Below are 267,791 nucleotides of genomic sequence, written 5' to 3'. Positions count from 1 at the left end.
GCATGCTGCAGTGTTCCTAATCCATCAGTCTGATATTGTGTATCCTGGAGGGCCCATTTCTCAAGCATGGTTGGGCCCCAGAAACCATGCGAGGAGGGAGGGGCAGCTTCGCCTCCCTCTCTGACTGCATATATACCCTTTCACTCTTTCTATCAGTTATAGAAAGATCATGGGGTTCCTTCATTGTCAGAGACAACATTGTGTAGGGCGGCAGAGCCATCCGTTTATGGTCAGTGAAATGGCAATGACCCTGGCCCTGTGCTCAGCCAGAGGGACTTCATCTCTGGTGACCAGGCTGGTGACAGCTGGAGGATTCCAGGGAGAGGAGAGAGAAGGATGAGGAGGAGCAAACAGTCTAGATGATGTTGGCACACAGTAAAGGGGCATGGGAAGGACTGCTCATGGGGACAGTGACTCTTTTTGGGGGGTGATCTAAACATTCTGAAATTAGAGTTATAGTTGTACGACTTTGTGAATATACTAAAAACCATTGAGTGGTACCCTTTCCAAGGGGGAATTTTGTAGTATGTGAATTATGTCTCAATTAACAAAAACAACTCTAAATTCAGCAGAAAAAAGGAAACGGGGAATTGTTCTTCTGACTTCGGCTCTTAGATTATTTTTGTCACACTCCAGCCACCTTAATTATATTATTTATGTTAATCTTATCTTCCGTCAAGGGAAAACACCATAAAATCAAAACCGTGTGACCAATTCTGCCCCAGAGTTTCTGGGAATTTCTGGTTCTACTTTTACTTTAGGCTCTGTCGTCTAATCCCAGTGCAGTTAAAAATAAGAGTGATGCAATAACAGGAAGTCAGGACCAATGCCTGTATGCAACAGCATGAATGTGAGTTACCCTGAGAACAACAGGCTTCTGAATCATGGCATGATGAGTAAGTGAAAAGAAGGCAAGTCGGGTTACAGTATTGCTGAAGCTGAGACCTGAATTGAGCTGCCCTAACCGCTGTCTTTTGAAAAGGCATGAGTGGGACTGCAATTAAAAGCAGTAACCCCATATTCTGAACACATGTCGGCAGCACCAGCTTGATAGGAGAGGGAAGGGAAGCACATTGTGTGGAAAGTGAAACTTTAGTTGAGCAGGATGAAAGGGTTTTCCCACTACTTCCTATGACCGCAGTAATACCTAGAATCCAATGGGAGCCTCACACGGTTTACCTTCGGAATTACTGGGAAATTCAGCAAAGGAATCTCCTGGCTACGTCACTTATAAGATCTAAGGAGAGTCACATCCCCTTTCTAACCCTCTGTTTTTTCATCTGTATAGTGAGAATATTAATAGTTGATTCCGGGTAAAGACATTATGAGGATTAAATGAGAGGCTGCATATGCACACTGTCTGGTTCACAGTAAGATGTCCAAATATAGTAGCTCTTCTTGGCTATCAGGCAGCTAGGGGAGGTATTATGTCCTGATTTAACAGAAAAATAGCGGCCAGAAAAAATGTTTCACAGCTTCTTAGGGGAAGAACGGAATTAATCCCTGTTTCATCACTTGGCTAATAGACTGCTTGTCTTAAGGATAATATACAAAAGAGGCACATAAAACCAAAGCACAGTATGGAAGCTCCCAGAGCTGCTCTCTAGGGAGACCTTGTTGCGACCTGTCTCCTGCCTTGTCCGAAAATCACAAGCTGGTTTATGACACACCACCCTGCTCACAAATTGTAGTAGTTCCCCTTTCCTTTCAGGAGAATCCCAGGCTCCCTGATGTAATGGATGAGGCCCTTCAGAGACTGGCTTGACCACTGCTGGCCTCCCCTCCCACTGCTGCTTGCCTTGGTCAGCTCCTGGCCCTCTGCCCAGATGCCCCTGTCCTCTAACCTGTCATTGCCCACTCATCCTCAAAAGTCTATTTCAAAAGCTGCTGCCCCAGAAGCTTCTGCACGCAGCCAGCCCTGCTCCATGGCTCCTCTACTTTAACACATCACTGACTCCTTCTTAAGCCCTGAAACCCCTGGGATGGGAGAATTTTGCAGTGAAATAACTTAAAGCCTTATGAGAAACACAGAATTGGAGACTCTGAGGTCACAGATTTACAAAATACCCTTATTTTTACTTTTAAACTTTTTGTGAGTATTAAGTCAGTGTAATCCCTTAGAAATGTTTCAGGGTCTGCCTCCACTGCAATTTAAATGATAGGCTTGTATATGCATTTATTTTATGGCTGGTTAGATGTATGCCAAGAGATATTCTGCTTGCTTGTCAATTTTGACTTGAAGCTGGTGACTCTTGTCTGCCACTCGCACCTTGTCCCAAAAACCCACTTAAATGCATGCCTTAATTCTTTGCCTTATCACCAATAGGGAAATGCAGTTATAATGCCAGGGTTTTCTGTTCCTTGTTCTTTCTCTGCTGCAGCATGCACTGTAAATACCTTTACTCCTGTCCTGACATACAGGCTACCAGCTACCATCCTTTTTCCCCCCAGATACCTTTTTTTTTGTTTGTTTTCTAATTAAAGTCATGTGTTGCTTCTTTGGACGATTTCATCAGTCTAGGTGTGTAGTATAGCCTACTATACACCGAGGCTACATATTAATAGTATAGCCTATTGCCTAGGAGCTGTGTATATACACACATACAGTGTATTTACATAAGCCTAGATGGTATAGCCTACTACACACCCAGGCTGTAGGGTATAGCCTGTTGCTCCTAGGCTACAAACCTGTACAACATGTTACCGTACTGAATATTGTAGGCAATTGTAACACAGTAGTAAGTATTTATGTATCTAAGCATATCTAAACATAGAAAAGGTACAGTGAAATTACATATTCCACTCTTATGAGACCACTGCTGCGTATGCGGTCCATTGTTGACCGAAACATTGTCATTCAATCCATGACTGTATATTCAAAGAAGTGACATGTGATGCTCTGCTTGCTGAGAAGGTGTGTGGAAGCAAATACACAAACACCAGCGTTTAGCAAAAAGAGAATACATGACTAGGATGCAATTGCATTATCTTAATCGGTGACAAGATGGAGAAATGCTGATTGAATTATGAGGAGGTTGAATGTAAGAATCTATTTCCCTAGGCTGGGCACGGTGGCTCACGCCTGTGATCCCAGCACTTTGAGAGGCCGAGGCGGGCGGATCACCTGAGGTCGGGAGCTTGAGATCAGCCTGACCAACATGGAGAAACCCCATCTCTACTAAAAATACAAAATTAGCCAGGCATGGTGGAGCATGCCTGTAATCCTAGCTACTCGGGAAGCTGAGGCAGGCGGGAGACGGAGGTTGCAGTGAGCCGAGATCGTGCCATTGCACTCCAGCCTGGGCAACAAGAGCAAAACTACGTCTCAAAAAAAAAAAAAAAAAAAAACCCAGAATCTATTTCCCTACCCATGAGGTGTTTGCTCTTTGAGAATAGGGCTATAATTAATCCAGCTCCGTATCTCCAGTGCAGTCATTACAGATTCTCTAATAAAAGTTTTCCCAGGGCTGGGTGCAGTGGCTCACACCTGTAATCCCAGCACTTTGGGAGGCCGAGGTGAGCAGATCACCTGAGGTCAGGAGTTCGAGACCAGCCTGAGCAACATGGTGAAACCCCGTCTCTACTAAAAATAGAAAATTAGCCGGGCATGGTGGCACATGCCTGTAATCCCAGCTACTTGGGTGGCTGAGGCAGGAGAATTGCTTAAACCCGGTAGGTGGAAGTTGCAGTGAGCCGAGATTGCGCCACTGCACTTTAGCCTGGGCAACAAGAGTGAAACTCCATCTCAAAAAAAAAAAAAAAAAATTTGCCGAAGGGATGAATGAGCAGGTAAAGATGAAGTCAGGATGGCTAAAGTCCAGGATGAACTTAGAATTAAAGACAATTGTAAGAACTGTAGTAAGGCCAGGCACAGTGGCTTACGCCTGTAATCCCAGCACTTTGGGAGGCCGAGATGGGTGGATCACCTGAGGTCAGGAGTTCAAGACCATCCTGGCCAACACAGTGAAACCCTGTCTCTACTAAAAATACAAAAATTAGCCAGTTGTGGTGGTGGGCACCTGTAATCCCAGCTACCCGAGAGGCTGAGGCAGGAGAATCTCTTAAACCCTGGGAGGCAGAGGTTGCAGTGAGCTGAGATCACGCCATTGCACTCCAGCCTGGGCAATAAGAGCAAAACTGTGTCTCAAAAAAAAAAAAAAAAAATAGAACTGTAGTAAGAACTGTTTTTATTTGGTTCAGAGCAGGAGGAACTGCAAAGGTGCAAGCCTATTATTTAGGGTAGGTGGTGTAATTAATGTTTATGGGAGACAAAGAGAAAGCACAACTGTTTTTTAACTTCACTCACCTATCAAGGTTAATGATTTACAGAAAGAAAAAAAACGTGGAGACCAGGAAATTGAACCTCAAGATAGCGGAAAGGAATGGCAAAACACCACCACCACCTGATTGTTTTGAACAGCTTCATATCCTGGTTCAGGCAAATTGCATGTAAATGAGATTGGCATGCCTGTCAGTCATCTGAGGAATTATGGAAACAGGAAAAATCTAAAAGACTGGAGAGAGGAAAACACTGCCCCAATTGTCAAAAAAGGAAAGAAGCTGGAGTCTAGAAACTCTACAACTAATTGTTAAATGAAAGTTTTGTGAACTCTCAGTCTAGTGAGTAGAAATTCACCAGAAGCCAAGAACAGTTCACTGTAAATCATGCCCTTTACTTCTCTCTCTCTTTTTTTCCTGTTGGCCAGGCTGGAGTGCAATGGCGCGATCTCGGCTCACCGCAACCTCCGCCTCCAGGCTCAAGCGATTCTCCTGCCTCAGCCTCCCGAGTAGCTGGGATTACAGGCATGGGCCACCATGCCTGGCTAGTTTTGTATTTTTAGTAGAGACGGGGTTTCTCCATGTTGGTCAGGCTGGTCTCGAACTCCTGACCTCAGGTGATCTGCCCGCCTCGGCCTCCCAAAGTGCTGGGATTACAGGTGTGAGCCACCGCGCCCGGACTATTTCTCTTTTAAATAGGACTATTTGCAGGTCAGATCAGAAGCAGAAGTGTACAATGAACATAGTGTATCTGGATTGCAAGAAGGTATTAGACTCTTTCATGATAGTATGGAGCAAGTTGGAGAAATGCTGATTGAATTACTAGAGAGTTAATCTGTAACCTTTTAAAAGGTGGAACCTAAAACATTATCAATTAATGATTGGAAGACGATTTCTAGATGCTTACGGTTGCATACTGTAGATTTTTAATCTTGAATGGTCATGTTCAATATTTATGTCAATGACTTGGCTGCAGAGATTTATTAAGAAATGTATGATAGTGAGTTTGATGTCAGAATTAGGACATAAAATGATTTCAGCAAGGTGAATAGTGAACTGATTTTAGCAAGGTAGAGTGTCATGGATATATAAAGTTTTGCGTTTAGGCTTTAAACATGAACTGTCCAATAGAGAGAGAGAGACATGAGGCCCAACAGCAGTCCACACACAAGCGACCTAGGAGTTTAATTGACAAGTAGCTCTGTGAGAGCCAACAGTATGTTCTGGCTACCAGAAAACTAAATTTAAACCTCAGATCGTTGTTGGAAGATTTAGTATCCCATAGCCAGAAAGCAATTAACGATAGTTTAAAAAGTAGGAGTATGGTGCCTGGATGGTGAAACATTCCACCCTGCTTTTTACAGAGCAGATAGCATGTAGGGCACTGGAGGAGGTTTAGGTGCTGCAAGGGTCCCAAAGGGACTATGATGCACTGGAGTGTATCATAGACACAGACACTAGGATGGCCTGGAGCGCCAAAAACACCCTATGAGGAATTATGGAAGGTCCTGAGAATGTTTAGCCTTAAAATGAGAAAACCTGTGGGAAAGTGAGAGACATTTTCATAAATCTGAGGAAGTCGGTAAGAACCAGAGGTGAGACGGCTGGCTGCTATGACTTACGCCTGTAATCCCAGCACTTTGGGAGACTGAGGTGTGTGAATCATTTGAACCTAGGAGTTAAAGACGAGCCTGGGCAACATAGGGAGACCCTGCCTCTCTAAAAAAAAAGACAAAAATTAGCCAAATGTGGTGGCATGCACCTGTAGTCTCAGCTACTAGGGAGGCTGAGGCGGAAGGATCACCTGAGCCTGCGGAGGTCGAGGCTGCTATGGGCCATGATTGAGCTGCTGCACTCCAATCTTGGTGACAGAGCGAGACCCTGTCTCAAAAAATAAAAATAATTTAAAAAATAACTAGAAGTAAGTGAGAACTGCATAAGAAAAGAAGAACTTTCTGACGGTCAGAGCTATCTGAAAATGAAAAGAGGTATGCAGTAAGCTCCCTGGCACTGGAACTATCAGATGAACAAGGCTGGATCACCCCTTACAGAGGATTAGGCAAAATGATTTCATAGACAGGGTAAGTGTTGTGCTTGGTGGTTTCTAAGGGCCTCTCCAGTGCCAGGTTGTGGAGACGCAGGGTTCTGTCCTGCCCTGAGAGCAGGTGGAGGGGGCTTCTGCCATGGGGAGGAGAGCAGATCATGTGGCTTCCTTGCTGTCCCCTCGCTGCGGGCTCTCCTCCAGCCTGCCATGGGGTTGCCTTTAGTTCCCATGGATTTCTGGAGGGGCTGATGGCTTTGCTCACTGTGCATGTCTCGTCCCTACAGCTGTCTTCTTTGGCCATCTGTAGGAACACTGGGCCTCCCTGGCTCCCCTGGCCTTTGTTACTGCTTGTCTATCTGTTCTTGGACCCATTGATCCCTGAACCTGAGAGAGAACAGTGGGTGTCAGGGCAGTGAGGACTTGCTTGAGATGCCAGGAGTCTCTAGCTAAGCAGCATTGCTCCTCCCAGGGCAGGGAGCTGGCCAGGCAACCATGATCAGGTTCCATGGCAGCAGAGAGTCAAAGACCAGAGACACGGACCAAGCTGAAGTCTGGAGAAGACACTGGCTCTGAACTCCAGGACATCAGAAAAAATACCAAATTTGGAGGGGTTTGCTGGTGAGAGGCTGTGGGGTAGGCTGTAGAGCCAAGAGTTGGGAGTCCAGTAAAGATGGGACCAGAGCAAGAGGAGTGGGAGCCAACAGGATCATAGGAACGGCCTGGGCCACCTTTATGGGCTGAATGGGTAGGACACATGGATGGGGTGGGGGATTAGACTAAAGGGCCAGTAGGTGGACAGACTTCTGCAGGGAGACAGTGCTGCTGACCAAGGGACAGCAGGGCCTTGGTTTGTGTTAATGTGTGTGAGTGACGGTAACGGAAAGGGGTTGAACTTTAATTACTCCTCGACAGTCAGACAAGTGAAATGAGATCATCCCAGGGAGTACAAGCAGTGCCTGTGCACACAAGCCTAGAAGTCAGAGTGACTCAGGTTTAAATCCTGGCTCTGACACTCATCAACCACGTGTCCTCGCGCATTTAACTCCTGGAGTCTCTGTGTCCTCTCCAGTCTAAAGGGGACAATAATACAAACTCTCATGTGGTAGGCAGGAGTGGCTCTCGGGTGCCCCAAAGGCAAAGGAAGTTAGAACGGGCTATTTTCCCTTCCTTTGCTTTCATGTTTTCCTTTCTTCTTTTTCTCTTATTTTTTCAACTGTGATAGGCTGGCAGAAGCTGGAGCCATGCCCTGTTTCTAAGCAGGGTCAAGGCAAACACTCCTGTAGAAAAACCTGACAAAGAGGGAGAGATTGGAGTCAGTAGCTCCATGGCAGGCAAGTCAATGCCACTAGCGTTGTCCTTCCAGGACCATCTCCTTCCAGGGTTGAATATCCCCTTGTCCAAGGATGGAATGCAGTCTCCAGCAACATGGTGGTTGTAGCTAGTAACTCTTCTGTCTGTCAAGAAAAACCACCTGTAGCTCCAGGGGAGTTAGTTTCAATGGGATTTTTCTGTCTTTCCTATTCCCATGCCAATGCGTCTTCAGACTCTCACCTCCTCATGATAGCAACTATGCAGGCCAGTTTCCCTGTCTTTCCTCTCTTCCCTTTCTTCTCAGTCTATTCCCTTATCCTTTGCTCAGTAGACAGGCAGTTATCTGCTCTGCCCTCCTCCATTCACAAACATCCAGGGTTTATAATTTTAGGAAGGTGCTGCAAAAATACACACCCCTTTTCAAAATAAATAAACACTCCTTTTAAATGATGAAGAAACAAAACTTTAAATCGAAAGTACACTTGGGGGTTGTCACCTTGCCAGCATGAGGGAACACATCATCACAGCACAGGTATGCACTGTGTTAATGATGGAAAGCTTCCTTCTCATCTTACACAAGCTTCAGGTCTTCCATTTGGGGGGCAATGTAGAGCAGAGATTACTTGCACATGAGGACATAAAATTGCCCCCACCCCAAATGATCAGGACTTGAAAAGATATTTAGAAAAGAAAAGAGAGAAGCTGATTGGATTTCAGGGAGTTTGGGGGTTCCTGGAGCCAAGAGCATAGCCATGGTCTAACTCTGGGGAGCCCCCACAAATCAGTGAGCCTCACCCTAATTGTCTGAGGATGAGCTTGGGCTGGGTCAAGGGTGAGACCTGAATTACTAGCTGATGGGTATATGTACATTGTGTGTGGTGCTGTTGGACCATCTTCTCTATAAGTCACAGGGTTGACCTTTGGTGTATCAATTATGGCTAGACGCATCCACCCCGTATTGCACTTCTTCCTCTGACTTTACAACACTGGGGGCATAACTTTCTTACCAACGTGCCTCCTTAAATTGTTGAAAATGCACTTGTTGGCTGGGCATGGTTACTCATGCCTGTAATCCCAGCACTTTGGGATGCCGAGGTGGGAAGATTGCTTGAGCCCAGCAGTTTGAGACCAGCCTGGGCAACATAGGGAGACCCCGTCTCTACAAACAAACAAAACAATTAGCTGGGCATGGTGGTGTGTGCTCATAGTCCCAGCTACTTTGGGGGCTGAGGCGGGAGGATCACTTGAGCCCAGGAGGTAGAGGCTGCAGTGAGCCATGATTACACCACTGCACTCCAGCATCAGTGACAGAGCAAGACCTTGTCTCAAAAAAAGAAAAAAGAAAAAGAAGAAAGAAAATGAACCTCTTTAGAGAAGGAGCCCAAGGGGTGTGACCACCTGTTCTGCTCCCACAGGTATGCCCCATCTCCTCGTGGGCTCAGCCCCGCTTTCTGCCTTTCCTTGATTACTCTGAGATACACCTGTTTCCTTTCAACACAGTCCCTGTGATTTGTTGAGCTAGTCTGAAGGGTTTCTGTTCTTTTCTCCCGGAAGAAGACCCTCACATTACACAAGGATAAAATGACAGCGTTCGTCTGCAGGAAGGAGGGAGTCTGAGCAAAGAGGAAGGTGTAGCATTGCTTCCTGAGCCCTAGACAGAAGGTAAGTGCGTATGGGTAGGAAGGGGAAATTGGCTTCACTGAGGCAACGCTAGAAAGGCATTTTAAGTAGGGATTTAAGTAGGCATTAGGATGGGAGGAGGAGTCATTTGATAATTCAAAGTTGGATAATTGTTCTTTTGTTCCATGATCAGAAAATGTGGTTGTACCCTTTCAAAACAGGACTTTACCAACATTGAAAATGCCTTTTATTTTATTATCATGTTTACTATGTCTTTGCTTGGCAAAAAGAAAGCACAGCCCACTGGTGACATTAATATTAACATGTACGAAGGGAAACATGAATAGTATTTGGCTCTATCAAGAAAGAACACACAATAATGATGAGAGAAATGTGAGTCAATTATTCTGCCAGTGACTCAGAAATTCTGCTGTCCTAAATGAATCATTTGTAGAGGCCAAACAAGTATTAATATAGGAGACATCATACCAAACAGAGGGACAAATCTGACACTCTATAATAGCTCTTTTTGTCATTTATGGTCCCAAACAGATGAGCTCTGAAACATGTAATTTTATTGCTGAAATCAATAAAGTCTGGCCTCAGGCCAGTGCTTAGAATAGCTGTTGCAGTTGTCTGGCAGATGGAGAGACTGCTGTTGCAGGCCTCCTGGACTCACCCTTCTTCTCTTGGCCCAGATTCAAACCCAGCCCCCCAACCCACCCCTTTCCACCCTTGTCCATGGCAGGCATCGCTCCCCTCCCCATGTTTATTGAGAGGCTTCCCCAGTGCACACCCAGCACCTCTACACTTAAGTGTGATGTACCTTGGCTTCTCTCTTTCTCAAAAACCCAACCAAACCTAACAAAACATTATTTTTCCAAGCTCTTCAGCACAGGCTGAGTCATAAATGTCACTGGTCACTTCGGGACTTTTCTCTCCCACGTGGGAAAAGGATTTCATGCTAGGCTACCAACTGATATCTGTCACGCCCCATACTGTGGGGCCCAGGAGTCTCCCAGCACTTTGGGGCATTGGTCAGAGCACTGACCTGGGAGGCTGAGGTTTAAGGTTCTTGTTGTGGTTCTGTCACTAATGGGCTGTGTGAGCCGGAACAAGACCCTGTAATTCTCTAGACCTGGTTTCTCCATCTGTATTGGACTAGAATTCAGCAGGAATCAGGGGCTTTCAAATTATTCTGCAGAGATGCTTCAGGGGATCTGCAAACTCTTGGGTCAAATTTTATTGAAAAAGTAAAGCATATTTAAATCATGATAAAAGACAGAATAATCAAATAGATAATATTTTAATTTTAACTGTTAGAATTCATGAGCACATTTATTGTGAGTTTATTCTGTGGTCTTGGAAAAAAATTATCTGGGTATCTCTTGTACATATATTGAAATATTTTATACATGTGTGTTGACCTGGAAAGTTGCCACTGGTCTTGTCTTAAAATCAGGGCTGTGCATATGCATTAGCATATCTTCTGTGGGTCACACCAGATTAAAGGCCATGCCAAGCTCAGATGCATCTGCTTGGCACACACTCCCATTACAGACCAGTTCTCACTTGTGCAATAACCAATAAATGCCAAACATATTGCAATGTGAAAATATCATATTGTAGATTATTTAAGCAATTATTGTGTTTTTTCTGCGTGATTTATTATGAGATATTTACACGCATACACACATAAGTGTTTATATACAAACATGTAATCTTTGTATATATATGTGTATAATATGATCTCTCAAGTTTAAATGACAGTTTTATCAATATGTCCCATGAGGTTGACAGAGACCTGTTAAAAATCTGGGAACCATTAAGCATTACTTATCTGTGTGGTAAGGATTTCCTGATACTGAGTAGCCAAAACAATAAAACAACATCAACAACATGTTACTAAAGATGATCAAAAATTTAACTGTCATCTAATGTCAACATTTCTTTTTTATTTCTAATTGATAAATTATAACTGTATATATTTCTGGGGTATAATATGATGTTTTGATATATGTTTGCAATGTAGAATGGTTAAACCAGGCTAGTTAACAATTCCATCATCTCCTATACTTTTTAAATAGTAAAGTTTCATTTTTAAGAGAGTCTTTTATTTATCTCTTACTTATACTATTTTGGGTTACAATTGGCAAACTTTATAAATTTCAAGTAAAATGAATTTATATTAGTAAAATTTGTATTTGTTTTATAAATACTGGGATCCAGGACAAAATTTAATTTGAAAGAAGAGATGTCTTCTACTAAAAATGTTTGCAGTCCCCTGGGAAGATGCTGTTTCAGCTGGAGCCGCCCTTGTGAAAGGGGGATAGCTATGATTTGGGGCCACCAGAAGAATCCTTGCTATTGATGTGGTTTACTTTACCAAGAGGTAAAGCCTTTCTTTCCTCAATGAAGTTGGACAGTTACCATGTCATGCTTCCGGGAGAAATGCCTAGAGATGTAGAAATTCACACTGAAGTGGGAAAGACTGATATTAGAACCTTCCCAGAGAGTGGGTTTTGGCCTCAGTGACAGGCTCTGGGCATATAAATGGGGTGGAAATGAGGAAATTCAAGGACAATAGAAACAGGAATTTGTTGATTTTCTCAACGGTTTTGACAATAGAATTTTTGTTCTGACTGTAGGGAAAAATAATATTCTGGCAATTGGGGATGGGGTGGAGGGCTCATTATCTGTAGACTACCAGCTATGAAACCGCCATGCTAGGAGACATTCTCGCATTGTGATCTCTGTCTTCATAACAACTTTGCAAGGTAGTTCCTCTTATTTACAAATTAAGGATAGGGAAATTGAGACATTGAGATATTAAATAATTTACTCAAAGTGGTATGCCTAGTAAAAGGCAAATTGGTATTGAAAGCCTGGTCTTTCCTTCACAGTCACACTTGTGGGGAGGACAGAGCCTATAGCCTTTCTTCCTTTTGCTGCAAGGAGAAGGGGATTGTGCTTGCCGTAGTGCACGAGGTTTGTGTGCTCAGCCAAGGCAGAGCTGGCAGAGCTACCAGGCAAAACTACCAGGCAGAGCTACCAGGTAAAACTGGAGGTCAGCAGGTATGAACTAGAAGACTGGACTGTTTAGTATGTATGTAGGTTTGGCCTTTGCAGAGTATGCTACTGCAATCTGAGCTGAGTCATGTCTCTTGTTTTTAGCCTGAAGAAGTATAGATTAAGTTCCTGGCAAGGAGGAAATGAGGGAAAAGCAGGATGAATCTGCATCTGTGAACCTATCCACTTGAAACTTTGTATTTATTACTGACTGACAACGGTCACAACTCCTTCTTGCATCCAGCTGATCCTAGTTAATGATTTAACCAGGGTGTGATAATGTTATGTGGCTGTCATTTTGTGCATGAGGCTTTTGAAGACATCATTTCTATCCCCCAGCCTGGAGTTCCTGATATTCACTCGATCTAGAATGTGAAAACTTTCCAGAAAGTTTTCAATTTACTTTGCCCAGATCCATCAGATAAATCACTGTCTATGGCTACTGTAGCCTCATAAAATGTGTTTCTTAAATAATAAGACATAAAAGTCAAAATGACTTCCTTATCCATGGGCTACACAATGGATGTTGTGTTAGCAGACATGAAAACACATTAATCTTCTTGTACATCTCTATCAGAGCTCTTGGATGACCAGGTGCATTGTCAATGAGCAGTAATATTTTGAAAGGGATTTTTTTTTTTTCTGAGCAGTAGTTCTCAATAGTAGGCTTAAAATATTTAGTAAAGCATGCTGTAAACAGATGTGCTGTCATCCTGATTTTGTTCTTCCATTTATAGAGCACAGACAGAATAGATTTAGCATAATTCTAAGGGCTCTAAAATTTTCAGAATGGTAAGTGAGCACTTATATCAACTTAAAGTCACCAGCTGCGTTAGCCCCTAACCAGAATGTCAGCTGGTGCTTGGATGCTTGGAAGCCAGGAATGGACTGTTCCTCCCTACCTATGCAAGTTCTGGATGGCATCTTTTTCTTTTTTCTTTTCTTTTTCTTTTTTTTTTTTTTTTTTTTTTGAGACAGAGTTTTGCTCTGTCACCCAGGCTGGAGTATAGTGGTCTAATCTTGGCTCACTGCAACCTCTACCTCCCCGGTTCAAGTGATTCTCCTACCTCAGCCTCCTGAGTACCTGGGATTACAGGACCCTGCCCCAATGCCTGGATGATTTTTTGGTATTTTTAGTAGAGAAGGGGTTTCGCCATGTTGGCCAAGCTAGTCTCAAACTCCTAACCTCAGGTGATTCAACCGCCTTGGCCTCCCAAAGTGCTTGGATTATAGGCGTGAGCCACCGCTGGATGGCATCTTTTTCAAATAGAGGGCTGTTTCATCTACACTGAAAATCTGTCATTAAGTATAGCCACTTTCATTGATTATCATAGCTAGATCTTCTAGATAACTTGCTGCAGCTTCTTCATCAGCACTTGCATCTTCACCTTGCATTTTTATGTTATGGAGAAAGGTTCTTTCCTTGAACGTCACAGACCAATTTCTGTTACTTTCCAACTTTTCTTCTGCAGCTTCCTGATCTCTCTCAGTTTTCATAGAGCTGAATAGATTTAGGGCCTTCCTCTAGGTCAGGCCTTGGAATAAGGGAATGTTGTGGCTGGTTTGATCTTCTATCAAGACCACGAAAACTTTCTCCATATCCGCAGCAGTAAGGCTGTTTTGCTTTATCATTTGTGTGTTCACTGGAGCAGCACATTTAATTTCCTTCAATAATATTTCCTTCACATTTACAACTTGTTTAACTGTTTGGTGCAAGAGGCTTAGCTTTAAGCCTGTCTTGGCTTTGGACATGCCCTATTAAGCTTGGCTAATAACAACTAATTTCAATGTGGTGTGTCTAAGGGAATAGGGAGGCCCAAGGAAAGGGAGAGAGATGAGGAATGGCCAGTTGGCGGAGCAGTCAGAACTCATAGCACATCGATAGATTAAGTTTACCATCTTATATGGGTGTGCTTAATGGTGCCCCAAAACAATTACAACAGTAACATCAAGGATCATTGATCACAGATTACCTTCACAGACATAATAATGAAAAAGTTTAAAATATTATGAGAATTACCCAAATGTGACACATAGGCATGAAATAAGTACATGCTGTTGGAAAAAAATGGTGCTGAAAGACTTGCTTGACATAGGATTGCCACAAATCTTCAATTTGTAAAAAACAACAACAACAAAAACACACACAATGTCTGTGAAGTGCAATAAAGTGACGCACAGTAAGATGAGGTATGCCTGCACTGTATTCACAGCTAGGGTCATTAAAGAGATAACGAAGTTAAAAGAAGGTCTTTAAGATGGGCCTTAATCCAATTGACTGGTGTCCCAATCAGAAAAGGGGATTGTGACATAGACATGGACAAAAGGGAGACCACGTGAAGACACCCAGGGAGAATATGGCCATCTACACGCCAAGGAGAGAGATGGCAGAAGAAACCAGCCCTGACAACACTTTGATCTGGAACGTGTAGCCTCTGAAACAGTAAGAAAATACATTTCTGTTGTTGAGGTCACCCAGTCTGTGTACCTTTGTTACGGCAGCCCTAGCAGAGTAACACACAGCCTAACGCAACTGTTCTTAGAGCTGTGCGTTAGTCTGAGGTTCTTCCTACTCAGCCCTCCTTTCTTCCACCTTTCCCGTCACAGGTGGCTGACCTGCCACCTGTGATCTGAAGGGTCTCTTCAGCTCCTCTGGCTCCCCTGCCACCTGCTCCTTCTCCCTCACAGGTGTTTCCCTCCGAAAATCTCTTGTGTGCTAATCTCTTTTGGCATCTGCATCTCAGAGGACCCAAACTATCATAAACATGAAGAAACAATTTTATTTGGAGATGCAATATATTTCTGAGATTATTAAAAAATAAATTCTAATACTAGGTGACAGAGTTCTTGAAAAATAAGCCCAAATTTATTTTGGATTTATGTTTCACTTGCCAGTATAGACGGATGAAGTTGTGTTTCCTGCCCTGCCCCTCTGGGCCCTCTACAGCTGTCTTGGGGCTAAAGGGAAGAAGAGGAAATGACACCTCTGCTGGTGGAATTATAGCCTGCCAGAGCTGGAAAGGACCTCAGAGATGATCACTCAAGCCCACCCCCTCACCTCACACATGGAGAGACTGAACACCCGAATAGTTAGGTGTCCAAGTGACTCACTAAGGGTCACAGAACCAACAAGTGGCTCTTACTGGCAATCCAGGGATGTACTTCCTAGAAGGATATAGAAACTGTTAATTGAAATGATGTGTTTGGATAGCCTATGAGTTACTAGTCATGTCTTTCAGTTATCTCTGGCTCCTGTTAATGAAATACTGGCTATATGGTCACATATGTGAGTTGGAAAGATGCCTTTCACCTTTCACCAATGCCTGGGGCTATTTCTAGGCACCGCAAACCCCTGATAGCATGAGAGTGGGTTGAAACTTTTTGGCAGCTGCCACAGAGGGTAAAGCCTGGCTCAGTAACTGAAGCCAGAACACATCCTCACAGGATGGCAAGGGCTGCCTTGGGCTGGCAGCTGGGGGCTGCCTCTTCATCCATCTATTCCCAGCAGATCTCATGTGTCCTTCCCAGGAATTTGGCTGGGCAGGGCTTCATCAGCTTGCAGTGGAGCTGCATGAATGTGAGGCTGGAAATATTGGCAGAGGCTTAGCCTGAGTCCAAGGACCGCCACTATTCCTGTTTCTTCTAAATCATTTGTTAGTCAACAGCTGTGTTATTAATATGGTAGAAGATCTTAATTGTTAGTGAAATGGGGCTTCCTCTGCCTTCTCCACACCTCACAGAATCAGGAGACCAATGTAGAGCTGAGTCATAAGATACGAAAATGTCACAATTCCTGGCTTAAAAGAGGGCTTGGGGGCCCAGACAGTTTCTTTGGGAACATTAACAATTTTGTAGACAGTGACAGGGCAGAACCTATCTCCCAAAGGAGGTAGCCCAGCCATTATAACAAAAGTTATAAAAACTTATGAGTTATAAAAATAGGCAGCTGACCTGCAGACTGTAGTTTATCACTTCAATGTTTTTGAAGTATCACATCAAAATATTATTCATCTTGTTGTTGAGGTTTTGGTGCCCTCTTAAATTCCGCACCTGAGGCAAGTGCTCACTTGACCCACCCTAGCCTCAGCTCCAAGATACCTATTGCTTTTCATCCAGCACTGGTGCCCCTCCTCTCTGGTCCCAGTACACCAAGTACACCAAGTTGCCTTTGAAAACTATCCCTCCATCTTTTTTCTTAGTTATGTGGCTTCTGTGGGAGCGGCCCCATCTCCAATTCCCTGATTGGCTTATCCGTTCCAAAATATCCCGTCCCCAACAGGATGGTTGATTCAAGCGGTGGGCAATTAAGCTGGTCCAAGAAGAGTGAACTTGAGACTTAAGCTGGGAATGCTGAGCCACAGACGCTTTCTCCTCCCTGGGTTTGTGGTGTGAGGATATATGACCGGGAACTGCTGAGACCACAAGAAGTAAGCTTAAAGCTTCAGGCCACCTCCTGGGCACTGCCAAAAAGGTAGAATCCAGGGATGCATGCAGTTTTTGTAAGGCCTACAGCTTATACAATTTTGGTTGTCTCTCTAAAAATAACAGCAACAATAAAACACACAGAATTACACATACAAAATTAAGTACAAATGTGAATATTTAGTTAGAATGAGAAAAGAGGTCATAAATTACAGATTAGAAAGAGCTGAGAAATACCACAAACATGACAAAATTTAGGAAAATAGCACATTTTTATTAATTAATTAGCCCCTCTGTGGTACTTTCCCCATTTTTGGCTGCATATTATTTGATTACATTCTTATATGACAATGATTTTATAATGTTGTTTTTGAAAGAGAGGATAAAAAGATAGTCTTTCCTTTGGTAGGAATGATTGGAAAAAAATTATTATTATTTTTTTGAGACAGAGTTTCACGCTTGTTGCTCAGACTGGAATGCAATGATACGATCTCAGCTCACCACAACCCCCACCTCCTGGGTTCAAGCAATTCTCCTGCCTCAGCCGTAGCTGGGATTACAGGCATGCGCCACCACACCCAGCTAATTTTGCATTTTTAGTAGAGATGAGGTTTCTCCATGTTGGTCAGGCTGGTCTCAAACTCCTGACCTCAGGTTATCTGCCCACCTCGGCCTCCCAAAGTGCTGGGATTACAGGTGTGAGCCAATGGGCCTGGCCAAAATTTTTTTGTTATTTATAGTTTAGAAAACTCTCAGTATCATAACTCATTATTGGTAATGCCATGTAACATTTTTAGGATTGCTGTCAAATAAGGGAAGTGTAGGCTTCATTATCTTCATGGTAAATCTACTTCTTATCTCATTTTTGTTTCATGTAGTTCCCCTATGTAAGTTACATATTAGATGATACTTCCATGCCTCTCAAGGTCTATATGAGATTTTGGCTCAAATTCCTGTTCTAGGTCATGTAAAAAATAAAATACCCTCCACAAGATTTCTGCAATTCCTAGGAAGGGTCTTCCGTTCTCATGATAATAGCTTTGGAGTAGCCAGCATCTATTCATTCTATTTCAGGTGACAGTAGTTTCAGTCTTTGCTCTTATCCTCCACTGTTAGCCCAGACAGTTGGGTAGGACTGACCTCTGAAATTCAGGTGGGAGCACATGTCCCATACCCAAGACCAGTGATATGTTACATCCCTCCTGGCTATGATGGTTGGTTCTAGAATGGCCATGAGATTCAGTTAGAGTCCAGGATACTCAATTCGTCTTTTGCTGAAATTTTTGGAGAAGAGACACTTGCTCTCTCCCGAGAAGGTGTGAGGTCTGATAAAGTATAAAAAGTGTTTAAGGGACTATAAGAGCTGTTTTGGAGAGAAGGAGAAAATTGGGCTAAATTTAGCTATCTTTGTAATGTATGTAGGAAGGGAATTTATGTCCCATTATTAGGTTGACAGATGTCAAAGTTAGCACCAAAGGAAATAGAGGAGAACCAAGGAAGATGCATGAAAAGCAGAATTTGATTCTCTTAGAAAGGGGAAGGCATCCAGTTTCTTGGCCTTTAAGAGTAAATGATAGATCCAGCCAAGGGCAAAACAACCAGGTCTCTCTATAACCAAAAAGACTTAGAAACATGAACCAATGGCCCATTACTTCAAGTCACATTTAGTGCATAGAATATTTGAGTTAGGAAGATTCTTCTTAAAAGGCAAGGTTTTAAAATACTAGGATTTCATTACCAAAAAAATAAATTGTATATTCAATGGGTGTTTGACTTATAATTTTTATAGATTCTGCTTCTTAAACCTTTATGAAACTGGGAATCCCCATCTATGTATGGATATCATAAAAAGACACACTTGATCATTTAGCCTTATGAGCTCTCATGGTACTTTGTACATTCCAATCATGATAACCCTTTTCTCAGTCTCTGTCAGTACATATTTATAGATCTATTTCCCAAATATACTTCAAACTACTTCAAAAGGTATTGCTTATATTGCATTCCCCCCATTAATGTCTGGCATATAACAGGCACTTAAAGTAAGCTAGACAGACTTAGGTTTGGAATCTCAGTTCTTTCACTGGCTGACTGGATATCTTTGGAAAAATTATTTTACTCTTTATGAAAGCTCTTAACACATGCTTGGTGCAGAGTATGTGCTCTTCCCTCTGAATAAGTGATTCAAAGGAAAAGATTGACATTTCCCAGCAAACTGTTCAGGACAGGTATGGCAAGAATTCATGACTTTTGGACTCTTGGCCCAAGAATCTTTTTTTTTTTTATTTTTTATTATACTTTAAGTTTTAGGGTACATGTGCACAACGTGCAGGTTTGTTACATATGTATACATGTGCCATGTTGGTGTGCTACACCCATTAACTCTTCATTTAACATTAGGTATATCTCCTAATGCTATCCCTCCCCCCTCCCCCCACCCCACAACAGGCTCCAGTGTGTGATGTTCCACTTCCTGTGTCCATGTGTTCTCATTGTTCAATTCCCACCTATGAATGAGAATATGCAGTGTTTGGTTTTTAGTCCTTGTGATAGTTTGCTGAGAATGATGGTTTCCAGCTTAATCCACGTCCCTACAAAGGACATGAACTCATCATTTTTTACAGCTGCATAGTATTCCATGGTGTATATGTGCCACGTTTTCTTAATCCAGTCTATCGTTGTTGGACATTTGGGTTGGTTCCAAGTCTTTGCTACTGCGAATAGTGCCGCAATAAACGTATGTGTGCATGTGTCTTTATAGCAGCATGATTTATAATCCTTTGGGTATATACCCAGTAATGGGATGGCTGGGTCAAACGGTATTTCTAGTTCTAGATCCCTGAGGAATCGCCACACTGACTTCCACGATGGTTGAACTTCTTTACATTCCCACCAACAGTGTAAAAGTGTTCCTATTTCTCCACATCCTCTCCAGCATCTGTTGTTTCGTGACTTTTTAATGATCGCCATTCTAACTGGTGTGAGATGGTATCTCATTGTGGTTTTGATTTGCATTTCTCTGATGGCCAGTGATGATGAGCATTTTTTCATGTGTCTTTTGGCTGCATAAATGTCTTCTTTTGAGAAGTGTCTGTTCATGTCCTTTGCCCACTTTTTGATGGGGTTGTTTGTTTTTTTCTTGTAAATTTGTTTGACTTCATTGTAGATTCTGGATATTAGCCCTTTGTCAGATGAGTAGATTGCAAAAATTTTCTCCCATTCTGTAGGTTGCCTGTTCACTCTGATGATAGTTTCTTTTGCTGTGCAAAGCTCTTTCATTTAATTAGATCCCATTTGTTAATTTTGGCTTTTGTTGCCATTGCTTTTGGTGTTTTAGACATGAAGTCCTTGCCCATGCCTATGTCCTGAATGGTATTGCCTAGGTTTTCTTCTAGGGTTTTTATAGTTTTAGGTCTAACATGTAAGTCTTTAATCCATCTTGAATTAATTTTTGTATAAGGTGTAAGGAAGGGATCCAGTTTCAGCTTTCTACATATGGCTAGCCAGTTTTCCCAGCACCATTTATTAAATAGGGAATCCTTTCCCCATTGCTTGTTTTTGTCAGGTTTGTCAAAGATCAAATAGTTGTAGATATGTGGCATTATTTCTGAGGGCTCTGTTCTGTTCCATTGGTCTATATCTCTATTTTGGTACCAGTACCATGTTGTTTTGGTTACTGTAGCCTTGGAGTATAGTTTGAAGTCAGGTAGCGTGATGCCTCCAGCTTTGTTCTTTTGGCTTAGGATTGACTTGGCAATGCGGGCTCTTTTTTGGTTCCATATGAACTTTAAAGTAGTTTTTTCCAATTCTGTGAAGAAAGTCATTGGTAGCTTGATGGGGATGGTATTGAATCTATAAATTACCTTGGGCAGTATGTCTTGGCCCAAGAATCTTATGTGTCAATCTTTTGTATGTTAAGAGGAGGCCATTTCTGGAACCCATGTTCATCTCCCAAACCCAGTTTTTTCATGTTTGAAAGGAAAGCTGTAAGACATAGCAACTCCTAGCCCTGGGGGATAAAACTCTATACAGAAGGAACCATGTGGCTGGACTGTATGCACAGCTGATTAAATATTTGAGTAACTCACTTTATAATGTGATTTCACTAAGTGCCTACCTATTGCACCAAACCCATTGGCGATTAGATGGCTCAGAAATAGCCTCAGAATGCAAAGGCACATCCTTCATGGCTTAAAATAGAAAAATCACTAATGCTTTCCTGGATGTCGTCAGTAGAGAAGTTGGGACATATGCCACTTTTAATGACTCAGTCGGAGACAAGTCTGTGTCAGTGGGACTCCTCAGAGGTTTCCGAAATGTTACCACATGGCAAGAAGTTGTAAAGGGTAATTTAGAACATGTGTTCTGGTGGTAAAACCCCATAAATGTAGCTAAGGTTGGGGTTTACATTCATCTTAAGCTCCTGGAGAGCAATCACTTCTTTTTGAGCTGTCCATGGCTGCCTGACTTCCTCTGACGTCAGTGAATTAGGCAGACTTTCTTCTAAACACATTTTATAAAAAGAATCTAATGAGTTGGAATTTTCCACTCATATGGAGCATATTGGATCATGAGCAGAATTTTTTTTAAGTAAAAGGGAGCATAATGGCATAGAAAAAATATATGTCCATCTTATCCAGTAAGGGTAAGGGATGTTTTTAGTAACTTTTGTTTTAGTCTCACATATGAAATGTATTGTGATATAATACTTACTGTGAATTACAGTAAGAAAAAAATAAAAAGCTACTGAGTTTGAGGACTCCTCTGTTTTTAAGATGGTTTTGCTATATGTTTGTCTTCATCAATTGTCATAAATATTTCAGTGAAAATTAAATACGGTCCGAGGCTCATTTTGGTAATAATGCTTACTATTTGTTGGATACTTATTTCATCCCTGATGGGGTGGAAGATGCTTCACATAGTTTGTTTCAAGGTAAGCTTTAATATCCCTATTTTAGCCTTGAGGAATCTAAGGTTTAAAACTAGTCATCGGTATGTTCATCATCATACCAAATATGATGCAAATATCTAACTCTAGACCTAACTATATTTTCCTTATGCCAAACATTTTACTAACAGAGTAAAAGCACAGCATTTTAACAAAAGAATAGTTAGGGTGCTCTTAAAAATCTGTTGATTTAGGTTTGCAAGAGATTTGAGCCTTTTGGATGTGGTTGTTTGGAAATTTGTCCTACACACACAAAGAGCTGGATCTTTTGGAAGAAAACTAGAAAAGAAAGATGTAAAAGAATAGATGTGCCACTGCCCATGCTGCCCGGAAACGAACTCAAATGATCTAAAGAAGACAAAAATAGACAATCTTCACCAGCTCTGAAACCAGAGAAAGGTGTCCTCTATTTTGCAGGCTTGGAGGAAATTCCATCAAATATAGTCAACAAGGGCCAATCCATAGCTCTGTTTTCTGAGAAAGTAACACCAAGTCATAGAAAATATAAGCCAAATCCCCTCCCTGGCATATACATTCCATAATTTAAAGAGTTGGTAAACTGCTGAGTGCAGTGGCTCACACCTGTAGTCCCAGCTACTCAGGAGGCTGAGGTGGGAGGATTGCTGAAGGCCAGGCGTTCAAGGCCAGCCTGGGCAACTTAGCAAGACCATGTACATCTCTATAAAAAATTAAGAAAATTAAAGGGTTGATAACTTGCCATCTCCAACTGTTGTCTCCTCTCTTCCTCCTTCTCCCAGAATTCCTTCCCCCAATGGTTATCAGCAAATGCAACAGGATAGCAGGGTGGGTTTACCCCTCCTGGGTTTGCTGGTCCTCTTCTTCTTCACAGCTCTGTATCAGGGAGAAGGGGTGTAGGGATCAGCATAGGGGGACAGGGAAGGGAAGCTGATCCTACAGGACATGTTTCCCAGGCTTCCACGTCTGCTGGTTGCTACTGATGGGTCAGTGGGCATCTCCAGCAGCAGCTATATTTTTTCTGTGGCTCCAGCTCCTGTGGCACAGGCCCCCTACAGTTCCAATTTCTCCCTTTTGTCCATGGTCTAGGGGGAATAGTGGTTGTCTGCTGTTGCTAATCTCTGAGTTGCCTCCTCACACCCTATTGGCTCCTTGCTTTCCCAACACCTAAGTAATTTGTCCCCTGTAGTAAGTTCTCTTGGTTTTAAATACTCAGAATCGTTTCTATTTTCCTGGTTAGACCCTGGTTAATACAGTGGGGTGGTGGGACACCTGCCCAGAGCCATTCTCTGAATCCCAGTTAGGTGCAGCTGAACACCTTCCTACGTGTTTACCTGAAGACAGATACCTATGGCAGAGTGCAAGGGAAACAATCAATAAAGGGAGAAGCCACTGACAGGCAGGTGTGATATAGAATAAAGGCTCTGGATCTTGAGTGATCTTTGTCTACAGCAGCATCATGACTCCTTTTCAGATCTGACACTGTGCAGTGAACTCAGGCTCTGCCTATAGCACAGGGCTAGCTCACCTTTCTACAATGGGGAAGGAAGAAAACCCTCTACCACCACTCACACTTCTCCCATGTCCAAAAATTCCTGCCCAGTGACTGGAGGCCAAATTAAGAGCCTTGTCTTCTTGTGACTCTCAGAAGGACAAGGGGAAGGACGCAGGACAGCCAGGGGTTTCCAGTCAAAGTGTATTTTTCACCTAGCCTTTGGCAGTTTGTCTTGATTTTATAGCAAATGAAACATATCCTGAAAGAAAATTCATAGATAGTCATCTGGGTGTGGTGGCTCACGACTGTAATCCCAGCACTTTGGGAGGCTGAGGCGGGCAGATCACAAGTCAAGAGATTGAGACCATCCTGGCCAACATGGTGAAACCCAGTCTTTACTAAAAATACAAAAATTAACTGGGCATGGTGGTGCGTGCCTGTAGTCCCAGCTACTCGGGAGGCTGAGGCAGGAGAATCGCTTGAACCCAGGAGGTGGAGGTTGCAGTCAGCCAAGATCGCGCTACTGCACTCCAGCCTGGTGACAGAGCAAGCCTCCTTCTAAAAAAAAAAAAAATTCATAGATAAGAAAGCCTACACGCACATGTAACTTTTTAAAAATCAATATAATACCACGGCTGTAATGTAATGGAGAAATAAGATAAAGGTAATAATGATAAAGTTTAACCCAATATTTAAATGATAAAGTATGATTTCACTAGAAGACAAAATGAATTGGTCAGATGGTTGCAGCTGTGCATAATAAATAAGTTGGGCTTTAAGTAAAAAAAAAATAAAATAAAAAAGATGAGGGCCGGGCACAGTGGCTCAGGCCTGTAATCCCAGCACTTTGGGAAGCCGAGGTGGGCAGACCACGAGGTCAGGAGATTGAGACCATCCTGGCTAACACAGTGAAACCCCATCTCTACTAAAAATACAAAAAAATTAGCTGGGCGTGGTGGCAGGCGCCTGTAGTCCCAGCTACTCATGAGGCTGAGGCAGGAGAATGGCGTGAGCCCGGGAGACGGAGCTTGCAGTGAGCTGAGATTGAGCCACTGCACTCCAGCCTGGGCAACAGAGCAAGACTCTGTCTCAAAAAAAAAAAAAAAAAAAAGATGAGAAAGATGAAACATCAATGGTACCCAGGGAGGACACGAAAATAGAAACTAGTGTTAAGATGAGTGATAACCAGTTATTTTATGCATCATAAGAGAAAGTGGGAAGTACTTAATTGAAGGAGGGATAACATACCAAGATAAACTACATACTGATAGAGTGGAGAAAATGAGAAAGCATGACATATTCTCACTAATGAGCTGGGACTGATTTATAAGTGCAGTGTCCATTGTTGCCTTTGTTATAACATGTACTAAGGAGCAACAAAAGTTTATGGAAACACATTTCTTATGTTGAAACACACACACGTATATGTTTCAGTACATTATGCAGAATTAGGGATTGGTTAGAAAGGAACAATCACTCATAAGGGCATGGAGTAGACATCAAACATCATTAGTAGAAAAAGATGGAAAAACGACAGGCAACCCTTAAATAAATGTATGATTTCAATGCTAAATTTCTTATCATTGTTCTAAAAATTAGAAAAAAGTCATAGCAAAATTTTAGATATAAAAAGCTTTCTTTTTTTTGAGACAGAGCAAGACTGTCTCAGGCTGGAGGGCAGTGGCACGATCTCGGCTCACTACAACCTCTGCCTCCCAGGCTCAAGTGATTCTCATGCCTCAGCCCCAGAGTAGCTGGGATTACAGGCATGCACTACCACGCCTGGCTAATTTTTGTATTTTTAGTAGAGATGGTGTTTCGCCATGTTGGCCAGGCTGGTTTCAAACTCCTAGCCTCATGTGATCCACCTGCCTCGGCCTCCCAAAGTGCTGGGATTACAGGCCTGAGCCACTGAGCCCAGCCAAAAAAGCTTTTATCAATGAAATGCAAGAAGATTCTTACACTTAATGTACACCTGTATTTTAATAATAGCTGGATGTAAATCTGCTAAAGAATTTGCTAAAAGGTGTCTCAAACATTTGCTACATTTTTACATGAGACAGCTACACGTACAAACTAACACAGGTGTATGCAGCCCAAAACACATGGCATGATTCTTGGCTATGATGAACAACTCTTCATACATTTTCAAACAAAGAACAGACTTCCCTAGATTGGCATAGTAGTTACATTCTTGGAAAATCAGCATATATATTAAAACAATGCAAAAACTACTTCATGTGATACATGAAACAGAGTTCAATTCTAGGCTCATAAATAATTATAAAAAAGGTTTTTCCACCATGTAAATACCTGCTCGAACATTCGAAAGTCATGCCAGACTTGAGAAAATCCTTTGCTGTACGGAACTGTCCTGCCCACTGCAGGTTGTTCAGCATCCTTAGTCTACCCACCAAATGTGCGCAGTGTTCCTATAATCATTGTGCTGAACAAAAACTCCCCCTCAGATTACCAAGAGGCCCTCTGAGATAGATATCGGTCCATTGAGAATCATTGCTTTAAGCCACAACATTATCTAATCAGCTGTTCCATACAGAGTCCCTCTCCCCTCCATTCTCTCATGCCATGTACAACCCCGGGGCTGAGCTGATGGCTGTTGCCCTGGGCCTTGCTGATATGGCTTTCCTGGGACGTGACTCTGCTGCTGTGGTTCTGCACGTCCTTAACAGCCCACTTAATCACCTACCCTCTCCCTCTAGTAGCAAGTAGCACGGAGTTCACTGACAAGAACATGAGCTAGAGAGAATCAGAAGCAGAGGTTTTTGTTTTGTTTTCTTCATGTATCCCATTGAGCTGATGTAACATGTTGACTCCTAAACCTTTCATCACAGGTATACAAGTTTATTAAAGCAGGAATTTTCTTGCTGCCCTGCCCCCCTGCCAGTAATTTAAGGGCTCAAGATCTCTTTAAGATTCAGTGCCTGTCCATCAATTCCTTTATCCAGGTGCTACCCAGGCTTTTGTCAACCCGTAGGTGGTGACAGTGCCTTCATGTGAATTACTAAAAGGTATTCCATCCTAGACACTTCTGCAGGAAAATACCATAATACACTGATATTGTCATAAGAAATTGACAGATTTATCCTGCCTATACTGTGAGTATCCTTGCCCCACTCCTCTTCCCCCACTGCACAATCTGCCCAACCATAAAGGCAGCCCTGACCATGTCTGTTCGTATGATATAATTCAGGCCAATGCTATATCCTGATCATTGATGACTAATCAGTTTGACTCTAAATTAAATTAATAAGTACTCATTGATCACCTATTACACGTAGGGCTCGATGTTCCCCACTGAGAGGAAAATATAAAAGGATTGAGAAATGACCACTTGAGAAACTCATAATTTAAGTTGCCCTGACTTCTGCTTTTGCATCAACAACTTAAGGTTAGATAATATGCCTAACCTTAATGCAGATGGTTTTACAATAGGGATTGAACTGTTCTTCAGTTGTGTACTTCAATTGAAGTACATAATTCTTCAATTATGTACTTCTCATAATTCTATGAGATATGAGGCTTTGAAGAGAGATACAGGCAACTTAGACACTTAAAAAATACGGCTTTGCATTATTTCCTTCTACATAACATAACAGCTTTGGAATCTGCATCTTGCAGGGATGTCGTAACCTCTTGCATTTAAGAGACTCGGTGTTATCTGGAGGCCAGTTGGAAGATACATTACTTTTTAGAGTGTCTACTGAGCATTTTCTCCAAGTAATTTCCTGGTGAGCTCTTTTTATTTTTCAGCTGATAGTGCACATAGGATGTGCCCTTCTTAGGGGAAGACTATAAACTTGTAATAAGAAAAAAATTGATAGCTTTAATTAGTCCTTTAACATAAATGCAGTAATCAAATTTTTCTCTAGGAGCTCTTCAACACTAGTCTCATGATTAAAGTACACTAATAAAGTTGTCCCCATCACAGAAAAATGAGCAAAACATGCAGAAGCCCTTAGGAGGGTAGGTGTGGGATCTTTCACTGTACTAGTCAAGGTTCTTGATTGTAAGCAATTGAAACTGATTCTAGTCATTTAAGCAGAAAAGAAATTTATTGACAAGATTTTAGTTTCTTATGGGATCTCTAAGAAGGCTGGAGGACCAGGCTTGGAAAATGGGGGAAACAACGGGAGTCTATGTAGTTGGAACGAGAGCACATTTAGCAGTCAGCCAGCCCCATGGATGGTTGACTGCTGAATGGAGGATGCTGATGGATGCAGCTAACATTAAGCACGAAGTCTTGTACCACTGCCACTGCTCCTACTTCTCTGAGTTTATATCTGTGGACATTTGATTGGCCAAGCTAGGTCCTGGGCTCCTGCACTAGTAACAGGGAAATGAGTTTGGCCTTTTCAGCTTCTGTGAGGAGAGCTGAGCTTTGAGTCCTGCTAAATCTCAGACTCAAAGAAATTCTGAAACATAGAAATACAGTTTGGATGCCAGGTGGTTACAGACAGGCAAACATTCATTTCTTTCATGGAATGACTAAGGGAGACAAACAAAACATAGATTTTATCTTACTTAACCAGTATCTCACTTTTAAAATCTTCATCCCCTTTTTTCAAAAAAATGAAAAAAAAAAAATCCAAGTAGCATTTCACTATACCAAATACAAGGGCTTGCATTTGGAAACAAATATCTTTCTTCCCTTGCTTAAGAAGCCAAGATTACTTGAGACAAAGGGTTTCTTATTGACATTCTATGTCTTTCATCATTTTATTCCCCCTGGTCAAGAACTTAAAGTGACCTCTATTGCCACCAATGGTGAGTCTCAGCTCCTCCCATCTCTTTGCAATGAGCACCCAGTCTCAGCAGGCCACTCTGCCCCCAAATGCATGGAAACTTGCCAGTCTGTCAGTGACTCTTGCGCCATTAAACCCGTCTTCAGATGCTGAAGAGGTGACTTCTTCAGGGAACTCTACAGTAGCTTTCCTCTGCATGTCCCCAAAAGAAAGCTGGCCACAGAAGTGACTTGAAGCTAGCGTAGCCAACATGTAGGCTTTGGCCTGTGGGCTGAGAAAGGTGATCTGGACATTTCAATTGTATAAGTCACAACCACTGAATAGGTTATTGCATTTTGGGGTGAGTAGGGTATTCATTATATTAGTTCAGAAACAAAATCGTACTTGAATAGATAACAACTTAAGTTAGATTTTCTTTAATATCTGGTATGGCATCACGGCCCTATTAAACACATTTTGACTTGGCTTTGTTCTTTTATGACAATGGAGTGGGGGAAATACCATAAATGTGAAAGGACATCTATGCTCTACTCCAGTGGCCTACAGGAAATAAATCATCCAGTCAGTTGCATGGTAACCTAAGTCCTTCCTCCCTAATTCCTAAATGGCTGAGCAGTTGTAAGATCAAATTATACACCACTAATTAAAAAGTTAATATGGTCATGGGTCACTGTATTATTTCATACAATTCATATTTCCTCTACTTCTGCCAAAAGCTTTCCCTCTTTTATTAATTACTTCTCAGGTTATTGGAATAGAATATAGCCCATTTGGGTAATTATAATGCTCAAAGAGATCATACATCAGTTTTACTGGTAAGTCCAGAGCTGCTATGAAAGTGCTTTGATCAGTCTGGGGCAGTGGCTCACGTCTGTAATCCCAGCACTTTGGGAGGCTGAGGTGGGCAGATCACCTGAGGTCAGGAGTTTGAGACCAGCCTGGCCAACATGGTGAAACCTCATCTCTCCTGAAAATACAAACATTAACCAGGTGTGGTGGCGATTACCTGTAATCCCAGCTATTCAGGAGGCTGAGGCAGGAGAATTACTTGAACCCAGGGGGCGGAGGTTGCCGTGAGCCGAGATCGCGCCGTTGCACTCCAGCCTGGGTGACAGAATGAAACTTCATCTCAAAAAACAAAAGCTTTGATCATTGTCAGTCTTTTCAGCAGAGGCCTCAGAAGCTTTTGTCACAATCAGCAAAGATAAAGACCTGTCATAATAACTGATAGTCCTTTCACATCTGTCTTCTTTTTAGTCAAGAGGATGGGAAGGTCTTTGTCAGAATTATATAAGTCTACGAGGCTGTTCTAAGGTCAAATGAAAGTTTATTTTTCAAATGTTTCCTACAACAGAAAATTTTCTCCTATTTACCAGACTCAATATTTAAAAACCCCTTTTACTGTAAAATACAACATGCATAGGGAAAAGGGCAAGAGGATAAAAAGGTACAGCTCAATGACTAATCACAAGGCAAACTTACGTGTCTACCCACTACCCAGCTCAAGAAATGGAACATGTTTTCACAAAAACTAATACATGCTTACTTATAGTAGCTCTTCGTGATCACCAATGTTCTTCAACTACAGCATGAATAAACAAGCTGTGGTATGTCCATACCATGGAACACTGCTCAGTGATAAAACTGAACAAACTGTTAATATTGGAAGAATATTAAAGTGATTATGGGAGGTGAAAGAAGCCTGTCTCAAAAGGTCACACACCATAGGATTCCATTTAAGTGATGTTCTTGAAAAGACAAAACTCTAGTGGTGGAGAAAAGATCAGTAATTGCCGGGGTTAAGGGGTGGGAGAGGGTGTATTGTAAAGGCCAGCAGGAGGGAATCTTTTTGGCTGATGGAACCCAAAACCCCTGTGTGTGGGTGATGATGATACAAATATATATATGTATTAGTCCATTCTCACACCGCTGTAAAGAAATACCTGAGACTGGGTAAGGTGGAAAGAAAATAGGTTTAATTGGCTCATAGTTTTGCAGGCCATATGGGAAGTATAGTGGCTTCTGCTTCTGGGGAGGCCTCAGGAAGCTTCCAATCATGACGGAAGGCAAAGGGGGAGCGAGGCACTTCACATGGCTGGAGCAGGAAGAAGAAAGAGAGAGCAGGGAGGTGCTACACGCTTTAGACAACGGAGCTTATGGGAACTCACTATCATGAGAGCACCAAGAGGGATGGTGCTAAAATGTTCATGAGAAACCACCCCTATGACCCAGTCACCTCCCACCAAGCCCCACCTCCAACACTGGGGATTACAATTTGATATGAGATTTCGGCGGGGACACAGACCCAGACCACTGCAATACATGTGTTGAAATTCATAGAACTGTAAGGAAAGCAAGGAGAAAAGAAAGAAAAAAAGTCAATTTGACTGTAAGATAATTTAAAAAATTAAATTAAAGGAAAAGAAATAGGACATGGCCAGCACCCCAAAGCCTTGCTGTTCCCCTTCCCAGATACTGCCTCTCCTCTGCCTGAAGAGGTCATCATTTATTCATCGACAGTTTAAATGTCTTACTTCACCTGTTTGGCTTTTTGGCTTAAATCCAGTCTGATTGCCATCAGGTGTCTGGAATTAAGTTTTAAGTCAAGAGACCACCCAATGAGTCATCAGAGTTCCAAGACTGGGAACAGTGCCGACTTGTTTGTACTTCCTACTCCAACAGCTCATTCAAATTCGTAAAAATAACATAGTAGAACCTCAAGAAATATTTAGGGAATCAACTAATAAATATTTGACAGAGGGTACAAGAAATATTCTCATGTTGCCTGGATTACATGACCACCTTACCCCAAATCATCAAAAAGATAAATTAGGTTATTTGCAAATTTGCTATGAAAGCATTATATACCAAGAAATGAGTTTTTGGAAGCATACTCTTTACAAATTTTGTTTCTGTCAACTTGCATCCCATATCTGTAGCGGAATGTTTTCTCCCTTCCCACATAAAAACAAAACGGCTTAAGGAACTCCATAGGACAAGAAAATTTAACATGACCACAACTTAGAATAAAAGCCTATGAAGCTGAAAAAATAAAGTTATAAAATTAACAATGATCTGATTAATATTTTAAAATATAATTTGTTTTATACCTATTGGCAGAATATATATATAAGGCATATATATCTATGCTTTTTTGTTGCTTTTGGTTTTAAGCTTCCAAGTTGGTTTATATAACAATTTTTTTAATCACAAAGAATGTTATTTGGTTATTAATAAAGTGATGTACTCATGTGTGGCCAAAGCAGCTTATTTTTATGTACTGAGGGTGAGTGCTGGAGGACCAACATCTGTTGTTTTTGTCTTGGCAGCATACCTGTCCTCTCTCTTCCAGGACAGCATTCCCATCCCCTGAAGAGCTCCCCTCCACTGCCCAGTGAGGTTTTGTTCAACAGCCAACAGAAGTACCCTCTTCCCTTTGCCACTGTGATTGGCCTGGGGAGGGTCCCATGATCAAGCTGGGCCAGTCGAGGCTTCCCTAGAGATTCTGTTGCTTTTCTTTCCTCTGAGGTCACTTAGGCTAGTTTGATATAAGTTGGAAATGTTTGCAGCGTGGCCTCTGCCTAATAGTCCCTCCACTTCACAGAAGACGTCTGATGAGAATAGACTGGAGACAGAGAGAGAGAGAGAGAGAGAGAACCAGGGACTTGCTATGGCCAAGCACATTTTAAAGATCGAACTTCTTGCCCTGCTTGACAATACCCTTGTGCACCCCTCTTGCAAGTGTGAAGGTGACAGTTGTCCATATCCTATACCCAAATGTAAACAATAACAGTAATAATAATAAAAGCAACTACTTACTGAGCTTATACAATATAATACTAAGCTATGCTAAACCTTTTATCCCCAGTGTCATATTTTGTTTTTACAACCACTCCAGGATTTTTGTAGGCTCAATTACAATACCCAGTTTATAGTTGAGGAAACTGAAGTACAGAGAGGTTAAAAAAATATGTCCAAGGTCACAAAGCTAGCAAGAAGTAAATCTGGGATTCAAGCTGAGGAAGTCTGATCCCAGAGCCTCAGTCAGGTTTCCAAACTTTCAAAGAGAGAGAGATGCAAACACAGGAATTCATGCCTCCTCCATAGCGCCCTCCTTCATTACACAGGCTATATTGATCTCCTTGTGTGCACAATAGGTACTGTGGGTTAAAAACTTGTGGGTGAAACCTGTCAGTGTCTCCTCTCGCGAGCTTTACAAATGATCTATCAGGCAACAATGCTTATTTGAAATTTTGCTTCTTACACCCTAAATTCATCATATGTGTGCCAGTGGAAACCAGCAACTAAATATTTCTTCCCTATAAAGATCAGAAATGCAGATCTAAAAATTTGGTACATTTTCTGGGGAACTTTCCACTCCTGACTCAGCATTTGGAAACCTGATGTTTTTCCCAGCAACCACTCTGACAGGAGGTGGCTTGGGGAGCAACAGGGACGGGAGGAGGCTGGAGAGGAAATGTGAGCTCTGAGAAAACAGTCATTTCTTTCAAAATATCACTGGCAGTATGAGGCACGTCACATCCAGCTGACATTTCTATTTTATTGAAGGGATGCAAACAAATGATTGGGTAAGGGCTTTGGCCTTTATTGAATCAGTGTTAATTGCCCTTGGGGCTTTACTTAGTGAAATCACAAAGATCACCAGGCTTAGGCTACTAGAGTCATCTTTGAGATGAACAGCTTCATCATTTGTCAGCTGGTAACAACCATTTGCTGGTAATCTTCCCTTTACAGGAGGCTGTGCTTGAGCTCAGAGGTCCCATTGCAAATGTTTAAAAGAGGGGAAGAGCCAGGTGTTGAAGGTGGCAGAACTGGATTCAGAACCTCTGTCTGCCACCTATAGCAGTGTGACATCCCAGACCCTTATCTGGAAAATGGAGACAAATCATACCTACTTGCTGGGTTGTGGTGAGAATTTGAGATATTATATAGAAAGCACCTAATTGTGCCTTGCAAATAGTGGGTGCTCAAAAATAACTTCTAAGATGCCAACAAGCAACAGACAAAACAGCTGGGTTGAATGTTACCGGATTTGCATATAACAATTCCTAACAATGTTACCAGATTTGCATATTACAATTCCTAACAAAGCAGATTTGGGCCAGGCTACCTCCAATTAAAGATTCAGGTACATACTTAAGAAATAGAGTTTACTCTTTGAGACATACAGAACGTGTGAATGGATATTCAACTTGCTTCATTACTGGAACTCTTCCTGTTCATGTTTGTATTTTAACTGGCACCTTCTGAATACAGGGACTTTTAACATAAAATAAAAGCTTAAAATAAGGATAAAATGTATAACAATATTTTCTCACCCTGTGGCCATAGCTGACATTACTAATCAAATACAGTTCTTTTTTGTTATGTTGATTTTGGATGTGGCTTTTCCATCCTCAACACATTGTTCCAGACAGACTTTACTAATTGATCACATTTGGTGTTTGAGATAAATCCTATCCAGCATCCTGGCCATAGAAGACTATGGGAGGAGATAATTTAGGTAGGTGGGCCCTCTGTGCCCCTCAGATCATATCACGGGCAGCTGCCTATAAGGTTTGGCTAAAGTGAATAGAAACATACATCCACCTTGCAACTCTTTGCAATTTTGCTGTTTATAATATTGTTTTTATGTGGAGTTATTGTCATAGATTTGAATCAACGCTACCTATTTCCTTTGAGAACCCACTGTGTGTAAAATCCTAAGTTATGAATATCACAGTGCAGACAGCACAGAGGTCATCTTGTGGAGGGATTTGGGTGTTGGGGTCCCAAGTGGACTCTCGTCTCTTTCTGTCATCCAGAGAAGAGAGTTGAACATGGGCATAAGGAAATGACTGCACATTTGAGGCCTTCACTGGACTTCTTGCCTGCAGCCAAAACTTGAGGCCAGAACGGCTGGTGTGAAAATGGGCTTGGGCTAGAAATTGATGATGATTTATAAGCCAAAATATTTCTGATTATTCAAAATGTAAATGTTTTGGTTGGAAAAAAAAATTAGGTCCAGCAGATCACGCCATCCCTCGTATAGCTCCTTGAACACTAGTGCTCTGGCTCCCCTGGAGCTGGAGTCCAGAACCAGAAGGGAGACTTGCAGGTCCTCAGACCCATGGATTTGCAAACTGTGCTCCTGGAAGTCTCAGGGATTCCGGGAGGTCCCCAGAAGCAGCTATGGGAATGAGGAAGAGGCTGAGGGGTGGGCCTGGACACATTTCTCACTGCCTGTTACTGCTACTACTCTGGTCTGAGCAACCTCATTTCTGGCCTGAATCAGACACTAGCCTCTTGACTGGCCTCTTTGTTTCCATTCTTATAACTCTCTGGTCTATTCTCAATACAGCAGCGAAAGTGAGCCTGTAAAAACAGAAGTCACATCAGATCTCTCCCCTGCTCAGAACTATGCGGCGTTCTCTATGTCACTGAGCATAAAAGCCAAATTCCTGACAAGACTCTGCAAGGCCTTGCATCATCCAGCCCCTGGTTCCCTTCTACTCATCTCCCATGACTGACTTCCTGGTTCACTACACTCCCGCCATCCTGACTTCCTTGCTGTTCCTCCAGTGCACAGACATGTTCACGTGGAGAGTCTTTGCTCCAGCTGCATCCTCTGCCTGGGACACTTGTCTCCCAGATATGTGCTTGGTAGTTCCCTCACCCACTTTTCAGGTTTTTGCTTAAACCTCACTTTCTCCCTGAGGCCTTCCCAGACTCCTTTCTCTATAGCATTTACCTCCACATTAACTGGACACTGTGGACTTCCCTTCCCCTAACTTATTTTCTTTATTCTGTTATATATATCACCTTCTAACATATCATAGAATTTGTTGACTTACTATGTTTATTTATCATGTGCCCCCCCCCACCATGTTTCCCAGGCAGTAAGAATACTAAAAAAAATTTCAAGAAAAAATTTTTTGTCTTGGTGTATCTGTGAATGAGTAAATAAGTTTCTGGGTCTGCCACCCCATCATCAATCAGAGCAATTTCATCTTTAAGATTATTGTGTGGTGCAGTGACGCTCACGTGTAATCCTAGCTACTCAGGAGACCTGAGGCAGGAAGGTCGCTTGAACTCAGGAAGTTTGAGGCTGCAGTGAGCTACGATCAGGCCTGTGAATAGACAATGCACTCCAGCCTGGGCAATATCACAAGACACCACCTTTAAAAAAATAAAATTACCTTTGATGTAGGGTTTCTGTATAAGATACCACTTAAAGAAAAGATTCAGCAACAAATTGAAAATCACTATAAACCACCACTCTGGTCCAATGCTCCTGTTGTGGGAAGTCAGGGACCCCGAACGGAGGGACTGGCTGAAGCCATGGCAGAAGAACATAAATTGTGAAGATTTCATGGACATTTATTAGTTCCCCAAATTAATACTTTTATAATTTCTTATGCCTGTCTTTACTGCAGTCTCTGAACATAAATTGTGAAGATTTCATGGACACTTATCACTTCCCCAATCAATACCCTTGTGATTTCCTATGCCTATCTTTACTTTAATCTCTTAATCCCGTCATCTTCATAAACTGAGGAGGATGTATGTTGCCTCAGGACCCTGTGATGATTGCGTTAACTGCACAAATTGTAGAGTATGTGTGTTTGAACAATATGAAATCTGGGCATCTTGAAAAAAGAACAGGATAACAGCAATGTTCAAGGAACAAGAGAGATAACCTTAAACTCTGACTGCCAGTGAGCCAGGCAGAACAGAGTCATGTTTCTCTTCTTTCAAAAGCAAATGGGAGAAATATCGCTGAATTCTTTTTCTCAGCAAGGAACATCCCTGAGAAAGAGAATGTGTCCCTGAGGGTAGGCCTCTGAAATGGCCCCTTTGAGGGGCGGCTGTCTTTTATGGTTGCAGCTGCAGGGTTGAAATAAGCCCCAGTCTCCTGTAGCGCTCCCAGGCTTATTAGGATGAGGAAATTCCCACCTAATAAATTTTGGTCAGACTGGTTGTCTGCTCTCAAACCCTGTCTCCTGATAAGATGTTATCAATGACAATGCGTGCCTGAAACTTCATTAGCAATTTTAATTTCACCCCAGTCCTGTGGTCCTGTGATCTCGCCCTGCCTCCATTTACCTCGTGATATCTTATTACCTTGTGAAGCATGTGATCTCTGTGACCCACACCCTGTTCATACACTCCCTCCCCTTTTGAAAATCACGAATAAAAACTTGCTGATTTTACGGCTCAGAGGGCATTGCGGAACCTGCCGACATGTGATGTCTCCCCTGGACACCCAGCTTTAAAATTTCTCTCTTTTGTACTCTGTCCCTTTATTTCTCAGACCAGCCGACACTTAGGGAAACTAGAAAAGAACCTACGTGAAATATCAGGGGTGAATTTCACCTGATACCTCCCTTTCCACAGATGGGGAGAGCGTGGGCCCAGAGGATTCACACATCTGGTTAAAGCAGAACTGAAAGATAACCTATCTCGCCTGATTATGCTCAGCCTTCTTCAGTCTGTTTCACACTCACCCTCCCTACTTAAATGTCTTTCTCTTTTCCTGCCATAAAGCTTTACATCTGCTTTTAAAGAAGCAGTATTTCACAATTAGCCTAAACAAGACCATCACAGCTAAGAACTAATAACACGACAGTACCCTGAAAAGCCCCTCTCCCTTTTTAAGCTCTGATTACCACAAGTGACAGGCTTGTAAGAATGTGATAAGCTGGGTTTTCTATTTCCAGCTCAACCACCCCAGGTGTGATTAGGTTTACTGATGCTGTTATTACTAGTAATTAGCTTTTATGTGTTTTTTTCCTTCTGGCAACACCCAGTTCCTAGAAGTTTTGCAAGCATTTCTCACATATGCAAAGGTGAATGAAGGGGTAAACATCACCATCTGTTCTGTATTTTCCTCCCCAGCAGGTATTTTTTTCCCCTTTTCTTTTCCCCTTTATGGTATATTATGGAGGAAACAGTTGGCCAATCGTCCAGCCAGAGTCACAGACACACTTTATGGACTTTGTCCTGTTTCCAGATTTAAATAAGAAAGAAAAAGAAACCGGTGTGATTCCATCCTGTGCAGCTGTTCTCTGGAGCAGCAATCCTTTATCATCACCCACCTCCTCTCCCATCTAAGTGTGTGCCGCCACCCTATGGAAGATTTGATGGACATGTACTTAAGCCTCCTAAGGCCCAGAACTATCTTTTCAGTTGCGAGCTAAAGGGCGACAAAGATTGTCACTTTAAGATGGATAATGATACAAATGAGTGCCAGTTATCTTTAAGAACCACCAGTTCAGGGGCTGGTGCAAAGGATGAATTGCACGTTGTTGAAGCAGAGATAATGAATAATGAAGGCAGTCCAATTAAAGTAACACTGGCAACTTTGAAAACATCTGTATAGCCAACAGTTTCCCTTTGGGGCTTTGAAATAACACCACCCATGTTCTTACCATTGAAATATGTTTCAGGGCCAGTGCATATGAGTGGACAACACTTAGGAGCTGTGCAGGAAGCTGCAGAGTCAGAAGACAAAGAGGATGAGGATGGGAAACTCTTAAGTATATCTGGAAATCGATCTGCCCCTGCAGGTGGTAGCAAGCTTCCACAGAAAAAAGTAAAACATGCTGCTGACAAAGGATGGTGATGATGAAGAAGGTAATAATGATGATGATTTTGCTGAAGAGGAAACTGAAGAAAAATCTTCAGGGAAGAAATCTACAGGAGGTATTTCAACCCAAAATGCAAAACAACAAAACCAGAATGGAAAAGACTCAAAACCATCAACACAAGATTAAAAGGTCAAGAATCCTTCAAAGCACGAGAAAAAACTTTTAAAACACCAAAAGGACCTAGCTCTGTAGAAGACATTAAAGCAAAAATGCAAGCAAGAATAGATAAAGGTGGTTTTCTTCCCAAAGTGGAGGCCACGTTCATCAATTTTGTGAAGAATTGCTTCCGGGTGACTGACTAGGAGGCTATTCGAGATCTCTGGCAGTGGAGGAAGCCTCTTTAAGAATAGTTTAAACACGTTGTTAAAATGTTTCATCTTATTTCATTTGTGTAACAGTTGATATCTGGCTGTCCTTTTTACAATGCAGAGTGAGAACTTTCCCTACCATGTTTGAGAAATGTCTGGACTCCATTGCCAAGAATGTGTTGTCTGAAACACCTGTTTAGTATTTAAAGATAGAACTCTGCCCTTTGCTTGGCTTTAAGTATGTGTGAAATGTCACTATGGGGCATAGTAGTAGCGATGGTCAGACACGGAAATGGTGAGAAGACAAAATAAACATGTGGAATAAACCCAGTATTTGAAGAAAAAAGAAAAGATGTAGCTAATGTTTATTTCAGTGAGATTGGTGTTTAGGAATGAACAGTTTGACACAGAAGGACTGGTGACAGGGACGAGCACAAAACCTTTTCTGGTACCAGTGTCAGGGTATTCATAGCGACGATTTCCTCTGTCCAGATGCTCTCACCTCAGGCCTGGCAGGGTGGCCCTGAGCTGCCTAGCATGAGCTCCATTTGCTGAGACAGGCCTTGCCTGATCCCCAGTCTCCATCATCTTACTCTCTTGTATTATCGTCATGTGACTGCATGTGAATTTACCTTGTTCATCTAATTTTTTAGACTGTTCATCTTTTTTTTTTTTTTTTTTGAGATAGAGTTTCACTCTTGTCACCCAGGCTGGAGTGCAATGGCATGATCTTGGCTCACAGCAACCTCTGCCTCCCGGATTCAAGGATTCTACTGCCTCAGCCCCCGAGTAGCTGGGATTACAGTCATGCACCACCATGCCCAGCAAATTTTTGTATTTTTAGTAGAGATGGGGTTTCACCATGTTGGCCAGGCTGGTCTCAAACTCCTGACTTCAGGTGATCCGCCTGCCTTGGCCTCCCACAGTGCTGGGATTACAGGCATGAGTCATCATGCCTGGTCTAGACTGTCTATCTTTAACTCCACCTAGAATGTTGACCCCATGAAAGCCAGGACCTCATTTATCTTGTTCCTTGCTGTATAGCAGTGCCTGGAAGAAGGCTTGTCATGAGTTGAGTAGACATTTTCATTTCACCAATAGTTGATAAGCTTTTTGCTCACCTAGAGCTATTAATCTGTGGGTTGCCTCACTGTCCCTTTTGTGCTGTCACAGTCCTTCCAACCCTGTGTAAGCAATTCATTCTATTAATTCTGTTTGAAATACCCAGAGTGGTTTCTGTTTTCATGACTCGACCTTGTCAAAGGGTGATGAGACCAACACTCAATATCTGGGGTGAGTGGGAAGTAAATTTATTGCTTACTATTGAAAGGGAGAGCTTTGTTAGGCACATTCTCTCTGAGCAGAACTTTCTGCTAATATTATATAAGGCTCTGGGGAAGCATGGGTTTCAGGGATAGGAGGACATTTAGAGACATAAGTGTGTTCATATCTGTAGAAGCACTCTCTGAGACTTGTTGATTGGCACTCAGAGGCATGTTTATTGAAATGAGTCCATCCTGCCTGGCCGACTTGTAGAAGTGAGGATTGACACTGATTGGTTGGCTTGCAAAAGCAGTCACTGAGACAAGTTGTTGATCAATAGAACAGGTTTAAAATCAGTTTGGGTGACTTCTTGTTACCATGGTTATATAACAATCACTCTTTCTAGATTACTGAACACTTACTTTGTTTTTATGTTCAACCCTGACTGATAGACCTACCTTAGTCTAGGTTGGGACTCTAGATCTTTTTCAAACTATGTCCCTTATTAACTTTGTGACATTTCTTGAATAAATCACTTAACTTTACCAAACTCCTCATTTATCAGATAGGGCTAGTGATGCCTTCCTCTCGGATTATTCTGAGATTAAATGTTATGATGATTGTGAACACTGTAAATTATAAAACATTCTGAAAGCGTAAAACACATTTGAAATCCTCTTAAAATTTGACAATATGCCAAAATGGTGCGTAAACTCTAAAGCACTATATAATTATAAATATTTATATTATCTTTTTAGTATTTAGTATTGTTTTAGTGCTTATATTATTATCATGCCCTGGTCTTTAAGTCTCAGCTGAAGTGTTTTTTTTTCCTCCAAGAAAGTATCCTTAACTACTCAAGTCTTTATTGATCTTCTTTTTTTCTGGGTTTTGATATTTATCATATTTACTGAAAAAATTAGCCCTTATACTTATTCTATCTTGATTATTCACTGTAATTGTGGTTGTTGATCTTATCTCCCAACCCAGATTTTAGCTTACTTTAGGCAAGAATTTTGTCTTCATTAACATCAATAAATATCAGAGCTGCAGAGCTCATGAGACCAAGGTCAATAAGTAATAGCACACGTACTCCTGCTCCATTGTGAACCTACAGAGACATAGCTATGCTATTGAAGAGTGTTGTCTCCCTAAGTCCACACATTGCCTTAGGATTATTTCCCTCATAGCACTCCAGGCAGCCACTATAAGTTAAGTGGTATTATACCTGAGATAAAACCTACTGGCTATGGTGGATCTATGCTAATCTTCTCATTTTCCAAAAGAGGAAATTAAGACCCAAAGAGGAAGTGATTTACTCATGGAGCCCAAAGTCAGAATGAGAACTCATGTCTCCTATTCCTTGTCATCACTCTTTCTTCAACATCATGCCACATGCTGCTTGTCAATATCCCCAAGGTGCCTGACACACTGGCTGAGCTCATACTGAGTGCTCAATAAACACCTGTGGCTGTCTTTCTTAGGGCTTTTACTCAGGTATTTGGAAAGCAGAGCGTTTCCACGATACTGTTGACATTGTAATTTAATATTGTTGGGTCTGCCTCGGTGGCAGCTTAATTCATGATTGTGAATTATACATTAATCACATTCATAATGAAAATTCAACGTAAAAAGCATAAGTCTAAAAATGTATTTGCATGAAATTAGTTTATTCTCCTCTCAGTAATTTAAGACTGAGTTTGATGCATCTGAGTGAAATTTTCCTCTCAGTTCTCTCTCCTGGCACTTAACTCGGCACCTAACAAACCAATTATTAAAGGCAGTATGTTTTTTAAACCCCAATACCAATAGCATTTTTGCTGTTTGGAGGTAGTTGTTGTAAACTAAATCTCAATGTCTTGAGAAAGGGTCTTTGCTCAGTAAAAGTCCAGACCACGAAATTCCTTCAGATAGAGTCCCTAATATGTATTAATCCATAGCAATAATAGCTGTTACTTACCATTGTAACCAAGCCATCCTCACTCTCTTTGACTTCCTATGTTAACTCTGGGAAAATAGTGGGTATTGTGACTTCTACAGACAGGTTCAGGCCTGTGAAATTTAGAATTGTACCCCCTACTCCCACAAGTCCTTTCTTACCCCATTTCATTTCGTAAAAGAAAATGTGACCAATCAGGAAAGTCAATTTATGAATAATTCTAATAGTAACATTCATAGGGGCTGTAGTAATGTTTATAGGGTTTGAGGCTGAAATTTCACCTCCTAGAATTTATTCTAAGAAAAAATTCAGGCTGGGCACGGTGGCTGACACCTGCAATCCTAGCACTTTGGGAGGCTGAGGTGGGCGGATATTCTGAGCTCAGGAGTTCAAGACCAGCCTGGGCAACATGGTGAAACCCTCTCTCTACTGAAAATACAAAAAATTAGCCAGGCATGGTGGTACACACCTGTAATCCCAGCTACTTGGGAGGCTGAGGCATGAGAATCACTTGAATCCGAGAGGCAGAGGTTGCAATGAGCTGAGATCATGCCATTGCACTTCAACCTGGGCTACAGAGTGAGACTCTGTCTCAGGAAAAAAAAAAAAAAAAAGAAAGAAAGAAAAGAAAAGAAAAGAAAAGAAAAGAAAAAACTCAAAAAAAAAAAAGAAAAAAATTGGGAAAGTGACAAAACATTCAACAATAGGAAAATAATTAATCATTATATGTCTACCTGAAGGGCTGTGATACCAGACTAATAGCAACATAAACAGCTCTTACATTACAATCATAAATAAAAAATAGAAACAATAGTATATATATGTATATTATTATTTGACCCATATAAATATAGATATGAGCAAAGACTGGAAGGTAGTGAACAAAGACAAAATTAATTTACATCAGAGTGGCAGGAGAATGGTGCTGTTTTGGTGGTGATCATTTTTAAAGTGTTCTTTAGTAATGCAAAAAATTAGTAGTATAACAGTAGAGTTAGTATTACGGTATATGAAAGCAGAAAGAACAATAGTTTGGCAGTCAGAAAATGCTACTAACTGGTAACATAAACCTGGAAAATTATTTTGCTCTCTGATATCATGTTTTTCATCTATAAAATGAGCAAGTTAGGCTGGGTGCAGTGGCTCACACCTGTAATCCCAGCACTTTGGGAGGCCAAGGCAGGCAGATTACGAGGTCAGGAGACCGAGACCATCCTGGCCAACATGGTGAAACTCCATCTCTACTAAAATACAAAAAAAAGTAGCTAGGCATGATGGTGCGCGCCTGCAGTCCCAGCTACTCGGAAGGCTGAGGCAGGGGAATTGCTTGAACCCGAGAGGTGGAGATTGCAGTAAGCCGAGATCATGCCAGTGCACTCCAGCCTGGGTGACAGGGCAAAACTCTACCTCAAAAAAAAAAAAAAAAAAAAAAAAAAAGGAGCAAGTTATTTCTAAGTTATGTAGCTTTAAATTATATCATCTTTCATGGATTTACTTACTTCCTTAAGTTGTTGTTTGAAAGTGTTTGAAAATGTTTAAGGATGGTAAATATTTGTTAAATTTCAGGGTCTTGGTCCCAGTAAAGAAATTCGCAGTTTTCAGTTTTAAGCTTAGCGAAATGGGTTACATAAAATAAAAAGTAATACATCTGTCTTGTCTCAAAGCTGTTCATTTTTTTTTAGCTTAAGAATTTGATTTACCCACTTTTCAGAAAAGCTCATACTTTTAACCTGCTACTGATTACATAATTAACCAGGCAGAAAAATGTCTTTGGAAGATGGAGAAATAGTGTTTTTCAAGGGCAATCTGATAGTATGAGTGAAAAAATGGAAGTTTGACTGCCCTCTTCTAATTGTTGCAAGACACAGTGATACATATATTTTCGTTTTATGTGCTAACAAGTCAGCAAATACAGATCCCCAGTAGTGGCAGTATGTTCATCAACAGAACCTTCCCTAAAGGTGCTGCTAGGAAGCTGTTGGGGACCTAAGAATCATTGTTTCCAGAACACATTTTACTTAGCTTGGCTCCAAAACTTAGTTCCTTTTCTAAGGCTGCCCTTCTCCCTTTCCTCTGCAGATGCAAGTCCAACCCACCTTTTGGGTATCCAAGGCCTAGCAGAGGCTTTGTGCTCACATCGACATGAGTCGAAATCATTGCCTTCCCCCTCACCAGCTGTGTGACCATGCTCTTCTCTGAGGATCATGATCTACCCATCAAGCCCTTCCTCACATAGCTGTGGCACAGAGACCTAATACTTAATGTCCTGGTATAGTGCCTGGAATTTGGTGAGTATTAAATAAATGTCGAGGCCAGGCGTGGTGGCTCATGCCTGTAATCCCAGCACTTTGGGAGGCTGAGGCGGGCGGATCGCCTGAAGTCAAGAGTTTGAGACCAGCCTGGCCAACATGGTGAAACCCTGTCTCCACTAAAAATACAAAAATTAGCCAGGTGTGGTGGTGGGCGCCTGTAATCCCAGCTACTCGGGAGGCTGAGGCGGGAGAATCACTTGAACCCGGGATGCCTAGGTTGCAGTGGGCCGAGATCGCACCACTGCACTCCAGCCAGGGTGACAAAGAGAGACTCCATCTCAAAAATAAATAAATAAATAAATAAAAATGTTGAGATGTTTCTCATTTTCTGATTCCCTCTTTTAAGACTCCCTGTCTGTAGTACTATTTGTAACACTTACTTTGGCACCACATATATTTCTCAAATGGCTCATATGAGTATAACTAGTCTACTAACTCTCTTTGCTATAGGATCCTGGCTCTAAGATAAGCATCCATTGAACATGCTAGAAGCTTGGAGAGAAATCTAGTAACATCATCTATTATGAAGCAAAAAGTAGAGCTAATATTTATTGAGTGGTTCTAAATATTAGCCACTGTGCTGAGGACTTCTAATGTATTATCTACTTAAATCTTTACAAAGATTTCATGTGGTAGGTAATATTTATTACTCCTCTTTACTAATGAAGAAATGGCATTTAGAAAGGCTAATTCATATGACCAAGAGACACAGCTAATAAATGACAGCTGAGATCTGTAACTCACATTCCTCTGACTTAGAGTTTAAACTCTGCTTAAGAAATGAATTTGTTATTGACAATGATGTTTGTAGAGTTGCTACAGAGTGCCCAGGGCCCACAATCCAACCGCAGATTTGTAGGTGGAGTGGTGCCTTTGACTCATGACTGTTAGAAACTGGCTCTGCAGCCGTATTCTAGCTCTGATGTCACTACATGGCTCATATTTCTGCTCCACCAGCTGCAGGATAATAAAGAAAGGAAAGGAGGGATTGTCGGCTCCTTGACAAAAGTGGACTTTATCAATCTACATAAAAGAAAAGCAAGAGAGTGTCTAAGCCCCATCTCTAGTCAGACTTTTCTCAGATTATGTAATTGTTATCTCCTTTAATTGACTCTCACAAAATTTGATCCTGCTGTATGATAGATCTCTTTTATCTGTATTTTTTTTTTTTTTTTTTGGCAGAGTCTCGCTCTGTCGCACAGGCTGGAGTGCAGTGGTGCGATCTTGGCTCACTGCTACCTCCGCCTCCTGGGTTCAAGTTATTTTCCTGCCTCAGCCTCCTGAGAAGCTGGGACTACAGACACACGCAAGCCACAATGCCCGGTTAATTTTTGTGTTTTTAGTAGAGACAGGGTTTCACCATGTTGGCCACACTGGTCTCAATCTCCCGACCTCGTGATCCACCCGCCTCGGCCTCCCAAAGTGCTAGGATTACAGACGTGAGGCACCGTGCCCGGCCTATCTGTATTGGTTTTAAATGGCTAAATTAATGACTTTTGGAAAGAAACACAGTAACTCTTACTGAACACTAAAGCTGTGGAATCATCGCTGAATATTTAAAAATCTTGATGTTCCAGGTTTCTTTAATGGACCCGCATATTTTCTGAATATCTTATACCAAGATAATGATGATTACATTACATCCAAATTCGAACGTACAGTTTCTATTGAATACATATCGCTTGCTCACCATTGTGAAGTCAAAAAATTGTTAAGTAGAACAATTTTAAGTCGGGGACCGTCTGTATATATTTCCTTCAAAAGTTCCTTATTGTGCAAGTGTTGGTGAGGGTGTTGAGCAACCAGAACTCTTACACCTTGTTGGTAAGAAAGTAAAATGATACAACCACTCTGGAAAAGAGTGTGTCAGTTTCTTAGAAAGTTAAATATACAGCTACCATATAATGATCCAGCTGTTCCACTCTAGGTATTTACCCAAGAGGAATGAAATCATACAACCATGCAAAGTCTTGTACATGAATTTTTGTAGCAGTTTTATTCATAAAAGCTTGAAATTGGACATAATCTAAATATCTATTAGCAGGAGAATGGATACTGATTCTGGAAGCCTAACTTCCCGAATGGGGTCAGCCTCCCTTTAAGCTTGTCTCATAATGAACTCCACCATATAAAGAGCTTGAAAGTTGTCATTCCCATTCTCACAATAAGAAAACAAAAATGAACAAACTAAAAATTCATAATTTTTCTTAGACCTATCAGAGATTAGATGTAGCAAGGCAAACCACCACCCTGAAATCTGGAGAAACAAGCTGACATGGAGAGTCAAGCCAAGATCAGCTTACCTGGAGCAGAAGCTACTGGAGCCATAAACTAATGGGAATACTAAATGGTTATTTTGACAAATTCCTGGAGGCTGAGTATGGACTAATGTGAGCATGAGATACTCCTGGGATCCACAGTCTTGGGGTTGGGGGAAGGGTGTTGTACGTGGCACACTTTCATGGGTTATTCCCAGAAGCCCCACCAGGTTCTCATGGTGAAGAGCTAAGAGAAAACTTAGCAGTAATCATTTTGAAATACTCTCAAAGCATTTTTCCATAACAGAAATCTACTCTTCTTGAAAAAAGGACCTTACCAGAGTCTTATGAGCTTAGGAGAGGGGCAATTCCTCAACTTGAGCCCTGCTATCCTTCCCATCTCACCCGGAGAAAAAAGGCTAAGAAACATTTGTGAAGGTCTCAACCCAGGGACAATGGTCCACTAGTAGACTGAGATTTAATCATAGAGTTATAGACTGCTTTCCTTTCCCAACATTTACCACCATATCAACAGGGGTCAGGACATCAGTGGATAACAGCTGAAAGAGTTTCAAGGCAGATGCTTTATGTAAGAAGGTGCTCTTAGGGATACTCAAGACAGCAGAGGAGATAAAAACATGGACATTAAGGGAAACTGGCTGCAGATACTTACAGCTATAGCAAAGAGCAACCACAGCATAACTCCTCCAGATAAACATAAAGCCTCACACTATTTACCTCAGTTCCTAGTATCTGATTATTCATGCCCAGCTTTCAATAAGGCACACTAGGAGACAAGATAAAAACAATCTGAAGAGACAAAGCAAGAGAACCAGACTCAGATACGACACAGGTTTTAGAACTGTCCGACCAGGAATTTAAAATAACTATAATTAATATGTTGAGGGCTAGAATGGGAAAAGCAGACAACATGCAAGAACATGTGGGCAATGTAAACAGAGACAGGAAAACCTAAAAAATGAATCAAAAGGAAATGTTGAAAATTTAAAATGGCTTCATTAATAGATTGGACATGGCCAAGGAAATAACCAATGAACTTGGAGACATGTCCATAGAAATTTCCCAAACTGCAATGCAAAGAGAAAAAAAAAAGAGCAGAATATCCAAGACTGTGTGATGATTCCAAAAGATGTAACATATGAGTGATTGAGAGGAAAAGAAAGAGAGAATGAAGCAAATGAAGTAAAAATGGATGAAAGTTTTTCCAAATGAATGACAGACACCAAAGAACAGCTAAATTAAATAAATTACAATGTGTTAAGGGAAGGGAGGGAGGAATTGGGAATACCCTATTATAATATAGCTACCTGCCCATGAAGCAGTATATAGTGCAGGGGTACCCAATCTTTTGACATGGGCCACATTAGAAGAAGAATTGTCTTGGGCCCCACATAAAATATACTAACAATAGCTGATGAGCTAAAAAAAAAAAAAAGCAAAAAAAAAATCTTATAATGTTTTAAGAGAGTTTACAAATTTGTGTTGGGCCGTATTCAAAGCCATCCTGGGCCGCATGCCGTCCACAGACTGCAGATTGGACAAGCTTGGTATAGTGTTAGTTGAAAGGGATTTAGATTACTTGCAAATGCATAATGCAAACACTAGGGCAACCACTGAAGAAATTTTAAAAAGAACTATGAGTGATATGCTAAGAAAGAAGATAAAGTAAAATCCTAGGAATTGTTCAATTAAAACCAGAGAAATCAGAAAAAGAGGAGAAGGGAAAAAAGAAACAAATAATGAGTGCAAGGAAAACAGTTACAGATAAAGGGATAAAATAATTGGGGTTTAGACATTCGACAGTCATCCAGTCAGCAATATAAAGAATGAACTATTGATGTAGGCAACAACATGGATATATCTCAATAATGCTGAGTGAAAGGAGCCAGATTCCCCCAAAAAGAATATATACTTAATTTTTCCATGTATATACAATTCTACAAAATTTGAACTAATCTACAGTAATAGAAAGCAGAATCAGTAGGGCTATGGAGAATTCTTAGCTAAGAATTTTATTATGGGCCTATAATGTCTGTGACATTAATTTGATGGGATTTTGCTACGTGAATGTACAGAATAGTAAAACTTGGGTTTCAAAACACCATGGGCTGTCGTGCATCTGTTGTATCTGTGAACTCAAAAGCCTGGAGGCAGAACAGTTTCTTAAATGCCATGGTTAAACTAAGTGCTGGGGATGGATATGGGGAGAACGTGAATTGTTGAGGTGTGTATAAAAGAAAATCAGATTCAAAGAAATTATCATCTGGGAATATTTGAGCCATACTGAAGCTAGCATTTTAGGTTAGAATACATTATCTTTGTAAAACCAGCTGACAATGCAGTGTTAAAATTTTTACTCAACTGATGCTATTTAAACCGGCATATTCTGTTTATTGTGTAGGGCTTTTCTTTGAATATGTTCAAAGAAAAGATATTTAAACCACAAAGAAGCAAGATCATGCCATATCATTTATGGAGAAGATGTGAGTACTAAAGCTTGATGAGAAGAAACATGAGAACTATTAAAAGCAGTTTTCTGTAACCAACATGCTATTGCCACACACTCCCAACTTCATTATTAAAGGAAAAAGTTTTCCCCTCTTTATTTAAATCTAAAATATTTTTGGCACCTTGTGCTCTCAGATAGGTGTATTAAGTTACTTTGCAATGTGAATCTTCACTACAATCTAATATTAGCAAAGGTCTTCAAGAAAATAGGGTCCTGGCATTAGATTGACCTTTAGTTGAAATGGTCTGATAATAGGGGTAGAACCAATTGACAAAACACTTGAGGGATCCACTAGAGGGCAGTAAAGTGTAAATGAAATTTAAATTTGCCCCAGAAAGGCTAATGTTTGTTATCCCAAACATTTGTATTGCAAGTAAGATTTCTTGAATGCAAAAACATTAGATTAGATTAGTGATGTACAGTGTTTCTCTTTTCCTGGAATTAGTAGTCAAAGAGCCATTAGATTGAAGAGCAAAATGAAAATCAAATTGGTTCTAGTCTCAGCTCTTTTTACTGACTATGTGATTTGGGGCAATCTAAAATTTGCTTCTCTGGTCCACTTCTATGATATAGATTTGCACAAAATGATTATTTTTAAATATTTACTTATTTATTTGTTTATTTATTTATTGAGACAGTTTCGCTTTGTTGTCCAGGCTGGGGTGCAGTGGCGCGATCTTGGCTCACTGCAACCTCCACCTCCTGGGTTCAAGAGATTCTCCTGCTTTAGCTTCCCAAGTAGCTGGGATTACAGGTGTGCACCACCACACCCGGCTAATTTTTTTGCATTTTTAGTAGAGACAGGGTTTCACTATGTTGGTCAGGCTGGTCTCAAACTCCTGACCTTGTGATCTGCCTGCCTCGGCCTCCCAAAGTGCTGGGATTACAGGCATGAGCCACCGCACCCGGCACAAAATGATTATTAAAGCTCTTTTCAACTCTAAAATTTTATGATTTTATCATTTATGATTCTATCTCAGCCCCTTTAAAACCTTTTTGATTAGACTCAGATTATTTGATCAACCATAACTTGCCATTAATGGTGATTCTGTTTGGAAATCACCACCACTATTTCATAAAAAATTTAGATCCCTCAAATGCACTGATTTACTTTCACGAAAAAAATCTACTTAATAAAATGACATGTATATAATCTAGTGACAATAGTTATTGCAACATCTTCTGGAATAAAAACTTGGGCTATTGAAACTATCAATGCCATTTTTTATTTTAAAAACAGAAAAATTAAAACCCACAATTATACGTAGCCAAGTTGTTTTCACTCTCCATTTATTTTCCTTTTAAAGTGCTACATTTGTGAACTCATTAGCAGTTACCCTATCAAAATTTCAAAATCATGAAGAAGGTTATACATAAAAAATGAATGTTGGCTTGAGGGCCATGAGATAGAAGAGCACATGATAGATCTGAACTACTGTATGTCATCATTCATTTGGTCAACAACTGCAAGCTTCTGGATGTGGCTGATTTTGATAAAGTCATAGAATTCACAGTATTCTTCACATTTGTTCAACGGTCATCATAAATACACATCACAATAACCCTAATTTGTGACTGAAACAGAAACTCTTTTCTTTTTTCTTTGAATTTTGTATAATATTTATTTTATCAAACTCTTTTCTAAATAGCATTTTTAACGAACATGAATGTATAAAACTGTGAACAATTTTAATAAAAGCAGAAACTGGTCGGGCATAGTGGCTCACGCCTATAATCCTAGCACTTTGAGAAGCCAAAGCGGGATGACAGCTTGTGTCAGGAGGTAGAGGCTGCAGTGAGCTATGATCACACCACTGCACTCCAGCCTGGGTGACAGAGTGACGCCTTGTTTCTAAAAGATAAAATGAAATAAAATAAAGCAGAAACCGTTTCTGAATCCAGATTGATAATGGAGTCATATTTAACACCATCCTATATATTTAAATATTTTCAATTTTTTAAACCCTCATTTAGGATGCATTTTCCTATTTGCATAAAAAAAAGAAAAAAATGCCCTGCTGGCAGTGAATTCAAGGGATGAGGGAAAATCGTCCTCTAAAACAGGATTGTTAAATCTGGAATTATTATCAGAAGCTAGAGGTAAAACCGTGCTATCTGTACACTCTCCACTGCCTGTTCCAGCAGATAAACTCACCTGGTTACAACGAGGCTGGCACCCATTTCTATGATTCTGAGGCCGGTTAGCTTCCTCCTCAGAGCTTTAGACCCATCAGCTCATCTCAATGCCTGAAGTTATTAGCATGAGATAATAAATTATTCATTTCAAGCAATTTGTTTTTTCACCAGAAGCAGGATGAGGAATGCAAGTAGACACGAACTTCAGTGTCAACAGTTTCAGAGAGAAGTTGCACAATACTCGCAACTTTAATAGCGAGCCCTTTAAACATTGGTATTACCTACATAAGAGTAATGAGTGAAATACTGATTGTCTAGGTTCAAATTCTGGCTCTGCTCTTTATTCTGTGCCTCAATATCCTCATCTGTAAAATGGGCATAGCAGTGCCTCCTTTTGGGGGTTAAAACATAAATTAACGCTTGTAAAACTATTTATTATTATTATTATTATTATTATTAGTATTTGCAGACAGGGTCTCACTCCGGTTGCCCAGGTTGGAGTGCAGCGGCACGATCTCGGCTCACTGCAGCCTTGACCTCCCAGGCTCAAGTGATCCTTGCGCCTCAGCCCCAGAGTAGCTGAAACTACAGGTGCGTGCCACCACGTCCGGCTAAATTTTGTATTTTTTATGGAGACGCGGTCTTCCCATGTTGCCCAGCCTGGTCTCAAACTCCTGGGCTCAAGCCATCGGCCCGCCTCGGCCTCCCAAAGTGCCAGGATTACAGGCGTGAGCCGCCACACCTAGCCTATTATAACTATTATTTAAGCTTAGAATATTAAAATGGTTTCATTTTCTCCAATGCTTTTCCAGTGAGATATAGCTAGGAGTATCAGACTGGCGTTCCAACTAATAATTCACTGTTGATCTTGGACAAGTCACTTCACCTCTTTTGCCCTCATTTTCTTATCCGGGGTCTTAAACAAAATGCTTCAAAAGTAAATGCTCCAAGATGGTCTCGATGCATGTTGTGGAAAGCACCAATTTTAAAATGAGGTGATTGGAGCAAACAGATCGCCAAGACACTTTCTAGTTCTAACACTTCATGTGATTCATTATTTCCTAGGCGTGTGTGGTACATATGGTATGCAAATGGCTGTCTATATTGGGAAACACTGTAGAACCATTCCATTTGCTGAAAAAAATTCTGGAGGTATCTATGGAAAATATCATATCTTTTACTGGGATAGTTAATCTAGAATCATCTCTGCCAGTGTTGTACTGAAACAGGCCTGATGAGAACAACAAATACACGTTTATTTTGTACCACGCGGCTGTCAGTGTCCGGAGTCCCCCGGGCAGAGCGCCCCGGGGAGGGCTGGGCCCTCAGAGCAGCAGGAGGGCGCCCAGGGACAGCTCACCCTGGCCCAGCAGGCGGCCCCGCTCCCGGCCGCGGCCCTCGTCCCGGGCCTTGACTCGAACGGCCAGGCGGCGCACTTCGTCCTCCGAGAGGCCGTCGAAGCAGAAATCCTGGTCAAAGGAAGCCTTGCGTCTGCGCCCCACCACAGCGCTGCATTGCCGACGCGCGGTGCCCGGCGGCCGCAGGACGAGGCTGAGGCGACAGCGGACGGCGCGGGGCCCGGGGCCGCCTCCGGCCGGGCTCTCGGCGCGGAGCAGCCGGAGGCGGAGACGCCCGGTTCCCGGACAGTACTCGGCGGCCAGGCGCAGGGCGTCGCCGGCGCGGCCCAGAGCCACGGTGCCCTCGGCCTCCAGGCGCTCAGGAAGCGGGGCCCTGGATGACGGCGGGCTCGCGGAGGGGGCCCGGGCCGGGGACTGGGAGCCCGCGCGGCGCTCCTCGTCCTCGTTCCCGCTGGAGACGGAGCGGACGCGGGCCAGGCGGCGACTCCTCCCAGCCCGCAGCGCGCGGCTCAGCAGCCCGTCGGGGACGCGCAGGAGGCTGCAGCCGCGGGGCCGCCGGGCGAGCGCGTCCTGGGGTGGGCGGGGACAGCCGGGGGCCGCGGGGGTCGCCGGGCCCGGAGCTCGCGGGACGCGCAGGGTCCCCAGGAGGGCGTCCGGGCCGCCGCCGCCGCCGTATGTGTGGGCCCGGGGCCGGGGCGCGGGCGGGCCCCCGAGCAGGAGCGACTCCTTGCGGCGCGTGTGCGGGCTCTCGAGCAGCGCGCAGAAGCCGTAGGCGGTGCGCACGCGGGGCAGGTGCGGCAGTGACAGCGCTGCCTGAGAGCGCGGGTCCCAGTCTGTGCGGCCGGCGCCCTCGTCCATCCCTGCTTCTTCGACCCAAGAATTCCGGAGCGCAGCCAAGGCCAGGCGGGGCATGAGCCGCGGCGGGATGCAGAACTCGGGGATGCGGTCCGGAGTGAGCACATTTGCGCACGCGGCGGTGGTGCGAGACTGGGCTCCGCGGGCCCGACCCGGGAGAAGCCAGTCTCCGCTCCCCCGAAGGCACTCAGGACCCAAGCGGAGTCGCTCCAGGCACCACATCTGGCCACTCTCTGCTGGAGCTTGTCTACCTGCAATGCACAAAGGCACAAGGATCGTTAGAGCGAGTCCCGCAAGGTGCAGTAATTCCTGTCCCTTTTCTCCTATTAATACTTTCGGGGTGTTTCTTCCTGCCTTTCCCGAAACAAGGCAAACTGCTCTTGCTTGCCGCTATTGCAAACTATTTTTCAGTGAGCGAAAAACAACTGTTTTTCTTTTGTCCTATCTCAACTGTGTTGTAATACACACTTCGGAGCTTGTTTTAATCCCTCTCCGCCCTGGCTGGCCTAAGGCAGAGATTCACAAAATGCTGGATTGTAACTTCAGTCGCTCTGTTCTTTGTGCCAACGATTGCCTTGCAATCGTTTCCTGACTCTTTGGACCATAGCAGTCTAGTCCTCAGCTAGAATTAAAGTAATTGTTATTCCTTCCGGGAAACTGTGGCTGGTTCTCCCCTTGCAGAGGCAGAGCCTCAGACGAATCCCCCAGGGAATTAAGCAAGCCAATGGGTCCCTCCTAAAATACCTGGAGTCCTGCGTCAGATGGGTCTCTGCACCTTTCTGCCTGGGACACCGACCAGGAGAGGCGCTTAGCGGCTGGGAAATTCAAAGCGCGCGCGGCGGGGTTCAGCACCAGTGTTCAAGGACTGCCAGCCTGAGCTTTTATACCTGCCGCTGGGAGCGCTTGCCAGTGGGCCGAGCAGAGGGGCGCTGCCTGGTAACCTGACGCCAGGCCCTTCCCTGTCCCTCTGCCACGTGGCTGGATTTGCTGAGCAAGGTCTGGAGACCCAGTTATTTCTCTCTCCGGCTTCAGGTGGAAGTGTTTTCCTCGGAAACCCCGAACAAGTTTCTGTTTCCCCACATGCAAAATGGTATTAAGTCTCTACTATACCGCAGTCTCTACTATACCGCAGAGTCATTGTGAGGATCGACGGGCGTAGTGAATGTGAGCACGTAGAAGTACTCTACATTCACCATTAAAATGAAGACAAGTCCGGTTTGTCTTTTTCTTGCCTAATACCCTTCCCCAAATCCAGCTTCCCAGTTGCCCAGCTTTCGAAGTTCTTTACTTGCTTTCCGGTTTTCAGTTCTGATTTTAGATGTTCTTTTCTGATTATAAACCCCTCTGGGTTAGGGGGAACATTTCATGTCTTGATCAGGGTGGAGTTACAGAGGTGTATCCATATGTAAAAACAATCAACTAGTGTACACTTAAGATTAGAGTACTTTATTGTATGTTATACATCAATTTAAAAAATCACAATCTACTTCTAAAGCCATGTGTGCTGATTTTTTATCGGGAAAATGTACACTTGCATGCATCTGGGCAGTTGGAATCATCCTTTGGAGGCGCCCTGACTACATCTGGCCTTTCTAGGCTGTGCCCACCAGAGAGACCCTTTTCCTTCCTTTTGAAAACTAACCTGTGTTCATTTTGTAAGAGAATTGCTTCCAGTTAGCTCAGGCTGAAAGAGATCTGAGGCATTTTGTTCAGCGTTCAGGCAGATATTTCTGCCTAAGATACTGCCTTGCAAACTATTCACTTATCTAAATAATATTTAATGAATTAAATTGAATTCATGCAAAAATGATTTCATGATAGGGCATGTGCATTTTGTTTCCAGGACACACAGGCACTGTGCTAGATGATTTACATATAGTCTGTAGAACTGTCACAGAAACCCTGCATATTCGGATCATCCTTATTTTATAGATGAAAACTCAGTTTCAGAGGTCAAGTATCTTATCCAAGGTCACATAATGATGGGAAATGGAGGAAATCATACCTACTAATGGGTATAAATGAGCTGTTTGGGGAAATAATAATGTAAAATATTTTGCACCATGTAACATGGTAAGTGCTAAATACATAGAACTGATTATTATTCATAAAGATAGAAGGAAAGTTGTAAAGTATAGTGGTTAAAAAAATTGGGTCTGAAATCGGATCTACTGTTAATGCCAGAATGGTTGCTATGTGACCTTGAGCAAGTTACTTAACTTTTCTAAGCCACAGTATCAAATTTAAAATTCATAATAGTGTCAACCTATAGGGTTATCATGAGTATAAAGTAAGATGGTGAATATGAAGAGTTCAGCATAGGGCATGACATACACAATGTTGGATATAATATTATTATTACAGAAGAGAGCAAATGCTCATTAGTTCATTCATTCAAAGTAACATGTACTGAATGTTTTCTAGGTTCCAGCCATCATGCTAGGCAAGTGGATACAGGTTGGCTGTACAAGATCATATCAGCTATGTAAATCCATAAATGATGGAATAAAATGATGAGGATAAACTATTTGAATTCCATCTGGGTGAGGCAGGCGTGAGAAGAGACTACCGAACATTATTTAGTTATTTATTTTTAAGACAGGGTCTTACTCTCTTGCCCAGGCTGGAGTGCAGTGGTACAATTGTGGCTCACTGCAACCTCTGCTTTCCAGGCTCAAGCAATCCTCCAACCTCAGCCTCCCAAGTAGCTGAGACTACAGGCATGAGCCACCAGGCCCAACTAACTTTTTTTTTTTTTTTTGGAGAGATGGAGTTTCAACATGTTGACCAGGCTAGTCTTGAACTCCTGGGCTCAAAGTGATCCGCCCACCTCAGCCTCCCAAAGTGCTAGGACTATAGGTGTGAGCCACTGTACCTGGCCTGAACATTACTTAAATGTTTCTAGTAGGGGGCAGGATTGGTGGGTCTCTGGATTTACTGTGTCCTTGAATAGCTTTTTTTTTTTTTTTTTTGAGACAGGGGCTCACTCTGATGCCCAGGCTCAAGTGCAGTGGTGCAATCATGGGCACTTCAACCTCAACTTCCCAGGCTCAGGTGATTTTCCCATGTCACCCTCCTGAGTAGCTGGGACTACAGGCATGCACCACTACCTGGCTAATTTTTATATTTTTTATAGACATGGGATTTTGCCATGTTGCCCAGGCTGGTCTCAAACTCCTGGGCTCAAGAGATCCCCCAGCCTCGGCTTCCCAAAGTGTTGGGATTACAGGTGCGAGCCACTAAGCCCAGCCTACTTCTTTGTCTTGAAATCACCTCTACTCTTTGCCAAAATTCTTGGGCCAGGGCTAAATCTATGGGAAAAGTTTTATCAAATTATATACTTGAGGGCCATGTGCATGTGCTCTGACTCAGCTTTTCCTGGGAGACAAGAATGTTGCTAGCCCTGTTGAGAGCTCTTGGTTAAAGTGATTAGGAGCACAGATCAGAGTTTACAGTCTGAGAAGTTGGCTGAAAAGTTGTTAAGCAAGTTAATGAACCTGTCTGAGCTCAAGTTATAAAATGAGGGTAATAATACCGACCACATTAAGATTGTTGTGGGGGTTAAAAAGATATGCATGAAAATGCTTGGTTGGCAGTTAAACGCTTGCTAACAGTTATTATTATTACTATCATTATTTTATTATGAATGTTTGCTTGGGCAGGGATTAGCTGATTCATACATGGATTCCTTTAAAAACATTTTTCTCCTCAGGCAAGCAAAGCAGATCTACTTTGTTTTTATTAATGATTCACCTTCTTTAGTAACACCTTAATAGCATTTCCTGTACATGATTTCTTGAAAACAGCAGAGATTTGCCATTGCGTGGCTGGTCCCTGTGACCCTGTTAAGCCTTATGTTTTACTTAACTCGGAAGCACGAGCCAACCACCCAGTACTTGGGAGAATGGTGTAACAGGGTGCCCGGAACACACAAATCTACTCACAGGAAGACAGTGGCTGTTCCAAGCTCCCAGCTGTAGCTGTGGGAACATCCAGTATTGGAGCTGGAAAACAATTCTGTAAAGTGAGCATGAATAGACCACATACCATCAAGACCAGAGGTGCTCTAAGAGTAAAAGGAAATTAAACATTTTAAAGCATACTTACAAAAATATAGGAGGTTGAGTGTCAAGGAAAGCAAGAAGAGAGATTACAACCAATAAAACACCAGTGTTCTGACTTATGCATCTTGTTCAACACAACTAGAGTATGGGGTACTGGAAAGAATACAGAGCAGGGAGTCAGGACACTTGGGTTTGGGTTTTTGCTCTGACAGTCACTAACTTGTGGGACTTTGGGCAAACCCTTAATTCTCCCTGGCACTCAGTGTCTCCATCTGTCAATTGAGGGGGCTGGATTAACAGGATGATCCTCCCTCTGGCACTAACGTTCTGAAATCCACTCCTGTGCTTTCTCCTAGTTAACCTCCCTAACTTTTCCTGCAGTCCATGGTGTCATGGCTTATACTCCAGCTTTCTCCTCCATTTCCTTTCCCCCAAATTCCTTCTGCTTTTCTCCAAAATCTCTAGGGTTGGGGAATAGGGTATGGGTGGTGGTTAGTGTGAAGTTTTTTTTTTTTTTTTTTTAAACACTTTTGAGTTAATTTTTAAGTGTCCCTAACTTATACTTTTGTTTTTAACAGAAATAATATTTTGCTCATCTGTTTTTATTGTTTAGTCCCTCATTGAAGTTTAGTTTTGTAATTTCCTTTGTTGTCATTCTCACTGTTCTTAAGCCAGAATGAAGGCAAGAACTATAATTAATTAGAATGCTCATTTTCTTTAACCTCTGTATCCAAATTATTTCTGATATAATGCCATACATAAGGGTGCTAATGGTGTTTCTTGACATTGGTTATAGTTTGTTTTAAATTGGGACTGTATATTTCTGACTTGTTAAATAATGGAAGATTTGGGGCATTACTGAATGCACATAATCAATCCCTTAAAACATGCTGAAAATGGAAAATAGTAAAATTTAAAGCTTTTTATACTACATGGTAATAGCATTTTTTGGTACCAAAAATGTAGAGCCAAATTTTCCACTCTGAGATTTATTTTTTCTGTCATGAACCTTTCAAAGTAAGATCTCTGAAAATGACTAATAGCTCAGTGTTGATTAAATTGTATAATTACTGGAAGAGAAAAGGGTGGCAGTGCTCAGAGAATCAAAGGAAATTAATATCTGCTGTGTGACTTTGGGTAAGTCACTTAACATTCCTGAGCTTAATTTTTCTATAAAATGAGGACCATACTACTACCTGCATTAGTTACCTCACAGCTCTTTTGTGAGGATTACACAAAAATGCCTACCTTCGCATAATAATGACATGACGCCTTACGAAGTATAACTGAAACATAATAAAACTGAATGATGCATATGAAAGCACATTTACACATTCTTTCAAAATTACAAAGTTATATCATAGAACTGTAAGGAATTACTTTATTAGACAAAGCATTAGTGTTACTCACTTCTCCCAAAAGATTGTGCCTATTGCTCCACCTGCTTGACCAAGCTATGTTGCCTGTGCCATCTTTCCTATCATCTTATACTGTTATTCATACATCCTTGGATTGGTTTCTTTTTTAACTTTTTATGGGTACATGCCTTATCTCAACCAGAACATATATTGCTTCTTTACATTCCTCTTGGAGCATAGTCAGTGTGAATGTAAAAAGGAAGCGGGATTGTTAGAGTGTATGACTAGAAAGAACGTGGAGAAAGTTTGAAGAGAGTGTTCTAAACACTGGGAAGTTATTGGATGTTTTTGAGCAGGTGACTAACTTAAGCTCACCTGTGCTTTGGGAAAACACATCCGGTGTTCATGAGAATAGATTGGAGGAAGGAATAACTGGAGGCTAGGAAGTGAATTTCAAGGAGATGGATGGCATGGTCCAGAAGAAAAACATGGAGAATTTAGGAAAGATGGCAAAAGCAAAATAGACAGGTTGGGCTGTTATTTGGTTGTGGATGGTGAAGAAATCCAAAGTACTTACTAGTATTTTGTCTTTGTGACCAGCTAGGAAAAACAGATGGTTAAGGATTTATCTTCTTAAAGAGGAGTGGAGTGTGCAGGAGTGGGAGAGGAATGTGATCTTGACAGTACTAGTTAGTACTGACTGGGTCTTTCTTTGTACTTTTAATTTTATTTAATACACGACACCAATTGTAGCCATTTTGATTTTCTTTCTTCTCCAGCGGACTTTGAATTTAAGATTTTTCTTTGTGATCCTCTGTAGGCCTAGGTTGTTTAAGAAAAATACACGAATAGTTTCTCAGACACTTCCTCGTAGCAAAGCACTTAATGCTTGCGACTACAAATAATCAGCGTTTCTTAGGTTTCTTCCTGTGTACTGTATCTCAACAACTTTTTGAAATATATTTTAGGAAAAAATTTCTAGTTCTCTAAAGAGGTGAATGTCAATGGGTGGTTAAATTTCACAAGGGTTGAAAGACCTTGTGGTATAAAAGCTCTGCTTTTAAGGTCGTGCTACATCAAAGACAGTTCAACGACAGCATGGAAGAAAGTGATATATAAATAACAAGTAATTCATACTTAAAAAGGCACTACTACGTTTTGTTTTTTATATCTGTAATGAGATAGGTAACTGGTTAGTGGCTAGTGAATTAAAAGCGAACCTTAGAGAAAGGGGAAAAGAACGCGTTTCTCACAAAACGCGTATATTCAGTTCTCATTCTATGATATCTGCCATTTGATGTGGTTCTGTTCCCCTCCTCCCACTTTTCAAATTATTTGTCGCGCGCCAGTGGTCCCAGCTACTCGCGAGGCTGACACAGGAGGATCTCTTGAGTCCAGGATGTCAAGTCTGTAGTGAGCTATGATCCCCACACTGCATTCCACCCTTGGCAACAGAGCGAGACCCTGTCTCAAAACAAAACAAAACAAAACAAAAACAAAATAAAAAAACAATGTTTTGAAGAAGCAGAGACCAAGCCCCAGGCGGAGTCGAACTCTAGCAGGACAAGAACGCGGTCGGTCCTTTTCCCCCACCTGATCCACAGGTGCAGGGGTGGTTGCCTAGGTGACGCTCAGCGCATACTCCAGGCCAGGCGGCTCCGGACACCGCGATGCGGCCGGAGTTCAACAGCAGGTGACGGCGGGAAAGCAGAGCGGCCACATAGATGTCCCTGTACTCGGTAACTCTTGCCCTCCCTTGTTCTTCTCGAAGGTCCTTTTTTTGTCGTGCACGGCTGACGAGACAGGCGCAAGCTAACTTCCCCCGCACGCCTCCGTAGGCCTCTAGAGGGCCGGGGCTGCGGCGCCTACAAAGCCTCGGGATCACCGCTGGGCCTCCTTAGCTACCGGCCGGGCGACAGCGCGCCTGCGCACCGGCGGGGTCACGCGCGCGGCGCGGGGGTGGGCCGGCGCCGGAGGGGTTGTCATTTGCAGCGCTGGTCGCCGCCCTCAGCTGCGCCGGGCGGTTCCGGCTCCTCCCTCTCCTGGTGCCTCAGCGCCACCATGGTGCTGGAGTCGGTGGTCGCGGACTTGCTGAACCGCTTCCTGGGGGACTATGTGGAGAACCTGAACAAGTCCCAGCTGAAGCTGGGCATCTGGGGCGGTAAGCGAGAGGGCGCGGCCAGTGGGCTGCGGGCGCTGAGGGCCCAGCGGAGGGCTGCTCCGTCCGGGATTCTGCCCGGGCCCTGCTCCCTGCGCCGCCCGAGACTCCCCATCCCGGTGCGGCAGGTGCTGGATGCGGGAGCCTCTGCCGCCCGCGGATTCTCGGGGTCCCAGTCCCGACTCCGGCTGGGGAGATGCGGCGGGATCCCGCCCGCGCTGCCAAAGTTCCCACCTTTCTCGTCCCCCGAGGCCAAGCCCTGGCCCTGCTGTCCCCGCCCTGCCTGTCTCTGTGGTCGTCTCGCTGCACTCAGGGTGGCCCCTTTGGCCCTACAGCATAAAAACAGAGCCCTGTTTCGGTATCGCGTGGAGTGAGCATGGTTGTCTGGTCATATACGCTCGAAGTGGCACTAAGAAAAAAGAAGGAGGAAATTGCATCTCGCAGTTATCTTCACTATCATTTTACAGGGAGCAAGAACTGGGTTCCTTCTCTTTAGGATTACCGGGTTTGGAGAGGAATAGGCAGGAGATCTTTAAGATAGGCGTGTGCTTAGGGATTCTTATTCTTAATGCTTTCAGTTCCTGTGAAAATGATTTCTTCCTTTAATATTTACTTTTCCGTCAATACGAAGAGGATTTTGAATTTTGTTTTGGAGCAATAGAGAGAAATTAAAGCCTCGACCAGCATCGTCATTAGTTAGGTGTCTGCTTGGTTGCATGCTCAGGAATTTATGCCAACGTTTTTATCCTGGAGATTAAGTGTATAAAAGTATTCAGGAAATAGTGTACTTAAACATACACTCTTCAACGAGCTTGATCGTTTGCATGAATTACGTGTTAAGCTTTGAGGACTTTGGGACTTTCTCACTCCACAAAAGATTTGGGAACTTTGTCAGCTTTGGAGGAAAATTCAAAAAACGACTCAAATGTATGGATCTGCTTTTAATTCAAGCAACAACAAATAGCTATAGACTTCCCCTGTCCACTAGGGTAACCACTAGCCCCTGTAGCTGTGGAGCACTTGATATGAGGTTAGTGCTAATTGAGACGTGCTGTATGAATTAAAACATCGTTTTGAATAGGTATTACTCCTAATGAAGTAGGAGAAAAAAATAATACCTCAATAATTTTTATGTTGCTTATGTGTTGAAATAATATTTGAATATATTGGGTTAAATTAAATATAATATTAAAGTGTATTTCCCGTGTTTTTTAGTTTTACTTTTTTTCTTTTTAAACTTGGCTTCTAAAATTTATAATTACGTATATGGAACATATATTGGGCAATGCTGTTTATACCCTGAATTACGGAAGAGCCTGGTTGTTGGGTTTTTTTTTTCTTTTTTTTGGCTTGTCTTTTTGAGACAAGGTCTTGCTCTGTTGCCAAGGCTGGAGTGCAGTGGCAAGATCGTAGCTCATTGCAGCCTTCAACCCCTGGGCTGAAGTGATCCTCCTGCCTCAGCCTCCCAAAGTGCTAGGATTACAGGTGTGAGCTATAGTGCCTGGCCAAGAGCCTGTTTTTAATAGGTAGCTGATCATTTGATTGGTTCACTGTGGTTTGCCCAACAATACAATAGTCCCCTGGTATCTATGGGGGATTGGCTTCAGTACCCCTGACCATACCAAAATTGGAGGTTGCTCAAGTCCCTTAAATAAAATGGCCTAGTATTTGTATGTACCCTATGCACATCCTTCTGTATACTTTAGGTCATCTCTGGATTGCTTATAATACCCAATAAGTAAATGCTACGTAAATAGTTGTTCTGTTGTTTTTTAATTTGCATTTTTTATTGCTGTATTGATACTTTTTATTTTTTCCCCCCCGAAATATTTTTGGTCTGCAGTTAGTTCAATCCGTGGATATGGAGGGCCTACTGTACATACTTTGTTTACATCCCCCCCACCACACTCAATACAATGTAAAAGAAAGGTAAGTAAAGAAAGACAAATTTAAGGAATTAAATGACCAGCATCTTCTGCAGAAATCAAGTATTTCTTCAGAATACTGGCAATATTCTTTCCAGTGATTCCTTATGGTTTGTAGACATTTGAAACTTGAAAATGCACTGGAGTAGCAAATCTGAAATCTGAATAGGCCTGGTGAATGGTGTGCTGTGTTGGACAAGCCACTTACCTTATTGGGCCTTAGTTTCTTCATCTTAATTTAAACTTTATAGAAAAAATATTTTTAAATTCTGAAAAGTTTAAATCATACTGGATGATATAATATTTTCATGTAATTACTCATATTTTAATGTTATAATATTATGCCATATTTACTTTAGACATTTTTTTTTTAAAAAGATAAAACGTATGGATATAGTCAGAGGTTCCATTGCCGTCAAATGTTACTCTCTTTTATCTTTAAAATTGGAGGTTGGACTAGGTAACATCAAAGGTGATGCCAATATTCTGTTCTTCTGATAATGGTTTTACCATGTCATTGAGGAGTATACTGCTTGAAGATTTTGAAGTTTTTCACAACTGAAATTAAAAATGTCGTAATTTTATGTTATTTCCCCTTTTGTCTTTTTTTGGTGAAATCTAGAAAAGGAGACTTTCTTTCATCTCATTTTTAAATTTTTAGAATAAGGTATTCTGCCAGTGGCCAACATTAACTTTATAATAGGCCTGAGCAAATAAACCCATTTCTTTCACATATTGTGTCCAGTGAACTTCCAATCAGGGATTCTCCTAGCTTTATCAGCTCACAACTCTGCCTCTGTAAAGGTTTGCTGCCTTTTATTTTTGTGGTTGCTATAAAGCTAGAAGTCACGAGCTTTTATCGTTATTGCACAGTCTGTTGTTGATAACCCTAATTTCTCAATAAAATTGGAAGGCAAGATATCTGAGTTGATTTTTCCTGTTCTTTCAAAATATTGCTAAAGAAATTTGTCTTAAACTTTTTTGGGTAAACAAATGGGAATATTAATTTAATAAAATAGCTGATATTTTATGATATCCATGATGTTGACAAGTTTTACAAAAAATTGAAAATTCTCTATAATCTTGTTTGACAACTATTTGCTTTAGCAGATAAGGTTTACAGTTCACAGCTTTTTTGTTGTTGTTGTTGTTGAATTTTCAAGTCTTGAGAAAGGGAAGAATTCATCTTGTAAATATTTCACTGTAGGGACCAGCCCCACAGGGTCGGTGGGTCTCTCCCTGTGTGCGGCGACGAGAGAGTGTAGAAATAAAGACACAAGACAAAGAGATAAAAGAAAAGACAGCTGGGCCCCGGGGACCACTACCACCAATGCGCGGAGACCGGTAGTGGCCCCGAATGTCTGGCTGCGCTGTTATTTATTGGATACAAAGCAAAAGGGGCAGGGTAAAGAGTGTGAGTCATTTCCAATGATAGGTAAGGTCACGTGGGTCACGTGTCCACTGGACAGGGGGCCCTTCCCTGCCTGGCAGCCGAGGCAGAGAGAGAGAGGAGACAGAGAGAAAGACAGCTTATGCCATTATTTCTGCATATCAGAGACTTTTACTACTTTCACTAATTGACTACTGCTATCTAGAAGGCAGAGCCAGGTGTACAGGATGGAACATGAAGGCGGACTAGGAGTGTGACCACTGAATCACAGCATCACAGGGAGACGGTTAGGCCTCCGGATAACTGCGGGCAGGCCTGACTGATGTCAGGCCCTCCACAAGAGGTGGAGGAGCAGAGTCTTCTCTAAACTCCCCCGGGGAAAGGGAGCCTCCCTTCCCTGGTCTGCTAAGTAGCGGGTGTTGTTCCTTGACACTTTTCGCTACCGCTAGACCACCGTCCGCTCGGCAACGGGCGTCTTCCCAGACGCTGGCATTACCGCTAGACCAAGGAGCCCTTCTGGTGGCCCTGTCTGGGCATAACAGAAGGCTCGCACTCTTGTCTTCTGGTCACACCTCACTATGTCCCCTCAGCTCCTATCTCTGTATGGCCTGGTTTTTCCTAGGTTATGACTGTAGAGCGAAGATTATTATAATATTGGGATAAAGAGTAATTACTGCAAACTAATGATTAATGATATTCATGTATCTCTAAGATCTATATGGTATAACTATTCTTGTTTTATATTTTATTATACTGGAACAGCTCGTGTCCTCGGTCTCTTGCCTTGGCACCTGGGTGGCTTGCCGCCCACATCTCACATACCTGATCTTACTATTCTTTGGAATCAATTGATAAACTACTTTAATACATCTTAACTGGAATGTCTAACTAGCCTAAAGCAGTGATTTTCAATGGGAGGTGACTTTGTACCCAGGGTATATTTGACAGTGTCTGAGACTTTTTGGTTGTCACACTGAGGGAAGAGGTGTGCTATTGGCATGTAGCAGATAGGCCCTGGAGTACTACTAAACATTCTACAATGCAGAGGACAACTTCCTGCAGCGAATTGTCCAGCTCAAAATGTTAGTTGAGAAACCCTAGTCTAAGGAGAAGACTGAGATTGTCTTCTGCGTTTGTAAGGGACCTGCTGGGTGCTGAAAAAATTGTAAGCTTTTAAAAAGGACACGGAAGAAGTAGATTACTCTTAATGAAATCTGTAATTCGAGAGAGAAATTGATATCTTAAGTGACTGAAAGGTATCATGTCAATAAAAATGCATAATCTTTGCTTGGGTGATCTTTGGAAGTAGTTTTAAGAATCGAAATATTGTGTTAACATGATTTGGAAAACATCATAGTGTGCATATATTCATATATGTATATATAGGCATTCATAATGAAATTTACAATTAAAAAAGGTTGAGAGGCCAGGCACCGTGGCTCACACCTGTAATCCCAGCACTTTGGGAGGCCGAGGCAGGCAGATCACGAGGTCAGGAGATCGAGACCATCCTGGCTAACACAGTGAAACCCCGTCTCCACTAAAAAAAAAAAACAAAAAAAAAAACAACAAAAAATTAGCCGGGCATGGGGGCAGGCGCCTGTAGTCACAGTTACTCAGGAGGCTGAGGCAGGAGAATGGTGTGAACCTGGGCAGCAGAGGTTGCAGTGAACAGAGATTGCACCGCTGCACTCCAGCCCAGGTGACAGAGCGAGACTCTGTCTCAGAAAAAAAAGGTTGAGAAGGTTGGGGAAAATTACTGGAATGTCCAGAATCAGGAAGTATGCTTTAGATGTTGCCTTTAAATTTGAGAAGCAAAGCAAACACAGCCTACCATTGTCTTTCTGTTTCTGTTCTTTAAAGATTTTATTTAATGCCAAGCAACTCTTATGTATTTTTAAAAGTAGTTTAAGCAGAATTTCCTTTTAAAAATCCTTGCCACTGTAGATAATTGAGACCTTGGTTATTTATTAGCTGTGGGACCCTGGGCAAAACATTTCGGTTCTCACTCTCCTAATCTGTAAAGTGGATATACAACACTCAGTGTATTGGTGAGATAGATTATGTCAAAAACCTTTGTCATTGTTGATAATATTGATAATAATAATGATTAACAAACCTGGCTGGGTGATGGAAAACAGTCTTTGTTTTATTTTCATAAGGATGTTTCTTCTAACTTCAGACTTTTAGAGGTATTAATATTCTTCTTCTTCTTCTTCTTCTTCTTTTTTACTTTTACTTTAAGTGCTGGGATACATGTGCAGAATGTGCAGGTTTGTTACATAGGTATACATGTGCCATGGTGGTTTGCTGCACCTATCAACCCATCATCTAGGTTTTAAGCCCTGCATTATGTATTTGTCCTAATACTCTCCCTCCCCTTGCCTCCCACCTCCTGACAGGCCCTGGTGTGTGATGTTCCCTTCCCTGTGTCCATGTGTTCTCATTGTTCAAATCCCACTTATGAATGAGAACATGTGGTGTTTGGTTTTCTTAGAGGTATCAATCTTCTATTGAGTGATAATTTTGTGTAGAGCTATCATTACATATCTAAACATTTCTTATTTTCCAAACAAATTTCTTTAAAAAAAAACCCCCCTATTTGCCTTTGAATTTATGCTTATGCTTTTACAGTATTACCTGCCAGCTAGTTTGTAAGTCAGGCTTTCAGAGGTTCAGAAAAGTGCCTGGTGGGTACATACTGCCTACATAAGTAGGAAGGTTTATCTAGATTTTTGTTCCCCACAAACTGGTACCAATAGATAAATTTCACAGCCCTTAGCTATTGAGATGTGTCCAGGATATAATTGTTTTAAGAGTAACATATATTTGAAAAGGTATGTTGAAATGCCTCATCTTTTGCAATATGATTTGAGTAGTATTGTTGCAATGTAGAACCTTTGTCAATTTGATTTTTCAAAATGATTTACCGTGCAGAGTCAGCAGGAAAATCCTCCAGTACTCAGAACTCTGTTGTTCTTAATTCCACTGGACAGGTGGAATCAACATAGGAACTGTGATGTGTTAGATACAAGGGTGACTCTGGTGACCAGGAATAGAAGCCAAGTGCAATGCCCTCAGAATCTGTGGCCCTGCAAACCAGACTGAACCCGTGCTGTTTATCCCACTCTTGACACTTCCCCTTGAGCTGCCAGATATTGTTGGAGCAGCGCAGCATAAGAAAGGAGAATGAACACTGGACTGGGAATGAGCAAACCTCTTTAATCTTATTCCATCTCTGATTCTGTCTAGTTGTGTGGCTTTTGGCATGTCTCTGACAAGTGATCATTGGTTGCTTATCTGTAAGTGAAAAGGTTAGACAAGGTCATCTCTTCTATCTTTAAACTTCTGTGATTTGAGCAAGGCAAGAACAACGTGAGATCCTTCATTGGATGAGTGGTACTGCCACTTCCTCTGCATTCATAGTGAGAAAAGGTAGTTAAATAATGTATCTTTATCTTTCCTTTTTGCTCTTCACCTGATATTGGTGAGTAAAGAGCCACAGTCAATGACAGTGACAAGATAAATGAAGTTCCAGGCTCATGCTGATATTTGTGGGTCCAAGTGTAATATACTGTAATATATTGTCTTAACAGGTACCTGTAGGGCAGCTTGAGAATGAAAGAAAAAGCAGCTCTTTTTGCTTTTCTTGGCTTTGACACATAAAAGATGGAAGTATCTAGGTATTTCTAAACCTGTAGAGGGATTTTCTTTAGTCTTTTCCTCCCAGCCAACACTTGGTGTAGTGGAGGCCACATTTCTTATTAGCTTGTCCTATAGCATATAAAAATAAACAATAATGAAAAGGTCATTAGTGTAATACATATTTAGGCTCAGTTACTACCAGTTAAAGCAGTGCTTAGAAATTTAAATTTAAGCACCTTTTCACATATTTAAGTAGGATTACTAATTAAAAATTAACTCCTTTTCTAGAACTAAAACTGAGAATTGGTATTTTGGTAACCATTCTGCTAGGAAGCTCTACCACATTACTCAATATTATGGGATCCCTGAAGTGAACTGAAAGGGAGAAAGTTCAGTGGTGATGTTGCAGCTTTCTACCTTTCTTTGTCAAAACTTCCTGTTTCAGTAGGGAAATGGGAAGAGTGAGAGAGTTGTTTCCTTTCTCTTTCCTGTCTTCCTCTCTGAAGACAAAGTCACTGTGAACTCATTAAAAGGAGTCTAGATTGGTTAATTTGGGTTGACTAGCTACATTCATTTGAAATGAATAGCTATAATATTTTCTTTGGTATTCTTTTTTTTTTTTTGAGACGGAGTCTCGCTTTGTCGCCCAGGCTGGAGTGCAGTGGCACAATCTCGGCTCACTGCAAGCTCTGCCTCCTGGGTTCACGCCATTCTCCTGCCTCAGCCTCCAGAGTAGCTAGGACTACAGGCGCCCGCCACCACGCCTGGCTAAGTTTTTTGTATTTTTTAGTAGAGACGGAGTTTCACCGTGTCAGGATGGTCTTGATCTCCTGACCTCATGATCCACCTGCCTCGGCCTTCCAAAGTGCTGGGATTACAGGTGTGAGCCACCGCACCAGGCCTGGTATTCTTTACTAAAACATAAATCATTAAAATAATTTGATTCATGCTTTGCTTTAAAAAACTGTTCAGTCATCTACTTTAGCTCACCTCCCTGGAAAATGAATTGTGTCAGAACATTCAGATATGCTTTCAAATAAATAATGTTTATGTTATAGATACATAAACAAAATCTTAAAAAATAAGTACAAAGCATTCTTTATTTCACTATTCTTTATATGCAAAGCTAGTTTCATGGATTATGACGTGGCATTTTTGTTTGTTGGATGGTTTTTGTGTTTAATCACAGTTTTGGATTAACCTCTATGTTTTATATTAAGAACGTTGACCTAGGAGTTGGGAGACATAGATTCTATTCTTAGTACTGCCACAAAAAAATTGTATAACCTTGGATAAACTACCAGATCTCTTTAGACTTTAATTTCTTCATGTATAAAGTGAGAGGGGCTTAGATTTGAAAATCTTCATGGTCCCAAATAGTTCTAAATCATAACTTGTGAATTTCTGTCTTTTGAGGAAAAAAATAGATTTTTAAAAAGTACTAAAATGACCATTTTGTAATACCATCTCCTGCATCTGTTTTCCCCTGTGGCACTACCTTTTCTTCTGGTTATGCTCTGAACATAACCCCCTTGACTCTATCCTACCTTTCTGCCTGTGCCCTTGTTATACTAATTTTAGTTATCCTTTTTGTTTTGGATTTTTTTACGTCTCATTGCAAATACAGAGACCAAAAGTGGAACCGACAACCACACTGGCCTGTGAATGCTGAGTCTGATTCTTTTATGGCATTTTTGTTGTCCAGGGAGGTCGAATTACGTTCTGAATTAAAATCCTATACGCTTTTTGCTCTGCTATTCGGGAGAACAGTGTTATTCTGAAGATAGCATTGAGTGTTACAAGATTTGAGCCTTGAGACTGCCACTTACTATTAGGTTGCCATAGGATTCTTGGGCTAGTCATTTAACCTCTCTAAGCCTCAGCTTCTATTGCTTAATGTATACAACCTGTTTCTTGCCCAGGAGGCTGTAAGGATTGAGTAATGTTATGTATCTGAAAGTGTTTTCTAAAATATAAAGATTTATGATCTTATTGTAGTTGTTTCCACCCCAGTACAATATGCATTCTGAAGTCAGTATTTATTGAGTACCTACTCTGAGGAGAATCAGTAAGAAGTTTATAATCAGACTGGGGATTTATATAAAGTTAAGTGTTATGCACCGTAAGAAAGCTATAGCCTAAATTTCTGCAAAAGTTTAGAGAGATTATTTCTGGTTGGAGGTACTTAACAATAGGACTATATTTCTTACATTTATTTTGTAGGTCATTATGTATTTAAAAAGCCATTCTTGGACTTAGGCAGGCTTTTCCATATTGTGCTAGTACCATTGGATTTTTATTTATAAATATACTAGCTTGGTTGTTTTCTATAACTAGCAACTATTTCTACTTGCTTTTTTTATTTGCGATGACTCCAACTCTTCATGTCATTTGCTAATTTACTTCCATTTTCATCTTCTGGTTCACCGATGAAGAATACTAAATTTTGATCCAGGATTTACTTTTTTTTTTTTTTTTTTGAGACTGGGTCTTGCTCTGGCTGTCACTGGGGCTGGAGTGCAGTGGCATGATCCTGGCTCACTGCAACCTCTGCCCTTCTGGTTCGAGTGATTCTTCTGCCTCAGCATCCCGAGTATCTGAGATGACAGGCACCTGCCACCATGCCTGGCTAATTTTTTTGTATTTTTTGGTAGAGACAGGGTTTCGCCATGTTGGCAAGGCTGGTCTCCAACTGCTGGGCTCAAGTGATCCAATCGCCTTGGTCTCCCAAAGTGTTGGGATTACGGGCATGAGCCACTGCACCTGGCCCTTTTAGTATATTTCTTAAAATATCTTTCAAGATTGGCTTTGAAACTATGGTGACTTTCTAGCAGTGTATGCACATCCAAAATATTTGTAGTTTATTAATGAGAATCATATGGGGTCTCTTCTGAAGCACAGACTACTTACTGTGCATATTGTCTACCCTCCTCCCATGGGCCTGTCAGTCCAGCATAAGGGAGATCTCTTCACAGAATTTCCTTATCTGTCACCTTAGTCTGTTTAGACTTGGTAGGATTAGAGCCACTTGATTGTGGGATTGGCTTTAGAGCTTTCCTTGCTGGCAGAGTTAAGTTTATTCATCTCCAATTATTAGTCAACATATCCCTGTTTGTTTTTTGTTTTAAAAGATTAGACACATAGCGTGTTGGAAGTTCTGGCCAGGGCAATTAGGCAGGAGAAGGAAATAAAGGGCATTCAATTAGGAAAAGAGGAAGTCAAATTGTCCCTGTTTGCAGATGACATGATTGTATGTCTAGAAAACCCCATCGTCTCAGCCCAAAATCTCCTTAAGCTGATAAGCAACTTCAGCAGTCTCAGGATACAAAATCAATGTACAAAAATCACAAGCATTCTTATACACCAATAACAGACAAACAGAGAGCCAAATCATGAGTGAACTCCCATTCATAATTGCTTCAAAGAGAATAAAATACCTAGGAATCCAACTTACAAGGGATGTGAAGGACCTCTTCAAGGAGAGCTACAAACCACTGCTCAATGAAATAAAAGAGGATACAAACAAATGGAAGAACATTCCATGCTCATGGGTAGGAAGAATCAATATCGTGAAAATGGCCATACTGCCCGAGGTAATTTACAGATTCAATGCCATCTCATCAAGCTACCAATGCCTTTCTTCACAGAATTGGAAAAACTACTTTAAAGTTCATATGGAACCAAAAAAGAGCCCGCATTGCCCAGTCAATCCTAAGCCAAAAGAACAAGGCCGGAGGCATCACGCTACCTGACTTCAAACTATACTACAAGGCTACAGTAACCAAAACAGCATGGTACTGGTACCAAAACAGAGATATAGATCAATGGAACAGAACAGAGCCCTTAGAAATAATGCCGCATATCTACAACCATCTGATATTTGACAAACCTGAGAAAAACAAGCAATGGGGAAAGGATTCCCTATTTAATAAATGGTGCTGGGAAAACTGTCTAGCCATATGTAGAAAGCTGAAACTGGATCCCTTCCTTACACCTTATACAAAAATTAATTCAAGATGGATTAAAGACTTACATGTTAGACCTAAAACCATAAAAACCCTAGAAGAAAACCTAGGCATTACCATTCAGGACATAGGCATGGGCAAGGACTTCATGTCTAAAACACCAAAAGCAATGGCAACAAAAGCCAAAATAGACAAATGGGATCTAATTAAAGAGCTTCTGCACAGCAAAAGAAACTACAATCAGAGTGAACAGGCAACCTACAAAATGGGAGAAAATTTTCGCAACCTACTCATCTGACAAAGGGCTAATATCCAGAATCTACAATGAACTCAAACAAATTTACAAGAAAAAAAACAAACGACCCCATCAAAAAGTGGGCAAAGGATATGAACAGACACTTCTTAAAAGAAGACATTTATGCAGCCAAAAGACACATGAAAAAATGCTCACCATCACTGGCCATCAGAGAAATGCAAATCAAAACCACAATGAGATACCATCTCACACCAGTTAGAATGGCGATCATTAAAAAGTCAGGAAACAACAGGTGCTGGAGAGGATGTGGAGAAATAGGAACACTTTTACACTGTTGGTGGGACTGTAAACTAGTTCAACCATTGTGAAAGTCGGTGTGGCGATTCCTCAGGGATCTAGAACTGGAAATACCATTTAACCCAGCCATCCCATTACTGGGTATATACCCAAAGGATTATAAATCATGCTGCTATAAAGACACATGCACACGTATGTTTATTGAGGCACTATTCACAATAGCAAAGACTTGGAGCCAACCCAAATGTCCAACAACGATAGACTGGATTAAGAAAATGTGGCACATATACACCATGGAATACTATGCAGCCATAAAAAAGGATGAGTTCATGTCCTTTGTAGGGACATGGATGAAACTGGAAACCCTCATTCTCAGTAAACTATCACAAGGACAAAAAACCAAACACCACATGTTCTCACTCATAGGTGGGAACTGAACAATGAGAACACATGGACACAGGAAGGGGAACATCATCACACACAGGGGCCTGTTGTGGGGAGGGGAGGGGGGACGGATGGCATTAGGAGATATATCTAATGCTAATTGACGAGTTAATGGGTGCAGCACACCAACATGGCACATGTATACATATGTAACAAACCTGCACATTGTGCACATGTACCCTAAAACTTTAAGTATAATAATAATAAAATAAAATAAACAAAATGAGAACAAATGAAAAAAAACGAAAAAACAACAAATATTTACCCTTCCTTCAGTTTTTTTGAGAACTTTCTATGACTTCTATGTGTTCTTAGCCCTGGTGATCTGGCTATAGCACTAAAGTTATTTACATTGTATAGAATTATTATGTTGTTTTAAGGTAGAAAAGGAAAATGAAATCTTTTTTATCGGTATTCAGTTAAATATAAAATGGTTGATTTTTAGGGGAGATCTGGTTTAATCTTGGTCTTATAAATTCTTTTTCTTTAAACAGGATTTCTGGAATTCATAGGATATGTAATGACACTGTTGCATATTTATCAGTCAGAATAGCATGCAGTTTAGTGGAGAGTACTTGTTAGTCCAGTGCCTTACCAAGATAAGTACTCATCTACTGCTTGAACGAATGAATGCACTTTTACCTCTTTACACTGGTGCCAGTGTTAATCTGAATTATACTGCTTATTCCTCCCCTATTCTTTGTATTAGAACTAGAGCTCCTCCTTCAGTGCAAATAACTTGGAGAATGTATTATTCTTATTTCACTGTTACAGTTACTGTTTGTTAGATAACATTCACATTTTCAAAGAGGAAGTATGCATTTGTCAGACTGGGTGGCAGAAATAGATACTGCTTTTTTTGTTTTTTTTTTTGAGATGGAGTCTTGCTGTCGCCCAGGCTGGGGTGCAGTGGCACGATCTCAGCTCACCGCAACCTCCGCCTCCCAGGTTCAAGCAGTTCTCCCACCTCAGCTTCCTGAGTAGTTGGGATTACAGGCTCATGCCACCATGCCCATGCCCGGCTAATTTTTGTTTTTTTTTTTTAGTAGAGATGGGGTTTCACTATGTTGGCCAGGCTGGTTGCAAACTCCTGACCTTGTGATCCGCCTGCCTTGGCCTCTCAAAGTGCTGGGATTACAGGTGTGAGCCACTGCACACTGGCCAATATTTCTTTGTTATTCTTACGTGTCTGGGGGTAAGGTAATGCTAGATATAGAAAAAATTTATATAAAAAATATTTAAATCGTATTGACATGTGAATTTACTTTTGGTTTATTTCCCCATTTTCCTTCTTATAATTTCCATAATAATTTCATATAAAAAACCTAATTATTATAAAAACTAGAAAATACTGAAAAACATCAATAAAAAAGCTATCTTTAATTCTACCACCCAGCAATAATAAGTACAATCTCTTTTTGTCTGACATTCTGTCTAAATATACTTGTCTAACTCTTTTAGCCATATTGGTAGTTTTCAACATTTCACATCTTAACTACCACCTGCTATCCTACTACTTGATCAAACAAGTAAAGTGTCACTGCAGTAGAAACAGCCCACTTTTTATAAGTATATTTATATTTTTACAAACATTATGGTAGTGCCTTAACAATTGTTATAAAGACTTCATCTCTAACGCAGATGATTTCTGATCACTCCTGGTGACTCTTGGCCCACCAATTGAGAATGACTAGGTAGAACAGTCACAATTTATGAGCAGGGTTGAAAGTCTGCATGTGGGCCTTAGATCTTATTAAACTAGTTTGGATGGCTTCAGATAGGCACTAGCATCTGTGCAGATTACCCTGTAGGCTAGAATAGACTTCCCAATTGTAATTTTGTGTAATTCATCATGTGACAGATTTGAATCTAGGAATGTTTGTCTTTTTGTAATTTTAGTGCATATATAATACGTAAGGAATTTTTTCCCCCTGTTGCTGAACACGCTAGTCTTCCATGACTACTTTATTACTCCTACATCTGGACAGTGATGATATCCTGTCAATTCTGCCTCCAAAATAACTCTTTACTGTGACTCTACCTCTTTCATCCTGAAGTTACTGCCTTATTTTCGGTTTTACTTTTCAGTGTGTTATAGAAGTTTCCTGACTGCCTGTATTCTTTCATTTCCCTCCTACTATATACTATAGTATTTTCTTACCATTTGTGAAGTTTCTTTCCTCCTTTTCTTCCTTTATTATAGTTTTCGACAATTTATTTTAGAAAATTTGAGAACTGTATGTACACAGAAAATGAACTCTATTACATAGAAATAACCACTGTGAGCATTATGGCATCTTACAGTTTTTTATTTTTTTCTGTGTATGTGTGGAATGCACACACACTTGTGCATATATAGATACTTTTAAATTTAGGTCAATCTGGGCATTCTTTTACTTTTTAAAAAACTCAATATTCTGTGAACATTTTCCCATGTCTTTCTACTTTTTTTTGTTTATAATACAGATGTATTGTGAGTTATGCCTTCTTCCTGGACATTTAGATCTTTAGGTCCTCCTTTCCTTCCTTTCCTCCCCTTTTCTGTCCTTCCTTCTTTCCCTCCCAATACTGCAATATCCTTGTAGCTAAATTGTTTGGACAGATCAATAGTTATTCCTTAGGACAGTTGAGTAATGATTCTAAAATAACATAATCTCTGTTATATATATTTTGTCTCTTTGTTTTGGTGGGTCTGGAATTTTTTATCCTGAAAGCTCTTCATTAGTCTGGCCCTTGCCTACCTTTCTAACCTTATTTTGTTTCCTTTTCTTACACCCTCCAGTTACACCAAACCATATGTGCTTTCTAAAATGTGCCTTAATCACACTTATCTATTTGCCCTCTTTTCTTATCCACCCAGTAAATACTACTTAAACCTTCCAGCCTAAACCTATGTGTGTTCTTGATTTCCCTAGGCAATTAGGTGACTCCTCCTTTTCATCTTGTGTACGCTTCTATTGGAATATTTCTAAAATTTTAGAAAATTATTAGGTTGGTGCAAAAGTAGTTGCATTTTTGCCATTAAAAGTAATGGCAAAAACTGCAGTTACTTTTGCACAGTCCCCTCTGCTAAGCCGTTAGTGCCTTAATGAATATTGTTCTAGTAATCTTTCTCTTTCCAGCACCTAACATATAATGGGTGCTTAATAAATGTTTAATAATTTTGAGATCTGGGAAAAGCAGATCTCTAAAATGACATAAACAAATTAAATATACTTTTAAATTCACTCCAAAATACCTGGAAGAAAAAGTTACTTGATTGAAAAATATTAATGGGAAGTATAGCTACTATAGTTTTAAAAAAATATATGTGTCATAAATGATTAAGAAAATATATAACAGTAATTTATGCCTGCATTTAATGTTGAAACTATAGTTTTATTAGCCTTAACATAATTTAAGTGAAATGAAAACTTTTTCCTTAAGTTTTTATGTGAGCATGAATATTTGACTATTGTGTATCAACAAATACAGGGATAGTGTTTAAGATTTGAGTCATGTAATAGTATTTTTATAACTTAGCATATGAATATAATAAAAGTTGGACTGATTAAAGAATATTAGAAGCACATACAGTAATCATTGGGAAGGTAGAATGTTTGGAGACATGAAAGACTAACACCATGTTTCTGAAGAAAATGTTAATTGGTAACATAATTAAAGAACCCAGGATGATTGATCTGACCTTGTAATCATCTCTTTATATCTTGAGATTTTGGCTTAATCATTCAAAATGATGGCTACTTTCTTTGGTCTTAAAGTTCTTCTGTCCAAAAAGCTCCAACTTCTTTCCCATTGTTTGTTTAAATGTTAGCTAGTTTAATGTTTTATAACTTCTTTTACACTGGGTTAACCTATAGTATGCTACAATTAATAACTCTTGAGCATATGTAGCAACTATTTTGTGCCGGGTAGCCTCTTAAGTCACCTTTGTTTATCATTGTATTCTTAGCACTTAGCACAGTTTCTTAGTGCTTGGTACTACCTTGTGATAGGTTTAAAAATTGGTATGTTATTGTAATATTTTTCTTTGTTTTCTTTTTTTAAAGGAAATGTGGCTTTGGATAATCTACAGATAAAAGAAAATGCCCTGGTAAGTTTTTTTTAAACTATGCTAATAACTCACTTAATTTGGTAAGTTCTTAGAAAACTTTGCCTACTAGGCATCTGTTACCATGTACTAGATAAAGTGATGGAGTCACTCAAGGGATTACTTGTTCAACTATTTGCTGTTGGAAAATCTGAGATTAAAGATTTAGAAATTTTTTCCCCTAATAATCAAAATAGTATCTCTTGGAAATGGAGTGTTTTTCGTTGATCTAATTTGACTGTATAGTTTTGTAGTTGACTTTTTCCTTATAGCAATATTTTTCTTCAGTAGTGTCTTTACCTATTTTTGAGATAAATGAGGGCTTGATTTTAAATAACATATCTAATTTTGGAAATATATTGATGGTCTAGCCTTATTATAGTAATATTAAGAGGTAAAATAGGATTTTCTGGACTTTAGCTCCAGAAAGTAATTTGTGTCATTATTGTTGAGTTGAAAACAAACAAAACAATGCCCTCTATCCCCCAGTTAGGTTTCTGTTTAGCTTATTGGGCTAAATGTGAGTTTATGAAGTCACTTAATGAGTTTATTGTTTAATTAATTTTTTTCAGGTTTCCAACCTTTTATTTTTATTTTTATTTCTTTTTGAGACAGAGTCTTACTCTGTTGCCTAGGCTGGAGTGCAGTGGCATGATCTTGGCTCACTGCAACTTCCGCCTCCCAGGTTCAAGCAATTCTTCTGCCTCAGCCTCCCTAGTAGCTGGGATTACAGGTGTGTGCCACCACGCCTGGGTAATTTTTGTATTTTTAGTAGAGGTTGAGTTTTGCCATGTTGGCCAGGCTGGTCTGCAACTCCTGACCTCAGGTGATCTGCCTGCCTTGGCCTCCCAAAGTGTTGGGATTACAGGCATGAGCCACTGCGCGCAGCCTAACTTCTTAATTTCTTTGATCTTTTAGCATGAGTTTAATCATCTATAAAGTGAAGTTAATTATAAAACAATATAATATCTCTGTGTCTTTGTGGCTTGAATAAGATGAGAAGTAGAGCCTGGCACATAGTGGGTACTCAAAAATTTAAATATTTTTCTCTTTTTTATATAGGATGCTACAACTTTTTAAATTTTAAACAAAAATTTAGACCTGATTCTGTTGTTATAGATTGGAAAAGAGGTTTTTTCCTCTATTTATGACAATATAAATAGAATTGTAGTGACAGGATATATATCTAACATACTAAGGAGACAAATTATTTGAGCTGCTTTAGCCTAATTCAAGTTTTGGTTATAATTAAATATAATAAACTATTTTGTAATTTATATATATATATATTTTATTATACTTTAAGTTCTAGGGTACATGTGCACAATGTGCAGGTTTGTTACCTATGTATACATGTGCCATGTTGGTGTGCTGCACCCTGTAACTTGTCATTTACATTAGGTATATCTCCTAATGCTATCCCTTCCCCCTGTAATTTATATTTTTTATTCAAAGTAGCTCCTTTCCCCAGTTAAACCAAATTGATGAATTTTTACTTTTATATGGGTTATTTACATTTATTTTGTGTGAAAATTATTTCAGGAGGATTAAAATGAGCATGAGACCACCTTTTTGTAGTTTGCAGTTTGTATACTGTATAATGCGAATTCCCTTGAATTTATCTTTCCTGTCCTCCAGGAGGACAGAGCTGCTCTTATTGGCAGCAAAGGTTTTTTTTTTTTGGTCTAAAAAAGACTTTTTATCTAAAGCTATTATAATAGCATTCTGTTCAATTCCTGTTTACGTAGCATTCAAACGTAATCAGATGATTAGGTAAATTGATTATTTTAGTTAATTATTACCTATATTTTGGTGGTCAGATTTTTATAGTGTTATTATATATTAAGTCACACCTAACAGAAAGGCTGTACTGACTGGTTTAATTTTTAATAATTCTAAAAACTCAGGTTATCATTATGGATATCAGTTGTTTAGCATTCTGTGAATAAAAAAAGTTATTTGAACTTTCTAGTTGTTTGGAATATAGGTAAGTGAAAGTTTATTATTATTTGTTGGCACCTCTCTGTAACTTATCTAAATGAAATACTAATTTGGTAAATAATATATTGGGAATCTAGCTTTTCTTTTAAAGATTTTTAAATTTATTCATTTACTAAATATTTGAGAGAGAACTGTTGTTCAGTATTGTTTTCAACTAATTTATGCAAAAAGACTCTTCTTTTTTCTGTTCTAGTATTTGAGATAAACATTGTCTATGTGTTTAAATTGATTTGGTTTGATTTTAATTTCCATTTGATTTGGTTTACTTAAAACAAGTAACCAGTTTACCTGGTTATTTACAAACTTTTTCTATTTTTACTATTTATCATTTTGTTTCTCTTGTGAATTCTTTCTTTAAAGTCAAAGTTTAAGTTATAATTTTTATTTTTTGAGACAGAGTTTTGTCTTGTCACCCAGGCTGGAGTGCAGTGGCGCGATCCCGGCTCACTGCAACCTCTGCCTCCTGGGTTCAAGTGATTCTCCTGCCTCAGCCTCCTGATTAGCTAGGATTACAGGCACCTGCCACCACACCAGGCTAATTTTTTTGTATTTTTAGTAGAGATTGGATTTCACCATGTTGGCCAGGCTGGTCTCGAACTCCTGAACTCAGGCGATCCACCCGCCTCGGCCTCCCAAAGTGCTGGGATTACAGGTGTGAGCCACCGCACCAGGCCTATGAAATGTTTTTTGGCTATAAAACATGTCCTTTATGAGTTATTCAAATATAGAAAATTTGGTTTTTGTTTTTCTTTGGACATGTGTATTTAAATGATCACACAAAAGTGATTTTTGGGTTGACTTAATAATTTAAGATGTCCTTTACATTTTCTCTTTATTCTGAAGAGTGAATTGGATGTTCCTTTTAAAGTCAAGGCTGGCCAAATTGGTAAGTACTTTAGTCTTCATTTGAATTATTCTTAGTCCTATTGTTTTCTATTTTGCTTGTGTTATTTAACCTAAAAAAATCTTTGATTAAAAGTGTGAGAGATTTTTTTTTGCTTACATTAATTAGAGCTCATAGAGTTCTGAACCTAATGTATATTATATATAAAACGTACATACTTCTTTTTTTTAATGACAAAAGGTAGAAAATGGAAGGCTATTTGAACTGCAGTTGCATTCTTCAGGCTTTGGTTCCACCACACAAAATATACCTTCATTTTCAAATTAGATTTCCAAGTTTTATGTGCTTTTTCTTTAAATGTGAAAGTAGTATAATTTGCAAACTCTAGTAGATAAACTGTAAATGTAGCTTATTTCCTTCATCTTTTGTTCAACCATTTTCACTTGATATATTATGCAGCAGTGTGGTATGGAGGATATGTTTTGGTAAGTACAAAGTCTCTCTGCAGTTAAACTCCTACACTAAGACCATCTATAAGTAAATATATATCTTTGTTGAATACATTTTTTCAATAGGAAATTTAATCTACAAAGTCTTCCCATCTAGTCCATGTTATCTGGTTTTTATTTTTATTTATTTATTTAATTTATACATTTTTAAGTTTTGGATTTAGGTGGTCCATGTGTATGCTTGTTGCATGGATATATTGAGTAATGGTGGGGATTGCGTTTCCAGTGTATCTGTCACTCAGATATTGAACTTTGTATCCAATAGGTAATCTTTGAACTTCCACCCCCCTCCTTCAATCCCTACCCCTTTTTGGAGTCCCCAGTGTCTATTATTTCCATTAAATTTTTTTATTTTTAATTTTTGTGGATACATAGTAGGTATATATATTTATGGGGTACATGAGATATTTTGATACAGGCATGCAGTGTGTAATAATCACATCGGGGTAAGTGAGGTTTCTATCACCTCAAAGTATTTATCCTTTCTTTGTGTTACAAATAATGTAATTAATACTCTTAGTTATATGTAAATGTGCAATCAATTATTATTGACTGTAGTCACCCTGTTGTGCCATCAAATACTGGGTCTTATTCATTTTATCTAACTTTGTTTTTGTATTCATTAACCGTTCTCCCCTGTTACCCTTCCTGGCTTCTGGTAACCATTGTTCTACTCTCTGTCTCCATGAGTTCAATTGTTTTAATTTTAGTTCCCACAAGTAAGTGAGAACATGTGAAGCTTGTCTATTTGTGCCTGGCTTATTTCACTTAACATAATGACCCCCAGTTCCATCCATGTTGTTGCAAATGGCAGGTTCTCATTCTTTTTTATGGCTGAATAGTACTCCATTGTGTATATTTACCACATTTTCTTTAACCATTCACCTGTTGATGGACACTTAGGTTGCTTCCAAATCTTGGCTATTGTGAATAGTGCTGCATTAAACATGAGAGTATAGGTATCTCTTCAATATACTGATTTCCTTTCTTTTGGGTATATACTTAGCAGTGGGATTGGGGGATCATATGGTAGTTCTATTTTTAGTTTTTTGAGGAACCCCCAAATTGTACTCCATAGTGGCCATAATAATTTACATTCCCGCCAATAGTGTACAAGGTCTTCCTTTTCTCCACATTCTTGCTAACATTTGTTATTGCCTATCTTTTGGATAAAAGCCATTTTTACTGAGGTGAGATGGTATATCATTGTAGTTTTGATTTGCATTTCTCTGATGATGTGATGTTGAGCACCTTTTCATATACCTGTTTGCCATTTGTATGTCTTCTTTTGAGAAATGTCTATTCAGATCTTTTGCCCATTTTTAAATCAGATTATTAGATTTTTTCCTATAGAGTTGTTTGAGTTCCTTATATATTCTGGTTGTTAATTCCTTATCTCTTACTTGTCCTGGCAATGTCTCTGTGGAGCTGTGTACTGTAAAGGCTATTATGCATATTTATGTCTATGTGTACCCATTGTTTAGCTCCTACTTGTAAGTGAGAACATACAATATTAGATTTTCCACCTTTGAGTTGATTTACTTAAGATAATGGCCTCTAGCTTCATCCATCTTGCCGTAGGGGACATGATTTCATTCTTTTTTATGGCTGCATACTATTGCATGGTATATATGTATCACATTTTCTTTGTCCAGTCAACTGTTGATGGACACTTAGGTTGGTTGTGTGACTTTGCTATTGTGGTTAGTGCTGTGATAAACATATGAGTGCAGGTGTCTTTTTATATAACGATTTATTTTCTTTTAGGTACTCAATAGTGGGATTGCTGTTTTTATTTTTAGTTCTTTGAGATATCTCCGTACTGTTTTCCATAGAGGTTAAACTAGTCTACATTTTCACCAACAGTACTCAAGTGGTCCCTTTCCTCTGTATCCATGCCAATATCTGTTATTTTTTGACTTTTTAATAATAGCCATTCTAGCTGGTGTAAGATGGTATCTCAGTGTGGTTTAAATTTGTATTTCTCTGATAATTAGTTATGTTGAACATTTTTTCATGTGTTTGTTGGCTTCTTGTATTTCTTATTCTGAGAAATGTTTGTTTATGTACTTTGCTGTTTTGAATGGGGTTGTTTTTTTCTTGTTCAGTTGTTTGAGTTCCTTGTAGATTCTGGATATTTGTCCTTTGTTGGAGGCATAATTTGCAAATATTTTCTACCTTTCTGTAGGTTGTCTGTTTACTGTGTTGATTATTTCTTTTGCTGTGCAGAAGATTTTTATTTTTACTTTGTAAAAAATAATTAATTAATTTAGAGACAAAGTCTTGCTCTGTTGCCCAGCCTGGAATGCAGTGGCACAGTCATGGCTTACTGCAGCCTCAACTTCCTGGGCTCAAGGGATCCTCCCACCTCTCCACCTCTGCCTCCGAAGTTGCTGAAACGACGGGTGTATCACCATGATTGGCTCATATTTGTATTTTTTGTAGACATAGAGTTTCATCATGTTGCCCATGCTGTTCTTGAACTCCTGGGCTCAAGTGATCTACCCGCCTTGGCCTCCCAAAATGCTGGGATTACAGGTGTGAGTCACCACGCTTGGCCTAGAAACTTCTTAGTTAAGTTCTACTTGTTTAATTTGTTTTTCTTGCATTTGCTTTTAGGGTCTTTGTCATAAATTCTTTGCCTAGGCTGATGTCCAGATGAGTTTTTCCTCAGTTTTCATCTAGGAATTTTATAGTTTCAGGTTTTATGTTTAGGATTTACTTTAAAAAATAAGTAAATTACAACCCAAGATGGCTTACTCCTATAATTTTACTTATGCTACATCCTTTCTCCCAACTTTATCACCCTGCTATTACGCTATATCACTTTTTTTCTTTATTCAATATTCTGTATTATAGGAAGGCTTTGTCTTTCACTACTCTAGCATCTCTTAGCAATTATTTGGATACTTCCGTTTGGGTCATTTTATGTGACATATATGTTTCCTTTTAACATACAAGAATATTTTTATGTTTTTGTCTCGAAACAGGATAAATTTTCTTAGATTGAAAGCATCTTTAGGCATGTGTCATCTTTTTTGTTTGTTAGATAGGGCTGAATGTGGTGGTTATGTGTAGCAGTGCTCTAGAAGTATTGTGGCCCTATATGCTTCACTGAAACCCTAGAATATAGAAGTTGTAGCCATTCATTTATTCTTTTACTTTTGAAATATTTATGCACGTTATGTACAAGACTATGCAAGTGCTATGGGAGATGCAAGGATGAAGGTGATATCTTTGTCTTCAAGGAAGTTATAGACATCTAAAATTGGAACATAGATTGAAATTGTATTTCCAGTGTCTTAGATCAATTATAGCTGACTAAAGAAATTTTGCATTATTATATTCTTACAATATAATAAATTTATTATATTTAATATATTTATATATAATATATTAAATAAATATAATATATTTAATATATATTTATATTTATATTATACAATATAATAGATTTATATTATGGAGGAGGTTTTCTAATGGTTCAGAATTTGTTCTTTTTGCTTTTAAAGTACACAAAGATTTAATGGCTTCCTTCACTGTTACCCACTGAGTTATGAGAGACCCTTTACAAATAAGTATGCAAAGTATATTGTCTTTATAACTATCTTTTTTTTGGTTTACAGAGCATTTATATTAGTTGTTAAATTTCTCCTTAGGTTAAAATATTATACCTAACCTGTAGGGTCAGTGTGGCTAATTAAGCTCAAGTGTGATTTGGTTTTCTAAGAGCTAGACATATTTGTGGGTGCCCTTGAGTTACCCATTTTCTTAAAAATTTAAAAAATTTCCTGATCTATAAAAGGAGGGAGTAATATGTAAAAAACTCAATTCTAGGACCTTTATGAGAGATTGGGGGATAATTAGTATAAATGTAGAGAAGAAAAGGTTTAGGGAACAGACAGTCCCTTTCTGGTATGCTAGTTAACGGGATGTTTCCCACTTTTTCTGTCTTATGCTCACCAAGAAGGCAATCAAATAAATTTTGTTAGGAGATTTTGAGATAATTACAAATGTAACAGTACCTATTGTAAATATAAAATCATTGGACTTAGAAATGACCCAGAACGTTGTAGACTTCCCTTGACATGCAAGCCATTTAAGAAATTCAGCAGGTTTACAAGGTGAAGAGAAGTGAAAATCTAAATGGAGAAATAATTTGATATTTTAACCTTGGGAATAGATACCAGGTAAAACTGGCTTTCCTACATATCCATCTAGGTGACCCCAAATATTCCGTCTTACATTGCATTATTTTATTTTCTCTTTAGTTTGTTATACTGTTTTTCAGTTCTTTGAACTTTGAGCATTTTCATTTAAAAATGATTTTAAATGAAAAACCACCAGTGATTCTGGTGGTGTAAGTGACTTAATTATTCACATACAAGCATGACTTAGTTGAATCAAATTCTTTTCTCCTGAAAATCTTGATTAGTAGCTCTGAGACGCCTATAGATTTTAAATATAATTTTAAAAATTATAGATGAAGGAAGGTATTTTATTTTGGAACATGTAAAACTTTATGTGTAGGAAAGGTTTGGATAGAATTGCTGTAGTAAGGGAGATTGGGGACATTTTGCTGCCTGGAGACCTGGAAAGAGGGGATACTAGAGATTAGGGAAAGAAACATGGAAAGATTTTGACAGATTTTGCCTATTTCAAAATTTAGCTGAGAGCATGCCCTTTTGGTCTTCTCTTGTCTTCCCTGAACAGGCTTTTCCCCCATAAAACCCCAAAATTGGGACAGTAATATTAGTGCCATAGTTCATCTGTGTCATGAGTGAAAGTTTTTGTGGGCTCACCTCAGGAGGACTTGACATTAATACCATTGTTTCCAAGAGAGAACACGTGTTCTGTCTTCTAAGTGATTTATAAGTAGATATTTGGAATATAACTGGTCTGAGTTGCCTGTGACTCATAATACTATTCGTAATACCGTATGCATTGCTTTTAGAGCTAGCCTCTTCCTGTTGTGACAATTTGGTATGCTGTCAAAATTCCATTTGCACAAAGTTCCTTTGCATCTCTTCTCTGTGTTGCTGCTTCAATTCCTGGTAGCTTGTGCAGATATTATTTTACTGTTGATCTATAAGGATTTATTTGTTGATGTGGATAGAAGAGCATGTGCAGTATTAAGACTATCAACTGTTGTTGTGCACCGAATCTGGTTCAGCATCTTTACTAATAATCTGGTCACTGCTTAACTCACTACATAGACTTAAGCAATTAATTTAACTTCACTAGGACTGAGTTTCCTTTTTTTCAGGATTGAAATAATAGCTGACTTATTCATTTTACAGTTTTTGAATATTAAATGGATAATGATTATCAAAATATTTTATAATGAAAAATAAAAATTACCATGTGACTATTCACTTAATAGTAATTTTATGTGGAAAAGACCTTTGTAAACTTTAGTGTTGGAGTTTTTTCATTTTTTCTGAGTGATGTACATACCATGAAGAGTTTTTTATGCTTTTTCGCTTAATGGAAAGTGAGAAATTTTTGTGTTCTTGAGCAGTCAAATAATAATTTAAGGTTGAAATTATGTTTCCTTAGATAAATTAACTTTGAAGATTCCTTGGAAAAACCTGTATGGAGAAGCAGTTGTTGCGACCCTGGAAGGATTATACCTGCTTGTTGTCCCTGGAGCAAGTATGTTATTTTAGGTTATAACCATTCAGTAACATCACATTGAAATTAAATTGTTATCTGAGTTAAGTATTTTAATACATTTATTTATTAAGATAGAAGGTAATTTAAATAAATGAATCATACATAGATGCACTTATATGCATACTTTTATATATGTATGCACATATATCTTACCGCATTTGTGTATAAAGTATTTTTGTTGTTGAAAATTTAATTCGTTTTTTCAATTTATTCTAGTTTCTAAGAGTACTTGTTTTGCAACTAAGGCTTCCTGTTGAGCTGCATTAGGCAGATTTACTGGTAATAAATGAAGTGAAATAAATCTTTAAAAATATCCTGATATATTAATCTCCAGATTTCAAGATTGAAAAATTTATTTTTTTTCCTATTTTGTTGCTTCTGATTTTGAGTGAATGTTCTTTCAAAAATGTGTAAAATTGGTAATTTTTTCCTTCGAAATGATAGTATTTTAATTTTTAATGTTTTAAAGTAGTGATGTTTAAGTAATATCTTTATTATTATTTTTTCATTTATAAGAACAATATAATGTTAAGAAAAGTTTGGATGTTTTAGGGAAAAATTACTTACAATTTCTTAACCATTGTACAAATAAAATTTTTATTTTTACATTTTGCTCTTCAGTCTTTAGTTTATGCATATCTGATTTTCAGTAGCTGTTACCACATTATATATACAACATTGACTTGGCCTTTTATTATATACATTTTTGATATGTTTCACAGTTTTCACAGTGACAGTGACAGTTTTGAAAGGCTGTATGGTATTCTATTGTGGGCTACCTACTATTTTTTGCTTTATAGTCAGTACTATAAATACTAGTCAATACTATAGTCAATACTATAAATACGTCATTGTAATCAATACTATAAATACGTCATTATAGATCTTTTTTATTCTTTTGTGTTATTTCCTTAGATTGCATGATCAGAAATGACATTACTAGATAAAAAGGGCTTATATATTTTATGATTGTTGATATGTATTCCGAATTACTCTCTGAAAGTTTAAAAAATCAATCTATATTGATCCCAGGTAGTATTGGATATTAAATTATTCCAAATTTACCACTGATAGAACAGTATTCTGGTGTACTTTCTGTCTTCCTTCTGTTTCTACTTCTTATCTTTGTTCTCACCCTCCTCCTGTCTCCCTTTTTCCTACCTGCCTTTCTACCTGTAATTTCTTTTCCTCCCTCCTTCTTTTTGTATTTAAGTTTTTTGTAAGTGAATAGGAATAATTTATGTTTAAACATTTCGTAAAACTAAAAATGTGAAAGTATTTTTGTATTGCAGAAAGATTATACACTTACACAATCATAATGAGGCTGAACTTTTTCCGTTTGTTTATTTATTAATTCCATTTATTTTTGTGTGAATTGACTATGTATTTTTAGGTATTAAGTATGATGCTGAAAAAGAAGAAAAATCCTTGCAGGATGTTAAACAGAAAGAGCTATCCCGAATTGAAGAAGCCCTTCAAAAAGCAGCAGAAAAAGGTAAAAGGTTTTTTTGAGATAAACTTAGACGTACCTATATTGTAGATATAATTAATATCCTTTAAAGAGGATGCTTTTGTAAGCCTTCATAAGTTGAAGTTCTAAAGGCGTAATTTTTTTTAAATCTCAAAATATTGCTTATATTTTCATGACTCACTTTTAGGAAAAAGTAATTGCCTTTTTTCTGTGAGTGTTTTATCATGTTGCCAATTTGATTTTTCCACTTTTCTTAGTCATTTTTATTGTGCTAGTTTGGAAGACTTTCCAAATTTTCAGTATTTGCAGGCCTGTTTATTTTGGGCAAATGGTAAGTTTCTTTGTGTGCATGTTTACCCGTGTTCTTGCTGGATAATGAGGTTAAGCATAATGCTATAGTGAAATGATGTTTAGAGGAAATGCTGCTTTAATTCTAGTCCTAGCTATCTCCCTTCGTGTTGTACAGGATATTAAAAAAAAACCCAAAAACTTGATTCTTCAGGTTTTAACATTTTAACATCCTGCCTTACGTTTACATTTTTGTTTTTATCTAAAAATAAATCTGATGACTTCGTTTGGTTTATAGAGCAAGAACAAGGATATGATGAAAAAGAGTAGTCTATAGAGTGATGAATTGAAGGACTTTTCCAGACATCTATTGTTTATCTCAATCAACAATTGCTGATTAGGGTATATGAGTTATTAGCATTTTATATAATTTTTGTGTCATTTGGTGGCATGTGTATATATTTTTATGATGAAGATAGTCTCTCTCAAAAGATAAAGCAAATATTGAGTTAGAAATGATGTTAATTATATTTAGATATAAGATTTCTTTTACTAGCTTAAGATGTTGTCATTTAATTGAATCAATTAGAAATCTTTTTAAAATAGGTTGTTCCTTTAAGTTTTTAATCAAAGTTTTAAATTCTTGCTCCAAGTATTTTTTCTTATGCAGAAATATTGATTCTTTTATTAAAAGTTACTAAACTATTTAAAAATTCATAGGTTACCATAATGGAAGAAATTTTCTAAAAGCTTCAACATTTTTTCTCTTATTTTCACATTTAAGCATATTTTGTCTTCCTGCTGAAGCTTAAGTATCTGTATTTCTAGGAAAACAGTTTTCTTTATTTGTATGACTTTAGCATGGCAAAAAAGCAAGCCAAGAATGGTTTTGTTTCATGACAATTGTGATTTTTTTCTTTATATTCAATTTTGGCTAATTAATATATGTAAAAGTAGTACTATAAAAATGAAGACTAAGAATTGGAGAGCACTAGAATTTCACTTTTTCTTGAAACTATTCAGATCAGGATATTAACATATGTATATTCATCATTAGGTATATTGATGTATACTTAGATATATTGATATAACGTATAATTACACATTTATCATTTACAATTACATAATAAGTTACATATATTATTTAGAAACAAATCTTAAACTCCTCCTTTTTAAAAAATGGAGCATAACTTATATTTGCCTAAAGAATATTTTAGTGTTTTCAGTCACCTGTAAGAAAAGTCGTGGTATATAATCTCATTTGTTTTCGTGGTTGACAGTTTAATTGGTAATATGATTATTACACATTTCGTACTCAGACTTAGGAAATTTTGACTCCTGAGTCTTCAGTGCTGAGAAAACAGACATTTGGGTCTGACAAAGAGGCTATTATGAATGGTTTGATATAAAGGATGTACATCTGTAGTATTAATTTTGTGTAAATAGAACTGTTAGGCCTATGCTGTATATGGTAATGACATTGTAGCTTCTTGAATGATAAAATTTAAGTTTTTTTCATATAGAATTAAAATTCAAAAAGTGAAACTTTTAACACTCAGTTTTAACATGTTATATTTGTCAAAAAAGTTTTGAGACTAAAAGATGAATTCAGGAATTGGGAAGTATATTTAGATTTTTTTTTCTTAACTGTTAAGAAACACATTTAAGAATGTTGCAGTATTCTTTTCTCATTTCTATGGATATGAGTCACATCTTCAAATAATATTATTCATGTGAATGATAGAGGACAACCCTGACCTTTATATATTTCACATTTTACCATTATTAATAGTTATTAATTATACTTTATTTTTCTACTTGTTTATTGATATTAAAAGCACAAAGGCACCATTACACATGTATAGGGACTCAAGAGAGGGAAGGAGAGGAGATGATTCAACTCTAAGCAGCAGATGATAAAAATGAAAACAAAATTATCATGCTGGTCTGCTCATAAAAAGGATTTTGACTTAGCTTGTTTATGTGGTAAAAATATATTGTTTCCCACTATCATATAGGAATAAAATAAAATTGAAATAAAACTATGAGTTCATTTCTAGAAAGTTTGCTTAACTGTAAAAATAAACTCTTTGATATTTTTCTCCTTTTATTTCACTGGAGTGAGTTTATTTTTCTGGAAGGCTATCATAAAGAGAAAGATTAAATTCCTAGTAAGGCCAAAAGATTCGCAAATGCTAGATTCTGTACTTAAGATGTTGGATTTTATCAAAGTAATATGTACACACACTTGAAAATCAATAGTTTTGCCAAAATGACATGATAAAAAATGGCAGTCCCTTGTTTCATCCTTTGCTACCCTCCAGACCAACTCCTTTGAGTTAGTAATATTTTTTAGCAATGTTAACATTCTGTCATTAATCTAGTTCATTAACATAAGGCATTATCTAGGACTTCCTGTTATGGTAGTCACGGAGTTTACTTCTCTTACTATCTCCTTGCACCCTGAATTCTCCTTCCCATTTTCTCATAATATGAATATATCATAATTTTTGGCCAATTACTAGTCACTACTTAGATTACTATGACAATGCGATTATTGTTCACTGTGCAGGTCACATGATGTGTGTGTTAGGCAGTTTTTGCATTGCTATAAAGGAATACCTGAGACTGGGTAATTTATGAAGAAAAGAGTTTTAATTGGCTCACAGTTCTGTAGGCTGTATAGGAAGCATGATGCCGGCACTTGCTCCTGGTGAGGGCCTCAGGAAGCTTTCAGTCACGGCAGAAGATGAATTGGAAGCAGGCCTGTCATCATTTATGAGGGACCCACCCCAATGATCCAGTCACTTCACATCAGGCCCCACCTCCAACACTGGGAATCACATTTGAACATGAGATTTGGAGGGGACCAATATCCAAATCATATCAATGTACTATGACTATATTTACTTTCTTATACAACCTTTTGTTTTCCTTGAATTTGTAAATGCTGCTTTCTTATTTGCTTAGTCTTCTATGTAAATTTATCTTTAATTCTTTTTCACATGCTACATGAAATTTGTCTGCTATATGAGTAATGATAGTATTTTCCAATCGTGTAAACCCATCTGTTGGTACTCTCTACCACCCTGTTGTCTCTTGGAGATCCGCCTCTGAACTGATTGTTTTTTGGACCAGCTGCACAGGTGTCATCTTAGGACTGGCCTGAATTGCTCGTCTATGTTTAATTCCCTGTTTCCTGGGTCCTTTGCCCTTTTTGCTTCCTTAGTTTACTCATTTGTTTTCCTAGAACACATCTAGAAGCTTTTAAGAATGGATGCGCCGGATATAATTTCGAAAATTCTTTTAAGGCTGAATGTCTTTGTGTTTTACTTCTATACTCGTTTGATTTGTCTGGGGATAGAATGCTAGGTTAAAAATCAGAATTTTGTAGGCAGCAATGTTTTCTAGCTTCCAGGCTCCTTTAAAAAAAAGTCTGATGCCAGTCTACACACTGTTGAAAGCAGAAAAATTAGAGAGTCCTTGGACCGTCTTGTCAAAGACCTTACATTTTAATTGGACAGATAAGAAATTTGCATAATAATAAGCAAGAGAAAGTGTTGAGTCCCATCAAAGAGGTACAGACAGTTTTATGGGAGTTCAGAATGAACATGTTATAGTCGGCCAAAGAGATCAGGGTAGACACTATGAAGGTGTATATTTCAACTGGATTTAAAGGATGGATCTGCAGAAAGGAGAGAAGGCGTAGGTAGAGGAGACAGTGAAGGTGGGAAAGTATAGAGCATCTGTGGGATCAGCTAACAGTTTGGGAGTCTGATAGAGAGTAGTTGGATGTAGGGTTGGAAAGCTAAGTTTAGGTCAATTTTAAGAGATTTGCATGCTCTGATGATGTTAATGGTAATGACAGTGAAAGTAGTTGACATTTATTGAGGATTTACTATTCAGCAGTCACTCTTCAAAATACTTTATATGAATTAACCCATTAATAGTCACATTTGACATAGGTGCTATTTTTGTTGCCATCTTACAGCTGAGGAAAGTGAAAGTTAAATAATTTGTTCTAGGTCACACAGTTAGAAAATAGTAGAGCTAGAATTTGAATCCGGTCTGGCTCTAGATCTTGTAATCTTAACTCTGTACAATGTGAACTTTCATCCATAGCCAGCGGGGGAGTAAGTTTTCCTTTTTCTTTCTGTAAGAGTCCAAAGAATGACATGATCAGAGTTATGATTTAAGGAAAAACTTGCAGTGTTGTCTAGGATAGACTGGATTTGGAGAGCGAAGTAGAAGATGCTATGTAGCCATCATTAATGAGAATGGCTATAAAGGATTCAGATAGTGTATGTAAAGGGACCAGATCACACTAAAGTAAGATGAGGTCATTTCAGCCGACTCTAAAATTAGCGTCAAATATCACAGTAATATTATATTCTGAAAATGGACAAAATGGCATGCAAAAAGAGAACCAAAATAGTGGATTTTTGCACTGTTTGAAAACTTGTCAAAAATTTTAGTGAGCTGTTAGCCGAAATTGATATTTACCTGCCTCACATATTTTGAAATGATTATTATAATTTTAATTGTTAAGAAGTTTGTGTGTTGAAAGAACGAAAATGGTGTCACTGTGAATATTTCCTTAGAAATAAAATAGTTTTGGTGTCACCAAATTTTAATTACCCTGTTACATGATTTCTAATTATTTGAAATTAAATTTAGGTATATTTTACATGTGAAATTAAAGGTGTCTTTAAATTGCTTTGCATTTTGGTTATTGCTGCCATGTGGGATGCAGGCACACATTCAGGGGAGTTCATATATGGCTTGGAGAACTTTGTTTACAAGGACATCAAGCCTGGTGGGTATGCATGGTTAATTATATTCAACTATATAAACATATTCTTGTGTATGCTTGTGCTTTTGGTGGAGTCCATTTGATGGCATGCCATCCTTTTAGAAAATATGGAAATGCAATTTTTGTTTTCCCCCTCTACGATCATTTCCTTTTCCTCACCTGTAGTCATTTATTCATTTACTAAATATTTGAGTGTCTTGTGGCAATCACTGTGCTGGATGATGCTGGATGTTTGTGGGGTAAACAAACATGATTCACTGTTCTTACGAAGCTTAGAATATGATCTACAAATAACTTTCAGATTTGGGCTACTCTTTTGAGTTTAGTTCTAGAGTTCAGTAGTTTCTGAATTAAGCAGTTCCTCTCTGATAGCGGTGGTTTTGGAACGTAAAAAGCAGTAAAGTGGATTTTTTCTTTGAATTCAGAACCGTGACAGGAGGTGTTCCTCTGAGCTTTGATTTGTTTCACCTCTGTTGTAGCTCTGGAGGTACCTCTAGACTACTGTCCTGTACAGCATATTGAAATTTCAAGCTTCGCAAAAGGCAAATTAAAGGCTTACTGTTTATATTAGGATTTATGATATGATTCTTTTATATACTAGGAAATCTACCAAATATATTAAAATAATACTTTTTAGTATTTTACATAATCTTATTTGTTAAACTTTATGTTTTATACCATACTTCAAGAGCTTGTTAGATTAACTCAGTCACACTTAAATTTGTTTTGATTAAATGGCAAGTGGGTCTGTATCTTGAAATTTGTAAACAATAAGCATCATGTTAGAATTATTTCTGTAGCTAGGAACTTTAATAGGTTGATTCATGTGACAGATGGAAGAGGAATTTTCATGACAGGCTTTACAGCATTAGGTGAAATTACCCTGAAAGCAGTTTCCGTTCTAATAAACCTACTCCTTCCGTAAGTGTGCCTGTGTTGTCTTATAGTTACTTTGTTTAATATCAAAGATAGCATGGAGATACTCATGGCTCACTGTCCGGTTTTGTAGGTTATAATCAAACCAGCTTACTGTAGTCTGGGTAGCATTGTTAAAAACAGCAGACTATAACAGCTGTCACCGTAAAAGAAAAAATCATTGATTCAGTTTTTTTTTTAAAGGTATATCAACGTAGATAAAAAAATGAGGTCCAGAATGTTGGTGCTTCTGAAATGAGAGTAGTTTATTTTGTTGATGATATCTTCATTCAGCTGGCTAGGACTTAACGTGCGTTTCATGATCATTTCCTCTTTTCAGTTTCTGAGTGCATATTATTTCCTCATTTGATATTACTTTTTTTTATTCTAAAGCGGTGGTTCTCAAAAAGTCAAAATGATCTTCATAATAATACTAAGCATTATTTGATTTTTCCTTTTATTGACATTTACATTGCTGGTGCAAAAGCAATAGTGTGTAAAAATTGCTAGCTGCCTTAGCATGATTCAAGGCAGTGGCACCAGACTATAGTAGTAGTCACTGTATTCTTCACTGCCATGCACTCACAGTAAGCAAAATGAAACAAAAAAATTGTCAGTTTTTACTTAAGAATTCCCTTGATGAAGTAGGAAGTTTTAAATTTTAATAAACTTCAACCCTTGAGCATGTCTCTTTAATATTTTGTGCAACAGCAGAGAAAGTATGCCTGAAGCATTTCTGCATACTGAAGTAGGATGGTTGTTTCAAGGAAAATTACTTGTGCAGATGTTTGAGTTGTGAGCTGAGCTAGTTGCTTTTTTTCTGGAAAGCCATTTTTAGTGGGAAGAATCACAGACTATCATTATTCAGATTTGGTTGTTTGGTAGACACTTCAACAAAACCACTTCAAGGAAAAGCAACTGGCAGTATTTGTTGTCAGTGATAAAATTTGAGCTCTTGAGTAGAATTTTGGAAAACTTGTATTTGCCAACTTGAGATCGACAGCTTCCCAGTAGTACTTTAAGACTTTTCTGATGAGATTGGTGGTAATATTAACAGATGTGACTTTTGATATTAAATAATGAAATGACTTGACATTTGGAAGATTTGCATAATTCAGTAAAGCAATATTTCCAGTGGAAGATAAAAAACATACATGTGTAAAGGGGTTCATTTAAAGTGCAAGAAGGACTAATTGATTTTGATTTGTATGAAAAATTCATTGATAGGGTTTCAGATTCCATGATGCAGCTACCTTTAAGAAACTTCCACTTGTTCAGTTTGATATGAAAAGGCAATGAATATGCTCCCCCCTTTTCTAATTATATATCTATAGTGAGATCAGATTTTCATCATGTACTTCAATTAAAACAACATATCTCAACAGGTTGAAGGCAGAAGCAGATATGCTAATCCAACTGTCTTCTACTAAGTGAGACATTAAAGAGATTTGTAAGAATGTAAAACCATGCAACTTTTCTCACAACTTTCTGTTTAAAAAATATAGCTATTTTTATAACTATATGTTATTATGTAATGGCTTATTTTTAAATGAATGTCTTTTTTCAGTTTTTATTTATAATATGGTAAATATCAGTAGTTATAACCCACATAAATAAAAAATTCTTTAGAGTCCTCAAGTTATAAATGCTAAATGGGTTGTGAAACCAAAGTCTTTGAGAACTGCTTTAGTTTGTGATTGAGAATCATAAATTTATTATTTATTGGATTAATTAGAAACTGTCTCTAAAGAGCTATATTAGCTCTAAGATTAGATTTAAACTGTTTAGAGAGGTTTGAACATGGTGTATCTGCCATTGAGATGAAAGACAGAACATGGTGCTAGAACAAATATGAAACCAGAAAGATAATTGGTCAGGTAAGAAGAGAATTTAACACGAGGCAGCTGAGTCTATGTCTTTGAAAGCTGTTCTAGCCAAGTGGAATGGTTTTCAGGGCTAGACTGGCTTTCTTACTTGTTTCTTTTCAAATGGTGTTTCTTTGAGAACTCATTCTTTTTATGTATGTTTGATTTATGAATAGAACAGAGTCAGTGACTTTCACAGTGGCAAGAATTACTGGAATAGCACTATCCTGATTGTGTTACATTACTTACTAAATGTTTACTTCTTGAAACTGAGGGTTTTGTTTTTGTAGTTCAGGATTTGTTTCTTAATTTTTGTAGTGGCAGAACAATTTGCTTTTAAAAATCAAGGAAGAACAAATTAAAAATTTCAAGCTCAATTTCACATATATTCTCTAAAATATATACAACATGAATTTAGTTGGATCTGAATTTTTTTTATTCATTTGAACAGATAAGTATTGTGTGCTTTGTGCCCAGGTATAGGATTATCTCTGACCTAATGAAATCTCCTGCCTGATGGCAAGACAATTGAGCAAGCACTTCAAATATGGTATAATCACTGTTTAATGCAATTCTGTGTAAGGTACAGGCCCTGGGGCTACTTGGAGTAGTTTAAGAAGGCTTCACACAGGCAGTAGTGCTGGACCTGAGATTTAAAAGCTGCCTAGGAGTTCGCCTGGTGAAGAACTTCCGGGAGGGTGACGGAAGTTCACGGAATGACATGTGTAGAGGCATTAGGCATTAGAAAGTATGGCTTGTTTGGGAAAGTAGAAATATTATTTCTGTAGTATCCAGTGCAAGGATGCATGTTAGGAGATAGAACAGGACAGGGATGTAGGGTCACATCATAAAAGGACTTTATTGTGTAAACACATTTTAATTATGTCTGGAAGGTTGCAGAGAGCCTTTAAATAATTTTGAGCAAGAGATTAACAGGATGTGATTAGTATTTTAAAAGACATCAATCTGGTAACAGGGTAGAAGGACCTTTAGTAGGAGCTGAGGCTGGAGACTAGAGATCAGTAGATAATACAGAGACTGCCTCAAGAGTTCAGGCTGGAGGTGATGCCTGATAGGAATTTGAGTATGAAGATTTGTAAGTTGAGTAAGACAGGTATTGGTAAATGCCAGAATGCAGTGAGGCAGTGTTGAAAGAGAATGAGGTTTTAAAGGAATTCCTAATCGAATTCAGTGTACAGTCCAATGTACATGTTATGCCCACTTAATGTTCTTTATATCCTTGAGTCATTAAATAATTTGCTTGTGAAGTGTATCATCCAGAGGAAGTCATTTGTGGGCAACTTACCCTTTCATTTCATTTGTATGCCTATGTTCCTACCATATGTTTATCAAAACCTTCTTCTGAAAGTTTTATATTCTGTCATTGTTACATTTCCAATATTTTGGTAATATTGAAATTAAAGTGTAACTTTGTAAAGTCATTAATATTATAAATGGCATTGGGAATGGAGATTTTATCCAATTTTAGTATAATTACACCTGCCAATTTATTTTCTAGATTAAAGAAGGTTATTCTTTACAATAGAAGGTTATTCTAGACTAAAGAAGGTTTGTAAATTTGTCTTTATATTGAAGTAACAGGTCAGTTTAGAATAAGGTAAGGTGACTTGTGCCAAAATTTGCTGTTAGGAAAAATTCTCTTGTTTTCTTTTCTGTCCTGTAGTCTGCTAACTTGAATCTTATCCTTTTCTCACTAAAATGCTTCCACTGTGAAGGACGTAAACGTAAAAAGCACAAAAAACATTTTAAGAAACCTTTTAAAGGTCTTGATCGTTCAAAAGGTAGGTAAAAGTAGTTTTATGCCATGGTGTTGTTTATACACATTGCCACTTTATTTCTGATTTGGAATGTGAAATGAATGTTTGATAACAGTATAAATTCAAAAACAAGTTTTAAGTTGGAAATGCATATTAAAATATAAATAAAGACACTATTGGCTGTAATTTCCATTGAGTAGTACCTTAGCTATCCTTTGGTTATTAATTTTGAGGTATATGAGAATTTCAACTCTTGAGCGTGTATTTTTCTATTTTTTAATAGATAAGCCAAAAGAAGCCAAAAAGGATACATTTGTGGAAAAATTGGCAACTCAAGTAATAAAAAATGTACAAGTAAAAATCACAGATATTCACATTAAATATGAAGATGATGTAAGTAATTTTTATTTACTCAGTTAATAATTAAATATGTATTTTATAATATTCTTGACTTTTCTATATGTGGATTATCTGTACCCATTTTTAAATCTGAGATTAATTTTTTTCTTATGAGTACACTACCATATCTTCTTGTGTTAGCCTAGTTTTATTGGGCATTTATGTACATAAATATACTATAAAATTACCATGTGTTCCTTTCTGAAGCTGATATAAGAGGTTTTTGGATTGTCTTCTGTTTTTTTTTTTTGAATTTTATTTTACGTGTTAAGACATAATATTATAACTTTAAGGAACTAATTTTTGCTTTATGCTGACAAAAGAGTTAATTCTAAAAGGTGATGAATGACTAATGATAATGTTAATTGGCCAAAAAGTGACTAAAATCTGGTCACTTGACTGTAGTCTCCTTCTCTTTACATACCACTGAGTTGGATTGAACACCCAAAATTATTCACACACATGTGCAACAGTAGTTGCACAGAAGAAACCAAACTTCACTCATAACCAAAAGAGTAACATCAGCTGATTAAGAACTGTTTAACTGGCTAATTTTAATTAAAATACAACACATATTTTGAACAATATGCATTGCTTTGTTTAAAAGTTTGAAACATGTAAGAACTTGAATTTTTTCGTTTATCTAGGAACCTGGAAATGTTCATTGCTTCTAAAAATGAGTTTGCATTCTTTTTGTTTTTAATTTGAATTGAATTAAAGCAATACTGACATTTGTAGAATTTGTTTTTCTTTTCTTGGTAAGTTCCCTATGTAACTTGATAAGTCAGCAGGACACATTTGTAGATTGTCAAAAAATACCACCTCTGTCTTATACTGACTTGATTTATGGAGTCATTAAAATGAATTGTGTTAACAAATAAATGTCTTAAAAAAACCTCAGTCATAAATGCCTTTGTTAATAACAAGCTTAAGAAAATAAAGTATACTCAACGCATCATGAAAGTGGAAGAATTATCATTAAAATCCTATGTCGAGAAAAGTGAACCTGGGTACACTGTTGGTGGGAATGTAAATTACTACAGCCATTTTGGAAAACTGTGTGGAGTTTCCTCAGAATCTAAAAATCAAATTACTGTATGATCTAGCAATCCCATTTCTAATTTGTAAAATTAAACTTTATCATAGGTATGTATATATAGGAAAAAACCTAGTATATTTAGGGTTTGGTACTGTTTGTGTTTGCAGACATCCACTAGGGGGCTTGGAACATATCTCCAGAGGATAAGGGGGAACTGCTGTATATATCCAAAGGAATTGAAGTCAGTATGTCAAAGAGATGTCAGCATTCCCTTGTTCATTTCAGCACTATTCACTATAGAGAAGATTGCCCATCAGTGGATGAATGGGTAAATAAAATGTGTATATACACATTGGAATACTATTCAGCCTTTAAAATGAAGGAAATTCTTTCATTTGCAAAATTATGTATTAAGAAATGGGTGTAGAGAAAATATAATAATTTATCATAAAGATGGCTCACTGGATAATAGCTGTGGTTTGTAGATAGTACATTAGCAACTGAGGGTTGTCTTTATAAAACAAATGAGTTTCTTCGGAAAGAGCTGCAGGTTATTTTGAGCTGGTTATCTCTAAGTATAAAAAGAGAGTGTGGGAATAAAGGAAAATATTTTGCCACAAATCATTGTATATCTGATGTTAATTAAAATGACTTATAAAGCTATTCGTACTTCTCAACTGTACCACATGGATTTTTTCCGTTTAGAAAATTGTATGTGACTAAACTCTGGAGTCCCAGTTGGATGATTTAGAACATTATCCATTTCCCTTCTCCTTATTTCCCTTAGTTTCTGCCATGACCAAACAATTCTATAAGACTTTTCTTTAAGATGTCTAAAACGGTGATACTGTGCACATTGTGGTATAGTTTAAGCACTGTGGATTGCAACTTAGATATTGAAGATCAGAAATAGAACAAAAACTTAATGTTGACAGATTTTGGATATAGAGACTAAAGAAATTAAATATTAAGGATCTAGAGATTTTCCTAGAAGCATTTTGAAGTGTTAAGAACATTAAAGGCTTAAAGAGATAGTTCATATTTCCAAGTATGAAAGCCTTTTTTTAAAAATGTGTAAATTTAAGGAGTACAAGTGCAGTGTTGTTACATGATATACTGCATAGTGGTGAAGTCTGAACTTTTAGTGTCTCCATCACCCATAATATACATTGTACCCATTAATAAATTTCTTATCATTTACACCTACTTCTCACCCACCCTACCCTTTCAAGTCTCCAATGTGTATTATTCCACACACTGACCACGTGTATTCATTATTTAGCTGCCACTTTTAAGTGAGAACGTGCAGTTTGTTTTTCTGCTTCTGGGTTGTTTCACTTAAGATAATGGCCTCCAGTTCCATCCATGTTGCTGCAAAAAAACCCAAACAAACATGTTTTCCTTTTTTATGGCTGAATAGTATTCCACTATGTACCCTAAGTGTTATTAAAATGATTAGTGGCAGTGTTATCTGTAACACCTTTTAAAATTTATCTGTGAAAAAAATCTTTGATTATACACATAAAAAGATTATTCCTTTTTAACTGTCTAGAGAAAAGTCTTGTTAGTCATAGTGAGTCATCTTCTAGTATGAAAAGAGTTCCACTGGGAAAGGATCTTATTGGTAGCATAGAAATGTTATGTCTACAAAATATGGATAATCCCAGCCATGTTATTACCTCCTTCCCCTGTGTTTTCCACAAATCCATTTGGGTTGTATGGCTTAACCTGTAAACACATTTCCCTCTGCTGCCTATTGTAAAGGACATGGATTCGCCTTCACCATCAGCATATTTTACTGTTATCTTTTCTTCTTTGGTAGGTCACTGATCCAAAGCGGCCTCTTTCATTTGGTGTCACACTGGGAGAGCTTAGTCTACTGGTAATGTTTGCTTTATTTTAAACTTCTATGGAACCTGTAAAGTATTATTCTGAAGTCACAGGGTAAATTGCCTAGAATCAACTATGCGACAAAGAACTATGATTTTTAAAATATATTATCATGCTAAACAACTTTTCTAGAAGTTTAACATTTTTAGTGATGCTATTATTACATTTTAAAATTATTTTTGTCTTTCTGTGTAATAGGTATAAAAATATCATTATCAAATGATTTGAAAGAAGTAAAAGCTGTATCTTAAACATGTGGGGGAAGTAGGGGAAGATGAATTTCTGTAGAGTCATGTACTCATCTTCGGTATAGGTAGATGGAATTTCTAAATAGCTTATAGATATGCATATGTTTATGTATGTGTGTGTGTGTGCGCACACTCATCTCATTGGGCAATATGTAAATTAATTTATTTTGATTATTTTTTAATGAGTTTTTCTTTTAATGGTCTTTAACAGTAGACAGTGTGTGTGTGTATATATATACACACATACATATATGTATATATAGGCTGGACATTTTTATTTCTATTACAGGCAACTAAGTGGTAGGAAACATGTTTTGGGGCATGTATGGAGAGGAAGATGTGGTTCACTTAGATACATTTAAAGTTAAGGACAGTACAGGAATTGAATTCAGTTCTGCACCAAGCAGACCCAATAGACATCTACAGAACTGTCCACCCCAAATCAACAGAATATACATTCTTCTCAGCACCACACCTCACCTATTCCAAAACTGACCATATAGTTGGAAGTAAAGCACTCCTCAGCAAATGTAAAGAACAGAAATTATAACAAACAGTCTCTCAGACCACAGTGCAATCAAACTAGAACTCAGGATTAAGAAACTCACTCAAAACCGCTCAACTACATGGAAACTGAACAACCTTCTCCTGAATGACTACTGGGTGCATAACGAAATGAAGGCAGAAATAAAGATGTTCTTTGAAACCAACGAGAACAAAGACACAACATACCAGAATCTCTGGGACACATTCAAAGCAGTATGTAGAGGGAAATTTGCAGCACTAAATGCCCACAAGAGAAAGCAGGAAGGATCTAAAATTGACACCCTAACATCACAATTAAAAGAACTAGAGCAGCAAGAGCAAACACATTCAAAAGCTAGCAGAAGGCAAGAAATAACTAAGATCAGAGCAGAACTGAAGGAGATAGAGACACAAAAAACCCTTCAAAAAATCATTGAATCCAGGAGCTGGTTTTTTGAAAAGATCAACAAAATCGATAGACTGCTAGTAAGACTGGTAAAGGAGAAAAGAGAGAAGAATCAAATAGACGCAATAAAAAATAGTGAAGGGGATATCACCACCGATCCCACAGAAATACAAACTACCATCAGAGAATACTATAAACACCTCTACGCAAATAAACTAGAAAATCTAGAAGAAATGGATAAATTCCTCGACACATACACCCTCCCAAGACTAAACCAGGAAGAAGTTGAATCTCTGAATAGATCAATAACAGGCTCTGAAATTGAGGCAATAATTAATAGCTTACCAACCAAAAAAAGTCCAGGACCAGATGGATTCACAGCCGAATTCTACCAGAGGTACAAGGAGGAGCTGGTACCATTCCTTCTGAAACTATTCCAATCAATAGAAAAAGAGGGAATCCTCCCTAACTCATTTTATGAGTCTAGCATCATCCTGATACCAAAGCCTGGCAGAGACACAACCAAAAAAGAGAATTTTAGACCAATATCCTTGATGAACATCGATGCAAAAATCCTCAATAAAATACTGGCAAACCGAATCCAGCAGCACATCAAAAAGCTTATCCACCATGGACAAGAAGGCTTCATCCCTGGGATGCAAGGCTGGTTCAACATACGCAAATCAATAAATGTAATCCAGCATATAAACAGAACCAAAGACAAAAACCACATGATTATCTCAATAGATGCAGAAAAGGCCTTTGACAAAATTCAACAGCCCTTCATGCTAAAAACTCTCAATAAATTAGGTATTGATGGGATGTATCTCAAAATAATAAGAGCTATTTATGACAAACCCACAGCCAATATCATAGTGAATGGGCAAAAACTGGAAGCATTCCCTTTGAAAACTGGCACAAGACAGGGATGCCCTCTCTCACCACTCCTATTCCACATAGTTTTGGAAGTTCTTGCCAGGGCAGTCAAGCAGGAGAAAGAAATAAAGGGTATTCAGTTAGGAAAAGAGGAAGGCAAATTGTCCCTGTTTGCAGATGACATGATTGTATATCTAGAAAACCCCATCGTCTCAGCCCCAAATCTCCTTAAGCTGATAAGCAACTTCAGCAAAGTCTCAGGATACAAAATCAATGTGCAAAAATCACAAGCATTCTTATGCACCAATAACAGACAAACGGAGAGCCAAATCATGAGTGAACTCCCATTCACAATTGATTCAAAGAGAATAAAATACCTAGGAATCCAACTTACAAGGGACGTGAAGGACCTCTTCAAGGAGAACTACAAACCACTGCTCAACGAAATAAAAGAGGACACAAACAAATGGAAGAACATTCCATGCTCATGGGTAGGAAGAATCAATATCGTGAAAATGGCCATACTGCCCAAGATAATTTATAGATTCAGTGCCATCCCCATCAAGCTACCAATGACTTTCTTCACAGAATTGGAAAAAACTACTTTAAAGTTCGTATGGAACCAAAAAAGAGCCCACATTGCCAAGTCAATCCTAAGCCAAAAGAACAAAGCTGGAGGCATCACGCTACCTGACTTCAAACTATACTCCAAGGCTACAGTAACCAAAACAGCATGGTACTGGTACCAAAACAGAGATACAGACCAATGAAACAGAACAGAGCCCTCAGAAATAATACCACACATCTACAACTATCTGATCTTTGACAAACCTGACGAAAACAAGAAATGGGGAAAGGATTCCCTATTTAACAAATGGTGCTGGGAAAACTGGCTAGCCATATGTAGAAAGCTGAAACTGGATCCCTTCCTTACACCTTATACAAAAATTAATTCAAGATGGACTAAAGACTTACATGTTAGACCTAAAACCATAAAAACCCTAGAAGAAAACTTAGGCAATACCATTCAGGACATAGGCATGGGCAAGGACTTCATGTCTAAAACACCAAAAGCAATGGCAACAAAAGCCAAAATTGACAAATGGGATCTAATTTAACTAAAGAGCTTCTGCACAGCAAAAGAAACTATCATCAGAGTGAATAGGCAACCTACAGAATGGGAGAAAATTTTCGCAACCTACTCATCTGACAAAGGGCTAATATCCAGAATCTACAAAGAACTCAAACAAATTTAGAAGAAAAAAACAACCCCATCAACAAGTGTGCGAAGGATATGAACAGACACTTCTCAAAAGAAGACGCTTCTCAAAAGAAGACATTTATGCAGCCAACAGACACATGAAAAAATGTTCATCATCACTGGCCATCAGAGAAATGCAAATCAAAACCGCAATGAGATATCATCTCACACCAGTTAGAATAGCGATCATTGAAAAGTCAGGAAACAACAGGTGCTGGAGAGGATGTGGAGAAATAGAAACACTTTTACACTGTTGGTGGGACTGTAAACTAGTTCAACCATTGTGGAAGACAGTGTGGCGATTCCTCAGGGATCTAGAACTAGAAATACCATTTGACCCAGCCATCCTATTACTGGGTATATACCCAAAGGAATATAAATCATGCTGCTCTAAAGACACATGTACACATGTGTTTACTGCAGCACTACTCACAATAGCAAAGACTTGGAACCAACCCAAGTGTCCAACAATGATAGACTGGATTAAGAAAATGTGGCACATATACACCATGGAATACTATGCAGCCATAAAAAATGATAAGTTCATGTCCTTTGTACGGACATGGATGAAGCTGGAAACCATCATTCTCAGCAAACTATTGCAAGGACAAAAAACCAAACACTGCATGTTCTCACTCATAGGTGGGAATTGAACAATGAGAACACTTGGACACAGGAAGGGGAACATCACACACTGGAGTCTGTTGTGGGGTGAGGGGAGGGGGGAGGGATAGCATTAAGAGATATACCTAATGTAAATGACGAGTTAATGGGTGCAGCACACCACCATGGCACATGTATACATACGTAACTAACCTGCACGTTGTGCACATGTAACCTAGAACTTAAAGTATAATAAAAAATATATATATAAAATAAAGTTAAGGACAGTGAACCATATAATACGAGACAAGTTTGCCTTATGACTACTTATATGGAGAGGGCCTCAATAAGGAAAGAAGAGGAAGAAGAATGGTAGGGTGGTAGACTGACAGAGAAACAGAAAAAGAAGGACATGGTTATGTGGAAGGCTTCACAATGTTGTGGGCATATAGAGAAGTAGAGATACACATCGCATTGAAGAACAGAGCAGAAACAATAAAGAAAAAGAGAGAGCTGAAGAAACAAAGGAAAGGCAGTGAAGGAAACTAGTTTATCCTTTGCCTGTTTCCTAAATGAATTTGAGGTAGCTTTCGACAAAAACAAGTATACAGTAACACCTTTAAAGAGGATAGAATCTGTGTTCTAAAGGATAGAGAGAGAATTGTTCCAGAAAACTGTGACTAATGATAGTGGTCATCAGGGAGCAGAGTAACTTTGAGCTTCTAGCAGACAATGCAAAAAATACAAAATAGTCATATACCTCCTATTGTCTGATAACAGGTATACTATTGCATAAGAATGGGTAGTTTCCTTAGTGTTTGCTGCTGTTTGTCCCTTTGTATCTTTGCTCAGACTCTTCATTCTGCTTTAGTTGTCTGTATTACTTTCTGCCTGGTGATTCTACTCAAGTTTTAATACTTAAGTAATATATGACCTTTCTTTCTCATTCTTTTTCACTTCCTTCTTAGAATTTACCATTCCCTCTTTTATGCTTCCTATTGTATTTTGTCAAAGACCTGTAAAATATTATTGTACTGGTTATCATGTTAATCTCCTTCTGTCAAAACCACATTCATTCACTGAAGTAGTACCTACCTTTTAGTGTTTTTGTGATGATTAAATGAGATAGTTTATGTAAAGCTTTTGGCACATTGTCTGGCTCAATTATTTCCTGCTATTATAGTGGCTATTATAACAACTACAGCAATAGTAAACCTACCTCTTTTGTATCCATACCATTTATTTTTCTTTGCAATTACAATCTAACTTATAAATCTAAAGTTATCCTCCCACCTCTGATCTGGATCTCATTTTACCTGTCTGCTCATTGTACTCTCACTCTACTACTCCACTGAAACAGTTCTTAACAAGTTTCTCAATAACGCCCTTGCTGCTAAATAAGTTTAGTATTTGGTGTTGCTGAACATGCTGTCCTTGTAGAAACTTGGTCATGCTGTAATTTCCATACTCTCCTGGTTTTCTTCCTATTACAAAACAATTACTTGTTTTTTTAAAAAGAATGTATACCATATTCAATAGTGTATAGGCTGGCTCTCTGTTTTCATTCATACCCGATTCTTTCCACAGTTCAAATACATATTAACCCAGTAATTATTTTCTGAATGAATGAACTCAAATTAGAATCATGTCAATTCTCTTTTCATTGTTTCTTTGATTTTGTCTTATAAATATATGTAAAGAAATAGATAGCTAATACTAGTTAACATTAAGTAGATGTCATTTCTTCCTAAATTATTTTGTTACATTATGTAAGTATTAGAGCGCTATTAATGACATCCGTACCACGTTTCACAGGTATTCTCTTTTTTCTTTTAGACTGCAAATGAACACTGGACTCCATGCATATTAAATGAAGCAGACAAAATTATATACAAGGTATTATGTTGGAATAAAAATTTTTGTTAGTTTCCTAGGTGCACTTAATTTATTTTCTTGAAGAAACATTGATGGAGCAGAATGTGCCATTGGAGTGTGAGTTAAAAGTCTAGGGTCTAGTTTTGGCCCTGCTACTTACTATGTGACCCTCTGTAATCACTTACCAGTTCTGAGATATAGGTTCTTTACCTATCAAGTGAAGATACAGGATACAGTTAATACTTCCCAAATGGTACTTTATTAGATATTGAGATATTTTGAGATGTTGTAGAGAAAATATTCTCTGATCAAGTAAGATTATTGATTAAAGTACTAAGCTATACATAATTAAACAGATACGTTTCATTTTATTTTAAACTATACAGCTTTAAATATGTTAACAAATACTGTGAATCTCCAAGAGGGATATTTAGTATGTAGCTTTCCCACCTTGTTGACCATAGACTCCTCTGCTACCACCTGTTTTCAGGAAACAGCTATTCATATCTGCTGGAGGGATCATGTCTTTTTTTTTTCAGCAAAATATTTACAGGGTCTGTTAAATACTAAATTCTGAATAAATATTTGATAATTGAATGAATGAGTTCCTTGGAAATAGTGTTCTTGAAAGTGCAATTTAGCAAATGCTAGACTTAATAAAGTCTGAATAACATGAATATATTTTCCCCTCATTTTTATGTTATTTTCTTTCCTTTAAAAATTCAAAATGGCATTTGGGTAATTTTGGAGTGGTGAACATGAGAATAATCTTTTAATATTGATTCATAATTTCAGTGTGTTGATTGCCTGATCTCTTTCATTTTTCTCTTATAGCTTATACGACTTGATAGTCTTAGTGCCTACTGGAATGTAAATTGCAGCATGTCTTACCAGAGATCAAGGGAACAGATTTTGGTAATATTAATGTATACTTGGAAGAGCCAACTTCACTCCCACTCCCTAAATTTGTTTAATATAAGAGGGCCTTCATGAGGACAGGATATCAGCCATTTGTTTAACTTGTATTTCACTAAATCAGAAATATGAAAAACATCCTTTCAAATCCACTATGTGTCTTCACAAAAGCAGTTTTGTTTTTGAAGATGTTTGTGAAATCATTCACTGGGCAGTGATATCAGAGCCCATGGTATTAAATTAAAACTGTATTTATGCTTTTTTACATTCTCATTTTGATGATATTCTTGTCACATTCTGATATTTCATATTAGAATGATTAAGAGTATTATAAAGATAATATTTCTCAGATATAAAGCATGTATCTTTGACAAATGTTTTAGACATTTGTGATGATTTTCTGAATAGTAGAAGATTAATTCAAAACTTCAGTGTGCTAAACCAGTCTTAGCCATGTTTATTTACTTAGAGAATAAAGAAAGAACAATTCAATTTTTAGAACTGGATAAATTTCAATCTTCTATCTCTGATTTCTCAGAAAGATACTGTAACATATGATTTGCCTGTGACTAGAATGTGTCTGAAATCGCAGTGTGTGGATATACATATATGTACATTTTTTCGGAGTCAGAGTGGACATACTACAAGGTTGTTTGTAGACATACAGAATTCTTAAAATTATCTGCTTCTGTATCTTTATACTTATAAATAATGCTCAGTGTATTTTTCTTATTGACTACTAGTAACAGAGAAGCGAAGATATTGATGAAGAACCAAGCTTTGTGTGTGTGTGTGTGTGTGTGTCTCTGAATATGTGTGCATTTTCTTTTTCATTCTCATTCAAATTTTTTGTTTAGGATCAGCTGAAAAATGAAATTCTTACAAGTGGAAATATACCCCCAAATTATCAATACAGTAAGTAATAGTAAAAGTTTATTTCATGTTATAGGAAGAAACATAGAATTAAATACATTATTTTAACATAGTTTTCTGATAAACTTACTTAGTCAAAGTATATTAATTTTATACCTTACTATTATGATACAACATGTTTGGGTTATAACTTATTATTTAGGAATAGATTGTAACACACAGCACTGGAGAATAAGAGAGAGAGAAGGGCAGTATAGCTGTAGTTCATTCCCTACAGCCAACTTTCTTTGAATTCCATGTATTCTTCTTAGCTTGCTACTGTATTCTTTGTTTTAGGATTTAGATTTTCTTTCTTTTTTCAAAAAGTAACTAAATCTCTGAGATTCTGGTATTCAGGTCACCCTTATGTTACTATTGCAGTGTTAACATAATCCTGCCACGCTAGAGAATTTTTTTAGTCAGCTTTTCTATTTCTTGGCAGCCTCACCTTTATTTTACAACTGGATCTCTAACAAAGCTTCCTCTTATTTATTTATTTTTTCCATCTGTTTTCTTTATTTCAGTTTCATGGTAATGAAGCTATTGGTTTTTTATTAGTATACCCCTTTATGATTTTTCTCAGCTTTCATACTCACGTTGTTCCGTATTACTCTGGTTCACTGTTGTTTTCTTCATGTTCTTTTATAACTAATTGACGCTGGATAATAGTTGGCACTTATGTTACATAGATCCCTACATTTTTTGATGATAAAACTTTCAAGTGCTGCTAGTTTGTGAAATCATTTAGGTTCATTAATGGTAAGAAATAGTTAAGGAAAATCTACAATTTCATTCTTAGGCATTTTCCATTTATAACTAGCTTTTAAAGCAGTTGAAAATTTTGTACAATCTTATGCAAATTGTAATTACCATGAGATATCACAGTTTTTATAGTTTGATACTATTCACGGTTAAAATTTATCACCTTGCATTCCCCTATCATCTTCCCTGATACACCTTTTTATATTACTTCTCAACTTGAAGATTATTTTCTTTAGTTGATTCTAAGGTTATATACGTAATGATTATTTTGACAATAATAAAGTGGTGAGCAGTTTCTTTTTTTGGAATGAATTTTATTCATGATTTTGTTACTAAATTCTGCTAGTGATTAAATAAGACAAATTTATCAGATCTTATTTCCTTTTTTGTATTAGTATTTTTAATGAATAATACAATCATTAAATGTCTTGCAACAAGGAAGAGAAGTCTAATTTTATGCAGACTGTGAATAACCAAGAGTAGATTGTCTGTCTCTTTTATACATTTCTTACCTAGAAGCATGGGACTCCAATTTCCTCCTTGGAGATTTCGCTTTAACCATTGAGCTTACTATTATGCATATAAGTAGAAGCTTAAATTGCTTAAATATTTTTTGGTAGTGATTTTGTTACACACATTTTTGATCATTTTTCTTTACTTCTAGAGTAACAGTGTTCTCATAATTATTTACACTTGTTTATATGTAAAAGCATGTAAACATATCTTATGTCTTCCCATGTGATATAAGTTTTCCAGCCAATATCAGCCTCTGCAAAACTCTACATGAATCCTTATGCAGAATCAGAGCTCAAAACGCCCAAACTGGATTGCAACATAGAAATACAAAATATTGCCATTGAACTGACCAAACCTCAGGTATGATTCATGTGGATATTTCCAGCTTTGATTAGCCTTGAATCTTGACTGCTTTTATTTGTGATTATTACTTCTCTAGTGGTTGGTGGTTTTTTGGGGTTCGTTATGTTGAGATTTGACTGTTAAAAAATTTTTGTTATAAAGAAAATGAATTTCAAATTTAAGTAGTTTTTTAAAATTTTATTTCATCTTTTCCTAAAGTGTGGAGAATCATATCAAACTGTAGGGAATGACATTATTTCCATTTGACTCACAATTGTTGATGGAAGATTTTTTTTTTTTGAGGTGGAGTCTCACTCTGTTGCCCAGGCTGGAGTGCAGTGGTGCGATCTCAGCTCACTGCAAGCTCCACCTCCTGGGTTCATGCCATTCTCCTACCTCAGCCTTTAGAGTAGCTGGGACTACAGGCACCTGCCACCACTCCTGGCTATTTTTTTTGTATTTTTTTAGTAGAGATGGCGTTTCACTGTGTTAGCCAGGGTGGTCTCGATCTCCTGACCTCATGATCTGCCCGCCTCGGCCTCCCAGAGTGCTGGGATTACAGGCGTGAGCTACCGCGCCTGGCCTGTTGATGGAAGATTTTAATGTGTTTTTCCCTCCTCAGTTTTTAATGGAAGAGACTCTTATTAAATATTGTTTCTTTAATTTTTAGAACAGCTATGTTGGCAGCTTTTTCCTCTGTTTGTTTCCCAAGCATGGTTATATGCCCAGAGAGTTGGGGTGACAGGCTTGGTGAACTGGAAGTGAAAGGAGGACAGGAGATTTAGCTAATTTAGCTTTTTTGTTCAGTTCTGTTCAATAAAAATGTAATGCAAGTTGTAATTTTAGATTTTCTAGTAGCTGTGTTAACAATGTAAAAAGAAAAAGGTGAAATTAACTTTAATAATACATTTTATTTATCTTAATATTTCCAAAATATTAATCATATCAACATATAATAAATGTAAAAAGTTATAATGAGACATTTCACATCACTTAAAATACATTTAAGTTCAGACTAGACATATTTCAAGTGATAAACAGCCGCATGGTAGGTAACCTTTAGTTAGAACTGCATTCCGTGAAAAATTAGAGAGGAGGAAGCTAGACTTGCCCCTTTTTTTTTTTAAATCTTCTCTGCTTTCATGTTACCTCTGGGTTTATGTTTCCCTCCATTTGAACTGTTTTGTCAGATCTACACAGAGTTGCTGTGTTGATGGTAAGATGGCTGCTTAAATAGCTTTATGTTGCTTTGGTTATGCAATAATTTTTTGCAGTAATTTCAAAATCAGCTCATAAATAGCTACTGCTGAAATGATGATCCAGAGGAAAAATATATAGTCTTAGAAACAGGCATATTTTATATCATAGTTTACAGATACCATATTTCATTGTTTCTAAGATGTTCATTTAGTTTACATTTTAACATCTGAAAATAGGATGTATATATATATTGGTGATAAGACAATTTAATTAACAGCAGTTTTCTTTTGTAGTAGAACCTAAAATTATATTACAACTTAAAATTGATAGTGTCTTAAATTTGATGAACTGTAGTATACTTGTAATTGATAGCATCTTAAATTTGACGAAATATAGTATATTATTGGACTACCAGGCAACATTGTTCAGGGAATTTGGAGTCTCACTAGCCTAAAAAATAGAATTAAATTTAGTCTTTTTTTTATATATACAGTGTAATAAATATAATTTTATTTTTGTTTTAACAGTACTTAAGTATGATTGACCTTTTGGAGTCAGTGGATTATATGGTTAGGAATGCGCCTTATAGGAAATACAAGCCTTATTTACCACTTCATACCAATGGTCGACAATGGTAAGTTAGAATTTGTTTTTTGTTTTGTGAGGAACATATAATCATATATTTAGTTACTCTCAGAGTTAAGCAACCTTTAAAAGCCAAGTAATTCAGCCACTTTAAAAAAAGAGACAAGAGTATTAAAAGACAAATAGTAAATATATTGATTACTTATAAAAACAGCTTTCACTTCTTTTGTATGTCCATATTACTTTTTTCATGTGAACATCCACTTGTATTTCTGCTCCTAGGTTCCCAAATTCTTTTTTTTTTTGAGATAGAATCTTGCTGTGTCCCCATGCTGGAGTGCAGTGATGTGATCTTGGCTCACTGCAACTTGTGCCTCCCTGGTTCAAGCGATTCTCCTGCTTCAGCCTCCCAAGTAGCTGGGGGTACGGGGTGTACAACCACGCCCAGCTAATTTTTGTATTTTTATTTTTTTGAGACAGAGTCTTGCTCTGTCACCCAGGCTGGGGTGTGGTGACGCGATCTTGGCTCATTGCAACCTCCACCTCCTGGGTTCAAGCAACAGCCTGCCTCAGCCTCCCAAGTAGCTGAGATTACAGGCACCCACCACCACTCCTGGCTAATTTTTGTATTTTTAGTAGAGACAGGCTTTCAGCATCTCGACATCTTGAACTCCTGACCTTGTGATCTACTCTCCTCGGCCTCCCAAAGTGCTGGGATTACAGGCGTGAGCCACCGTGCCCGGCCTAATTTTTGTATTTTTAGTACAGATGGGGTTTCACCATGTTGGCCAGGATGGTCTCAAAATCTTGACCTCGTGATCTGCCCGCCTTGGCCTCTCAAAGTGCTGGGATTACAGACGTGAGCACCCTGCCGGTTCCCAAATTCTTAACTTAACATTCAAGACATTCAACATTTTTATAAAAGTTTTATCGCTTATCAGTCATCCACATAGACTCAGTGTTATAACCATACTGGAATACTATTTCCCACATGTCGTTTTGTGCCTTTTGGATTTTGCTTTGGCAAAGTCTGTTCCTTAAGGGTTTTCTTATATCTATTTAAGTCAGACAATTTTACTGGGAATTGCTGAGCTCTTAATAGGAAGACAGTTAAGAAGAACAAAAAATTTGACAGCATAAGATCTAAAATGTCAAGACTTTTCCTATTTTCTCTTAAACCTTTATATTAACATTTACGTTAACAAAATTTGATTTTCAGGTGGAAATATGCAATTGATTCTGTTCTTGAAGTTCATATAAGAAGGTATACACAGATGTGGTCATGGATTAACATAAAAAAGCACAGGCAGTTACTCAAGAGTTATAAAATTGCCTACAAAAACAAGTTAACACAGTCTAAAGTCTCAGAAGAAATACAGAAAGAAATTCAGGTATATCTTGCATATATTAGTGAGAGCTATTATTTGTCTAATCATCCTTTAATATTCTTCTGCATGTAATTTGAATCAAAAAATAATTTTAGGAAGAACAGAATTCACCTCTTTTTGAGAGAGAATTATGTGGGAAAATGCAGAATTTTTTTTTCCAGTTTTTCTTCTTTAAAAAAACTTTTTTTCCCCCTGCAAATATCAGATAAAATAAGGTTACTGTAAACAATTTGGGGAAAGGTGTCTGGTTTTTATAATAATGTTTAGGAAGTCAGTATCAGAGCTGTTTAAATATGTGTTTATTAGATAGATATATCTTACTTGTTTTGTTAGTAAACATCCTGTATTTATACGGTAGTGGCTTTTCAAAATACTTCAAAATATTATTTATAAAAAACAGCTTTTACTAAGAAGACATTTATGCAGCCAAAAAACACATGAAAAAATGCTCATCATCACTGGCCGTCAGAGAAATGCAAATCAAAACCACAATGAGATACCATCTCACACCAGTTAGAATGGCGACCATTAAAAAGTCAGGAAACAACAGGTGCTGGAGAGGATGTGGAGAAATAGGAACACTTTTACACTGTTGGTGGGATTGTAAACTAGTTCAACCATTGTGGAAGTCAGTGTGGCGATTCCTCAGGGATCCAGAACTAGAAATACCATTTGACCCAGCCATCCCGTTACTGGGTATGTACCCAAAGGATTATAAATCACGCTGCTATAAAGACACATGCACACATATGTTTATTGCGGCACTATTCACAATAGCAAAGACTTGGAACCAATCCAAATGTCCAACAACGATAGACTGGATTAAGAAAATGTGGCACATATACACCATGGAATACTATGCAGCCATAAAAAATGATGAGTTCATGTCCCTTGTAGGGACATGGATGAAACTGGAAACCATCATTCTCAGTAAACTATCGCAAGGACAAAAAACCAAACACCGCATATTCTCACTCATAGGTGGGAATTGAACAATGAGAACACATGGACACAGGAAGGGGAACATCACACACCGGGGACTGTTGTGGGGTGCAGGGAGGGGGGAGGGATAGCATTAGCAGGTATACCTAATGCTAAATGATGAGTTAATGGGTGCAGCACACCAACATGGCACATGTATACATATGTAACAAACCTGCACGTTGTGCACATGTACCCTAGAACTTAAAGTATAATAATAATAAAAAAAAATAAGAATTTTTAAAAACAAAAACAAAAACAAAAAAACAGCTTTTATTTCTCGGGAAAGAAGAGGTCTTATCTACTCCCTTTTAAAAGGTAGAAACACGGCCGGGCATGGTGGCTCACACCTGTAATCCCAGCACTTTGGGAGGCTGAGGCGGGCGGATCACCTGAGGTCCGGAATTGGAGACCAGCCTGGCCAACGTGATGAAACCCCGTCTCTACTAAAAATACAAAAAATTAGCTGGGCGTGGTGGCGGGCGCCCGTAATCCCAGTTACTCGGGAGGCTGAGGCAGGAGAATTGTTTGAACCTGGGAGCTGGAGGTTGCAGTGAGCCCAGATCTGCCATTGCATTCCAGCCTGGCAACAAGAGCGAAACTCCCTCTCAAGAAAAAAATAAAATAAAATAAAAAATAAAAAAAATAAGCACTAAACATAGAAAGGAACAACCGGTACCAGCCGCTGCAAAATCATGCCAAAATGTAAAGACCATCGAGACTAGGAAGAAACTGCATCAACTAGCGAGCAAAATAACCAGCTAACATCATAATGACAGGATCAAATTCACACATAACAATATTAACTTTAAATGTAAATGGACTAAATGCTCCAATTAAAAGACACAGACTGGCAAATTGGATAAAGAGTCAAGACCCATCAGTGTGCTGTATTCAGGAAACCCATCTCACGTGCAGAGACAAAAATAGGCTCAAAATAAAAGGATGGAGGAAGATCTACCAAGCAAATGGAAAACAAACAAAGGCAGGGGTTGCAATCCTAGTCTCTGATAAAACAGACTTTAAACCAACAAAGATCAAAAGAGACAAGGCCATTACTTAATGGTAAAGGGATCAATTCAACAAGAAGAGCTAACTATCCTAAATATATATGCACTCAATACAGGAGCACCCAGATTCATAAAGCAAGTCCTGAGTGACCTACATAGAGACTTAGAGTCCCACACATTAATGATGGGAGACTTTAACACCCCACTGTCAACATTAGACAGATCAACGAGACAGAAAGTCAACAAGGATACCCAGGAATTGAACTCAGCTCTGCACCAAGCGGACCTAACAGACATCTATAGAACTCTCCACCCCAAATCAACAGAATATACATTTTTTTCAGCACCACACCACACCTATTCCAAAATTGACCACATACTTGGAAGTAAAGCTCTCCTCAGCAAATGTAAAAGAACAGAAATTATAGCAAACTATCTCTCAGATCACAGTGCAATCAAACTAGAACTCAGGATTAAGAATCTCACTCAAAACTGCTCAACTACGTGGAAACTGAACAACCTGCTCCTGAATGACTACTGGGTACATAATGAAATGAAGGCAGAAATAAAGATGTTCTTTGAAACCAACGAGAACAAAGAGACAACATACCAGAATCTCTGGGACACATTCAAAGCAGTGTGTAGAGGGAAATTTATAGCACTAAATTCCCACAAGAGAAAGCAGGAAAGATCCAAAACAGACACCGTAACATCACAATTAAAAGAACTAGAAAAGCAAGAGCAAACACATTCAAAAGCTAGCAGAAGGCAAGAAATAACTAAAATCAGAGCAGAACTGAAGGAAATAGAGACACAAAAAACCCTTCAAAAAATTAATGAATCCAGGAGCTGGTTTTTTGAAAGGATCAACAAAATTGATAGACTGCTAGCAAGACTAATAAAGAAGAAAAAAGAGAAGAATCAAATAGACGCAATAAAAATTGATAAAGGGGATATCACCACCAATCCCACAGAAATACAAACTACCATCAGAGAATACTACAAACACCTCTACGCAAATAAACTAGAATATCTAGAAGAAATGGATAAATTCCTCGACACATACACTCTCCCAAGACTAAACCAGGAAGGAGATGAATCTCTGAATAGACCAATAACAGGATCTGAAATTGTGGCAATAGTCAATAGCTTACCAACCAAAAAGAGTCCAGGACCAGATGGATTCACAGCCGAATTCTACCAGAGGTACAAGGAGGAGCTGGTACCATTCCTTCTGAAACTATTCCAATCAATAGAAAAAGAGGGAATCCTCCCTAACTCATTTTATGAGTCCAGCATCATCCTGATACCAAAGCCTGGCAGAGACACAACCAAAAAAGAGAATTTTAGACCAATATCCTTGATGAACATCGATGCAAAAATCCTCAATAAAATACTGGCATGTGTCTTTATAGCAGCATGATTTATAGTCATTTGGGTATATACCCAGTAATGGGATGGCTGGGTCAAATGGTATTTCTAGTTCTAGATCCCTGAGGAATCGCCACACTGACTTCCACAATGGTTGAACTAGTTTACAGTCCCACCAACAGTGTAAAAGTGTTCCTATTTCTCCACATCCTCTCCAGCACCTGTTGTTTCCTGACTTTTTAATGATCGCCATTCTAACTGGTGTGAGATGATATCTCATAGTGGTTTTGATTTGCATTTCTCTGATGGCCAGTGATGATGAGCATTTTTTCATGTGTTTTTTGGCTGCATAAATGTCTTCTTTTGAGAAGTGCCTGTTCATGTCCTTTGCCCACTTTTTGATGGGGTTGTTTGTTTTTTTCTTGTAAATTTGTTTGAGTTCACTGTAGATTCTGGATATTAGCCCTTTGTCAGATGAGTAGGTTGCGAAAATTTTCTCCCATGTTGTAGGTTGCCTATTCGCTCTGATGGTAGTTTCTTTTGCTGTGCAGAAGCTCTTTAGTTTAATTAGATCCCATTTGTCAATTTTGTCTTTTGTTGCCATTGCTTTTGGTGTTTTGGACATGAAGTCCTTGCCCACGCCTATGTCCTGAATGGTAATGCCTAGGTTTTCTTCTAGGGTTTTTATGGTTTTAGGTCTAACGTTTAAATCTTTAATCCATCTTGAATTGATTTTTGTATAAGGTGTAAGGAAGGGATCCAGTTTCAGCTTTCTACATATGGCCAGCCAGTTTTCCCAGCACCATTTATTAAATAGGGAATCCTTTCCCCATTGCTTGTTTTTCTCAGGTTTGTCAAAGATCGGATAGTTGTAGGTAAGCGGCGTTATTTCTGAGGGCTCTGTTCTGTTCCATTGATCTATATTCATGCACACGTATGTTTATTGCGGCATTATTCACAATAGCAAAGACTTGGAACCAACCCAAATGTCCAACAATGATAGACTGGATTAAGAAAATGTGGCACATATACACCATGGAGTACTATGCAGCCATAAAAAATGATGAGTTCATATCCTTTGTAGGGACATGGATGAAATTGGAAACCATCATTCTCAGTAAACTATCGCAAGAACAAAAAACCAAACACCGCATATTCTCACTCATAGGTGGGAATTGAACAATGAGATCACATGGACACAGGAAGGGGAATATCATACTCTGGGGACTGTGGTGGGGAGCGGGGAGGGGGGAGGGATAGCATTGGGAGATATACCTAATGCTAGATGACGAGTTAGTGGGTGCAGCGCACCAGCATGGCACATGTATACATATGTAACTAACCTGCACAATGTGCACATGTACCCTAAAACTTAAAGTATAATAAAAAATAAAAAAAAAAATACTGGCAAACCGAATCCAGCAGCACATCAAAAAGCTTATCCACCATGGTCAAGTGGGCTTCATCCCTGGGATGCAAGGCTGGTTCAATATATGCAAATCAATAAATGTAATCCAGCATATAAACAGAATCAAAGACAAAAACCACATGATTATCTCAATAGATGCAGAAAAGGCCTTTGACAAAATTCAACAGCCCTTCATGCTAAAAACTCTCAATAAATTAGGTATTGATGGGATGTATCTCAAAATCATAAGGGCTATTTATGACAAACCCACAGCCAATATCATAGTGAATGGGCAAAAACTGGAAGCATTCCCTTTGAAAACTGGCACAAGACAGGGATGCCCTCTCTCACCACTCCTATTCCACATAGTGTTGGAAGTTCTGGCCAGGGCAATTAGGCAGGAGAAGGAAATAAAAGGTATTCAATTAGGAAAAGAGGAAGTCAAATTGTCCCTGTTTGCAGACGACATGATTGTATATCTAGAAAACCCCATCGTCTCAGCCCCAAATCTCCTTAAGCTGATAAGCAACTTCAGCAAAGTCTCAGGATACAAAATCAATGTACAAAAATCACAAGCATTCTTAGGCACCAACAACAGACAGAGAGCCAAATCATGAGTGAACTTCCATTCACAATTGCTTCAGAGAGAATAAAATACCTAGGAATCCAACTTACAAGGGATGTGAAGGACCTCTTCAAGGAGAACTACAAACCACTGCTCAATGAAATAAAAGAGGATACAAACAAATGGAAGAACATTCCATGCTCATGGGTAGGAAGAATCAATATCGTGAAAATGGCCATAGTGCCCAAGGTAATTTACAGATTCAATGCCATCCCATCAAGCTACCAATGCCTTTCTTCACAGAATTGGAAAAAACTACTTTAAAGTTCATATGGAACCACAAAAGAGCCCGCATCGCCAAGTCAATCCTGAGCCAAAAGAACAAAGCTGGAGGCATCACACTACCTGACTTCAAACTATACTCCAAGGCTACAGTAACCAAAACAGCATGGTACTGGTACCAAAACAGAGATATAGATCAATGGAACAGAACAGAGCCCTCAGAAATAATGCCTCATATCTACAACTATCTGATCTTTGACAAACCTGACAAAATCAAGCAATGGGGAAAGGATTCCCTATTTAATAAATGGTGCTGGGAAAACTGGCTAGCCATATGTAGAAAGCTGAAACTGGATCCCTTCCTTACGCCTTATACGAAAATCAATTCAAGATGGATTAAAGACTTAAACGTGGCCGGGCGCGGTGGCTCACGCCTGTAATCCCAGCACTTTGGGAGGCCGAGGCGGGCGGATCACGAGGTCAGGAGATCGAGACCATCCTGGCTAACACGATGAAACCCCGTCTCTACTAAAAATACAAAAAATTAGCCGGGCGTGGTAGCGGGCGCCTGTAGTCCTAGCTACTCAGGAGGCTGAGGCAGGAGAATGGCGTGAACCCGGGAGGCGGAGCTTGCAGTGAGCCGAGATCGCGCCACTGCACTCCAGCCTGGGCGACAGAGCGAGACTCCGTCTCAAAAAAAAAAAAAAAAAAGAGACTTAAACGTTAGACCTAAAACCATAAAAACCCTAGAAGAAAACCTAGGCATTACCATTCAGGACATAGGCATGGGCAAGGACTTCATGTCTAAAACACCAAAAGCAATGGCAACAAAAGCCAAAATAGACAAGTGGGATCTAATTAAACTAAAGAGCTTCTGCACAGCAAAAGAAACTACCATCAGAGTGAACAGGCAACCTACAAAATGGGAGAAAATTTTCGCAACCTACTCATCTGACAAAGGACTAATATCCAGAATCTACAATGAACTCAAACAAATTTACAAGAAAAAAACAACCCCATCAAAAAGTGGGCAAAGGACATGAACAGACAGTTTTCAAAAGAAGACATTTATGCAGCCAAAAAACACATGAAAAAATGCTCACCATCACTGGCCATCAGAGAAATGCAAATCAAAACCACAATGAGATACCATCTCACACCAGTTAGAATGGCAATCATTAAAAAGTCAGGAAACAACAGGTGCTGGAGAGGATGTGGAGAAATAGGAACACCTTTACACTGTTGGTGGGAGTGTAAACTAGTTGAACCATTGTGGAAGTCAGCGTGGTGATTCCTCAGGGAACTAGAACTAGAAATACCATTTGACCCAGCCATCTCATTACTGGGTATATACCCAAATGACTATAAATCATGCTGCTATAAAGACACATGCACACATATGTTTATTGCGGCATTATTCACAATAGCAAAGACTTGGAACCAACCCAGATGTCCAACAATGATAGACTAGATTAAGAAAATGTGGCACATATACACCATGGAATACTATGCAGTCATAAAAAATGATGAGTTCATGTCCTTTGTAGGGACATGGATGAAATTGGAAATCATCATTCTCAGTAAACTATCGCAAGAACAAAAAACCAAACACCGCATATTCTCACTCATGGGTGGGAACTGAACGATGAGAACACATGGACACAGGAAGGGGAGCATCACACTCTGGGGACTGTTGTGGGTTGGGGGGAGGGGGGAGGGATAGCATTGGGAGATATACCTAATGCTAGATGACAAGTTAGTGGGTGCAGCGCACCAGCATGGCACATGTATACATATGTAACTAACCTGCACATTGTGCACATGTACCCTAAAACTTAAAGTATACTAATAATAAAAAAGTAAATACGAACAAACAAATAATCAAAAAAATAAAAGGTAGAAACACACTGGATACATAATTTGCTTAATGTCTTCTGATTTCAGTTATAGAACTATTTCTAGCAATGATTCATAATGTGAAAAATGAGTTGAATTCCTATTTTTCTGAAGTATATCACAATCACCAGTGTGAAATATTAGAAAAAGCGTAGTTATTGGCGTCAGATGGATTTGGGTTCAAGTACTGACTTGGATATTTACCAAGTGTCCTTCTGATTATGGACACAAGTTTCTCAAACTCTCAGGTCTAGTGTTCTCGTATATAAAATGGTAACAATATCTGTCTTACAGAGTGGTGAGAATTGTATGAGACAGCACATAAAGCACTTGGAACACAGGTCACCTGGTTAATGTTGGATTCCCCCACGTACTTTTATATAAATGCCTCAAATCAGTTTCTACTTTAGCCTAATTATTGATTTGCAGAATTTTACATTCTTAAATATTATGTGTTTTGTAATGTCACCCTTAGTACAATGGCTATGTAATGATAAGAATGGGGGGAGTTAGAAGTAAGAATCATAAGGATGATATGTAAAACAAGTCCCCTTCCTAAATATTCTTGTTTTCATGTGCATTTATGTCTATGTGTTAATTATAATGGTCTCCAGAAAAATTATTTTCATACTATATTTAATGAGGATTTATTTTCTTGGAAAACTTATTTTCTCTTACTGTAAAAAATTAAAAAATTTAAAAGTCTAGAATACATTCAAATTTATACCAATACTTTCATTAGGTCACAGGTACTGATAATGGACTAGATATGCCTAGAAATCATGAAAGAAAAATTTCTTTTATCTAATGATTAAATTTCTTGTTTACAAGTGCCTCTGTTTTTTACAGGACTTGGAGAAGACTCTAGATGTTTTTAACATAATTTTAGCAAGGCAACAAGCACAAGTTGAGGTAATCATTTTTATTAGCTGATTTTATGTTTTAAACATGTTAATGCCCGCTTTTAAACCTAGGATCAAGAAATTGAAGTTTCACGAGGTGAGGTTTTTATTGCTTAATTTAGTCTCAGGAGAAAAGAAACTGGAGTACTGAAAAAAAGCCACTAACATGAAGGGGAAAAAAAACCTTATTATTATTATTATTTTTTTTTTGAGATGGAGTCTTGCTCTGTCTCCCGGGCTGGGATGCAGTGGCGTGATCTTGGCTCGCTGCAACCTCTGCCTCCCGGGTGCAAGTGATTCCCCTACCTCAGCCTCCTGAGTAGCTGGGATCATAGGCGTGTGCCACCACGCCCGGCTAATTTTTTTTGTAATTTTAGTAGAGATGGGTTGTCGCCGTGTTGGCCAGCCTGGTCTTGAATTCCTGACCTCAGGTGATCCACTCACCTCGGCCTCTCAAAGTGCTGGGATTACAGTCGTGAGCCACTGCGCCTGGCCACTTAGAAAATTTTATAATGAAAAATCTGAAAAACTCCAAGAAGAAAGTAAATAAAAGACATCTATAATCCTGACAACTTAGAATACCACTGTGATCATTTTGGCTATCAGTTTTTCTCCCATGCTTATATACCTGCTTATTTATGCTTTTTATCTCCTTTTTTTTTTTTTTTTACTTTTTCTTTGTTTCCTCTTCCTTCCCTTCCTTCTTCCTTCTCTCCCTCTCATCTTTCTTTTCTCCTTTCCTTCCTTCCTCTTTCCTTCACTTTCTTCCTTTTTTTCCTTTCTTTCTGAAATTGGAAATGATCTACTGATAATGTTTTATAACTGCTTGTTTATTGATGCCTTGTGCGCAGTGTTCCATGTCATTTCTAAGATTCTGTAACATGACTTTTTGGTAATGAAAAAAAAATTACAAATGCAATATAACTCATTGTAGAAAAGTTAGAAAATATAGATAAAACAAAAACACTCATCTCAGAAACTAAAAGTAACTACTGTTAATACCTTTCTGTATATCCTTTTAGTCCTTTTTATAGTTACAGATGTCCATGTACTTACTCATACTTTTAAATGAGATTAAGGCATATACAGTTGACCCTTGAACAAACTGAACGTTAGGGACGCCAAGCCCCCACACAATTAAAAATTTGTGTATAACTACTTTCTCTCTCTTTTTTTTTTTTTTTTGAGATGGAGTCTTGCTCTGTTGCCCAGGCTGGAGTGCAGTGGCGCAATCTTGGGTCACTGCAACCTCTACCTCCCAGGTTTCAAGCGATTCTCCTGTCTCAGCCTCCTGAGTATCTGGGACTATAGGCATGTGCCACCATGCCCGGCTAATTTTTGTATTTTTAGTAGAGATGGGGTTTCACCACATTGGCCAGGCTGGTCTCGAACTCCTGACCTCAGGTCATCCACCCGCCTTGGCCTCCCAAAGTGCTGGGATTACAGGCATGAGCCACCATGCCTGGCCTGTGTATAACTTTAGATTCTTCAAAAACTTAACTACTGGTAGCCTACTGTTAACCGAAAGCCTTATTGATAAATAGTTGATTAACACATATTTTTAAATGTTATATGTATTGTACACTGTATTCTTACAATAAAGTAAGCCAGAGAAAAGAAAATGTTATTAAGAAAATTATAAGAAAGTGAAAATATATTTACTATTCAGTAAGTAGAAGTTGATCACCATAAAGGTCTTCACATTGAGTAAGCTGAGGAGTGGGAGGAGGAAGAGGAGGATTGTCTCAGGGGTAGCAGAGGCAGAAGAAAATCCTTGTATAAGTGCACTCATGCCGTTCAAACCCATGTTGTTCAAGGGTCATCTCTACACTTGTTCATTTATTTAGCAAGTACTCACTGAGTGTCTGTTATGCTTGCATTATGACTAAAAGTATAGACTTGGGAGTCAGATGGTCTGGATTCTGATCCCAGCTTTGCCATCTACTAATTATATGATTTTGGGCCATTTGACCCCTCTGTGCCTTAGTTTCCTGATTTGTGAGATGAGATTAATTAGTAGTACCTATGTCTTAGGGTTATTATTAGGAGTACCTCATAATTCATATAAAACACTTAAATGATTATGTGCCTGGCACATAGCAGTTACTAAACACGTGATTTTTTTTCATTGTCATTATCATTTGCATTAGCCTACATAAATGAACAAAACAGACAAAAATCTTTTATTTATATTGTAGGGGACAAGGTTAATAAGTACTTCAATAAGAATAAAGTAGGAAAGAATATAAGGAGCACTGAAGCTAGTCAGTGATAATGATTTGCAGTTTTAAACAGGGTTGTCAGGAAAAGCCTCACTAACAAGGAAACATTTGAGCAAAGACCTGAAGAACATGGGGCAATCAGCCAGAAAGGTATCTAAGGGAAAGGTATAACCAGGCAGAATTAATAAAGTGTAACTGCTTAAAGGTTTTGGGGTTGGAACATACCTGGCTCATTCAGGAAACTAACTGGAGTCCTGAGAGAGGGAAGAGTGGTGGTTGATGAGGTCAGAGAAGTAAGGTAGCAGAGGAATGGGAGGGCTGCTCGTGGGAGTTGAGATTGCCAGATTGTGTAGCATCTTATAAGCCATTGTGTGGATTTGGGCTCTTACTCTGAATTGGGAAACTAATAGTAGGTTTTGAAACAGGGTGATATGATCTGGCATAAGTTTTAAAATTCACCCTGGCTACTTTGAAAGCAGACTGTAGGAAGGAAGGCAAGAGTGAAGACAGGGGGAGCAGTTAGGAGGCTATTGAAATAGTTGAGATGAGTGGTGATAGTAGCTTTACTGAGAATGGTTGCAAATAAAGGTGATCAGAAAGGGTCAGATTCTAGATATACTTTGAGGGTACAGCCAGTATTTCCTGACTGACTAGATGTGAGTTGTAGGAGAGAGAGTAAAAAATGCCTTTAAATATTTTGACCTGGAGCAGTTGGAAGGATGGATTTGCTGTCAAATAAGAGGGGGAAGATGGGACAGAACAAGCTTGAGTGAGATGAGAGAAGACCGTGAGTTCAGTTTGGGACCTATTAAGTTTTAGCTATTTCTTAGACCTCAGAGGGGCAGTGGAGTAGGCAATTATGTGGAGTTCAGAAGAGGAGTCTGTGCTGGATATAGAAATGTAGGAAGGGTCAGCACATGGATTTCTTTAAAACCATGAGATTGCATGAGATCACCTCAGGAATTAGAATAGCTAGAGAAGAGGAGAGTTGCAAAGATCCAAAGCTTCTATTGTTACAATCAGAGGGATGGGAAAGAACCAGCAAAGGTGACCATAAAGGGATTGCCAGAGTTGTAATAGGGAAGCTGTATGAATGTAACACCTTCAAATTCAAGTGAAGAAAGAATTTCAAGGAAGAGAAAGTGATCAACTGTGACAGCTGCACCTGATTTTTTAACTAAGATAGGACAGAATTGAACATTAAACCTACTAAATATGGGATATTTTTAGCCATGACGTTTTTCAAGTAATTTTTTGGCACCAATTTCTTTTTATTCTCTTCTTTTGCACTCTTGATTATTTGGACTCTTAATTTTATATTCTATACATATATATATATATATATATATATATATGTATGTAAAATATATAGGCAAGGATGAAAACACCCATATGTATAAGATATATGTATTCATATATAAGATATATGTGTGTGTATGTAATATATATATGTGTGTGTGTGTGTGTGTGTGTGTGTGTGTGTGTATTTAGACCTTTTGGTGCTCTGTTCTTTTTTTTTTCCTGCAATCTTTTTTCTCTCTCTAAGGCTAGATAATTTCTGTTGATCTGTCTTCAAGTTCTGTCTTTCTTCTGTCATCTTCATTTTGCTATTGAACCCATCCTGGGAGTTTTTAATTTCAGATATTATATTTTTCAGGTCTAAAATTACTATTGAGTTTTTTTTTATAGTTTGCATTTCTCTATTGAAGATTCCAATCTTTTTAGTAATTTCCAGTGTGTTTGCCTTTATGTCATGTACTATAGTTACAGTGCCTCTCTGATAGTTCCAGCTATCAGACATCGAAGTTATCTGATTATTGGCATCTGATGATTATCTTTTCCTTGAGAATTGGTTACATTTTCAGTTTTATTTGTTTTCATATGTCAAGTAATTTTGGATTGTATTTTTGACATTGTGATTATTATATAATCTCTGGATCTTGTTATAATCCTCTGGAAAATGTTGACATTTTGTGTTAGTGTACAACCTAGTTAAGTTATGAATCTAAGTTGTGTTTGCCTTCTGTGGATGGTGGTTCAGATTTCAGTTCAGCTCTTTAAACCTTTGGTATGTAAGTTTGAGTTTGTTCTACACGTGAATATTACTGGGGTTAGTTTGAGACTTGTGCAGATGGTTCATATTAGTTGATGTGGCTAAGACCTTTGCTACTTTGGTTTGGGTTAGTTTCACATATGTGAAGCTTGTATTAGACTGAGATTTGGACGGGTTCATATACAGAATTAAGAGATATCCCCTTCTCCAGCTCTTTCCCTGCCAGGGTTTTCTCACATACATTCTGGCCTTCATGAACTCCATTTACTGGTTCCTTGGCCGGAAATACGGAGTTTTTCTCAGGGTTTTAGCTGCCTGTGCAACTGTGCTCCATGTTCCTCTGCTCTGCTCCATGGTGAGGCCCTTGCTCAGGGCAGAGCCATGTATAGTAGTTTTCTATGTCTGTATAACAAACGTAGTGGCTTGAAACAACACATAGCTATTATCTCTGAGTTTCTCTGGGTCTGGAGTCTAGGTATGGGTTAATTGAGTCCTCTGCTTAAGGTTTTAAAATATTGCAAGATGTTGGTTTGGGACTATGGTATCTGAAACGTGACTGATGGAGGATCCACTTTCCTTGGCAGAATTTAGCTCTTTGTGGCTGTGGAATGGAAGGCTTCAGCTTTTTGTTGATTTCTGGCTAGAGCTGCCCTCAGCTTATAAATATCATCTTCAGTTCCTTGCCTAATGGGCTTCCCAACATAGACAACCATAACATGGCAGCTTTCTCCTTCAAAAGAAGAAACTGCAGCAAGATGGTCACTAAAGTCTTATGTATATAACATACACATTGTACACAGAATCAAGTATATTTTATTACCTTTGCCATATTTTATTGTTTAGAAACTAGTTGCAAGTCATGCCCATGCTCAAGGGCAAGAACATTAGAAATGGGAGATTATGGTGGTGGGGTGGAATGGGGTGGGCACAACATGTGAGAAAAACAAACGTCATGGAAAACTCACTCTTGTGCAGGTCACTTCTCCAAATTGTGACCCCTTCTACTGTTTGCCTGCTTTGCTTACTTTTCAAAATCTCGGGTAGATCTTTTTTATATTTTGTTCAGAAGTTTTATTTGGGTTGAAGAGGGCTTATGCCACCATGGAACTAAAACTTTCACTGAAATTAGTAATAAAGAAGTAACTTAAGAGCAATTTTTATAGAATAATGTGGGCAGAAGCTTGATAGGAATGAGAGAGCATGAACGACTGGGAATGGGAGACAATGAGTAGGAACAGTATGATTCTTTGCTGTAAGCAGAGCAGATAAATGCAGCAGTAAGTGGTGGACAATGTGGAGTCAAGAGAAGGTTTTGTAACTTGCTTTTCTTTCTTTAAAAAAATTGTATCCATTTTCAATGTCAGCAGAATCATTTATCTGACATCATTTAAGATAGCTGAATAGAGGCCGATGTGGTGGCCCACTCCTGTAATCCCAGCACTTTGGGAAGCTGAGATGGGCAGATCACGAGGTCAGGAGTTTGAGACCAGCCTGGCCAACATAGTGAAACCCTGTCTCTACTAAAAATACAAAAATTAGCCGGGTGTGGTGGCACACACTTGTAATCTCAGTTACTTGGAAGACTGAGGCAGGAGAATCGCTTGAACCCGGGAGGTGGAGGTTGCAGTGAGCCGAGACCATGCCATTACACTCCAGCCTGGGTGACAGAGTGAGAATCCGTCTCAAAAAAAAAAAAAAAAGATAGCTGAATAGTATTCCATTCTGAGCATATACCAGAATTTGCTTCACTGTTTCTCACTGGCTATATTTAATTGTAAGTGACTCTACAATGAATAGCCTTATCTCTGCATTTTCTCAAACATCCCTTATTTTCTCACAGGCAAATTCCCCAAGGTACAAGTTATTAGGTCAGAAAGTATGAATATTTTAAAAGGTATTTGCTACTGCTGGGGATTGTTCCTATGAAAGAGAGGAATGAATCACTGGAGGAAACAATTTCAATCCTCCACGACTTAAGTTGCTTTAGCTTAAATGTGTATTCTTAGTACCAGCTACAGTTGCTTAAAAAGTGAAGAAAGAGAACTAATATTGGGATGCAGTAGACAAAGAAGGATGGACGTAGAAGAGAAGGCAATTTGACCTATCTAACATTGATTTTTTTCATTGTAATGGAAAGTACATAGGGCTGGAGTTTAAAATGTAGGCGGAGGATTGGCTGAAGTTATTTACCATGGGCAACTTAGTTGGACAGAGAAGGAAGTGAAGGCAACAAGGGGGTAATTGAGGAAAAGGGAAAGCGCTCTGCATCCATCTTCATCTTAGGTCTCATTTGTATATTTTTATTTATTTTTGGTCTCATATATATATGTGTGTATATATATATATGCTTTGAAATAACTATAGGTTTACAATAAGTAGCAAAGATAGTTCACAGAGGTCCTGTGTACCCTTCACCTGTTTCTCCCAGTGCTTACATCTACATAATATAGTACAATACCAAAACCAAGAATTTGACATTGGTATGTGTGTGTATAGTTCTGTGACAGCTCTCATATTTTTAAATATTAATTCTTATTTATTTTTAAATGGTAATTGACAAACGTAGGAAAACTTTTCTTCACTGTTCTTTGTTACTTCATTTTCTTCATAGCCTTTCTGTGTTTGAAATTAGTATTTTTGATTGTGTGCTTTCCTACTAATTCATCTCTTTTTCTCTTTATTATGTGTAAAATTTTCAGTTTATTTTTAAATTCCTTGAAATTTGTAGCATGCTGATCACACCTTTAACTAAGATTTCAATGCTAATGCTAATAATGGCTTTATCTTTCTTTTAAAGGTTTTCAGATATTTAAGTAGAGATTTGGGAGGAAGTTGAATGTTGGGGTTTGTCGCCATACTATCTTGATGTCTCTTAGGATATTTTAAAAAGGTTAATTTCAGTTAATTTTTTTTCCAAAATAAAATGGCTTCTTTACCCCAAAGTGTAAAAAAAGTATTATCTATTTTTATAAAGAATAATTTTTATGGTAGCTAAGAATATGGTAACAATGAAAAAATACAATTTAGTGCCTGCCGTTTTAAAACTTAAAGCTATCAGTTTGGTTAAAAGAGATGTTGATAAAATATGCAAATGCTTTTTAGCTTTTTCTGCTTTTAGATTTGTAAAAACTGTTCATGAATTCATCTATTTATTAAGTCTCAGTATCTAAGAGAGGTTCAAACTTGAAGTTTCTGGTTGCATTTTCCCTAAAAGAATTCATAGAAGATTCTTAAAAGTGGAAAAACTCAGATGATACACATTTAATTGGGTGTCATTTCCAAAAAAGCTCGGTTTTATCTACTTGTGAAACTGTTGAAGCAGTTAATTCCCTTTATCATGATCTCTGCTGTTGAAGGAAACTAGTTTGTTGTCATCTCAGTGGTTCTGAACCTTGGCTGCATGTTAGAATCACCAGGGGAATTAAAAAAAAAATACCTCTCTCTTGAGAGAGAACCCACTCTCTCAAGATTTGATTTAATTGTTGTGTGGTCGGGCTTTGGCTTTGGCATTTTTTCTCATAAAGCTTCTAGATGATTCTTTTGTGCAGCAAGGATTGAATACCACTGAGCTGTGGTATCCACAGTAGCTGATTTGTCATTTACTTTCATCTTGCAGTTTCAAACAGGGCTTGAAAATGTATATACTCATCCCTAGCTTGTGACAAAAGTTTAACATTTTGCCCATCCTTAATCTTTACATTCACCAATCAAACCTATTCTCTTTACTATAGAATTCAACTCTTTACTTTTATCTTCTCTTTTGTATTATTCCACTTTTTATTACACACAGAGGCTTACAATATGTTACCGATTCACTACCAATTTCAAATACTTTAAGTGGAAAAATTATTGAAATTTACTTATTCAGGGAATGAGAACATATAATCTAAATTACTTATCCCCTTTATTTTGTTTATCCCTGTATTCTGCCTTTTGGTTATTCATCCATATTTCTCTGAAAAGTGGGCAAAGAGAAGGAGCGATAGAAAATCAAGTCAGGATTTGTTGAGAAAAGAGGGTGAAATTAGATTTAAGGACTATTTTAATTTATATCCCTCCTTCTGCCACTGTCCTAGTTGGCAAGCCAGCTTTGTATATGAATTCTGAAATATAATTGTTTTAAATTAATACTTTTTGGGTGTGTTCCCTTTCAAGGAACTTTTCGTTTTATAAACATGCAGTTCTGGTGGCTTCTTAACTTAAAAATTTGGAAGAATTTGGAAGTCACATTGCTTAGAAATATTTTACTTGAAACCTTAACTGTATTGCTCATAACATGCAGCCTCATCAAAATGCTATCAGTTGGTGTGAGAAGTATTAATAAACTAATAGGGGGACTGCATTTAACTAAATTATGTTGTGAGCATCATTTACGATCTTGACTGGTGCAATGTTACGTAGCGTTAAAAAAAAAAAGAACCATTGTTTTTTTCCCAGGCTACACCTGAAAATGAAGAGGGCAACATTCTTAAAGTAAATTTTTTAATTTTTATTTTTTAGGTGATTCGGTCTGGGCAAAAATTAAGGAAAAAGTCTGCTGACACAGGCGAGAAACGTGGAGGCTGGTTTAGTGGGTTTTGGGGTAAGAAAGAGTCTAAGAAAAAGGACGAAGAATCATTGATTCCTGAAAGTAAGTTCCAAGTCAAATAATTTATTGTACAGTGTTAAGTTAAAAAAAAACTATGTAAATTATATCTTCCCTGTTGAATTTTATTTTGAAATACATTTGAAATAAATTACCTCAGTATAGTAAATATATAAGCAAATACATCAGGCTGGAATATTCCTGTGTTTATCTAAAATAAAACTTAGACTAAAATAAAACATTGATTTTTTTGTTTGTGAAATAATATTTATGTCAAATTTAAAATGTTTAAATTTAAAGATCTCAACATTTAGCATTTTTTGTTACCTTTTGCATAGATATTCAATTACAAGTTTCACTTAAGTTTTAAAATACTTAGGGAATTCTAAAACCCATATATTAGAACTGAATTTCCTTAATGGTGTCTCTTTGCCTTTTCTTGACCTTAGCAAGCAAATAGAATATGTTTGGTCAAAGTTGTAGTATATTAGAGGATATTACCTGGCTAATTTTGCTTTAGCATTTGTGTCTGTTGATTTTAGGATACTTGTTAGTTTGGTTAGTCTTTTTAGTTATATTTGTAAAATGGAAGCAATTAATTTCTTAAAATGTTGTTTTTTCATAGCTATTGATGACCTTATGACTCCAGAGGAAAAAGATAAACTCTTCACTGCCATTGGTTATAGTGAGAGTACCCACAACCTAACTTTACCTAAGCAGGTAATTATTTAAGTGGCTTAAAGGAATTTTGTCTCATTGTACTATATTAGATTGGATTGGATTAGAGTTACTGATTTTTTTAAGTAATAAAAATGTTATTAATTCCACTCTGCTACTTAATGGTTGAATGTTTCAGTCAGGTTTTACCAATTAAAATTCTCTCTCCAACTTTATTTTATTTGATTTTTTGAGATGGAGTCTCGCTCTGTCACCCAGGCTGGAGTGCAGTGGCGTGATCTTGGCTCACTGCAACCTCTGCCTCCTGGGTTCAAGTGATTCTCCTGCCTCAGCCTCCTGAGTAGCTGGGATTACAGGCACCTGCCACCCTGCCTGGCTAATTTTTGTGTTTTTAGTGGAGAGGAGGTTTTGCCATGTTGACCAGGCTGGTCTCAAATTCCTGGCCTCAGGTGACCTGACTTCCTCGGCCTCCCAAAGTGCTGGGATTACGGGGGTGAGCCACTGTGCCCAGCCTCCAACTTTAGATTTAAGTAGTTTTAGTGAACATAAGAATAACCTGACAAAAGTACTTATTATAGTGCTAAATTGAATCTTAAAAAAATTTTATCTTAAAAAATTTTTTTCAACTTGTGAAGCATAACATATATAAAAATGTAAGCAAAACCAAAATGTACTGCCTATTTGATTGACTAAAAAGGGAACAGGTATGCAATTATTATCAAGGTCAAGATTTAGAATATTGCTGTCACCTTAGAAGTCCCTACATCCCCCATCATTGCTTCTCCAAAGGTAACCGTTACCTTGATTTTTATGGTAATCATATCTTTTATTTCTTTTTGTTTTTTACTACCAACACTGTTATTTTGTTTTGCATATTTTTAATCTTTCTATAAATGGCCTTATAAAATATATATTTTCTGTTTCTAGTTTTGTTCTTGTGAGATTCATCCCTGTTGTTGCAGTAGATGTATTTTACTAACTTTCATTGCTGTATGGGATTCAGTTATTTGAAAATACCACATCTTATTTATTTGTACTGTTGATGAACATTTGGGTTGTTTCTTGTTTATCATGAATAATGCTGCTCTGAACTTCTGTCTTTTAGTGTGGATGTGTAAGATAACGTTTACTGAGGAGTGGAATTGCTGAGTCATAGGATATGACCATATTAAATAGTTTTCCAATGTGGAAAACACTTCCGCTAGCTGTATGCAAGGATAATTATTGCTTCACATCTTCACCAGCACTTGGCATTATCAATCTTTTAAATTTTAGCCATTCTAAATGGGGATGAATAGTAGTATTATTAGGTTGGTGCAAAAGTAATTGTAATATTACGGTTTTAATTTGCATTTCCTGGATGACTAAAGAGGTTTTGCACTTTTTATGTATGTATTGGTCTTTGGTCTTTAGATATGCTATTTTATGAAAGTGGGTTTTGAGTCTCTTCTTCATTATTAGGTTGTCTTTTTTTCTTATTGGTTTGTAGGAATTCTTTATATATTCTGGATATGAGGCCTTTGCTAGTTAGATGTTAATATCTTCCCCAACAACGTGGGTTGGCTTTTCATTTTTAGTTGTGTTGCAAGTCTGTCTGCACACAATGTGAAGTACATTTTCATTCTCTGTTTTTTTTTTTCTTTTGAGACAGGGTCTTACTGTCCCAGGCAGGAGTGCAGTGGCACGATCTTGGCTTACTGCAACCTCTGCCTCCTGGGTTCAAGTGAGTCTCCTGCCTCAGCCATCCGAGTAGCTGGAATTACAGGCATGTGCCACCATGCCCAGCTAATTTTTTGTATTTTTTTTTTTTTTTTTGTAGAGACAGGGTTTTGCCACATTGCCCAGGCTGGTCTCAAACTCCTGAGCTCAAGTGACCTGCTTGCCTTGGCCTCCCAAAGTGCTGGGATTACAGGCGTGAGCCACCACTCCTCCCATCCCCACTTTCATTCATTAATAATATCTTTTGATGGCTAGACTTCTTATTTATAATATTTATTTTCTTTATTAATCTTTTCCTTTTTGGCTAATGCTCTTTTGGTGTCCTGTTTAAAAGTCTTTCCTCATTGCAAGGTCATGAAACTATGCTTCTAGAAGTTTTATATTGTCTTGCTTTATGTATTTAGATTTATGGTCTATCTAAAATTGATTTTTGTGTATGGTGTGAAGTTGGGGTTAAGATTCAATTTTTGTCCATATAGCTGTCTCCTTACACAGCACCGGTTGCCTTTGCCACTGCTCTCCATTTACCTCTTTATCATCAGTTAAGTGTCCATATTTGTGGAATTCCTGCTTTATTCCATTGGCCATTTGTCTGTCTTCGTAGTATTCTGTGTTAGTTACTGTAACTTTGTAATCAGTCCTTTGACCTTGTTGTAGAAATCTTTAAACTCTCGTGTTCTTTATGATTACCTTTTCTATTCTTGGTCCTTAAAATTTCCATATAAATTTTAGAATCAGCTGTTCAGTTTCTATAAAAACTTGAGATTTTCATTGGGATTTTATTGACTCTATAAATTAATTTGGGGATAATTTATGTCTTTATAGTATTGAGTCTTTTAACCTATAAATATAGCACATGGCTCCATTTATTTACCTCTTTTTCATTCCTCTAATAATGTTTTATAATTTTATCTGTAGAAGTTGAACATCTTTTGTTGGATTTGTATAAGTGTCTTTAAAATTTGGTTGAGGAAGAATTTACATACAATAAAGTTCACAGATCTTAAATTTTATTTGATGAATTTGGACAATTGAATACACCTATGTGGTGATCAACAAAAACAAGATAGAGAACATTTCCATCCTTCCAAAAAGTTCCCTTGTAACCCTTTCCAGTCATTTTTCTTCTTTTGCCTTGCAAAACAAACACTTTATAACTTATGTCACTGTGATTACTTTTTCCAGTTCATGCATTGTTTTGTTTCTATCTTCTTTTGCTCAAAATAATGTTTTTGATATTCATCCATGTTGAGTATGTGTCTGTAGATTGTTCCTTTTCATTGCTGAATAGTATTTCATTGTATGAATATACCATAATTTTTTATCTATTTCCTGTTGATATATATTTTTTTGTTTCTGGTTTTGGCTATTACAGATAATGCTGCTATGAACATACTTGTACAAGTCTTTGGTGGAGATATGTTTTTACTTCTCTTGAGTTAAATACCTGGGAGTAGAGTTGCTGGGTCATAGGGTAAATATGTATAACTTTTCTAAAAACTGGCAAACACTTCTCCAAAAGTTGTAATATTTTATATTCCTACCACTGGTTCCAGTTGCTACATATTCTTGACCACATTTGATATTGCCAGGCTTTTTAATTTTAGCCATTTTAGTGGATTTGATATGTTCCTCGACTGTGGTTTTAATTTGCATTTTCCTAATGACTAATGATGTTGATATGGTTAGGTTTTTGTGTCCTCTCCCAGATCTCATCTTGAATTGTAATCCCCATAATCCGCCCCTCACCACCATCAAGGGAGAGACCAAGTGGTAATAATTGAATCATGGGGTTGGTTTCTCCGATACTGTTGTCGTGATAGTGAGTTAATTCTCATGATCTGATGGTTTTATACACGGGAGTTCCCCTGCACAAGCTCTCTTGCCTGCTATGTAAGAAGTGTCTTTGCTCTTCCCTTGCCTTCTGCCATGATTGTGAGGCCTCCCCAGCAGTGTGGAACTGTGAGTCCATTAAACCTTTCTTTGATAAATTACCCAGTCTCAGGTATGTCTTTATTAGCAGCATGAGAATGGACTAATACACTTGATTATTATAGTTTTATAAGTCTTAAAGTAAGACCTCTGCCTTGGTTTTTTTTTTTTTTTAAGAGTGTTTTGGCTATTTTAGGCCTTTTCCACTTATATATACCTTTTAGAATAATCTTATCAGTGTTTTCAAAAGTACATGCTGCTTTTGTTAGAGATTACATTGAATCTGTAAATTATTATGGGGAGAATTGTAATTTTAGCAATATCGAATATTCCAGTCACATAATTCCTTTCTTTGTCTTTGACCATCTGTCAGTAATTTTCGTTCTACCTGAACAATACCAATTATATTATTTTGTTGAATGCAGTTCTGCTGGTGAGGAGTTTTTAAATTTTTTTTTGTCTTTCTGAAAATATCTCTATTTTTCCTTATTTTTTGAAGGATACTTTTGTGTATAGAATTCTAGGTTGTTAATGATTTTCTGAGTTTTGAAGGTATAATTTCATTGTTGTTTGGCCTGCATTTTCTTTTGTGTATTCAGCTGTTAGTCTTACGGTATCACTTTGAAGGTAATTTCCACCCATCTCTCTCATTTTTCTATTTTTAAGAAAATCTCTTTACCTTAGATGTTCAGTAATTTTACTGTGATGTGACTAGATATGTATTCATTTTTGTTTATACTGTTTGGACTTCTTACTGTTTGGACATCTTGAGGTTTCATCAATTTGGGAAAAAAATCCTCACTTCCTAGTTTTATTTCCCATCATTCTTTTATCCTTCATCCTTTGGTACTTCTAATGTACATAGTGGGATCTTTTCGTAATATCTCTTGTGTGTCTTATTTTCTCTGAGGTATTTCCAAGTTCTTTATCTGTTTATTCTTCGGTTAGTTTCCTCTAATTCTCTCTTCAGCTCTTTGTATATTACTGTTAAACTCATTTATTGAATTTTTAATTGGCTTTTGTATATTTCAGTTCTTGAATTTCTATGTGGTTCTTTTTTTATAGCTTCCAAATTCTTTGCTAACATGCTCTGTTTTATCTTTTATGTCTTTGACCCTAGTAAATCTAGTAGTCTGAGTAAGTCTAAAATTAGACACTCGATGTCTAGAGCTCCTGTGAATCTATTTTCTGTTGTTTCTGCTGGTTTTTGTTCCAATTTGTCATGAATCTAGTGAGCCTGTGTGTGTGTGTGTGTGTACCTGTGTATGAGTGTGTGTGTGAGTGTGTGTGTATGTGTATACGTGCACCAATCAGTGTTACTGTAGGTATTGAGATGATTTGATGCTGTGCTGCAGATCATGGGAGTCTGCCTGCTTCCAGTTCACGTTTACTCTTATGATATAGCCCTTTAGGGTCCCAGGCAAAAGAATGTGTTTTAGCAGTGCTTTTACCCTTTGGTGGGAACTGATTTCCAATTTTGACCCTGCTAGCCTAGCTTCACAGCCTCTAGGCTGTCCCCTTTGAAATTTCCAAATACCTCTAGGAGAAACAGGTCCCCAAATTCCAGGATCATCTCCCTGGTTCTCTGTTTTACCTCCAATCTTGACTCAGTAATTTTGGGGTCAGGATTTATTTTTCTCAGTGTCTTACTAACTCTGCACAGAAATCAAGCAGATGTTCTATATAGGTTTCTTTCCTTCAGCCACAGGTTTATTCTGAAATACTTAGTTTGTTTCAGAAAAAGCTGCTGAATTGAATCTTTATGCCACAAAATGCTTTGTAATTGTTTCATTGTTATAACCTTTAAAACTAAGAGAGGGCTGGGTACGGTGACTCACGCCTTTAATCCTAGCACTCTGGGAGGCTGAGATGGGCAGATCACCTGAGGTCAGGAGTTCGAGACCAGCCTGGCCAACATGGTGAAACCCCATCTCTACTAAAAACACAAAACTTAGCTTGGCATGGTGGCGGTCACCTGTGATCCCAGCTACTCGGGAGGCTGAGGCAGGAGAATCGCTTGAACCCAGGAGGTGGAGGTTGCAGTGAGCTGTGATTGTGCCACTGCACTCCAGCCTGGCAATAGAGCAAGACTCTGTCTCAAAAATAAAATAAAATAAAACTTAAGAGAAATGAATTTCTAGATCTTTTGTAAGCATCCTATTTGAGTGGACAATTTTATATTGAATTTTGTAATTTATACTGAATAAATTTGTAAATGAAGAATTTTTCCTTTATGGTGAGCATATGGATGCCAGAACCTGCCATGCTGTATTTGTTAGGTTGCTTTATAATTCAGCAAATATAAATAAGAAATTATTAAAGAAAGTAATAATTATTTAAACTTTAACAATTTTAATTTCATTCTTTCTGTATAGTATGTTGCCCATATAATGACCCTGAAGTTAGTAAGCACCTCTGTTATGATAAGAGAAAACAAGAATATTCCAGAAATACTAAAAATTCAGATAATTGGCCTGGGCACTCAAGTATCTCAGCGACCAGGAGCACAAGCACTTAAGTAAGTTTTTAAAAACTTATTTCAATTTTTACTTTTAGTTATAGTTTTAGGCAAAAAATGTGTGTTATTCAGGTTTAAAAATGATTAGTGCCAGCTCTTTAATTTCTTTTCCTTGTATATGTCAAGATAGCCTTTTTATATTTGCTCTTGTTTTGTTGTGGAGCTGTGTGGGTACTTCATCATTTGTTCTGCCCTCCCTCCTTTCCTTTGTGAATATTTATTGGATAGTATTTAATTTATAGGTTCAATACTGTAAAAGCTGTGGACAAGTACAGTAAGTTTTTGTTTTCAAGAAATGTGTGCTATAGCTGATAAAAGATATACAAAAAAGTAATAATTCAAGAACTATATAACATTAGACAGCTCTAAGGTAAGAAGGTATTGTAAAATTAAATGCCTCATAGTTAATGCTACAAGAGCTTAGTTGTGGAAGAGAATAACTGAGCTAGGAGAAGGCCTAGGATAGCTGAATGGAAATGACTAGGAGAAGCTGGAGTGGAGTAAGAGGGTGTTAAGAGTGGCATAGAAATAGGGAGAGGAGTTCATCCATGTCGTGTGATCTTTTATTCATACAACAGTGATCAGAACTTTTACAGTATTCTAAAGTTGGCTAAAGTGAGTTTTTCATGTAGATGAAAGGAGTTAATTAAAACAACAAGAGCAGCAAACCAGATTGTGTGTGAGCAATTGAATGCCTGGCTAAGGAGGTTGAGCTTCAGCTCTGGATAATGTGCATGGATGGCCCTGGTTCTCAAAGATATTTTTAAAGGGAAATTTGAATTTTAGTCCATTAGATTACAAAAGACCTTGTCTGCATCTTTCCTTGTTCTTCATTGGATTATAGGGTAGAAGCGAAATTAGAACACTGGTATATAACAGGTTTGAGACAGCAGGATATTGTGCCATCACTTGTGGCTTCAATTGGTGACACTACATCATCCTTGCTTAAAATTAAATTTGAAACCAATCCGGAGGATAGTCCTGCTGACCAGACTCTGCTTCTTCAGTCCCAGCCTGTGGAGGTCATCTATGATGCTGTAAGTGCAAGGAGAAAGTAACTCCTTATGTAAATCATCTTATACTTCTGACATACTGTTTTCTTATTTCTCCTCTTTCATATTTAACATTTATTTACTTAATAAGTAAGTTTCCTAATAGGTTTTTCTTGTTTCAAAAGCAGTATATGTTCAGTGGCTAATTTTGATTTTTTTCATATGCAATACATTTTTCCCTACTCCAAGGTTTATTTATCTACGCCTTTGTTAAATTTAAAAAAATCTAATATACTTTTAAAAATTCTTGTTTATTTGCCAACTACTTCCAAGTTGTTACACATTTACTTCCTACTCCAGTTCTTTTTTGTGTATTTTCTCTTTTCTTTCAATGTTTGGAACAAATTCAAAGAGCTTTAGGAGTGATTAAAAGAATTTTAAATATTGTTCACAAGGGAAAAAAGCATTGATGTTTAGATGTTATTGGAAGTTCTGGCTCAGGTTCTGTATCTATGACTTTACCTTTTATTCATGCTATCTTATCCATCATCTCAAGTTAGTCATCAGTATGGATATGGTTCACTACTCATTGCATCACTTGTAGGTTCGCCCCACCTTGTTGAGATCCCTGATGTAATTTTACTTTACGATTGAAAGCTAAATAAAGTGTGTGTGTGTGGGTGGGGGGACAGCATATAAAGACTGCAGAACTCCTTATATTTTATAATTAAAAAATTTTAATTGTGGTAAAATACACATAACTCAATTTAACATCTTAACTGTTTTTAAGTTTATAGTTCAGTAGCTTTAAGTACATTCACATGGTTGAACAGCCAGTCTCCAGAACTGTTTTCATCTTGGAAAGATCTCTGATTTTTTAAAAGTTTAAATTTGGCATGTAGGTAAGAGCTGAATGGCTTTCTTCCTCTTAATTTTCTAAACTTCAAAGTGCAAGGGAATCTAATTACAGGGTAGAGAAGTAGTGTTTCATCTTCTGACTAATTGGAGGCTAAAACTAGAAGTAATGTCTGCTGCTACATCCATATGACGCTGTAGAACATACTTTACACCTTAATGATATGTGCACATTTGTTGCCTCTCCAGTAAGCTTGCTTAGGCTCTTCCTTTCTCCAGGTTCTCTTTTACTCCAAAGGGAGATGTAGTAGGACAGAATATCTTAGGAGTTCCACAGTTCAAAGCTACAGCTGTTTAGAATTGAGGTGAAACTTTGAAGTTTACAATATGGAAAGAACCATGTGTAACTTGGTTATGTTAAAAAAATTTTCTTATAGAAAACTGTCAATGCAGTGGTTGAATTCTTTCAATCAAATAAGGGATTGGATCTTGAGCAAATAACATCAGCAACATTGATGAAGCTGGAAGAAATTAAGGAGAGAACAGCTACAGGTGAAGAATTTGAGTGTCTACATAAGCATCAGCTAAGCTGAAAAATTTTGCCTACTCTAATGTAAACATTGTATTCAAAATATTATGTTGCTTTTTTTCTTTATTTTAAACTCAGGCTGTATTACAGTATAGAGTGGACATGGCTTTCTCAAAATCAAATATACCTGATAGACTGGGTGAGAAAGAGCATAATATCGGGCACAGATGATTCTTCCTGCCATTACAGTTAAGAACTCCTGCTTCAGAATGAGCTTGAGATGGAAAACAACCCTCCATCTCAGTTCTTAAGAAACTGTTAATCACACTGTGTGTGAATATAGTTTGAAAGATACTTACTTTTGTATAACATGACCTCTAAACTCAAGCCAACTATAATAATAATAAAGGAAATAATAAATTCTTCTATCCCTACATAAAATACTAGCTATGTTGGGTTTACTATACTGTGCTATAATAAGATTGTTTACCATTGACTCTATGCAGTTTTCACCTTACATGCTGAATTGAGAATCTAATTTGTGAGAAAAAGTAATACTCCTTTGTAATACTTTTCTTTTTTTTTTATTTTTTATTTTATTTTATTTTTTGAGATGGAGTCTTGCTCTTTTGCCCAGGCTGGAGTGCAGTGGCACAATCTCAGCTCGCTGCAAGCTCCACCTCCTGGGTTCATGCCATTCTCCTGCCTCAGCCTTCCAAGTAGCTGGGGCTGCAGGCGCCCGCCACCACGCCCGGCTAATTTTTTTTTTGTATTTTTAGTACAGACAGGGTTTCACCATGTTAGCCAGGATGGTCTTGATCTCCTGACCTCGTGATCTGCCTGTCTTGGCCTCCCAAAGTGCTGGGATGACAGGCGTGAGCCACCGCGCCCGACCTGTAATACTTTTCAAGTAAAACTCTTATTCTAGTTGTTAATAATATGATTACATATTTCAACTTGACCATCTAATCTGTCATTATTTCTTACGTCTTTAGGACTTACACATATTATTGAAACTCGAAAAGTCCTTGATTTAAGGATAAATCTGAAGCCTTCTTATCTAGTAGTTCCACAGACAGGTTTCCACCATGAAAAGTCAGATCTTCTGATTTTAGATTTTGGTACATTTCAGGTAGGTATATATGCATTTTTTTGTCTGCCCATCTTTGACCTGCTTGCTAGCTAACTCTCCAACAGTTTGCTGTTTTTTTCTTCAGAGTTCACTAAACTAAATGTAGACTTATTTTTTAGCCTGTGTTTCAAGCCTAGCTTGGAGTATTTTATATATGTTTTATGACTATTAAAACAAAAAACCTCCAAATTTTCTGTAGTGGTAGGGTGATTTGACAGTAAGGACTGGATTACATCTGCCTTTTCCTAATTAGAAAGAAGCATTCGTAGTTTTCATAGTTTCCAGGGCTTATACGGTGTTATTTGTTGCTTATATATTTGACAATAGGAAATTGTACATATATGAATATATATTTGTTAAACCACTGTCAGTAACTAAGTAGAGCAAGACAACTTTTGGATTTTGGATTTTGAATCTCGTAGAAAGCCAAGCCTCCAGTAAAAGGTGACAATTTCAAATATATGAGGGGACTTTGAAGTTTGTGGTAAAATGGAATTAAAAGATAAAAATAAAAAAACATAAACTTTATTTCTCAATTTAAGATCCATCAAGTCCAAGACACTTTTGTAAGTGATGGTACCAGCCATTTAGTCCATCTCTCAAGGATTGAGGGTCCTGGGAATTTAATCATGTCATTGTAGTCTTTTCTACATTACTAACTGAAGAAAAATAGGTGCTGTTTATAGATTTTTTTTTTTTTAAGATTAGGAAACCAAAAAAAGTTAGAAGAAGCCAAATTAGGACTGTAAGTTGGGCGCCTAATGATTTCTCATAGGAAATCTTACAAAACTGCCCTTATTTGATAAGAGGAAGGAGCAGAAGAAGCATTGTCGTGGTGAAGAAGGACTCTCTGGTGAAGTTTTCCTGGGTGTCTTTCTGCTAAAACTTTGGCTGACTTTGTCAAAACACTCTCACAATAAGCGGATGCTATCGTTCTTTGGGCCTCCAGAAAGTCAACAGGCAGAATGCCTGGAGCATCCCCAAAAACTGTTGCCATGACCTTTGCTCTTGACTAGTCTGCTTTTGCTTTGACTGGATCATTTTGACATCATGGTAACCATTGTTTTAATTGTGATTTGTCCTTAAGATCGTACTGGGAAAGCCATGTTTCATCTCTCTCTCTTTTTTTTTTTTTTTTTTTTTTTTGAGATGGGGTCTTGCTCTGTCACCCAGGCTGGAGTGCAGTGGCGCAATCTCTGCTCACCGCAACCTTTGCCTCCTGGGTTCAAGTGATTTTCCTGCCTCAGCCTCACAAGTATCTGGGATTACAGGCACGCACCCCCACACCTGGATAATTTTTGTATTTTTAGTAGAGATGGGGTTTCACCATGTTGGCCTGGCTGGTCTCGAACTCCTGACCTCAAGTGATCCGCTCACCTTGGCCTCCCAAAGTGCTGGGATTACAGACGTGAGCCATCTCACCCAGCCCATATTTCATCTCTTATTATAATTCTTTGAAGAAATGCTTCTGATCTTGATCGCACACTTGTTTTTAAAATTTCCATTGAAAGCTCTACCCTTGTCTGTAGCGGATTTGAGCGCACTTGTTTTGGCTTTTGTTGATTAAAAAGTTTGCTCAGCTTTAATTTTTCAGTCAGAATTGTGTAAGCTGAATCAGTTGAAATGTCTCTGGTGTTGACTGTTGTTTCTGCTGTTAATCATCGGTCCTCTTCAATTAGGGAATGAACAAGATTAAGTTTTTCTTCGCAAATTGATGTGGTCTGCCACTGTGGGCTTCATCTTCAAAATTGTCTTGACCCTTCTTAAAATTAGTTATCTATTTGTAAACTGCTAATTTCTTTGGGGCACTGTTCCCATACATTTTTCATAAAGCATTACTGATTTCACCATTCTTTCGCCCAAGCTTCAGCATAAATTTGGTATTTGTTTTTGCCTCAATTTTAGCAGAATTCATGTTGCTATTACGGGAGGGCCATTTTCAAACTGAAGCCTTAATCTTCTTAGTGACTCAAACTAGATCCTGTTCAGTCATGTTATAAAAAGTTAGTACAAGTTTCTTTTGGTACAAAACAGTTTTGAAATTCATGCATAGCTTTTTCATAATGGGCATTTTCCATCAACTTTTTGAAGATCCCTTGTATACTCCTGAATTGATCCTTGCTTCCACCAAGAAGGGGGAAAAGGCAGTACAAATTGGAGCTGAATTATAGTGGCCTAATTTTATTCCTGTGGTATAGTGCGGAGAAGGAACAAAACGCTGCTATCTAATGGTGAAGGGTGTAGGGTGGGGGTCAGGGGAGCTGGACTCTATAAGTGGCAGTAATTCCTGGGAGCCAGGAAGAGGAGGAGTTGTACATCTAGACAAGTTATTCGAGGCAGACAGCTCAAACATGAAAATGTGCTGAACACCTATTTCTCAACTTTAATAGAGATGTATGCTGAAATATTATATTGTTTACAAATAATTATCTGAAAATTAAAATGTTTATTCATTAAGAGCAGTATTTTCAATTTGTTAGGTTTTAACTAACTAAATGCAAGACTGAAACCTAACTAAAGTATGTTGATGTATGTGCTTTTCTGTTTTGGAAAAAAAAAATTGAAATTTGTCCTTCATTTTAGCTCAACAGTAAAGATCAAGGTTTACAGAAGACTACTAATTCATCTCTGGAAGAAATAATGGATAAGGCATATGACAAGTTTGATGTTGAAATAAAAAATGTACAACTACTTTTTGCAAGAGCAGGTAAACCGTTATTCAGCTTTTAGGATCTTGGGATTATGTTGGGTAGTTTGTGTAATATATGTGTATATATGTGTGCCTATATATCAACCCTGACAACCATTTTGCACACATATTCTTTTGGCCGCTTAAATAAACCATGTAGGACACTATCAGTGTAAATTACTGCAACATTTATAAACAGAAATGGAAATTTGGCTAGTTATCTTAAGATACCTAGCTCCATTTCAATCTAAGCCTATTCATAGCCTATGTTTTTGTAATGTGACTATAAAGCTGCTTAGAACACAAAATGGAAGTTGCAGTGGATTCATGTTTTTCTGTCTTACCACTTTTGGGATGACTCAATATTATTTTCCTTGCTGCCTTCATTATTAAATATTATACTATATTACCCTAGTCTTTATTTCAATAGTATTACTAGTATTATGCTGTCTACTTTTGTAGATATCTGAGAAATATATATCTACAGAATAGTAGATATAGTCTTAATATATTAAAGATAATTAATTATTTTCCAAAAGCTTTGGTGTTTTTCTATGCTTACGTAAATATTTTTGTTTTTTTAAAGACTTACTTAGTTTCTAGAAGCAATACATATTTATTAATTATCCTTGATCATAGTATCATGTTGTGGTAGGTCATTAGAGGAAAGGACAGTTATAGTCTCTATGTGCAGAGTTTATACTCTAGTAGGAGTGTTGAGATTTATTAAAACGTAAATACATAATGCTCTACTTACTTTTCATATATTAAGAGCCTGTTAATTCCTTGGAGTATTTACACAGACCATTAAAACTGCCTTTTCTTTTGTGTTTACTTAAGAATAATTGGATTATAAGTGATAAAAGATTTTCAGTCATTGTCATCAATAAAGATCTGCATAGAACTCTATTAGTTGTTGGAAAATCTGTTTTTGGGACCTTATTTGAAGAAAAGTAATTATTATACATTTTTGGTCATGACATTTTGTTTGATAAAACTCTGCTTTGCTTTGGAATTGTATCCCAAGCTGGGTGTAAATATTGTACTTAGGAACCCCATAGTTCTTTTTCTTTTTTCTTGTTTTTCCTCCTCTTTTCACTGTAATTATCAACCTTGGTCACTAATTCTGGAATTGAGGTAATAGATCCTGGGCTTTGTTTTTCCTGTTTACTTTGAAATGCAAGATGTTATGTGAACATTCTCCAAATAGAATTATTTTATATCACAGTCTTTGATCCTGTCAGTCTGTATTTAAAAAGCATAGGTTATTTAACTGATACGCTGAAAGAAGTGAAAATTGGTAATCATTGACTCTGGATTAATTTATAGTGATTTTCCATAGAATGTCTGACAATTTAAAATAATATTCATTAAAAATAATATTTATCCATGTTCCATGGCTGTTTGTAAAAATAATAAATAATATGTGAAATTATTTTTTAAAGAGGAAAACTGGAAAAAGTGTCGATTTCAGCATCCATCAACTATGCATATATTGCAACCCATGGATATTCATGTTGAGTTGGCTAAGGCCATGGTAGAAAAAGACATTAGAATGGCCAGGTAATGTATAAACTTCTTTTATATTAGAAAATCAACAGGTGAAATATGTCTGCATCAGTCGCTAGAATTTAAGGAAGCAAAGATAGATTTCTATGGGAGACAGAAAAAATGGTTATTCCAATTTGCAGCAGAAATACATTTTTAAGAAAATGTATATTTGAATTATACATCAACACTTATTTCAGAAATATTTGGACTTTTACATTCTGTAAAAGTTGATGGTTCATGTTTTTGAATGAATCGAATCCAATGCTTAATATCAACAAAATAAAATCTTCGAAAACATTAGAGGCTCTTTTGATAATGAAATCCCATATAATCCTGAGAAAAATCAAAGGACATAAAAATAGAAAATTAATTTTGAATTTAAGTAGACAGTTATGAAATGTTTATACTGTTTTTAAAAAACAGCTATATTGAAATATAGTTGATGTTCAATAAGCTGCATCCATTTAAAGTTTACAGTTTGATAAATATTGCCTTAGCTATATAGCCGTGAAACCATCATCACGATTAAGACAATGAACACACCATCTCCAAAAGTGTCCTTGTTCCCCCTTTGTATTCCTTTCTTTCCTTCCCTACTTAAATTTCTCTTCCCCCAGTCCCTGGACAACATTGGTCTGCTTTCTGACACTATAGATTTGTTAGAATTTTCTAGAATTTTATATAAATAGAATGTTAGACTTTTAACTTTTTTGTTTAACATCTTTAATTTAACATAATTAATTTAAGATTCATTCAGGTTGTATGTATCAGTTTATTGATACCCTTTATTCAGCATAATTAATTTGAGATTCATTCATGTTGTATGTATCAGTCGTTCACTGATACCCTTTATCAGGTGGATGTTAAACCAACTTTTCATTACCGATTAACGTCACTTGGTAATGATGAACATCCCTAATCCAAAGACCAAAAATTTGAAATGCTCCAAAATTTGAAACTTTTTGAGAGTCAACATGATGACACATGTGGAAAATTCTGCACATAAGTTCTTAACACAAGCTTCGTTTCTTGCACAAAATTATTAAAAATTTTGTATAAAATTACCTTCAAACTGTGTGTACAAGGTATGAATGAAACATAAATCAATTTCATGTTTAGACTTGGGTCCTATCTGCAGGATATCTCATTATGTAATACAAATATTCCCAAATCTTAAATACTTCTTGCCCCATTTCTGATAAGGGATACTCAACCCATATGTATTATTTTTAAAAATATTTTTGGACTTGTTTTGCCAAAATTTTTTTACAAAGTTTTATATTTGTGTTAGTGAGGGATATTGGTCTTTGCTTTTCTTGTTTTGGTATCAGGATAATGATGTTGGCCTCATGCATTGAGTTTTCTGGAAGGTACTGTGTAGAACTAGTATTATTTCTTCCTAAAATGCTAGGTAGAATTCACCGGTAAAGTTGTCTGGTCCTGGAGTTTTCATTTTGAGAGGTATTTAACTACAAATTCATGTTTTTTCATAGATATAGGGCTAGATTATCTATTCTTCTGTATGATCTGTATGTTCCAAGTGTTTTGAGTTTGTGTGTTTTAAGGAATTTGTCCATCTTAGTTGTTGAATGTATTGGCATAAAACTGTTCATAATGCTTTCCTCTTACCTATTTAATACACGAAGAATCTGTAGTGATGTTATTTCTTTTAGTCCTGATGTTAGTAATTTGTGCCTTTTCTATTTTTCTCCTGATCACTGTGATCAGAGGTTTATCAATTTTGTTGATCTTCTGGGAGACCCAGCTATTGGTTTCCATCATCTTCTCTCTTTTGATTCTTTTTTTTCCCTGATTTCCTCTCTGATATTATTTCTTTCTTTTACTTACTTTGGATTTCATTTGCTTTTCAGTCCTAGTTTCTTAAGGTAGAAGCTGAGGTCACTGATTTGAGACCTTAGTTTTTTTCCAATATAGGCATTTAGTGCTTTATATTTCCCTCTCTATAGTGCTTTACTGTACCCCAGTGTGGCATCCAGCAATTAGGCATCTGTCAGCTTGAGCTGTTCACAGCTTAGTCAGGAAGCCAAAGATAAACAACAACAGCTAGAAAGAGCTTTATGACTAGCTGCCACAGGCTATTGAGACAAATAAACCTGAGGCAATTAGATTGAGTAGGGAAACAGAATAGAAGCACCTGCCAAAAAGTAAGCAACTGATAAAAGCACAGTGGTGATTCGTAGTGAGTAAAACAGATGTCCTCATGGAGCTGACATTTTAATCAGAGGAGACATAAACAAATATAAATGTGATATGTCAGGTGCTGCCAAGTGCTATATATAGAAAGAAATAAAGCAAGGCAATGGGATAGAGAGTGATGAGGTTAAATACTCTTTGATGTTTATAATAAGAATCTTTGATACCAGGAAGTAGTGTTTTGGTTTTGAAAGGTAGAGAATTGTGTTTGGAAAGATTTTCATAAAAATTAGTTAAGTTAAAGAGGTTTGGCTACTTAAGAGGGATATGTTGAAATTATCTGAAAACTTAGCTAACATAGAACTTCCCATTTCCTGACAATGTTGTGTAAATGAGGCATTAGTGTAATTAGATTAAAACATGTCAAAAGTTTAGGCATGTTTTAATCTAATTACATTAATGCAATTCTTTCCCTCGTTTGTAATGTAGAGATGCTGACTTAAAACCACTGAATTGTATTTTTAGATTTAAAGTGTCAGGAGGACTTCCTTTGATGCATGTGAGAATTTCTGACCAGAAGATGAAAGATGTGCTATATTTGATGAACAGTATACCTTTGCCACAGAAATCATCAGCCCAGTCTCCAGAGAGACAGGTAAATAGATACGATAAAATGTATAACTCTATTTTTATTGTTTTAGAGCAGTGATGAAAAGTCAGTTTCAGGGCAAGGTTTATAAGTGAAAGGACCAAAAGTACAGAAATGAAAGTAAAATGTCTTTCAAATTTATAATGTGTTTTAAATAAAGCTAGAGGGGAAAAAAACTAACAAAAATCTTCTTTAGAATCTTGCAAATAAAACAATTGATATAAAATTTTCTTATATGTTAGACTTATAAGTTCTAGATCACTTTAATTGAAATTGATCTTTACACAGTAGAAATGTTGGATATCTACTTTGAAATGAAATTTGATAAAGCCAGCTCATGGTGATACCATGTGCCAAGGCTTTACACAGTAGAAATGTTGGATTTCTACTTTGAAATGAAATTTGATAAAGCTAGCTCATGGTGATACCATGTGCCAAGGCTTTACACAGTAGAAATGTTGGATTTCTACTTTGAAATGAAATTTGATAAAGCCAGCTCATGGTGATACCATGTGCCAAGGACCTATAAAAAAGATGTACTTTAATATTATAATAGACAGAATGTAAATGATATACAGTAATAATAGACTAACTTACTAGAGCTGCGCTTAGTTTTGTCCTTGTAGATGTGGGTGGTAGACTTAATAATTTGTAAATTCTAGCCAATTATTAGTTGATTACACAGTATATCTTGTTGGAAGATTTGTATATTGTGTTATATTGTGTGTATGTGTCTTTCCATATCTCTTTATCCTCTATTACTTTTTAGTCTTCCTCTCATTTATGACATTTAATCCTGCTAAGTCATCCTTTTTAAGAAAACTTTTTGTATTCTTTGCTAGGTATCCTCAATTCCTATTATTTCAGGTGGGACAAAAGGTCTACTTGGTACTTCACTGTTGCTAGACACTGTGGAATCAGGTAAGGAAAGTAAAATACTCTTTCTCTGTTAAATTAAGCCTATATATTGTTATACAGAGATAACATTTTCAGAAAATAAGGGCAATCTGAAAGTGCTGTAGTAATTTACTGGTTTTAGTTCTAGTTGTGCTACATTAGTGTGACTTTGAGTCTCTTATCCCCTTTAAGCCCAAGTTTCTGTCTTCGTTGGACAAATGAAGGGTTTTTTTTTGTAGTTGACAATGCTTACTTAAGATTCTAAATAAACTACTTTTTTTGGCCCCAATCTCTACGTGAGCTTTTCTCTAGCTTTGACCTAATTGATCTGTTTTAATTTTGAACTAGAATGTAAGCTTCATCAGGACAGGACCATGTCTATCCTGGTCATTCTGGTATCTTTACTGGCCGGCACAGCCTGATACGTGGTAGATAATGCCCAATAAATATTTTGTTGAATATTGAGTGAATGAACTATAGGGAAAAACAGAACCATCGAAGAAAAGAACATAGTGCTATTTTATTTCAAACATGATTATTACATGTCAGGTTGAGTCACTTGGTAGAAGTTTAAAAAAGGCAGCTATTCTGATGCTGAATATGAAGATTATATCTAATAAATGAATTTCACTTTTTAGAGATTTAGATTTGAGTGTTTCATGCAGTTTTCAATGTACATTGTCTCAGATCAAATAAATGTCTTTTTCCTTTAGAGTCTGATGATGAGTATTTTGATGCTGAAGATGGAGAACCACAGACTTGTAAAAGTATGAAAGGATCAGAACTTAAAAAAGCTGCAGAGGTCCCAAATGAGGAGCTCATCAATCTTCTACTCAAGTTTGAAATTAAAGAAGTATGTGCTTTTTTGTCTATAAATAGATACATTCTGGCTGTCACTATCTTGTAAGCTATCCTCAAGCTAGACCCAAATGTCAAGTATATTAAAAATGTGGTACTCTGTCTTTCCTGCTGCCCAACACACATGCACATACACACTCTCACACACACTCTTTCTCTCTCACACACACAGAGATTTTTAAAAATGAAATGCTTTTAAAAAAACTGATGTAAGAATGATCTGTGGCATATCTAATTTATTCTGGAAGAGCTTAGACTTTTAATTAGAACTTACTTTTCTGCAGAAAATTTTTATGACATGCCTACTTTAATTTTTTAAACTTTTCACTTTTAAGCTAAATAATATTGCTCATTATCATGTTTATGATTTGGAAAAATGTAAACAACCTAAATTTCCAACATACGTTTACAGCCTTTAAAAGTCATGTGGTAAAAGGAGACATGGAGAGATGTTCACAGTATGTCATTATTTGGGAAAACAAAAAGATTATAATACCAAAGATATTATGATTCCATTTGAAGTTATATTTATATGTTTTCTTTGATAAATGACAGACAGTGTTCATCTCTGCGTGGTGAGATTACAGGTTTTTATATATGCCTGCTTACTTTTACATGTATTCCAGATTTCTATAAAAAATTTGTCTTGCTTTGATAATAAAACAAAAAGGATAGAAAATGGAGATGTTCCTTATTGACTGTTTCATGTGCCATAGTGAGAGCATGTCCTAAAATATAATGTCAGAAATACTACATTTTAGCTGTGTGTACAAACCTAAGTATTATTGGTATTTGTTTAGAGAAAGGTATGTTCTTTACTGTTAGCCTTCTTCAACTTCTCTCTTTCTCCATACTACATCCAAAATATCATTAAATCCCATGACCCTAACTTCAAAATGCATTCAGATGATTGCTCTTCCTTTCTGCTGCTACTGTACTGTCCAAGTCACTAATCTTCTTGCCTGGATTATTTTGCAATAGCCTCTTAACTGTCTTTGCTTCCATCAGGTACTCTGTTTTGTCATTTGCCAGATTGCTCCTTTAAAAGTGAATGTCAGGCCGGGCATGGTGGCTCACACCTGTAATCCCAGCACTTTGGGAGCCCGAGGTGGGTGGATCATCTGAGGTCAGGAGTTCAAGACGAGCCTGGGCAACATGGTGAAACCCCATCACTACTAAAAATACAAAATTAGCCAGGCGTGGTGGTGGGCACCTGTAATCCCAGCTGCTCAGGAGGCTGAGGCAGGAGAATTGCTTGAACCTGGGAGGTAAAGGTTGCAGTGAGCTGAGACTGCACCACTGCACTCCAGCCTAGGTGACAGAGCAAGACTTTGTCTCTAAAATAAAATAAAGTAAAATAAAAATAAAAGGGAATGTCAGATCATGTTACTACTCTGCTCAATATCCTCCACTGACTTCAAATGTCACTAAAAGTAAAGGACTAAGTCCTTTCCATGGCCTACAAGGCCTTACATTTGTAACACCTCATATGACTGGCCAGTTCTTTCCTGCCTTGCTCATTCTGCTTCAGCCATATTCCATCTATCCCTTCAATAGGTATTGATCATGTGCCATTATTACCAGACATTATTTTAGATACTGGAAAATAGCAGTGAGTTAAGTTCTTGCTGCATGGAGCTTACACTTGTCTTATGTTTTTCCTTCTGTATACCAAAGCACATTCTTTGTGCTTGCTATTTCCTTTGCCTGGAACACTCTTTTCCTGCATGGCTTGATTTTTTTTTTCTTTTTTTAACTTACTTCAGGTATTTGTTCAGTTGTCATCTTATTGGAAAGATCTGACCACCCAAGACAAGACAGCAACCTTCATTTTCTCCAACTTTCCCTAGAATGTAAACTTCATGGTGATAAAGAATGTCTTAATTTGTTTTCTGTTACTATAACAGAATACCCCAGCCTCCCAAGAGGCTGGGATTACAGGCACATACCACCACACCCAGCTAATGTTTTGCATTTTTTGTGGAGATTCGGTTTCACTATGTTGCCCAGGCTGGTCTTGAACTCTCGGGCTCAAGTGATCTGCCTGCCTTGGCCTCCCAAAGTGCTGGGATTACAGGCATGAGCCACCGCACTTGGCCTCTTCTTTAAGTATTTTTAAAGTGTTACCTAAGTATGTAATTATAACATCTGCTAATAATAATATTTTTTGCCTTTTTTCTGTATTTATATTATTCTGGTTATTATTGCTGCCTATCAAGTTAAATAGCTTAAAACAACTATTTTATTTTGCTTACAGGTTTGTGGGTTAGGAAGTTTGGAAGGGCTCAACTGGGTAATTTTGTGTATAGTCTTTCATTTGGTTGCATTCTGATGTTGACTGGGGCTGCAGTCATCTGAAGCCTCAAGCTGGATGTCCATGTGGCTCACTTATGAGGCTTGCAATTGATACTGGCTATTGGCTGGGAGCTCAGCTGGGACTATTGACTGAAACACCTACTTATGGCCTCTCAGCATGGTAAAAGCCGTGGTAGTCTGAGTAGTTGAACTTTTTACATGGTAGCTGGCTTCCCCCAGTATGAGTGTTCCCAGGTAGGAGTTTCATGGTCTTTTTTGACACCGGAAGTGCTTATAGTATCAGTTCCTTTCTACTATATTGATTTAAGCAGTCACAAGCCTGCCCATATTCAAAGGGTGGAGACAAAGATCTACACCTTTTGATTAGAATATCAAAAGCACTTACATCTTTTAAAAATTACCACGTTTTATTTTTTATTGGCTAAATATACACGCTATAATTTCCAGAGTTAACTTAAATAGTAGTATGATAGAGAACATCTTGTCTTACTTTCTACTTTATTGGGGATGCTTTAAAAAAAATTACTAAACATGATTTTTGCTTTGAAATACAGGTTTAAGAAAATCATATTTAGGAAGAATCTATACATTCCTATTTTACTAAATTAGAAAAAGTAAACAATGAAGTTAAATTCTGTCATGATTTTTTTATAAATGTATTTATATTCTCAACAATAGAATTTAAGTTTTGTAATTTCCAATTATATTAAATTGCTATGGTGGCAGAAGGATATGAGCAAAGTTACTATTCTCATGGTGATGTGTATGGAGAAAGATTTTGTTTTCATTATTTTAAGTATGATTCAGACTTCTTATCAACTTTTCATTGACTCTAATTCTTTTAGGTGATTTTGGAATTCACTAAACAGCAGAAAGAAGAAGATACAATTCTAGTATTTAATGTTACTCAGTTAGGAACAGAGGCCACAGTGAGAACATTTGACTTAACTGCGGTATCTTATTTAAAGAAAATCAGCTTGGATTATCATGAAATTGAAGGTAATACCCATAAAAATAGAAATAATAGCCTATAATAAAGATAGGACTTTTGAGTATCTGAAACACTTTCATTTATATTGTATTTATAATAAATAATAGCTACACTGTTCTAAGCACTTTACAAGTAATAACTCATTTAATCCTTATAGCAGTGCTATGGGGTAGGCAGTGTTATAATCTATGGTTTAAATGTAAGTAAACTGAGGCACAGACTGATTGTATTAATATAATTTACTAATCGTCACAGGGCTAGTAATTGACTGAACCATGATTAAAACCCTGGAAATCTGGCCCTAGGGTCTGTGCTCTTAATTAATATTACCTTTTGCCTCAGAGAGTCTCTAAAAATCCCCTTGATATGGGGAATATTATTCCTGTTTTATAAACAAAGGCTAAATAAAGATTAAGTGGCTTAAGATTAATATCCTGTATTTAATGAATGACAAAACTTAAGAGTTTATCTCTGATCATATGTTATTGAAGGCCTTGTTCTTTCTATTAAATAGTATTCATATACCACAAGAAACAGCAGATTATAAAAATAAAAATGATAGGATGTAAAGTTAGTTCTTTCAGAAACTCTGATTGTCATATACCACAAGAAACACCAGGTTATAAAAATAAAAATGATAGGATGTAAAGTTAGTTCTTTCAGAAACTCTGATTGTTTATTCATTTCAGTGTATGTATTGTTTGCTCAGGTATTTGAGGCATGTAGGAATGGACAAATCTACAGTAATTAAAATCCCCTAATATTTCCCTAATGCTTTAGTCAAATGCAGTCGTCCCTTGGTACCTGTGGGGCATTGATTCTGGGACTTCTGTGGGTACCAAAATCCATGGTGCTCAAGTTCCTTATATAAAATGGCATTGTATTTTCGTATAACCTATGCATAGCCTTCCATATACTTTAAATCTCTAGATTACTTCTAATACCTAATACATTGTAAATGTAAAATAGTTGTTACACCATGTTGATTTTAAAAATTTTTGTATTTTTAATTTTTTATTGTTGTTTTTAATTTTTTTTAATATTTCAATCTGAAGTTGGTTTATACTATGGGTTGGAATCCTTGGATACAGAACACTGACTGTATAAAGACCTATGTTTTATAACTTTTTAATAGTTGAAACTAAAATCTCAATTTAGAAGAAAAATATTTTATGTTAGTAATTTCTATAGGACCTGTGTTAAGATAAGGTTTACATTATTGTCTTGAGGGAAAAATATAAATAATAATTTTTCTAGGCTATTTTTTCCTTTAGTGAAGGTTATGCCCTTGGAAGTCAAGGGAAAATTTTAAGCTCTCTCAGAAGCAAGAGTTAAAGAATTGCAAATAACAAAAGATGGATAAAATGGTGGACAAATTACTTCTCCTTCCACAGCTTTTGGAGGCAGTTCCTTGGTACATCTACCTCAGGATATAAAGGATATCTGGTAGTACCTGTTGTTTTTAAGTTAAAAAGGAGTTTAACAGTTCTCTCTTAAGGAAAAAAAACAAAAACAAAGCTTTCCTCTTTTAAGTCACCTCTCACAGTTTAAACAAAAGGAAATTATTTAAATTTCTTTAATAGAAGTGAAATAAATTATTTGTCAGAATTTTAGAAGTCACCTGTGAAATCAGGTGAAAATAAATATGCATGTTTTTAAGTAAGTTGGATGTCAGAGGTAACAATTTGGATTGGTTAATTTCTTCAACAGTGATGGCCTTTGTATTTAATAACTATGACAATATGCAAAGATTTTCTTTTAAAGCTTAATTAACAAATTTTAAAAAATCTAAAATGTTTCAAATGACAAAAGAGCAATTTATTTGAAACACTTTTTTTTCCTTTTTCTTTAATCTAGGATCCAAAAAGAAGCCCCTTCACTTGATTAGCTCTTCTGACAAACCTGGATTAGATCTTTTGAAAGTGGAGTATATTAAGGTAAGGGCTATAGAATGATTATATATTTATTGTTTACTCCAAACTATTTCTCTGGAAGGAAAAATATGACAGTAAGTTACTAATGGCTCTGGATGTGTATCACAGTTTCTAATTAGAGGGAAATCTGTTTCTTTTTTCATTTGTACACCTTCTTTTCTTTCACTTAAGTACGGGGCTATTATTATACAAAGTCACTAAACTTCTTGTTCCCAGAGATGGAAGCCTGGGATGAAGTAGGTACCATTTGTCTTCTAGGGCATACCCACATACCTGTACTGATTATAGGTCATATATAGGTGACATTTGGCTGAGTATCCTGCATCAAAAAGGATAAAGTCATATTAAATTGGGTTCAGAAGACAAATGCCATGAATAGGAAGGGCCACAAAAATATTTCGTATGAGAAACACTGAAGGAACTGATGGTATTTAGCTGCCTTCAAGATGAGTCGATTTGTTTAATCAGTCAACAGCTATTTATTGAATACTTCTGGATGTGTTATTGGATGTCTGTACTGTTAGGCGCTTGGGATACAGAAATGAAAAACATTCCCTGTTCCCAAGAAAATTGTAGACGAGTAGGGAGATAACACAAGTAAATAATGATTAGAATATAATGTGATTGATTCCCTAATAAAGAAAAGCACAAAGCATTATTGGAACAGAGGGGCAGGGAAATTGGCAAGGCCAGAAAACTTCTCACGGGAGGTAAATCTTTGAGTTTGAATTTGTTTATGTTCCCAAGGGATAGAAAGAACTAGGACCAATGGTTAGTTATGATGGGAGATAGATTTTTGACTCAATGTGAAGACCTCATTAAATAAAAGCTTTCTAAAGATTAGTTTTGTAAAGAAACAAGGTTTCTTTTACTGGAGATATAAAAAAAGATAGACTTGCTGACGACTTTATGGAGGGATTTAAGCATTAGGGGATAGATGGGCTACGTGACTGTGACACCTTACAACCTTCAGAGTTTGTCATTCTGATTCCTAGCTACAGTTTCCCAGAAGTGAATATTCTCCCATGTTTGAAGAGGAGAACACATTTGCACTATTATAATAAATACATTATTTGGATGTAACTTTAAAATAATGGCAATAAAATTAAATATACAGTGTATATAAAATACATTTATAACTATAAATAAATTAACCAGAGATAATAAGTAAGTGATTTATTTACTTTGATCCTAGTACCTTCTTTAGAACTTTTACTTCTTTTTTCAGGCTGATAAGAATGGACCTAGTTTTCAAACTGCTTTTGGAAAAACTGAACAAACAGTTAAGGTAAGAAATTCTGTTAAAGGAATTTATCCTGTTTGAAAATAACCTAGTCTCGAAGCCTCTAGTATCCTTTGAGGAGTATCGACTAGGTAATTTGATGACATAATCAAGGACCAATAAGAGTTATAAATAACCTCATCGATACTTACCATGCTCTGTGTTTATAATTCAGCTTAGTAAAGCCGTTGTTTTGTTATACCACATCCTAGCGTCCTTAAAAGTTTCTTTCTTTTATAATACTTAAAAGTATTATTTCTAAATTAGGGAATGCTGTAGACAAAAGAACTTTGATGTACAAAGAACTAAAAGGTTTCTAAACTAGCCAAACTAGATACCATTGTTTGATGTACAGGTGAAAAAGTGTATAAAATATAAGGAGACATGTTGAGCACTTTTGAAGTCAAAGCACTACTTACATAGTAGCTTAGAGTAAGAGGGGCAAAATGTACTTATGGGTAACTAAAAAGAAAAGGAGAGAGGCGAGTTTTAGCTCACACTTTTTTGAGAGATGGGGAAATTTGTTTTAATATTGTGAACCTTTTATTGTTTTTATATCCATTTAGTGTTATGAGAAAATGAAAAGAAATTCATTTTTATAAACAGAGCTTTTTATTTTATATTAATTTGCTATTAGAAAACTACCCATTCTTGAAATCAATTTGTATTGCTATTTTAGCTTTCTAGAGTGATTGTTTTAAAAAAGCAGTACTTTTTCCCTAAAAGTTATATATTGTGTTTCTTTTTAAATGATAAGACCATTATTGTGATTTGAAAAGGTCACTTAGTAACCCATTCATAATTGTCCTTTTTATATTTAAATTTCACGGATGCCACCTTTGAAGTCATTTCTAGACATAGTAGTAGCCCATGGTGGTTCTGGGATTTCGCCTTTTGACTTATAATTTTATATAATCATAATTGTCCATTGAAGATCCAAGAAGCCATCTATATGTTGAATATCAGCATAGCCGTGAGAAGCAGAGTATAGACTTCATAACCATTATGCTTGGGAAATGGAGTAATTAGGTTACTGTAATATTCTGATGTACCCCTGAAGTGTATAAGTGTAATTTGTCTCTGTATATTCCCTTTTTAAGGGGATTGTGAATCTTCCACTTTTTACTCTTCCTTCAAAGTGGTGGAAAGCAATGATGTAAGCCCACCTGAGAATCTTTTGGGTCTGTCGTGGAGACTACAGGTTATAATTGGCTGTGGAAAACTAATTTTCTCTTTAAAACATTTTTAGGTGGCCTTTTCATCTTTAAATCTGTTGCTGCAAACACAAGCTCTTGTCGCTTCTATTAATTACCTCACAACCATTATTCCATCTGATGATCAAAGCATAAGTGTTGCCAAGGAGGTACAAATTTCAACTGAAAAACAACAAAAAAATTCAACTCTGCCAAGAGGTATGAAACATACATTTTTGTTTTTTGTTAGCAAGGGTTTTAGAATTCTAAAGCTAAATGAGGAATACTAGAGATTATCTGACTCAGTCATTTAAATACCATTTTCCCCTTTTCTTCAAATTAAATTATATGCGAGCACCTGATATATAAGGCAAATGTAATCAATACTGTTGTTTTTAAAAATGTTTCTTTTTGTTCTTATTTTGGTGGTGGTATAGGAAGCCTTTAGGTAGGTAATAGGGGGAGAAGATCTGTATTTATACTGAGCTCTTCCTCCCCGCTCAGTGGCTCCTGAAGGAGCTTTATAAAGAGTTAGTCTTTCTTTCCATTTTACACATAAGGAAATTAAGGCTCAGAGACACAAAGGTAGGGAAGAGTTCAGGAGTAGCATCTAATTGGCCAAGAGCCCAGATTTTGGATCAGGAAGAACTCAGTTCACATCCTGGTTTTGCTACTTCAACCATGTAACCTTAGACACATTATTTAACTTTTCTGAGGTTCAGTGTCCTTATTTATTTATTGTAGTTTTTTCTCTTGCTTTTAAATTATAAAAGTAATATCTCACTATTAAAAATGCAAACTTTACAGAATATATAAAGCAAAAAAAGTGTTTGAATCTTTAAGAGTTGGAGAATGTTATAATTTTTTTTTAACACAACAGTGGTTCACTTAATATAGTGAATAAACCTTAAAAGAATGTAGATGACTAGAATCTCACCATGTGACAGATGCTTTGTTTTATTTTTAGTGATTGTATCCTCCAGAGATAGTGACATTATTGGCTTCAGGCTATTTGCCAAGCTGAATGCTTTCTGTGTCGTTGTTTGCAACGAAAAGAACAATATCGCCGAAATCAAGATTCAAGGTAAAAGTTCACACGGCATTGAAAATTGGTGAAAAGATAAACTTTTCCTTCTTTTTTTCTCTTTGCAATGCTAAAGAATGTACAAATAAAGGGCTCTAAGCTGTTAAACCTGAAAAGACATAATTGGATTGTATGCTTCCTCTCTTTGGGATATAGATATTGGTCAGAATCTGACCATCCCAATTGACCTCTACACATATCCTGGTGTTTGGGACCTTCCTGAGAGTTATCTAGGAAGTGGAAAAGGGATACTGATGTCAATGTAGGAATGCTATTGATGGGCTAGGAGAAGTGTCAGTCTAGATTTTAGGTGAAGGTCTGTGGACGTGCTTTCTAGTAACTTTTTAATCTTTTTTTTTTTTTACCTTCGTATGATTTTTATATATAATTATGTATTTGTCTTTATTTATCTTTCCTTATGAAAAGCAATCTTATAATGGTGACAATATCTATGAGCCCATTATGTTCTTTTAGGTAAAAGCTGCCAAAACTCATCTAGCTTTTCCTCTGGCTTACTTTTACTAGCTTGTTGTGACCTGGTAGAGGTCAAGAATATGTTGAATATGTTTAATGAAATTTTTTAAGAACTTAAAAACTAGAAAACTAGGGGCTTTTTTCCTTTGTCCTTTCCAAACTGGCAGCGCATCTACTAGTCTGAATTTGATTTGTGAAACTTTTATAGTTTCCATGTAAATGACTGGATATAAGGTATAAAGGATAATTTACTTAAATCCTGAGATAATCTATTTGTACTAGATGTATTTCTTCCCCTGATTGAAAAGTCAGATAATCATTGTTTAATGAATTTATAGGTTTTGGTGTTTATAAAACCAAAAAACTCTAGTATTGCAACTTATTTATCCATTGGGAGTTGAAACATTGCTAAATTTAAAAAAGTCACCCCAAAATAAAATAATGTAATGGAAAGAAAGATCTTATTTATGGTAGGTCTGTAGAAATTATAATAATACACTTTTTTTTTCAGGCCTGGATTCCTCCCTTTCTCTCCAGTCAAGAAAGCAGTCACTTTTTGCCCGACTAGAAAATATTATTGTCACAGATGTTGATCCAAAGACAGTTCATAAGAAAGTAGGTGATTGTAAACAGATAGTTAATATTCTTTAATGACTGAATATGAGCTTCTATTGTAAAATGTATTTTATTTTAAAAACATTAATGAAATATATTTCAATAGAAAAATTTTTTTATAAAGATTATAAATGTAAAGCCTTTTGTAAATGAGATTTTATTTTGTCATTACCTTCCCGGATAGAGTACATTCAAGTCTCTGTTTTTCAGGCTGTGTCAATAATGGGAAATGAAGTTTTCCGTTTTAATTTGGATTTGTATCCAGATGCTACTGAGGGGGATTTGTATACTGACATGTCCAAAGTGGATGGTGTGCTGTCTCTGAATGTTGGCTGTATTCAGATTGTCTATCTTCATAAATTCCTTATGTCACTTCTGGTAAAATAATTATTTGTATATTGATTTTTCAACTTTGAAATACTTTTAAAAGTGTGATAATTATGATGGCAAATGTTATAAACCTTGGATTTTAGAGTGGGCATTATTTTAATTATATTTATGCGTGAATGTAGGGATCAAAACCCCTATTTAACAGTTGAAAAGTGAATCATTTAATGATTTTTGTCTAGAACAAATTATTTTTGCTACAATATAATGAAGCCAAATTCTTTAGTATAAAAATTATTGGAAAAAAATTTCTTTCTCTGTTCCTTAACCATATAACATTAGCTCAGTTCAGGCAGCTCATAGTTATAGATGGATTATCAGTAATTTCTTAATACTGCTAGAAAAATAGGGCTCAACGGAAAGTTAAATATTGGAAAAAAAAAGTTACCACATGTATGAAAAGAAGATAGTGTTATTATTGATGTGCGTGTATTCTCTTTGAATTTCTCTTTTTATGCTTTGTGTCCACAGAACTTCCTGAATAATTTCCAGACAGCCAAAGAGTCTCTGAGTGCTGCCACTGCCCAGGCTGCAGAAAAGGCTGCCACAAGTGTGAAAGATCTTGCCCAGAGGAGTTTTCGTGTTTCCATCAATATTGATTTGAAAGCACCGGTTATAGTCATCCCACAGTCTTCTATTTCCACCAATGCAGTAGTGGTAGATCTTGGGTTAATCAGAGTTCATAATCAGTTCAGTCTGATGTCTGATGAAGACTACTTAAATCCTCCAGTAATTGATAGAATGGATGTGCAGCTAACAAAGCTTACACTTTATAGGTATGCTCTTTCAATAATTATGGATTTAAATATTATATTCATGATTTCCATGAAATTTTATGACTTGAAATTCCTACCCAACACAGTTTATTCAAATAAACTGTTCCATTACACAGAACAGTTTTTTTAAATTGTTGTCATTGTGTGTGTGTGTGTGTGTGTGTGTGTGTGTGTGTGTTTTGAGTTGGAGTCTTGCTCTGTCACCCAGGATGGAGTGCAGTGACGTGATCTCGGCTCACTGCAACCTCTGCCTCCTGGGTTCAAGCAATCCTCCTGCCTCAGCCACCCGAGTAGCTGGGACTATAGACATGTGCTACCATGCCTGGTTAATTTTTTTTGTATTTTTAATAGAAATGGGGTTTCACCATGTTGGCCAGGCTGGTCTCAAACTCCTCACCTCAGGTGATCCACCTGCTTTGGACCCCCAAAGTGCTGGGATTACAGGTGTGAGCCACCGCGCCTGGCCCAGAAGAGTTTTTTATTTTGTGTTTTGAGATGAAGTCTTGCTCTGTCGCCCAGGCTGGAGTGCAATGGTGCAGTCTTGGCTCACTGCAACTTCTGCATCCTGGATTCAAGTGATTCTCCTGCCTCAGCCTCCTGAGTAGCTGGGACTATAGGCACGTGCCATCATGCCTGGCTAATTTTTTTGTATTTTTCGTTATAGAGACGGGGTTTCACCATGTTGGCCAGGCTAGTCTCAAACTCCTGATATCAGGTGTTCTGCCCATCTTGGCCTCCCAAAGTGCTGAGATTACAGGCATGAGCCATCGCACCAGGCCACCAGAACAGTTTTTTAATCAACTTTTGTTTTAAAAAATTTCAGACCTACAGAAAAATGGAAAAAAATAGTACTGTGAATGCACCTACATATCTTTCATCTAGATTCACCAGTTGTTTATATTTGCTTTAACCTATCTATAAACATATACATATTTAAAACATTTTTTGCTAAATCATTTGAGAATAGACATCTTTAACTTTTTGTCCCTAAATACTTTATCATATGTCTCCTATAAACAAGGACATTCATTCTCTTATATTAACTATGATATAATTCTAGAAATTTAATATCGATGTAATACTATAATCTGAAATTCAGTCAATATTCAGATTTTACCAGTTGTCCCATTATAATAATTCGCATTATAGGAATGTCCATTATAAAAATTTCTCCCTGATTCAGGATCACCCATAGCGTATAATTGTATTCTATACTATTGAGGAAGATTTCTGTACTGACAAAAATTTATTTTGGAGTAGTTCTTCAGCTTTTCTTTGTCTTTTTATGACTACATGACTACTACTGTAGTTTTGAAGACTACAGTCCGGTTCCACTCACCTCTCAATTTGGTTTTGTCTGAGTGATTCCTCATGGTTTGATTGAACTTACACATTTTTGGCAGGCATGTTGTGTAAATTATTTTGTATCTTCAGTGCTCATACCAGGTGGCACATGAAATCTGTACATAATTCATTTTAAAATTATTTTCTACCCCATCCATGAAGATTTAATTATGTAGAATAAAAAATTAATGACTACAAGGCAAGTCTAGAAAATAATCCTAGAGAAAAGCTTTATGAAATGCCTTGGAAAATGCTAACTCCTCTTGTTCACTTTGCCATCATTTTCTTCAGTCTCTGCACCAACATACCTATTAATCCTTGAACAACTGTATATGATGATTTTCTGTATTTCTTCAATGGTGTGGATTGCTTTTAAAAACTTATTCAATTTTTCACCTATCTACTGTTTTAAAGAAAAAAGTTTTCTTAATGGTTCATTGTATATCACCTTTTAATTTGTCCCTTCTAGTGGATTATAGATTAATTATAGATTCAGTTTTGAAAATACTGAAGCCACACTGTTTCAGATCAGTATTTAGAGCAGCAAATAACTGCTTGACTTTGCTTTTTTTTAATATGTTGCATTTCTACCCTATATCTATGCATGATGTAACATTTCTGTTTTTCGTAGGACAGTGATCCAGCCAGGCATCCACCATCCTGATATTCAGCTGTTGCACCCAATTAACTTGGAATTTCTTGTAAATCGGAATCTAGCTGCATCTTGGTACCACAAGGTGCCTGTAGTGGAAATTAAAGGACATCTTGATTCAATAAATGTAAGTATATGAGTGAAAAAAAAACTTCATTGTTGAAATTTTAAACTCCAAAGACTTTTAGCAGAAATCCAAATGAAATGTAGACTCTTTTGCTGAATAGTATAAGAGAAATTTCAGTGAGACTTTGTCCAACAAGATCATTATTATTTTCAGTAGAATTTAATCTTTAGTTAAGATTTCTTAACTTTAAAATTTGTTATACATACATATTGGTAGAGATCTGTATATAAATTATGTATTAGCATATTATACTATATCTCATGTATTGTATATGTACATTTTGTTTTTAGGGATATCTAAGTAGCCCTAAGATGATGATAGCATTGAGGGAAATATTTACTTTTTTATACTGAAGACAACCATTTTATTTCATTGGAATTGTTATTGTTTAAAAAGTAGAATTATGCATTTTCCAAAGTTGTCACTTTAATAGAAAAGGTCAGGTTTCTTTGATCATAATTAACTTTCAGTAAACATAAGTCAAGTCATTGGAGCCAATACTGGCTGATAAATTACACTGGTTTTCTATGAACATCTTATTATCTTTGAAAATAAAAATTTTAACATGAAATAAGTAGTGCAATACTTAAGTGAGTTGTGATTGTATGTAACTTTTCAGTGTTAGGATTATTCTGTCCCTCATGTGTTGCAACTGGGAATTTATTTTGTGTATTAAAATTGTTTCATTTTAAAACGTAATATAGTTTTTTTTTAACATAATATTTTACAGGTTAGTCTAAATCAAGAAGATCTTAATCTTTTATTTAGGATACTAACAGAAAATCTCTGTGAGGGTACTGAAGACTTGGATAAAGTGAAACCAAGAGTACAAGAGACAGGTAAGAGGCTGACAGTAAGTGGCATAATACATATGTGTCTATTTATTTATGGTTTAGTAGGGAATCAGCAAATAAAAAGTAAACAAATATATGTTTACAAATTGCAGTTTATATTACCAAGTAAACAAACAAGATGCTATCGAATGAAATCGTATTTGGAGATGATTGATTCTCTTAAGCTAAGTTGTCAGTTATAGTTTTGGACTTTTTTCTAAGTTGCATGAGTTGAGAGGAGGCCATAAAGAAGGACTTCAAATCAGTGGTAGATTCTTGAAATAATCATTGAAATTGCATGTATAGAAGAAACCATTTTGAGTTGGCAGTAGGTTATGGTAGCATAGTGTATCTGATTTTTCAATAAGGCTTGGTAGTAAAATATCTGTAAGAATTGAAATGGTTGATAAATTATCACTTTCCGAAGATAATGAAAAGATTATACAGCAGTAAAAATGGAAAGAGAATTTAAATTATTAGTTACCATGGCCCTTTTGACTTAAAGAAAAAGTTCCAGCCTTATTTTTTAAGGTAATATATGTGTATGTCTATATATATATATAAAATGTTGTATACACACATAAATGTATAATCTTTAGTTTTTTTCAAACAAATGGTAGCATCCTGTATGTGTACATGCATGTGTGTGTTTATTCACTTTGCTGTTTTTAAAAAAATATTAACAGTGTATCTTGGTGTCTATTCCATATCTGTAGATATGTATAGATCTGCTTCATTCTTTGTAGTGGCTGCCTGGTATTAAATTCTGTTGAAGCATCATAATTTATTTAGCAAGTTCCTAGCACTAGACATTTTTGGTTGTTTTTAAACTTTCATTATTACCATGTTGCATTGAATATCCTCATACATATACTTTTACGAGTATGTATATTTCTATAGGATAACACCAGTTAAAAAATATGTAAATCTAATTGACAATTAGGTCAGCAAATAATTTCAATAGACTAATTTAAGATTTTGATAGATCTTGCCGATTGCCCTCCATAGAACTTTACTAACCCTGCACTCCCACCAGGTTGTTTTTCTATACCTTTCTAACATAGTATATTATCACATTAAAAAATTTTGGACCATGTTCTAAGTGAAAACCGGTATGACATTGTATTTTTCATTATTAAAAAACTATTTTACTGTATTTTAATACATACAGTGAAGTATACAAATATTCAGCGCACAATTCAGTGAATTTTTGCATATATGGATACACCATGATCAAGATATAGTATATTTTCAGCACCCCAGAAGGCCTCCCTCTTGCCCTTTCTTAGTCAGTACCCAACACTCTGCCTGCAAATCCATGCAGAGGTAACTACCATTTTAACTTGTAATAGATAGATTAGTTTTGCCTCTTCTTGAATTTCGTGTACATGGAATCATACAGAATTTACTCTTCGATGTTTGGCTTCTTTTATTCTTCATTTTCTTTGCGAGACTCGTCCGTGTTGTTGTGCATAGGAGTAGTTTGTTCTTTTTATTTCTGTGCACTATTCAGTTATATGAATGTATCAAAATTTATTTTATTCATTCTTTGATGGACATTCAGGTTGTTTCCAGTTTTTAGCTATCATAAATGAAATTGCTATGAATGTTATTGTGTGTCTTTGACATAGTTATATACACTTTTTTTTTGGATACATAGGTAGGAGTAGAATTACTGGGTCATATGTGAGATTTGGGTTTAGCTTCAGTAACTTGTGCCAAATTATACCAAGCAGTTTTCCAGCTGGTTGTACCAATTTACTTTCCTAGCAGCAATGTATGAGAGTTCCAGTTGTTTCACATTCTCCCCAGTACTTGGCATTGCCAATCTTTTTAAATTTAGCATTCTGATAGATAGGCAGTGGCATCTCACTACGGTTTTTATTTGCTCTTTGATTACTAGTGAAGGTGATCACCTTTTCATATGGTTATTGGCCATTTGGATATCCTTTTATGTGATGTAACCATTCTATCCTACTGACAACTATTTGATGTTTGCCTTTTTTCTTATTGATATGTAGTTTTAAAATTCTGAATGTGAGCCCTTTGTTGCTTAGTGTGTGTTGTATGCATATATGTATAGAAATATCTTTTCCCTGTCTGTGGTTTACCTTTCACTCTCTTTTTTTCCCAATTTTTATTTTAGATTCAGGGGGTACATGTCCAGGTTTGTTACATGGGTAAATTGCATGTCACTGCGATTTTGTCTACAAATGATCCCATTACCCAGGTAGTGAGCATAGTACCTGATAGGTAGTTTTTCAACCCTCCCCCAGTCCCACCTTCTCCCCTCTAGTAGTCCCCAGTGTCTGTTGTTCCCATCTTTGTGTCCATGTATACTTAATGTTTAGCTCCCACTTACAAGTGAGAACATGTGGTATTTGGTTTTCTCTTGCTGGGCTAATTAACTTAGGATGATGGCCTCCAGCTCCATCCATGTTGCTGAAAAGGACATGATTTCATTCTTTTCTGTGGTTGCATAGCATGTCATGGTGTATATGTACCACATTTTCATTATTCAGTCCACTGTCAGTGGGCATCTAGGTTGATTCCATGTCTTTGCTATTGTGAATAGTGCAGTGATGAATAGGTGAGGGCATGTGGTCGTTTTGGTAGAATGAGGTATTTTTCTTTGGGTATGTACCCTGTAATAGGAGTGCTGGGTCAAAGGTAGTTCTGTTTTAAATTCTCTGAGAAATCTCCAAACTGCTTTCTATAGTGGCTGAACTAATGTATATTTCTACCTACAGTGTATAAGTATTTCCTTTTTTCTACAACCTGGCCAACATCTGTTATTTTTTGACTTTTCAATAGATATTCTGACTGGTGGCCTTTGAGTCTTTTAATGGATCTTTTAATGAATAAAATTTGTTAATTTCAATCAACTTAAATTTACTGGTTTTTTAAATGATCAGTATTTTTTATTTTCCATTTGAAAAATCTTTGCCTATTCTGGGAATTGTTTCATAAAAGCAAAAATATTTGCTAGAATCATTTCCCCTGGTTCACATTATGTTTGGAACAGTGATGGAGTAAGGTGATAGTTAGGAAACCTTGTGCTATGCAGTGCTTTGTCAAAGGTAATGATTAACAATAGCGGCTTTCTGTATGTAATTCTGGTATAGCTTACACTACATGGTTCCTGTGTGTTGTATTAGTGGTCAAGATAATGTCAACCGCAATAATGGTAATAACTAATTTAATGGTATTGAGGGACAGTGGAGAGTGAAGACTGTAAAATCAGACTGCTGAATTTGGGCTCTGCCATTTGTGCGACACTGAGCAAGGGACTGAATCTGTCTGAACCTCAATTTGCCCGTCTCTGAAATAAGGACAATAAAGTTCTTACCTCAAAGAGATGTCATAAGAATTAAATAGAACAGTCCATATACAGACCTTAGAACAGTGTCTGCCACACAGATGAGCACTTAGCAAGTGATAGCTGTTGTTATTTTTTGTATTACAGTTTAAAACAATTTTATTGCATTTCAGGGTGTACGAATTTCAGAAACACAGCATCATAATTATATAGCTTTACCTTTGTTTATTAATATGGCATAAGAGGCCCTGACCTCCCACTCCCTTTTTTCTTTTGTAGTATTACCTCTTGTTGTCCCCCTTATGATTCAACCATATCAAACTCCATTCTGTTTGCAAAACCTATCATGTGTTATCATTCCCTGGTTTTGCTCCTTTCTAGTAACGTCTCCACCGTGTGAGGAGGTCCTTTGCTCTACTTGAATAATACCTCCTCTAATACAGCCTTTCTTGACTTCTGCATAACAGTGTCATGCTTTGTTCTGTGCTTTCAGTGCATTTTATATAGAGTCTATTAACATTTGTTCACTTAATGTGACTAGGTGTGGCCTGCTTGTTTGTTTGTATTTTAAATGTATATGTCTCTTCCACTAAACCATGAGTTTTCCAAGGGCTAGCGCTGTTACTAATTTGTGGATTTTCATTGCCTCTACCAGGTCCAGAATACTCATATAAGTCCACAATAAATATTTGTGGAAGAAATTTGTGAATAAAAGTAATGAATTTCTTTTAAACATTTCAGGTGAAATTAAAGAGCCCCTTGAAATCTCTATATCACAACAAGATGTACATGATTCAAAAAATAGTTTAACAACTGGAGTGGAAGAAATTAGGTCTGTAGACATCATTAATATGCTGCTGAATTTTGAAATTAAAGAGGTGTGTAATTTTCATCTGTTTTTGTAAAGTAAAGTGAATAAGTAATGGATATTGGAATTACCTCTACTAAACTTATAGATAATTGATACTGATGAAAAAAATCTATGTGGGCTGTTCACATGTAGCAGTGATGTTTTAAAAATTGAAAGTTTGTTAAGGATTTGGGAGTTTATAATATTTCATAGAGAAAATGACAGCATGTTGTATAACATGCTTTTTAATGATTTTAGGACAGTTGGAATGTCACTTGCTTTGGATGTCACATAAGAAATGCAGGAAAGGGCAATAGTGTCAGATAAATTCTTTTCAAATGTTAGAAACTCTTGATAGAATAAAACACAATATGCCTGCATTTTTAAAAAAAGTTACATTACTAATATGTTTGCCATCTGCATACTCTTGAGGAAAGATGAAATACATTTTCTTCTTTATTCACCCATCCAACAAATATTTATTGTATGTGCCCAGTGACAAGGATAGAGGTAAAAGGCGTAGAGTCTGAACTCATGCAGGAAAACTGTTAACATTTTTGTAATTATTTCACAAAAACTCTGCCGAGGATACTAATTGGAGCTTGGGGTGCTGATGGTAGGGAGGGGGCATTTAAGCAAACTGAGAGGGTCAGAAAAGATTTTCCAGAGGAGGAGACATTTCAATGAAGTTTTTAAAGAGAAATAAGAAAGGACTATAAATCATGCTGCTATAAAGACACATGCACATGTATGTTTATTGCGGCAGTATTCACAATAGCAAAGACTTGGAACCAACCCAAGTGTCCAACAACGATAGACTGGATTAAGAAAATGTGGCACATATACACCATGGAATACTATGCAGCCATAAAAAATGATGAGTTCATGTCCTTTTTAGGGACATGGATGAAATTGGAAATCATCATTCTCAGTAACTGTCACAAGAACAAGAAACCAAACACCATATATTCTCACTCATAGGTGGGAATTGCACAATGAGAACACATGGACACAGGAAGGGGAACATCACACTCTGGGGACTGTTATGGGGTGGGGGGAGGGGGGAGGGATAGCTTTAGGAGATAATACCTAATGCTAAATGATGAGTTAATGGGTGCAGCACACCAGCATGGCACATGTATACATATGTAACTAACCTGCACATTGTACACATGTACCCTAAAACTTAAAGTATAATAATAATAAAATAAAATAAAATAAATTAAAAAAATTATCTGAGAAAAGGGATCAGGAAAGGGTCTGGGGCAAGGCAGAAAGAGGAATAGGCATAAAAGTGTGAGTGTGTGAGAAAGCATAGTGGATACAGGGACTTGCAAGGACTTCCTCTAAGATCCGTTTTATCATTAAATAATTTTATAGAGGTTATGTTTTTGCTCTGAGCTAAAAATAATAAACTTTTAAGTAGGCTGGTTGCAATGGCTTATGCCTGTAATCTCAGTACTTTGGGAGGCCAAGACTGGAGGATCGCTTGAGTTCAGGTATTTGAGACCAGCCTGGGCAACATAACAAGACCCCATCTCTACAAAAAAAAAAAAAATTTTTTTTAATTAGTCAGTTGTGGTGGCATGTGCCTTTAGTCCTGGCTACTTGGGAGGCAGGAGGATCGCTTGAGCCCAGGAGGTCAAGACTGCAGTGAGCTCTGATTGTGCCACTGCACTCCAGCCTGGGTGACAGAGCAAGACCCTGTCTCTAACAATCAATCAGTCAATAAACAAACAAACAAACTTTTAAAGGAATGGGCTCTACTTTTAAGAATCTGAAATACATCCTTTGATGTTATATGTTAAACTTGGATGTTTTTCTGGTTAATATCAGAGTTAATGAAGGTTTTTAAGCCTTGGTAGTTGAAACATTGATAGATGAATCATTCTATTTGCAGATATACTTAACACACACACACAAACACACATACACACATATATAAAGTCCATAAGACCTTTTAAATATTATTTGTAATATATATTATGATTGTTCTCTTCCCTTAGGACAATGATTAGGTTAAAGGGGAGCAGTTTGCATTGCTCCCAATGGATATTTGGCATTGTTTGAAAACATTTTCTGTTGCCACTATCTGGGGGGAGAATACTAATGACAACTGGTAGGTAGAGGCCAGGGATGCTGCCTCATATCCTACGGTGCATAAGACATTTCCCACCACAAAGAATTACCAGCTCAAAATGTTAATGGTGCCGAAGATGAGAAAGCTTGCCTTAGGAGTGGTGTAAAAATTGGCTGTTGGTCTTACAGACTTTCAGAAGAAAGGCTGTCCATCAGACTAGGAGTTCTGGGAATCACGCCAAACTGCAGGCAGAAATAGAAGTAAACATCTTAACATTGTGTGAATTTCTTCCTTATATCACTCTGGAGACTTACTAAATTCTTGACTTACCTTCATTGCATATTGGTGAAATAGTTGGTGGTAATACTGGTACCGTTTTTTAGGTTGTGGTTACTTTGATGAAAACATCAGAAAAGAAAGGAAGGCCTTTACATGAGCTAAATGTCCTGCAACTTGGAATGGAAGCTAAAGTTAAAACCTATGACATGACTGCTAAAGCTTATCTAAAAAAAATTAGTATGCAGTGCTTTGATTTCACTGGTAAGTGTGAAATATTGTTTGTGTAAATTATTCATTAGGCAAATGATCCCTACCTTTTTATCAACATTAAACATATTGATTTCTGTGCAATTGTGTTAATTTCCTAGTACATTAACTCAACTTTTCAAAAACAGTCCCTGGGTACAGTTTTAGGGGACCCATTTTGAAAAGCTGGGTTAATTTACTAGGAAATATGATGTTTTATTTGTTTTTTAAATTTTTAAATTATGTGAGTTTTAACATTTCTTTTTGATTATGTTAATATGTATTTGTGAAAAATGAAAATCAAATACAAAAGTATATAGAGGAAAAAATTAATATCATCTGTAGTCTCATGTCCTTCCCTCAGAATAAATACTAAGTTATCATTAGTGGGTATCCTTGACCTTTTAAGTTCCTGCAGTAAGCTAACTTTTAAAGTTCTGTTAGTGTTTAAAGTTTATAAGAACTCTATGGGATATCTTTAAGTAAAATAAACTTGTATTGAGAATAATCCCTACTTTATGTATTTTATAGGTTCTTTATACCATGATTTGTTTAGATGAGAGTAATACAGTAGTACCATATGTTATACCAGTTGTAATTGGTGGGTACTAGTATTTTTGTTTTATGGAATTTGTTTCCTTTTTTTTCAAGGCCAGGTTTATTGAGGTAAGATTTATACAGAACATACTTCACTCTTTTTAGTGTACAGTCCTGAGTTTTGACAAATGTATATTTGTGTACATTTGGCTGGTCCTGTTTTAAAATGTGTGAAATGTTTAACTTGATGGATCAACCTTGTCTTTTTTCTCTTTTAGACTCTAAAGGGGAACCTCTTCACATTATTAACTCTTCTAATGTGACTGATGAACCCCTTCTGAAAATGTTACTGACAAAGGTAACTAGTTTCATTTCTAGGATTCTTTAATATTTGAATATATGAAGTTATATATATTACCCTTATATTTAATATTCTCATTTTCTCTCCCAACATTTTTCTACCTAAACTTATTGATTGTGGTGAATTTTGCAAGCATCTGAAAATCCTGGATACTTTCATTAACCTTCTGAGTTACCCTATGATATTGAATAAATGGTAATAACCTAAAGTTCCATTGTAATCCAAAGCAAAGTGTGTTATAATCTAGCACTTTTTCCTACTTTTTAGATTAGTGTACCTAATCTAGATATACTAGCATTTCCTCCACAGTAGGATAAGGAATTAGAGTTTTTGCTTGTATGGAATGTAAGAAATGCTTATGTGGTCAGTTTTGTTTTGTTTTTTTTTTTTTTTGAATGGTTTCTTTGCCTTTAGGAAATATCTTTTTACTCTTTTAATAGCATACTTAGAAAAGTAAAGAATATGTATATTTTCAGTGTATGAATTTTTAGTGTTTGAAACTCAGTGGTGTAATTCTCCACTATTTGTAGGCAGACAGTGATGGACCAGAATTTAAAACTATTCATGACAGTACCAAACAGAGACTGAAGGTAAATCTTTTATAATTTACTATAAGGTTGGGTTGTGTTGATTATATCTAGCTTCATAGCCATTTTCAACTGTGAGATTGTAAGTTCTAACGTGAGAATAACAGTGGCAATAATAATATTCCTAATTTATGGATAAAGTTAAGTAGATAATAGAATTGGAATAAAGTTCTTACAAAAAGTTGGTTTATGTTCTGAAAAGATTGTTTCCCAATTTTGACTTAGATTTCTTGACAAGTATGTGAATAATACACTTAAAGGGAATTTTGTTACTCATTTTTGTCAACTGTGGTTTTTTGGCCTAGCGTTGATGGAAGCATTAAACATTTGAATTATGTATTGGCGTTAGGATTAGAATAAGATTAACTGAAGCATAAAGCAAGGCCTGGTACAGACATTACATACAAGCATTACCTGTACTGGACCTGGTACAGTCCATTTGAACATGCATAATCAGCTTGGAACTGCCTGAAATGTGGTTTAAAGCCTGATAATATTTCCTGTATCTTTACTTAAAACTCATCCAGTTCTTTTGAGTTAAAATTGTGGTTGCACATGGGAGTGAGCAGAGAGTTGATTTATTATCTGGCAAGGATTAACATTTTAATAGTGAGTTAATAGTGAGTTCTTAAAAAAATAAAAATTTTAAAAAGGCCCTTAATTGAACTGTTCTTGTGCTACTTATATCTGTTGAACCCTGATGTAAAGATGTTACTGCATCTGAAATCTGCCTCTTTAATTGTTCATTATCTTAGGTTTCGTTTGCATCCTTAGACTTAGTACTTCATTTGGAAGCTTTACTTTCCTTCATGGATTTTTTATCATCTGCTGCTCCATTCTCTGAGCCTTCCTCTTCTGAGAAGGAATCCGAGCTGAAACCACTTGTGGGGGAGTCCAGAAGTATCGCTGTCAAAGCTGGTAATAATTTTTGAATTATGATCTAATAATACTTTGAACTTTAATAATCATATAACAACTTGTTTTTTTCAGTTAAGATGAATATTTAGCATGTTGACATTGCTGCTCTGATAGATTAGGTTAGTTTCAAGAGAAAGAAAATGTTATCTCTATGGGATTATAGAGCAGTTTAGTGAGGAATTTTAAATAGATGTTGTTTAATATTATGTATTTATATTTCAATTCACTGTCTAGCTTTTACATAAAATAGAAATTGTATGTACTTTATGTTGATGTGTCTTTGTAGTCTTCAGTTCAATGGAAGTGAGAAAGGAAAAACTTCAGTTATGATTCAGTCATACAAGGTCACAAAGGCCCGTTTCAGTTAGTCAGGTAGACTTACCTGGTGCTCAGCAATTTTAAATGCTTAGTGGGACACTGAAGGGAAGGAGCTCATGGAATAGACACACTCATATTGGTTTCTAGCCAAAACTATGTTTAGATCACACAGATAATGGGCACAGGGTCCTCAGGCATATGACTTATGTTATGAAAAATTAGGTATGACATATCCTGAGTGAATAAATAACATTTGCTTACTTTTAAGCCAAATATCATTTTAATTATTTCTCTTTCATATTATATAATGTCAGTATTTAACATCTAGTAATTCAGTTTTCAGACCATTACGAGTTTGAGTTTTACCTATATTACTGGCATGTTTGGTGTAAAACTGTCAGTACTGTTAGATCAGGTACGAGGATCTGATTTTTCTTTTTTTTTTGAGACGGAATTTCACTTTTGTTGCTCAGGCTGGAGTGCAGTGATGTGATCTTGGCTCACTGCAACCTCCGCTTCCCAGGTTCAAGCAATTTTCTTGCCTCAGCCTCCCAAGTAGCTGGGATTACAGGTGCTCACCACCATGCCTGGCTGATTTTTTATATTTTTAGTAGAGGTGGGGTTTCACCATGTTGCCCAGGCTGGTCGTGAACTCCTGACCTCAGGTGCTCCACCTGCCTCGGTGTCCCAAAGTGCTGGGGTTACAGGCATGAGCCACCACGCCCGGCCGGATGTGATTTTTTTAAACCGTGGAACAGAGCAACAATTTCCTTATAAACTGGAGTAAAAGAGCCTTACCTGCTTTGTCTTTAATGTACTTGTCACATTAATAGCCTCAGAAATATCCTTGGAAATTCCTCTCCTTTATATTATATGTACATACAGTACATACACAACACAGTTGAATAAATGAAAAAGAAATGTTTAAACTCACAATAAACTAGAAACACTATTAACCCAAAGAAACAGTCTTCCAGTTTTGCTATGTTGTTGGTCTTTGTGGTTTGATTATGTTACATCAAATATTAAAGAAAAAAACAGCCTGTCGTACTGGTGATTAAGGACAGATACTTTCGGTGCTTTTGCAATTTCAATCAGAAGGCTCTATTTCCTTCCAGCAAGACAGATTTTTAGGAAAATGGATCCTAAATTTATCAGTCAGGATCTGGACTAAAGTGGATTTAGGGCGCTAGTTTGATTGTGATTCTTATGCACACATACACCTGCGTGCATATACATTATAAATTTTTTTTTTTGTATTTTTTAAGTTGGCCCTTTATGTTCATTTCTCAAAGAATTTATTTTAGGATTCTTGATGGAGCAACAGGGTGTAATCTGGAGAAATTTATTATGTAGTTAATAACATGTAAGTGCCATAGTAAATAATATGTATTTTATTAACTGTGCATCACCATTGCAGTTTATCATGAGTTATTCTTCCTTAATCTAATATATGATACAAAAAGGAGTTCAGAATCAAAACTTTAGACCAAGAGAATTCTAGAGTTCTAATATAGAATGTTTTCTTTTTTCCCAGAAAAAAAAGTTGTAGTAAAGTTTCCATCTAGTAAATTGCACTTTCAAGGTGCTATTAATATTATAGTTGCTTTTATTCTTAATTTGAAGGGGAACATGCTAATTTTTGTAGATTGGAATTTGATAATTATTCCAAAATTTATGTTAATTACATGTTATCTTAATGGAGGGCATTTTGGTTCCTCAGAGTACATTGGGTACTTTTATTTTGGTGGATTTGAGGTTATTGTATGTGTTGTATTATCTTTTCCCTTTGCTCATCAGAAGGTTTCTATTATTTTTTAGTATCCAGCAACATTTCCCAAAAGGATGTGTTTGATTTAAAGGTCACAGCTGAATTAAATGCATTTAATGTCTTTGTCTGTGATCAGAAGTGTAACATTGCAGATATTAAAATACATGGTAAGTAGTTACTTCTTGTTGTAGGTATTTCTGTTTCTTTACATAACTAGGAAAAATGAGCTTGTACCTGTTAGATTTCTCATGAGTATTCTTTTGGTTTACTTATATTGAAGACTTTGCAAACTTTTCACAGATGTGCTTTAAAATGTTACAAGTAAATTTGTTGTGATTCATTGCTGACTTGAGACATTCCTTATGCATTATGCATTATCTACATTTTTATGCAGTTGCAGAAATCATTATGCCTTTAGAAACTGAGAATGACAAATTTTTTTTGGAGGGAAATCTTAGAAGACTGTTTCCTAATACAGTTTATTATAGAAGTAAGACTATTCATCAAGTAATGTTCATTTATTTTTAGTTATTGGAGCAACAGTTTTTAATAATATAGTAAATGTTTGTAAGATCACTGTTTAACAAATATTGTCTTCCTAAATGACCACTGCTGATCTTGCCAATGCAGAGGATATTTAAGTTTGGAGAAATGTGATTAATTTTCTAAATTAATCTGAATTTCTTTGAAACTTGGTGGGTTTTTATTTTTTGGTTTTAAAATTTCTACAACTTTTTTGGAGGAGATGCCTGTGTCCCTTAAAGTTATTATTTAGAGGTATTATTACCTTTCTTAGGTGTCTCATACATGAAAGTTGATGCCATTAATGTGTCTTATAATGAGTAATTTTTATTCACTTTATATCTTGTCAGTATATTATTGAACTTAAATACCACTGGCTTAGTCATGTGGATTGGGTGAAAAGTTTATAAATGTTATGTTTCCTATAGGAATGGATGCCTCTATTTCTGTGAAGCCTAAGCAGACTGATGTGTTTGCCAGACTTAAAGATATTATAGTTATGAATGTAGATTTGCAGTCCATTCACAAAAAGGTGATTAAAAAATAGATTTTTATATTGGAATTTATTTTGCTTTTTGGATTTGAGATGCTATTATTTATTTGCACAGTATACATTTATTATCTGTCATGTACCAAGCACTTTATTAGGAATTGGAGATGAAAACGGTAATAGTCTGCTTTCACATTGTGTATAGACTAGGCCTCTTGATGCACAGTGATTTGTAAAAGTTATTTCTGAACAGCTAAGTGGTTGATATTTTTACTGATAACATGCTTTTTATAGAAATAGGAAGAAGTTATTGTCACGTAAAATGTTTTTAGCTAATAATTTTTAATGTTGAATTCATATATTTCTACTTCATATATCAAGGATTCTGTAATAAGAGAACTTATTTATAATACATTGATAAGGGCTATACAGCTCTTTTGATATAATAACCAGTTAATCTAATACTTTTAGGCTGTCTCTATTTTGGGAGATGAAGTCTTTAGGTTCCAACTGGCTCTTTATCCAGATGCCACAGAAGGAGAGGCCTATGCTGATATGTCCAAAGTAGACGGCAAACTTAGTTTCAAAGTGGGTTGTGTTCAGATTGTTTATGTTCATAAATTCTTCATGTCTCTTTTGGTAAGTTTTTAAAAATATATTTGTTCCTCACTGAGGCCTAAATATCTTTGCTTATACAACTGAACCTAGATAGTAAAAATCTTCACTGATAAGGCTGTGTGATGAGCACCTGAGTGCTGAACAGAATGTTAATATTTAAAGAAATCCTTTTCATGATGTTAACCAAATGAATTTTTAAAATTATTGTTTTGAAGATATAGACTATAATTCTATAACATTTCCACAGGTATACATTTTAAATGTACGTTTTATGTTTTAATTTAGGGCTTTCCACTGTAACTTGTTTAATGAGATATATTTAAGAGTATTTAGTTAAAACAATTTTTTGAGGAAACTCTTCAGGCATTTGGAGGACTCATATTGGAACTTACAGCTTTTGGTTATGATTGTGATCAACAGCATCATGAAATGCTTTTCTTTTTATTACTTATTTCCATGTAACTGTCATGGTGTATTAGTCCATTTTCACACTGCTATAAAGAACTGCCTGAGACTGGGTAATTTACAAAGAAAAGAGGTTTAATGCACTCAGCATTCCGCATAGCTGCGGAGGCCTCAGGAAACTGAATCATGGTGGAAGGGGAAGCAGGCACGTCTTACATGACAGCAGACAAGAGCAAGCTTAGGGTGAAGAGCCTCTTATAAAACCATCAGATCTCATGATAACTCACTATCACAAGAACAGCATGGGGGAAACTGCCCCTGTGATCCAGTCACCTCCTACCAGTTCCCTCCCTTGACATCTGGGGATTACAATTCGAGATGAGATTTGGGTGGGGACACAGAGCCAGACCATATCACATGGGCTGAAGGATTTAAATCTGCCTATTCTTCTTAGTGGGGCTGCCAATCAAAACTTTTAAAAATCATATTTTTTTTTCAAAAAAAGATAATTTCAACTCTTTTGGACTTCACTTGTTAATTTCAGTTGATAATCCAACTATTTTAGATTCAGGGCATACATGGGCAGGCTTGCTACATGAGTATATTGCATGATGCTGAGGTTTGGGGTTATGATTGATCCCGTCACCCGAGTACTGAGAATAGTTTTTCAACTTTTTCCCCCTTTCCTCCCTCTCTGTAGTAGTCTGCAGTGTCTTTTTTTCCCATTGTTACGTCCATGAAATACCCAGTGTTTAGCTCCCATTTATAAGTGAAAATATGTAGTATTTGGTTTCTGTTCGTGCGTTAATTTGCTTAGGATAATGGCCTCCAGCTGCATTCATGTTGCTGCAAAGGACATGATTTCATTCTTTTTTATGACTGTGTAGCATTTCATGGTGTATATGTGCCATGTTTCCTTTATCTAGTCCACTGTTGATGGGCACCTAGTTTGATTCCAGGTCTTTGCTGTTGTGAATTGTGCTCTGAAGAACACGTGAGTGTGTGTGTCTTTTTGGTAGAACCATTTATTTTCTTTTGGTTATATACCCAGTAATGGGATTACTGGGTCAAATGGTAGTTTTGTTTTGAGTTCTTTGAGAAATCTCTAAATTGCTTTCTACAGTGGCTGAAATAGATTTGCATGAATAGTTATGTAAATGTTCTCTTCTCTCTGCAGTCTCCCTAGCATCTGTTATTTATTGACTTTTTAATAACAGCCATTCTGACCGCTGTGAAATGGTATCTCATTATGGTTTTGATTTGCATTTCTCTAATTATTAGTGATGTGGAACATTTTTTCATATGTTTGTTGGCTCCTTGTATGTCTTCTTTTGAGAAGTGTCTGTTCATGTCTTTTGCCCAGTTTTAAATGGGATTTGTTTTTTGCTTGTTCACTTGTTCACACTTTTTTTTAATAGATTCTGGATGTTAGACCTTTGTCAGATGCATAATTTGCGAACATTTTTTCTATTTTGTAGGTTGTCTGTTTACTCCACTGAAAGTTTCTTTTGTAGTGCAGAAGCTCTTTAATTAGGTCCCACTTGTCAATTTTTATTTTTGTTGCAGTTGCTTTTAAGCACTTAGTCATAAATTCTTTCCCAGAGCCGATATCTAGAATGGTGTTTCCTAGGTTTTCTTGTAGGATTCTTATAGTTTGAGGTCTTACACTTAAATATTTAATCCATCTTGAGTTAATTTTTGTATATGGTGAAAGGTAGGGGTCCTTTCACCATAGAATAAAACGTTGTTTCATTCTTTTGCATATGGCTAGCCAGCTATCTCAGCACCATTTACTGAATAGGGAATCCTTTCCCCATTGTCTGTTTTTTGTTGACTTTGTCAAAGAACAGGTGGCTGTAGGTGTACAGCTTTATTTCTGGGTTCTCAATTCTGTTCCCTTGGTCTGTTTGTCTGCTTTTGTACCAGTACCATGCTGTTTGGGTTACTGTAGCTTTATAGGATAGTATAAAGTCAGGTAATGTGATGCCTCAGCTTTGTTCTTTTTGCTTGGGATTGCTTTGGTTATTTGGGTTCTTTTTTGGTTCCATATGAATTTCAGAATAGTTTTTTCTAGTTCTGTGAAAAATGACACTGGTCGTTTGATAGGAATAACATTGAATCTATAGATTGCTTTGAGAAGTATAGCCATTTTAACAATATTGATTCTTCCAATCCATGAGCATGGAATGTTTTTCCATTTGTCTGTGTCATCTGTGATTTCTTTCAGCAGTGTTTTCTAGTTCTCTTTGTAAAGATCCTTCACCTCCTTGGTTAGATGTATTTCTAGGTACTTTGTTATTTTGATGGCTATTGTAAACAGGATTGTGTTCTTCATTTGGCTCTCAGCTTGGATGTTTTGTACATTGATTTTGTATCCTGAAACTTTACCAAAGTTGTATGTCAGTTCCAGGAGCCTTTTGGTGGAGTCCTTAGGGTTTCCCATGTGCAGAATCTCATGATTCCTTAAAAGCATGCATTTCTACTTAAACCATCATGTTTACTTTTCTAGAGAACAATTAACTTGGAGGTGGGTGCCGGGGAGGTTAGGTTGCTTTTGTAATATTAATGGATGTACACCAAGAATATTGCTTCTGAGAATGATCTTATCCTCATGGGGAAAGATTTTTCTGTTTTTAGTTGAAATTGAGATGAAATACATCTTATTATAAATAAATTTTGACTCTTACTAATGATTACAGGATTGTAGACAATTAACTGTCTTTCCTCATGCTGAGTACATAAAAAAAAAAAAAAGCCTCATCAGAAATAAGCCGGCAGAAGCTTAGTTTCTAAGACTAAACTTTATTGCTGTGGCCTAGCGGTACAGAATTGAACCCACTTTTGGAGAAGTACGGTACTGCCCTTCTCCCTTTCATTTAAATTTGAATTTAAAATAACCAACATTCTTAATAAAAAGGAGATTTTTAAAAGAACTGTTGCAAAAATTTATCATGAGAATAAAATAATTCTCAATTATTTTATATTTTATAAAATATTTTATAAAATGAAAAATATTTTATGAAATGAAAGAAAGAGCTCTTTCTTCCTACAGTAACTATTGTTAATAGCTCAGAGTGTATGTTTCTAGACTTTACTCTCTACATACACAAAATCATAAATAACATCTTTTATATTACTTTTTTATTTAGTTTTTAAAGTAAATGCTTTTTAAAGTTTTTTCTTTTAAAAATAAATGCCTTTTTTCCCCTAAATACCTGTCTCTTCCAACAGAACTTCCTCAACAATTTCCAAACTGCTAAAGAAGCTTTGAGCACAGCCACAGTCCAGGCTGCAGAAAGAGCTGCTTCCAGCATGAAAGACTTGGCTCAAAAGAGTTTCCGCCTTTTGATGGATATTAATTTGAAAGCACCAGTTATTATTATTCCTCAGTCTTCAGTATCACCTAATGCTGTTATAGCAGATCTGGGTTTAATCAGAGTTGAAAACAAGTTTAGCTTGGTTCCTATGGAACATTATTCTCTTCCTCCAGTCATTGATAAAATGAACATCGAACTCACTCAGTTGAAGCTGTCAAGGTATAAATATGTAATCTAATTGTGTATTGCTTACTAGAAATAGGATTTTCATACAATTTTTACCTAAGGTAAAATGTTATAGTAATTTGTGGTTTTCATTCCTTATTTCTTCTAATTATGAAACCTTGACCATTGGCTTCTTGGTCAGTGGTTAATAGTCATGTATGTGCCTCATGGAGTCTGTATTTTCCCTTACTACATTTGAAATATGATTTTTTTCATTCTATAAAAATTAGCTATTATAAAATTATAGTTTACTCAATACTTAATTTAAATTTTTTATTTTTCTCACTTTGCACATAGCTATTTCCTTTTTTATTTTTGATGGGAAAAAACTTCGTAATATATAAAATTTAAGATTTATTTCTCATTTTCAAACCTTGTCACATTTGGGAATTTTCAGTGAGTTATTGAAAGGATTAGTGAATCGAAATGGGACAGTGTTGGCTCTATTGAGTGACAAGAGCGTTTATTTGGTTATGCAAATGGTTGTTGGCAGGCAAGCTGGAATGACTATAACCATATGTTCGTTTAACTTTTAGATTAGTTGAGTTTCCCCCTTGAGTCTGGAGAAGTACCAATAACATATTAAGGGCTAAGTATAAGATTACTTTCTTCATCTTCCAGTTTTAGGAGGATGTAACATTTGTTTGCATGACAGTAAACTATTCGCTGTATCAAACAGCCTTTGTGAAAAATAATAAATAATGCAGTAGTCATAGTGTATGAAAATTATGTTTTTGAAATCAGTGTTATGTAGGTTTGGTTTTGGATAGCTCTGCATATAAACTTACGTGTTGTGATTTAGATTGATCTTAAAAATGTGAAAAGAAGTGTATTCTAAAAGACTTCTGATAGCAGCTTTTAGCCTTTATGAAATGCTGTGTGGAAACTGTTACACAATAGGATAGTCCTCATTTTAAAATGTAAATTTGAAGTAAAAAATAAATTCTTGTTTTTCTTTCAGAACTATTTTGCAGGCTAGCTTGCCACAAAATGACATTGAAATTTTAAAACCAGTCAACATGCTTTTGTCCATACAGCGAAACTTAGCAGCAGCATGGTATGTGCAAATTCCAGGGATGGAGATAAAAGGAAAACTAAAACCTATGCAGGTAAGTAGCTAGTATATAATATATGAAAATTTCTTGATAGGCTTTTATCATTGATCATAGTGCAGTTCTAGTGGATATCAGAATGTAGGAGTTGCTACATTATTGATAAAGCTAAACCAGTTTTCTCTTAGTGAGCATTTGTCTGTTGTATGTGTACTTTTGCCCAAGTAATAAATTGAATAAACTAGATTTTGTTTCCTATTCAAAAACAACAAAAATAAATAAATAAAAAATATGCAAATGAAATCATCCTTGTTTCCCTCACTTTTCTTTGTTTTCATTTTAGTTAGATATTTGGTAAAACCAGCAAGGAGTCTGAGATAAAATCTGTTGGAGTGTACTAAAAATATTATTCTTAATTTTGGAAAATTCTATTAAAGTTTTAATGCAGTTAAATTGTAAGACAATGCAAAGTGATATTCAGACACTATATTCAAAGCACCTTAGTATTTTTTAATGTGTAGAGGGCCTGTTTTAATTAGAAAGGTGATATCATTTTGAATAGGGAAATGTGTATATTTGATAAGCATATAAATACACCATTATTTTTAATAGTGTAGTTTGTAGAGGCCTTGTTTTAATTAGAAAGGTGTTACCATTTTAATAGGCAAATGTGTATATTTGATAAGTATATAAATACAACTTTTTTTTTTTTTTTTTGAGACGGAGTCTTGCTCTGTGGCCTAGGCTGGAGTGCAGTGGCATGATCTAGGCTCACTGTGACCTCCACTAGCCGGGTTCAAGCGATCCTCCTGCCTCAGCCTCCTGAGTAACAGTGATTACAGGCACCCGCCATCCACTTGGCTAATTTTTGTATTTTTAGTAGAAACAGGGTTTCACCAGGTTGGCCAGGCTGGCCTCAAACTCCTGACCTTAGGTGATCCACCCTCCTCGGCCTCCCAAAATGCTGGGACTACAGGCGTGAGCCACCGTGCTCAGCCACAGCATTATTTTTAATAATGTAGTTAGCAGGTTGCATATCAGCTCAGAGGAGGAGGTGAGACTGGTTGAAGGTAGTCGTGGAAGTATAGGAATCCTGTGATTCTTGTGTGCCTATGTGTGAAACTGTTGAAACCAAACAGCCGAGGATGGGATAGGGGTGAGAGAGACTAAACAAAACCAAAAAAAAATTTAGTAGTTTAATGGGTTTTCATACCTGTGATTATTTCAGAGTTGGTTCTAACATGAAATAGGAAGGGTCAAAGGAGCAGAGTTTTATTAGGGAAGAAGTTAAAATTGAAGCTTGTAGAAATGAAGGGTTTCTGTTCATAAACTAGTGGATATATTACATGAAGAACAATTATTAAATTTTGTTTGTTTGGGCATTCATAGGGTAGCCTTTATCCCAGAGTATGGGTACCTTCTTTTAATTTCTGTCTTTCTGCCAAGAGGTTAGATCCCAGGACTAATATTTGGCTCTCCCTTTCAAAGATTAGATCCCAGGACTAATATTTGACAATCCCTTTCAAAGATTTTGTGGTTATAGGTTTGTTGAAAGCATAAGTAAAACCTGAATGTCTGTTGGTAGCAGAACATGGATAAAATTATGGTATCTTCATATAATGGATGTTGTAAAGCAGATAAAGTGAATAAAACAGAACTATATCAAACAAAATTGATATATCTTGAACATAAAAATGAAAAAAGTGAGTTGCAAAATGATAGTACAGTTCTATCAGTTTTATATTATTTCAGATTTTCAACAGGCAATATAATACTATTATATATTGTTTATAAGAGATGCAGTGTGATAACTTTAAGAAAAGTATTCATGGAAATAATCTCTAAATTAGGCTGGTGTCTTTCTCTAAGGACGAAAGGAGAAGGGAATAGGGTCTCAGAGAAGTACACACGGGGCTTCTGCTATATCTGTAATGGGAAACGAGATCTGAAGGAAATATTGCAGCTTGTTAAGATTTGACAAAGCCAGGTGGTAGATTCACAGGGGAAGATTATAGTATTCTCTGTCCTTTTCCTTTATGCTTTTTAAAGTATTTTAGAAGAAACAAGAAAAAAAAGTAACATCTGATACTTTAGCATCAAAGTATTATAATTACTTTAACCAAAAGGATCCTTATAACTCAGGAATGCAGCAACAGTGGATGAGGCCACCACTGCCTAATTTGTCGCTGATCCAGGTCTCTCTAAACACCCCTCTTTGGTCATAGTCTGTATAGTTTTCCTGGGCCTGGGATGCAGCCAAGAAAGGGTATCAGGCAGGTGACACTGGCAAGTTGTTTCCCTGGTCTGGGCTGCAGCTAAAAAAGGGTATCAGGCAGGTGATACCTACAGGTTGTTTTGGGTGGATCAGTTTGATGGTTTTTAAAGAACTGTGGGGCTGCCTTTCAAAATTGTCCTTCATACTTGTTTCCCCCGCCCCACCCCCCGCCCACAGCAAAGTGAAAGAGGGGTGAACTTAGTTGCCCTTCAGGAAGCTGTGGTAATCTTGGTTGGTATGAGAAGTGGGTTGGGATATACAAGGAAATTCTAAGGTGTTAAAATTACACCTGTTATATGAGGCCTGGGGCTTAGGACAAGCCATAAATCCCTGGTCATTATCTTGTACTTAAATAGCTCTGTATTTTCATTTAAAGTGGGAACTAGGCAATTTCTCTGGTGGTAGGGACCTAATTTGGGGGACATAGGGTACTGTGGTATTCAGAGGAGATTTGCTATGCATGCGTGCTTGCATGCATGCTTGTGTGAATTTGTAAGTACTTGAAGCAGGCCTTTGGAGCCACTGTGTCTTACATAAGGTAGAAGGATAAGAAGCTTCAAAGACAGTACTGGTTTAATGGATTTTAGCAGCCAGTAGCAGTTTCGTTTGTTTTAGTTTCTTGTTCTGCAGCCATCTGTGAGAAAGTTGGTATTATGCCTATTTTAGAGATTAAGAAACTTGATCACGCCTGTAATCCCAGCACTTTGGGAGGCCGAGGCGGGTGGATCACGAGGTCAGGAGATCGAGACCATCCTGGCTAACACGGTGAAACCACGTCTCTACTAAAAATACAAAAAATTAGCCGGGCGTGGTGGCGGGCGCCTGTAGTTCTAGCTACTCACGAGGCTGAGGCAGGAGAATGGCGTGAACCTGGGAGGCGGAGCTTGCAGTGAGCCAAGATTGTGCCACTGCACTCTACCCTGGGCGACAGAGCGAGACTCCATCTCAAAAAAAAAAAAAGAAAAGAAACTTGAGTTAAGGACGTTAAGAAACTTTGCAGCAAGACAGCTTGAAAGTGGTAGTTGATACAGATCTGCCTGACTCAAAGCCCTGGCTCTTTTTCTTTTTGCCACACATACCCTTTTATGAAGGTAAAAGACAAGATGCTACCTTCCTATTTTTTGTTCTTTAAACATTCTTTGTAGATACATTTGTTATTGTTCTAAGTGGTATTATTCTTGATAAGTTAAACAAATGTTTTATGTATGTCCAGATGCACATATACTGAGATGAAGAGCTACGTAGCAGGAGAGCATCTTTTTACTTTTTGGTAGAGACTAGAAACTGAACAACACTTGTCCTGTATTTAGTTTCAAGGAGAGTAAATAATATAGAAGAAGGAACTGGTACTGGATGAGATGAGAGAGAGACATAATGGAGATGGGAAGATAGGGAAATGGGACAGATAGGCACGGGTCCAGGAAAAGGAAGACATAGTAACAGATAAGCCATAGAGAGTGTTGGAGTGCCGGAGGCAGGGGCCTGGGTATGGGCGAAGGCAGAAGTGTGTGTGCACACAGTAAACAAGGTGAAATACTTCTCTTCTGGTATTTATAGTCCTAACTCTAATTCTCTTCTTTTTAAGTAGATGAACAATTAATTTGAAAAACCACAAATTGAGATATAGATATGATAGTCTACTTTTTTTTATTACTTAGAGTTAACAAATTATTGGTGGTTTTTAGGTTGCTCTCAGTGAAGATGACTTGACAGTTTTAATGAAAATTTTGCTAGAAAATCTTGGAGAAGCTTCCTCACAACCAAGCCCTACACAGTCTGTGCAGGAGACTATAAGAGTGAGAAAAGTTGATGTTTCAAGTGTACCTGACCATCTCAAAGGTATAAATTGATGATATTTACTTTATGGAGAAAAAATTAGTGTTAATGTCATATTTATATTTAGTATTTTTCTAGCTGTCCAGCACAATGTGGTATGAACTAATTCAGTATTGTACTACTTACTGTGGAAATTCGGCTGGGGCTGGGAGGTATGTCTGTTGTCTGCTACATGGGGAAGGGTCACTTGTTGTTGGCATGGTGCTTGTTTACCCTTTACTTGTGAATGCTAAATTTGCTGAATTCACTAGGCACTGAAGTGGCGTATCTTGAGAGAAGAATCAAGCTAGATAGGCAGTGTAAGGTCCCAAATTAATTAAGAGAGAAAAGGACCTTGGTATCACATATCATACTCAGGTGATTGAACCATGAGAAAGGAAGGTATTCTTGTAACAGCTTTATTTATCTGGACTTATTGGAGCGTTATGTTTCAAATACCTAAGATAATTTTTCAGATCATTAATTTGAACCTATTAAAAGCAGTGAACCTTTTGAATTCAGCCATTTTTAAATAATTTTTCTAAAATACAAGGTTTCTTTTTGATTTCTTAAACAGATTATATTAAATATAATTTCACTCTTTTTTCATAATTTAAAGCCATTGATGTGAATATTATGTTTAATTAGACTGTAAATAGGTTAATATTTTCATGGCTAAAAAGAGATGAAGTACCCCTTGCCCATATAATAAATGGTCCTGGCTGCTGTGCTTTTCTAATGCTCTCATACCATCAGCTGTTACTTCAAATGACAGTAATCGGTAAAACTACCAGTCGATATACCATATCAACACTGCTTCTCGTATAGTTAGGCTATGTGTGTTTTGAAATCACACAAACAAATGACTAGAACAGTGTGCAAGGTTTCTGATTTAAGTGGATAGTTTTAAGTATTGCGTAAGCTTGATGAGGTCAACATCTCCCCAGGTGAAGTTTATGCCACCATACAGACAAATGCTAGATAAAAAGTCTGTTGTTATAGTTAGACAGGAACTATGTAGAGATGAATAAACTATTAACAGGCAAGCCTTATGTGATTAATGATCTCACTATGTTCAGCCGTGATCACGATCATGTATCTGGTTCTTGCTATATGGACACCGTGTCACTTGGGAAAATTCGTGAATTCAAATGGAAGCTGCAAAGATGATGAAAATTAGAATATAAATTATTTCTCAGAAAAATAGAATTTTCTAACTTGGAGAAGGCTTACGTGGTTAAAGTTATGCGGTATTTGTTTTTCCAGTAACTTGTAAGAACAGACTGTTCTATAGTATGACAAAAAATTAGAGTCAGTGTTGAAAAAGATTGTAGAATCAGTCCGTAAGAGTGATTGAAAGCAAGATCTATTCAGTCTGTGTGATCTTTCTAAAGATGAGAGAAAAGACTGACTTACTTCCTGAAGTCTCATTTGTCTCAAAATTCCAAAGCACCCACTCCTTTCCCCTGCATCATATGTGAACTCTGTTTGATTTTGCTATTGAGTTATATTCTGTTCTTCTTATAAAGATAATGGATTGGGTAATATAGGTAATTAAAGATAATGAGGCTGGGTGCAGTGGCTCACACCTGTAATCCCAGCACTTTGGGAGGCCGAGGTGGGCGGATCACGAGGTCAGGAGATCGAGACCTGCCTGGCCAACATGGTGAAACCCCATCTCTACTAAAAATACAAAAAAATTAGCCGGGAGTGGTGGTGGGCGCCTGTAGTCCCAGCTACTTGGGAGGCTGAGGCAGGAGAATGGCATGAACCTGGGAGGCAGAGCTTGCAGTGAGCTGAGATCGTGCCACCGCACTCCAGCCTGGGCAACACAGCGAGACTCTGTCTCAAAAAATAAAATAAAATAAAATAAAGTTAGTGAGAGGTGCATTAGTCTAGCAGAAAATCTGTTACTAGCTGTCTAATATAAGGCAAAGTATTGGACTGTTCTGAGTCTCCAATTTCATAATGTCTTGAAAATGGCTTGTAGCCAGTTAGGTGTAAGTGCCTTGAAAATTAAGGCCTCCTCTTTAAAAAAAATTTTTTAACATAGTCTGCCTGTGCCTCTTTGCACATATATGCTAAATATATATGGAATAGTCATTGCCATTTAAAAAATTTAACAGTTGGAACGTAATTGCCATTTTTATTAATTGTCTCAATATGATTTACAGAATCCCAGAAAGCATCATATAAATTTAGAGTAAGAAATTATCTCATATTTAAAAATATTTATAAAATTATGTACCTACTTAAAAGCTTTTAAATTTTCACCATTAGAACAAGAAGATTGGACAGACTCAAAGCTCTCTATGAACCAGATTGTCAGTCTCCAATTTGACTTTCACTTTGAATCTCTTTCCATTATCCTTTATAACAATGATATCAACCAGGTATGTAATACATTTCTGTAATTAGAAATAAATCCTTAGCTCTTGATAGTCAGTTTTAGAGTGTTGGCTTTTTTTTGTGTTGGACTTTTCATTAAAACATTTAATATGTCTATAAAATTCTATTTGGCCTACAGAATGTGCATTGGTCCTGCCCTCTATCTTCACTTTGTTAGTGTTTCTAATCTTCCAAGGCTAAGGCAAAGTACTCAGGGTTTTATTTCTTTCCAAGTAATATCAGCACCAAAACACATTTTGATTTATTACCAATAGAAGAATTTTATATATGAGTGATTAATTATATATACAGTTTTATTACATAGCTATATATATATGTATATATAACGACTTAAGAATAATTTAGTAGTGACTTTGGAGCCTTACCTGATTATTTTTGAATTCATGATTATCCTTGGTATATAAGCATTAATTGTGTTTCTATTGAATAAATGTTATATGTAGTAGATTATGTGTTAAGGATACTAATTAAAGAATTGAAGAACCAAGGTCTTATGCCATGATGATTTGAACTAAATAATATGTCAATGGTATTTTAGAGAGCTATTTTTTATTATGCTGATATTTCCTTCAGTAAATATTTTTAATTATATTATGTCATACATTAATACCTATAATACATATGGCATATTTTAATATCCATATTCCGTATTGATTATAGATTCAACAGTGAGCATATACCCTAATTGGGCAGTGAGCAATATACTCAAATGGACATTAACAACAGATACAGATTATGGGTATTATATCTGTTAATGTCCATTTATATGAAATATGTTCATTTATATTTCATTTTATTTACTACAAATTATGCAATATTCATACATTGTTACTGTTGAATTTTTGGCTTGTATCTGTCATTTATGCAATGGACTGCCTTATTTTCTAATGTTTAATGCTCATTACAACATCAGAAAATGACCTTACCAAAAATGAACAGTTAAATTCATTCTTCATTTTACTTGGTACCATCATTCTGCTGGTTCTGCAGTCTTAGAATCTTGATGTCTACTTTTGTTTCATTGTTTGTATGCCTTCCTTATTCATTGAGATGCTGAGTACTGTCAGGTTTTTCTTTGAATAAACATTTACTTTTTTCTATCAATTCTCACTTCTGCTTTATTTGAAACTCTTCTTACACTTGTAGTACCGCAATGACTTCCTTGTTTGATTTTTTACCTTTCATCCATCCTAGATATTGGCACAACTTCAGTTTCCTAAATGAATCTCATGTAGCCATTTCCATCTTCCCTTTCCACTAATAAACATTGTGTTATATAATCTGAATTTCATATTATGGAAAGAAATTCAGTGGCTCCAAATTGTCTACATCAGGAAACCATATCAGTAATCCTATCAGGAAACATTAGTGTGTTGTCATCAGCAGATGTGTCTCAGGTCATTTCTATTAATGATTACAGAATAAAAGTTTGTGAATTATTTCCATTTTCATAAGTTAAAAGCATTCAAAGCTTGCCAGTAATAATGTCATTCTGACCCAATTGCATCAACATACTATCTTGAGTGAGAGAAGGGGTGGAGTTCTAACCAGTGTGCCGATGATTGCACATACCCAGCACCCCTATTATCAATGCCAGGGTCTCTAGTAAGCAATGGTGTTGGATGTTCATCACTTCCCTGAAGGTTTTTGTTGATTGGCTGGGGTTTTTTTTTTTTTTTTTTTTAATCTGGACATACTGAGAGAATTTGGAATTATATGTTATGGTAGAATAAAGATCGAGGTCCATTTTTCTATACATGAAAATTTAAATATTTAGTTTGGGATTTGAGACTTTGATTAGGCCTCTGTATTTCTTTCTAGTTTTTTCCCTACCATTCTTTAATCGGAGTATCCAAGCCCAATCACCCTGTATCCTATGTCCTCAAGCATCTTGAATTGTTTGTTCATGTTTTTTCTTCATGTAGAGTGTCTTCTGCCACCCTCTTAGCCTATCTGATCCCACTCAGCCTCTGAGGTTCTATTAAGTTCTCACCTTCTTTATGAATTTTCCCCAGCCATAATGATCTCTTCAACCTCTCTGAGTTTTTACTATTTATACTCTTTACCTAACCACTAAATGGCTTTTGGGAAATGTGAGAAGATATAAATATGAATGAATAAAATACTGTATGTCACAAAATATTTAATCATTTACAACTAATAGCATCTTCTTGTGATGTTCCTTTTAGTGTATTTCTATTTTGTTTTCTCAAGGAATTAGGGTATATGCTCACTCACATCATCTACCATGCCTTACTCTTTCTCGTAAACCTCATAAATCTTATCACTGTTTTTTAACGGAAGAGCTTATTAAATATTTATTATTAGAGGCGGGGCGCAGTGGCTTATGCCTGTAATCCCAGCACTTTGGGAGGCCGAGGTGGGCGGATCATGAGGTCAGGAGTTCAAGATCAGCTTGGCCAAGATGGTGAAACCCCATCTCTACTAAAAATACAAAAAAAAAAATTAGCCGGGCATGGTGGTGGGCGCCTGTAATCCCAGCTACTCAGGAGGCTGAGGTGGAGAATTGCTTAAACGCAGGAGGTGGAGGATGCAGTGAGCCGAGATCGTGCCACTGCACTCCAGCCTGGGCGACAGAGTGAAACTCTATCTCAAAAAAAAAAAAAGAAAAGAAAAAATTTATTAGTTAGATTAATTGATTAATTGACAGCTCTTTCCTAATTATTTTTATTTGCATTAAACTGTAAATCAGATAAATTTTTCTATACTAATCATTGTTGGATATTCACACATATATCTATTTATTTGTATGTACAGGTATACTCACAAACATGCATATTATTCTCTGTTCCATTCAGATATTTTAGCACTCATACTTTTAAAATTCATGAGATCAGTTTGCCTTTAAGTTTTGAATTAATATGTTTAAAAGTAATTATATAATATTTAAAGGTAATTGATTCTTTTGCTTGAAAAATGTACCATAGGAATCTGGAGTTGCATTTCATAATGACAGTTTCCAACTTGGTGAACTCAGACTACATCTTATGGCCTCCTCAGGGAAGATGTTTAAGGATGGCTCAATGAATGTCAGCGTTAAACTTAAGACATGCACCCTTGATGATCTCAGAGAAGGAATTGAGAGAGCAACATCGAGGTTTGTCAGCTCTGAATTTGCAATACATTATTTAAGGTTGACATTGCACCTGCATGGCTGCCAGGCATTGCTAGGCTAGGGATCATCCAAAAAAGATCTCTGTCTTTTGGTCATACTTCCTGATTTGAATTGCATTAAGAAGTAGTGCTAATATCAGATTCAGCTGCTTTAAAGGTTAAGTTAAAGGGAAGTTTAATAATAAAATGGAGTAACATCTTAAAATGGGAGCTAAGAGAAAATGAGTTTTAATAGTTAAATCCACATGGGGTGATATATTTGGTGATGTATTTTTCTAAATTATTCCCAGTAGGCAGAATTTTGTTTTAAAAAGCCTTCAAGCTATGGATTTTTCCTTCATCATGTTTATTTTGATCATGTCTTTTTAAAACAGTTATGCAAAATTTCTTTCAAAGTTTTAATGGAAATAGAATCTCTAGCACATTCACATCATCAAGCCATTTTTGAAAGGGTGAGTTATATTAGCTCATTCTAAAATGGGAAATATGTAATTTTCAATAGCCTAATTATGTTTTTATTTTTCTCAAGTAATGAGACATAATATTTTGTATCTGATTTTTTTGTTGTTGTTTTTGAGAAAAACTGTGTTGCTACTTAAACTTGGACTCCATTGAATACATATGGGATACTTCTGAGCCCTTTGTTTTTCCGAGAGATGAATAAATGAGGAAAGAGTGCTGTCATGCACCCAGCTTTTCTAGTTTGCAAATTTTGTGTCTGGAGTAGCTACACAGCTCTCCAGGCAAGGGTGATAAATGCTATCGTCTGTTAGGTAGCCTGCTTTTTCCAGTTCATGGGAGGACATAGGGGAACTATAGTTGAGCACACTTGATAAACACTTGATGATTTGAGTTGTATTGAATACTTTCGGACTCAAATTTTCGTAGGATGATCTTTGAAGATAAATTCCTTCAGGGAGGTTTTATTTCATAAATAATATTAAAAGGCTGCCTTTATTTTGTGTGACTACACTGATTTGTTTTGTTAATTGCCCAAATTCCTTTCCGGCCATTATTGGTTTGTTTCTTTAGTATTGCATTATAATGTAATACTCAAAAATTGCATTATAATGCAATAACATATAGAATTGCATTATAAGTATAAAATATTCAGTAATTGCTTAATAACGTATATCTTGCTTTGGAGATTAGTAGTCTTGTTTACTAATGGATAAATTAGATTCTAGTTAATGTTGACCTGTTTTCTATACAGATTAGAAACTGAAAGGTGAAAGAAAGATTATTGAGGTATATAGGAAATTCTTCATCTTTTTTATTGTTTTAGCAAGAATAAAATAATGAATAGCCTATTTTTTTTCAGAATGATTGACAGAAAGAATGACCAAGATAACAACAGTTCTATGATTGATATAAGTTACAAACAAGACAAAAATGGAAGTCAAATTGATGCTGTTCTTGACAAGCTGTATGTATGTGCCAGTGTGGAATTTCTGATGACTGTGGCAGATTTCTTTATCAAAGCTGTGCCTCAGAGTCCAGAAAATGTGGCAAAAGAAACACAGATTTTACCAAGACAGACTGCCACAGGGAAGGTCAAGATAGAGAAAGGTTAGCAGAATTTATCTGTCATAGATGACAACTTGTATATTTTGACAAGAATTACAAACCAGAAAAAAGAGAAATGAAAAATTTAAGAACGTAAAATTAGTCTTTTAGATTTAAACATATTCTGTATAAAAACTTTAGCTTTTTAGTTTTTTAAAACATTTTTAAGAGAGAGGTACAGTAGACATTGGACCAATGGCCAGGAAAGTCCGCTGGTTCCAACTGTGCCATGAACATTTCTTTACTGATCCAGAAATGAAGTTAATTTGGGTCAGTGGTTAGTGGCCTGTTTTATAGGTGGGGAATCTTATTCAAAAAAAACATGTTGAGAATTCTAGCACATTGAAGAACAATTGAAAATATTAAAGCAGAACATGGGGACTTTGGAGGAACCAGCAGGACTTCCCTGGATGTCGCTTTAACTCCTTAAACTCTGTGGAAGAGTTTGCAAATGTCTGGTCTAGGTGTATGCTGAAGCCACTTTCAGCTCTATACTTCTTTTATTCCAGCATTATCCAGTAGATCAGTGATTTTCTTTATTTTCTTTCCATTTTTTTTCTTTCCTTTTCTTTCCTGTTCTCTCCTCTCCTCTTCTCTCCTTTTTTTTAAAAATTTTTTCGAGATGGGCTGTCACTCTATCACCCAGGCTGGAGTGCAGTGGTGTAATCTTGGCTTACTGTAATTTTCACCTCCTGAGGTGGGCTCAAGCAATTCTCCCACCTCAGCCTCCTGAGTAGCTTGGGTCCACAGTTGTGCACCACCACACCTGGTATTTTTTGTTTTTCGGTAGACATGGGGCTTCGCCATGTTGCCCAGGCTGGTCTCAAACTCCTAGGCTCAAGCAATCCACCCGCCTCTGCCTCCCCAAGTGCTGTGGATTACACCTTGCTCCTGCCAGATCAGTGACTTTTCTATGTTAAATTATAAATGTCTAAGGTCAGATATTTTTCTCTCTAATGTATAACCTAAATTGGAAAACTAATATGTCCTGGTAAGAATGCTATTTTTAAAATTTACCTTTAATGTTTTTTAAATAGTGATCATATCTGATATTGCTATATTTATATATGCATTGAATATATTTATAGTATAGATTATATGACATTGACTATGGACTTTTGGGTGAAATTGAAAGAAACAACTAATAATAATCTATTTTATCAGGGTCTCTTTTCCTCTTCCTGATATTCTTTCCAGTTTTCCCCTTCTTGCCTCTGCAATATAATATATACTTATGCCTGCGTACATGCACATTCTTTAATTCTGATAAAAAGAACTTCAAAACAGGATTATTCTTTATTATTATTATTATTATTATTATACTTTAAGTTTTAGGGTACATGTGCACAGCATGCAGGTTTGTTACATGTGTATACCTGTGCCATGTTGGTGTGCTGCACCCATTAACTCGTCATTTGGCATTAGGTATATCTCCTAATGCTATCCCTCCCCCCTCCCCCCACCCCACAACAGTCCCTGGTGTGTGTTGTTCCCCTTCCTGTGTCCGTGTGTTCTCATTGTTCAATTCCCACCTATGAGTGAGAACATGCAGTGTTTGGTTTTTTGTCCTTGCGATAGTTTGCTGAGAATGATGGTTTCCAGCTTCATCCATGTCCCTACAAAGGACATGAACTCATCCTTTTTTATGGCTGCATAATATTCCATGGTGTATATGTGCCATTTTCTTAATCCAGTCTATCATTGCTGGACATTTGGGTTGGTTCCAAGTCTTTGCTGTTGTGAATAGTGCCGCAATAAACATACATGTGCATGTGTCTTTATAGCAGCATGATTTATAATCCTTTGGGTATGTACCCAGTAATGGGATGGCTGGGTCAAATGGTATTTCTATTTCTAGATCCCTGAGGAATTGCCACACTGACTTCCACAGTGGTTGAACTAATTTACAGTCCCGCCAACAGTGTAAAAGTGTAAAACAGGATTATTCTTGCTAGGTCAAAGTGGTAATGGTATTCTTGGGACAGGGATCAGATTGCCTTATCTTGCTCAATCTGCATTTGTTAATAATCATTTAATAATTAGTATTAATTAACCAATTAATATTGTCAGTTTCACCATATCTGTTATAGAAAAACATTGAGAACAACTTAACAACTTGTAGATAACATGTAGTCAAATGAAAAGACTTACCTTAAACTTTTCTGGTTCCTGTTGCTTGTTTCTTCAGATGACTCTGTTAGACCAAATATGACTTTAAAGGCCATGATCACAGATCCAGAAGTGGTATTTGTTGCCAGCCTGACAAAGGCTGATGCTCCTGCTCTGACAGCCTCGTTTCAGTGCAACCTTTCTCTGTCAACATCCAAACTCGAACAGATGATGGAAGCTTCTGTGAGAGATCTGAAAGTGCTCGCTTGCCCTTTTCTCAGAGAAAAGAGAGGGAAAAACATTACCACAGTAAGAATTACCTTGTGTCCTAATCTTGGGTTGAAGAATGGCAGAAACGGTTGATTCATAGAATCCTAGAATATGAGAGCTCTGCAGGGACTTTAGAGATTATTTATTGTGAACTTGGGGTTTTACATATAAAGATATTGAATTCCAAAGATGTTAAATGACTTAGCCATGGCTGCTAGTGACAGAACTGGGGACTACCTCCAGAACGGTTTTATTTTCATTATACCATCTTCTGTTGAGTAGTGTTTGAATTTTAGTACAAATTAATATTCTTTTTCAACTGTTTCTTTTGTTCACCATGGTATACCTAATTAATGAATGAGTGAATATTTAGGCTTAGAATGAAAAAAATTAAATTGGAGTCACTTCGCCAAAAGCGATGGTGTTCTGCTGTTATTAAAAGTGAATGTCAATTATGTTTTCATATTATTATCGAAACATATGATTTTAGTCAGTTAATTACCGCACCAATTATTTTCTAGTATTGATAATTTTATGGTAAGATAATCATTATATTATGTGACTAATTTGCAGTGGCATTTTAAATGTAAAAAATTTGTGGACAAAATGACTTGCATAAAGAAAGTATGAAGTCTATACTTTATCATGAAATATTCTTTGACAGGATCGTCTTTATACATGTCACCAAAAGTTTATATCAATTAGCTCTTCCTAATTCTTTCTCTTTTAGAGACAAGGGTCTCACTCCGTCACCTAGCCTGTAGTGCAGTAATGCCATCTTAGCTCACTACAGCCTCAAACTACTGGGCTCAAATAATCCTTCTGCCTCAGCCTCCTGAGTAGCTAGGACTACTAGCTGGCTAGTTTTGTTTTTGTTTTTTAATTAATTTTTTGTAGAGAAGGGGGTCTTGCTATATTGTGCAGGCTGGTCTTGAACTCGTGGCCTCAAGCAATCCCCCTACTTTGGCCTCCAAAAGTGCCGGGATTATAGGTATGCACTACCATACCTGGCCTCATCCTATTTTTTAAGAATTGATAATTATGCCGTACTAATTGCTCCATTCAGTTCAGGTACAAGCCTATTTATTCGTTTCTTTAATGATATATAAGAATGTAGGCTTCACAATTTGATGAATTGACTTTTATTCTAATAAAGGCCTTACATGATATTTCAGACTGACCCGTCAAGCATCGGGAAACTGTTTACTTACCTACCTTACCACAGTCTTTAGCTCACTTTTATAGATATTTCAAAGGTATATTTTATAGAGGCCATCATTTGAAAACTATTTTAGCAGAAAGAAACATTTTAAACAGTAAATCTGCTTTATTACTTAAGGATTTGGCATGATGAAATTCATCAGAACTGCTTAAAGTGATCTTCCAGTGTTCACAGATTTCTCATAGTTCAGAAGAGTCTTCACAACAGAGTCTCAGCTAATTTATTTTTGCTTTTTTGCTTTTAGTATAATAGCAGGCTGTAGTTAAAGATCCCAAGTTAAGTAAGACATGGTTCTTGTAAGTGTGTGTTATGTATATAATGGATCTATGGAAATGTGAATTTCATTTATCTGTTTATAGGTCTTGCAGCCCTGTTCTTTATTTATGGAAAAATGTACGTGGGCTTCAGGAAAACAAAATATAAATATTATGGTTAAAGAATTTATAATTAAGGTTAGTACTTAACATAATCTTTGAGTGAAAATTCTTATTTTTCTTCACAACATTGCATATTTGCAGTTGAGACAGTAGCTTTTGATGTCTCTCATAACTCAAGCATTATGCTAGTCACATATTCAGTAATCAGTAACTTTTAACATTAAGGTATGTTTTTCTTTAATGCAAATGTTTGTTTCTATTTTCTGTAAAAGAGTACTTTTTAATATCTACAAATGATCGGGGTAGTTTTTCTCTATTCTATTTGCGTGTGTGTTGGGGGGGTTGAGTTAGAGGAGGGAAGAGATATGGGGTGGGAAGAGAAGGGAAGAAGGGATGGAGAGAAGAGGTTGTTATTACTTTATTTGTAATAAGTTCTTTTTAGGCTTTTATTTGATGTATAAGTTGATTGAATTTAATAACTGTATGTTTTGGCTTCAAATATTTATAATGACAGATGTACACTAGAAATAATTATTGGAGTTTACTGTTTTATTGACTACATTTAAAGCATTGAAAAACAATAATTGTTTTCCAATGGCGTTCAGGTTCTTTAAGTATACCTCGTGCCCAGTCACGAATAGAAGATACAGAATACTTTCTGCAATCTATTTCTCTGTTTGCACAAAGGACACAAAAATGAGTCCTTTTTTGGTTAATTGCTTAATTTTTGGTTGATTGGTTAATGCCAATAATGGTAGTAGCTTTACTTATATAGGTCCGTGACCAACAGTGATTGAACTAAGGCTCAAACTCATTTCATTTGAAGTACCATGTAAATATCATTTTAGTTTTTTCTCAATATTTTAAAATACTGGATAGTCTCAGAATGTATATTGTTAATGGATTTACTTTTAAAAATATATAAAGTAGTAAATGAGGGAAAAACGCCTCGAATTTGCAAGTATTTTAAAGCACTAGGTTAGGTGCTGGTGAGACTTTACATTCTTTGTGTATAAATTTATGATTGATTCAAAAAACATTTTTGAGCTTTTACTGTGTATTAAAAAAATGTCCTTTACAAGGCATTGGGGATATGTAGCCCCTGCTGTCAAAAAACTTAATGACATATGCGGGAGAAAGAAAGAAATCAGTGATTACAGCTTTCAGTGCTAGAGGCATGGCCAAGATGCAGTTGGGAGCACAGGCATGGGGCCTTTAATTCAGACCAGGACATCAGGGAAAGCTATGTAGAAGCAGGACTATTTGATTTGAGTTTTGAAGGGAGATTAAATAGATGGGGAGCATGGAAAGGTTTCTCCAGACAGAACTGATAATATGCACAAAGGCAGAGGTGTGAAAAAATCCTTTAAGATTTAGAGGGGTGGTCACATATGGCTGGAGAGAATGGTGTGGTGGAGTTGTAAGACTGGAAGCATTAATTGTAAGTGACATTAATAAGACACAGAAAAAAAGTTGACAAGTAAGTTAGGAAAACAATACATACTAGATCCTGCTTTTGATGATATAATTATATCCCTTTACATTTTAAGTAAGGATTGTGAGAAGTGAACAATAAAGGAATACAGTTAACTTATTTAACCTAGTATTTCTCAAACTTTGGGAGAATCCTGGCTAGCTGGTTGAATAGGCACTAGGCCACAAAGAGCTCTGCACATTAAGTTAAAGGGAGTTTGAATTTTATCTTGTGGGATAAAAAATTATGGGAAGTTGATGAAGATTTTAAACATAAGAATGACATACTCAGATTTGGTTTGTAGAAAAATTATGCTGGTGGCAGTGTGGAGGGTAGGCTGAGAGGGCGTTGGACGTAGAAGATATCATCAGTGTAGAACTAAGGCACAGTAATAGGAAGTGAGGGAAGTGAGCAAAGAAAGGCACTATCCAAAGATAATAAGAGGTAGGATTTACAGATCTTGGGGTAAGTCAAAGGAGAGCTGTGATTTTGAGTCTTCCAGTTTTAATAAGGCAAATGTATATCTTTTTCTTCCTTTTTTTTTTCAGAAGATCTTGTTGCTTACCGATATTTATGTGTATCTTGAAAAGGATCACACACTTTGGCTTAGTTAATGTAGCTGTTTTTAAAATGAAGAATTTGTTTACATTTCTATACTTGTCTATTCACATAACACTGTTTTGCTCTGAATTGATCAGCTTAACTTTAGATTTTGACTACTGACGTATAACGTTAGTTATTTAATTCCAGATAACCTGAGTAGAAGTCAGTGTTGCATGATTACTTGGCTTGACACATAATTTTGTGTTCTCTCTTGTTTTTCTTGGTTACGAATTTATTCAAAATTTAAATTAGTTACTTTAATTTAAAATTAAAATTTGTTTAATTTAAAAATGTCACTTATAATTAATGTATGTCACTTAAAATCATGTATGTGTATATTCTCATCTGGGAAAGAATTTATTATAAATATTTTTCTGCTTTCTTTTTTAAAGATTTCACCCATAATTCTTAATACTGTGTTGACAATCATGGCTGCATTGTCTCCAAAAACAAAAGAAGATGGATCCAAAGATACATCTAAGGAAATGGAAAATCTTTGGGGTATCAAATCGATTAATGATTATAACACTTGGTTTCTTGGTGTTGACACGGCAACAGAAATAACGGAAAGTTTCAAGGGCATTGAACATTCACTGATAGAGGAAAATTGTGGTGTTGTTGTAGAATCCATTCAAGTTACCTTAGAATGTGGCCTTGGACATCGAACTGTACCTTTGTTATTGGCAGAGTCTAAGTTTTCAGGAAATATTAAAAATTGGACTTCTCTAATGGATGCTGCTGCTGACGTGACACTACAGGTATGGCCACATCACTTAATACCTTCAGAGACAACTTCTTGAAAGTGCAATTTTGGAATTAAGATATACACTTTTCTTGTTTGTGCATGGCCACTATGAGTACATATGTGAATAGATAGTGTATTCTGACATTTAATTTGTCGATGTATTGTTTTTTGATAATTATTTTTTAAAGATTGATTTGCTAAATAATTTATGACAGTAGAGTAAGAGAGTAAAGGAAAATACACTCTATATATTGTTAGATGGGTTTTGAAAATGGCTAATGATATATAACATTAATTACTTAATAATTTCCCTATTGGTTACAGAAATATGTAATTAAAGCCAAAGGACTGTCTTATAATTTTGTGTGTATCTTTCCAGGTGCACTATTACAATGAGATCCATGCTGTCTGGGAGCCACTGATTGAGAGAGTGGAGGGGAAGAGACAATGGAATTTAAGGCTTGATGTAAGGAAATCTTAAAATATCTTTGGATAGAATGATACTATGCATATTCATTCATAGTTTTTATTTCAGTGATTCTTAAGATGTGGTCTAGGATCCTTGAAGCCCTTTTAAGGGCTCTGTCCATGAGGTCAGAACTCTTTTCATATATCATTTTCATTCTCATTCTGTCACGAGTGTATAGTGGAGTTTTCCAGAGACTACATGAATGTGATATTGCAACAGATTGAATGCAGAACAGAAACGAGAATTTATCTGTCTTCCCTTAAGGCAGGCAGTAAAGAGATATGTGTATGTTCCTCTTCTCACTGTATTTTTAAAATAGTTATTTTTGATTAAAAATGTTATTTATATTAGCATGTAATTTTTATTTTTAAATGAATTTTTAATTTTTTTCAGTTTTAATTGTTAATAGAGTACATATTGGTAGATAAAACATAAATGAAGCTCTTTAGTACTCAGTGATTTTTAAGGGTGAGACCAGAATATTTGAGAATTGTTAATGAACTCTTGTGTGTTATCTTTTTATGTTGTTTTTTGAGAACACCTCAGAAACCTAGATACTGAAGCACATTTTTCTTGATTAAAAGGAACTTGAGTCATATATTGTTAAGAAATTGTCGTAGCATACTTCTTTGGGGCAGCCTTACTAAGGAGTCAGGCACTGAAACTGACTCCACATATTCTTTTGTTAAAGATAAGTCACTTAACCTGTGTTCCAATTTCCTCTCAATAAAGAAGTAATATTTTTCTGACCTGCCTTTCTCTGGCATAGGGAGGCTAACAAAGAATGTTTTACAAGGCTTTTGAAATACTACTAGAACAGAAGGTGATGGAATCTGATGGCTAGTTAAGTGTTTATTATATTAATATTACTTATTTGAAGGTGTTATTGGTTTAAAAAATAGAAGGAGAGAAACATTTCCAGGCGGCACCTCTAATAAAGATCAATTTAGACTTCAGGGTCCTCTTAGATTGCTCGTCAACACATAATCACCAGTTGGGTGACACTGAATAAATAGCTATGCTCTGAGGAATGCGTAAGAGACAAATATTGTAGCTGGCTTTGAATAATTTCATGGCGTAATTCTAAACTTTTCCCCATGCTTGGACTATATCCCGAAAGAATGAATGCTGATCTCCATGAAATCAAAGTGAAGCATGGTATATTTTTGAAAATAAGACTTTTGCGAAGCATTACTATAAAGTGATCAGTTTAGGAGAACTGAACTCCAGCATTTTTATTTTATTATCAACTGGCTAATAATTTAAATTTGCTATGTTATTTTTCTTCATAGGTAAAGAAGAACCCAGTTCAGGATAAAAGTTTGCTGCCAGGAGATGATTTTATTCCTGAGCCACAAATGGCAATTCATATTTCTTCAGGAAATACAATGAATATAACAATATCCAAAAGTTGTCTTAATGTTTTCAACAATTTAGCAAAAGTATGTCTGAATCTTGCTTAGAATATTTCCAGTGGAATTTTAAAATGAAACATATAATTTTTTTGTCATCAAAATTAGTTTCCCAAAAATGTGTAATTATGGTATAGGTTTTGGAAAGAATGTATGTTTTTCAAAAATTTTACTGTGATGATATATTCCTTTTCAGGGTTTTTCAGAGGGCACTGCTTCTACTTTTGACTACTCTTTAAAGGACAGAGCTCCTTTTACGGTAAAAAATGCTGTAGGTGTTCCCATTAAGGTGAAGCCCAATTTTAATCTCAGAGTAATGGGCTTCCCTGAGAAAAGTGATATTTTTGATGTTGATGCTGGCCAGAATTTGGAACTGGAGTATGCCAGCATGGTACCTTCAAGTCAAGGGAACCTATCTATATTGAGCCGTCAAGAAAGCTCTTTCTTCACTCTGACCATTGGTAGGCTATATTTGTTTTCCTTAAGGGTATCTTAGCAGTTGTTGGTGTGGGCTTATTTTTGATAAAATGTGAAAAAACATTTTGCTGCAGATATCTGGAGATACAACATTTGAAACATATAATTGCTAACCTCTTGTTTCTTGTTTTCTAAACTTGAGAAAATTAAACTTTATTGATTTAAGAAAACTTTACAAAACTAGATTAGTTTTCTGCCCTTAAATAATGTATATATTATATAATATATATAAATATTATATATGTAATGTGTTTTTAAAAAGATAGGAGTTTAATGAGGAGAGAAAATAGCTATATTCAGAAGTCTTACAGTATTGACACTGTGACAAAGAAAAAGATTGTTGCTATATGATTGAGAGAATAAGAAATAAGTTGGATTTTGTTTTTATATTCAAAACCCCAAGCAAAATTGTTTTCAGCCAAAAATTTTATAGCAGTAACTGGTCTTCTTTTTAAGTGTATGTCTTAGAAAAGCAATTTGTGGTGATCATTTCTAGTGATGAGGAAAAATACTCGTCATTATTTTGAGGTACTAATAATTATTCTGTTATAGAGAAACATTGGCAAATTAATATTTGGAATTCTTTTCACTTATGCACTGCCTTAGTACCTCACGGATATACAGAAGTTGCAAATATCCCTGTGGCCAGACCTGGACGGCGATTGTATAATGTACGGAATCCCAATGCCAGTCATTCTGACTCTGTCTTGGTACAAATTGATGCAACTGAAGGGAATAAAGTAATTACCCTTCGCTCTCCTCTACAGGTAATACTTCAAAGTGAATTGTATCCCTTTCAGTGTATCAAGAAATATTAAATCATTTAGCTGAATATAGGAATACAGTAAAACTTCATTAGGTCAATTCTGATTATTCAGAAATAAATAGTAACAGAAATGGCTTCTGTTTACTGTCCAGCTTGCTCTGATAATATTTATTTTAAATGTCTGTAGTTTTGTTTACTTAAAGCTCATTTTTGTTTTCTATCTTTTAAGACAAATGTAAAATTAATAAAGCTTTTTTGGTATATTCCTTTAAATATTCAGAACCGAGGATTATTGTAATTGTAGTTAGGAAACATTCCATTCTCTTTGTATGTCACTTGGATTATATTTTTCAAGATATGTATGAAGGCATATTGGAATGATCTATCCCTCTGAAAAACATTTTAGCATCTTAATCTGTGTAAATATTTTTTCTACTTTTAAGGTTTTATCCAACATTTTTCTTTTTCTGTGTATTACTACAGGTTTCAGCATATGGTCAACAAAAGAACTTTTTTTTCCTACCTGTAACATCAGATACAAATGAAAAGGTTTCAAATTTTGGACATTGTTATCTTATAGCTTGTTATTTGCTCCAATGCATAACAGACTGATGTCAAGAAAAGAATTGTACTATTTTTCTCATGATTTTTTGCTATCCATTTCTGTTTAGTTGTTATACATGATGCATTGAGAAAAGATTGTCATGGAGAAAAAATGGCTTAAATCTTCAGAGAATAATACATATTTGAAAGATAATATAGACTAATACTAAACATAAGTTTATAATATATGGAGTATTTGAATATCTCAGTTTTCAACTGACACTTAAACATTAAATTTAATATATATAGCACTTAAATACCATAAAATTTTTCAATTGCCAATAAAAATATCTTCCAATACTGAGTATGAAATTTTTTACATCTAAAAGTATTTGTTTGTGGCTCTCATTTTTTCTTTCGAACTTACATATCTTTTAAAAAACTTGTATTTTTTTTTGTCCAACAGATCAAAAACCATTTCTCCATTGCATTTATCATCTATAAATTTGTTAAGAATGTTAAGCTATTGGAGCGCATTGGGATAGCCAGACCTGAAGAGGAGTTCCATGTTCCTTTAGATTCATATAGGTAGATACTTCTTAAATGTATTAAACTTTAAATGTATTGAGTTGGGGATTTATATTCTGGAAAATAACTTCATATTTTTATTAACTAAAGATCAGTAAAAGCCAGTTTTAAGACATAATTTAGTCTTCCATTGAGAAATACATTTATATTATCATTGAATTTATCAGGTGAAAATTCCTTACTGTATATTTGATGTCAGGATTTTTCTGAGTATTTTTATTAGATTGCCTTTGTATTTGAAATGAAAATTTTTTTAAGTTGTCTTGTTTACAGAGTTGTTTTTTGTTTGTTTGTTCTTTTCAGAAAGTTCCTCCGTAAGTTAGCTATGTGATTTTGGGTGAATTTCCTAACCTTTTTTTTTAGCCCTGGTTTCCTCATCTGTATATCTGTAAAAACAGGAATAATAGCACCTATCTTGTAGAGTTGTCAGGAAGATTTAATGAGATTCTTTTTTTTAAGTTCTGGATCAAAACTTTATTGTCACTGTTTCCTCTTTCTGCAGGTGTCAATTGTTTATCCAGCCAGCTGGAATCTTAGACCATCAGTACAAAGAATCTACCACTTACATTTCCTGGAAGGAAGAACTTCATAGGAGCAGGGAAGTCAGATGCATGTTGCAGTGCCCATCAGTAGAAGTCAGCTTCTTACCTCTCATAGTGAATACAGTTGCTCTGCCTGATGAATTAAGCTACATATGTACACATGGGGAAGACTGGGATGTAGCTTACATTATTCATCTTTATCCTTCTCTCACTTTGCGGAATCTTCTCCCATATTCCCTAAGATATTTACTTGAGGTATGTCTCTTGCATTTTGTTTGATTTTTGTTGTTGCACAGAGTAAATTCTGATTTTGTTTTATGGTATTTTTAAGTGAGGTCAGTGTTTTATGGTATTTTTAAGTGAGGTCAGTGTTTTATATAGCGTATGTGTAATGTGTAATGCCTTCATAATGTTAATGATAGCAAAAACTGGCATAACATTTACTATGTGCCAGGAACTGCTCTGTGTGCTTTACATGTATTAGCCTATTTACTCTTTATAATAACCTCCTGATGTAGGTACTATTATCAGGCCCATTTTACACATAAGAAAACTGAGTTGAAAATGGGTTAAGTGACTGGCTCAAGGTCCCATAGCTAGGAAGTGGTGGAGCTGGGATTTGAACCTAGGCAGTTTGGCTTTTTGATCCCTGCCTCTTTACTGTATCTTCCTTAAATTAAGAAGCATGATCGTCTGTTTATTAATTAAGTAAAATTCCATTAACTAAAAGATAGGAAAAAATGAGAAAATATTTCATCTTAAAGTTTTTATTTTAAAGTCAATATTATGATTGTTTCTTCAAGGTTCTATTGAAAATAAACCTTGGAAAATAAAAAAATAATTACTGTCTGTCTTAAGAAGTAATAAAGATTTTCTAGTAATGGTATATGATAAATATTTTAAAATTTCTGTATGGCAGTATATTTTAAAATATGAAAATCTGGAAAGTGTTTGGAACCTACATGTTTTTTTATCTGACAATGAGCCATTCCTGAGTTGTGGAGACAAAAATTAATTAAATGAATTAAATAGTATTTATATAAGAGTATTTTATAAGAATTAAATAGTATTTATGTAAGGAGATTTTTAGTAAGGAAACATGGTTTATATGTTATTATTCATTTTTGAAATAACGCCACCTTACTTAGATAACTCGTCAGAGTAACTTTTTACTCTGACTAGTAAATAAGAATAATTTTCTTATTCCATTCATATGGGAACCATTAGGCATGGTCTATAATTAGAGGATAAAACTGAAGGCCAGGCAGTTAAGTGGCTCATTTAATGACATAGCTCTAATGGACAACAGCCAGGCTTCCTGAATCTAGTCTTTGACTCTTAATATAGACCTGATTTTTTCACAAAACTGATGGCTATTAGCCTCCGAATGGCCAAAGTCAGTTTCTGCCTGTGGCTGTGGTGTAGTGTTTTCTTTTTAGTCCTTGGTGAGTACTGGACATTTGTAATATGTAAGCATGGTACTTCACAGAAGACTTAGCAGTTTACATGCATCTAGTAGGTTATTTAGCATTTGTGAAAAATAAGAATTTTGTTATTTCAGAGGTTTTAAAAAGTTACTCAGCAAATTTTTGTTTGTTTTTAGGGAACAGCAGAAACTCATGAGCTGGCAGAAGGCAGTACTGCTGATGTTCTGCATTCGAGAATCAGTGGTGAAATAATGGAATTAGTCCTGGTGAAATACCAGGGCAAAAACTGGAATGGACATTTCCGCATACGTGATACACTTCCAGAATTCTTTCCTGTGTGTTTTTCTTCTGATTCCACAGAAGTGACGACAGTCGACCTGTCAGTCCACGTCAGGAGAATTGGCAGCCGGATGGTGCTGTCTGTCTTTAGTCCCTATTGGTTAATCAACAAGACTACCCGGGTTCTCCAGTATCGTTCAGAAGATATTCATGTGAAACATCCAGCTGATTTCAGGGATATTATTTTATTTTCTTTCAAGAAGAAGAACATTTTTACTAAAAATAAGGTGTGGTTTTGTTCACATAATAAGTTAAAGCAGATAAATTCCTAATCTAGAAACTTGGGAGTCATTTGTCTTCCCTAAAACCATGCTAACCTATTTGCTAAATGCCATTGGTGTCAATTAGGTTCAAGGAGATTTAAGCATAATCAAGTGGGATGTTAGGAACTAATAGGTTTCCTGAGACTGAGTTGCCCTTTTCTCCAATGCCTATAGAGTTAACCTCTGTTGTTGAAGTAGTAGTAGTAGTAGTATAGTAGATAGAATAGCTTGAATTTACGTACTTTACCAGTGATGAAATGGCATTTCTAAAGATGTAACCATTGAATTTGGCATATATTAGTTGAGCCTTCCTATGTGTGAAGCACTCAGGCAGGCCTTTGGGAGAGAAACCTAATGCCTAAGCCTCATCCTTTATGCTCTGGTCCCTTCTTTCCTCTTCAGGCTCACATTTTGGTATCCCTCACCACACATTTCCCCAAGAACTCACCTCTAGGCTTTTGTATATGCTGCATCCTTTGCCTACAGTGCCTCTTCCCCTGTTTTTTTTTCTGTCTTCTTCATTGTTCCTGATTATCTGCTGTTCATCCTTTGGCATTCTGCTCAAGCGTGATATATATGAAGATTTTCTAACCATTTAAAATGGGCCTAGACATCCCATCCGTGTTCATACAGGAGTAGTGGTTCTCAAATTTCAGTGTACATTATTAGAATCACCTAAAGGTTTTTTTTTTTTTTTTTTTTTGAGACGGAGTTTTGGCCAGGCTCGGTGGCTTATGCCTGTAAATCCCAGCCAGCACTTTGGGAGGCTGAGGCTGGTGGATCACCTGAGGTCAGGAGTTCGAGACCAGCCTGGCCAACCTGGTGAAACCCCGTCTCTACTAAAAATACAAAAATTAGCTGCGCATGGTGGCAGATGCCTGTAATCCCAGCTACTCAGGTGGCTGAGGCAGGAGAATCACTTGAACCCGGGAGGCAGAGGTTGCAGTCAGCTGAGATTGCACCATTGCACTCCAGCCTGGGCGATAGAGTGAGACCCCATCTCAAAAAAAAGAAACATAATTTTGTTCTTGTTGCCCAGGCTGGAGTGCAATGGTGTGGTCTTGGCTCACTGCAACCTCTGCCTCCCGGGGTCAAGCGATTCTCCTGCCTCAACCTCCCAAGTAGCTAGGATTACAGGTGCCTGCCGCCACACCCTGCTAATTTTTGTATTTTTAGTAGAGATGGGATTTCACCATGTTGGCCAGTCTGGTCTCGAACTCCTGACCTTAGGTGATCTGCCAGCCTCGGCCTCTCAAAATGCTGGGATTACAGGCGTAAGCCACCACGCATGGCACCTGAAGGGTTTTAAACACTGATTGCTGGGTCCTGTCTGTAGAGTTTGATTCAGTAGGTCTGGGTATGGTTTGAGAATTTGCATTTCCAACAGGTGATGCTTTGGCAACTCCACTCTCTTTGAGTGTTGATTAACACATGGTATTGTAATTGCTTGTTTATGTGTCTGACTTCTAGTTGTCCTCATGTTTTTTACAAACTAATTGGGTGGGTGAAGGTGAAATTAATACAAGGGCACAATTTGATCTCTTCTATAAAACTTTATCTAAATCCCAGAACCAGAAGTAAACTGTTTATCCTTTCACCTCGATAGCATTTTTTGCCTCTTGTATGGTTCTTATCCCATTGAGTCTTGTATCATAATTTTTCGTATGTATTTCCTAATCTCTCTGTCTAGTTGGAAGCTCATCGAAGACAGGAACTGTGTCCTGCTCTCTTCCATTCTGCCTATCACAATGTCTTTAGTGTCTGCTGAACAATGTTGAAGACATAAATTCTCTTTATGCTAAGACTTTAAAAATTTGTTAGCTCTATATCATAAGTCTATCACTGGAAAACATCGTTTTGCATTATAATTCTTTTTAAAAACGATACATAATCTCATTGGTATCTAGATTTACTATACTCATTGCATAGGTGAATGAGAAAGTCAGAACTTTCTCATTCAGACTTTCTCAGAAAGTTTTTGTTTTATCGTTCCCTAGAGTTTTTTGTAGTTCTGTTACCTGTTTGCAATATGGCTTTGATTATATATTTCTGTGTCCCATGGTACTAAAGAAATTTCTAGTAGTCCAGCAACTTTCTCTCAAATAAAATTATTATAGTGTTTTAGATTTCTTATATGACGATATGTGCTCTCTGGTATAGGTACAATTAAAAATTTCAACTAGTGCCTGGTCCAGTAGTTTCTCATTGGATACAGTGGGAAGTTATGGGTGTGTGAAGTGTCCTGCCAACAATATGGAGTACCTGGTAAGATTCTGCTTCCTTATTTACCTTTGATTCCATTCACCTTTGCTACAGTTCAACAAACAAGTTGGAATAAACATACGTGTGCATGTGTCTTTATAGCAGCATGATTTATAGTCCTTTGGGTATATACCCAGTAATGGGATGGCTGGGTCAAATGGTATTTCTAGTTCTAGATCCCTGAGGAATCGCCACACTGACTTCCACAATGGTTGAACTAGTTTACAGTCCCACCAACAGTGTAAAAGTGTTCCTATTTCTCCACATCCTCTCCAGCACCTGTTGTTTCCTGACTTTTTAATGATTGCCATTCTAACTGGTGTGAGATGGTATCTCATTGTGGTTTTGATTTGCATTTCTCTGATGGCCAGTGATGGTGAGCATTTTTTCATGCGTACTATCGCAAGGACAAAAAACCAAACACCGCATGTTCTCACTCATAGGTAGGAATTGAACAATGAGAACACATGGACACAGGAAGGGGAACATCACACTCTGGGGACTGTTGTGGGGTGGGGGGAGGGGGGAGGGATAGTATTAGGAGATATACCTAATGCTAAATGACCAGTTAATGGGTGCAGCACACCAGCATGGTACATGTATACATATGTAACTAACCTGCACATTGTGCACATGTACCGTAAAACTTAAAGTATAATAAAAAAAAAAAAAACAAGTTGGCTCCTAAAGTGTACCGAAATTTGAATTTAAAGTGATAATGTGGAGGGCTGTTATCACTACAAATTTTTATGGTCACTGATATCAGAGCAAAACCTGAATTTGTCTAAGTTTAGGACAGTGAGTTTAATCCATCCAGTTGAGCAACTTGGTAAATATTCACAGTATGCTAGAATCCTTATTCTGTACCACCCCTTGCCAGACATTTCTTAAATCTTAAATTTGACTAGTATGAAAATTTGAATAATCTGATGCCAATTAACCTATTTTATTACTACTTCAAAATTTTTATTTTACTAATAGCAGATAACAAAGCCTGTACACTAATTATAAAGCAATTTATGTTTGGAATTTTAAAAAGTAAAGAATGCTAGACATATTAAATCTGTCATTGTAAGTCATTAGTTAAATTACTAATTGATATTTCTTGAATTGTTTCTGATGGAACCAAACTAAGGAACTACAATTTTTTTTCTCAGAAGATAATCTTTTGCAGAATGTAACTTATAGTTGCTTTATTTAAGAATTATTATTTTAAAATATTGTAAGAAGTTTGTGTGTGAATGAGGGGATGTGTGTATATTTCAAAGACATTGAATAAACTGGAAAATAAGCTTTTTTCCTTTCCACAGGTTGGTGTTAGCATCAAAATGAGCAGTTTCAACCTTTCACGAATAGTTACCCTGACTCCCTTTTGTACCATTGCAAACAAGTCATCATTAGAACTAGAAGTTGGCGAGATTGCATCTGATGGCTCAATGCCAACTAATAAATGGAACTATATTGCTTCTTCAGAGGTAGCATTTGTCTTTGTTACAACTGATTCCTAAAATATACAAATAAATATTGACATCTAAATAAGAATTGTAGACACCTCTTTTTCAGACTATCATATTTATGTGTTGAAATATGACAGCCAGCTTTGGAAGATTTTGTTCTTACTATATTTTTTAAAAAAGGAGAAAAGTTTTGATAATACACTGGCCCAGTCTAGATCATTAATAGTCTTTTTTCTAATTCTTCCTATATGTGTAGAACGTAGCTATGTATTGTAAAAAGTACATAGAGATTATGTACTGTATGGTGTCTCCATAGTCAAGATAATGTCTCTATATTCAAGAAGCTATTATCTTAAAAGAGTCATAAAAGTCTGCATGTGGAGAGATAGCACATCCTAAGTTATAGGTGGTTATAGAATTTCTGAATAGGTGAGCTGGAAATTTCTTTGAAAATTAGCTAAAATTCTGCCCTCTCACTTTACTGAAAAGGAAACTGAGTTTCAGACTTTTCCAAGATTGATAAAGTCATTGGTAGTTGAAATCATGGTGTTATAGATCAAAAGATAAAAGTTTCACAGAAGAGGTGGGATTTGAACTAAGCTCTTCATGCTCAGTAAGATTCGAGGAGGTGAAGCAAATGGGGGAATGTGTGCCAGAAGAGGACAGGTGCAAAGATAAGCACTGGTGCTTGATCTTGACTGAATTTTCAACCAAACCAGCTGACTCTCAGGATAGTTGAAGGTCACTTTCTACTGTAAAGATTCTAAAGTTACTTAAAAAATATTTGGCAAAAGACTCAAAAGGAAGGATTCCAATTACAATATAAATAAAGTTAGAGCCCTAAGAGCTGGTCTGTTTAAGGCACTTAGAATGATCTCCGTAAACTCAGCAACAAATAAGTGCTTATTTTTTTTAATCTTTGTGTGGGTTTGATTATAGTAGTATTTTTTATTCAGAAATAGAATTTACCTAGTATTCTATAACAGAAGGACATTTTGTATTAGGAATGAAATCTTCAGTTTTATAAATAAAACTGAGGCTCAAAGAAGTAAGTATATGGTCCGATATCAAACAACTGGGAGGATGGTGTCAGAACTTCCAGCAAGGTCTGTGGTGTTCTCTCCTCTGCCTTCAATTGTCTTTCTGGTTTATCTATGATTAAGATACTCTGTGAAAGAATTCATCATGTATTAATGAATTAAAATGGGTATACACAAAAGCAAATGATATCTTAATTTTTAAATATAATTTTTCAATAATTAAAATGAATTTTATAATTCTTAATCAACAGGCTCTTCAGTTTCTCATATTGCAATTATACCATAAATACATATAGACTAATATATCTGTATTCTCCTGATGTGATTTCTTTGGTTTCATGGTCATTATATTGTCAGTAATCTTACTATGAGATGTGGAGGACATATTTTTAGAAACTTCATAATAATTTAATCAAGATCAGAATCAGAATTGAAAATTTAATTAGGTAATGTCTTATTTATTATATAACGGTATTGTCTTAAGACTGATAATAACTTCTATATTTTTAGTGCCTTCCATTTTGGCCAGAAAATTTGTCAGGCAAACTTTGTGTGAGAGTGGTGGGCTGTGAAGGATCTTCCAAACCATTCTTTTATAACCGACAGGATAATGGCACTTTATTGAGCTTAGAAGATCTGGTAAGTTTTCATATTTTATTTTATTTTTATTTTTATTTATTTAATTTTTTATTATACTTTAAGTTCTAGGTTACATGTGCACAATGTGCAGGTTTGTTACATATGTATACATGTGCCATGTTGGTGTGCTGCACCCATTAACTCGTCATTTACATTAGGTATATCTCTTAATGCTATCCCTCCCCCCTCCCCCCACCCCACAACCGGCCCCGGTGTGTGATGTTCCCCTTCCTGTGTCCAAGTGTTCTCATTGTTCAATTCCCACCTATGAGTGAGAACATGCAGTGTTTGGTTTTTTGTCCTTGCCATAGTTTGCTGAGAATGATGGTTTCCAGCGGCACTATTCACTATAGCAAAGACTTGGAACCAACCCAAATGTCCAACAATGATAGACTGGATTAAGAAAATGTGGCACATATACACCATGGAATACTATGCAGCCATAAAAATGATGAGTTCATGTCCTTTGTGGGGACATAGATGAAGTTTTCATATTTTAAAATAAAATGTCTTTGATTTTTAAAATTTGCTTTGAGATATTTCAGTAAACCATGCTATCAAAATTTACTAGTTATTATTTGAAGGTGCTGCTATATCAATATGTAATGCCAATATATATTTATAACAGATCAGAGCCAGTTTGCTTTTTAGTAAGAACTTAAGAAAACAGGCCGGGTGCAGAGGCTCACGCCTGTAATCCCAGCACTTTGGGAGGCCGAGGTGGGTGGATCACGAGGTCAGGAGTTCGAGACCAGCCTGGCCAATATGGTGAAACCCCATCTCTATTAAAAAGTACAAAATTAGCTGGGCATGGTGGCACATGCCTGTAATCCCAGCTATTCGGAAGGCTGGGGCAGGAGAATTGGTTGAACCTGGGAAACGGAGGTTGCAGTAACCCGAGATGGCGCCACTGTACTCCAGCCTGGGTGACAGCAAGACTTTTGGTCTCGAAAAAAACCAAAGCTTTTGTGTTTTACGTAATATTGAAATTCCATATGTAAGTGTAGATTAAACCAGTACATCAAACATACTTTTTTTTTTCTACAATAGAATGGGGGTATCTTGGTGGATGTAAACACTGCCGAACATTCAACTGTCATAACTTTTTCTGATTACCATGAGGGATCTGCACCTGCCTTGATAATGAACCATACACCATGGGACATCCTCACATACAAACAGAGGTATGAGAAAAAAGGGTTAATGGGAAATACTTTTATTGGTTCATAGTAGCTAATGGGAAACACTTTGGTTTCATATTCAAAATGTTTTTAGATTTTAGAAAGGTGATATGGAACACATGGTGTTTATGTCTAATACCCTTACATGTTTTGAGATAACACTCTGTAAACACATTAATATTTCTTCAGCAAAACTGATGAATATTCACATCAAATGGGATAAATAGAAATTATTAATAGTTTCGTATCAATTCAGGTCAGGTTTTGCCACCAAATGAGTTTTGATACCAGATTTCCAGAAAAATCTTTGGGGTTTTAGAGCTTTTTAAATTTCAAAATGGCAGATAAGGGAGTGAACCTGTTTAAGTATTCCCTTTCCTGGTAATCTGGTAACGCTCAGTGAACCTCTTCCTATAAATCTGTATTTAGTTTTTTTGAGTAGGGATAGTAGAAGGTTAAATGAGAAGACGATGAGTAGATAGTGGTGTTGAATGTATATCATTGGCTGATAGGAATTTCATTGTTCTTGCCTTTGCTGTCATTTGTTTTGGATGATGTCATTATTTAATGGTAGAGAATTTAAGCCCTTAAAATATCGAATAATTTTATTTATAAAATTATATTTATATTAACATATGTATATATGTGTATCTATTCATGCATATATACACACATATAAATGTATGTATATATGTAAATTTGTTAAAGATTTCCCTAGTCTTAATTCTAATGGAGTGAATCCAGTGAGAAACTTAAAAGTAGAGATTAGGATTAAAACCTAGTTGGATTACTTTTTTTCTCCCAGTTCTCTGGAATATTTTTTACATTAAATGGACAAATACTTCTTAAATTGTAATAATCAATTTTAAAATCTCCTGGGAGTCTTGTTAAGTTGCAGATTTTGACTCAGTAGGTTTTGGATGGGACCCAGGACTTTGCCTTTCCTGCAAGACCCCAGGTAATACTTATTCTGCCTGTTTACAGACCACACTTTGTGTAGTAACAGTGTGAACATAATTTTTTTGTTGCTGTGACCCATAATATATCTTAAGTATTGTATTTGTTAAAAAGCTTAGCTGGTCACAGTAATGCATACCTATAGTCACAGCTACTTGAGAGGCTTGGGTAGGAGCATCTCATGAGCCCAGGAGTTTGAGGCTGTAGTGCCTGTGAATATGGTCTTGCCTGTGAATGAACACTGCATTCCAGCCTGGGAAACAGGGAGACCCTGTCTCTAAAAAATATGTTTAAATTTAAGCACTGAATAGAAGTTCTTCTGCTACTAAACATATTTACTCTTCACAGCCATTTCCACAGGTGGACTCTGATCTGGCAATCTGTTTACCTAATGAATTCCATTGATATGATTCTACTTGGATCAATTCCGAGTGCATTGAAGCTTCAGAAAGGGCAATATTCTGTTTCCCCGAGCTTAAAAACCATGAGTTTATTAGATATTTTAGGGTACTTGTTTTTAGGTAGAGTTGTGTTTTATTAACCACAGCAATTTTGTAGGACTTTTGTGCTAATCCCTTCCTCAGTAAACTACAGGTTTGGGTTTCTTATCTCCAAGATATTCTGATTTTCTCTCTGTTCATTGTGTTTTAGTGGGTCACCAGAAGAAATGGTCTTGCTGCCAAGACAGGCTCGACTTTTTGCCTGGGCAGATCCTACTGGTACCAGAAAACTTACATGGACATATGCAGCAAATGTTGGGGAACATGATCTGTTAAAGGTATCATTTGATGTGAATGAGTGCTATATGAGTTACCTGATAGTGAAGGAAGTAGAGAAGCTATCTTCACTGACTCCTTGTCCTAACTGAACTAAAAGTGAATTGGAAGTATTTCCAGAATAAGTAGCTTTTGGACTTTAGATGGCAAATACTGTAGTTCAAACCAGTATATTACCTTAGATCTATCAAAGTAATTTATTTACAATTTAAAACATAGACCTGCTTTATCTTGCCTATGTAAAGCACCTTTTTAATTAATTTACCTATTTTAAAAGGAAGGAATTGTAAGACTAAGTTAAAAACAACTTTATTTTGAACATACCTATGCCACTTTTGGCTATGAGTTTTTAAAGCTTGTTTTCCTAAGCACAGCTATGTATTTTGTTAATTAATGAAGTCTGATAGTATGCAAATTATCGCATATAAGAAATTTAGTGAAATATTTATCGAAACAATATTTAGGTAGCTGAGTTGATTAAATATATTATTTTTTAGACTCAGCCTCTGAAAGGGCCCAAAGAATTCATATACCAGCCTCCCATCTGATATAGGAATTGCTCCTGCATTAGTAATATATCATCCAGTTTCTGTATGAATAAAATCCATGATGAAAGAGTTTAAATAGTGTCATTGTCCATTGTTCACTTGTCCAATAATGCCAGCTGTTAAAAGGCTTTCTTGACTTTTGCTTTAAAATGGTAATTGGCCAGTAGTTACTGAATTATCCTCATTTCTTCTCTCCTCACATTTGATACTACTTAGCAACTGTAGCTCCCAGTAAGTAGCATATAGATACTAGAGAAAAGGTAGCAATGACATTCTGGAGGAGGATATAAAGGTCTGTGTATAGAAGGAGATCTGGGAAGAATTCTGTTCACAGCATGGTCAGGGATTTCAGTTTTTAATGTTTCTCTTCTATTTGGTGTTAGAGAATGAGGCAGTAGGAAGAGAGGGTGATTCCACCTCAGTCAGCAGATAGTCTGCCACGTATTGAAAATTGAGCTATAAGCAAGGAAATCATTCATGTCTTTGTCCACTCAGTTGATCAAAGAAGGGAGTTCTGCTTAGGCCCAAGTGGACATGACAGGGGAGTTCAAAGAAAATCATACATTGTTGGCAAACACTAGGTTTACACAGATCTTTCCTCATTTAAGATAAACAGAAAAATCCCCAACATGGGCTTTATGAAAAAAATACTTCATTAGAAAAAGGTAGCATTATCCTGTTGATTCAGAAGGTAGTTATACCTCTGAAAAATTTTTTACTACAGGACCAGAAGAAGCATTTCGAAAAGTATGCCTGGCATCCTCAACTAAGTTATAAAGACATGACAACTATGAAATAAGAGAAAGCAAGGTGAAATAAAAGATAAAGACAGCAAAATAAAGTGTAAGGGGAGAGGGGAAACTGTATTCTGTGCATACTATATATTTATATCCCATTTAATCCTAAATTTTATTAGAGAAATGACAAACATTATATCTTTTTAAAAAAGCTATCAATTAGTAGAACTCAAATCAGTGAGAAAGGAGTTTCAAAACGAGAAAATGAAAATAAGTAAAACTTTGCTGTTATAGTAAAAGAAAGAAACCTAAGAAAGTATATAATAAATGACAGATACATTTTATTGAGGACATATCATATATTAATGCTTTTTATATATTATCACTAATTCTTATTATAGGAATTTTGAACTGCTAGTTGGAATTCAAAATCAGATCTGTCTGACTTCAAAGTCTGTGAACTTTTTCTGCTAGACCATGCTTCCCATCAGTTATGTCAGTAAATGAAAATGGTTTAAATTCTATTAAAAGATAAAAACATTCAGATTAAATTAAAAAATAAGATTTAACTGTAAGTTTTTTACAAGACTTCTGTTTCAGCCAAGCTAACAGAAAATTATAACCATGAAGATAGATGGTAAAGATTTAACAAGCAAATGGAAGCAAAAAGAAAGTAAAGATGTTGATTTTAATTTCTTTTTTTATAAAAATTCATACATAATAGTTGTACATTTTGGGGGGTACCTGTGATATTTTGATACATACATAAAATGTGCAATAATCAAATTGGAGTAATTGGCGTATCTATCACCTGAAACATTTCTCTTTATCTTGGGAACATTCCAAATCTTCTCTTCTATAGCTATTCTGAGCTATAGAATACATTATTGTTAACTATAGTAACCCTACTGTACTAGCTAACACAACAAGATCTTACTCCTTCTGACTATATTTTTGTACCCATTAACCAACTTCTCTTGTTCCCTCCCATCCCCTTCTCATCCTTTGGTAACCAACATCAACTCTCTATAAAATAAAATACACTTTTTTTTTTTTAGCTCCCACATATGAGTGAGAATATGTGCTATTTGTCTTTCTGTACCTGACTGACTTCACTTAACATAATGACCTCCAGTCCTATCCATATTGCTGCAAATGACAGGATTTCAGTCATTTTTATTACTGAATAATATTCCATTCTGTATATATAGCACATTTTCTTTATCCATTCATCTATTGATGGACATTTAGGTTGGTTCCATATCTTAGCTATTGTGAATAGTGTTGCAATAAATATGGGACTGCAGATATCCCTTCAATATTCTGATTTCCTTTCATTGGGATATATACCAAGCAGTGGAATTGCGGATTATGGTTCTGTTTTTAGTTTTTTGAGGAAACTCCATACTGTTTTCCATGTAGCTCTACTATACATTCCCATCAACACTGTACAAGTGTTTCCCTTTCTCCACTTCCATGCCAGCATCTCTTTTTTTTTTTTTTTTTTTTAGTTAAAGCCTCTAACTGGGGTGAGATAATCTCATTGTGGTTTTGACTTGCATTTCCCTGGTGTTTAGTGATGTTGAACATTTCTTTATATACATGTTTGCCATTGTATGTCTTCTTTTGAGATATGCCTCTTCAGATCATTTGCCCGTTTTTAAATCAGATTTTTCTTTTTAAGGAATTCAAAACACTCCTCCAAGCTTGTGGAGTGTTTTGAGTTCCTTATATTTTCTGTTTATTAATCTCTTATTAGACAGATAGTTTGCAAATAATTTCTCTCTTTCGGTATGTTGTCTGTACTTTGTTGATTGTTTCCTTTGCCATGCAGCCTTTTAGCTTAATGTAATCCTATATGTTTGTTTTCACTTGTGTTGATTGTGCTTTGAGGTCTTACCCAAAAAGTCTTCGCCTAGACCAATGTCCTAAAGCATTTCCCCAGTGTTTTCTTTAAATAGTTCTGTGGTGTCAGGTCCTAGATTTAAGTCTTTAATCTATTTCGGTTTCATTTTTGCATATGGCAAGAGGTAGGGTCTAGTTTAATTCTCCTGCATCATATGGTTATCCAGTTTTCCCAGCACCATTTGTTGAAGACACTGTCTTTTTCCAGTATATTCTCTTGCCGCCTTTGTTGAAGATGAGTTGGCTGTAAATGCATGGATTTATTTCCGGGTTCTCTATTTTGTTCCATTGGTCTGTTTTTATGCCACTGCCACGATGTTTTGGTTACTATAACTTTGATATATTTTGAAGTCAGTTAGTGTGATGTGTTCAGCTTTATTCTTTTTGCTCAGGATTACTTTGGCTATTCAGGTTCCGTATGAATTTTAGGTTTTCTCTGTTTATGTGGAGAATATCATTGGTATTTTGATAGAGATTGCACTGGTCTTGTAGATCGCTTTGGGTAGTAGAGACATTTTAACAATATTAAATTCTTATAAACCATGAATAAGGGATTTTTGGTGTCCTATTTCATTTTTTTCATTAGTGTTTCATAGCTTTATACATTTTGGTCAAATCTTTTTCCTAGGTATTTTATATATTTTTTGTAGCTTTTGTAAATGGTATTGCTTTCTTGATTTCTTTTTTAGTTTGTTTGTTGTTGGCATAAAGCTATGCAATTGATTTTTTTTTTGGAGACAGGGTCTCGCTCTGTCACCTGGGCTGGAGTGCAGTGGTGTGATCATGGTTCACTCCAGCCTCAACCTCCCAGACTCAAGTAATTCTCCCTTCAGTCTCTCGAATATCAGGGACTACAGTTGTGTACCACCAAGCCCAGCGTTTTTGTTTTTATTCTGTAGAGACGGAGTTTCGCCATGTTGCCCAGGCTGGTCTCAAATTCCTGAGGTCAAGCGATTCACCTGCCTTGGCCTCTGAAAGTGCTAGGATTGCAGGCATGAGCCACTGTGCCCAGCCATTTGATTTTAATATATTGATTTTGCGTCCTGCAACTTTACCAAATTTATCCGTTTTAATAGGTTTTTTCTTTTTTTTAATGTGTGTGGAGTCTTTAGGTTTTTCTAAATGTAATATGTTGTTTGTGAACAAGGATAATTTGACTTTTTTTTTTTTTTTCAAATTTGGATGCCCTTTTTTTCTTTCTCTTGCCTGAGGGCTTTGACTAGGACTTCACTATGTGAAATAAAAATGGTGAAAGTGGGCATATTTGTCTTGTTCTAGATCTTAGAGGAAAGGCTTTCAAATTTTCCCTCTTCAGTATGATGTTAGCTGTGGGTTTGTTATATATAGCCTTTATCATTTTGAGATATGTTCCTTCTGTACCTAGTTTGTTGAGAGCTTTTTTCATAAAGCAATATCAAATTTTGTCAAACGCTTTTTTAGCATCTGTTGAAATGATCACGTGGTTTTTGTCCTTGATTCTGTTAATGTCATGTGTCATGTTAATTTGCTTATGTTGAACCATCCTTGCATCCCTAGGATGAATCTCACTTGATCATAGTGATGGATCTTTTTAATGTGTTATTGCATTCAGTTTGCTGGTATTTCGTTGAGGATTGTAGTTGTTGTTGTATCTTTGTCTGGTTTTAGTAATAGGTTAATGCTGGTCTTTGTAAAATGAGTTTAGAAGTATTCCCCGCTCTGCAGTTTTTTTTTGAAGAGTTTGAGTAGAATGGTTATTAGTTCATTTTTTAAGTGTTTGGTAGAATTCAGCAGTGAAGCCATCAGGTCCTTGGCTTTTCTTTGAGGGAAGACTTTTTATTATTGCTTTGATCTTGTTGCTTGTTATTGGTCTGCTCAGGCTTTGTGTTTCTTTTAAAATAATTTTAAAAAATTGACACAATTGTACATACTTATATTGTGCTATATCTGTAATATATACTGATTAGATCAGGGTAGTTAACATATTCATATCTCAAATATTTATCATTTCTTTGTGTTAGGAACATTCAATATCCTTTTTCTAGCTATATGAAACTATATAATAATATTGTTAACTGTAGTCATCCTATAATGCTATAGAACACTAGAACTGATTCCTCCTATCTTGCTGTAATTTTGTATCTCCTTTAAGAAATCTTTCCCTATCCCCCCTTCTTCCTATCCTTCCCAGCCTCTAGTATCTGCTGTTCTAATTTTTACTTCTATGAGAACAACTGTTTTTTAGCTACCACATATGAGTGAGAATGTGCAGTGTTTAACTTTCTGTTCCTGGCTTATTTCACTTAACATGATGTCTTCCAATTAGGTTTTTTGTTTCTTCAGGGTTCGTTATTAGTAGACTGTATGTGTTCAGAAATTTATCTCTGTCTTCTCTGTTTTCCAGTCTGTTGGCAGATAGTTGTTCAAAATAGTCTCTAGTGATCCTTTTATATTTCCTTGGTATCAATTGTTATGTCTCCTTATTCATGTTTGATTTTATTGATTTGAGGTCTTCTCTTTTGTTGTAGTCTAGCTAAAAGTTTGTCCATTTTATGTTTTCAAAAAACCTTTTGTTTCATTGATCTTTTGTATTTTTTGTCTCAATTTTATTTATTTCTGCTCTGATCTTTATTATTTTTTCCTTCTACTAATTTTGGTTTTGGTTTATTCTTGCTTTTCTAGATTCTTAAGGTATATTGTTAGGTTGTTTATTTGAAATCTTTCTACTTTTTTGATATCGGCATTTATTGCTGTAAACTTCCCTCTTAGTGCTGCTCTTGCTGTATCCTATAGATTTTGATATATTGTGTTTCCATTTTCATTTGTTTTAAGAAAATTTTATATTTCCTTCTTAATTTCTTCATTGACTTATTGTTTAGGAACATATTTAATTTCTGAGTTTTTATACTTTACAAATTCCTGTTGTTATTGCTTTCTAGTTTTATTCCATTGTGGACAGAAAAGATACTTGATATAATTTCAACTTTTTTGAATTTTTTGAGACTTGTTTTGTGGTCTACCATGTGGTCCATGTGCTGATGAGAAGAACCTGTATTCTGTAGCAGTCGGATGAAATGTTCTGTACATGTTTGTTAGGTCCATTTGGTCTAAAGTGTAGTTTAACTCCAGTGTTTCTTTCTTGATTTTATGTCTGGATGATCTCTCTATTACTGAGAGTGGGGGTGTTGAGGTCCCCTATTAATATTGTATTCCAGTCTATCTCTTCATTTAGATCTGTTATTATTTTCTTTATATATTTGGCTGCTCTGGTGTTGGGTACATATATTTACAACTGTTATATCCTCTTGCTGAATTGACCTCTTTATCATTATACAGTGACTTTGTCTCCTTTTATAATCTTAGCCTTGAAATCTATTTTATTTGATGTAACTAAGCATAGCTACTCCTACTCTTTTTTTTTTCTTGGTTTCCATTTGTGTGGAATATCTTCTTCTATCCCTTCACTTTCACCCTATGTATGCCTTTGTAGTTGAAGTGTGTTTCTGGTAGACAATGTATAGTTGGGCCCTATTTTTTAATTTACCCAGCCACTCCATTTGTATTAATTGAAGAATTTAGTCTATTTACATTCATTATTATTATTGATAAGTAAGGACTTAACTACTGCCATTTTGTTACAGGATTTCTGTTTGTTTTTTTTTTTTTTTCTGCTTTTTCTTTTGAGACGGAGTCTTGCTCTGTCACCCTGGCTGGAGTGCAGTGGTGCAATCTTGTCTCACTGCAACCTCCACCTTCTTGGTTCAAGCAATTCCCCTGCCTCAGCCTCGCTAGTAGCTGGGATTACAGGCATACGTCACCACGCCTGGCTAATTTTTTTGTATTTTTAGTAGAGATGGGGTTTCACCATGTTGGCCAGACTGGTCTCAAACTCTTGACCTCAGACAATCCGCCCACCTCGGCCTCCCAAAGTGCTAGGATTACAGGCATGAGCCACTGTGCCCGGCCTTTCTGATTCTTTTATAATGCCCCTCTTTCTTTCTTCTTTTCTTACTGTCTTCCTTAGTGGTTAAGTGGTTTTTCTCTGACAGTATGTTTTTAGTTCACTGCTTTGCATTTTTAGTATATTTATTATAGGATTTTGCTTTGTGGTTACTATGAGGCTTACAAAAAACATCTTATAGACACAATACATTATTTTAAACAAATGACAACTTAACTTTGATCAGAAAGGAAAGCAAGGAAACCAAAAAGGAAAAACTAAAAAATGCTACACTTGTAAGTTCATCCCCCATACATCTTGGCATTCTGTTGTCTCAATTTATATCTTTTTTATATTGCCTATTAAGAGGTTGCTGTAATTATTATTTTTGATAGATTCGCCTTTTAGTCTTCATACTAGATATATGAGTGGATTATACACCACAATTATGGTGTTAGATTATTCTGAATTTGTCTGTGTACTTAGTTTTACCAGTGAGTTATATGCCTCCAAAATTTTTTTTTCATTTTAACATTGTTTTCTTTCATATTGAAGAACTCCTTTTATCATTTTTAGTAAGATGGGTCTAGAAGTAATGAATTCCTTCAGCTTCTGTTTATCTGATAAAAACTTTATCTCTCTGTCATGTTTGAAACAAAGCTTTGTTGGATACAATATTCTTGGTTGGCAGGGTTTTTCCTCCCCTTCAACACTTTGAGTATGTTGTCCCACTGCCTCCTGCAGGGCATGGTTTCCTGAGAAGTCAGTTGCCAGACAAATTGCAGCTTCTTTATATGTTATCTGCTTCTTTTCTTTTGCCACTTTTAGGGTCCTCTCTTTGTCACAGGCCTTTGAGAGTTTGATTATTATATGCCTTAGGGTAGTCTTCTTTGGATTCAATCTGTTTGGTCATCTGTGACCTTTACCTGTGTATTTCTATCTTTCTCCAATAGGGAAAGTATTTTCTTGTTAATTCTTTAATTAACTTTCTACCCCTTGCTCTTTCTCAGCTCTCTCTTGACCACCAGTGACTCTTAGATTTGCTCTTTTGAGGTTATTCTCTATATTTTGCAGGCATTCTTTGTTCTTTTTTATTGTTTTCTCCTCTGTGTATTTTCCAATTGCCTGTCTTAGAGCTAACTGATTCCGTCCTCTACTTGATCCAGTCTGCTCTTGAGAGCCTCTAATACATTTTTCAGTTCAGCAAATTTATTTCATCATTCCAGCATTTCTGTTTAATTTTATTATTTCAGTCTGTTTCAATTTCACTGATAAATTTCTTAATTGTTTTTCCATGTTGCCTTGGAAGTTGCTGACTTTCCTAGAATTGCTACTTTGAATTCTTGATCTGAGAACTCACACGTGGCTGTCTTATCAGAGTTTGTCACTGGTACTTTGCTTTGTCTATTTGGGGAGGCCATGGTTCCCTGCTTGCTGTTGTTTTTTGTGGACATGCGTCTATGGCTTTACATTGAAGGATTATTTATTTATTCCAGTGTTTGTTCTCTGGCTTGTTTTGGTCTTTCTAGAATATGTTTGCTTAGAGGTCCTTTGCAGTTGCCTGTGGGTCCCCTTTATCCTAGATCACTGCCTCCTATTCAGCACTAGATGGTGGTATAATTGCTGGTTTGCCTCAGTTCTCAGAAACATTTGGCAGTACTGTCTCCAGTGGTGGGGAAGGGGTTGCATCTCAAAGGGGTTATCCTAGCTATGTAGGAAGGCTGCCCAGGGTTCCTCCTCAGAAGACTTATGGACTGTGCCTCCCACAGTGTTGTGCTGCTGAACAGCCACTCTGAATAGGCGTTTCCTTTGGCTGAAATAAAGAGCAGAAATTCTTGGGCTGGAGTTTTTAATCCTGCTTCCCTCTTTGTCTGTAGCCTCCCTTGGGGGGTTTTTCTTCCTAAAGCACTTGTGATGCTTCCCATGGGCTGAGCCAGGAGTGGTTTTCCTGCAAGGGAGCCCAAGATGGTGGGGAAGCTGGCTTTCTGCTTTGATCTCACTTTATCCAGTGTAGAAATGGTGAGCCTAAGAGGAATTTCCTGCATGCAGTGCCAGGCAGATTCGGGGAGAGGCATTGTGGGTAGAGAAGTTCATTTCTGTTACCATCTCCGTGGAGCTTTTCACTTCTCTGTGGCTCCAGGAATTGTGTCAGCCTCAGGTTCAAGTTCTGGGATATTGCTGGTGATAATCTTGGCACTAGAAGTTTATGTTTGGTTTTCTGTGGTAAAGAGTGAAGCCACATTGCTTCTACTCTTCCATTTTGGAGTTATCACCCTCTGTTGATTTTAATTTCTGACCAATTCAAAGCAAAATTATTAAATAGATAATGATAATATGACACAGAAGGAGTGATAGCCATAAACCTTCATGCGATGAATAGTATTGCATCAACATATAAAACTTAAAATGCTAGAAATTAACTGAAACACAATTACCTGGGGATATTTTAGTGTACTTCACATGAAATAGATGAAAAACAAGAGTCAGATAATATTGGAATAATAACTGTGAACTAAGATACATAGCACATTTTGTAGTTTACAGATACAGAATTCACCTTCTTAATAGGTATGTGTGAAAATTTGATTTCTTATTAGAGTAAAACAATTGGGCAGGCATCTTTGATCACATAATGTACCTTGAAAGTATTAGTAAATTTTGAACATTAATGACACTCAACTATTCTTATACTCTTGGTACCTTCAGTTGTTTTTGTTTTTTTTTTCTCCCCTGGAAAGCATGGAATGGAAAGTACATAGTAGGTACTCGTACTGCTTATTGAAATGAACTGTTCTATTTTCATTAAACCCAGAATGAAGTGGAATTTATTATTTTAACCTCTGAAAACACTGACCAAATCAAGCCTCATATTTTTAAGTGCTGCATATAACCTTCACCAGTGTGATTCACATAAATATTTCCTATGTTATAGATCATGAAAACATAAAAATAAGCTAGGCTGGTTTTGTCTGAGGTTACATTTCTTTCTTTCTTTCTTTTTCTTTTTTTTTTTTTTTGAGATGGAGTGTTGCTCTTGTCGCCCAGGCTGGAGTGCGATGACGCTATCTCAGCTCACTGTAACCTCTGTCTCCTGGGTTCAAGCAATTCTCCTGCCTCAGCCTCCTGAGTAGCTGGGATTACAGGTGCCCGCCACCATGCCTGGCTAATTTTTGTATTTTTAGTGGAGACGGGGTTTCACCATGTTGGCCAGGGTGGTCTCGAACTCCTGACCTCAGATGATCTGCCCACTTCAGCCTCCAAAAGTGCTGGGATTATAGGTGTGAGCCACCACCCTGGCCTAAGGTTACATGTCTAATAGACTTCTGAACCATTCGGTTTTCTGGCTTGGAGACAAAGAATCATCTTATCGCATTGGTGCCACCAAAGGATCCTCTTGAATCCTGCTCTGTGCCCTTCAGCACTCACTAGGTAATTCAGACTGAGGTATTAAAAAACTATGTACTATTAGTCTTAGTTTTTGAAAACAATTGGTGAGTATATTTTAAAATAGATTACAGCTTAATTTATGTCATTTTGATGGTTAGAATTTTTCAGTTTATAGTAGTGCTTCTTAAACTTTTCTAATCTTTCTCAGTTATTATAGTTCAATTTTATATAATAAAAAGTTACTATGTGTGGGTTTAATGAAGTCTTTCTTCTTCCCAGGATGGATGTGGACAGTTTCCATATGATGCAAACATCCAGATACACTGGGTATCATTTCTGGATGGGCGCCAGAGAGTTTTGCTTTTCACCGATGATGTTGCCTTGGTTTCCAAAGCACTGCAGGCAGAAGAAATGGAACAGGCTGATTATGAAATAACCTTGTCTCTCCACAGTCTTGGGCTTTCACTGGTTAACAATGAAAGCAAGCAGGAAGTTTCATATATTGGGATAACCAGGTATGCAAGAAGGAAAATAAGACATCCTAAACCTTTAAAAGGCATTAAGTTCATAATAGCCGATTTGAGAAAAGTAAAAAGATACCTGGTTTGACTTTGGTATGCTGTATATTTATTCAGTAAGCTTACTGAATAATTCTTTGAACTGTTAGTTGAAAAGCCCCGAGGATAGAAAGATGACTAAGATATTGTCTTTGTCTTCACAATACTCATTGTCAGTTGGTGGGGAAAAAAGTGGTTTGTTTCTTTCCTTGTTGTCCTTAATTGTGTGTGTGTGTGTGTGTGTGTGTGTTTAATGAGTTACAAAAATACTGAGAAAAGGAAAGTATGTACAAAGAAGGATGCACATGCACAATGGAAGTACAGAGGTACAAGTGACTAGTTTGTTTTGTGCAGTAGAGGTTGGGGAAACTGTCATGAGTTAGGGGGAAACCAACAGAAACAAACTGGAAAAAAGGTTCAGAGAGGAGGCTGTATTTGATATGAGTACATAATCTTTAATGGGTGGCCATTTAGAATTTTCTAATAGTTATGGGACCAGTTATTTTCTCCAGTTCTATTTATACCTGTATAAGCAAAATATTAGAATATGTAGTTGATTTTAAAAATCACACTTAATTTGGTAAAAGACTTATTCTTTTTTAGAGGCTGATGGGTGGAATGGTTGACATGATACCAAATATAACCAGGATAGGATCTATCAATAAGCACATGTTTGGGGAAAGAAAAGCAAATTAAGGAGAAAAGTAAATAGATAATCTATGTAATGAACTTTGCCCAACACCTGACAAACTAATGGTTATAAATGGTATCATACATACCATTAATATAATGTTAATATATTTATATGTAGATAGGCAATGCATTCTTTGTTATATATTTCAGTATTATATGATATTTTTAAACTAAACATGGAAATCATTTTTAGTTATATAGGTCCAGTTTTCCCTTTTGTTCTTCGATAAAACTTTTTACTTTAATATTGTATATGCTGTCCTGGTTTGTCAGGTTTACCTTTATTTATAAGAACATTAAAAAATTTATCTAAAATAACCTCATTACCTTTTTTATGACATGGTACACATTCAGTGAAATCTAGATTTTCAAAGGAAAAACACCAGTTACATAATTTTAAAAATCAGACTTTTTTTGAGCAGCCTTATGTCTAGAGAAAAACTGTAAAATAAAGAGTTTTCATGTACTCGCACTCTTGTTTCCCCTATTACTAACATCTTGCAGTAGTGTGGTACATTGTTACTATTGATGAGCTAATATTGATACTACATTATTGTCTAACTTCATTATTATCTAACTTCTATATCTAACATTAAGTATTACTCTTTGTGTTGTACATTCTATGAGTTCTGACAAATGTGTAATAACCTGTATTCACCATTACAGTATTATATAAGATAGTTTCACTGCCCTAAAAGTCTCTCAGCTTCCTCCTGTTAATCCCTCCATTCCTCTTCTAAACCTTTGGAAACCGCTGTTCTTTTTATTGTCTCCAAAGTTTTTCTTTTTTCATAATTTCATATAGTTGGAATCAAGCAGTATGTAACCTATTCAAATTAACTTCTTTCACTTAGCAATATGCTTTTAAGGTTCCTTTGTTTCTTTTCATGGCTTGACAGCTCATTTCTTTTTATTATTGAATAATAGTCCATTGTATGAATGGACTATTACTCCAGTTTGTTTATCCATTCAACTATTGAAGGAGATCTTGGTTGCTTCCACATTTTCGCAATGAAGCTGTTATAAACATTTGTGTGCAAGTTTTTGTGTAGACATATGTTTTCTCCGCTTTGGGGTAAGTGCCAAGGAATATGATTGCTGGATCATATGATAAAAGTATGTTTAGTTTTGTAAGAAACATCAAATTATCTTACAAAGTGGTTGCATCATTTTTGCATTCCCACCAGCAATAAATGAGAGTTCCTGTTGCTCCACATCCTTGCCAAAATTTGGTATTGTCGGTGTTTTAGATTTTAGCTATTTTAATAAGGATATAGTAGTGTGTCATTGTTTTACTTTGTGGTTTTCTGATGACACATGATGTTGAGAATCTGTTCATATGCTTATTTGCCATCTGTATATCTTCTTTCCTGAGCCACCTGTTCAAATCTTTTGTTCATTTTAAAATTAGGTTATTTTCTTAATGTTGAGTTTTAAGAGTTATTTGTTTATTTTGGATACCAGTCTTTTATCAGATGTGTGTTTTGCAAATACTTTTTCCCAGTCTGTGGCTTATCTTTTTATGCTCTCAACTGCTTTTAACAGCAGAAGTTTTATATTTTACCTCAGACTTATCAATTCTCTTCCTTCATGGATTGTGCTTTTGATGTTGTATATAAGAAGTCTCCACTATACCCAAAGTTATCTTTATTTCCTCCTATTATCTTCTAGGAGTTTTGTAATTTTGTGTTTTATATTTATTTATTTTTATATATGTATGTATTTTTTTATTTTTGAGACAGAGTGTCACTCTGTTGCCCAGGCTGGAGTGCAGTGGTGTAATCAACGCTCACTGCAACCTCTGCCAACTATGCTTAAGCAATCCTCCCACCTCAGCCTCCTGAGTATCTGGGACTACAGGCACGCACCACCATGCCAGGCTGATATTTTTTATTTCTTTGTGGAGATGGGATTTCACCATGTTGTCTAGGCTGATCTCAAACTTATATTTAAGTCTAATCCAGTTTATTTTTTGTGAAAGATGGAAGCTCTGTGTCTAGATTTGCTTTATTGCATATGGATGTCCAGGTGTTCCAACATAATTTGTTGAAGGACTTTGGTAGTTTCCTCATTTAGATCACATACACATTGTATTCGATTTTATTTATACCTAAGTGTTTGTGTCTTTGGTGCTAATGTAAATGGTATTCTGTTTTTATTTTAAATTTTAATTGTTTATTGCTGGCATGTAAGAAAGCAGTTGACTTGTATATTTACCTTATATTTTTGCAATCTTGTTATAATTGCTTATTAGTTACAAGAATTTTTTGGTTCATTCTTTGGGATTTTCTGTTTAGACAGTCATGTCAAATGTGAACATTGACACTTTATTTCTTCACTCCCAACTTTATTTTCTTGTCTTATCACATCTTGGACTTACAGTACTATGTTGAGGTGGGAATGGTTGAGAGTGGAAATACTTGCCTTGTTCCTAATCCTGGTGGGAAAGCATCTGGTTTCTCACTATGATGTTAGCTATAAGTTTTTTGTAGGTGCTCTTTATCAAGTTGAGGAAGTTCCCCTTTAAGTTGTCTCAAAGTTTTTATCATAAATAATGTTGGATTTATATTGTCTATAGTAGATATTTTATTCAGTGCCTTCATTGACTGGTATCCTCTAAATACATTTTATAGTTAGGACATTGTTAACACTATCATTGACTAATAGAAACAAGCTATGTAAAATAAAATATTATAGATTTTAGTATTCTCTAATTCAGGTGCCAGCAAAGTTTGGCCTATGAGCCAAATCTAACCCAATGCCTGTTTTTGTACAAACTGTATGAAATTCAGTTTGTTTCCCATAATTAATGTTTTGTTGGGACACAGTGATTTCTGTTCTTTTACATGGCTGCTTTGACATTGCTACTGAGTGCACTACAAATCACAGCGTGTTTGAGTTAGTGCATATTGTTCTGCAGCATTTTTTATATTACTGATATATATCTGTCATATCAAAACAAGAGAAAAGTGAACTTTGAATGTTCATCTTTTAGGGCATAATGAAATGTGTATTATCTTCTTATTAAAAAAAGCATCATTTTATTATGTTGTGGAACTACAGCTCTGCTGAAGTAATACAATATATGTTGACAATATAGTTTCCAAACTAAGCACTTACCGTAACATTTTCAAATCACAGGAAAGCAATGGCCAGAAAAATTAGAAAAATTTAAGGCAAAATATGTCATCACACAGAATATCTTTACAAATACAAAAAACAATAATGAGGCTGCAAGCAAAGTACGTTTCTGAGTGACTTATTTGTTAGCCAAGCCAGGAAAGTCTTTTACCAATAGTGAGTTAATTGAATTGTGTCTGCAGCAGCTAAAGAAATGTATCCAGAGAAAATGAATTCGTTTAAAGGCCATTAGCCTTTCAGTAGGAACAGTTGCTTAAAGAATTGAAGACATTCAGAACAACATCAATAGTCAATTACAAAAACAAGGCAAATGATATTGAGTGGTTTCCTTTGGCTCTTGATGAGTCAACAGATGTTACCAATACTGCTCAGTTGTATATTTGAGAAGTCAGCACTGAGTCTGAAGTGACTAAAGGATTAACCTGTATAAATAGTTTGCCTAGGACAACTACAGGTGAGAATATTTTCAAACCAGCAGAAGAAATACTAATTCAATACAACCTGAAGATAGATACAACTGATTATGGGAAAAATATGTGTGGAACAGAAAAAGACTTAGTTGGACAAATTCATAAAGCTAGTGAAAATGTAAAGCATTTAAAGCCTATTATTTGTGAGCAGGTACTTAGTGGAAAATATTTCAGTCCACCTTTTGTTACCAAACCATTAGTGTCAAATAGTTAACTTTATTAATTCATGTGGACTTAACTATCATCAGTTCTGTGAATTTTTGCCAGAAATAGAAGCTGAATGTTCTGACTTGTGTTACCACACAGCAGTTTGATGGGTTAGCAGCAGTAACTTTGTATTGTACTCTTTGAGTTCTGGGCCAGGATTAAAATTTTTTTGAACAAAAAGAACCACCCTCAACCACTATTAGTAAACACCAATAATAGTGGCTTTGGAAATTAATTTTTGTTGCAGAATTGATAATGCAATAATAGTGGCTTTGGAAATTAGTTTTTGTTGCATAATTGCAGAATTGATGATGTTTTTAAATGAATTTCAAGCTAAAATTAGAAGACAAACAGTGCTAATGTGAAAAATTTATACTACAGTATAGTCAATTTTGAAGACAGCTAATATTTGAATCTCAAGTAGTATCAAGATGTTCCATGTACTTCCTGTGCTGTCCAAGGTTAAAACATGAAGCAAAATCTCCACTTCCACATGTATTTGGAGAGGATATATTTTAAGGCCTGCAACTCCAGTTCCAGCAACATTTTTTCTGACCTCAATGCAGGTGTAAGGAAATTTCCACATTTCAAAATTCATTTGTGCAATTGAGGAGCTTCTACCTAACTTTGAAATGGAAGTGATTGACCTGTAATGTATTAATATACTAAAAGGCAGATATCAAGAGAAGAATTTAATAGAATTTTATGAATGCCTTCCAAGTGATATATATGCTCAAGTAAAATAATAAATTCTCATTGACCAGTATCAGTATTTGGCAGCACCTATCTGTGTGAAATGGCATTTTTAAAGATGCTCATTACAGATTACCATTAATAGATGAACATTTACAATAGATTTTGGTAATAAATAACACTAAGTGACATGTTACTTTCACAAAAGAAGTTTTTTTTTCATTAATAGACTTGTTTTTAAGAATTGCTCTTAATTATTTTATATTCTAAATTTCATCAATTAAAATTTATGGGAGTTTTTTCTCTCTTTGGTATCTAAGTTGCCTATCTAATAACTTGAATTTTGTCTCAGTCCAGAAAGCCTAAAATATTTCCTATTTAATATGTGACCCTCTGCAGAAAAAGTTTGCCAGTCCCTTAGTTGGTTGATGTCAGCGTTGATAGAAAAAGTATTTTCTTGCCTGCCTCTTTTCTTTTTGTACTCTTGCAACACAGGTATAGTTCGTTACTTTAAGAAGTCCCTTATACCAATGTAATTTTCATAGGAAAATAATAGTTACAATAATCTGGAGTTGAATAAAGTTCCACAGACCTAAATACATATTGCTAATTTAATTTTTGTGTGTGAATTATTTAGTTCTGGTGTTGTTTGGGAGATGAAACCAAAGCAGAAATGGAAGCCATTTAGTCAAAAGCAGATAATCTTATTGGAACAATCCTATCAGAAACATCAAATATCAAGAGACCATGGCTGGATTAAGCTAGATAATAATTTTGAGGTATACCAAAATTCTTTTGTTTTGATTTTTATATGTGTATTTTCTTGGTGGTGGTAGTAAGTAAAATTGTAATGCCCAAGTAAAGACATGTGCAGAAATGAACTTATTTATTGGTAGATAAACCTTTATTTCTTAATAGGATTGGCGTGTCTAATGATACACATTAGTATATTTTTAATTAAAATATATTGTTATTTAATCATATACTGTGAAACAGGATTTAAACCTGTGTTTTAATAATTTTATTACATTTTTATAATTTTATTTACAAATCAGATAGTCTTATGGAACTTGTTTTCAGAAAGATTAGGGAGAAGTTAAGAATGCCTCATTGAAATTTTTGTTATATTTTGAATGACACCAATATATATTGCTAAATAAAGACTGTGTAAAATTACATATTTCATTGAGGAAAAACCTACAAAAAGCTGCTCAAGTAAATTCATTAAATGTGAGTGATTGTTGGACGTGAGTAGGCATCCACAAATAAAGATGCACTCCACCTAGGCCCTTACACAGTTAAAACTAAAAGTCACCTGTGCTCCAGGAAGTCTACAGAAGCTTGACTGCAATTTCCAGCTTGCTCTAGTTTAATCATGCAGTTTAGTTACTCTTTGTCATTGTTGCCTGATGGTTTGGTTAGCACTGTCACCAGTTACATTCCCCAGCACCCCCATCAATTTTGGCCATACTTAAATGATAAAAAACTATATAATTCATGTCAGACGTGACTAAGCTCTCAATTATTGATTGCAAAACAGACTTTGTTTAGAATTATCTTTGGGCCAGGTGCAGTGGCTCACACCTGTAATCCCAGTACTTTAGGAGGCTGAGGCAGGAGGATCACTTGAGGTCAGGAGTTTGAGACTTGCCTGGACAACATAGTGAGACCTTGTCTCTACAAAAAAAAAAAAAAGATAATAAAATTAAAATTAGCTGGGCATGGTGTCACATCTGTAGTCTCAGCTGCTTGGGAGGCTGAGACAGGAGTATCACTTGAGGCCAGGAGGTTGAGGCTGCAGTGAGCTGTGATTTTGCCACTGCACTTGTGACAGCAAGATGCCGTTTCAAAAAAAAAAGAAAAGAAAAGGAAAGAAAGAATTATCTGGAACTATTCGTTACTTGAGGAAGTTTTCTTTTACATAAAGCATGTTTTTAAAACTATAGTTTCTATACTTGAAAAGTTTCACGATCTTTTTTTTCTAATAACTGGTAGAAAAGTGGTGCTTTTGCTTCAGAGATCTCAACTGTAGATCACCTTAAGATAGATCTGTTGGTGAGACATAAAGATTTTTTCAATTTGATCAATAAACAGATATTAAAAATGGAATGGCTACTGTGCTAATATCAGCTCATCACAAAAACGTGCTTTTTTTCTAGGTCAATTTTGATAAAGATCCAATGGAAATGCGCCTCCCTATTCGTTGCCCTATTAAACGAGACTTTTTATCAGGAATTCAGATTGAATTTAAGCAATCTTCTCACCAGAGAAGTTTAAGGGCCAGGTTGTACTGGCTTCAGGTAACATTGTCATTCTCAAATAAGTATTTATCATCACTTTGGGAATCTTGGGAATGAAATTTCTTTTTTACAACTATATAGTTTACATTGTAATTAGTATCTTTTCTTTGTTTGTATGTTTTTTCCCCTTTTTCCACATATCCTGTTTATTTAACATCTTACATATAAACTTCGTGACTGTTAAGACGAATTTTGATCAATTAGCCTGCAAAAGGGTTTTCTTGCACTGAGATTGTTATTCTTAAAGGTTCCTTTGAATTTGTCATGGGACCCCCAAATAAGATTTTCCTTTGTCATTCTTCAGGACAGAGAGCAGAGCTTTGCTGGAGGTTCCTTTTGGATGCTTGCTTGCTCTCTCCCAGCATCCCTCCCTTCCTTCCTTTTAGCTGTTAAGTACTGTTTAGGCTACTTTAATTCTTCTTCTTTTTATCTTATCCCCTAATTTCATATTCAGTTTCTACTTTTATTTAAACCATAGAGAATTGAAATCTCACAGGATCCATAGATACAAGTATTTTCATTAATGATGTACAGACTACTGTTAATACAATTATGAGAGTATTTATATAGTCCTTTATTGAAAGCCTTGCCCTTGCTGAGGTATGTAACTTTTACAGATTTAAAATGAAACTTCTAATTACACCGCATATACACGCAGACACTTAATTATGATGAAAGTAGTGGCCTCTTCTATAACGTTATCTTTGAAACTAAAAGGTTAAATTATTTGAAATCTTGCTAAGTTTGTTTTCTTTTCTTTCAGGTTGATAATCAGTTACCAGGTGCAGTGTTCCCTGTTGTATTTCATCCTGTTGCCCCTCCAAAATCTATTGCTTTAGATTCAGGTAAAATAAAATAAGTTGTGACATAGATATACCTTATTTATAAAAGTTAAATAGGCATTAGTTTGACCTAGCATAAAGCATTATTTTTTTTATGTGTTACTTCTTCCTCTTAGAGCCCAAGCCTTTCATTGATGTGAGTGTCATCACAAGATTTAATGAGTACAGTAAAGTCTTACAGTTCAAGTAAGTGAAGATTCCTGCTGTTTCTCTAAAAGAATTTAAAATGAGAATCTACTTTGAAAATAAATCTTACTCCTTTTGAAAGTGACTTTCATGTAAAAAGTATTTTCCAACTGAACCTATTAATTCACTTTTGGTCAAGTAATCTTTTATGCTTCAACTTATTTTAGTAGTAGTCTCTACATATTTTAAGCTGTAGAATTTCTTCAACCATCTTCCCTTTATAACTTCAATTAGAATATAAAATAGTAAGTGAAATCTAAATGATATGTATTTGTGAGCTGTGTTCTTTAATGTAATTGCTGTGAACTTTAAAAATTGGATCATACATGCTACATGATCTGGTTGTATTTGTTTAATCTGTGACATGACGAATGTGGCATTTGGGACTGTAAGTGCTAAGTGTTAATGCAGCAGTATTACCTTGAGTGAAGCTTTCACTCCAGTGAAAAAGTCTCAATCTAAGAAGACTTTGATCTTATTAACATAATTTTTAGGAGATGAAGGAACAAGATATAACTGTGGCTTTTCACTGAAATCAAAGTATTAACATTGAAAATTAAAAGATTTGGTAGAAATCCTTTTCCATCTTAAATTTTTTTTCTTAGGTATTTTATGGTCCTCATTCAGGAAATGGCCTTAAAAATTGATCAAGGGTTTCTAGGAGCTATTATTGCACTGTTTACCCCAACAACAGACCCTGAAGCTGAAAGAAGACGGGTAAAAATTTTTATTTCTTGGGGAAAATATAAAATTAAAAAAATTTAAATCAGCCTTTTTTGAACAAATTTTAATAGAGAAAAAAATTAAAATAGAAATTCTTGATTTTATTTTTTTCAGACTAAGTTAATCCAACAAGATATTGATGCTCTAAATGCAGAATTAATGGAGACTTCAATGACTGATATGTCAATTCTTAGTTTCTTTGAACATTTCCATATTTCTCCTGTGAAGGTTTGTTGTAATTATTATTTTGAAAATTTAGTGAAATTATTGTAGAACTTTTTAAAGGGTCTATGGACCAACGTAGGTTTTAATTTGTTGCATCATGTATTTGGTGGGAATTTTGTTTGATTAATCGAAATAATTAAGACAGTTCTCTGTAGCATATGTACAGCCACAATTCCCACAGAGAAACCACCAGAGCATGTTCTCCAGTTTTGAATTAATAACCCCCTTATTCAAAGAAGAAGCTGACAAAAGCGTTTCTTAATTAAGCGTAGAAGTGCTTGCCAACGTTTAATGTTTTGGTTGCACTTTGTAACTACTATCACTGTCTAAACAGAGAGCTATAATGGGTGCTGTAACCAGAATGTGAAAATGCTGAAGTAGGTACTATATTGTTGATGTGGTGTTTTTCCCCCCTTCCAAAATTTGATTGTAACTAAGGGAGTGGAAAATTGGATACCTTTCACTTGCCTGATTTTGTACTTTATGAACCCATTTCTTTTTTCCCTTTTGTTGTTCTTTTTAGCTTTTATAGGAGAAAGTGACTGCTTAGTAAATTCTTAAATTCACAAATGCTATCAACCATAATGCTCTAAACTTGTGTAATGGGCCAGATTTATAATTAAGTAACTCTTTAAAATATTGATGATCCTTTACATTCTCAAAAACTGTTTACAGCACATTACTTTCAATTGCATTTACCAGTCCTTCAGCTAAATGAATGGATTTCTAAAATGGAATTATTATTTTAAATTGATCTATTAGTTTGGTGATATCAGACATATTGATAGTGTCAGGTTTAAAATTGATATTGTTTTATGTGATAGGTAATATACCATTTCTTTTTCACTTTTAAGTGAAAATTAGTTATTTGTGGGATTGAACAATACCTTAAACAAGTACTTACTGAATGCTTATTATAAAAGTTGCTGTGGAGGTATAAAACAGCTTCATGGATATTATATTCTAGGGGGATATTAATGATTGATAATTTACCTATTCATTTTCTTAGGCACAGTGGGAATTGTGCCATGAAGTCTAATGGCAAAGATTATGAACAACAATTATTTTCATAGCCCATAAGTAACATTGCCCTAGGGAAGGGCTGGATTAATGTTTACCCGTGGTTACCTTTCCTGGATCCCAGCACTCCCAGACTCGTCATTTGGGCAGAGGGTCACATGAAAGAAAAAACTAACCACAGGCTTTCCTGGCGTTGCCCCAAGTCCACTTTACTTGAACTCTATATTGGTTAGTTAATATGCCTAGGAAATGACAAAATGAGAAAGGAAATTCATCTACTTTATTTACACATATTGAATTACTTTTTGCCTATGTCTTCTTGCACTATTGCACTAATGATGGTTCAGTTCAAAGTAGCAGCTAAATGAGAACCTGAAATCTCATGTTTAAATACTAAGTTGGAGGATCTGTGGAAGCTGAAAGCCTTATTATACTTTTAAAAACTTGACAGCTTGCTAACTTACCTTAATTGTCATGTTATTGTTGTTATCTATATTTTGACTGGCAGATTACTTGTGTGCCAGTTTACATGTTTTTCTTCTTAAAATGATTACGCCATTTTTGTAAAGTGTGTCGGTTTCCCTCATATGAATGCAATGGCATTTATATACATTGCATAAAATTAGAACTCTGTTTTTGGATCAGACTAATTTGTATTTTATCAAAAAGCAAAGAGAATCAAATGTAAGTGGGTTGTTCTGCCTAATGTATGGTATCAAATAATAGCTTTCACTAGGACTCTAATCGAAAGACTTTTTTTGGTTTGTTTCTGGACTACCTGGATCCCAAATATGTAAATTTTTCACTTTTAGCTTTCATTTATTGAACATTATTTTTCTTTTAGTTGCATTTGAGTTTGTCTTTGGGTTCCGGAGGTGAAGAATCAGACAAAGAAAAACAGGAAATGTTTGCAGTTCATTCTGTCAACTTGCTGTTGAAAAGCATAGGTGCTACTCTGACTGATGTGGATGACCTTATATTCAAGTAAGACTTCTGTTAGAGTACATTGGGAAGCAGGTGTACCAAGGTCATGTTTCTGGACATTAATTCTCTCCACTTGTGCAATGTTAGCTTAGGAAAAGGATAACTTTACTACTTATATTTGGAGAATTTGTTCCATTTGTGATTATACTCTTTAGGAATGCTTATTGTATTCATAATGATAAGGTGAAGAGTCTTGTTTTTTGTTTTTTTTGATTACTCATATCTAGATAATACCTGGATATAGAATAATAATTGAATTTTTTAGTCATATATTATAAATTAACCATATTTTAAAACATAATTATATTTAGAGATATGTAATGCTAGATACATATGCATTAAATAAATTGTTATTGAATTGAAATTCAACAATGGTATTGGAACAAGTAGTTATCTGGGTGAAAAAAAATTCCCTGTAGATCATTTTTACCTTACATGTACACTACTAAATTTCAGAGAAAACGAATGATAAAATATAAAACCTAAACTGAAAAGACAAAAAAAGTCCAATCTCTGAATAGAGGAGGTCTTTCTAAGTTTAAAAGCAGTGGAAAACATTTCAATGGAAAATAAAAGATACATTTAACCACATAAAAATCAAATACTTTACAACAAAATCAATGAAAATAATTAAAAAACAAAAGACTGGGAAAATATAATGACAGAGAAAGGACTATTATCTTAATATTAAACATTGAGAAGAAAAACTTAGATTCTAACGGTATAATGGCCAGAGAACAATAGGAGATAATTCACAAAAGGGAAAACACAGTGATGGCGTTATTATTTATCAAAGAATACATGCAAATTAAAGCAAATTATCAAAGATTTTAAAATATGAGCGATTCTATTTTAAAATCCTATTTGATACTAGTCAGGGGTGGTTCTAAGAAATAGGCACTTTTTAAATACTGTTGGTATAAGTGGAAAACTGCATTTGTTAGGAGCCTTCAATGTTTTGTTGCTTTTTACTCAGTAATTCTCTTTTTGGAAATTCTTTCCAAAAAGTAATCTAACCTTGAAGTTCAACCAGAGTTATATTCAACATACACATGGCATCATTAATTATTTTACCAAAAATTGGAAATGTCTGACAGTGGAAGAATTGTTTGTTATGACACTGCCACATGGTAGCATGCTATGCATCCGTTAAAAATGGTTATGTCAAGTTTTAAATAACATAGAGAAATACTTATCCACAGTGTTGAGTGTAAACAGGGCATACAAAATGTTTTAAACATTTTATCATTGCATATAAAAGAAAGAATTCTAAGTGTGAAATAAGAAAATAAACCTTTAAAATCCACTATGTGATGGGATGATGGTTGACTTTTAAAGAACTCTTTATGCATGTATGAAAAACTTGTGCACTGTTTTTATAATAATTTAGTAACCATTATTAAGACAATCATAAATTGTATGTGGTAAATGTACGAAGTCAATTGTGAAAGAATTGGCTATGATTAGCATTAGCTGTCATTCAAATTTTAAGTCCTTTTTTTAATCACATAATATTAGTATCTTTGAATCTTTCCTTTTTCTCCTCCCAGACTTGCTTATTATGAAATTCGATATCAGTTCTACAAGAGAGATCAGCTTATATGGAGTGTTGTTAGGCATTACAGTGAACAGGTAATTTCCTATCATAGTATTTCATAAGGAATATACTTCATAAAATATCAAAACATTTGCATGTGACTGTATAGTGTGCAGTAATGTTTATCTAATTTACCTCACTTTGAAATCTCCTTATTTAGTGGCTTTCTTCAATGATTAATTTCTATTTCTTTAGTTCTACCCCTCTTTATACACCTTTTGAAAATTTTCCTCCAGTTCCTTTTTTGACTTTGCAATTATACTTTTACCACTTTGGGAAAGAATAGTGACTTTGTAGTCATTATGCTTGGTTTCTTCAGTGATTATAGTTTCTGAATATAATCTAGTGAACTGCAAGCAGAATTCTAAGCTGGTTTCCTCCCTGTGCCTCAGTTACTCTGTGGTTCAAGTATGTATGCATAGAAACAGTAGTTGTTGCAGGTCACTTTGGTACAATTGCTATACAATGGAACTGCATGGTGACATCTCCTTTCCTTCCACTGCTGGAATATTCTTTCTCCTATTACATATACAGACATTATGATTGTTACATGTTAAAATGAGGATATGTTTTCCCTTTTTTTTGTTTTGGTTATTATTTTCCATCTAATTTATTAATAATGATGGTAAAGTAATACTAAAAACAACTAACATTTACTGAATTATGTATTTAATATGCATACTCACCCATGCAAGGACAGTGTAACTTCCCTTTTTAAAAAATTTTGAGTTTTCATAGAGACGGAGTCTCACTATGTTGCCCAGACTGGTCATTAACTCCTGGCCTCAAGTGATCCTCTCATCTCAGCCTCCTAAACTGTTGGGATTACAGGCATGAGCCACCACACCCAGCCTGACCTTCTATTTTATAGATTAGAAGACAGGCTGATACTAAATGACTTGCACAAGGTCACATAACTGCTGCATGGCAGCCTGTGCGTCAAACCTAGTTCTGTCTAATTTAAAAGCTGTTTAAATTAGCATAGTGCCTGGCACATAGTAAAAGATCCATTAGTGGAGGTAGTGGTGATTATTCCATACAGCTTTCTTTTAACACAAACTTAATTTTATCAGTAAATCTCTTTTTTTCTATTTCATTATGATGTTTCTTACAATAGTTGTGAAGGACTTAATTTAATTTTTTTTCTTTTTTAGTTCTTGAAACAGATGTATGTCCTTGTATTGGGGTTAGATGTACTTGGAAACCCATTTGGATTAATTAGAGGTCTGTCTGAAGGAGTTGAAGCTTTATTCTATGAACCCTTCCAGGTATTGACCTCTTATTTATTTTAAGGATAGGTATAGAAAAATGGATGGTCTATTTTTTAATAACAAATAGTAATTTGCATTGTAATTGTATCTGGGAATTGAATAATGTTCAAATCACAAAAGTATATCAATTTTATATTTTTATTTAAAGGTACATGAGATAACATTGGATGATTGTTTAGAATTTAATGAGCGCTGCCCACATTTGCCAGGATTTAATGTAGTTGTAAGAATATTTAGAGTGCTGGGTAGATTAAGACTTTCAAGACTGTTCCACCATTGTGGAAGGGACTAATAGGGCACTGAAAGCAAAGTTTGTTTCATATTCAAGCTGTCATCTAACCTATTCCCCTCCATTTAAAGGGTCTAGCAGCCCAGCCCAGTGTATGAGGGTTTTTGGAGAATAAAGCAGAGAAAATAAATGAGAGAATAAGACAGTAAAAAAATCTTTGGGCTCTTACTCTTGTTATCACTGCAGCTTGTTTTAGCAATCTGATGAAACTTAGTTCTGGGAGGCCAACTTCAAATTGTAATTGAAGCCAGTGATTTACACCTATCCAATTTTTGACTTAAAGAATTTGCTAAGATCATGTAGGTTGAAAGTGTCTTCAAACACAATAGATATTCTATCCATATTTGGGGTAGAAGTGAAAATTGATTCATCACAATGTTTATGGATTTTTACAGATTTGGATTCTTCTTGCAAACCCTGAACTATGAAAGTAAAAGTCTGAAACTTAAATTTTAAATAATAAGATTATTTTTTATTTTTTATTTTTTTTTGCCAGGGTGCTGTTCAAGGCCCTGAAGAATTTGCAGAGGGGTTAGTGATTGGAGTGAGAAGCCTCTTTGGACACACAGTAGGTATGTATCACATATTTGTGTATATGTATATATTTTTTATTATATTGTTATGAAATATGTTGTTATGAAAAACAAATGCTTTTATTTAGTAAAGGAGGGATCACTTTCTTAATAATCCCTTTTAAAAGACATGTTTCCCATGTTTTTAAATGAAAAATAACAGTGGACTGCTGGTTTTTTAGTATGTCTTTGTAGTGTTGAATAAATGCAAATAATTTTACATTTTAATTAATTTTATTCCTTTTCTTGTTAGATGGGAAAAGTTAATTTCTGCATTTTTTGTATGAGACAGAATTTTAAGCACCTATTAGTTTAAAGCAATTGCATGCTATATATTGTGATAATGCTGTTTATATAAACAATGTAACTTCTCTGAGCCTTAAAAAATTATTTTATTTTTAATTGACACATGATTGTATATATTTATGGGGTATAGAGTGATATTTTGATAAATGTATACAATATGTAGTGATCAAATCTGGTAATTAGCATATTTATCACCTCGAACATTTATCATTTCTTTGTGTTGGGAACATTCAAGACCCTCTCTTCTAGCTATTTGAAGACATACAATAAGTTGTTGTTAACTATAGTCACCCTACAGTGCTATAGCATGCTAGAACTTATTCTCCTATCTGGTTGTGATGTTGTATCCATTAACCTATCCTCTCCTCCTGCTACCCATCTCAGCCTTTAATAACCACAGTTCTACTCTCTAATTCTATGAGTTCAACTTCTTTAGCTGTCAGATGTGAATGAGAACATGCAGTATTTGTTTTTCTGTGCCAGACTTATTTCACTTAACATAATGTCCTCCAGGCTCATCCAAGTTGCTGTGAATGACCGGTTTTCATTTTTTTAAATGCCTGAGTAGTATTCTGTTTGTGTGTGTGTGTGTGTGTGTGTGTGTGTATCACATTTTCTTTATCCATTCATCCGTTGATAGACACTTAGATTGATTGCATATGTTAGCTATTGTCACTAGTGCTGCAGTAAACATGGGAGTGCAGACATCTCTTGATATACTCATTTCTTTTCTTTTGGGTATATACCCAGTAGTTGGATTGCTGGATCATACGGTAGTTCTAGTTTCAGTTTTTTGAGGAGCCTCCATACTGTTTTCCATAATAGCTGTATTAAGTTATATTTCCACTCTCAGTGTGTAAGCATTCCCTTTTCTCCACTTCTTTGACAGCATTTGTGATTTTTTTTTGTCTTTTTTATAATAACTATTCTAACTGGGGTGAGATAATATCTCACTGTGGTTTTGATTTGCACTTTCCTGATGATTATTGATCTTGAACATTTTTTCATATACTTGTTGGCCATTTGTATGTCTCCTTTTGAGAAATATTTATTCAGATCGTTTGCCTATTTTAAAATCAGATTATTTGTTTTCTTGCTGTTGAGTTCCTTGTATAGTTCCTTGTATATTCTAGAAATTAATCCCTTGTCTTTGATAGGTGGTGCAGCAGGAGTTGTATCTCGAATCACTGGTTCTGTTGGGAAAGGTTTGGCAGCAATTACAATGGACAAGGAATATCAGCAAAAAAGAAGAGAAGAGTTGAGTCGACAGCCCAAAGATTTTGGAGACAGCCTGGCCAGAGGAGGAAAGGGCTTTCTGCGAGTAAGTTCTCTGCTGAATCTTTAAGAAATCTGCAACTTAAAAAAAAATGTATTCTAGCTGGTTGTGTGAAACTTAGAATGCTGCTTATGAGTCTAGGCCTGTAGGAATAGAAAGAATGATAAATGATGGACTTTCCAGTTTCCTTTTTGCTCCCCTTCCCCATTGTCACCACCAGATCTATCCCCTGAATTGTCAGATTTCATAAAACTGTAATGATGACAGGGTAGTACTGGTGTAGAAGGCGAGGAAGTGAGAAGCAGAGATACATGGTACCTATGGAAACTAGAGGGAGAAGGAGCTCTGCAGGTCATCAGCAATTGACTGTTTCTGTGGAAGGGATGTGTGAAAATTAATTGTTGATAATCCAGGAACTGCCTTTCATTACTTTTTAATACTTTTAAAATTATATAGGTAATATATGAATACTGCTTAATTATATAGGTGATGTATGAATATTCTTATAATTATAAGAACTTAAAAGTTATTCTGTTAATAAGTAAATAAAACATTATAAGTAAGGCTAGAATACCCTAATCATCTCATCTGTTTCCAATTTAAGTGTGTATCCATCAGTTCTCTTTCTGTGTGTTTATAGAATATACAGGTATTTTACTACCATTACTTCATAATGATTAAAAATATATTAGTATATTCATGTTTTAATTTTGGAAATAATTTCAGGAAACTGCTGTGTTTTTTGATAGTAATTTGTAATGTTGGGTGTTACAGTTACTAAGGCACTTTATTTGCCAGGTTATTACCTATCCTTGGGAGGGCCCTTTATTTTCAGTTTTCTACACTTCCACTAAGTTACAATGTAATCCCCTTAAAATTTATAATTAGATAGTAAATATTATTTGGCTCAACTCACTCATCTTGCTGATGTGGAAACTGAGACTTAAAGAGATTTCAGCTACCCATGGTTACGTAGCTGATTGGTATCATAGCCAGATTTAAAATCCTTTTACCTGCTTTACTCCTGTTTCTTTTATAAAATGCTTTCATTTAAGATTTGCTGTGATATGATATTTGAAAAATCATAGTGCTAACTTATATGTATATGTTGTTCACATTATCAAGTTAAGTCTTCAATTTTTGTTGTTGTTGTTGTTATTTCCAGTATGTCTGTAGAGACCTCTAGTGGTTGGCTTAAAATTAAACACCTTCCATTCAGTCTAAACTATATGATTGATTTCTCTTTCAGGGAGTTGTTGGTGGAGTGACTGGAATAATAACAAAACCTGTGGAAGGTATGTTGAAAATATTTCCTTCCTTTATAAAGTCTGAAGACTTGATGCTATTAGTAAACATAATAGATGTTATTGCTGCTATATACTTGATTGAGAAAATTACTGACTGAATTTTATATTCGTAGCCTTAAGTTGCTCAATGAATGTATTTTCCTTAGAAAGCAGAGAGGTTAAGTAGTAGATCATGCTTCAGACTTTGAATGCTATTTTTAGCAGGGCTAGAGATAAACTAGATTTGTTTGGGTCCTCAGTAGCAATTTACTCAGTTTTGCTGTTGTTGTTTTTATCCCATTAAAAAAGCACATTGCTTATTCAGTGCAATCCTTATCAAAATCCCAGTTGGTTTCTTTGCAGAAATTGACAAGCCAAGTCCAAAATTTATATGGCCATTCCAGGGATCCCAGATAGCCAAAAAAAAGTCTTGAAAAAGAACAAAGTTGGAGGACTTCTACTTCCCAAATTGAAAACTTACTGTAAAGCTACAGTAACTAAGACAGTGTAGTACTAACATAAGGATAGACATATAGAACAGTGGGATACTATTCAGAAATAGAGTTCAGAAGGAGTCAGAAATAGACTCTTACTTATGCTTAACTGATCTTCGACAAGGATGTCAAGATAATTCAATAGGAAAGAACCGTCCTCAAGAAATTTGCTGGGACAACTTCATATCTATGAGCAAAAGAACAAAATTGGACCCCTACCTGTACCATATATAAAAATGAGTTCACAATGGATTAAATACCTAAATGTAAGAGCAAAACCATTAAACTCAGAGGAAAATATAGGAGTAAATCTTCATGACTTTGGATTAGGCAAAACTTTGCTAGAAAAGATACATAAATTGGACTTCATCAAATACATAAATTGAACTTCATCAAAATTTAAAATTTTTGTGCTTCAAAGGACAACCATGAAGACAGGGAAAAGACAGCCCACAGAATGGAAGAAAATTTTTGCAAATCATATATGTGATAAAAGACATATCTAGAAAATATAGAGAACTATTAAAAATAATAAAAAGACAACACAATTTTAAATGAGCAAAAGATATGAATAGACATTTCTCCAAAGAAGATATACATATGGCCAATAAACACATAAAAGGATGGTAAACATCATTAGTCAACAGGGAAATGCGAGTCAAAACTATGAGATACCGTTTCACACCTACTGGGATGGCTAGAATCAAGTGTTAAGAGGATGTGGAGAAATTGGAACCCTCATACACTACTAGTGGGACTGTAAAATAATGCAGTCATTTTGGAAGAAAATAGTCTGTCAGTGCTTCAAAAAGTTAAACACAGAGTCACCATGTGTCCCAGCAATTCTACTCCTAGGTTTATACCCAGAAGATTTGAAAACAGGTGTTCAAACAAAAACTGCGTGCAAATGTTCATAGCACCATTATTCAAAATAACCAAAAGATGGAAACAACCCAAATGTCCATCACCTGATACATGAATAAACAAAAGGTGATATTTTCATACATTAGAGTAGTACTCAGTCATAAAAAGGAATCATGTACTGGTACTTGTTACAAAATGGATGAACCTTGAAAACATGATGCTAAGTAGAAAAAAAAGTCACAATACACCACATATTACATAATTCCATTTGTCTGAAATGTCCAGAATAGGCAAATCCATAGGGATAGAAAGTATCTGTAGGTGGTTACCTAGTCTGGAGGTGGGGAGGGGCAGGGAGGAATGGAGGTACACTGAGTAAGATTTGGTGGGGAGAGGCTGGGGGAAATAGGGAATGATTGCTAGTGGAAAGGGGGTTTCTTTTTAAAATGATAAACATTTTCTGAAATGGATTGTGGTGATAGTTGTAGAAGTCTGAACATACTAAAAGCTAATTTATCCTAAAATTTAATTTGTACATTTTAAATGGTAAATTTTATGGTATATGAATTGCATTTCAATAAAGTTGTTATATATTTTTTTAAAAGCACACTCCTTGAAAAATCTAATGGTCAGCATTAAAAAAGAGAATGTTTACTGGTCCCTTCTTACACCTGCAAGTTGCAGGTACTGATGAGACTCCTAGATCAGTAGTTCTCAAACTTGAGCATGTGTCAGGATCACCTGGAGTGCTTAGAAAAACATAAATGCTGGCCCCGCCCCCAGAGTTTCTGATTCAGTAGGTCTGGGGTGGGGCCCAGGAATGCGCATTTCTAACACACTTTGAGAAACCACTATTTTATCACATTAGGATTACATTTAACTTCTTTAGAAAGCCAAATTTTTGTAACTTCCTGGGTAAAACAGTTCAGTATCTGGCCCAGGTTTTGGTTGAGCTCAAACTTGCTCGTTTAAAAATATCTTTATCCATGCATGGTCATTGGTTTTCTGAAGGTGCCAAAAAGGAAGGAGCTGCTGGATTCTTTAAAGGAATTGGAAAAGGGCTTGTGGGTGCTGTGGCCCGTCCAACTGGTGGAATCGTAGATATGGCCAGTAGTACCTTCCAAGGCATTCAGAGGTAATTGAGTACATACTATGTGCAAGGTATGTGTCTGTGTGCTAATTATTACAAGGAATACATAAATAGATTAGATTATTTACCTGCTCCTAAGGATCTTAAAGTCTAATTGAAAGCTGTGGTAGCTTTAAAACATAGAGTGCCTCCAGAAAGGAATAAGAAAAGACATATTTTGCGAACATGGTGAAACCCCATCTCTACTAAAAATAGAAAAATTAGTCGGGTGTGGTGGCGGGCACCTGTAATCCTAGCTGCTTGGGAGGCTGAGGCATGAGAACCGCGTGAACCTAGGAGGCGGAGGTTGCAGTGAGCTGAGATCGTGCCACTGCACTCCAGCCTGGGCAACAGAGGGAGACTTTGTCTCAAAAAAAAAAAAAAAAGAAAAGAAAAAAGAAAAGAAAAGAGACATATTTTATGGCTAAATTTCTCTTTTATTCAACAAATGTTTATTACCTACCATGTGCCAAGCCCTGTGCTAGACACCAAGGATACAAAGAGTAGATGAGCTAGGCCCTGCTTTTATTATTTTGATATTTCTTTTTATTTTAGAAAAGGTTGGGGGATTTGGAGTCAGACAGACTTGGTTTTAATACTTTTGCATTATTTGGGGAAAGCTATTTAAAATTACTGATTGTTTTTTGTGAAATATTTATGTATTTAATCAACACACACATTATTTTGAAAGACTCTCACGTATTTTCTTACACTTACTCTGATGCCTTATTCAGGGCAGCAGAATCAACTGAGGAAGTATCTAGCCTCCGTCCCCCTCGCCTGATCCATGAAGATGGCATCATTCGTCCTTATGACAGACAGGAATCTGAGGGCTCTGACTTACTTGAGGTAAATTTTGTTCTTCATGGTCACGAGTGAAATGGAATTTTAATGATTTCTAGGCCCAGGATTTCATAGGTGGTTCTTAAAGTTCCTGATTCTTGAACTTCTTTAAGTATTATACATAGTTTCTAGAGTAGAATTTGATTGTTTTTCATTTTAGCATGTGTTAAATGGAAATTACAGATGATTTTTTTTCTACATGGGAGCAAAGCTTTTTTTGTGTGCAGAAAAGATAATGTTAAGTCATAGGCTGTATCACTATTTCTGTGATAGCTCATTTAGTTAACATTGTTAATTTTGTTTTCCTGCTTTGTAGCTGATTATTGGAACTTCATTGCTTCCATTTCTCCCAACCAAATTAATTTATTTGCACTACTTTGTAAATCTAGATTTATTCCAGTAACTAGAACTAGATGAGAGAATAAAAGATTATGTATAATTATGATCTTGTTAAACCTTAAAAAAAATTTAAGAGCTTTTTGGCTTTTATTTTAGTTTTAACTTGATTATATTTTGATAATATATACATATATAAATTGCTATTCTCCCATGACAGGCTTTCCCCCAAAAGAAATGTATTAATATTTTTCTACCTTGACTTTAAAATAAAATGCCTCTTAATTGTTCTTCCTTTGGTTTTTATTGTATATGATTATGTTTTATCTATCTTTCTGCATGCTTCTAACTTTATTTTCTTTGTTTTTCTGCCTGCACAGCAAGAACTGGAAATACAGGAATAAATGTTTCCTAAACTACTTGATTTCATCCTTAAAAATCAAAACAAACTGTGGTGTTAATTGACTGTGTGTGAATTCCATTGTCAATTTTAATGAAATTTTCTTTAAAACTCTCACCTCCATCTGAACTTTTCGTAGTAGTGAGATTGACTACAAATAAAAACTTGTGGTATTCCTGGTAATACTGTCCAGAAATAAGAGATTAGTATAAAATATTAAAGGATGCAGAGAATCAGCTCTCTTCTGCGTTTAATAGATGAAAGACTTTATTGAGCTCAGAAGCAGATACTGTTACTATCATTTCGAAAATTTTATCTTACGGTGTTCATGTGCATTTCAGGTAAAATTGAAAAACAGGACAATTATTATGTCCAATTAATGTGTTTATGTTTGTGAGTCTTGATGATGGAATTACATAGCTTTCTGTTTCACAAATGGCTCTAAATTTGCTTAAGTTACGGGACTATTACCTGGAGCATCTGCTTTAGTAATTGAATTGTCAGTTGCTCTGAGCCTGCCCTTAGACCTCAAGTAATAAATAGTTGGCACATGAATTTTGAGGGTATGTTTCCTCTTCCCTCTTTTTCCTATTTAACCCCTTGGTACTGTTGCTAAATAAATGATAGTCATTTTATAATTATGTTATATACATTTTCAGCCTTTAGCATTTCTGCTTTTCAAAAATTGAATCTCCTTGTTGGTTATGCCTATTTCATAATTATTAGTTTTAATTAATGTAGATAGAAGTTGAACATGTAATTAGGCAAATTGCTGTGTGGCACTTGAATACATAGATTTCTTTATTTTCAAAAACCAACCTTTTGCTTTTAAATCCTTAGAGAGGGTTTATTATCTTAGAGAAAAAAAAATTATAATCATTATTTTTGAAATTAGTATCCTCTTAATTCTCAACATGTTATGTTTCAATTTCTTTTTTTTGTAATAAATGATGGAAATGTTTAACAATGTCTTATCTAGCAACTTTCATGCTTCTCCTCAGAAATGAAGCCAAAGTATAAACTTAGATTTAATGTGTTGTATATTTGAAGAGAATGAAACTATTAACATATAATTGTTCAGTTGGATTATGTATTTTAAGGATTGCAGTTATCAAAATAATAAATTGAATGTTTTATGTTTAACCACTTTAAAGAAGAAAGACTGACATCCAAAAACCAGCGTGTGCTAGATATACAAAGGAAATTACTTCTGTCCTTAAGGGACCAAGTATAACAAAACATGTAAATGTTAAAAGTAGCTGACAAACCTTTCTTGTGCCTAGATAATTTAGCATTGGCAAAAATGTCACCACATGCAGTTTTCTAGGAGAGTCAAGCACAAATAACTAATTCAAGATGCTGACTTAAATCATCTCCAATAGTTACCCTTCCTGAGATTCTAAAGTAACAATTTTTAATTTTACTGGTTATATTGCTGTTTTCCTGAGACTTACTTTTAAGAACCCCTATAACTTAAGATTTTTTCTTAATTGTTTTGTTTAGCTCTGTTATTAATTTTTTCCTTGTGATATCTTTTTATAACTCTGTCAAAAAGCACAAAACTTCAAGAAACTTTTAATTATTTTGTCTGAACATATAATCTTGTCTGATTTCTTAGTTTTTATTAAGATATCAGACAACTTTTAAAACTTTAGTGCATTATTATAATTACTGGAAGAAAAAGAATGATTATACACTAATGAGAGGACTTGGTAGTTTTTGTCGTGGATGTCAAGTGTGGGCATGGATAATTGAAATATTTAGGCTATTTCATTCTTTGCCCATCTTGCTGTGATCAGTTAGTTGGGTAAAAATATTTATTGATTATTTAGACTGTACTGGATATACAAAAGAAGCCTTCTGTCCTTAAGGGACCAAGTATAACAAAACATGGAAATATTAAAGAGTATTAGAGTATAAAAGTATATCTTTTTAGCCCTTTGTAATATGGCCAAATTCTAAATAATTTATTTGGGGATCTTTTGATCCTCATGTTCCTTTTTCTCCTAAGTACTACTTTGTATTCTTTAATATGCAGCTTTGAGAGTTACTGAATCATATATTATATTTCCATGAGATGTACTATTCTACTTATCCTCTAATCTTCATATATATATACACACACATATATATACACATACATATATACACGTACATATATGTACACATACAGATATACATACACACAAACACATATATACACACATACATACACATACATATACACATATATATACACATATACACATACAAATATACACATATACACATACATATATATATACACATACAAATATACCCATATGTACATACATATATACACACACATATACACACACACATATATACACAAACACACACATATTTACACATACATATATACATACATTATATGTATGTATATATAGTCATTTAATACTCATTTTGGTTCACATACTTATGATCATACAACATTTAAAACAGCATTTCTTGCTTTTTAGTTTTAGTTATATTTTTCCATGTTCTTAGAAATGCCTCATTAACATTTTAAATTCTTGTCTTGCCATCTATTGAGGTGACATTACATTGTGTTTTTATCTCTTCTTAATTCATGACATTAAATTATTCTACTAACAGTAATAATGCTGTAATAAACATCATTATAGATTTTGCTTTTTTATATCTTGTTTGCTTTTTCATATTTCCTTAGAATTTACTTGAAAAAATTGAATTACTGGGTAAAGGGCTTTTGCAAAGTATTGTTAAATTCCTCGAGTTGCATTTTTGGAAAGGGGACGTGAATATTTTATCAACTAATTTGGTCTCCCTGCTGCCATTAGTGACTGAATATCTTAATCTGAATCTCAGAGTGTAGTGGGTTTTTAGTAGTGCTGAAAACAAGTTTTCTAAAGTGTATTATGGTGATAAATTATATTTTAAAAACTGTCAATGGCTTGAAGCACAATAGCCTAATAACTAACGAAAATGCATACAAGATAGAAAGTGGGCAGTATTTCTTGTACTTGCATTTCAGATCTAAATATTTTAACATATTTAAATTTCAAGCTGCAGATAAATGCATTACATTATTAAATTCATTTCCCATTTTCTCTTTGAAGAAATTAAGGCAAAAGTGTTAAAAGATTTTAACTAATTCGCACAAGTGAATTGTGAAACAAGTAGCTATTGCTGTGAAATCTGCACTCCTCTCTGAGACTCATTCTGAAGATGAGATCCCAGTTCTTTGTGGATTCCTCTTCCTTATTCATGGCTTTTTGCAATTGTCAAGGAATGACTAGGTACCAAGCAACTTTAAAAAATGTATATTTAAGCATTGAAATAATATCAAGTGTGATTTCTCTGCTTGTGGTTATATTGATTATATTATCCTTTTAATAATATTGGCATTATATTCTTGGTCATAAAATGTCAAGGTCTTATTTATTCAATATATTTATGTTCTGTATTTTCATATATATTATCTATTTTCAACCATGCATTATATATAATGTCAGTAATAGTATTTCATTAGCATTCATTATAAAAAAACTCTTGTTTTTAATATTTAACTAATTCAAGTCACAATACTTTTGAGATAGCTGAAAAGGAAAATAAATGTGTTTTAATGTGCTACTACTTATACTTGAATTATTTTATGCTCATATTTGTTTTTAGAAATAAATTGTGCCAGCTATTTTGAAATCTTAGAAATTGTTTGTTCACATTAATATTGTCATATTTTCTTTTCTATAAGAAATATAATTTGATATATAAATATACTTCCCCACGCATGTTTAACGTATAAGATCAAATGTTCAAAGCATTAAACATGAATTATCTTGGAATTTTATTATGTGTATAATATCTATTAATACCTCTATGTAAACCAGTGGTTCTTAATCTTTGAGATCACAGACCCCCCTCTGTGATTAAAAAAAAACTGACAAAAAATATTAACTGCCCTGAAAAAAGTTTTAGAACTACGTTTTCAAAATTTTCTATTTTATGTTAGGTGGTTCAGAGACCCACCCCAAAGTGCTACCAGTGACCCCTATTTCAAATCCCCTGTAATGTTAATGTAGTTATTTTATATTAGCATATGTTTCTTAATTAAAATGTGTGATAATTGCTGGTAGATATTTTAATATTTCTAAGTTACTACAGAACAAAATGTATTTTACCAGAAGACCACTTGGTAAGCATTTATTACATGTTTTTCTTTTAAGGCAACAGTGGAAGTTAACTTACAAACATGCTGTGAATATTTTTCTAGCTTCATGTACCAATATGTAGAATTGTGCTTTTATTTCTAATTAATTTTTTCCTAACACTATTATTATAATTAGCTAATATGCAGTATTGTAAATACTACTTAAATGCATAACTTCCCAAATCTAGAGCCTGGTTTCCTTTTCAGAATCATATCAAAAAGTTGGAAGGAGAGACTTACCGATACCACTGTGCTATTCCTGGAAGCAAGAAGACAATCCTTATGGTTACAAATAGGTACTGACTTGAAGTGACATTTTTCCAAATAGTACTTAGTTGCATAGGTCACAAGAATTTTGAAGGCTAAAATGGCAGAAGAGTTGGAAAATTGTACTTAAAATTCTCCAAAGTGAATGGCAAAATGTTCATTTTCATAGAATCACAAAATACAGATCTAAACAGGTCCTTTGAGATTTTCTTTTCCGACCTCCTCATCTGAAAGATGCTGAAACTGAGACTCAGTGTGGCTTAGGGACTTATCCAAGTTACACAACTACTGAGAGAATGTAGAATAGGCTTTATACCTGTAATAGTGATACCCTTTTTCATGAATTACAAGTCCAGTTATGGAGGATTAATTCATGAATCACTTTTGTTACTAAGTTTTATTTTGAGTGATTAGCATACCCCTTTTAAAGGGTGGCATTACTTCTATATGTTTATCTCAGCTTTTCCTAAGCATTTGGTTGTGGTAGATTTTTCCAAATAGAAGAACTTATACTAAACTACCAAGCTTATTTTCCTGGGATCTATCCTAGATAATAAAATTATCCCAAAATGACAATTATATATTAATAATTTTCAGAACTTTCTTAGTGTTGAGCTTTATAAGAGTAAGGCAAAGTTCTTACAGTGGCAAAATCTGCATTAGATTCCTCATGACTGCATTTAAATTTATTTGAATGGGAATAAAGAAAAGCTGAATGACAGGATAAGAGAGGTTAACCAGTCATTCTCCAGTCATGTGATTTGCTCATTAGTTAAGAGTTAAAAATATTCACAGAACAATCTAAAAAGCAGATTTTATGACTTTGACAAGTAATCACTTATTTTTTATGTCCATAATTTTATATTGTCTTCAATAGATTAAGCCAAAAACAATGTTTATTTGTCTTAGATATTGTACTTAGCTGTTGCAATGTGTTAATTCATTTTAAAATTGTATCACTTTTATATAATCCAGTACTGGGCAATGAGAATCAATTTGGGGTTTTTTTGGTAATACTTATTGGTAATACTTAGTACCTATTTGATTTAAGCCATTCTATGGGAGTATTACTGTATACATTATATATCTGGTTTTTCTTCAAGTACATTGAAAAATCATCATCATTTGAAATCTAGTCACTGATGGAGTTGTTTAGGAGGTAATTAGTAAAATATACCTGACCAGTAAATACTATGACTTAGTTTCCTTGCTAACCTTACTTAGTAGACTCCTTTTCTTTTCTCCTTTCCTTTCCTTTTCCCTTTCCTTTCCTTTTCCTTTTCCTTTCCTTTTTCTCTTCTCTTCTCACTCTTTTCTTTTCTTTTTCCTTTTCTTTCTTTTTTTTGAGACAGGGTCTCACTCTGTCACCCAGGCTGGAGTCCAGTGATGCGATCTCAGCTCACTGCAACCTCTGCCTCCTGGGTTCAAGTGATTCTCGTGCCTCAGCCTCCCCAGTAGCTGGGATTGCAGGCATGCACCACTATGCCCAGCTAATTTTTGTATTTTTATTAGAGACGGGGTTTTGTTATGTTGTCCAGGCTAGTCTTGAACTCCTGGCCTCAAGTGATCCGCCCACCTTGGCCTCCCAAAGTGCCAGGATTACAGGCATGAGCCACAGCACCTGGCCTTAGTAGACTCTTTCTAACAAGAATGTATTTGATTGAGGTAGTTATCATTATGGTAATCATTTAGACCTTTAATGATTACATTAAAATAGTAGCATTTCTTCCAAATTCAGTATTCTTAAAAATAACATTTTCTTTTTTAAAGAAATGGGGTCTCTCACTATGTTGGCCAGGCTGGACTCAAACTCCTGGACTCAAATGATCCTCCAGCCTCAGCCTGTTAAGTAGCCTGGACTATAGGCATACATGCACCACCACATCCAAAATAATTTTTATTGCTAAAGTTATGGCTATTCATTGTAGATAACATAGAACAGGAGTCAACAAACTTTCTTTAAAGGGACAGATAGTAAAATTTAGACTTTAAGGGCCATACTGTGTTTCTCAACCTTTTGTTTTTGCCCTTATAGTAAGAAAACAGCTATGAACAGTATGTACAAGAATGACATAGCTGTGTTCCAGTAAAATTTTATATATTAAAACAGGTCTTGGGCTGGATTTGGCTTGAAGGGCACAGTTTGGCCACCCCAGTATTGAAAATAAGGAGATGAAAATAGGCTGGGCGTGGTGGCTTAAGCCTGTAATCCCAGCACTTTTGAGAGGCCGAGGCGGGCGGATCACTTGAGGTTGGGAGTTCGAGACCAGCCTGGCCAACATGGTGAAACCTCATCTCTACGAAAAATGCAAAAAATTAGCTGGACTTTGTGGCGCATGCCTGTAATCCCAGCTATTCGGGAGGCTGAAGCCAGAGAATCACTTAAACCTGGGAGGCGAAGGTTGCAGTGAGCCGAGACTGTGCCACTGCACTCCAGCTTGGGCAACAGAGCAAGACTGTCTCTCAAAAAAAAAAAAAAAAAAAAAGAAAATAACTAACCATACATGCGTTCTAGTTTGCCTAGGACATAGTAGATTTGCTTGCACGTTTTGTCCCTATGTAATTATCAATAGCTATTCCTTTCATTCTTAAAAACATCCTGGTTTGAATAACAGATTATATGATCACCCCTAAAAATATCCTTTACCAGCAATGTCAGCACCCAAAGATAACCACATTAGCTGGCACATTTTACGAAAACTATGTACAAAAAAATGCATTATTACATTTTAGTCTTGTCAATTTTTCATGTAACAATATACTGTCATCATCTTCCCAAAGCATTAAATATTCTTTGACAACATGATTTGTAATGACTACATAATTTTGTATTTGCAGATATGCTATAATTTATTAAAATACTCCCTCACTATTGGACATTTTTTCCCTAATATCTTATTGTTATTTATTTGTAACCAAATCTTTTTCTATTATTTTATTAGAATAAAATTTTAAAAGGGGGATTGCTAATTTAAAAGTTGTGAAGATTTTTGAGGTCCTTTCTGTATATCGCCAAGTCATTTTTCAGAAAGGTTGTATCAGTTTTTTTACATACCACTCAACAATATATGAAAGTGTTCTTTCTCCTGTGTTTTGCTGAGACTAGGTTTTATCACTTAAACTTTTATTTTTTGCTAGCTTGATGGGTAGAAAATAATTTTTTGTTTTAATTAGCATTTCTTTGATTACTGTTGAGCCTGTACCTTTTAATATATCATCATCTATTTATATTTGCTACTTTGTGAATTACTTGTTCATATTCTTTGCTCATTTTTCATTGGTATGTTAGTCTTTTTCTTACTGAATTTAAAGAGCATTTTGCAAATTAATGATATTAGCCCTTTTTGTCAAATGTATTATTGACATGTTAGTGATTGCTAATTGAGTTTCTCAGTATATAGCATTTTTTTATTTTGAAATTCACCCAAAACTTAGTCCCTGAATTTTTTTTTCTTATGAGTTTTTAAAATCAAAACACAAGTTCTCAAGACCTAAGTTTCTTAGGCTATAGCTTTACTAGTTGGTCCTAACTCTGCTATAGTTTATTTTAGTAATCTTTATTGAGAAATTCATTATTGAGCAGACTTTAAAAAAAAAACCATCAACATATGACAAATACAGGGACACAGAGATGAAGTTACATCTCTGTTCCTTCCCTATTTTAATGGGCAGGGGGCTACAAATTATCAATGATATCACCGTGTGATAGGTGCTAAGAAGAGCGATGGACAGAGTCTCTGAGGACATAGGGAAAACTCTTGGTACAGTAAGATGGGGACCACAGTGTCATGGGAAAAGTGTCAGGGAGGCTTTTATAGATGAGGGAGTGCTTGAGCTGAGTCTTGAGTATGTAGCTCTTGCATAGGTAAATTAGAGGCAAGTGGAGGCATACAATAGTATGGCACTTTGACCAGTAAGATCAGTGTGGAATGGCTGGATGGTAGGGTGTTAGTGTTGGGAGATCAGTCATAGGTAGCAGCTCATAAGATTCTAAGGGTTTAGGTTTTATCATTAATGTGATGGAGAATCACTGGTTTTTGCTTAAGGTATAGTCTGCTATTTTATTTTTTTGAAACAGGTTCTCATTTTCATTGCCCAGTCTGGAGTGCAGTGGCTCGATCGTGATTCACTGCATTCTCATCTTCTCTGGGCTCAGGTGATTCTCCCATCTTGGCCTCTTGCATACTTGGTATCACAGGCATGCACCAGCTAATTTTTTGTATTTTTAGAAGAGACAGAGTCTCACTATGTTGCCCAGGCTGGTCTTCAACTCTGGGCTCAAGCAGTCCTCCCACCTTGGCCTCCCAAAGTGCTGGGATTACAGGCATGAGCCATCATAACTGGCTGGCAGTTATTTTTTTATTTGATACCACTTGTAGCTTCTCACACAGAATAGTACACACATGAGTAATCTCTCTTTTTTTCTACCCCACGGAAGGTTTGTAAACAAGTAATATGATGAGGCTTGTAGTTTTAAAAGATCCTTGGCGGTTTGGATGTTATACTGGAAGAGAATCAGTCCAGAGGCAAGGAGACCAGTTAGAGACTGTATACGTTTTGTATTGCTGCACAACAAATTACCACAGAATCCACTTCAAAGCTCATTTGCTGTTGTTGGCAGAATTCTAAGATCCCTGTTTCTTTGACCTCTGTCAGCCAGCGAGCTGCTCTTAGCTCCTAGAAGCTACCCTTATTCCAACCCAACAAGGGTGCTTTGAATCTCTGACTTCTTGGTCTCTTACGCAGATTTAGAGTCCATGAACTTAGGTCAGGCCCACCTACATAAATTATTTTTGCTCAGAGTCACCTGTGCCTTATAATAACCTAATCTTGGAAGTGAAATCCATTATATTCAAAGTCCAGGGCACTATACAGAGATATATACCAGGGTTGGGGAATCTTGGAGACTTGTCTTAGAATTCTGTCTACCATAAAGACTGTGGCAGCTATCATGGTAGGAAGTGGGGAGGGCCTAAAGAATGAGGATTTGACTTATGAGACAAGGCTTGGTGACTGAGTGGATGTAGAGGAGAAAGGAATACATGATAGGGAGGGAGGGAGGGAGGGAGATAGATAGATAGATAGATAGATAGATAGATAGATAGATAGTTGGAGTTTGGATAAAAATCTCGAGTTGAGATCTGAGAGACCATTCTGAGAGAGTGTGTGAGTAGAAGACCAAGATTTGAACCCTGGTAAACATGGTGCAAGAGGAAGAAAATGAAGGAGACATTCTAGGTGGAAGGAGAACGGTAGTATTATTGGGATGGTAAAGAGAAGAGTTTAAAGATATTTGGAATAGTGAATTGTGTTTGGCACGAGGATTTGTGACAGCCATCCTTAGCTCTGTCAGCTGATTATCGACTGGGGCCAGGAGTGTGGGCAGTGGAGACTGTTTGGAAATGTATGGTGGTGGTGGAGATTGCCACAGTGATTGTAGGACACTACTGCCACTTACTAGGCTGGGGCTAGGGATGTTGAACTTTTTCCAGTGCACAAGACCATCCCATACAAGTCCAAAATTTAATAGCACCTCTGCTGAGAAATATAATGCCAGGGATCTATTTCAGTTCTCCACACTCCATTGGTCACCATGTTCATTCATGTCTACCTTCTAAACATCTCAATCTAGCCCTTTCTTCCCCCTTCTCAGAGCCACTGCCATACTTGAGGCTTTCATTGTCTCCTGATTGGACTATTTATATTGCCGTAACTTCCTACCTTGATTGTCTATTGCCACTCTCTTTGCCACCTCCCTTCTGTTTACCACCAGAACCGTGAATCTAAAATGATAAACATTATCATGTCATTTCCTCTTCATTAAAAGTGAAAGAACATTATCATGTCATTTCCTGTTTCATTAAAAGTGAAACATTTTTTAAAAGGAAAAATAATAGCCCTTCAAGGTCTGGTGCTAAGCTCATTTTCTCGCAACTTCACCATGGTATCTATCTTGTATTGCAGCTGCAGACCTCCACATTCCTCAAATAAGTCTTTCCTTTTTTGTACTCCTTTATATGTCAGTGTGTTCCTCCTTTTGTCTGGGCTGTCATTTCCCTTACCCACATAGAGAACTCCTTCCTTTCAAGAATCAACTCCTGTGTCACCTACTTTGCCAGTACGATCTGTTCCTCTCTCTCTCGCTCCAAAAGACTAATCTGCACACTCTGTTACAGCACTTGTCTAATTGTGCTGTAGCGTTTATTTACATGTTTGTTTCTCCTCTAGCCAGTGAGCACCTCTCAAGCAGAATTATCTTCCTTGTTTCTCTGGCACCCTAAATATTTGTTGAATTAATAGTCCTTCTCTTCTTTTGTAATTTTGCTTTCTGTAATAGAAGCTTAATTTTAAGTATAGTTATATCAGTAATCAAAATGAATCACACACTGAGAAATCAATGTGGATGCCCTTTAAGGGTTCTGTTATTTTTTTTATTGCCATTGAGTAAAATAAGATACTCTGTGATAAAGTATATTAGCATTAAAGTGTTCAAATCTGATCTTTATTAGTAGGCCTCAAGTGAATCCTTGCTGACATTTAAGGTTTATGACATTTCCTTCATGTTCGTTCTTGACTGGAAGGCATAAATGGCTGACAGTAAAGAGCAATTAATAATTTTCCAAGTAAAACATTTTCAGGGACTTCTGCCTTTATTGCTCCCCAGATGAGAGTACAGCCTGTTTCTTATGTGTTCCAAAGATGATTTCCCTATCAGTTTTTTGGTCAGTTAACCAAAAAAAAAAAAAAAAAAAAAAAAAAAAGAAAAAAAAGTTACACTTTTCTGAATTCTGCAAGATTGACAGAAGGGGAATTTTTGAGTCTACTTTGTTGCTTGGTAGGTGTCATATTTGCTCTTTATTTGACAGTTATCTAGACTTTAAAAAAATGAAGCAGGTTTTTTTTAGTGGCAGTTTATATTGTTTACTAAGCAAGTGCTACCTCTGCCATCCAGCAGGGTGAAATATTGGCGAGAATAAACTGTCTTCATCATTTACTGTAAGTTTTTGTTTTCTTTTGCAAAATAGGCGAGTGTTGTGTATAAAGGAAGTTGAAATCCTGGGCCTTATGTGTGTAGACTGGCAATGTCCATTTGAAGATTTTGTATTTCCTCCTAGTGTCAGTGAAAATGTGCTAAAAATTTCAGTTAAGGTAAGAAAACATGTCACACCTTTAGAGCTAAGAGTTCATTGCTTTTAGACTGTTTTGCAGTTAACTACACAAAATATTTGAAGGATTAGTGTCGTTATTACTACTATATGCTGAGATGTGAAGAAAGATGTAATCAATTTATTTGAATAACTGTACTTTATTTTCTGGCAGTCTTGATTGCATAGAGTGAAATATCAGTCTACCCACCCAAATAATTAAGATTCTCATATGCTGATATTTTCTTTTTGGTAGAATTAAGCATTAGTAAATAGGAGAGCTTTTTTTTTAACTTCATATGGACACCCATGTTGCTGTAATCTTAGACATTTCCGGAAAGATTCCCTCTTTTTAGGTTTTTAGAAGATTATTAAGTGATTTGATAAAATGTCTTTTCTCCCATCATTTTGTAAGGAAGCACTTTTATTTTAATTACATAGTAATTTGTAAAAGTGATACTCTGTCTTTTGCTTAGTTCTTAGACTCAAGTACTTAACTTTCTTTGAAATGTTTGTTACATTATATATTATAAATTTATTTTCATGCCTTTAAAAAACTATAAATTATTATTCTAAATATGGCAATTTCTTTAGTGCATTTGTTTTCCCTAAACAATAATGTTATTTCTATTAGTGAAACTATCTGCAAAACTAAACGTTTTTTACTGGGAAATTTAGTAGCTAGAAGAACATTTACTGTGAAATTTAATAGCTATAGATGTGAGTACTGTTACCCTTTAATTTATGTTTACTTATCTTTTCATGGAAATTTACAAATAAAGGAAACACCATGTTACCCTACCATTTTGTATTTCAGCATTACTACATTGTAGAGTGTCAAAATTTAAGGAATGTTTCGATGTATGAAATATAGTTTTCAAACTAGGAAAGACCATGTCACTGTGCATATATTTTACAGTTTCCTCAGTTATCACTTCTCTTTCACATCAATGGTGAGAATTGACTCAGTGTATTTTACATTATACAGAAATTTTATGTATCAGCCAAATAAATGAGGGAAGGGTTTTTTGATTTGTCAGATGTGATGAGTTACCAAGTGGTGTTTCTGTAGGCTATTTATCATAGCCTGCAGAAAGCCATTATTTTATACAGATAGATGTATGCTCATCCAATTTTATAAGTTCTAACAACTCACATATGGAAATACCGTCCTTGTTCCAAGATGATTTATTTCATATCTTACTTGAATATGTGTATTTGGTTAGCCTACTTGTTATAAGATAGAGTTGACATTTAAGTATACAATTAAAAGTTAGGATTTTTTTTCTTCCTCAGAATAATTTCTTTTCTGTCATTGTTTCTTTTGAAACAGGAACAGGGTCTGTTCCACAAAAAAGACAGTGCCAATCAAGGCTGTGTTCGAAAAGTTTACCTGAAGGACACCGCCACAGCAGAGGTAAACAATTTAAAGAGCATGCCTCAATTTTTTTTAGCTGAAGTACTTTTTTAAAAGCCTCTTATAATGAATACCATTATTTCTCCCAAAGCTCTCCCAATTATAACTATGGATGGATATATAAACTTAATATGCTGTGGACTCAGTCGGGTGCAAGGGTCTTATTTTTATATGACACATCTGGACTGTATCCTTGGTCCTTAGCTGTTGGTCCTGTTTGGAGAGCTTCAGCCCTTGCTTTCATACCTTTCCCTTCAACCAAATGAGCCTATACTTGTCTTTACAATTCATAATAAGTATTTTACTTTACAGAGAGCATGTAATGCCATTGAGGATGCACAGTCAACGAGACAGCAGCAAAAATTGATGAAGCAGTCATCAGTGAGACTTCTCAGACCCCAATTGCCATCTTAATCACAGACCCCAGGGGCTCCAACAGGGAGAAAAAACAATCACTGGTCTTGTCTATAAATCACTCTGCTTTATCTTGCTAAAGACAATTTTTCAAGCAATCCTTCAGTTTTAGTTTTCTGGAATAGCTAGTATTGGGTTTTCTAGTTTTTTCACCTTTTAGTTTTTCCTCTAATTTTGTAACCATGTATATGCTAGCAGTCCACTTCTACGCCACCACCCAAATGGGTCAGACCCTTGAAGAAATGTCACTTCAAACTCAGAATGAAATTTTCATTAATATTAAAATTGTGAAGCAAAGGTCAATAGGCTTATATTTAATTAAAGCCTTACTGAAGAATAAGAAGTGAGCTTAGAATGACTAGTGTTCTTTGAAAGGTTTTTTTATTTTTGTTTTTTTGGGGTTTTTTTTTTTTGAGACCGAGTCTTGCTCTGTCGCCCAGGCTGGAATGCAGTGGTGCGATCTTGGCTCACTGCAATCTCTGCCTCTCGGGTTCAAGCGGTTCTACTGCCTCAGCCTCCTGAGTAGCTAGGATTACAGGTGTGTGCCACCACGCCTGGGTAATTTTTTTTTTTTTTGTATTTTTAGTAGAGATGAGTTTCACCATGTTGGTCAGTCTAGTCTCGAACTCCTGACCTTGTGATCCGCATGCCTCAGCCTCCCAAAGTGCTGGGATGACAGGCATGAGCCACCATGGCCCGCCAAAAGGCTTTAACCCATGAACAAATGTTGGATCCTGACATTTTGTTTAAGAGTGATTTGTTCAATAATTGAACTGAGTTAACATTCTTGGTAAACCAGGTAATTGAATGAAGAAAGGTCACTAAAGGGAGAAATGACATGTTTTCTATTTTCTTTTCATGAAAACACTGTTTTTCCCCCTAATAAAGCATATTTTACTTTGGTGCTTATTTTTCCTCCTTGCAGTCTAATAAAAAAATCTGGACAATCAAACCTTAAAATATCTACACTCTGCCCTCTGTAATGTAGCATTCATAAAAATTTGGAAGTATTTACATCCTCTTTCAAGATGAGCTTATATGACACAATTATTATTTGCTGATACATGAAAATACTGCACTTTAAGTTTCTCAAGACTCTGAAATATGTAAAATTCAATATTTTTATATTCCCAGAAATTGTTTCTTACAGGTTGAAAGACTTTTAAGGGCATCACAAATTAACATTTACTCCTAATGCACACCTAGAATGTATTTTAAATACTTACTAAGAAGAATGAAAATTCTTTGGTTGTTTTATGTATAAATAAGGCATATATAATGACACTGTGTTCTGTGAGGGAGCAGGCCCTGTGAGAATCAATTCAGGACAGTATTGTTTTTTTGTCCTTTCTCCATCCTTGATCAGAGATAAACTATTAAAACTTTAAAAAATACTCAAAAATATGTAAGTTTTTTGGTTGAACCTTTAGATTTGCTCATAATGTTTAACATAACAACATTTATTTCAAATCACTGAATTCATGGAGATGTGGACACGCTTGGTTTGCTCTATTTTTGTTTATGTGTGATAGTGGTTCTGTCATCATCATTCATGGTTCTTAAGGCCTGGTCATAAAACTTTAAATTTTACTAGTGTTACTTAATGTATATTCTAAAAAGAGAATGCAGTAACTAATGCCCTAAATGTTTGATCTCTGTTTGTCATTACTTTTTCAAAATTATTTTTTTCTGTAAAGTATAATATATAAAACTTCTTGCTTAAATTGAATTTCTATATTAGTGGTTAATTGCAGTTTATTAAAGGGATCATTATCAGTAATTTCATAGCAACTGTTCTAGTGTTTTGTGTTTTTAAAACAGAATTAGGAATTTGAGATATCTGATTATATTTTTCATATGAATCACAGCTGTTGACAATGTCCCATATATTTAAGAAATTATATCATACTGATACTATTTGTAACATTTTGATTTGATTTAATCTCCAGGGACAGAAATAATTCATTGGTAAAGTGTAATAATGCGTTTTTTAAAAATGCTTTGAGAGGTAATTACTTGCATATGAGAGAAATAAAACATTTGGCACATTGTTTACAGGTGTGAAAACTTTGTGGGTTTGTGTTATTCAAGTAACATCTGCTTTACTTTTTGTCTTTCCCTTTTCCTCTTCCAATCCCAAAATAGTGAGAAGTTATATTGATAGTTATGGAGGACTTTACAAGATACTAGTCAGAAAAGCTTTTTCTCAGGGGTACTGAGCCCCTTTATCACACTAGAGATCTGTGGCAGAGACCTCCAATACTGGGGGATTACAGAGAATGCGGTTGACCTAGGGGCCCAGCTGCACTTTGAAATCCATTGCGGTATTTGCATTGAGCCCATGCCTTCCGTGGTTTCTCTCAGCGACTGGCTGAGTATGGCAGTTATACTAAGACATACTTAGTCTGGAAATTCTAGGAGACACAGAACTCCTCTGACAGCTGACTTTGGCTTGAAGACTCTTCAGTGGCCTTGCAGAACCTTTCTTAGACTGCATGGCAGTCTGGGATATTCTACCATACCGCTGTCTTTCTCTTCTCCTCCTTCTTCCACATGGGGCTCAGACTACCAGTTTGGAAGGCTCACCCAGTGCTGGATTATCCGGTAGGAAGAATAAGTTCATGCTGAGGGCTGTAGCAAAGCAGGGGCATTAAAAAAGGAAAAAAAAAAAAAAAAAAGGAAGAAGAGTGTACCCAAGCTTCGTAAGAAAAATACCATCCAGGGTGGACTTACTTCCATGTGTTTTATGATTTAGTATTGTTTTTATTTTGAATTATGCATGAAGGAGGACACTATCATCTTTTTGGTGCTTTGAGTTTCTAAGTATGTTGATCTGGTGCTGCCTGGATATCTGTTTTTAACAAAGTTCTGTGTGTGTTTCTAATGTACAGCCAGGACTAAAAATTAATGCTCTGGACTTAAAATGATCAAATTCTTAAAGGGCTCTACAGATCTCAATGTTAGTTAATATTAAGTTGCAATTATTGCCAGAGCTAGAAGAATCATCTTTTTATTGGGGAGAAAAACCAAAGATTCTTAGAGGATAGAAGATTGCTCATAACAGGGTCATTTGTCCTCTGGGGACAAGCCCTTGTGGTTGAGAATCACTGCCAGAATGACCATGAGTACTGATGAAAGTGGGTTCTGTGCCATGAGTGTCAGCTCTAAGAAGAAATCGAGACTCACTGGAGCGGAGGGAGCACATTTCTCTTGGTAATTGTGCCGCTAGTGGGAAAATTGAGGCTTATTCTTGAATTCATGCTGGAAAGTATCTTCAGTTGTAAGTATGTATCATTCAGTCAACTGTGGGTCTCTTTGAGGTGAAAAAGTCTTCAGAAAGAGTTTTCTGTTTTGTTTTTACAAACCGCAGACACATAGTTCCTTATTCAAAATTCAAAAATTCAGAAGGCTCTGAAAACCAAAAGATTTTGCAAAACTTTGAAACAAAGACATTTGGCAGCAAAATCTGAACTGAATTGACATGAGGCTATTCATGGTCTTTTATTCTATTTGGTGTAAATAATTTGGCTGTAGCAAAAGTACTTTATTTGGTTGTGGGGTGCTGCTGCAGATTTCCCTGGAGGCATACAAGCTCTATGTGGTATATGAACCATATTGTCTTTCTTTTTTCTTTTCTTTTTTTTTTTTTTTTAGAGACGATGTCTCACTCTGTCATCCAGGCTGGAGTGGTGTGATCTCAGCTCGCTGCAACTTTTGCCTCCCAGGTTCAAGTGATTCTTCTGCCTCAGCCTCCCGAGTAGCTGGGACTATAGGCGTGCACCACCACGCCTGGCTAATTTTTGTATTTTTAGTAGAGACAGGGTTTCACCGCATCGGCCAGGCTGGTCTTGAACTCCTGACCTGGTGATCTGCCCACCTTGGCCTCCCAAAATGCTGGGATTACAGGCATGAGCCACTGCACCCAGCCCATATTGCCTTTCTTAAATGTGAAGTCCTCTATTCTGAAACATCTAGCCTCAGGGTTTTAGGTAAGAGATTGTAGAGCTGTATACCTACAAAATTCTCAATGTATTAAATTTGCTTCTCAAATTTTAGAAAAATCATAGACTATAGGAGAAACTCTAAGAAACAACAGAATTTTCTTCCCTCTCAGACCATACTAATGTTTCATTTTACAGTTAGTGCTGGCAAATTTTTTTTGATAAAGAGTTCAGAGAAATTGGTGTCAACATATATGTTGCCACATGATGTGTATCAGAAGGATGACACTTGAGAACAAATACGAAACATAAGCACATCAAAATTATTTTTATCCCTTTTGTACATTACATATCTGCTGGATGAAAAGATTTTAAAAATTGACTTCTAGTGGGGAAAAAATTAGAATAGTAATGAAATATATATACCAACATGGTCCTCTATCCACTAAGATTATAACAACACTACAAAGAAGATTTAATTCTTTAACATTATTTTAAACTTGAAGAAAGATCAAGCAACTTCCCCAGAGATTGACTACAATGCCTAAAGTGGTTTAAATGCCTTGATAAATGATTTTCACCAAGAGTAGATTTCAGTTCTTGGTATTTGGGTTTTGTTTGTTTTTGTAGAAAACATTTATCTTATGGTACCAGTTTTTCTCTTCACCCACTTTTCTCTTTTGCCATCATTTTAAGTCTTCCTTCTCTATGCATCATTTTAACTTTTCTTCTTATGGCACCTCTTTAAATATTAAGTTATCTTTGTTAAGTAGATATTATACTATTGCTTGGCAAACTACAACCTACAGGCCAAATCATCTGTTCTTACAAAGTTTTATTGGAACAACCACACCCATTTATTTGCATTGGTTATGGCTGGTTTTGCACTACAGTGGCAGAGTTGGGTAATTGTGACAAAGACAATACGGCCAGCAAAGCCTGAACAATTTACTATCAGACCCTTTACAGAAAAGTTCATTGATCCCTATATTGTGTCATATAATTGATCTTACAGATGGGACAAACAGACATCAGATGACTTACCCAAGGTCCTGTGGTGAGATAGGAACTGAAATTAGGATCCAACATCACCAACATCCCTCTCTATCTCTACTTCTTCCTAAAAACAAGGACATTGGTGTTGAATGAATGCAGCCAGTGTTGGCCTCTTGGATTTCTTTTAGAACCTTATACCCTTAACCCCAAATTTTATGTTCTCTCCCTATCTATGTTTTACACCTAACTGTGATATGGCATTTCCCATAGTAACACCCAAACCTAAGCCAGCCCTTAGTTAAACATTTTTTTCCTGGAGAATTCTTACATATGGTCTAATATTACTATGACACTTGACTAGCATATGTAGCTTTTGAGGTATACAAATGAGGAAATAAAAACTTTGGATATGGGACATAAAACTTGCCTCTATTTCCACAGCACAATCAAAACTAAAAATCAAATGCATGGGGTTCTACCATAAACCCTTATAGAGTTCTACTGATATCAGGAGTAGAAAAACCATGCCCAAGATACATACTTTATTATAACTGGCTAGGGACTTGCCAAAGTAGAAATGATATTTTTGAGCATGGCACATGACATTATAGAGTAGTAATGTAACAAATGAGCAGGTGTTCAAAGATTGCAATTTGAATGGAAACTATAAAATTTTAGCTTCACCAGAGGATGCTGCTGCAAATTAGTTAAGCAAGCACTTATTGATGGTTTAAATTAAGCAGCCACTCTGGAACAGGGCACATTTCCTTTCCCTGTGGAGTTCTGTTAGAGAGGCTTAACCTACTTTGACACTTCTGATCAAATCTTCCCACTTCATTCAATTCACAGTGATTCATGCTCTCAAAAATAGTAAAAACGAAAAAAAAAAAATAGGGCATGAACTAGAAGATTAACAGCGTTCTTAACGTTTTCAATAAAGATTTCTTGGACTATGCAGTCAGTTGAATAATCTATCACTGTTACTGAAGTAGGTAGTAGACTTTTTTTTTCTTTACGCCAAGATAAGGGAATCATACTCCTGAAGAATTCTGGAATAGTTGTAAGGTCTATGGGACATTTGAATATATCTGGAATTATTGGCAGCAGGAAACAAGTGCTTTCTTGTGAAAAAGATTCCCATGGTTAAAACTGAGAGACCTGGAAAGCACTCCTTTCGAGTTGGCCTCAAATGAACAGAACAGAAATCTTGCATGACTATTATTACAATCCAGATGGTAAATGGACACCATTGAAAACACTGTTTAGTAAAGGCCATAAAGACTGAGTACCCATGACTTAGACTGGTGAATAAGAATATATTTCCCACACGACCTAAAATTAATGCTCAGTTGCCACCGAATTATAGTGCAGCTCTTTCAGAAGCACTAATGATACTTATTTTGTGTGGAATGGATTAATTTTAATCTTTTTTTTTGGCAAAAATAATTCACTTGGGGGCCTTTGTTTTAGTTGTACTTACTCATAGAATAGTTAATGGTTGGGAGATCCTTATATTCAGCATAGATCTATTCTTGTGGCTTCCATCCATTGAGCCCAAATCCTTAGGGCTATCGGAATAAGAATGACTCTTTGTGTATATAGAAGCCTAGCTATGGGAGCACTACCTAGCAGAATTGAAGGCTGGCCTCATGTCCTACCATTTATCCAGCAAGCAAGTAAGTTTTATTTTCAAGTTCTCATCTTATTCTACCTAAACCATCCCTAATGAGATAAAACTTCAAGTCATCCCATAATCCTGGTGGCATTCCTTAAACAAGTTCATCCATGTTCCTTTTAGGATATGGTGCACTGATCTGCAGGAATGTTCCAGGAATCAACTAAGGCAGATTAATGCTTTGACAATTCCATATTTTCTACTGCTTTTCTAACAGTAGTAAGTGTCCCAACCTATTAAAGCAATTACTTATGTAAAGTAACATTTCCCCATTATTGTAATTTATTAATCTTGTAACTTTTACTTATTTAAGAATACGGTTGAGTTATTCTTTTCACCACTTTTGCTAACAGTAAGGGTAAATTTGTATGGTACTGTAGATTTAAAAATCCCTTTACTTCTCTTGGCCTCAGTTTCTTCATTTGAAAGTAAGACCTTTGGACCAGATCTGCCTTTTTCACAAAAGGAGTTGAAGACTGGCCTCATGTCCTAAGGATCCCTTTAGATTTTACAAATATTGATAAAATGACCAGTTGTAGAATTGTTATTTTGAAAAGGTGAGATGTATTGCTTGCAGAAGTTTTTTCCTCTTTCTCACAATATTCCTAAAGATGTTAAATGTGTATTCTTAATCATTAGTGAGTTTCTTTTTTAAAACCACAGAACATTTAACAGCACCACCACCAACAAAATCAAAAGAGAAAGTGTGGGAGATTGTTACTAGTCCTTGCATGGAGAAAAGTCTACATGTGGAGACTGTAGGTAACTGAGTCCCAAAAGAGAGCCCCTGAAAGAACTGTGGGCAGGAATGGCTGAGTTGGGAGCTAGGTCATTGCTGTGAAAATGGGATCCTGCTCTTCCTTCTCAGATGCACACCCTGAGCAGCACCTTTTAGTTGTCTAAGGACCAGTGCTGTGTGAGGTGGTCATGGATCACACCATGCGCAACCTGGGCTCTCCATAAGCCATCACCCACTCAGAAGACTTCTCTGCTGGTCAGCCCTGTCACCTGAAATGTGTTGGAATCATTGCTTTGGATAATGGAATGCA

At 36.4% G+C, this 267,791-nt stretch overlaps 2 protein-coding genes, 1 long non-coding RNA gene and 1 pseudogene across 20 annotated transcripts; 2 read left to right on the top strand and 2 right to left on the bottom strand.

Moving 5' to 3' along the window:
- The first annotated feature begins 36,798 nt into the window (after positions 1-36,798).
- Positions 36,799-37,920, top strand: LOC107968524 (nucleophosmin-like; annotated as a pseudogene).
- Positions 37,921-51,557: 13,637 nt separating this feature from the next.
- Positions 51,558-53,391, bottom strand: C2CD4A (C2 calcium dependent domain containing 4A). Its single transcript, XM_003314699.6, has 2 exons — positions 53,280-53,391; positions 51,558-52,786 (listed from the first exon to the last, which is right to left on the bottom strand). Exon 2 carries the CDS (start codon positions 52,755-52,757, stop codon positions 51,648-51,650), a length of 1,110 nt encoding a protein of 369 aa, XP_003314747.2. The 5' UTR covers positions 52,758-52,786; positions 53,280-53,391; the 3' UTR covers positions 51,558-51,647.
- A 4,564-nt stretch (positions 53,392-57,955) lies between these two features.
- Positions 57,956-59,683, bottom strand: LOC134808452 (uncharacterized). The gene is made up of 2 exons (XR_010151395.1): positions 59,551-59,683; positions 57,956-59,421 (listed from the first exon to the last, which is right to left on the bottom strand). It is a non-coding gene; the product is annotated as an uncharacterized LOC134808452 (long non-coding RNA).
- Positions 59,568-262,183, top strand: VPS13C (vacuolar protein sorting 13 homolog C). Of its 18 annotated transcripts, none has more exons than XM_024349233.2 (86): positions 59,676-59,696; positions 76,087-76,130; positions 78,972-79,014; positions 85,041-85,136; positions 86,551-86,652; positions 91,670-91,732; positions 96,246-96,311; positions 96,571-96,680; positions 99,548-99,607; positions 105,371-105,430; positions 106,244-106,324; positions 107,182-107,239; positions 108,747-108,874; positions 110,584-110,690; positions 111,861-112,032; positions 120,392-120,454; positions 129,220-129,349; positions 129,930-130,024; positions 136,009-136,151; positions 136,996-137,188; positions 138,436-138,550; positions 139,523-139,659; positions 142,243-142,366; positions 143,794-143,911; positions 146,579-146,708; positions 147,545-147,623; positions 148,313-148,452; positions 151,619-151,772; positions 153,622-153,701; positions 154,927-154,986; positions 156,230-156,392; positions 157,141-157,257; positions 158,243-158,346; positions 158,557-158,724; positions 159,205-159,509; positions 161,485-161,632; positions 162,363-162,471; positions 166,526-166,662; positions 169,098-169,254; positions 170,055-170,134; positions 170,668-170,727; positions 171,480-171,642; positions 173,782-173,898; positions 174,682-174,785; positions 175,215-175,382; positions 178,998-179,302; positions 180,270-180,417; positions 184,321-184,474; positions 186,731-186,843; positions 189,808-189,977; positions 191,316-191,563; positions 193,749-193,978; positions 195,521-195,613; positions 198,008-198,373; positions 198,740-198,826; positions 200,122-200,271; positions 200,438-200,702; positions 201,325-201,485; positions 201,968-202,033; positions 202,494-202,615; positions 203,118-203,412; positions 204,761-205,150; positions 207,347-207,451; positions 208,759-208,923; positions 210,456-210,584; positions 211,635-211,768; positions 213,374-213,500; positions 224,274-224,509; positions 230,393-230,534; positions 231,915-232,055; positions 232,819-232,900; positions 233,014-233,083; positions 233,689-233,800; positions 233,921-234,034; positions 235,896-236,035; positions 237,586-237,667; positions 238,787-238,900; positions 239,689-239,764; positions 241,228-241,391; positions 242,596-242,641; positions 245,002-245,125; positions 245,854-245,968; positions 251,095-251,183; positions 258,180-258,303; positions 259,633-259,716; positions 260,029-262,183. In XM_024349233.2, exons 11-86 carry the CDS (start codon positions 106,292-106,294, stop codon positions 260,128-260,130), a joined length of 10,539 nt encoding a protein of 3,512 aa, XP_024205001.2. In that variant the 5' UTR covers positions 59,676-59,696; positions 76,087-76,130; positions 78,972-79,014; positions 85,041-85,136; positions 86,551-86,652; positions 91,670-91,732; positions 96,246-96,311; positions 96,571-96,680; positions 99,548-99,607; positions 105,371-105,430; positions 106,244-106,291; the 3' UTR covers positions 260,131-262,183. The 18 variants fall into 18 exon arrangements, 15 of the variants coding, with proteins under 15 accessions (XP_054522948.1, XP_063650235.1, XP_024205001.2 ...); XM_009429266.5 differs by lacking the exon at positions 59,676-59,696 and adding an exon at positions 59,955-60,118; XM_063794165.1 differs by lacking the exons at positions 91,670-91,732; positions 96,246-96,311 and adding an exon at positions 97,893-98,053 and having other exon boundaries at positions 59,603-59,696.
- Positions 262,184-267,791: the final 5,608 nt, after the last annotated feature.

The sequence above is a fragment of the Pan troglodytes genome, chromosome 16, assembly GCF_028858775.2.
Source record: "Pan troglodytes isolate AG18354 chromosome 16, NHGRI_mPanTro3-v2.0_pri, whole genome shotgun sequence".
In the NCBI taxonomy this organism is placed as follows: domain Eukaryota; kingdom Metazoa; phylum Chordata; class Mammalia; order Primates; family Hominidae; genus Pan; species Pan troglodytes.
Note: the sequence above shows the minus strand (reverse complement) of the source record. Positions and strands in the feature narration are given on the sequence as shown.

Bases quoted from the DNA above. Each gene is read 5' to 3' on its own strand.
- VPS13C (XM_009429266.5), top strand. From the start codon at position 60,019: ATGGTGCTGGAGTCGGTGGTCGCGGACTTGCTGAACCGCTTCCTGGGG. The intron at 230,535-231,914 runs GTATACCAAAAT...CTTTTTTTCTAG, and splicing joins AGCTAGATAATAATTTTGAG to GTCAATTTTGATAAAGATCC. The intron at 232,901-233,013 runs GTAAAATAAAAT...TCTTCCTCTTAG, and splicing joins ATCTATTGCTTTAGATTCAG to AGCCCAAGCCTTTCATTGAT.
- C2CD4A (XM_003314699.6), bottom strand. From the start codon at position 52,757: ATGTGGTGCCTGGAGCGACTCCGCTTGGGTCCTGAGTGCCTTCGGGGG.